The 258,796-nt window shown below is 39.2% G+C and overlaps 2 protein-coding genes across 3 annotated transcripts; one reads left to right on the plus strand and one right to left on the minus strand.

The window, feature by feature from the left end:
- Positions 1–54,433: 54,433 nt before the first annotated feature.
- On the plus strand, positions 54,434–134,695 carry ARHGAP28 (Rho GTPase activating protein 28). 2 transcript variants are annotated; one of them, XM_056331444.1, is made up of 15 exons: positions 54,434–54,722; positions 95,943–96,145; positions 100,745–100,962; positions 109,311–109,398; positions 111,345–111,502; positions 115,212–115,377; positions 115,486–115,577; positions 116,806–116,883; positions 121,635–121,797; positions 122,930–123,012; positions 124,830–125,027; positions 125,726–125,869; positions 128,045–128,199; positions 128,849–128,913; positions 130,762–134,695. In XM_056331444.1, the coding sequence occupies exons 1-15, from the start codon at positions 54,592–54,594 to the stop codon at positions 130,851–130,853; spliced, it is 2,034 nt and encodes a 677-aa protein (XP_056187419.1). In that variant the 5' UTR covers positions 54,434–54,591; the 3' UTR covers positions 130,854–134,695. The 2 variants fall into 2 exon arrangements, with proteins under 2 accessions (XP_056187419.1, XP_056187420.1); XM_056331445.1 differs by lacking the exon at positions 54,434–54,722 and adding an exon at positions 80,198–80,478.
- LAMA1 (laminin subunit alpha 1) lies at positions 131,247–242,892 on the minus strand. Its single transcript, XM_056331447.1, has 63 exons — positions 242,772–242,892; positions 220,950–221,120; positions 220,544–220,656; positions 212,043–212,285; positions 208,162–208,341; positions 205,181–205,270; positions 204,599–204,716; positions 203,339–203,517; positions 201,736–201,841; positions 201,087–201,247; positions 198,077–198,217; positions 196,915–197,088; positions 195,264–195,365; positions 194,291–194,502; positions 192,833–192,944; positions 191,850–191,960; positions 190,928–191,055; positions 190,256–190,342; positions 189,810–190,021; positions 189,176–189,282; positions 185,932–186,112; positions 184,504–184,640; positions 181,591–181,827; positions 179,020–179,163; positions 178,442–178,621; positions 177,637–177,822; positions 176,633–176,760; positions 175,511–175,631; positions 175,248–175,385; positions 173,463–173,584; positions 172,470–172,556; positions 172,017–172,210; positions 170,877–171,019; positions 167,929–168,027; positions 166,851–166,962; positions 166,529–166,691; positions 164,036–164,246; positions 163,677–163,793; positions 163,420–163,583; positions 162,294–162,432; positions 160,967–161,060; positions 159,589–159,705; positions 157,482–157,661; positions 157,007–157,161; positions 155,155–155,298; positions 154,207–154,340; positions 153,894–154,044; positions 153,249–153,373; positions 152,110–152,260; positions 150,843–150,987; positions 150,147–150,288; positions 148,895–149,009; positions 148,515–148,685; positions 147,025–147,176; positions 146,353–146,538; positions 145,728–145,890; positions 144,498–144,610; positions 143,244–143,433; positions 141,228–141,386; positions 140,052–140,205; positions 139,308–139,441; positions 137,996–138,218; positions 131,247–136,355 (listed from the first exon to the last, which is right to left on the minus strand). Exons 1-63 carry the CDS (start codon positions 242,854–242,856, stop codon positions 136,195–136,197), a joined length of 9,294 nt encoding a protein of 3,097 aa, XP_056187422.1. The 5' UTR covers positions 242,857–242,892; the 3' UTR covers positions 131,247–136,194.
- Between the last annotated feature and the right edge of the window lie 15,904 nt (positions 242,893–258,796).

Here is a 258,796-nt window from a genome sequence, read left to right on the forward strand (position 1 = left end):
CAAGGCACCCTTTTTTCTGCATGTTTCAGTTTACAGGGTAATTTGAATTTTTGGTTCCACAAACCATGTAGTTTTGCAGGTGTTGAAAGAAACCCTGGTGATGACAGAAGGTTTGCAAAGCAATCCTGAAGCTTCTGACTCACAGTAATTAAAGCAAAGCCCTAAGACACACAAAAATATGGCTGAGAGATAGTTTTGTTATAGCAAAAATTGAAAAATAATACAGAAATGAGGATCTGAAGAAAAGTGAAATATTTCTAAGGTTTCTTAGAGTTTTTAGCAGAAATTGAACTCAGGGCAAAATAAAGAAATCTTCCTGATTTAAGGTAAAGAGCTATTGAATTTTAAACCTACAATTAAAAATCAAATCACCATGAGCAGGTACGTGAGGGGTTAAGAAATTATGGCTCTAAGGTATCATCCTATGTGGAGTATTAATAATAGTGACAATTTGCACATGCATGTAGGTTCATGCATATAGGTACACACATGTGCATATGTATAGATTAATGATATCCAGACTTGGCCTTGCTTGGTTGGTGGCTTATAGAAATGAATTATGCATTTGTTTAGATCCAAAATTTCAAATATGGGACCCAAAGGAGATACTGAATCACAGCCTGTCAGAAAAATTATCTTTGCTATTGTGCAGGTTTTACTTCGCTATTGTTGAGCCCAGCCTAGTTCATGTTGCTGTTATGAGGAAATTATTGTTTATATCTCTCATGTTCTGTGTATTGGAAAATTGGCAGCACTACCTCATAATTCATCACTTGTTGTGAGTCAGGGCACAATGCATCTTCAACTGCAGGGCAAAGGATAATAGAGAGTCATAAAAGTAGAATATCACATCCCTCTGAGCTGAATCAACCTAATAATAGAAGACTAACACAAACTTTGTAGAAATATGCAGAAAAATTAGTGGGTTCTCATAGGCCTTACATTGTATAAAAGCATTTTTACCTTTATTCTTTTTTTTGTTTAGAATTATTCAGCCAAAGGATGAGTCATGATCAGAAACATCACTGTGAAAAGGAGGTTTTCTGAGAGGGCAGTGCTTAGACGTGGGAAATAACTTAGCTATTTTTGACATAAAGTTGCAGTGTGGTTACACTCAACTCCATGTGCTGACAATACCAAGATGCTGTATGTAGTGATGACACCACACTTTAACATTCACAAAGCAACTGAACAGTACTCATACTATCTACAAATTGTTCATTGGTAATGTGGTTAAAGTTTCACCACTGTCTACATAATTACCCTACTTAAGAGCAAGGGTTTGGTCATTTGCAAAATCCAGTAACACTTGCCAGTTTGCCCATCAGATAATTTTCATAAACTTCAAAATACTGCAAGTCCAGAACCTTGTATTTTCTCTCTTAGCATGGTGACCAGCAGTTTTGGGGAGCACAGAATTTACTGCACCCTCATCGGGGTGGTGTTGTAAACTACTTGATTATGTGTGATAAACTAATTAGTGTCTGCTGAAATAGATGCCAGTTTCTTAGTAAATGCAAATTCTAACCTTATGTGCGTTCCAATATGCAATTTTGGTTGTTGATTGTTTAGAGGAAAAAGCAACATCTTTCCTTAATATTTATGCTGCAAATCATTAGTAGGTGCTAGAAAATATTAACAGTTATAATGAATGAAGGCTCTGAGATATGAATAGCTGTAATTCAAGTTAATGGTGATTACGACTCAGGAAATGTGTATTCCAGGCAAATTGTAGGTTCTTTGGTTAATGATGCCTATGACAATAGAAACAATATTATTACTTAGACAGCTCTGGTAAATGTAATAAGAATCTCACTTCTGGCAAAGAAATTACACATCTCCTGTTGTTCATATTGTTTCTTTATAGATGAAAAAAAAAAAAAAAAGCTTAATTCTGTTCTAATTTTATTTGCTCTCATTTTCTATGTGAAGCGGAAATAAAATTGCAAGAACTTTTTTTTTCCTGTAAACTTGGTATTCCATCTCCTACTTCACACATTTGTAGTCTGTGTAGAAGGAATCCAAAATCCTCTCCACCATCATGCAAAACAAGTTATTTTTTCTTTATTTCTTGCTCTATCTCCTTGCCAAGCAGATAGCAAAGAACAGAAATAGTAAAGAACAGAAATACTAAAAAAAAAAACAAAACAAAAAACCAAACCGACAACAAACTTTTAGCTTCCATTCTGCAGCTTTATTTCAACAGAACTAGTCATGTACTTGAAACTGAGAAGGAACTGAAATTATTTTCATAATTAGTTGCTAGCTTTGTTATTTATTTTCAAATCATTGTTCTAGGTTGATTTTGGAGTTTCTGGTAAATGCCTTTTTGTCTCCTTCACCCGTACCTAACACTCACAGTAATTTTTAATGAACTAGGGGACAACAGAGTATGCTGGCTCCCTACTGTTCTGTGTGTGGCTGCTGCCAGTGCTTTCTGAGCCTCTATTAAGAAACAGCTAAACTTAGCTGAAGCTGCAGCTATTAGCAGTGTTTTAGCAACCTCTTTCTTGGAACTAGCCATTAAAGTGAGGAAGATGTTGGCCACTTGGGAGGCATAACAACCTCTGTGTTCACATACCTATGTGCCTCAGTGCATAATAAAGCACTTTGCTTATAGAACCCCTTCATACATTTCCTCTATCTCTCCAGTGCAGGCAAAGCCATCTCTGAGACAGAAAGTCTCTAGCCTGCATTAACGCAGTTAAGTCATCCTGTCACTAATAGAAGAGAAATAGCCAAGCAAAGGCCTCTCCTGTTTGTCACGAAAGCACAGGCACTGAGTATGCTGGTGAAAATTACCATAATTGCATATTACTGAGCCAAGAATAACAGAACCTCTCCATTTTGCATCACATCTGACTTTAACATAAGCTGCTTGGGTTTCTGTAGGGATTATATGTTGTTTAGTCTCTGATAGAAAGCTAGTATTTTAAGTAAATAGTAACCAGAGGATATCAGCTTTGTCATAAAATAGTGCATGGCAAATTAAATAAGGAAATTAATTTTTGCTCACTGAGAATGCCAGCCTACTTTTTCCACGATTTGTCTTGTTAATAAAGTGGTGATTGAATTAATTCTGTGCTCAACTGACCGTAACATCATGAAAGATCCTTACGTAAAAGTAAGAAACAACAGAGGTACCAAATTGAACATCATAAGTTTTCCTAGTATAGGTACTTATAAGTGAGTAAAGTTAACATGCTTCTCGGAGGCCTTAAGTCCATGCACACATGCAAAGAGCACTGAAAGATCTCTGCAGGATAAAAAGTCTTATTAATCTAAGATAAAATAGCTGATCACATAGCTATTTTGTAACGGTCACATTGCTCAACACAAATTCAACTCTAACTCATCTTTAACAAGATTCAGAGTTTCTCACCCTTTTCTGTCTCCCTCCTTGACTCGGATGAGTGCTGGAGGCTTGGGACACAGGCAACGATCGTAGCAGCTGCACTACCAAGGGGCTGCGGATGCAAGTGTGGGCAGAGTGGGCTAGCAGGAAGGCAGGTGGTAAAAGCATTAGTGTTATGTCCAAAGCCATTAAATGTGTAGGCTGCTCACTGTTCAGACAGCAAGGATGGACAGTAGAAAGTAGGAGGAAGATTAGGGTTTAGACCTGACATGGGTTTTATCTTACAGCATTAACTACAAACCATTTTACCCACAGCCTCTCCTTCTGGTTCTTTTCTGCTTATTTCTGGAAGGTTCACCTGGGTCATGTCCACGCATAAAACATCTTTACTGATCTATTACTTCAGCCTACTGGTTTGCGTCCACCAGTTAGACGACAAAATCTTAAATTCTCACACAGCTTACTTCATTCAGGGAAGTCCCTACAAGCTATACTGGCAAAACCCACACTGTTGCCAGTGCAAGATGTGTCAATATTCGAAGAGCTTATTACAAGAGCAGAGGCAGGGCTGACCTGGCTGATCCTACTGCCACAGATGAGTCGTGAGAAGGGAACACCCACCACATCAGCCAAGGCAGAGAGGAGAGGGAAGGCAAGATGTCAGACCCTATTTGGCCAATGTTTGAACCAATTTGCTAGTAAAACAGCAGTCAGCCGCCTGCTCACAGATGAGAATAAACCTCAGCCACTGCCCCTCTGGGACCCAAAGTACCCCTGCAACACTCTTATTTAGCACAGCTCATATTTACAGGGTCTGCATACCCATGATTTACAGATGGTGGAAGAATGAGGACCACAGAGGATTTGCCACAAGTAAGTGACAATTTTTGGCAGCAGACAAGAGATTTTGTTTGAGCTCTGATAATAGAGGACACAGCTCCTATTAGCATATTCTCCTGGAAGGTTATGAGGCATTCAGAATTATTTCTGCAGCCCATGCAGAACACAGAGATATCCTGATTTTAAGACACTGCTGCAAGAACTTCCTGGCAGAAGGAAGTACCTCTATATCTTACTTTCTGAAGCTCAGGGAAGCTGGAAAAATAAAAGGCAAAATCTTTTTTAAAAGTGTCAGAACTGAACCCTGGTTAGGTCTGTTGAAGCTGCCTCAGAAACATGCTGCTTTTGTCACACCCAGTCTGAAATCTGGGTAACCCTCACTGCAAACTCTGTTGAATCTAAAACAAAGCCACTAACTTCTGTTGAAGACTATACTTGCTGGAATAAATATGCTGCAATGCAAGTTTCTGAATGCGATGTCAGTTTCTGAATGCGATGGCTTAAATGTTCTTTTGCTTGAGGTATGTCTTTTTATTTAAAATGGAGATTTTAGTTTTTCAATATAAAATTAAAACTTGTAAACCATTGCTTAAATTACAAATTAGGTACAGTGGGTTTAGCAGCACTCGGAAGGCCAAGGCTGCTGCGTGTAACTTCCGAAGTTAAACCAGGAAGGAAATCTGCAGTTTCACCCTGAGAGAGCAGGACTGTCTCATGTTGTGTCTGGGCCTTGGGAATGAGAGTAGGGATGTTACAGGACTGTGCTGAAAAGAGATTAAACCTTATGTACAGACCATTGTCCCTAAGAGACCATCTTTATGCTTCATAGACAAGCTTGCTGTTAAATGCAGAGACTGAAACACTTCTGAGCTACGGAACTGCTTGCTGTTAAAACTATTTTACATTAAATGACCATGTACCTGAATATAATTAAAAAGATTGATTGCAAGATGGATCATATTAGGATAATGAGTAAATAAGTTTGATAGAAATATTATAATGTAAAAGGTTATGTAGAAGATTGTCGCAGTATTTCCTAGCAAATTAATAAACACTTTTTTTCATGCAAATACAAGGCAATTCATATAATACAAACCGTGTAAGTTTTATAGCTTATAAATACTAGTTTTGGCTTTCATTTCACATTCTGTTACTGTAGAGGTGTTTGCAGTATAACAGAGTTTTACCCTGAACACAAGGTAATATTTCTGCTTCTAACAGAAGCTATTAAATCCTTTATGGGACTATTCTGCAGTTATATTTCAAGCTTTTCATTTCAGAAATGAACCAACTATCAGTTAATACAAGGTAAGACTATTATTTTAGTTGGTGAAGCAATCAAGTCACATGATTTATTAAGAATGCCTTAGCATAACCCCTTCACCATTTTATCATTGCTCAATGCTATTTTTCCAGTTAGAAGATTGTGTCAAAGGACTTCTGGAGTTTACTGTGATTGTGGAGACTATTTTAAGCTGTGTTACTACATTAACAAGTGGTTTCAATGTGACACCTTCACCAGTTGCCACCTCCTCCAAAACACTAGACTACAAAACCAGCTGGCTCTTTTGTGTTGTTCCAGCTCTACCTTATCCAGATTTCCTTTCACAGGAAACTCAAATCAGCCATTTGCCTCATGGACCTTTTGTAGAAAAAAAAAAATAAAAAAAACCACCACAAAACCAAACAAACCAACAAACCCCAATCAAGACCTTCCAAGGCTTTCTGGCGATAACATGATCAAATTTTTTTTTTTTATCTGGTAGCATCCAACATTTTCTTCTTCCCAGTTTCTCTGATGAAGGGAACCTATCCTAAGCTGCCTGGATAGAAATGTGTGTGCTTGGTGACACTCCCACAGTGTCTAAGTCATTCTGCAATGAAAACCCTGGCACAACTGCCAGGTAAAAACTTATTTGAGGTCAATTTGCCATCCTCTTGGTTCCAGAAGTTTTTCCTCCTCATTATGTGTCTGGAAAAGTCAGAACAACTTTCACATAGCTAAGCAAACACATAAAAACTGAAGAAATACTCAGCTGAATGGGAGCAAAGAGCCGTTTAGGGGAAAAGTAGAAAGGCAAGGCAGGCACAGCAAGGTCGCGCTCCTTTCAGCTTCCAGCCAGCAGCACTCTCGAGATTTCGAAGGCAGAGTCTGCATTGAGAAGGTTCATTTAACCTTTGAAATACCTGGGATCCAGCAGAAATCCTGTCTCAGGGAGCTCCTCTGCTTGTTTATTCGTTAATTGTCTGCATAATGAACTCCTCAAGACTCATGAGGTCATATCGCTCAGCAGGAGATGAACATTCAAGTAACGTTACTTGAAATCAATTATTTGACCAAGCATAACAGTGAGACTGATCCAAGCACAAGTAGGTTTGTGTCATCCTGATTGGTACAGCATAAAAACAATACAGTAATCTATCCTTCTGTGTGTTTTCACCCAATAAAAGTGGGGGTTATCATCTACTACTGGCATAGCACAGGCAAAACACACTGCATTTAGCCTCACAGTCGTTTTTTCTCAAAAGAATGTAGAGAATACTTGTGTGAAAAGAGATCTGGAGAGAGTTCACATTTGCTTTTGCAAAAAGACTAGCAACAATCATTTTCCTGGTCTCTCAGAATATTAGTTTTTTACAGTACACAGCCAATGACTATGTTATAACTAATGTTCTCTCCTATGATGTATCACATTAAACTGAAGTATTAGATTAGGGATATGTTTAATATGCCATGAATTATTGTTCCAGTTTTTCTTTCTAATATTAATTCTTTAATATTCCTTACTCTACATTCCTTCATTAATCATAGTTATACATATTATCTCTGGAAAATAAATCTGTCCATTTGTGAAGGAGAGTTGTCATGTATTCTCACATTTTCTGTGCTGACTTTTAAAAATTATGAATTAGCTTGCACAAGAAATACTACAGATACTGTCAGCATACTGATAATGGTAGCTGCTTTTTTAAAGCTTGCTCTGTCTGAAAGAATAGCTTTTACTAAATGTTTCAAAACCAGCAAGTTTAGCCTTATGTAGACGTTGAAAAAGTAATGGCACAATAGTTCAGAGGTGCTCCTTCAGAAATTAAAGTGTTTGTGTAGGAGAAATACCTACTGCTAACTGCACACTTAAGTTGTTCAGATAAGAACGGCTATTTAGTGACGGTGACCAGATGGTATCTCAGCTACTAATCTCTTTCCCATTACCTTGTAGTCTAAACTATTGTACCTTAATCTTTAATATTTAATTCTAAACATCTTGGATTTTTAAAGATAGATAAATAATTCAAAGGTTATCGAAAGAACCTTGCACTATAAACTGCAAACAGCCTTTTTCCTGAACACACTTTTTCCAATAGTATAGCATTAAAAAAGTGCGATGAATGTATGGGTGAATGTCATTTCACATGCTTGATTTTTTGAAGACATGATTCAAAGCTCGCCGGAGTCTTTGGGAGTCATCCTAGAACATTCTAAACATTTAGGTACATAAACAGGTATTTTGGTTAAGAAATGAAGTTTTTAAAAAATCGGTCAATAATTGCCATTAGATTGCATTTCTATCTGTCTGTGAGTAGATATTATTCTGCATTTAAGCTTGTTCAGTAAACCTTTACTTTTAAAATATTTCTTTTCAGATAACACAAGGGAGTTAAATGTCAGTCAACACACCCAAACATACAGATAAACATGTAGAAATTCATATACATACGCAATCCTTTACTGTGTCTTCAGTGTTTTTGCATACCATAGGATTGCTGTAGTGCAAGCTGGTGTGAAATATAACAATAGAATAAGGCAGCTTAAGTTAACCACGTAATTTCTGTGTTGGCTATTGAACATCCTTGCATAAGAAAGAGAATATTAGTAATTCATCCATCAGAAGAATAGTCTGCTTTTGTTCTTTCCCTGTCACTATAAACTTCTAATCTCTGCAGAAAAAAACCCAGGTCCTTAAAAATTCACACCCTAGTTAATGATTTTAACACACATTGACTAAAAAATTAAGACAATTTCCATTAGTATGACATCCTGCAGAGCGTACCTCTTCTGTCCAGCAGAAAAGCTGACTACTTTTCAGTTGCATTGGGTTAAATTGTATGTTGCATTGTTAAAACAGAATAGCACTTTGCTTTGTTATGCAGTCTAAAATAATTAGTTTTGAATGCTAGTTGATACACATTCATTCAATACTGTAAGTTAATAGATAATCCATTGATTTTTTATCAGTTATTAATGATAATTGTCCACAAAGTATCAATAAATACTAAGAACTTCCACCTCTCCTGTTAATTATTTGGACTTTTCCGTGCTAAATAACCATGTCTCTTGCAGCTCTGATACTCAAGAGTTTTCTGCCTGGTTGCTTGTGTGTGAAGGGAGTTCCCTAGCAAAGGAATAAATAGCTGGGTAACAGTCAGTGGCATCTGTCATACAAAGCAGCTGATGGTTCCCTCTCGAGTGCAACCCCCTGAGTTGTGGACTGCGTTTCATTTACAGTCCCTGTTACTGGAGCTTTATGGGGTTATTTTTATAAGTAAACTCACCTGGGAAGTGTTAGATTAAAAAGCACATATTCTGCTAAAAATAATACTGCACTTCTTACCTGCACTTTTACATATTTCTAAAAAGGGCTTTTTGAACAATCTGTGGGTTTGAAAGAGGAATTAAGAATACATTTAATCATGTGTGGTTTTATTGTTAAACTTGCACATATCCTGTTCTAATTTCCTGTGATTATCATGTATAATTTAGTGTGCCTTGCTCCTCAGTCAGTAACATAGATTTACTAACTGCTGCATTATACAACTTGTACAACATTTAATTAGGAAATTCTGTCAGTTTGTTAGCACAGTGCTTTATATAAGCAGCACAGTACATTAAACTATGGAGTTCCTCTTTGAGAACCCACCTAGAGATGTTTTATCTGTTGTTACAAAATTTATGACTGCAATGAGCAACAAACAAGACTCATTAAAAGGCTGTAGATTTCAAAGCTGTGATTGCACTCTGCAAGGTATGAAATGTATGTTATGGAAGTTCTGAAACATAAATGTATTCCTTCTCTAAAATCATTACAGTGTTTTTCTTCCAATTTTTAAATTGTTAGCTGTTGCAACTATAAAAGATCTATTAATCGCTAAGAAGGGAAATAGAAGAGGGGAAGAATCTAGGTCAGTGTCTGATGAACAGGAAGATTTTGTGCTGGGTGCAGAATGAGAAAATAAAACATATTCTTTGTACTAGCTAAACAGATAATTTCAAAACGTTTCCAAAGCAAGAATTAAGTTGGTCCAGACATGAGAACCTAAAATTATATTTAATTGTATACCTTATCACACAGTAGTGATAAAATTTTCAAACAGTGAATACTGTGGTCTTGACCCAGCAAAGATTAATCATGTATATCTGCCTGGGCTCTGAGTTAAAAGTCTATGTAGTCAGTGTCATTTATTTTAATGAGACATTTGTGGGGTTAAAATCAAGGTAAACCTGCTATTAGGATTGTTAAGGGCAATGAAGTTATCCCCAGCTTCAAGCAAAGTATATGCTTAATGAGTTGGCTGAATCAGATTCTGCATCTGAAATTTGGTATGAAACTGAGCCCATGTACACCTAAATAAGAAGTATTTTAAGAAACATAATAAGATTTGTCAGTGTCTTTTCAGGGATTATGTACATGTTAAAATTATTACATTTAGAAATTATTTTATTTGGGGAGGCATAAAACACTTTGCATACAAGAAGGAATAAGAAACAAGAAGCAAACAACACTTTTAAACTAAGATTCCCCCAATTAGAAATGGTCATTATAATGTAACAACTTTCTCTTCATAGTAAAGGTCCAATTTTCACAATATTTTTTGTATATTCTTCCAAAAATATTTTTCCCTTTCAGCAAGAAAAATGCTATTTTCATATCGCAGCTGTGTTTTCAGTTTAATGAATATTTTACTTTTTTTTATTATTTTTTTTTATTTTTTCTTAAAGCCTTTGCTACTACAGTTACATGAGAATGTGAGTCTTTGAATTTTTAAATGTATGATTCATTCCTTGCCATGAGAGGGAAAATCTTGGGAGCTCTACTTTTAAGTCCAAAAAAAAAGGGAGACAAGAAGAACCTTTGTTTCTTTGGGGCTATGCCATGGAGGTAACAGCATGAACTCCTGTGCAGCAATGTGCACGTTTGAGCAAGGGCAGAGGAAGGAGATGGTCCCAGCAGAAACAGTGGAGAAAAAGGAAGAAGAAAGAAGGACTGAGAACTGAGCAAGGTACAAGACTTAGGAGTCAATAAACAGAGATGATACTTGAAATGTTGCCCTTTCTTCTCTTGTGACTGCAAGGGAAAATATCAGTTTAACAGATATGATGATAGCTAGTATGGAGTGACTACTCTAACAACTCTGCTGTGAGCCTGAGCCCATCCAAGGAAGAACCCATATTTCCTGGAAGCCTAAGCAGACTTAGCATGAGATATCAGAGCTATTAAAAATATCACTGTACAAGCTGACAGCTGAGTAACAGCTTTATAGCCAAACCAGCAGAGCTGGCTCAAGGCTTCAAAGAAAACGTGGAAAGATATCAAGGTAGCCTTTACATTCTGACAAAAAGCAATGGAAAAATCCAGGATTTCTGAGAATTTTTACTGAAGTAAATTGATTTATTTGCAAAAAGATTTCCTTGTAAGTAAGGGTGGACCCCAGAAGAAAAACTAACTCAGTACTGTGGATTCTGAAATATGCATGTCACTTCGGATATCCACACTCAAGTTATTACTACAGGGCTGGTTATAAAATTACCAATTTTATCCTCTCTTTTGCAGGTAAAGCCCCATACAAACTAAACCTACACAGTAAGTTTTCTACCAGAGATAAGCTCAAGTCCCCGAATACAGGCCAAGCATTAATACAAATACTGATTTGTTTCCCAGTAGTTTAAGATGAGAGCTCTTTCAGCAAAAGTACTGAGCCTTTTCTGCAACTTAAGTGTTTACTGGACATAATAAAATTTATTTGATTTCAAACTTTCATTTCACAGCATTGAATTTAAATTTAAATGTAGTTTTTATCTCAGTTATGCTACTCTATTCAGTCAGGTAATGCTGTTTAAGAATTATCAGATTTCTGCTTCTCTTCATAGGATTTAATATGTTTGTAACTAGGATAATATACATATGAGTGTTATAAAATATAAAATTATTTTTTTAAATTATGTTATTTACTTACATTTATTAAAGTCAGTATAACTTCAGGATTAATAAAACACCAAGGAGAACAAGATCTTCTGGAGCATTGATTAGGAATGCATTAATAAACATACTATAATTAATAGTTAAAATTTACTATGAAATTCAGAACTTTTACATTCCACAATAGGTCATATAAACAGGCCATCCGAAAGCCACAGGAATGACCAGTGAAGCAGGTTGTTAGGCAAACCATCAGAGACAGCCTGCAATCACAACAAGCTATGTGTATTCCTCTAAACTGGTCACCATCAAATAGCTTCAAGATCAGTTCACATTTATAATTGAATGACTTTCCAAAGAAAGAAAGAAAAAAAAAAGCCTATGTTCATTGCTAAGAGGATATGAAAGCTGGGTGAGATAACCAGGCTCCTTCACGGGAAGAACCATCACTCAGATGCAAAGGTGAAATCAAGCTGTGATGAAGCTTAGTAGTGTGTGACTAGGAAACACGTGATAGAGGACAAAAGCATTTTTATTTACATCCTGGTTGTAGCTTACTTTTAGGTTTGCATTTCTTCATCTGTTTTTGCCCTAATGCTTTTTATAGTAGAAACTGCAAGAAAACACCAAAGGCAGCAACTTTTCATTTCAATAAAAGCAAATCTTTTCCCATATGCTAGGAAGGACTTCATATTTTGTGTTTTCTTGAGACTGTATTTTCAAGGCTTTGAATATTCTGATTTATGAAAGTTTTTCAAGATTGCAAAGTCTGTGATGCTGTGAGAAGATCAGTGCTGACCATTGTGACACATTTCTGAAAGGAAGGTACTGGAAGAGAAAATCTTTTGGATCATTAGAAACTATATGTTGCAACAAAATTGTTTCGTGTTATTTTTAGTATTTGTTGGTTGTTGGGTTTTTTTTTTAATTAATAGATACTTTCAAAATTAAAGTAGGTTTAGAACTAATAACTGGATAATGTCAGAACTTTTTCTGCTGTTTTCCTATGAAATAAAGCTCTGGGGAAATCTAACTCACTCCATGAAAAATTTCCTTCTTAACAGATTTACTTTTTATAAAAACAAGCATATGGAGTTATATCAAAAAGCCATTAGCCTCAATATCCTGTCTTGGACGGTGAATGGTATTCTTAGGGAGGTATATATGAGATGGAGAATACATAAAGGGTAATATTTCCCCTGGTACACCATCTCAGTTTCCAGCAATTAGGTAACGACTTCCTGAGCTGGAGATTGCATCTGGACCATCATTCTCTGCCACAACTGATACAACTACCACTCAAGCAGTCGTCTAGTCCATTTGTGTTGAATCATGTTGTTTTTAGCATACAGGAACTGGTGTTATGGGAACACAAATAATTTGTGGCACCATACACCCTTCTACTAACAAGAGAAAGATTCCACAGGCAAAACAATTCTCCCAGTTCATGCACTATATCATGAAGTCTTGAAGAAACAACTATATAAAAATGAGGGAGCCTGTGAAAAGGGAGGGTGGAAGGAGGAGCTAAGAAAATTAAATTCTTACAGGTCATGTGCATATTGCATTGCAATAAGGCTTAAATGAGGATAACAAGACAGAATGGCAAGGAAAGAAGTTTGCTAGAAAGGGGAAAACATCTTTCAAATTGCTGAAATCATTCATATTCAAATTAATATGAATTTGGGGGAGACTATTAATATTAATATGAAAGGGGGATAATAGAAACTCAGGCATAGCAAATGAAAAATAAAGTGGACTAAACCAGAATTTGAAGCTAATAACTAGCAAATAAAATAAAACCCAATAGTAAATCCCTCAAACACATCAGGACAAAGAAACCCACACACACTTTTAGAAGGGACATCTGATGATCAGTACATAATGTTACACAAATTCTTTGCCTTGACGTTCACTGTGAAAATAAGAGAAATTCCCCTTCCATAACCTCCTTCTTGGAGCGGGCTCAAAAAAGGGGCCTGTCTGAAGAGGAGCCATGGAACAAGCCAACAAAATGAACACGAAAAACATCACTAGGCCTGGATCATGTGTTCCCAGGAGCTCTAAGAGATCTCAAGGATGAAACATCTACATTAATAACAGCACTATCTAACTTCTGGCTTAGGACTCCCATGGCACTTGAGGACTGGAGTCTAGCAAATGTGGTATCAGACAGTTTTTAAAATCTCCAGCGGGACCAAGAAACCTCTGACTTCTTTACTGGGAAATTAGTACAAGTGTAAACCAAGTGTAGAATTAGAGAATACCTTGAGAAATATGGCCTGCCTCGGAAAAGATAGCATGGCTTCAGTAAAGTGTATATTTACAAATTTGTTGAACAATATTCATACACAGCAAAACTACAATTGTCATTTGTTTTTATCCTAAAAAAAACCCACACTAGAAGTAAATAGACACCAATAAAATAAATTGGCATACCTTTTGATATCTAAGAATAAGAAAAAAATTATCTTTGCCTTCCTACATTATGTATTTTTATATATTTGTCTATTTTAATGGAAGATCTTTTTCCAAAGTTCTTAGAAAAGTAAAGTTGCCAGCGGTAGGAAAAATAAGAGGTCAGGTTCTTTTCTGTCCCAGGATATAGCTTCATGAAGTTCAACAAAGGGAAGTGCCAAGTCCTGCACCTGAGGAACAATCCCATGCACCAGTACATGCTGGGGGCCACCCTGCTGGAAAGCTGTTTGGCAGAGAAGGATCTGGGGGTCCTGGTGGACACCAGGTTGAACATAAGCCATGTGCCCTAGCTTCAAAAAAGGCCAATGATATCCTGGGCTGCATTAGACAAAGTGTTGCCCGCAGGCTGAGGGAGGTGATCCTTCCTCTCTGCTTAGACCAGGTGAGTTCCTTACCTAAAGTGCTGTGTCCAGTTCTGGGCTCCTCAATATGAGACACACATGAGAGAGTCCAGCATAAAACCATAAAGATGATTAAGGGTCTCAAGCACCTCACATGTGAGGAAAGTCTGAGAGTGTTAGGACTTCTCAGCCTAGCAAAGAGAAGGCTTAAGAGTATCTCATCGATGTTTATACATATCTGAAGGGAGGGTGCAAAGAGGGATGGAGCCAGGCTCTTCTCAGTGGAGCCCAGTGACAGGACCAGAGGCAAAGGACACAAACAGAAACACAGGAGGTTCCCTTTGAACATCAGGAAACACTTCTTTACTGTGTTTAGAAGCTCTAGTACAGGTTGCCCAGTCTGTGAAATCTTCATCCTTGGAGATGAGATATTCAAAAGCTGTTTGGATATGGTTCTGGGCAACTGACTCTGGGTGGCCCTGCTTGAACAGGTGGGTTGGACCAGATGACCTCCAGAGGACCCTTCCAACCTCAGCCATTCTGTGAATCTGCGATATCCATAATGCAAGAAGAAAAGGAGAATGGAAAAGTCACAGTGTTGATTACCTTCCCAGTCCACAAACTGCCCCAGCCCTGGCTAAATTGGTAGAGCTCCAGGGCCAGTCTACTTTGGAACGTTATGAGAAGCAGCTCCACTCTGAAGAACGCCAGGCCAGCTTTGGCCTGGCATCGCTTTCTCTGTCCCTTTCCTTCCTTTACTGATCATTCTCTCTCCATCCTAACCAGCAAGACCAGGGCTATATTGGCTTCACTTGTGCTGAGATACTTCAGTCTCACAGCTGGGATTGTGGTGAGAGCCTTCCCTGTTTTGGGGGATAAGCAATTCCTCACCATTTTCCCTACAGTTTCTCTCGATTAAAAAATAGGATTCTTATTTTACTGAGGTCTCCTGACTGTATGTGGGTTGGGTCACACATATTTTTTCCCTAATTCTCTATACTCAGTGGTTTCCTGCCAGATGGAATGTGTAGGAGAAAACTGGCAGTGCATGGTTTTAAAACATGGAACTTTTAAGCTATTACCTTACGATTGTACCAATCTACTCCTTCCTGATTGATCTGCCATTATACACTTATTACCTACTTATACACTCATTACTTACTTACATTCATTGTTCCTTCCTTGGAAGAGCCAACCTTTACGTTAATCTGAATTTTTAAAACTGATTTAAGGAGAAAAAGCAACTGTAGGTGCCAGATTTTGAGGGGTTTTTTTGTTTTGTTTTATCCAGGAAATTGGACTTGAGCTGCCGCAGTCCCACCATACCTTACAGTTTAATTACCTCAGCTTTAAGAACTGCATTTCTGCTTTCCTGAAGCATTAGCTGGAGCATGCTGCTATGGCTCTGCTGCCTCCAATGTGCATCAGCCCTCCAGCTGCACCAGGCTGGCCAAGAGGAGATAGCTTGAAAGGATTTGTAATTAGGATATGTTTGGCTGATTAATAAAATGTTTTGGTTCTTTAAAGCTCTCTTTTCAGAAACAACCTTCTTACAGTTCTCTAACCATGATTCTGAGCAATATGTCAGGCCCAGATCCTGTTGCTTTATTCTAAACAGTCTTGTACCTCTTTGTGCCTTGGCCAGGGCTGGAGCTGAGTGTACTTTTCTACCCAAACCCCTTTCTTCTTCATAGATGTTATCTGGAACAAGTTTCAGAATGAAAAAAAAAAAAAAAAAAAACCACCAGAAAAAAAGAGAAAAAAAAGAACAGCAAAGATCTGCAGCAGAACAGAGCTGCTATAAAGGGGCATCAGATCCCAGGACTTGACAGGTACATCAGGTGGGGACCCAGGCTAAGGGGTAGTGTCCACAGATTTAATTTTGCATAGGATTTCAGCAGCATTTCTGCAAGATTTTCCCCTAAGAAACATTAGTATATTAAGGTGAACAGAGTCCTGGGAAGATTCATTAGTCCCTGGCACAAAAGCTTAATAATAACATGACGTTTACTATTAAGATGCTCTTTTTATATCAGCTGGTGTTGTCAATCGCTAAACATTAGCATTCTTTATAAGGACTGTAAGTGCAAGGATTTTTCTTGTTTATAAAATATCTTTCCACTCTTCAAAACATTTTTTTTTACCCAAGTAAACTCTGCAGTCCTAAATAGCTAAATGCCACAGTTTAGAGAAGCCCTGTGCTGGACTTGGCAAATGTGTTTTGGCAAACAAGTTAGTTGCCTGCTCAGTCTGCAGTGGAAGTAGATTGAGTCTGGGTAATGAATGGGGTAGCTCCCTGGGAAGGAAAGCAAGAAAGAGTGAAGGTTTTGCATTAGAGGTTCTCATAAATTCAGCATTTTGTGCAATAGTGTGTGAGAAAATGCTTTCTTGATGTGTAGGTGCACATTCAGAGAGATAGGATTTTGGCAGACTTTGGCTGCTGTGCTGGGCTGACTAACCATACCAGTTCACAGTGAATATTACCATCTGTTATTCGCAGCAGTCAGCATGTTACTGGTGACTCTGTTTCACACATTCATACCCACTATACTGGCCCTGGGCTCCACAAACGCTGTAGGCTTTCTTCCAATTTATCATATCAAATGCAGAGACTCTTCTTTGGCCTAATCCAGAAGGAGGCCATTAATGCAGTTGTTTTGATCAATGATACAGTAACCTCATTTCCCTTATCTTATCCTGAAAAAGAGAGATCAGACAGATTACACAGCCAACTTCAGAGACAGTTTAATGCTGCTAGAGAAAGTAGGCAGGATATTTTTTAAAAACCAAGATTCAGAAATCTTTTTTTGGTGATAAATTTATGTCCTTCTGGAGGCTCACATTGCCAGAAGGTCAGGGAATTCTGCATTTTATTTAGTTCTGCTGATTATCATAGCAATCAAAAGCTCAAAGGGAGCATACTGTCTTACTGTCTCTGTCACCCTGGAACACGTGGGTGGTTTCTCTCTTACCTCTGCTTCTCATAAAACACAAGCTGCTAAAACAGCTTTGTTTTCTCCTTCTGTTATCCTTCACCAGAAGAACTTCATTTAACTGAAATTTCCTGTAGTGATTGCTAAGCATTAGGAATCTTTATAAAATAACCATGTGGATTCCAAAGGGAATCCAAAACCATCTTGCTATAATAAAAGTTCAAAACTTCTTTACTGTATGCCTGATGAATGATGTGCAATTAATCACAAGTGAAAACTCCAGCCTGAATAGTAAGTAGAACCATAAAATGCAAAATCAGTGTGAGGAACTACCAAAAAGTTGCAGATGAAAACTAACAACTAAATTAGAATTCTGGATGATAACCCTCCAGCTTATTAATTTAAAAGGACTAATTTGGTTAGAGGGTTAAGTGAACCAGATCATAATTTTTGATCCTTAGAAGACAGATTACAGTAATGGGATTCAATAACAGTTGTGTGAAAGCAAGGAAAAGACTTTTATAAATGATTCTCCAAAGTCACATTTGTATGATCCATACCTGTTTGCATAAGGATATAAGCAGACTTAGTTTTGTCCTGTTATTGTTCTGCTCCAAAGCAGTCATCTGAATTTACATAAGGAACTTCTCCTGTGGGCAACTTCAGTGACTTTGGCTAAGGAAAACAGAAAAAAATGGCTTATTTTCCTCAGGTAGAAACCATTAAACAGCAGCCATAGCACAATCTTGCAGCAACAAGTTTTAGAACATCATCATATCTGCATCAGACTTACAGAAAACTAACATGAAGAACAGTGACAGGTTCAGTGCAGAAGGACATGAGCAGGTATAAAAAGGGATACTCCGTTGTGCAAGCTACAATGATTGGTCTGCAGATAAGTCTGTTGAAGGTAGCTAGACAGACAGATTTACGTGTTTTCATACTGTTCATCTTAAAGGACTTAAATTTGCAGGCATCTGAAAATCTTCAGTAGACCCTTTAACAGGCTTGCTTTGGTTAAACTCTTTTGTAGAACTCTGAAGTCAAGGTTCACTTATACCAGCCAAGATAAAAGTTGACTGCTATACCTAGAAATAGTTTGTTTATAGATTCCAAAACCAATCTTCCCTAAAATCTTTAGACTATCTGAAGGAGAATCTTTGATTGTAGAAACATTACAGTAAATAAATATTATGTTAAACATTATAACAGTAAATATTGTTTCTAGTTCCAAAGTTTTAGACAGTGGAACATTTCTAAATATTTTTTTTCTTTTCAAGCAGTTTTTCCTTCCTATATTGAAGATTAATATTGAATTATCTAATTTGATAACACATCATAACTTGTTAAGTAACTATCCATTTTGGGGTCTTTAATGTCTTTTTTCCTTGAGGAAGAATTTAGCTTTTACAGATGACTTGCCACTTTTTATTGAGGAAAAAAAAAAAAGTCTATCCTTGAGTTACTGCTACTTACTATACATACGTCATTCTCATTTTTCTTAAATGAGTCTGTGCTCTATTCTAAACAGAGAATAATGCTAAAAGAGCTGTACAATGGATTAAGTAGGATCAGCCTGGTGAGACAGATACTGAGTATATAAAAAATTACTCAGTCATTACTGCATCTGTGAATTTTGCGTTTGTCTTTTGGTTTTGTCAGCTGTAAAACCTTGCCTAATAAAGCACAGTTGTCTGGTTGTTTCCCCAACAAGGAGCACCATGACTTGACTCCCCTCACACTCATCATATATGAGACCAAGAGACAGTTCAGTTGTTCAACAGCCAATTGTGATTTCATACCAACATAACCATGGCCTTAACTCCTCCTTTGAGCACAAAAGTATTTCCCAAAAGAATAAATTTTATTGGCCCCATGATTTTGGTCCATGCTTCTTCTCATGTCTGTATGACATGTCAATTCAGAATCCACAGGACGTCATATCCAGAGCAGCCTTGACAGACTTTAGGGAATAAATACTGTCTGCAGCCCCTTTTTCCTTCCTTGGATTTTAAGGGGTAGGAAAGGTGATTAGTTCATCCATGCTCCAGTTCTGTTACACCTGAGTTTTGGAGAGATTTGGAAATTTGAGGCTTGAAGTATATTGTTAACATTGAAAATAAAGCCCAGCCTGAGAGGCATGAGTCAGAAAAAACTGTAAGTTCCTTAAATATTGATACATTCCTTGAAAATAACCAGAAAAAAGTCAATAATTAACAAATCAATGCTTATAAACTATAAAAAATAGTAAATGAAAAATTTCAAAATATTTTATTCCAATTAGTAAGTAGGGACAACTTAGGAAAACACTTTTTTTTCCCAAAGGCTTCTAATAATGGACAGAGCAGTAATTACACCTTTGTAAGATCTTGTATGCTCCACGTAAGATCTGATTGTTGGTATGCCAAGTTGTTGTATGGCAGTGAGAGGATTATCATAGTTAAAGCATCCCCCGCTCTTCCATGAAGATGCTCTTACACTTTGTAAGAGTAGAACTGAAAGTATAATTCTTATGATTTTTAAAATTGCATTTTATATTTCATGGCAAATCACTTTGAGGTATCTATTCAATCATGATAATTTCCTCTCATGTGTTCTAGGTATTTCCAGCAATTCCATAGTGGGAGGCAGGTGGTTGTTGGTTCGGATTTTGTTTGCAACATGATTCATTTTTTCCAGAGATGTTCCTGAATATTATATATATGACTGTTTTTTTTCCTTACTTTAATACCCTATATGTATGCTTGCATAAACCATTATTTTATGGCCATTCAGCCTTCTAGTATCTTCAGCAGTGACTGAAGATGGAGGTAAGGCATGAGCGTTCTTGTAAGAGCATTACCTTTTGGGCTATGTTCTGTATGTTGCATGTCTACTTTGGTAGGACTCAGTGAATCACACTTTGGCTTGTAACTATTGGCAAAACAATGCAGTACTCAGTGGATACACTTCCATAAGGAGAAATCAACTTTCAATGGAGAAATATGGCTGGAGTGTTTGTATATGTGTAAGATTTGCCCAATAACAATCATGACTGAAAATCCCAGTGTCTCAATTTCAATGCCGCTGCTCTCTGGAATCAGTCAGGAATTGTATCTGAAGAGATGTTAAAGTTGTTGTCTCAATTTTTTTGTATTATCTGAATTATTAGTGTTAAATTGAAAATAATAATATTGTTGTCATAAATAAATCCTGTATTGCATCCAAAGAACTCAGTATCCCATAACAATAGCGACTGACTTTTTCTTATTTACTTTATGTAGTATGTGATGGAATTTTTCCTAGGATAATTAAAGAGCAGATTGGATTCTTCTAAGTGTGAGCACTAAATGTGACTTGTTTTATTTCACTGTATTGTTAAGTCTCTAATTGCACAAACCACTACATACCTGTATAGATACATGAAGATGCTTATTCTGGAAACTTTTGCACTCATGGCAAATAAAGCTTCTTATTGTCATTATTTACTTACACAGAAATGAGGAATATAACAGGGCATCTATCTGGCAAATTAAATTATATTATTTTTTTTTATTTGCATTGCAGATGTGTATCAGCAGCAATTACTAAAAAGGGCACGTTAACTAGAAGCTGAAAGGTATTTTCTTGCAAAGCCAGAAGGAACGTAAGTTTCAGCAGCTTTACAAATCAATTTTTCATTTCATTTTTAATCAGATTATACATATACAGAAATATATTGTATTTGTCAATCCCCATTATACTAGTATTCTTTCTTATCATATTCTGTCTCTAACTTGGATTAGGTGTTTCTTATTCTACCTTTCTGAACTCTGCAGATGGGAATTTATGGAGCAGCCTGCACAAAGAGCAAGTGACTCCTTGATGAAGAAATTGGCATATGCATTCATCAGGAACTCTTACAAAATTTATTTCTTTAATCATTCATACAATTCAGCATGCTATTGCTGCACTCATTATTGTCTTTGTACTTCTAAGCTTTCTTGCACCAGCTAAGGTCATCAACACAAATGTTAGCATCGCGACTTTTACCCCCCAAAAAAGAATTATATAAAAAATTATAAACTATGCTACTGTAAAATGGGACACGGATAGTGCACATTAGAGAAAAAAAAAATCACAAAGAAAAAACACCATGAAAAACCCGCCTAGAATCTTTACCAATACTTGGAACACATTTGTTTTTGTTTAACAGTTCAGCAGGTTTCACTCCTTATTTTCATCCTCTGGGTGTCTCCCTTTTAATTTTCATGAGCTTTTACATGGTCCAGTTTTATCCACAGGTGGATGAGGATTTGTTGACATAATGCAAGAGGTTTATTCTGAAACGGCTCGAACTATATCAGGCCTTTCTGTGAACAAGCTTTCTTTTTTTGAGAGTTTAAGATTAATGTTCAAACAGGATAATTTTCTGCAAACTAGGATGAATATCGTGACAATCAAAAAGGTTCCATAATTTGTCATGGATTTGGTATTACTACACATTTAAATTAATGGTCTAGACAGTAGAGAAAGACATTCTTCAAATCAAGCCTGTAAGGGGTTTCAAACAAGCTAGAGGACAAAAACTGAGTTCAAAATGTTCTTCTTCTATTCTTCAATAAGGAGATCACATTGCAGTAGGACTGCTTAGTTACACAAATACAGACACAGAAAGGAATTCAATAAAAAAAGCCATGTAGCTAGCATGGAACAAAAACTGAACCCAAATTAGTAGTGTCATACTAATGAACATAATAACTGAAAGAAAACCATGGGTGGGAAATCACAGTCAGAGAATGGTCAGGGTTGTAAGGGACCCTGGAGATCACCTAGTCCAACCCCCTGCTAAAGCAGGGTCACCTACAGCAGGTTGCACAGGATCGTGTCCAGGCAGGTTTTGAATGTCTCCAGAGAAGGAGACTCCACAGCCTCTCTGGGCAGCCTGTGCCACTGCTCTGTCACCCTCAGGGTAAAGAAGTTCTTCCTCATATTCAGATGGAGCTGCCTGTGCTGCAGTTTGTGCCCGCTGCCCCTTGTCCTGTCGCTGGGCACTGCTGAAAAGAGCCTGGCCCCGTCCTCTTGACACTCACCCTGAAGATATTTGTGCACATTGATAAGATCCCCTCTCAGTCTTCCCTTCTCCGGGATGAACAGGCCCAGCTCTCCCAGCCTGTCCTCACAAAGGAGATGCTCCAGTCCCCTCATCATCCCCTTCACAGCCCTCCGCTGGGCGCTCCCCGGTGGTTCCCTGTCTCTCCTGAACTGGGGAGCCCAGCACTGGACACAGCGCTCCAGGTGCGGCCTCAGCAGGGCAGAGCAGAGCAAATGTTAAACCCGGATCTGTAAAAGAGATTATACTTTACAAGTCATAGGGAACTATCCTTTCACTCCCGTCTATATGAGATGAGTCTTAGCTGAAATATTTCAGCAAAGAGGTGAACTATGTGATCAAAATTCCTTTTAGTTCTCTTATTACTGCTATTATTATTTTTTGAATTATTATTACTGGAACACAGGAACTATTTTGTGTGCTACTGAGAAATCTTTCTAGCCAACATACTACATACACAGACAGCTAACAAGTTTTACCATACATTCTGAAGTCTGTCTGTGCTATACCAGATATGGCGAAATATTTTTGCATGTAGAATACATCATGTTCAATAAGCAACAGGGAATCAGGAGGTAGGCGCTCAGTAATCAGATTTGTCAGCAGAGGTGCTTTGTCACTTTTATGAACCATTCAAGCACTAGAATTGGATCAGCTGGTTGAGTCTAAGCTCAAATTTCTAGAAACACATAGTTTATTTGTACCAAATATAGTTACTTTTATAAGTGTTTAGCTACACTCATCTGATTAAAGATGCACCAACACATTTGCTATCGTGCTAAGTGAACTGATGTGAATTTAGTTTCCACCATGCTTACACAGACTTAGCAATACTGGTGATTCTGGTCTCACAGTGCTGGTGCCTGCAGTGATTTTCCTGGCAGGGAACTGTGTTCTCTTACTGCCTTATCTGTGCCTCGCAGAACTGCAGTTTTACCTTTTCTGCTTCCATCAGCAGTTGCCTGAGATTCCTCGGATATATCACCTATTGCTTGTACTTTTATCTCTACTTAAGCTCTCCTTGCTCAAAATATGTCTCTAATAGATAAGAGTATGGTAGACTGGTTTGTTAGACTGATTTTTAACTTCTTGCTTTTCTCTGGCTCACTAAAATCTGCCTCAATCCTTCAGTCTGTCTTTATGGTTCCTAACCCATATTGTACCTTTTTTGTCATAACTTCATTGTCTGCTTGCACTTCAAAGTCTGCGTGATTGCATTTTAGTATATTTTAGGTCTAATAATAATAACAAATGAACTTGGTTTAGATGTAGAATACTTGAATAATATATGAAACAAACTAGAATGTGACGCCTGTCTTTCTAAATGCAAATCATACATTGTACTTAGATTTATTGGAGAAAATTCTCTTTCTGGGAGTCCCATACTGTCACGGGAAATCTTCTGAGATAATGTTTAAACTATAAAGTTTTATTAAAGTCTGTGTGCATCATGCAGCCTCGCTTTGTCTTTGCAAATATAGTCAGCAACTAACTCAAGATGTGGGCTCTTCTATCTTCTCATTCAGAAAGGTCTTTGCTTTCCCATTTTATCACAATTAGCCTTTGCTGATTGGGGGAAATTAAACTTTTGTTAGAGAAGGAATAAATTGCATTTTAGGATTTAGAAAATAGCAGGGTATTTAGAATATGGTCTCTGCATACTGAATACAGTTCTTTGGCATTTGCAGTAAACTCAGTTTTAACTTTCTTACTAGAACAGAAGGTTAACGGCTTAAAAGCAGAAATGCAACTGCATCTCCTGTTTAGAAAGTGATACTTCTTAAGAATATATACATATGAAGTTATACATTATTTTACTGCTTTTATGTCTGGAATCAAACAAATTTTGCTTTGAACTTCTCTATTGTTTCCACAGTTAAAATAAAGCACAATTTCCTGAGAATAACATTACACTGTACTTTTTTATCCACTTTAAATCATATGGTTCTGCAATTAATATTTGCTTCGTTTTGCATTACACCCCATTCTGAATCGTCACTGCACTGTTCCTTCAGCACTGAATGTCAGATTTAATGTCCCGAAAATTTTATCTTTTGTCCTTCTGAACAAATGCAGGGTGATCCTGTGGCCCATTTCCTGACCTATCTAACAGAAATTTTGTCAATTCAGAAATCTGCTTTTCAGCTGTGAAAAATTGCCCCTTTGGATATACCTCTCTCTTGTCATTGACCTGAAGTAATAGACAACAGAGACAACTAACTTCAAGCAGCTATGTTGTTTAAGAGTGCCAAAATAAAATACCATGCATCCTAATATGTCTGACCTGGAGAACTCATGTAACATTTCATAGATTTTGTGTTTTCAAATAATGGTTTCTTATTTCTGCTGATTCCACAGGCCTGAGTGAAGGTTAAACAAGCATCCTTTTAACAGCACTCAGCTGAGTGTAATCACACTCTGTAAACAAACCTGGCTTAATCTTTTCTCCTTTAGAAAAGGGGGAAAAGGGGAACATTTTTTGCAAAAAGATTGCCATTTTTCGATCTGTTGTAAACATATCCTTTATTGGAAGAGTTGCACCGTTACCTAGGATGCCATTAGTAATGTGTTTCCTTTCAAACATGATATATATGTTTCAGGCCATCATTACCTCTATTCTTAGATGAGCCAGATCACATTTTTAATATATGTCCATGTTCAACACAAGTCTGAATGTCTGTGCAGCTTCAGCTCCAATATTTACCAAAGCATGTGCACTTCTGTTTGTGTCATTTCTCTCACAACATATTCTTTTGCTTCAAAGAAAGTAGCTATCTCAGGTGATTTATTGTTCAATGCTATAAATATCACCCAGACCATTTATTTATATTTCTATGTGATTTCTATCTGTATTTTAATCAATTAAACTTTTAAAAAGCCCAGTTCTAAACATAAGCGGTCCTGTACTGGAAGGTGTATTTGTTTCAAGGACTGAAGTTCCAGAAATAGTGTTCATACAGTACAAGTAGGTATGCTCCACAGTGAATATGCAGTTCTGTTTCCATGATCATATGGACCCTGTACATGTGCCGAGGCTCCCATTCAATCTAGGATGAAAAGGGGTAGGTTCACATCTCACCCAAATGCTACCATCTGAACACTCAGGCAGAGTCTCACAGATGTGCATCCCTACACAGGACTTCAGAGACATTTTCAGATGTGCTTATCTTTTACACAAAATTTAAACTAAATTCCATGTACTAAATGGCTGCAAGGAAGCATAAACTAAATGTGTTGGGTGGTCAGAAATATCTGCATACATACAGTTTAATATTCAATGTATTCCTTTTAGTTCTGAAGCAGAAAACAGAACACTATCATCACCTGTAGAATTTTCCTTCTTCCTTCAGCTCTGTTTAGCTGGATCAGCCTCCATCATAGCTCATGAAAAAGCATTTTGAAATCTATCCAACATTGTTTTATTAAAAGAGAATCAGCCATTTCCTCACTGAAGAAGTGAAATATTTACCTGATTAAATTGCACTGGTATGCGCACTGCAATTACCTAAATGAATGCAAGAACAAGTACCAAATCAGTTTAATTAAAATAATTAACGAAGGATAAAGAGTTGACCTATGAAAATCAGGAAGATCTTTTTCCCCACACCCTAAGGTAGAGTCCCAAGAAAGGAAATGGCCTTAAAGTAAGAGTTCAAGCTTAACGTGCCTTGAAGTTCAACAAATTCTGAACAATTAGAAAATCTAACTCCGGGAACAAACCCATTAGAAACACTGAGACACCAGATTAGTTGGAATTTATTGTGGACTACATTCAATTTATTGCCAGACACCAGATATTTCTTGCAAAATTTTATTACCATGAGAATATCTGTCCTTTCCATACAGCTATCACTATCTGAAGCATGTGAAGCTTTATGTTTCATTCATGTTTTCAAGGAAATTAGTTGATACTTCACCAATTTTTCAATGCATTTCAAAATCTACGTGTCAAACTCTCCTCTAATTCCAGGGAGAGGAACACTGATAACTAATTGCCAAAATGACTGAAAGTGTAAATACAGAAAAAGAGGAAAAGAAAATGGAAGCTCTCTGTTTCATGTTCCTTCAATTACACTTAATGAAGGATGAACCTTGGCTGAAAAATTCTGCAATCAACAAGTTTCTCAAAGCAGCTGAGCATTCAACTGAGTCATACGGACACATAGCTATTGGAAATACATCCTATTGTGTTTCTGGAAATTTGTCATTCTAGCGGTTTAAAATCAATGCATAGCTATATATTTTTATCTCAAATATCAGACCAACACTTAGTTAACTGCCTATACCTTTTTGATAGAAAGCTTGTAGATTTCTGTAAAATCTTATTAAAACTGTCTTTTTCTTACCACTTCTGTGATGGAAAGGTGCTGAACCTTTATAAAATTGTCTATAAATAATCTAAAAACCTAAAGTACTCTTGACATGTAGATCTTATGTGAAATATCTTTCTGCTGTATATGGAATTTTGGCAAAAGAGAAAAGGCATCTACATGATGGACAGCAATGTAACTATTATTCAAAACATCTCTGTGGGAAATTCCTACCACATGCTCTTCTTCCTGACACAGTTGTTTTTTAACAGCCGTGATCATCTCATTTGTTATCCATGTGTGAAGTGATGACATCAAACAGAAATGATTTTGTGAACGAATCTACTTCCCAAAGTGTCTATGCCTCCTCCTGCAAGTTTGCAGAAAAATCAGAGCTTTTTCAACTGAACATCTGTCTACAAGAAAAGTTTTGAAAGCACCCTGCCACATCAGCTGACTTCCTTTGCAAAGATGCCACTGCTGTTCTGTGAAAGATTACACTCATTTTCTTCTCTGGACTCAGCCTCCCTTTTAAATGTGTCTAGGATATCAAGTGCTTGATCCAGTTTAAAGCAGGACAGCTTGGGATCACCATTTGTTAATACATCAGCAAATTCCTTTCAGGAATGTGCTGTTCAGTATGTTATACTCTGGGATCAATTGGTTCCTGTAAACTGGAGTATGAATCACTTAATCAGGATACAGTACTTCTGAAATTCTAGTGGTTTGGAAATCTTGACATTCTGTGGTTTTCATGTGCTTGGGGTTGTTAATGCCATATTCAAATTTAATTGATATAGATAACAGCTGTAAGATTCCACATGACAACATGTTTTTTACAGTAGCCATAACTGCCCTAAGGTGGTAAAGTGAGGCACAAACCAGAATTACACACACACAAATTAGTTTGGAGGTTCTGGGAATAAAAATGCCTACCCTGTGTGAAGCAACAGCCTTTTTCATGGGTTCCTCAAGGAAAACACTGACCAAGTCTGTAAACACATTCATTGTCTTTCTAACTTCTCATCTTTATCAACAGCTGATTCCTCTGTTATGATCTTTCTAGCTATCAAAAGTCAGAATAAACAGAGCGTTGGTCTAATCTGATCCTTTTGGTCAGAAGACAGACCCAGGATCAAAGAAAATCAGAGCGTTAAGCATTTATATTGGATTTAATGTAGTTAAGCCTTAGTTTGGCAGCAAACCTTTGGACATCTGCTTCCTGCTCTACTGCCCTAATTCCACATTGGCGTGTTGAACTCAATGACAAAACTATGAACTTCAGATGTCCTGTAGCTCAAATAACTAGTGTAGGCAAACCAAACTGGGAATTAAAACTGAAGTATCAAATTAAGCAGCAGAAAAATAGCAATGTCTTGGCAATAAACAGCTCCACTTACACTGATCTAAGGAAAAATAAATGTCATATTCAGAATCTATTTCCCTATGAGACTTCACCAGGCAAAGTTCCTATGATTGTTTGCATGATAGAGTTATGACTTCCTCATTTTTTTGCTCAAAATAATCAAAATCACCTATGATTGTTCTGAATCAATTAGTTAAAGAAAACCAGCTCAGACTGCCTTAAGAATGAGCACGATAGTGCTAGATAAGTCTGTGTCTCCTCTTAAAACTAAAATGACCAGACTCTTCATTTACAGTGTTTATAGTAGGCTATGTGAATATCTCCAACCCTCAGTGGATTCATTCACAGTGCATCTGTAAATATGAAGTGTCTCCTAGTGGAAAAAATATCCCCCACCTATGTTATCTGTGTGCCAGATTCCCTTTGGGCGAGGCTACTAAAAGTCTTGTTGGTATTTTTGTGGTATTATGTTCTCCTAAAGCAACACTCTGAGTGCCAGCACACTCACTCCAGCATGCTTGCTTGAGTGTGAATAGATCTTCAGTTTAGCTCTCTGTTTCTGAGATAGGAGACACTACATTCCTGCAAAAAATGTCCTTATCAATCTTTTGTACTTGACATTATCTGCACAAGGGGCAATAGAAGCCCTAAAATACCTTGTGCCTCTGGACAATCCTGTCACCAGCTGTGGAGTGAGGCTGTCCTCACTGTTTTTCCTTGCTGTAGCTCTTTGAAGGTGTTAACTCATGCTAGCTACAGACAACTAACTGGGACTCTACACTCATTAATGCTGCCTGCAGCTTTCTCACCTGCAAGTGTTCATCACAACCAGACATCCTCCATGGGAATAAAGCAGAGGGAAAATTATCTTCATCAAGGAAACTGATATTTTGCATGAAGCTACTAACACAACAAATACATAAAATTATTTATTTCCCCCAAATAGTTGAAAATTTAATCCTTAGCAGAAATTTGAATTAGACTTTGATCTCACTGTCATAAACCTATATAATTTCTATTAGCTGCCCTGGACTTACTTTTATGTAACTGAAAGAAGAATTGAGCCCCTGATATGTGAAGACAGCCTTGAGACAGGTTTCAGACTCTAGTTAGGAATCCACTGAAAGGAAAAAAGTGTTTGTTATGATAAATACTGATAGAAATGTAGATACACAAGCCAAGCCCTCTTGGTGTAATAATACTACCCACCTGCACCTCAGCCAAACAGAAGGCTAATGCCAGACAGGGAAACAAAGGGGGATCAGGAGGCTCAGACAGAAGAGGAACAGAAGGATCATCTGTCAAGCAGTGGCCTTTTTCTGAGTCAAAAATTGGCTAGGAAAAATCCTGATGTGCAATGGATCTATGAAATAATTAGGGATGAAAGACTGAATGATCTACCTCAGCTTCACATCGCCTTATGGAATCTATTCCTCACTGCAGTTTCTCCTCTGACTGGAAAAAGTAAGAATCAAGGATTTGTGCCTTGATTTGAAAGTCACACTCTTTGCCCCAGTTATTCACAATTCACAGAAACACAGAATCACAGAATGGTCAGGGTTGGAAGGGACCCTGGAGATCACCTAGCCCAACCCCCTGCTGAAGCAGGGTCACCTACAGCAGGTTGCACAGGATCGTGTCCAGGCAGGTTTTGAATGTCTCCAGAGAAGGAGACTCCACAGCCTCTCTGGGCAGCCTGTGCCACTGCTCTGTCACCCTCAGGGTAAAGAAGTTCTTCCTCATATTCAGATGGAGCTGCCTGTGCTGCAGTTTGTGCCTGTTGCCCCTTGTCCTGTCACTGGGCACCGCTGAAAAGAGCCTGGCCCCGTCCTCTTGACACTCACACATGGGATATTTGTGTGCATTGATAAGATCCCCTCTCCGTCTTTTCCAGGCTCAGCTCTCTCAGCCTTCCTTCTTATTAAGAGAGATGCTCCAGTCCCCTCATCATCCCCTTGGCAGCCCTCCGCTGGGCGCTCCCCGGTGGTTCCCTGTCTCTCCTGAACTGGGGAGCCCAGCCCTGGACACAGCGCTCCAGGTGCGGCCTCAGCAGGGCAGAGCAGAGGGGCAGGATCACCTCCCTCCACCTGCCGGCCACGTTCCTCCCGATGCCCCCCAGGCCCCCATGGCACCCCCTTTGCTGAACTGCATTCGGTCCCCCCCGCCCAGCTCTCCAGCCTGCCCAGGCCTCGCTGAACGGCAGCGCAGCCGCTGGGGTACCAGCCGCTCCTGCCAGGGCTGTGTCACTGCCAGCCTTGCTGAGGGCTCTGCCCCTTCACCCAGGGCGCTGGGGAGCCCGTTGGACAGGGCTGGGCCCAGCGCTGAGCCCTGGGGAGCCCGCCAACTACAGGCCTCCAGATGGGCTCTGCGCTGCTGGTCACAGCCCCTGAGCTCTGCCATCAGCCAGCTCTCGATCCACCTCACTGTCCCCTCATCCAGCCCGCACGGCCTGAGCTGACCTCCGGGGCTGTTATGGGAGACAGTGTCAGAAGCCTTGCTGCGGTCAAGGTGGGCAACGTCCACCGCTCTGCCCTCATCTACCCAGCCAGTCGTTCCATCATGGAAGGCCATCAGGTTGGTCAGGCATGATTTCCCCTTGGTGAATCCATGTCGACTACTCCTGATAAGCTTATCTTCCTCCACTTGCTTCGAGATAACCTCCATGATGAGCTGTTCCATCTTTCCAGGGATTGAGGTGAGGCTGACAGGCCTGTAGTTTCCTGGGTCCTCCTTCTTGCCCTTTTTGAAGACTGGAATGGCATTGGGTTTCTTCCAGTCCTCAGGCACCTCTCGTGTCCTCCACAACCTTTCAAAGATGATGGAGAGTGGCTTGGCAGTAACATCTGCCAGCTCCCTCAGCACTAGGGAGTGCATCCCATTGGGGCTCATGGATTTTGGGGTGTCAAGTTCGCTTAAGTGATCTTTAACATGATCCTCTTCGACCAAGGGAAAATCTTTCTTCCTCCAGATTTCCTTTCTTACCTCCAGGGTCTGGGAAACTGGAGGGCCAGACTTGCCAGTGAAGACTGAAAGAAAGCATTCAGTAACTCTGTCATCAAAATTACCAGAAGTTTCAAAGGAAAGTGAAAGAACTAAGTATTAGGTTGTGTTAGGAACAATCCCACAAAAGTTTATTTCTACTTTTTCAGTGTAGACTAATATATTCCTCAGTGTATGGATTTTATATTTCATTTAGATTAGGTTTGGTTTTAACTGATTCCTTTGGAAGCATGGTGTATTGCAATCACATCTTCTGTGTCAAACCCTCTCCAATCAATTTGACCTAATTGGCTAATTTAAACAGGTGTGATGGAAGAATGAAAATCTTAAAGACAGTTAAATTCATACAAAATTCATGAAAACCGATACCTGACTAGAGAAGAGAAACCCAGTTTTCGGTCTTTCTGAGAAAAAGTGTAAGTTAATTAGTCATCTCTTGTGTTTTACCTACTGATGAGCCATTTGGCATATTAGCTGCTGGCCAAGCTATGTTAGGTCCTTCACAGACAACTGATGGAGAAAAGAGCAGCTAGAATTGCTAAGAAATTCTGAGAATCCTCAGAAAAGATGTTGGAGGATAGATCTGAAGACATTGAGGGGATTGGTAGGCAAACTTCTGAGGCTGAGGTACATGTACAAAGGATATAAACCAATGGGAAATCAAGCTAAATAGTTTGACTTTCTGCCATAAAAAGTCACAGGGTAATAAGTCATAAGAAAAGATCAATGTTCTGCTTTCAGTTCCACCACATCTCTATTGGGTGTAATACCAGGTCAGTCTAATCAGCCAGTGCATCAGATTCCTATAAAAGAGTGATAAAATGCTTACTTTACAGGTTATAGTGAGGTCATTCATTCTTATTAGAAAAAAAGCTTTACAGCATTAGAAAAAACTATAGACATGTAAAATATAGGTGAATGGAACACAGAAGTGAATGTAGGCAGACATTGTGTCACCCTTTTAACATAATGAATTAACACTAAATTGGGACCAGGGTTGATTTCTCACCAAAATTCACTCACTGAAAATCTCCAAGTTAAGCCAACGAGCATGAGACATTTACTTTTTGTGGGCCTTCTTGTTCTTCAAGTGTGAACCCTTGCCTACTACCTCTTCTCGTAATTAGGTCTTTGAGATACAACCACCTGACAGAGTCCAGCATAGGCTTTTTAGAGAGACCCTTTACCTATGCTTCTCAGGATCTTCACACAGTTGTGAGTATTTCTACTTTACACACAGGCTATTCACAGATCTCTGACTGTAGCATCTTCTTTTATCTAAAAACAGAATCCAAAGGTATACAGATAATTTAAGAAAACAACAGCATCCTGAAAGTAAAAGGTAACTTGCCTTTCCTCAAAGGAATCTTTGAGGGTACAGCAACCATGTTCAGGAAGGAGATTCATGTTGTCTTGGCTGATATCAGCCAGCAGTTAAACTGGACTTCTCCTACTATGAAAGCTGGTTCATTTGCTTCTACTCTCCTCCAGTCCACAGTTTTCTATGTCTGAATGAAGCTTACCTCTTATGAATCCTTATTTAAATTCATGCTTTACCTATTGGCTTCTTTGTTCAGTGTCAGGTGGCTGCGGTAACTCCTACAGACCAACTGGCCACTCTGGTTTGTGTAGGACAGGGTTATCAGATTTTCAAGATATGGTCATTTCAGTAACCACAAATTAAAATATGATATCCAATTATTATATCTAACTTGGGAACAATGCAAAATACTTTTCCAGAAGTCATTTTATACATGTGAATGTAGAGGCTTTTAGAAGATAGTAGATGTCAGAAAAGCAAGTCTGGATTAAAATCATTAATTTAACCTGGAGTTCAAAATTCAAACCAAAATACTGTATTTCCTCTGTCTTTCTGGACAGTTCACTACATTTGTGATCTGGTCAAATATATCTATCATTGTTCATGGCTGGCAAAAAAATCTTTCTTTTATGTTTTAAATACTTATAGTGGTATCATAGTAATATTAACAATAAATAAGTTCTGACAACTGGGGCACAGAGAACCAGGCTTATACAACAGCTTTGTAGGCTCACTAAGTATCTTTGATATGGTAGCCACTGACAACTGTTGGCATGTGGTGTGGGTTGTAATTGAAGCTTTGTTAATAATTAGAGTCTGGAGTGCTTCCCTGCAGATTCTTGAGATTTTGTGGAGGTCATACTTCATACTATTAAAACTACCATAAATACCTTTGGTTGTCTTTCTAGCTCTCAATTTAGCAGATGCTCTTCTCTTTCTAAAATGACCTTCTCCAGTCCAGAGATGCCAATACTTAAAATAGCAATATGGGTTAAAGAATTGAAATGCTTTGCTTTTGCATTTTTCCCTCTCAGTCACAAGGGCTTCTCATCTAGGAATTTGTTTTTGCTGTGGCTTTCTGGTCCTTTCATCATGTTTGGAAAAGGTTGTCTTTCTGGTACTTCATTACCCAAAGTTTGGTAAAAATCTATTACTTGCTGAAGATGCATTCAGGAGACTACTGTTAAAACCAACAAAGATCATTCCATGTAAGTTAGCAATGTAAGAAATCAGTTCTGGTCTCAGAGCAAAGCAATGTAAGAAATCAGTTCTGGTCTCAGAGCAACCTAACTCTTAATTCTTTCACAATGGTCTGAAGATTATAAAATAAGATTAAATACAGTAGGAAAGAATAAAGGCTGCAAAGGCTTGTCATCACTAATTCTTTTATAGGATGGGTAAGCTAAGTCAAAAGTATGGATCCTGTTAAATACCAGATCACTTATTAAAGAAAAGTAATATTGTTACATTAATTTATATTTTCAAAATGGTCACTATATATATTTGGTCTTATAAATTAGTCATATCACAACTTTTGTTCAGTTTGACAAAGTTGTTTGACTGATCTCTCTTGTGTTGTGATCCATCTGTCCACATTGTTATAAGCAGCAGGATAGCGTAAATTGACCATTTGTTAGATGGCAAATGGAAAATGTTATGCTTTCATGATGTCCTTACACCTTACATGCATACTTCTGTCCTCTACAAAATGCAGCATATCGGACTGCTATTCAGTAGTCATTATGTTCAGATAACTATTTCCATATTTTATTACAAGCTCAGGTTTCCTTTCAGCCTCGGGATGTTTAAGAGTATATTAAGCTTAATATTTCATGCAAAACTAGGTTGTGTAATGGTTTCACATGTAAAGTAGGTGAACAGATGGATTTCTGCTCTTGTGAGCTGGACTAGATCAAATTAGAACTAGACTTAACTAGTTTAAATTGCATTGTCCTAACAAGGTCATTTAGAAGTAGGGAAAAAAAATCAAATAAAGGGGTCATGAATACCATCACAAAAGATGTAGTCAACATCAACTTTTATATCAAGAAGAATAATCAGAACTTTTTAGCAAGAATCTATTTTTATTTTTTCCTAAGTAGGGATAAGAAAAGCTTAAGAACATATTCTATACTCCTTAAGTGATCTTGTAATTTTGGAATTTTCTGCTACACAATGAATTTCTGCTAATCACATCTCATATCCTACATGATAGTGGATTAACAGTTGCTCATAAACAGATGCTTATATTTGTCACAGGTATTTCAGCCCACAGCCAGCGTTAGCCAGACAGGTGTTTTGCAGAAAACTCACGTCTGCTTCACAGGAATAGGGTAGTGTCTACTGACTGCCTAATAGCTTCTCCTCTTGGACAAAATCAGTATTAGAGCTACATCTGCTATTCCTCTTATGTCCCACTAGTTGCATTTGAAACTCAACTACTTTCTAAGTCAATATGCTTTTCCTTGATCAAATTCTTCAGCATTTATTTCACACAGCACATAGTTGATGCATCACACTGCATGAAGCATCAACTGAGTTATTCTGGTTAACAACAGCTAAATGAGAACAGGATTAGTTAGGTGAATATATGTATTTTTTAAATAGAAGTCAAAATATCTTTCTTCATTGCTGTTGTTCAAATGTTGATTTCAATAGGAAGAATAACAAACAAGAAAACATCTTCCCTATGCATGACAGTTCATAAACAGTGATTTACAATGTTCAAAAGCATAGGGATTAATTTTTCACACTGCAGCAAGCAATGAACAAGCAGACAAGAACAGAAAACATCCCTGAACAAAACAGAAAGCTAATGTAAATTAGAATGTATAGAAGGAGAATATTGAATTTATTTCAAAAGATAAACTTTATTTTCTAAAGCTCTGGTCCACAACCAAAATTGGGTCTTTAAAGGTAGTCACAAAAGCTTCCAAAATCAGTGCTACTAGTCTCAAAAGTTTTTTGGATATGTAACAGGGGTGTATAAAATAAGACCTCCAGATTACAAAGTAATGTTTTGGGATTATTTTTCAACAAAGTTCTAAATTACACAAATTCTACAACTAAGTCTGCAAAGATTGCTGGGAGCTTTAGAAAATCACAACAAAACATGTGAAAAAGTGTGAAGTAGACATGTTTTTTCCTTCTTTTAAGGGAAAAATAGTCAATGAAGAAACAACTGAGATATCTCTTAGAAACAGAGTGAGCTATTGTGGTTGATTTACAGTGGAGAGTTTTGCAAGGAAAAAACCCCCACAATTTAAAGAGATTTTTTTATCTCTGTTTTAGCTTTTTCCAGTGGTGTTTTGGGGGATTTGTCTGTGGCAAGGAAATTCTGCTTTTATTTGGCGTGTTTCAAAACATCATCAGGGAGAAGAACCACATAAAACCCTTGGAGAAGAGTTCTTTCCGATTTTGATAATATTGTTTGATCTGCTGGAGAGATAAAGAGAGTGTCTGTAGTTGGAAGAGTAGAAAAAAGAGAAAGAGCTCTTGGGGAGAAGAGGACAGATTATCTTTGGTTTTTAATGCTTAAACTGACTTGTTTAACCAGGATTAGTTTTATCAGAAAGGTGAGATGAAAAAATCCTTGTTATACCAAGATTCATTTGTTCTTGTTTCTAAAGAAATTATCTGAGCACATTTTAATTATTATTTTGGCTGGCTATTTTCATAAGAAATATTTTAAATATTTCTTATCAGTATTTTAAAGAAACTATCTGTGTAAACTCTTGTTTGCCAACCTTTCACACCTTTGCAACCTCTTTAACATAATACAGAAAAAGTGAAGTCACACTTCTATCACAGTATTATTGTCTTTAAACAGGATCTCAGTGATCCCCTGTTGAAGATTATCAGATTTGAGGGACTCTAGTCAAAATGTTTAAAACTATTTCAAATATTCAGGAAGATTCTGAATATTTTTTAGTGTTTTTTAGTGTTTCCACTTTGCTATATTAAGCAGCCTTTAAAAAGAAGACAAGGAAAATTTGTTTAAATGTTGGGAAACACAAAGGCAATCACATCTTTCTCAATTACTCTCCTTGGAGAGGAAACCAACTGAATTCCAGCTTTTTTTATGACTTGTTCTGCCTGTGTCTTGCAGCCTTTCTTGGAAATTATATCTGCACATCCTTGCTGGACTCAAAAAGGATGAATAAGGTGGTGGGGTTTATTGCATAAGCAGAACCCATTGCGTCATGAATCTATGGTAATACTGTACTTATCAAAGGAGAGAAAATGAATGGATTGCACTGGTAAGTACTTTATGTACTGACACTATTCTCACTTAATCAAATTTCAGAAGAGAAAGAATGGGATTGGGAAAGATCTTAGTAATGCACGTCACTTCTGAGTACTGGAGAGGCGTAATCAAATCTGTTCATGCTCCAGAGACATATACTCCTTCTTGTTCTCAAGCCTGTAATTGATATGAATGCATCAGAGTATGGAAAGAACCAGAAACAGCAAGGTATAACATATAAGATTGATGGTATATCATTCCATACATGTCTATACTATTCCCATAGGCTTTAGTTAAATTTTTTTAGTTTTGTGGTTTTATCTCAGATGCCAGTTTCAACTCATTTCAGAAAACCTCATGATTTTTCAGGAATGAGTGGGGGGGGGGTTTACAAAAACAGAGTTTAAACTACTCTATGGGTGATGCACTGGTTGAAAGCCGGTTCAGCTCCATGACCTGTAGCTGCATGGACTAGGGCCAATGAACTGCTCATTCCTTTCCACCCTTTTCTGGAGTGCCTGGAGCCCCTGGAAAAGAGTAGCAAGGAAAAAACATCCCTACATACTGAAGAAAGTAATCAGTGGGAAGGTGTTTGACTCTTGGACGGGAACAGTCTGTGCTAATAGATATAAATCTGGGTAGGAAGCAGAAACCGAACTATAGTCCATCAGCAGAGCCTGTGCTCATACTGGTTAAGTGGGGAAAATATATGAGTAAATAGGCGTCTGGTTTTGCCTTTTAGAGTTAGATTTCACATAGCATTTTGCCAATTCAAGTGATATCACATTAGCTCCACAGCAGTTCATTACAATATATAATAATGAGCTGTCAACTCCTGCAGCCATCTTTTGGTATGTGACATGGGACTTAATCAGAAATAATAGCTCACAAGACTAAACAAAGAGAAATTATATACATGAATAAAAGTAATTGTGAGACTATAGTAAAACAACACTATTAATAGAAGCATTTAAAAAAAACCAAAAAAAACCCCACAGTCATACCTGCCAAAAATGACGTGCTGAGCTTTTATCGTTTTGCTTCAGCAAGGTATTTGGCACAGGAATGCTTAATGATAGTCAGTGTTGGTTTCTGGTTTATGTTTAACCTTGAAAGTGCTACCCAGGAATGTAGGGAATAGTTCTGATTTTGAAATACAACTGAGCAGTTATGTGGGAGGGACTGTAGAAAGCTGTGGTCATAAGGTAGAAAAATGATAGGGAAATGGATTTTGCTGTGGAACTTTCCTCTATCACCATCCTGGAATATTATTCATCTGTGCCATCACAACCAAACCAAAAACTGCAGATGATGCTCAAGTGACAGATTCTAACAGCAATTGAGAATATTGTATATGATGGGTTAAGGTTTAATTTGTCCTGGGCTCAGCTTAGTTCTATTCTCCACTGCAGAAATACCGGGGATTGTCCTAAACATTGTCAGATTGGTGGTGCAGGGTGTTGTTCAAATGCTGCGGTGGAGCCACTGTGCCTCTGCACGACAGGACTAAGATCTCCCTTATGCTTTATGTTTTAATAGATACATACACTTGGTTTATTTAATTCTTTTTACATATCACAGGTTTCTCTAACTGCATAAAGCTACATGAAGAGTTACTGTTTAATTATACTTTTTGTCTGCTTACTCTGAGTCAGCTGTCACATAAGAAGGTTTCAAATAATTAGTACATTTGAAAGTAGCAGATTCTGCAGTTTTGTAAACCAGCAGCTGGTCCAAAATGTATAAAAAGCTTTAATTTGGTGAGATTCAGCTGGGAATGCTGAAGGCAAAGAAATAAGATTCAAGCATGAGGTCCATTTTGTGACTTTTTCGGTAATTCCTCATTTATTTACCAGAAAACTCTAACAAAGATCCTTTTCAGATGGATGAACTGTTAAGAAAGGTAGCTTGGCAGAAGATTTGAAGGATGGACAATTTTTACTTCTGCTTTTTATCTGTGTTATGATTGATGCAGGAATGTGATATTAGACTCCTAACACATTTCTTCCAGCTAAAACATCCTTGTGGAACCCTATGTGTTGTTTATATTTAAGACAACATTTCAGCTTCCAGGACATCCTAATTTTGTACTTACACCAGAGAAAGAGCTCATGGTCAAGCCGCTATTTACCAGTGCAGTCTGATAATATTGTTTCTAAAATCAGATGACATGTTGTGAATAGTAGTTTCAAGGACTTGTTAAAACCCTCAAGGTTATGCCCCTCTTGAATCTTTGAATTCCCAAATAGGAAGATTATTAAAAGAGTGTGATCAAGGTTAGTGGCCCCTAAAATTAGACCTTACAGCTGTATTTTGATTTTGCTGTGTGTGTATGAACACAGAGATCATCTGTGCATTTGGGCTTCTGTACAACACAAGGAAGATCTTTTTCATTCCAGACTACCATACGCTTCACTAGAATGTTGGAGTCTTGAGGTGCAGTATTTTTATTTTACATATATTTCTGTATCAGTTCACGTTGCATGTGAACTGATAACATAGCCATGTACAGAATTCCCTAAGAAAGCTTTTTGGAGGCAGATAACTGAAACTATCCCTTAATTTCAGACGTAGTCAAATTTTTTTCAGTTTAAATTATGCTAGATGACACTGTAAAAGGGCAACACATCCTATTGATGTCATGAAACAATCCTACTAGATGTATTACCTCTGAAAACTCAAGAGATAAATCATTCTTATTCTTGCTTATGTCTATCTGTAATTTGATCATTTATGTCACTTTTCTGGGTTTACAGCAGTTTCACTTTCCAGGAGGACATAAGGTCTCGTCTAAATTACAGTGGCTTTTAATGACCCTAGGGTTGTCAGAAACTGAGGGAGTGCTATGCTGGTTTTGATCATTGCCTCCACGGTGCCATCTCCAAGACAAAATCCTTTATTTGGTGGTGGAGGCTGGTGATCTAGGACTGGGCTCAGCAGACTAGGCTGAAACAGGCAATATTTACTTAGCAAAAAGGGACATGTGCTCTGCAGAGGACCAGGCACTTACTCTGATGGCAGAATCTAGCTGAATCATTTTACACACTGTGATATCCAAAGAAAGGCATTAAGATCAGTAAAGTGAATTAAAAATTTCAATTTTAAGCTAATAAAGGCAACAAATTTAACATTTTATACATTTGAGTGAAGAAGAAAAACAAGTAATAGTGGTTTTACTTCCATAAATGAATTTAGCCCGCTTGTCTAGAGTATGGTTAACTGAAATTGTTTGAGGCAGCCGAAACCACTTTTAAGCTTTGGAAGTGCTCTCCTCTCAAGGCTGGTTAGCTTGAGGTCTGCAGTACAGAGCAATCAAGACTGTGCGCCTGAAATACCTGTAAAAAGTAAGCCACTGTTACCACCTTCACACTTTGCTACTCTTACTTTTCCTCGAAGACACCCAGCAGCTATCCCTAGATTCCTTTATTCTGTGCCAAAGGGAAGTAATGCAGCAAAACAGGATTTGCCAGGCTGGTTATATCTCTATGCAAACATTAGGAGAATTCAGATTCTGATTTTCTGTAAGTGCTTTCCCTTGGACACACCAGGGATTACAGAGACCTTCGGACCGCAGAGGTTTTAAAGATGTTTCACAAGCAAGAACCCTGTGTGCAAATATGAGTATATATAAATATCTGGGGGTTTTGGTTTTTTTCCAAAGGTCAGTAATGTAAATAGTCGTGTGAGAGAAAGAAGTCGTAAAAGGCACCAGACTGGAACTCCAGGCTGGGTTCAGGTCCCGGCTCTGCTGCAGCTTGTGACTGCAGGCAACTCTTGTAGGTATAGTATTTCACTACCTCGGCAGCCTGCTGTTAATTAATCTCTGTGCCTGAGGTCTGTGTTAGGAGGGATGAGAGCAGGGAGTCCCCTCTGTGAAGCAGCAACTGTGTTGCTTTCTGTGTCCAAGGCACCCCTTTCAAAGTTGACAGGGGTGTCTCCATGCAGCACACCACAGGCAGTCCAGGCAATTCCCTGCTTCCTGGGGCTGAGCTTCACTTCTTCTGCGCTCTGAGCTACGTTCACTGTAGATATAAAATTATGATTTCAGACTATGAAAATCAGTTACAGGACTATGAAAATCAGTCATGGGGGGAAAGAAAAAGACCTCATAGTAGAAGAATGAGGGGATGGATTTTTTCTCCAGCCCATATGAATTCAATTTCGGAGAGAAATGAATCTTAGACTGGAAGCACATGAGTAGACATCTGAGGAGTCAGAACAAAGGGTCTCTTAAATGATAATCTGTCATTCTATCAGCCTGTGATCGTAGCAAAATGTTTTTATTGTAAAACATTTGTCCGACACATGCTTGTAAACCTGCCAAAAAGTATATCCTACTTAAACAAAACAGACGTTAGCCTCAAAACTGGGTTTTCCATTCAAGATACCCCTGATTTATTCACAGCTTTTATTTAGTTCATGCAAATTACTAGAAAGTACCATTAAATTAAAGAGCATAATTAAAGTTCCTATGGGATGCTTAAACAGAAAGTTACACCATCCATGCCATGGCAGTCATCAGGCATGGAGTCCGCTACAAGCCCAGCCAACCTGTGCCCTGGCACAGCAGAGGAGAGAACAGGGCTGTTGCAAGCCCTCAAACAGGGACAATGATAAGGGATTGGTCCTCCTTGGACACCACTGTATAAACTGTGCCTGTTAGCCATGCTTTGCACGGTTGCAAAAATGTCTGGTTCACGCATTGCTAATGGAGGCATAGAGCCTTACTGTAAATGTGGAAGGTATAGAAAGGGAACTGAAAGGACACAACGTGCTGGGAGGTGCCAGACCAGGCAGCGGCAGAAATGGAGTCAGCCCAGCTGGACCTTTAGCTCAGGAGAGGCAAGTGTTGGGTAGGTTCTGCATCAGTGCATGTGAAATTACTAAGAAAATTTAAATTGTTCCAGGACAATGTAAACTTACAGTACACTTTTGGTTATCCAAGTGAGAAAGGATTTGGCAAGCTGGGACTTCCAGAATGTTATGGGAAAAAACCAAAAAACCAAACCAAAAAACAAACAAAAAAAGCAAAACCTAGAAAATATTTTAAAAAATTAGATTAAAACAAAAATTAATTAATGACATGTCAATACCAAGACCTTATAGGAATCCAAATGCTCTTACTCCATCTATATATTGAATTTGCATCTTGACTGGCATCTTGAAAAAAAAAAAGAAAATTAGGACGTTACTATTGGATTAAAAATAATAGTTACTAAATCTTTATTACATTTCTATCCCTTGTAGAGGAAATACAAAGCAAACTGCTCTCTATTAGGAATCAGTTTTCAATGCCAATGCGGAAAGAGTATATTCTGTTAGGTAGATACTGTAATTGGTTAGTAGAATTTTATTTAATCATACCAATATCCATGAGCATTAGTAGGTATGAGGAGAAAGAGAACTTTCGAACATACATTTTATTGTATTTTATTTTTGTTATGAAGTTCACTAACTTACAGTGGGATCCTTATATAAAACAACAAAGACAGACATTTTAAGGTCAATCATCAAAAAGGTTACATGGTAGAGGTAGGATGAGATGGTGATACAATGACTTTTGAAGACTTTTCAGAATTTATCAAAAGCTATTTTGAAGAGTTCTCTGTTAGGGGGATAACATCCCAAGGCACTTGAAGCAAAAGAATTCAACCTTAACTAACTTGTTGGAATTCTTTGAAGATATTACTGCCATGATAGATAAGGAAAATTCTGGTTTAATTAGGTTTTCAGAAGATAGTTAGCATTGCTCCACATCAAAGATTACTGCATAAAAGGTATAGAACAAAGGCTAAGAGCTAGTGTAGGCTAAAAATTGTCTCCTAAAGTAAAGAACAAAAGAGAATGATGTACAGTTATTCTTAAAGAGGAAAAGATGTTACTGCTTATTGCGGGGTTAGTTGAAGTATATGCTTTAAACATTCTAAAAATATTGAGATATGAGTAATTTGAATGGGACTTTTAAAAACCAATGACCATGGTTACTGGTGGAATATATCTACTTTTTGCTCACAGCTATCACAAACTCACCTGCTTCATGCAAAATGACAGAATTTTCCAAGTTGCTTAAAACCTGATAGTGAAGCGAAAATTTTGAATTTCTTACAATATTCCTTCATCTTGACAATGCTTAAATGGGAAAAGGAAGACTGCTGGGACAACTCCATGCCAATGCTGGTCAAAAAGCATGGTCACAAGCAACTGTGGTTATTTAAGTTTATTAGTGCAGTTTTCAGGCAAATCTAATTTGGCACAAGAATTTTAAAACTCAGCTAAATTGTACTGCACAGACAGCTCACAGACAAAAGCTGTGTGCTCACTGTCTGCACTGCCCTTTAAAACTACAGGCAAATAGATTAGAGCTTCCCCCAAGTTCAAAACTTAGAAGAAACTGGGAAATGTTTCCATCACAAGTACTTTATGCCAAGACTTTACATTATGCTAATGGAAAAGTGCTGGGAATTAAAGACAAGTTCTGAATGAGTTAGAGAAGCAAAGTGAAAAAATAAGGGAAGTTAATTTCAGATAAACAAGGGCACAAAGAAAAGACTGGGCATATTGAGTTGGACAGGCTCTTCCTGTGCTCGTGCTGAACATTTCATATGATGCCTTCTCTGTTTTCTAATCATATACTCCAGGTAAAAGGGCATACTTTCTTCTTTTGTTTGTGTTTGTTTTTTTTTTTTTAACTGTGACTGCTCTAGCCCTTTCCTAAAAAGTAAGTTAGTAGCATCTGACCCAAAGCAATAACACAAGAATGCATCATTCACTGCAGTCAGAGAGCCAAAGCTGGGAGTCATGTACCAGTTTATGGGATTGTGCCTTCCTTTTTGCACCTTTGGTACACTGTGAAGTGGAACTATACAAAGCCCTTTAGGGGATTACTTGCAACTTAAAATGGTACATATGTATCATAATTACACCGTATTGTATTCCAATGGAATCAGCATATCAGTTGCGGTAAGAAATCTTTTTGATCCTCTCTGCAGATGAAGCAAGGTCAGGTGAGTAGGCTTCTCCAACAGAAAGGCATTTTATTAAGTGATTTGCTGGATACAGTCTCTCTGGAGCAGCAATTGCAAAGCAAGAAAATCTTGGCAGCTATTCAAAATTACAAATAAATTTTAAAATTAAAATTAAAAATTAAAAATTGTTTTAACTTATTTTCAGTACCTGGGCTGCAATAATTTTGCAATCCAAATGAGGATACAGTTCTCAGGCATATAGTGGGAATAAGAGTTAGATTACTTAGTAAAGGGCAAATCATCAAATGATCTGCAGCACCAAGAGTTGCTGTCAGTGCAGAGGAAGCCCTGTCTGTATTACACAGCAGATCACATTTGGATAGTTGCCCCTCTAGCTGCTGCAAGCACAAATACCCGTTTTTATCAGCTTATGAAGGAAAAGTTGGCACCCATAGACACTGGTTACTAGAGTGCAGGCTGCAGCACAGAAAATGCAGTCGTGTTCCAGCCTTTTGCTGTGCTTAAGTCCAGGTGACCAGTGGCCTGCATTGTTTGCTGTATACTCACTACCAATTGTAAACATTTTGATCTTTTTTGGGGTTTGCCAAACTGGCCTTTTCCTACTCGTCTGAAGAGAATCACCCTGAAAAAAACACTATAAAAAGAAAATTAAGAACTAAACCAACACAACAAATCTTCAGCATTGCCTTTGGGGCTCAAAGAATTACTGGAGAGATGGAGGAGGGCCAAGAACCTGGGAGGATGGTCTAACAAAGACCAAATCTGTAGCAGAAGTTTAGGGTATCAAAGCTCTGTGCAAACTAGCCTCTTCCTGAGCAGTGCAGAACCATGGAGTCACAGGTCACAGCACCCATCCTTGCCCAACCATTAGAAGCTGGAGCAGTTGCTTTGATCAGCCATTTGTACTAGCATTGTTTGCAGTGGCATAAATAAAGATTAATTCTATTTTGGTCAGAGAAGTTTAGCCCAGAATAAAACTGCAGTGACATCAATATGAGACCACAAAAATCACTGTCTGCCAGTTTACAGAATAGTTATGATGCCACATAGACAATGTTTCCCAGGAACAGGAGTTTTCCATAATTCATTATTAAATTTTTAAATCCTCTGAAGAGGGACAGTAAAGCTATTCAATTTATTGTTAACTCAAAGTCAGATTTGCTGAGTATTTCTCTTCTAGAGTACTCTCACAGAGAAGTTGTGTAAATCTACCAGAAAAACACTCTGCACACCCTGGCTTTTCCAAATCAGGCAGCTTCACAGTTGCATTCACAACGACACACTCAGCATAATGCAGTTCTTCTGACCTCCTGTTTCTATCACATCTGCCCTTAATGCAGTGCCTAAGATTAAGCAGATGGCTTTGCCTGTGGTTGTCCCTGGAGGAGTCTTGCCACTGCTTATTACCAAGGGATGTGGCGTCCCCAAGGAGCCAGTCTATGGGCAATACAAGGCTAGGCTGACACCAGAGCATGATTCCAGCAGTCAGATGAAAACTAAAGACTTGGCATTGCACAGAGATCTGTTAACACAAAGAGCATCCGGGAAAAACTTGCTGACATGAATGCAGATTTAGGAATTTTTTGCTAGCAGGATGGTGATTGCAAGTTTGAGGGCTCTATTGCTATAGATAATAGGGTGACAAAGTCCCTGTGATGCGTTATAAACCTGTCTTCATGCTGTAATAGTTCATCCACAAACTGAAACTATTTGTAAGGGAAAATAATGTTTCATATCATTCCTGGTGTTTTCTATAAGTGTTCAGAGGAAATTATTGGCTTTCTGAGTGCCACTTCCCAGGGTATGGAAACAATAGGGGGCTATATTAAGAAGGGGGGGAAAAAAAAGAAAGAAAAAGGAACATCTTTTCAGGCAGGTTTCTGACCTGCCGTAAAAAATGTCCTTCATCCCTCCTGAGTCTACTGATGTTCCTCATTAGGGACTGGGATTTATAGTCACACCAGAAAAGTCAGAGTTTTTCAGACAAAAGTTCATTGCTGTTTGCAAACAAAACACTCTACATTCAGATTGGCCTTCTCATTTATTTTTCTGCATTCTCTCCTCCTTGTTTCATGAGTATTTCTAGGTAAAGCCCTTTTCTGATCTTTGAATTTATTCCTAGATTTTTCTTTCAAGGAGTAGGCGGCATTTCAGTAGGCTGGGCTCAGTCACAACAAAGGAAAATAAAAATAACCAGCTGAAAAACTGAAGTTGCTGGAATGTGTAATACTCAGCATTAAAATGGCACAAAGTGCCTGCCTATTTATAGCTCTTGTTTTGAGAAAGAATGAAGCACACTTTGGGCACTAGATACAATGGATCACCCAGGAAAATGCATGGCCTTGCATTATGTGTGTGAAAGGGGTTTTTTTGTTTGTTGCAATACCAGTAATTTCCCAGGAAAATGGGGTTTATTCAGTGTTTCAGTTGTCTATTTTATACTAGCAAATGCCAGGTTTGGCATACCAGTTAGGTCACTGAATAAAAACTTGGATAACTGAATAAAGTTCCATTTGCTATGATTCACATTTATCCATATATCTTTGCTGAGACATGCATACTTAGCATGATTACACAAGAAAAGTGTTTTCAGTATACTAACAGACCTGTAGTAACTCATTCATGAAATGATCAGACTTCGAGGACAAAAGACTCCCAATTTACCAGTATCTAATATTTTTTTAAAAAAAAATGTGCTTCTTTGTCCTTATTTGAGTCATGCTGAGCTACATGTAATGAATTATGAGTTTGCTAGTTTCTGTCTTTCTTTTCGAATTTCATTTAGTGGTATTTTTTTCTAGTTCAGTAGAAGGGAATACAGATTGAAATGTCAGAGAGCAGAAAAACTGGAGAGATATAATTGAATTGCTGTTTGCAAGAAGTAAAAGAAAATTATGTTTCACATAACAAGCAGAAATATATGCAAAGAGACAGCACTACTAGGAGTCCAGAGATTTTTGATACTGTGTTTAGAAGTAAGCCAAGCTTTACTGTGCACCGTGCGGGCTGACAGCAGACAAGAGTCCTCTGCACAGGAGCACTGCAGTTTGGTAGTGCTATGAAAACATATTTGATGGGCCAAGGTAGATTTGCTGATCCCTGTGGGGAACAGTACTCACTCTGTCTTTTGGTAAAGCTGGAAGCAAATCTAAGATTTCATAAATTTAGAAGGCAATCTGTTTTCATAGGCAAGATACATGTTTATGCCATATTTCCCTGAAGAAGATAGCAAGCAGGACCACAAACTGAATTTGAGGTCCTCCACGGGGTGTCATCATTGATCGTTGGGGGACTAAAGTTCAAAGGTGAATATGTGAATGTGCATTGCCTCCACTTATAGGTAAGCTCACGACACCTTTCTGCTTAATAACAGGAACCTGTTTTGATCAGACAAGTATGGTAAAAACAAAAATAAGTAGAATCATCATAAGTTTTCTCTTTTATTTCCAAGCTGCATCTTATCTCCAGCGTCTCCTGAATTTTTCCTCCAGTTCCAAAGGTACTGGAGGATAAATACAAGTTTCCAAAAATAAAGTCCCCAAAAAAATCTCTGGAACTTCATTTCTCTGACTGAGACCCTCACCTGAGTTTTGTAATAACTGCACAAAATCACTATTATGAACTGGGTATAAACAGTTTTTTAACAGACAATATACGGCTGTTTTTCCTTGACTTCTTATACCACAATGTCCTCAAATAAAAGTATTTAAATTATGATAATCGGTATCTCTGTTCGTTGTCTGCATCTTTTTGGGAGACCGAAATACGGATAACCTGTATTCTATCCAGTTTTGTGCCCATCCTATTCTACAGTAATTAATAAAAATTCATTCTGAGAACAGAGGACCACAAGAAATGCTCTATAAGGTCAGTTCTGTGGTCCATCTAGCTCAGTCCTCTGCCTCCCACAGTGGCAATAGGAGATGCTGGTTAGCAAGAGCACATGAGCTGAGCCGCCCTCCGCAGCCCCTTCTCCTCGTACTCCCCAGTACCCACAGTCCCTGGAGCCGGGGCCAAGAGAGCTCATTCTTGCCTATTCCCTTCAGTCCTTCAAGCATCTTCCTGTATGATAGTCACTTTGCAAAAACAGCTAGACACTGCCCATACCTTTTTGAGACTGAAACCTATAATCAAGCATGACAACTAAGGTATGATCAAAAGTGAGGAAAATGTACACTAGAGAAATTAAGGAAAAAGTTTCTGATAAGAGTCTGAGGTCATTCAGGAAAGCACAGACATTGAAAAGAAAAAAATAATCTGAACCAAGGCCAAATAATAAACATGGTTCTTTGGATCCATTAAGGTAGATTAATGCTGCCGCTTTCCCATCTGTTCCCTGAAGTTCCAAACCAAAAAGAAGTCATCTGCAGTCTTGGCTTCCTCACTGTGTGAAACATTCATCTATGAAATTAATCTGGACAAAATGGGTCCGTTTTATCCCTGGTGGGACTTTGTTTTGTTCTAACAGGGTTGCATACCATGGATTGTAACCCACTGAGGCCACTGATAAATTACATGTGAAAAAACCCCAACAAAATCCAAATGAAACAAATAAGTAATAACTACATGATATTTCTTTCCTCTAATAGAAATGCCTTCAGAAGAACTGCATTTTTTTTTTCTGTTTTTTTGAGAAGGCTAGCAATTTACACTAACAAAATCAGCACAATAACCCCAGGAATCCTTATTTTTCTATGAACAATGTACAATGACAAAATTTAATATTAGATTTCCATGTCCTCAAACTCCAATATATTTTTCAACTATGAAACAAAGTTCCTGGTGCCAGTATCACAGAGGGAAAGGCTCATGCTTGACCTTGTTAAGCAAAAAATTGGAAATGTTCTTTGCCAGCTTCCAAGCTAGTAATTCCCAGATGCATTATATCGTAAAATTCCCTTCTGTCACCCTCTGATTATCATTGCTCATTTAGCTCATCATGGTGATGCAACCACCCACTTGGAGCAGTGGCAAAATTTATTTCTAGTGCTTCTAAAACATATTTAAGTTCATGGTGTTCAATACTGTGCCATAAAAGTGGCCTAGAAACCTCTGTCGATGTGCTTAGCAGAGTTATGTTCATTTATGTGTTTCCACTTAGGACTAATTTGTATGATTTAATAATGGTTAGGTGGAATACCCGCTAGTCTTCCTAGACATCTCATCAAAACAAACACATACCTTCTGCAGAGAATAAATTGCTAACTAACCGCTTGCAGGGAAGAGGTGTCATTTCTGTGGCTCACACAGTATGTTCTCTGTATCTCCTGATGTGGTTGTCTCTGTGGCTGATTAAATATATTATCTTTTTCACCCATTCCTTTACAAAAGTACTTTCCAAACTGTTAATGTTAAATGTTAAAACAATGACTACATGCGTAGGGGAGTTATGTGTGTATATACAGATATCCAGCAAATATGTATACATGTATATATATATATATATATATATATATATATATATATACACACACACACACATACAGCTGCTTAAGCATTTGACTAACCCCTGGAAAACAGTGTTTTTAAAAAGATAATGTTATAAATCTCTGTGTGGTTGGCTTTTTATATAAGAAAGTATCTTCCTATACTTATTTTTATTACAACCTTAATTGTCTGACGTGGAATATATAAGTATTCATAAATATATATTTAATTTTAATATGAGGGCTCGAGCTGCTTCACAGGCATCAGGATAGTGACACATATATTGAAAACGCTCATTGCTGTCTATACCTTACCATTTTTCCCCTTCCATGCTGAAGAGACCAATTTCCATTTTCAGCTTGTGCTTACAGAAATGGTTCAGAGAAGCAACCAGCCTCTCCCAATGCTACTTTTCCTAACTTAACCACATTACCGCTCCTTCATGTAATTTTAACTTACTGCCTCAGAACAAAAAAAAAAACCCAGACCACAGCTTTCAGCTGTGGATGTCAGCTGTCCCAGCTGAAGTGGTTAGATCAACAAGTCATGAAGGAGTATGAACCTAAGGGATGAATGAAAGGATATGAGCTTTTTCTTAAAGTAAACCTCCAGAAAGCCCTATTGTGGCAGACAGATTAAGGAAGTTTCCTTTTCTGTACATAATTAACATGGGAATAATATATGGGTAGTCTAATCTGAACTACGGAAAACCAATTTTTGACCTCCTAGAAAATAAAAGACAGTCACTGCTAAGCATGGAGCTACACAAAGTTGCCTAAAGAATTTTTGTCTATGTTTGTATCTTTTTTAAGACGGAAGAATCTATAGCAAATCACTCGATAAAAAAATGACCATGTTAAAGTTCACCAAAATATAATGTATATTTAAACAGATCCTGGAACTGAAATATGTGTGGTTATATTTAACAAAGATGTATGCTAATTAAGTAGTCTAATTAAAAACCTCTGAAAAACCACCAACTGCCATGATACTTGGCTTCTATTTTCTTTGCCTAAATAGCCTTGTTACCTAACCTGTTTGTAAAGGGCAAGCAACAGTTTTTAATCTCAGTTTGAAATGATGAAGAAAGCAGAACAGAACTTTTCCTCTAAGTTTGTTTATTTTTTTGCCTTAGGCATTTTTCAGTGATCTAAAAGCGGTGGGTGTTTTTTGATGCTACCAATGAATCTCGTCCATTTGTTCACATTCCCAGCTGCCCATGCTGAGGCACACAAACACCTCACCTTTATAGTGGAAAAAAAAGACTGTAATACTTCCAGCATCCCAGGAATAGAAAGCACAAAAGCTAAATCAATCATTAGAAACTATCCTTCATGATGCATAAAATTATTTTAAAGGAAAAAGATCTCAAGCCACAGTGAAAATTTTCCTGATGCAAGAGTCAGCCCCTTCTCAGACACTTTTTGCATGGGAGGTATTCATACTGTGCAGTAGGGCACTCACATGCCACTCTCCTTGACTTTCATGTGACATTGTGATACTCCTTTATTTTCAGAGTGTCCAGGTGCTTTTTGCTCACACTAACTCATTGGTGTGGTGAGCCTTTCTGCCCCCCACTCCTCAAGCATCTTTCCATCCAAATGTCAAATTAGAGACAAGTAAGAGATGCCGTTTCCCCTCCCCCCAGGCATGGAGAAGTACAGTGACTCTGGTTTTGGTTTCTTTCACACAGATAGATACAAAATGTATTGCAAAAGGGATGAAGAAATTTAGACACAGTGCTAGGATGATATTTCTCTGTGTATTGCTCCACTCTATTTCGTTTGATTTAATCAGTGAAAAATGCTGTGTTTACAGTCTCCTTTTAAAACTTAATCTAACCCAAGTTCACATTAAACTGGTCCAAAATTAACTTCAAAGTTTTGTGAATTCTGTCCAACTGGCTAATTTAAGCTGCAAGCGAGCAATGAAATTCAATACCCAGAGATTTTTCTGTGATTTGTAGTTCAAAGCGGAGTTTTGCACTTCCCAAGGCTCGGTGGGTCTACTCTTATGATATAATCATGTATGGCCCTGCCATCTTGGGACAAGGACCCTGAGCTGACAAAACCCATTCCTCTCAGTGACAGCCCCCCTTGGACCTAACCAGAAAAGGTTTAAAATCTATGGAAAAATATTAATCGTTCCTTTCCAAGCAATAGACATCAAATTTGCTACACAAAGTTGGCCCATCATGTTGTTGCCACAATGATTACTAATATTATGTAAATAAATAAATATTATTAACAACAATGATAATTTCTTTTTCATCTTGGTAAGCTTTAACTACTGACTATGTGTTTATACTTCGTGTATATGACTGTCACAGATATTCTTCAAAAGAAGAGCTGAAGGTTTGCTTGTACAACTATGTAGCCACTAACTTACGCTTCTGAAGTAATTGGCTAATAAAGGTTTTTCACTCCTAGTTTTCAAAGTCTGGGCCCACTGATACATATATAAATAACTCTTCTGCCAAATTTCTGAAAATGCAAAGCACTCCTCTTGGCATGAGCCTAATGTAAAATTTGAAAGCACAAGTTCCTTGCCTACCAAACCTGAAGAGGCTGCTCACATGTTAACTGGCTGCAGACTCCTTACAGATGCTTCTCTAGCTGTACCTTCACTTTGCTTATTGCCACAAAAGCATCCTCACAATATTATTGCTCACCAAAATGGCATTTCCAGAGTACTTGAAAAGTCTATGGAACTATCAACCACCTGAAAAAACAACTGTCATAGTCCTGAGTACTCCACAACCTAGTATTGAAGGGCATCCTGTAGAAACACAAACATGTTGGATTAAAATAATTCCCTATTTACTTCCTTAGAAACCAGGAGAATAAATTCTCCTTTATCTAACAGAATTGCACAGATAGAACTGAAGGAAGAATCTGGCCCATGTTGCCTTGTGCACTTTTCTTATGGCTGTATCACTAGTCCAGTTAAAACTTTGTTTAATGATTGGTGTGTATGTCTAGTTGATTTAACATCATCTTTTGCTTTCCAGTAATATGCAGATGTCTAACCCCGAGAGCCATTATGCATACAAACATTTTTAGCTCTCAGTTTGACATATGTATTTTGGCTGATTAATTTTCAAAATATCTATTTTAACTTGTGCCAAATAGTCTGCCATTTCCATGCAAGCCTCCAGTTTGTGCGCCAGCACTTTATAAATCTCCAAATAAAATCTTCCATGTTTATTTTTCTAAGAGAGAAAATCCCATTTAATAAGTGTGGGCCTCCTTTCTGTATAAGCATTCTACTATTGAGAGGGTAACTATTCTTTTCTAAGTCACGTTGGTGTTTGGGGTGTTTTTTTATTATGGGAATAGAGGAAATAAAAATAATACTGAAAATATATGGTATTTCTACTGTGGGTTTTATCTACACATAGCTTAAAGCACATAACCATCATTTTATTGTCTGATGGTACTGGAGAAAGCCTAGTGTTTTGATGCTAGGAATGGGAGAAAAAATACTTTTCTGGAGTTGCAGCCAATATTTTGTCCACACCATGTTCTCCTAAAGGGTATGTATTCCCTTTCTGATAGTGTTTGGTGCCTTCCACTATGTGGATTTCTTCAGATGTTTGGTTTCTTGAAGTAAATTGTGAATAATGCCCTTAAAAGGTGTCAGCAGTTACATTATAATATATATTTATCTTTTTTTTTTCTCTGTTTCATATATGTGTTTTGACCAATTAATTTTCAAAATATCTATTTGCATTTGTGCCAAATATAAATCTATATTTATAATTTACTCCCCCTCATCAGAGAAGTGGGATAGCCACCTTCTGGTCCAGAAAGGGGAATATAAAGCCAGGGTAGGAAGGGGGAAAAAATCACTTTGGCAGCAGTATCCTTGGTCATCCAACAGCCAGGCGTCAATCTGGCATTCAGTCAGTGCTCCGCAGAGTTGGGAAATGAGATCCATGATAGCATCTGTTCTAATATTTCAGACCCTACCCCTCTCCCGTATACCCCAGTAATCACAGAGCATAGAGAGGCCTTTGCTAGTTGTTGCATTCACCCTGGTCCTCACTGGAGGCACTGTGGGATATAGTCCTGATGCTGTGGGCAGTAAGCAATGTTTCCAGAGTTAGCTTAGAGCCTTCTCCTTCGTTTCTAGCATGTGTCCATGGCTGCATGGTAGCTCCCAGAGGGCCTTCATGCTGCTGTGGAAACAACCATGATTTTATGCTGGGCAACCTGTCTTTAAAATATTTAAACCAGGATACGTTAGCAGCATAGCAAGAGCAAGCCTAGAGGCTGAGCATGCTCAAATATTTATGCTTCCTGGGTGGGTCTGGCAAGAAGTGCTGCCAACCGTACTGTTATCAGTGTCCTGTGTTGGCTAATTTAAAATTAACTTGGGCACTGGCTAAATGGGCTGCAGTAACAGATTTGACTGAAACAGTCATGTGCCTCCAGGCAGCATACGGAGCTCAGGGGGAAGATGGAGATGAGATTAATCATTTTTGTGCCCTTCAAAAGCTGGGATACTTTACTGACTGGAGAGATGGACAGTGCAATTTACACAGCCCTATAACAGTGCTAGGGAGAGCAACTTCGCTCAAGGGGGATGCGAAAGAGGAGCCTGACAGGCTTTTTGCACAGGACCCTGTGCCAGGGACGCCCCCAGCAGCTGTGACAAAGGTGCATAGAGGCTGGCGTTTCACCCACGTACTCACAAGGTGCTCAGAGCTGTGGCTTATAGAGTAAAATTATGGAGATCCTGTGATTTCATAGACAGGACAATAGTTTTCAGGAATAGATGTTTACCAGATACATTTATTTTCAAAACCCCCTCAAACGCTGAAGAAGCAGAAGAGGAAAATAATGGGAAGTGTGTTTTCTCATTTTGTCTCCAGAGTTTTCTCTGGGTGATACTCTAGAACTGGACCCCGATATTTTTGCTTGCTGGTTTCCTTTTGAGTGAAAAACATGTAATTAGCATACAAAGATCAAGTGCAAGTGTGAAAAATTATCAAGCATCTCGGGGTGTATTTATTTATGGGATTGCTCCAGATGAACTCACACTGTTGTAAAAATAATTCACTTATTTCCCAGTGCCCTTTTAATTACATACATGGTTATATCAACCAAAATGAAAGCTTAACATGTTTTCAGGAGAAAGCAACTGCAGTTCCCTGCCACTGAAATGATCTGGCATGTAGGAAATCAAGGTTCTTGCTGCTTGATAATTTAAGCAGAGCAGAGCTCTCTTGGTTTCTGAAATTCTCATGTAAACACCTTAATGTCACTCCCTGCTCTGCCAAACCACGTTCTGTGTTTGAATAGCGTTCTCTGCTTGACCAGCAAATGATTTCACTTAGTCGAGCCTGTTTTAGGAGCCCAAGGAGTATTAAGAAATTCGCTCTTCAAAGGAAACAAAAAGCAAGCAAGCAAGAAGTTTTGCCAGTGGTCGCTCAGTGCCATGCAGGATTATTTCAGGTTTCTAGTTTCCTAGGAATGTAGTAACTTCCCTGTGGGTTGTTTTGTGGGCGGTGTTTTTGAATATATGCTAATTCGGCTTTCCTAACAGGGAGAGGAGCCGTGTCTCAGTTACACAGCTCTCCTGACAGCAAATAGTGGTGAAAGGCTGCTGCGGAGCCAGGCCATGCGCTCGTGCTCGTGACAGGACCTCTCACCCTCCCGTCAGGGTCCGTCAGCACCCCCTGGTCTCCTTTGTCACCCGCAGTAGGGCCGACATGTGCCTATGACCATGGAGATGAAGGACTCGGGCAGCGTGGTACTGACAGCCTACCATCCCCACAGCCCAGCCAGGATCCCGGGCATGGAGCAGAGCTTTGTGCAGGACATCCCTCCCAGCCATTCGCCCACCAGCAGGTAAAGCCTGAGGGATGGGGACGAGTGCCATGCCCTGACGTTTTGCCGGTGCCGGTCGTGGGTTTTGCTGACTGTCAGCCCGAGAGCGTTTCTCGAGCACTCGGCCACTTCACGAGCACTTTACTCTCACATGTTTCTTGCCTCCACTAGGCAAGCACTTCAGCCTGGTGCTGCTGGTCAGGACGGGGAGGGGGAGACGCGAGTGCTTATTTTAGATCTAGTCCAGTTTCCTGCCCAAGATACTCAACAAGGCAATCCCCAGGGAAAAAAAAAAAAAGCACGTGAACCAGGCTTCTGCTCAGGTCATTTGGGACTGTATGACCAAAAGTGAGATGTCTGGAGTGACTGAGTCTGTTGCTCAGAAAGCTGATTCTGGCTTTGGTTTAGAGGATTATTTAATTCCTTCCCCATTCACCCACCAGGTCAGGACCAGTCCTTGCCTTTTTGTGAATTTGCAGTTGCTGCTTTGCACGCCCACATACACACAATGGGAGATCACATCGTTAAAGACTTAGTCTAAATAAGAAAATTCCTTTGTGTTGCAGGAAACTAAGTATTGTCTTAATTAATGCAGTCATGTGTATGTTTACTTCCCTGCCCTGTAAGAATGCATGTATTTGCAGAGTTCAAAAATAGCAGTTTGAGCAATTTTATTGTTTTAGAAAATCTGACCTTTCTCCTAAACATACAAGTCTGGGCTTTGCAATTTTCTCCAAAAGAAGTGGTTTGAAAGTTCATACTGTAAAAAGTTGAAGAAATTAGGAAATGTTACTCTGTGGCTTGACTGAAAAAAATGAGAACTAAAGTTTGAGGAAACAGTAGATGTCATTATCCCCAGGAATTAAGTCTGTGTCTTCTCTTAATAAAAAGAATGATATTTACTTCATATTGTTTATTTATAGCCCGATAGCTATTTTGTTTTCAATGTCATTATTTAGGTTAGCTGCATCTTCCTGTTCTTTGTGTATTTCCCTGGCTGTCTCATAAAGATAATTCCTTTGTTCTGTTAAACTGTTGTTTGAAAGCAGTACCAAAATACACAATTTCAAGTTAAGAAAAGAAACACAGTCTGAGCTTTTAAGACGCAATAAGAATGGCATTTGTTACTCCAAACTGAGCAGTGGTTTGGCATTGCGTTACTGGGGAGCATATAATTTCTTCCCCAAGGAATAATGCTAAACTCAATCTCCCTTTATGTCTGTGAGCAACGGAAATGTGGTGTTTTGCTATTTTTCTTGTAGGTGTGCTAATTGTTTTAAAACGCTCTTGAAACTTAAGCTCAGGGTGTAGGGGGGTTAAACCACATACATATCACCTAAGAAAAACAAAAGTGAAAACTGCGGTTCCTGAAAGAAAAAAAGAAAAGAGGATCCTGGAGTTTTGATGAGGAACGTATTTTGAAAGTTCCTGCCACGAGGCAAAGCCGTGTGTCTCTCTGTATGTCTATGTGTCCACAAGATTTTGGGGCTGTCTCCCCTTTCTTGTCTTCAGCTTCCTGCAGCTGTCTAATAGCAACAGCCAAATTCTGCCATATGGGCAGTCAGTGACCATCTGAGTTTCCAAAGCCTGTTAGAGAGAGGGATTTTATTAACCCAGCGTGCAGTCCTCTGGAATGCAGAATCCATGAAGGCAAATGCACTGAGTGTTTTAGCAAATGGTAAAATAGACTCTGGCTTAATCCCTATTTCATCTTCTAAGAACTCTTTCCTGGACTGCATTTTCTGTATAGTTTCCTCTGCCGCCATGCTAATGCAAGAAGCTTTACTATAGACTCTGTCTGGTGTTCCCCGATCGCAGCCACCCACACTATGGCACACTAACTCCTTGACTCTCCATGAGAATGATTCAAAAAAGCCTGCAAAGAACAGAGGTGTTGCCTATGATAACAAAAGTGGTTGCGACTTAGAGCCTGACTTTCCTCTGAATTTAGTTGGGTTTAGTTAGATGTAGCTCTAATGAAGCCCATACTTCATTACAGATTCAGTCTTGGATATTAGCCTGCGATTCGATAAACTGCTAACCCATTCACTCTCAGCTCAGGAATCAAGACCCTTCTTTTTCCTTCATCTCCCCAAAACATTTCTGTTGCTTTAGAGCGATGCTCCCTTTATATCAGAACAGCTCCACTCACCAGAGCCAGTCTTGGATGTAAGTGTCTCCCAGCTGTTTTCTCTTGCAAACACTTTCACTTTGGGAACCTTCTAGGCAGACGTTTCTCACAAAAACGGGAAGCTAATGCAGCCTCATTTGGCATTTAACTGTTCTGCTTCCCAGTATTTAAAAATATGTTGATAAAAAAGAAGGAAAGATTTAAGTAGCCACCATGAACCTCTAAAGAAGTGAGTAATCTTAAACACTTTTGCCAATCCAAGTACACAGATGAGAAACTCATGGACACCAAAGTTTACACTAATAAAGTGACTTAGATGCATCAGGCCACTTGGATACACATCCGTCTACAGCCCTTGAAGGGCTAATCAGGCAGGCATCCTGTGCACACCTCTAAAACACACTGGCAGCATTAGCATCAGCATGAAGCATAGCAGCCACAAGTACTTCCATCTATAAGCCCAGTAGGAGGAAAGTGTATATATCCCATTGTATGTTAGGGGATACTAGCTGGTGGGCTGTAAAGGGGACAGGGGAAGATGTGCTTTAGCTGCTTCAGATGAAAGATGTATCAGTGTGCAACGAAGGATAGTAAATTCATAGGTTTAATGGAAGGGAAAGCAGGAGGAAAGTTTGACTACATAGCGATGCTGTCACTAACATTCAAAGAGGAATTGTAACTTCCAAATTGACTGTTGTATAACATTAATAAAAAGGTTAAGAGGGACCAAAAATTCAGCCATTCTCCAGGACAAGAGAGCATCGGGGGGACTGAGGATAGCTATACTTAAACACTTCCTCTTCAGATATCTGTATCATTAATTTCTATCTTTCTCCTGTTATTCCATATTGCAGACTTACTTTACCAGTTCTAGACTTGAGGTGAGCCCTGAAAACTGCCCTGTGGAGTTTGCTAGAGGTCCAGGAGCATTCTCCAGCCAAGTCTTCCTTTAATTCTGTTAATGTAACTTGCAAGTTCATTTTCCATTTTTCTCATGGGACATTCAGGTCGGTTCACTTTGCTTGCCATCTGCTCTGCAAGATTGCAGTTGTTGATAGCATGTATATCATTCATATCTGTTTTTTACTTATTGATTTTGAGAAAAAGGTGTTGGGAAGATCTGTTTGTTTTGCTTGGCAGTCAGCCTAATTCTATGGCATATCAGTGTAATGGGGAAAACTCCTGTCCTTGCGGCATTCCCTTCACTTTTTTCTGATCCCATTTATTAGAACACAGATGTCACATGTGCCAGTACCAAACACCCCAGAATATCACACTGTCCCTTTTGATACAGATGCCGTCCCAGTGCAAAGGTGAAAGTACTGACTTTGTCACATAATGGTCAATTTCCCCATCCCCACTTCAGAGAATGAAGGACTTTGTAGTTGTGCACAAATACTGCTCCTGGATTATACAGAGGAAAAGTGGGGGCATGGCCATATGTCTTCCTCACAGATCCTTTTTATCCAGCTAGGAGAAGCTAGGAGGAGTTATTCCTGTGCTCAGAGGAAACAGGCATGACCTTTATGCCAAATGGCCAGTGAGGTCTCTAAGGTAATTATGCAATTAGGGGAGTACAAAGCATTCCTAAGTGAGTCATGCTCAAGCTTTCCTTGGCTCAAGTATGAGAGCTAGTGAGTTCCTCAGCCCGTGTTTTACTAGCATATCTACCAGCAAAGGACTCATCCTGCACTGCAGTCACAGATATTTCCACTGCAATGAGGGTCTTACACTTACATGTGCATGGAATAAGAGTCAGAGGAAAGGAAATGGGTTTAGATCGACTTTTAAAGGGTACATTGATCTTTGTATACATGGAATAAACATCTTTATAGTTAATACTCATGCAAAGAGCAGAATATATAATATTAAACCTAGGAGCTTGCTACATAGGTAAAGGACAAAGCAGATTTCAGCACCACCGAACAATGCAGCCAAGACCCTCAGCACCACCAAACAATGCAGCCAAGACCCCTTCTTAGCTTCTCCCCTGACCAAAAACAAGTCCGGCACTTCCAGCTGTTCCAGGGAAATGCTTTTCCAATCTCTTCACGTTCAGCTTTTCTCCCTCCTCCTGCTGTCAGGTCATGACTTTCAGGCAGGCATCACTAAACTGTAGTCAAAAATGAACAGGAAAAATTTATGAAGATTCTATGTTTCCTTGAGTTACCTGCTAGTAGCTTCCAGGATCCCTGCTCTCCAAGTCTAAGACTTGCAGATTTGGGGCCAATAGTAAAGTCATTACACCGAACAAGCAAGGCACCAGATCCTTTTCCAATATTCATCCCCTCTTCAAGCCCCAAGATAATACAGAGATATGTCAGGGTGAGGTAAAACATCCTGAAATAATGACTGTGTCCCTGGAAGGAACACAACTGGAGGAGGAGCCTTTATGCACCAAAATTTGGCTTGTGACAGGAGGAGCTGTATGAGCAGTTCAGGTTTTATCCCAACAGAAGCAGATTTTATTACAGTGAAGTAAGGTCTGTATGCCCCGAGGCTGGGTAGTCTGGGTTTAATTTATGTCAGTGCTGATTGAGCAGCTCCCCTGCTCAGTTGTATACAAGCATTGTCAAGAATGTCTTCTAAGTGATACTGGAAAAACAACCTTAACTATTCTGGATGGTTATCTCACTCTGCCATAAACTCACCCAGAAGACAAAAATAAAAATCTGGCTCCTTTTCCAGAGTAAATCTTGACATGACTTGGGCCTCTTCCAGTAACTTGGACTCAAAACTATGAAATTAAAATTTTAAAATGTACTAAAAGTGGTAAAAGAAAACCCCACAAAACAGTAGTTTAGGGAAAGACTGTATTGGCAGCACAGGTTGGGCAAAAAATACATTTTGTGGAAAGAAAACTTTTTATAATCTCTAGCAACTTGCTAAAATATTATTTTAAAAGTAGTTTTTTATAGATGTTACGAATTATCATTCTTAATAAAATATTTACCAGGAGGATGCATATAAATAAGTCAGACAACAGTAGACATGCTTTTCCTGTAGGTTTTAGAAATACCTACAGAACGTCCTCTGGGAGCCTCACTGAGGAATGCAGTATTTATAGCCAGTTCCTCGTGTTATGGTTGAAACTAGAGTTGGCTTCTCTGGTTTCTTTTTAGTTTGGTGCTCCTGCTGCTCTCCCTGGTACCTCCATATGTAGAGCTGATGGAAAACATCTGGCACTGTCCCTTTGATCATTTTGTTTGGTTGAGCATTTAGCCAGCTGCCCCATTCATTTTCAACTAAGTCACTTATCTCTGATTACACCAGGAATGGAGCTGCCCACAAAAAAAACCATAGGACCTGAAAGCCCTACATACCCTACACAGACATCTTCAGATTGCATCTGGCAGGCTGACAGCACTGGCATAACAAACTGCCAGGAATCAAGAACCATAAAGTATTTTCTTTGCACAGGAGGTCAAAATGATTCAATGTAAATGTATGGAAAATGTTCAGTGGTGAGAACTGCAAGACACAACTATGGAATACTAGTAAAAGTCCTAGCTGGAACAGTATCTGAAAAGCATCTGGTTAGAGCTGCACAAATATAGAATCGCATCCTGAAATAGTGTGGAGTATCCATAGCAAACAACCAAGTTAAGATCCTGGATTTTGGCTAACCACAGTACTAGCAGCCACTTGGCCCACTGTGGTGCTTTGCTCCAGCGGGCCAGAGGCAGCACAGCCAAGCAAGGCTGACAGGCAACATGTCCACCATCAGGGTGGGATCATGTTCTGTGCAGCCTTCAGGTTACCACCGGGGTGGGTGCATTAGAAGGGCACAGGAGGGAAATAGGGAGAAGAGTGTCCAGAGTCATGTCCCAAGCTGGTGACTGAAGCCAGGCATCCTATCTAGCATTTTGACCCCTTTGCCTGCCTCCTTCTTTTTCTCTCCCCATTGTGGTATAGTCCTGTTGTATGCACCAGGGACTCAGAAGAGGCAAGCAAAAAAGATAATGCAAGGGGATGGGAGGTAAAGGGGAGCAAAGGAGGACAGGAGAAGGACCACTTTCACAGGCATATGACTTGATTTTCCTCCTTGTGTGCCAATAAAATGAGTTGGAGTGAGCAGAAAAATGTCTCCCAAAGGAGGTTGTGTGGTGGGCCCATTTACAGCTGACCCCCCAAATCCCACCAGATACATGCGGCAATGGGCTTTAGAGCAGCATTTAAGTGGTGATTCTGAAGTCAAAAGCTGAAATGGTTTAAATGACAGGTTGTTTGAAAAACAGGCCCTATTACCCTGAAGGACTATTTTAGCAGAGGCCAGCAGTCAGCAGAAGTCCTTGAGTTGGCATCCCTTGTAACTGATGCAAGGGAAAGACTGATGCTCTGTGAGGGATCCCTCTCTGTAATTCATTTTTTCCCCAGCCTGTATCAGTTAACTTTCCAGACACTGCCAGAATCTCTCAGGAGAGTGGAACAAACACTGGAGCAGGAGCCTATTATCAGCTTGTTCGTTTGAAGATGTTTATGTTTTCTTATTTAGGATGTTATGTGTACCCCACCTCAGCTACTGTAAGCCTGTGGGATTTTCAGATGTGCAAAATCATCCAGTTTGGGATGGATCTATGCTCGATGCTTAGAAAGAAGGCTGAATATAGAAGAGACAGAAATTTCTGTTACTAGGTGTTGCCATTATTGAATTTCTACCTGAAGACTATTCAGGCTTTTTTTAACATCTCTTTCTGCAGCAGTTGCTCTGAGCATATAATGAGCAAAATAAGCACCATAAGTCTTTGTGGAGGGTAGAGGAGCCCTACCAGTGCAGAAAGACAGAGGGGAGTATATATTGAAAGCCTATATTGAATGTAGAAGTCCAGCTGGGTTGATCTAATTTACCAGCTGAAAGACAAGAAAAGCGAGAGGGGAGCTGGGGAACTGTGTTTTAAACATCTTTGGGTGAAACCTCAGGGCATCAGACATCAGGTCACTCTCACAGTTATCTACCAGAGGTGGAAGAAGCTCTAAAGCTGTAAGTCATCATATATTACTACAGCTAATCAAAAGATTACTAGCTTCCCAATGGACAGATTTAGGCAGGGAATAAAAAAATTTATACAAGGCCTGAATTTGACTCACTGAATAGCATGTTCCTTGCTAACTACGCCTCTGCAGACGTCAGACAGTCTGCAGTTACCCAGACTCTGGGCTAACCTGTGCAAACTCTAGGTGTGGTGATGGAGAGCCTCCTCCCCAGCAGTTTCTCTTTCTCTGGCTAATGAAAGCTCAGAACTTATCACCCAAACTTATTTTCTGGCCCAATTATGATTATACTTAGTGGTCAAGAAGGAATATAAAAGTGAGAATGTCAGATCCTTTTTAAGGTTAACATTAGTATGAGAGCAAGAACTGCATAGTTGAAGCATTCAATCTAACATGACATGCTCTGTCTTTTTTATGTTTTATAATAACAGGTCTGAAATGATACATCAAATGAGATATGAGCCTTGTTTATACATATATACTGAGTTAATGGCCGCTTAGGTGTAGTAATGGAGGTTTTACCTCTGAATTCAGTGGGAATGTGATCAAGCTATCAGAACTCAAATCTCTTTTTCAAGAACTTTGATTACAGGGCATCATCTGATTATGCTATCTCTTGCCTCACTTCAGGCTGACTTCGTATTTAATAGGATTCTTGCAGAATAAGACATCAGTATGAAGCCTTAGATAATTAAAACATAATGGTGACTAGGCCTGTCTTCCTTTTGCAGTACTTCCCTCTGTTATTCAAGTATTTTGAAAGCCTGAGTTCTAAATATTTATCTGGATGTATCAGAGATGAATATAAAATATTTGCTGCAGTTACAGGTGAAACATGGAGCAGGGGAGCCTAGGGCATTTTCTGAAGATGTTTTACAGGCTTGGCTGTTCTTGGCCATTTCTGGGCCAGATGGTGCCCATATCATGCACTGCAAGGAAGCGAAAGGAAACAGTGAGCTTATCCTGATGAACAGAGACAAGGGAAGCCTTTGTACTCAGGCTGCAGCAGGATTTCACATTGAAAGTGCTCACTTTTGGAGAGAGGGTGGGCAGAAGGAAGCAGGGACAGCTTGCCAAGTGCAGGAGAGGGTTCTTTTAAATATGTGGGAGCCTTTAGTCTCCTGCTGAAACATTTGTGTCCACCTTGTGTAAGGTCCTTCTTACATCTTACACTCGGAGGATGCATTTCCCCATAATTCCCAGCTGATCTGCTGCAGTCCTTTGATGCTGCCTCACTTGTTAGCTGTCTTACCTTCTTCTGTCTTTCAATTAGCAAAAGCAATTAAACCATGAGAATTTAAGGATAACATTACTAGAAATGTGAGGTTTCTGGAAGTATTCATTTATTCTTATGTACATGTGTGTGTGTACAATATGTACAAGTACATAGATGGAGCATGAAGCTTAAGGCTACCCATGTGTCATTGACAATCCACAGAGTATACAGCAAACATTAGAATTACTTATCCCACAAGTTCAATATTAACTGGAATATGCTTCAAGTGTATTTGTTTAAACCATCTGTTGCCTCTGACAAAGAGTTACATTTAAAAATAAAGGAACCTACTACACCAGTTTTTGAAAAGCCTTCTTCAACATACAGACCTACATGTTCTGTATTTAGGAAGCGTACCACAGATTTTTGGGGTGGGACATTGACTCTGCAGCTTTTTTTGTGTGGTCAAGATGCATTTCATCCTTACTGGATTCCATCTCATGGCTTTTTTTTAACTACTGAATTATTTTCATAAGATGTAGCTAACCCAAGCCTGAAGTTAACTGTGACGCTCAGCAATGCAGTAAGACCATGCAAACCAAACCAGCTTGCCTCAGTCTACACTGAACAGAAGTAAATCTGTAGTTAATTATGTTACGTGCCATGCAACAATGAGTCACTGTAGTTTTAAGTAATCATCCATTTGTACAGGGAGTTTATTGTCATAGGGTGTCTTTGGAGGCTCATTTTATCATTTCAGTCATGGGGTATGATATTCATGTGGGTAATGAGGAAGTCTATAATTACACTGTTAATGCTATCAAGAAACCTAAATTATACAGTAAATTGTAATTTTCAGAGTTAACCTTCTTCTATTTACATGGAGACTTACTGAAGCAAGAAGGAGTTGTATTGCTTTTTTATTTAATTCACAGTCCTTTTTTTTCTTTTTTTTTTCTTTTTTTTTTTTTTTGTCTCTCAGACACAGGACACTGGAATTTATGTACTATCCGTTTTTGAGGCCCAGCTGTGAATGCCTGTACTCTGACACCTACTGAAAATCTGTATGACAGGCAAAAAGGAACAAAATAAAGCAATGAAAAAAAATTTTTTATAGTTCTGTCTGACACCATAAGGTCTAACAGCAAGGTAATAAATCCATGGCTTTAGTGAATGTCACAATTACCACGTAACGATTACAACACAGGAATTCAGTATATCTTTTTATGGGGTGGCTGCAAACAAATCTGACCTCCTTTTGCCTGTGTTCAGGAGCTGCACATTGATGTTAGCACAGCATTTTGCCCAAGCCCTAAATCAGGCGCAGTGCTGCACTGCTACAGCTATGGGGCTTCTGGCCCGGGGGCTCCTGTGTTCAGCCCTCTGACAGGTCTGTAGGTGGAAACTTGAAGGCTGGAATTCAAAGTGTTTAGACTAATGCTTCAGGACTGATAAGGAAAAAAAAAAAATAGTACGTTTTCTTCTGAACAGGCCACCCTGCTGATTAAAAGGTTAGGCAGTGTATTTTCAGGTCTAGTTGCATAAAGTAAACAGGTATAAAGTCGTATTGCATTTTTTCTCAAATATTTTGCAGGCTGGAGGGAGAGCTTTATCCAAGTTGAGCCATAACAGAATATCTCATTCATTTGTGCAAATTAGATTGCTACCAGAGCAAAGCACATGAAAAAGGAGTGTTGCTTGTTATACTCAGTTAGAAAAGCTTATTGATGGTATTATGAAGGTATTCATCATCTGAATCCCTGCAGACTCCAGCACAAGAGCCAAGAGTAAAGCAGGGATCTAGAACTAGTCCTGATGAATAAATGTAAAGATTTTAAATTTTTATTAGGTTAGATTTTTCCCCCCTAACTTAGCTAATCCATGTGAAGAGCTCTGATTTTCCTAGAGAATAAAGCCTAAAATGTCTTTTATTTCTAAAACAATAGATAGGCCAGTCAGCATCTGAATATCCATTACAAACTGTTTTCTAATTAAATCTCATCAGCTGGATCAGGAGTATGATGATGTTCAGAGGCTGAACTGAGCCACATTCAGACACTGTAAATAAGGTTCATAACCTTTATTCTTTAGCTGTCAGTTCAGCCTTTGGTTTCTGAATCATTTCATGGCATTGACCCAGGGCTTCAATTATGCTGAAAAAGACATTGACCACTGCATAAGTGGGTGGAAAAACATCATTCAGCAGTTAGCTGGGTATATCTGCTGAAAGTATGTCTGTAATCCTGTGAAGGAGATGGTGTTACTAAGAACAGATTGGTTTCTGAGACTGCCTTGAACCCAGCCAGCTGTAGTTAAACCCTCAAAGGCTGACAAAGTGAATTCCTAATTATATCGGTGGAGTGGACAGCTAGATTAAGTTACCTCCTTTGAGACTATTGGTGATGAGTTTCCATCACTGGGATAGATTTTATATTTCATCCAAATGAAAGGGGACCTTAGGCTGTGCAACAATAGAAATGAACCAAACACTGAAATAATAATATGTACGGTAGGGTATCTGTGGGGCTACCCTAAAGTCCACAGATAGTCCATAAATTCACTGGACACAGCAGTAGCAATAGCATTTGATAGGCAATCTTTGAAGACTTAGAATAAATTTAAACTTAGTATTGGAATAATCTTTGAAATTAGGTAAAGAAGATTGCAACAGGTACCAGAAACAGGAAAATAATAGCGAGTGGGAAGAGATTTTCTGATGTCTTTACAGAAAACACATATTTATGGGTTTGGCCATCTTCACAGGGTCTTACAACATTCGCTGGCATCAATATACTTAAGCAGCTGGTGTAGCTGAAGATAATTAACTCAGTATTTATTTTCCTGTGCTTTTCTATGATCTATATTTAGCTAAAACCTGAACTTAATGCCACTTTTCTATCATTTGTGACAACCTATAAAGAGAATAATGCCCTATAATGTGGTTACAGCAGACCAGATTTAGCATTTTCTGAAGATCGCTTGAAAACGATGAATAGGTCTCAGGGATAAACAATGAACAACACATACATATGGTGAGAGGAGTGACATATTCCTACAGGAGGAGAGGAAACTTCTTAATCTTCAATATCAATTTTACATTTGCTGAAAAGAATTTGCTCACTTTGCAAAACTGCTGCTGTGCATTTTATGTTTGGGAGACTTAAGGAAAACTCCTGTTTGCTTAAGCTAACATTTCTGCCACCATTGCCCTTTCTCACATTTAAACCATGCTACCTAAACTCAGAGAGACAATACAGTGCTCTGTACATGCCACCTGGAAAATCCTGTTTAGAATTAAGTGGTGTGATGGGCTGATCAGATAAGTCATGTCTGCAGAAGGACATGTTTGTTTTAACTGTTGAACTGTAGAGGTTATAGGGAGTTGAATCTTTGGATTACAAATGTAATTGACATCTCACCACATTTAAGGTCAGATCCAAAACTCCTCTTGGTGGCAGTAGGTTTTGGGCTTGCCTCTAAAGTCTAGATGTCCCTTGTTACTATTCTGCAACTGACTCTATATCCCTGATATACGTTGCAGTGCTTCTTTTTGGTCATTTATCCTATTCACTCCATTTTCTTATTTTAAAAATTCCTAAATTTCCCACATGGATGAATCAGTTATTGAATTTCTCTCTAATTATATTTCTATTGAATCCACTTTGTGCATTTATCAGACTTTGATAAAAAAACTATTAATAAACTTAGCCAAAAGCTACTGAACTACACAGGAAAGAAAATTGAATGGGGCAATTCTGTAATGGTCACTTATGATGGAAAAACTTAGCAAGTTCAATAGGATATTTTTCCTAGTAGATTCATCATAGTCACTTTTTTGGATTGCCCTCAGAGAAATATACTTACAAATGGAAATATTATCACAAGTTAACACTGGACCCCAAAATCCAAACAAAACAGTGAAGCAACACAGACTTTCCTTCCTATTCTGATTGCATCACTGGAACCACTGCCTAATAAAGGGATTTTGTTTGAAAAAACTTCCTTCTGTGTTTTTTACAGCACTGTGTGTCTGCATTCCTGTTCATTTGTATGCTTGATTAGCTGAAATCAAATAACAATGATGCAGATCTCCAAGCAGCTATAAAAATTCAAAGTGAGCAATACTAACAGCAAAAAAATATTCTACATTGCAATCTTCATGGGAACTGCTGTGCAGAAAGCGAAAGGGCTGACTCAAAATCACGTACGTGTTTTTCCCTCATGTCATTTTGTCATTATGTAACTGCTCAGAAGTTCGCTCTTTAGCAGACTTCAAATAGCCATGTGGACAAGTAACAGAGGATGTAGTGTTTGTGTCGCTGCCTCATCCTTTGGCTGGCAGCTGGAAAGAAGTGGCTAGATTTTAAGAAATTCTGTAAGTATCAAGCTGTGGGATTTTTTTCTACTGCCTGTGGTATTCTCTATGCTTTTGATATGACTTTTGACTTGATGGGTTGGTCTTCTGTGGTTTTGCAATGATTTATATAGATTTTGAGAACGGAGAAGGTATTTTGGTCTTTGCAGTCAATGTTTGCCTTGTAGGGATGAATCATTGAATCGATTCTGATCATAGAAATCATTTTAAATGAATAGAAATATATAATTTTAGGTGACTAAGATAAGAAGATTGGTAGAGATTTAATGTTATCTTTACCATATCTTCATAATGTGTAGCTTATGTAAAGATAAAATAATACAACAGCATATCAGAACCATAACCAATGAATCTTCCAATCATTAAAAGAATCTAACGAAACTCAGGAGAAAACATATAAGAAAAAGGTGGCAATTAGGTAGGGAAATAGGAAGTATATAAGTAAAAAAGAAAACATACCTAAAATATACTTTTATGACAATGATGCTTTCATGTGAATGCTTTTGCTAGGCAAATGAGGGTTTTCTTGCATTTTTCTTGTCATCAATAAAAATGTGGCTAGTTGGTTTTTGAAAATGAGAAATGTTAACAGCGTTGGAAGAGAACTTGCTGAGTAGATATACTCTTCAATTAGTAAGTGGTAAAGTGAAGGATAGACTAAACCCACGATGAAAGTGCATGGAAGATCACGTGAAATTCTTTAGCTGAAACTTACTCTCAACTTCAACATTTAGTTTTAATGTGGCGTTTTATTTAAATTACTGATTTAATCGTGCACTTATTGAAATCAAAGCTGTTGAAAAGTTCTGTAATTGGATTATATGGAAAAGTAAGTTTGTGACTGGAATATTCAATACTGATTATTGAAATCAAACTAGTTACTCAGAAAGCAAGTAACTGAAACACACTGGTATCACTAGGCATTTCAGCAAAGCAAGCATAAGAAAATATACATTCATAGCAGATATGATGGGAGAACTTTTTTGAAAGGTCAAGTCTGTACATTTCTTTGATGCAACCCTTGAAATGACTACGGTCAAATTATTTATTACAGTGTATTTGAGTTCTGACCATTATCCTATACAATATGTAAATCGGAAAGTCCTGCTTCCCTGGAAATTATGATAAGACAGTAGCTTCTTGGTTAGCTGTGACCTTATGCTATGTTCCAGTGTTTGCCTAATGAAAATGAAATTAGTATATTTTGCATGAAGAAACAGATCAGATAATATCTTGAGTGGAAATTATACATATTTTATATATATATATAATTATAATTATACTGTCTGCACCATAGCAAGTTTTCTGATTTGCTGTATTTCTAAGCACTTAGAACACCTTTTGATAGATGGGCTCATTTTAACCCTAATGACAAGATAAATAATGAGAGCAACTCTGTGGATCCTTTGAGTTGCTGTGGTTGTCTATTTTTCATTGTACACAAACTTCATCATAAACTTATTCTTGGTATCTTGGTAGCGCTTGTCCTGTGCTTCCTGAGGTGTTTGATGGGCCTGATTCCCATATTATTATTATTATTATTATTGTTGTTGTTGTTGTTGTTGTTGTTGTTGTCGTTATTGTTATTATTGTTGTTGTTATTATTATGTTTCATACAGAAATGTGCTATATAAAAATGTTGAATTGTACTTCTGTCACAGATGGACACCTGGGATAATTAATAGCATTGGCTGGTTGCTGATGGCGGACAGACACAGGCAACTTATAAGCCTGACCGTAGGGTATACCACAGGGTGCTCTGGGGTTCTCCTGACCTATCTCTCAGCTCAGATCATTGCCTCAAGGTGTTACAGTGAGGCCAGAACACTTTTCCCTGTCAGTTTTCAAAACTATAGCTCTGCCTGTGGCCAACATATGGACAGAAACTGTAGGGAAAACAAACAAGATAGCTGCCCACAGACTTGTGTACCTTCTGGAGTTATGACCACTGCATCTATGTGAGCGTTTTCTGGAGGAAACTTTAGAGGAACAGGCAGTTCACATATACAAAATGGCTTCATTTCAGTTTGTTCCTTGGTTGATCAAGAGTTATTGTCAAATTCCCACCAAGCACTCTCTGGTAGTCGGCTATCTCCAGACTACTTTAATTCCCTCCAGGTCTAACTCGGAAACAAGCAAGTTGCAACGACTTAAGCCACCACTCACACTGTGGGTTTTTCTAACTGTCCAGGGACCTGCTCTCAGTGTGGGGCAAATAAAAAGTAACTCAACTGCTCTTTTATTTCTTTCATGGCAGAATAAGTCTGAATTATGCCACATTTGCCATGGACTAAACTTTCACGATAGTTAATACAGCTCAGTGGCTAACCAGGAACTTTTCCAGCAGTAGTGATAACGTTATTTGTCTCAGTTCTTAAAATGATATATATCTGAAAGTCTTCCCCCTGGACCAAAAGAACTCCATAACTACTCCTACGAAATAAATTTTCTTGGATAATGCATAGATATGAAAAAGGGGCATGAGTGCTTCCTCCTGTCCTGTCCCCCTCCTTCTGAGGAAGGAAACAAAATTTTTTTAAAACCATGTATCTCAAAAGTTCTGGGCCTTGTTAATCAACTGTCAAGTTCTCAAATAACAACACAGCATCAGGCATCCTCACTAGAACGATGATCGAGCAAAGTTAGATTTGTGTTGGCCATTTCACTGGCATTATCATTCATCGGTGCAGGATCCACAGCACAATTAACTTTGAGGAATAAAGCTTTTTGAGAACATATGTTAAATTCATTTAAAATTTCTCTCCAAGTCCAGGAGAAGATTAATGCAGCCATGAAAGCAAAGACCTGGCGCCTCTGTCAACTCCTTTCCAAGTTGCTCAAATGCTAAAATGATCACAGAAATTTCTTCTCAAGTCTCACTGCACAACCCACATGCACGCACAGCTCCAGCACAAGTGATGGCTGCAGGCTGCACAAGCAGAAATACCCCTAACCTGTCTGGCAGCTGGTCAGCTTGCCCTGATTCAGGCTCCAGGGCTCAGACTTGAGCTCAGACTGCTCTGTCTTGAGAGTCAGCAGTGCCAGCAGTGCAGAGGCAGAGGCACATGTCCCACCTGGGCTGCTTGCCATGCCCTCCCTGCAGGAAAGTGGCTCCAGCTAGGACAGCTTCCAGTCGGGTAGAGCCCAGTTTCAAAAACATCCATGTAAAAGCTGGCATCTGCACAAATCACACGTTGGAGGAAGTTCTGGAGATAGTTGTAACTGTTCTGGAAAGGAAGAAGTGGAAAGCCAGGAACTTGTTTAAAAAAACAAAGCAGCAACTAGAGTTTTATTTTCTTCCCACTGCCTTCTGGCAGGTGACCTCGGCGGATACATGCTGAGCACTACATGGCAGCAATCTTGCTTCATTCAGTTTGAACCTGGCTTATGAACAGGCAGACAACTGTCTCCCATTGCCCCTGCTTAACTATCCTATCTGCCCCCATCCCCAAAAACCCACAAGGCATTGGAATAACCTCTAATACAGGCACCGATGCGATCAAACACTGGCATGTTCACAACACACATTTGGGGAACTCATTAGAGGACAGAGCATTTTCCTTCCTTCAGCAGCTCCAGACTCTTGATGGTCCTTGTCCAAGCACTGACGGTTTAAGTCAAAGTTAAAAACAAACAGCACTTTTCCCAGCTCTTGCTTTAACTCCATGCTTGTGAAAAAGGGATAGGGGGTGATTTCAGTACGTTACCCTCCTCTCCCAGTGCTTGTACAGATGGTTTTATAGAAAAGGCAACACAAGAAAGGGGAAAATTAGAGAGAAAGATATTAAAATGCAAATCAAAGAGCTTATTAATATGGCAAAGCTAACATAATACCATCTGGTTTATGTCTGGTCCCTGTTTGGAGCTTGATCCAGCTGAGTACTTGGTGCTCAGGTGTTCACTATGGCACTCTCCAAGGCACGCTTAACGTTAAGTGCCTTACTGGGTTGTGGTCAACATCCTGAGCACCTCAAAGGAATCAGCCCTTGTTTAATTTTTCTGGTTTGCAGAAAAAAACCTCTTTCCAGCTCTAAGCCCTGGCATTTCTGACTGGTTTTTTTCCTTCCCCACCCTACTCCAACCCTCACATTTTTTTTCTTTTTTATTCTAAATAGTTAATGCCAAGCTATTAATCATATTAACAAGTGGTTAGGCCACTGACTGCCCACTGTGGAAACTCCAGTGTAGACCACTGGCTTCTGAGGGAACTCCAGGGATAGTGTTTCAGCCTGAACTGAGGTCCTACCTGGAGTTACTCAAAACTCCTTTTTCTCAGCTGTGAAAAAGAAAAACTTCAACTATAGACCAGAAGGGACAATGCGTAATAAATCCTTAGGCATTGTCAGTATATATTCCAAAGGGGCAATGAGCTATTAAATCAAATCAAAGAAATCCCTAGAAAACAGGACTCATGGTGTGCCTGTCAGCATACACTGCATGAAATACTTCAATAACCCTAAACACAGCTTCACCACGATGTGCACCTTCAGTGCACTCAACTTCCATCTTTTTCCAATAATAATGAATCTTTGCATAAAGCTGCTGTAAATTACAATTCCTAAATAATTTTTCAAATTTTGTAGCCAGAATTGTAACTAGTCTGAAGACTGTAACGAGAAAGTGATGATGAAGCAAGTAGAGACACTTTTTGCTGCTACGGCAAATCTGCTCAAGGTTTCAGTTTCAGGGTCAGGCTGCACAATTCCCCTATCAGCTGATCATTACTCAGTGCTTCAAAAATCCTTGAGGTGTACACATTCACCATCATATGGTCTTTCCTGTGCTTCATACCCATTTGTGCATTCACAGACGTATTCCTGTGTGTGTGGTGTGTTATCCTCCTGCAGTGCATCAGCTGTAGTACCGAAGTGCAGACTCCCAGTATTTTAGCCATGTGGAAAACCACACTCCACAGGAACACCACCCCTCACGTGTCCCGTGCTCACTCTCTACTTCCCTCACAACAAAATTTTACCGGCCCAGGACCTCCATCCATCTTCAAATAGCTGCTACATTTTCTAAGCAGCCTGCCAGAAAGGAAAAAAAAAAAAATGGAAAAAAAGCACAAACATTTACCTCTTTTCCTCAGTTATAAAATTGACCTAGGGCCTAAAAAAGGCAAAGTATAGACCTGGATCATTGATTAGATTAAGGCCTTGTATGTCTGCACACATATCCATACCCTCTGAGGCTAGAAATAATTCTTCACTGGACCAGAGCGCTATGCCTTGTAGGACCCAAGACGGCAGCTTTAAAATTGCCATGTAATTGAATATGGGAAAGACTGGCCTTTTGTTGTTGTTATTATGCTTTTCTTATATCCCTAACTTTCTGAGTTTATGTAGTGAGAAAGAAGCAACTCTATCTCTGAAATATAGCTATCTTAGCAGTATAAAACAATATTTTCTGCCTGAACTGCAATCAGGACATGGCCAGGAAGCACAATGCTCCACATGGGCAGAGTGGGCTGCAGGCTCCTGTCGGTAAACAACACTTTTTAGCATAGCTGGTACAAAGCACAGCACCCAGGAGGTTTTTGCTTCTGAATCACACCTCCAGTGCATAATAATAATAATAACACCAAGGTTTTCACAGTGACAGAAACAAACACAATGAGCAGAGGTCACACAAGCAGCAGACTAAAATTTCACGGGCACTGTAAACGGGCCTTGATGTACGCAGGAATTGGGCCAGAATACTAGACACAGCATTGTGTCATGGCCTCATGGGATTTCCTGACAGGTCTCTTACACCCAGAGCCTGGATAGGGATGCTGCTTGGGCAGGGGGTAAGGGGCGTCTCCATCAGATAGCACTTGTATGTGTCCTGTGTGGGTGACATTGCCATATTTCACTGCCTCCCCTTGAAAACAAATGCTTTTCCCTGTCTGCCATAACCCACCACTAAATAAGTTAATAATGCATGTCCTGTAAGACACAAGTTGTCCTCTCAGCTCGTAAAAATTTGCAGAAAAACAGGAACTGGGGCCACGTAAAACACTTACCTCTCAGAGCATCTGAACAGCGCTGCCTGCAATTGCAACAGCTGGCAAAGGAGGCTGTTATTGCAGTTTTGACAGTGTTGCCAGGAAAGCCTTTTTGCAACACCATCTCTTTATCAAATATCTTGAATTTTCCCCCTCTCTGATCCAGCACTTTCTATTAGTCATATTCAGCATTCTTCTTTTTCTTGCCAATGCCAAAAAAAGCCCTGCTGGTGACAGCTCTGGTGCTGGGGTCAGTACCAGCTGTTACATGAACAACAGGGAGCTAAAGTGCTTTGATGCAAGAAGGAGTGTTGCAAGAGGAAAGAACTGTCAGAAAAACTTCTTACAGGACTACATGAAACCTGTGACATTGTCAAACGGCTGGTGTCCTCGAGCCTCCCAGCTGGATTTGTGCAAGCATGAGAGGGACTGAGAAAGAAAATCTGGAAATGTCAGGTAATGGCTGGCCCTGAAGAAGTGCTCTTCTGTATTTTGCTGTTCATGAAAACCATGGGTCTGGGTATACCTTGCTTGGGCAATGTTGTTGAAACCAGAGATTTCTAAATCTTGATAGAAACCTTGATCTTGAAACCAAGCAGGATTTCGTTCAGGCTCATGAGAGCGTTTTCATTTGAAAATTCAATTGACTATGCCTATTTCCCAAACAGACAGAAGTGCCTCTGGGGGCCCTGAGTCTCCACTACCTTGCACCCACTGCAGCCATTCAGGTCTGCACAAGTAATGGCAAAACACCACTTTCAGCAGTGCTAGCAATGGTCTTGGTTCCTTAGGCAGCATGGATGTGGTTTAGGCTACACTGAGTGTGCTGAGTGCTAAACATGGTGGGCTTTAGGTCTCTGGATTGAAACCAAGCAAGGGACATGTGTGGCCTCAGCTACTCTCACTCTTTTAATGCCATTTGAGGTGGTGGTTAACAATAGTATTGAATTTACTTTTGAGATGGGCTGCTGCTTTTTTTCTTTCATTTTTTTTATCTTACACTAGTATTTTCAAATTTCTCACATTTTATTTTTTACGTTGAAATGTCTGTGATGATTAACAGTGGAGTGGTTAACATGGATTCCTTCTTCTGAACTTCCTAATAAAATTTTCTTCTCTCCCACCCTCTTTTTTGCTGCACTGTACAAGACAGGCATCCCGAATTCTGCCTGACTGCTGAGTCCAGTTCTGATTTCATGTCAAATAATTAACAAAATTTTAGACTAACCTAATATTTATGTTACATGGGATAGTTAGATATGTCTTTGAATTATGTATGTTTCTGTTTAAAGGAATGAATTTTGGAGATTGGACATTTATAGTTGATTAAGCGTATTCAGAGCTGTAATTATGTATAGAAAGTAAGAACTCCTTTTTTCCTTTGTCTATTTGTGTCCGACAGAATTTTCAGATGTAATGCCTATTTAGTTAGGGATTTTTTTACTGGAACACATTTCATGATTTACAATTCCCTTCAAGTAATATTGCTGATTAAATTAACATTACCTAATGGGTGAAACTAGTAAGATGTTTTGTTCATATTAAATCCTCACCTCCATGGAAAAGTGAATTGGTCGACAGACTATTAGAAACTCAGCTGAAACGCACCCCAGTTCTTAAAATAAAGGTTACTGGCCAAATATGAACTTGGCAGTTACAGTTACATTTAAAGTCACAGTAGTGAAGAACATCTGTTAGCATAAAAATATCTCTGATACATTACAGTGGTTTAGCTGTAGTTAGTTTAGCAGTGCTTGGTTAACATCTGAGGGAGGAGGGGGGATAAATGTCTTACATTTGGCAATCATAAGTCGTGGCTTTTACTCGTTGCTTGGCTTTGTTTGGGTTTAGACAACGTTCCTCTGTTTTTACTCAAGCTGCAGTAACCCTTCAGGCCTTGATGTCATGCATTCTGTGTTTTCTATATTCTTTATAATATTCTTTGAACCCTCAGCCCACATCATATGTTATGAATATTCTTGTTTTGGAGAAGAAAGGCGGGCAATCAATTTAGACTGCAGGAACCCTACCCCTAACATTTCCCTGTGCGTCAAAGACATGGAGCGACATCAGGGAGAAAAAATAGCAGAAAGACCAGTTTGGAAAGATGGTTTGGGCTGAGAAAAAGCACAATGAGGAGGAATCATTGAAAAAGATTACTTTTAAGGGTCAGAATTTCACTCCTCTTGGGTGATCCAAACTGTTCTTAGAAAAGCCTCTTCAGGGCCACACCTGGCTTGGGGTGTGAGCATGGTCAGGCTGTTGCTGCAGCAGAGAAAAAGCCAAAAATTGGTCGTGGCAAATGTATGAAATGGTACCATTACAGGCTATCAGCTCAGGTCCTTCTTTCTAAGTGAAAATACATTGAAATTCAGAGATATTAACAAGTAATTATTTTCATCTTCTTGCCAGGTGACTGATACAGTTTATTATTCATGTCCTCCTCACTCAGTGACTCTTCCACCAGACTGTCATCTTTTTATTCTTGGACTTCTTGGTTTAGCTTTTTATTAAATGAGGGTTTTAAGGGACAGTAAGTGGCTTCCCTAGGGAATTATACTGTAAATCCTTGGGATTAGGATAATTAACAGCTTCTCTATGATACAATTTAATGCAAGAAGTAAGACAGGCTTTTGTTTGAGGCACCTAATAGGATAATGTCAAAAGTTACCAGATGGCTGAAAATTAAGGTGAGAAATAGTGTTTCTGCAAAGATCAGACACACCTGAGAAAAACCTCTGTGTTTGTAAATTCAGCACAAAAAACCGCTTTTGCATCACACAGCTCCACATACTGTTTCCAGTGTACATATGGCCCTGGTTTGTGGCTATTGCAACGGGCACTGGAAAACAAGCTCAGTCCCTTCCTGTTAATTTACTAGTGGAGGAGGGTTTTTTCCAGCAGACAAGTTCATTTGTCAAGGTGACCTTCGCAGCTGACACCGAGCATTACTGCAGATAAAGAATGCCGCCTCAGCGTATTTGTGAAACCCAGCTCAGCAGCCAGCCGCGAGCCTCCTGTAAGGCACAAGGCGTTGCAAAACAAAACCCTTCCTACAGGCACTGCAAGGGTTTCTCTGTTCCACAGTTTTCATACATTGGCAGTGCACATTTTGCAATCCTTCTTTTGTCATGCTCTGTAAACCCTCTTTCCTTGCCTGACTGGTTTTATGACTAAATGGTCTTGAGGTTAAGTAGTTTCTTTTGAAAAATCCTTATTCTGTAAATTAATGGTCTCCTAGGCAGAGCTAACACCACAATTAAATCTTAATCGATCATGAATGTAGGTAGGAAATTTCACAGATCCCCCACCAAAGCCCAGACAGAAAAAGCAGATCTTTAGAGATCTCCTAAGAGAAGGTTTAATCTTTTATGGCATCTGAAGAGCTGATGTCAAGTCGGCACTGCTTGGCCATGAATGACTATTTTCTTTCTATCCACATAGTTGCTTTCAAATACATCACTTATTAAGTTTTAGGACATTGCCATTTTTCTACCATGAAAAACGAGCCAGATTTGGAGCATGTGTGCTTAATGTATCCCAGTGTTAATGTAAAATCCAGCTTGGAGAAGAGCCTCTTATTTTTGCTCACTAACAGCTGGAATAGATCAATATATAGAGTCCCTGGAAATAGCAGTCATGTTTCAGAAGAAACCACCACATGATTATGATCATGCCAATTTAATTTCTGTGGAATAATTAATCCAATGATAATTCTTCCAGTTCCTTCCTTGTAGTTTTATTTTCATGCTTGCCATATGACATCAGTTAGACAAGTCCTTAAAGCTGATCCCCAGCAGCAGTGACCTGTTAAAACAGGAGACTATTTAGAAGTGGGACAAAAAAAAAAACAAACCCAAACTTTTTTTTTTTTTTTGGGGGGGGGGGAAATTTAGGTTTATCAAAATAATTGACAGAGCCAAGAAAAAAACAGGCAAAATCAGAAAAAGCTGAAACTTTTCATTGCAACGTCTCCTAAATGAACTTCTTTGTTTCTAATTTATGTGGATTTAACTTTCAACAGAAAAGTAAAACAAATGTCTGAGATCAAACTGTTTATTGTTCTTCTGACTTTCTACAAGAAAAGAAAATGGCTTTGTTTCAGATTAAATGAAGATTTTGTTTAATTATTTGTTTGGCCAAAGCCCTGAAGATTCAGTTATTTACATAGCTAAATGTTTATGACTGGTTCTTACATCCATATGCAGCAAAAATCTTGAACATTGGTCTATTGAAAGGATAATCTGTCTATTAACTGCAATCATAAAATGGAGTCAACAGAAGACCTATTTTAAGTCTCAGCATTTAACTTTAGAAAAATAATATCATGAAACCATGCACCAGTATTTATCAGTTGTATGACATTCAGTATATCTGCTGAAATATTTCATCGTTGTGTCTGATATAGGAATTAGTGCAGAACTACTGTTGTACAAACCGTGGAACAGAATACTCAAATATGAATAAAGCCACCAGTGCAGGTAGATCTCTGTGTCATGCAAATCCCCGCTGGCTTCAGTGGGACACCTGTGTATACGAGTTCACCACTGTTTATTTTTCCTAGGACAGCTGTGATTAGGGCTTACCATTGTGCTGGTCCAGAAAGACCAAGGGCAAAAATCGGTATTTAAAGATATTTACGTAGTTTCATGGCAAGACTTTTAACCTAAAGGTCTGTTTAAAATGTTATTAAGGAAAATACTATATTTTGGAGGTAAAATATGTTAAGTGCAAGGACACTGCAAGGAGAGGGTCACAGTTACCTTAATTTTAAGTGTACTTAACGCCCAGGGAGCACTTAGCCACTTCCAGCATTTAACAGTTCTTTGGTGAGTCCCTCACTGTCCTCTCCCTTTATGGACAGCAAGAGAGACATCTCATCCATAGATGAGCTGAATTGCTCTTTGGAGGTGACCTTCTTTCCACTGTCTGTAATCAGGAGCCCGTGGCAAGCAGGTTCCTAATACACACAACCCAGTTCAACATTTAATGTTAGATGAGAGGATCCAGCACTTAGTGAAACACAAGGAATTTTTTAATTTCCGACAGCAGCCAGAGTGAAGATATGTTCATTGTGAATTGCTGCAAGTGGGCTGACCTCCGCTTCCTCCCCTCCCTCCCAACAGCAAGCTGCAAGGGACCTGGGTTGCAAATGGGAACACACCTTTATATTTACTAAATGCAACCAAATCTCACCTTAATTTCTAGGAAAAACTAAGTCGCTGTTACCAAGGCTTGATTAAATTCCATCAGAGAGCACCTTTGGGAAAAAGTAATCCTAAAACTGTATTTATTTGACTGTTCAGACAAAGCCTAGAATTAGGTTTAAAAATTACTTTAATGTCTTAATGCAGAAACAACTCAAGGACTGTACTAGTGGCAGCACTGTATCACTTAGCTAAAAAGAGGGAGAGGACATCCTTGAAGGAAGCGGGGAGGTCAGTCTCATGACTATTCATCCTAGAGGTTGCCTCTGAATGCCTGTAGAAGGTATTTAGTGGAGGTGGAGGTGTTTAGTCAGGGTGATACAGACTAGCATCAGTATATAATTTCAGGCAAAGCAGCAGTAGCTGCCAAGCAGTTTCTGGTCACTACCATCAGCTGGATTTGTAGCATTGGCAGCCCCAGTCTACTACCAAATTCCTGAGCCACGCTCTTCCCTGCAGTTCATCCTTTAAAGCACAATCTACCAGTCCCTAAACAGACCTACAGGCAATGGTAAATGACTGGAAGTTTTCAGAATTTTCAAGGATTTACATAAACCTAGAAGTTCACCAGAAGAAATAGAAAGATGACATTAAGTCAAGTTTAAAACATAAAGCAAATTTAACTTCAAGATGAACTGTAAAACCAAACTACTTCTGGTTTTACTCTTTTCTCTACCCTTAGGAAATGTGTGTCTGATTCAGGAAGTCCTTTCCCTTCTCTTTTCTTTGTTTCAGCCTTTTTTCCCCCCCTCCTTTCTCTGATTAAATAACAGGCTTTCTTTTCCCTTTATTCTGCTGAAGGGCTTTAGTCATGTCTTTGGAGGAAGTGAAGGATATCAAAAAGCTTATAACCAGAAAGTCAACTTTTCCTCCTGTGTTTCAGGCTGGAGGAATGATGACAGGAATGCTGTAAATTTGACAGAACAGTTTAAGCATTTCAATGGATAAACAAAGGTTTGGTGGAGGGCGCAAAGTTTGACCATATCATATGTTTTCCATGCCTAAGAGTTATTTCTTAGGGCTCCTTTAATGGCATTAACAGCCTGTGGTAGGGAACTTTTTGCAGTGTGTTTTCTCATCCCCCAGCTGCAGCTCAAGATCACCCCCAAATTTCAAGGCTACCTATTTTGCGGCCAAAACCCATTTCAGGGCCACTGTTCATACAGAACCTGGTGCATGCTTTTTTTCAGCATTCATCTGTGCCTCCCACTGATCATCCCACTGTAGGAAAAGCAAAAAAGGCTTCTCCATAAATATTTGATTTCTTAACAGCTGTGCTCTGGCATCATGCTTCCTCGCTGACATTGTGCGCTATGCTGCTGCTCTGGGTGGAGCAGCCACTTCTGTGCAGAGAGAGATCCTCACTCATTGGCATCTGGTCATTTATGATTTTTTGCATTATGCTAATGGTGGTGTCTCATATCCCTTTAGCAGAAAACACATAAATTGCCTCTGTCTTTTTCTGAGCGACTCCACAGGGACTCTCCTGAATTACAGTGCAGCTTAGTGGTGATTACTTTTTTATTTCTCCTCTTAAGAAAAGGATAAAAGGTTTAAGTTCTGACACAAACAGGAAAACACACTAAGAGGATTTATCCTGAAGGCATCTACTCTTTAAATAGTGATGGAGCAGTGTCAGTCTGTTTCCTACAAGGGCCAGAAGCTCCACCACTCTTTGTTCCCACAGCCTTTGTATGGCTAGAGGCAGAATATCCTATCACAGGCTGTCAGATAGCTCCCAGAATATGCAACTTGGTGATCATAGGCTGAGGAGGGACTCACTGCTACTAAAAGCATGAAGAAGTTGGGTTTCAGAAGGACTCGACTCTGCTCCCTTAAGGATAACACCAAGGCTTTATTCTGCTCTGAGGTAAGACTTGTCGAATTTACTAAATCAGTAACTTCTCAGCCTTCCAGACCCTGTTCCCTCCCTCTTGTTTTCTTAAATGAGAAACGACAGGAGGGGGAGCAAGCTGTCAGAGTTATCACTAGTGGAATTTTCCAGCTTTACCAGTCAGGAAGGAGGGGGGAGAGACAAAAAAAAATTATCCACTGTCGAAAAACAACTGGACACAGTGCAAGCAAAGGCAGCTGCAGGATGGGCATACGCGTGCTTTGCATTGACTCAAGCTGTATGAAAATACACCTCAAGAATCTATTAACACGAGCCCATTTAAGGTTTTATTAACAAGGCATTCTTCTGGAAAATTATACTTTGTTACAATATAAATTGTTTCACCTTTTGTTCTGTTTAAAGATGTGTTCCATTGGAATAATGTTCCAGAGGGAGCAGAATCTTTACTTCAAATTGGAATAATCAGTTTTTCCTATTTTTGCTTTCATTTGATTTGGGGTCAGAAATTTGCCTTTTTCAACTTTTGCCTTCTGATGTCATGTAGATGTTTTTGATAATTATGTGTATTTCAGCTAAGTGTCATGACCAGACTAACTTGCACAAGCAGAGCTTTATATTAACCTAACTATAAGGAAAGAAAAAAATTATGTCTTATACCATTCCACAGGAGGAAAGCCAGGTCTAACAATTCAAGTGATGTGTTCATACGGATGACGTGGCTAAATGATACTAAGTACTTCTGCATTCACAAATGCATTATCCTAATCCACATTTTTCAAATTGTGCTCAAATCTGGCTCAGTTCTGTAGACTTGGCCGGCAGGGATTTGCAGGAAGCGCAGGCTCTTTCTAGTGGTTGCTTTCGGTTTGAAGGTGCTTATGTCTAGTAACCAGATTAAAATCCAGGGCAGCAGAGGACTGGTGGTGAAGAACAGCTAAACTGCTTACCCAGTTATGAAAGCTGGAGAAATTTAAGGGAGCTGGAAACTAGGACTTGTCCACATTGCTTTGAGGAAACTGAAAGCCTGTTTATGTATTCTAACTACATGCAAACAATAGACCATCGACCCAGTACTCACAAACAGGCTCTCTCAACCCTCACTGGATGAGAGGAGGGATTCCAGAGGATTTCTCTCCCACTGGCTGGCTGGCAGGGCTCTCACAGCTCTGCACCTCCAGAGCAAACATCAGGAGTGTTCAGGGAGTTGCTTTTAGCAATTCTTGCTCCATGGCCATTTGCACACGCTGAAATGGCCAGTGCAACCTTTCTGGTTCCGAAGTCCCCCTGCAGCAAAATATCATGAGATGGGGTCATGACCACCAGCAGAAACAGGACTCCTTGCCTTGGGGAAAACTTTTCAAGGATTTCTTCCCCTGCTATTCCCTGTGTAGGGGCAGCATGAGGCCTATACTGGGGACCAAAGGAATGTCTGCAATGGCATCAGATGCTGCAGAGAAGCACAATATGATGATCGTGGTGCAATCTGACGAGTACATAATACATTTTAATTTACTTTGATCAGGATGAAAGAGCAAGTACTTTCATTTTCCTTTGTCAAACATGAAGTCTTACTGAAAGGAAATCCAGGCAGCCAACAGCCCTGCAGATTTTACTTTTGCTACCTAGATCCTTGATTGATTTGTTTAGAAAAGAGAATCAGATCAGCAGGATTATTGTGAAATTCCTACTGGACATTTATACTTCTAGCACTAACGGTTTCCTCAGCAAATACAGTGTCATGATGAGTTTCAGCAGTGTGCTGTCAGGAAGGCAGCTAGGGCTTGCTGGCATAAATTATTGTCCAAACTGCTTTTTGTGATTTTGTGCCTCCTTTTTCATCTGAATGGAAGAATTCTGAGGGATCTCCCATCACCAGGTTTGCTCCTGTTTCTTCTCAGTGAAGTGATCCTGTCCATGCAATGAAAAGGCAGCTCACTCTTGGGAGTTAAGGCTTTTTCAGGCAGGGCTTTGCAGGGCAATTACAAAGTGATTCCTCGTTCGGAAAGCCTCTGTGAGGCACAGCAATGTAAATGTTTCCAGATAGCTAGGAATTCTCTGCTGCTGATGCTGTTTTAAGATAATGACCAAACTATGATGAAAATTAACCTAACAACTCTAAGTGATGTTGCATTTTCAACTCTTTTAATTAATTCTTATCACAAAGTCTCTTCAGATGCATTATTCTGGAAAACCTTAGGTGGTAAGCTATGTGTAAGGGTTCATAATGATACAGCAGCCTCTTAATTTGACAGATCTTTCTCCCACCCAAATGATTCCAACTGCTTTGAATAAGATCTATTCTGCTCTTATCTTGAATTACACTTCCATTAAGCAGCAAATTAATGTTGATCCCCTGGTTCCTACCATACAAAACATTCCATTTTATGTGTTATCTAGACTTTTTCACAAAAGCTTTTAGGAGATTACTAAAATATTCCCTCCCTTTGTTCCCATCTTTGCTGTGTATTCATACGTATATTTATACGTGGGTATGAATTCATATATATGTATAGTAATCTTCCCCTTAGGATATTGTGTATGTATGTCATAAAGGAAAAGGAGGTTAACAGTACAGTACAATACAAACAGGCTGACTTTATGGCAGTCTTGCAGAAACTCCTGCCAAACAAAAGAATAAATAACAGCTGTGTTAATCAAAGCCAAATTTAAAAAATAAGGCTTGAATTTAGGTGGTCAAAATCCCAGAAAACTGTGCAAACTTAATGCTCACAGAAAACAATTCCTCCAAGGACAAAGAGTGTAATGAAGGCAAATTTTCAAAAGTGCTTCTGTGACTTAAAAGCCTAAGTCAAAAATGACTTTCTGTGCAGGAACATTTACTCTCCCTGTAAATCCATAGGGTTTGTGCCCCTGAATCTTTCGGTCTTTTCTGAAAATGGGAGTGAGGTGACTGCCCACCTTAGTCCCTTTGGAAGTACAATGTGTAGCTGTCTGGCAGTCTGGAAAAGATATTGGTCCAAGCAGTGGCTGAATACCAACCAGGGATACCAATTCAAGCCAAAGAACTAGAGGTACAAGCATGATTATTCCCCTGTTTTACTGGAAAGACATATATTGTCCCTGTTTTGGATTAAACTCGTGAAGATGTGTTAGCCTGTTCAAGATCCTATGGAAGCATTTTGAATCAATTGTAACTGACGTAAATATAGCCCTTGACTGGAAATCTTCCAGAACGAGAGAGCTGCAACAGTTCAGCCAAGATGCATTATATCAAAAGCATGGATAAGTAATTCGGTGTCCTCGTGGGAAGGATAACATTACAGCTCCACAACATTCATAAAGCGCCTGCAGAGTGAAAGATCTAACACGATCATTAAAAGATGGATGAACGCCTGGTGAATCTTCACCTCCTATCATGGATCATGGCTCTTATCCAGGCAGGAGTGGGAAGAGGAGCATGTAGCCACAATGACAGAGGGCACAACAGCTTAGTTGTATTCATTTGATGTGAGCATGTGAGCTTTCAAACATGATTTACTACATTTGCATAGCAATATTAATTACTTTTTAGAGTCTATGCAGCCAAGAATATGTACAGGGTTGACAAAGCTCAGTTAGAAACGTCAGCCAAACTCTGTAAGACTTAGAGAAGATTAGCAGTTCTATTACTCATGGTGTACCATAGCTTTAAGTCACGAACTAGCTTTTGTATTTTTAACTTTCTGTGGCAAAACATTTGTGTGATTTTAAAGATGTCACTTTACCTCCTTCTGTAATTCTTATCTGAGATCTCTGTGGTCCTGTTATGGTGAATTAGCTCTTGCCCGTATTGTTAACTAAATGCTACAGGGAGTAGTTGGGGTGTTTAGTAGTTACCATATTCTTGGTTCTGCTGTTATTATCCATCACATGATGATTTGATATCCGGCTTCAGACTCCCAGCTGTGACTGAGGAGAACACAGCTTAAAATGGCAGCTATCTGAAGTCACCTTTCCTTTCTTCCTTTCCTTTCATCTGGTGTGTAGAGGAACGAAGCTGGGTTAATTGGCATTGATAATATACAACTGTGGGTTGGCTTCAGGGGCAGCGGGTTGGCTGAAGTAGATAAGGTGCAGCTGTGGCTGGTTAAGTGAAGTGGTTGAGAGCCAATGAAGAGAGAGCAGCCGAGGAAGAAGTGGAGAGAACACATGCCCAGGATGAGGCAAGACAAGGCGAAGGCAGCAGAGGGACTGGCATGAAGAGTATGCTGGTATGAGATAGTAAAAAGACTTTATCACAGCTTGATAGTTTGGAGAGTGCTGTGGCACTGGTGCAAACTCAGAAGAGTCTAGAACAAGCCAGAACAAATGAGTAAATGTCAAAATAGCCAAGGATAATCCCTTCCTGTAATACATGATGTCTAGCAGCGGTACTGTAGAACATTCTAGCATGGTTCCGGGCTGTCTAAGCTTTCTACTTCCCAGGAGAATGTGAATGGGCATTTTGCACCTCTGTTAAGATGCTCGAAACTAAGGTAATATTGTCCCCTCTGTATCTTCTGAGTCCTGAAGGTTTCCCTCCAACAAGAGCCCATTTTCCTCGGAGATTTCCAAGAGCTATATCTCATTCCCCCAGCATCAGTACTAAGTCATTTAAACTTCCAAACTCTGTGCATAAGAGTAATTTGGCTAGCTTCAGCAGGGCTGCTTGTAGAATTACTCACGTCACTGAGGAACTGTGGAAAAGACACCATGTTTTGTAAGTATTAGTGGTCTCTGTAGCTCTAAGAGCTTCAGGAGCTGCAGTATATTTGAAAAGCTAGCTTTGAAATACCTGGCATGCTGAAGCTTCCCTCAGAGTGCTTATAGATGACATATTTGAGATAAACCTCAAAAATAATATAAGCAGGAGAAAAAAAGGCAGCTGAAGGAAACTGGAAAGCTGCTGTGCATCATGTACTAGTATCCCCATTTAAAAGGTGATTTTTCTTATTCTGTTATTTGCCTTTTTTACGGGCACTGTAAAGAAGTGTAACTTAGTCAAACATTTCCAGCTCTCACTGGAGTTCAAGAGGTTTGGAAGCATCACTGATTCATTTGGCTCCTTACATAGAAAGGTCGCGTTTTTCACAGGCACATAGTACAAACATTTGAATAGAAATTAGAAAAATACCATTAGAAATTTAGGGTGTTGCCTTGACAATTCCCATGACGTTCCCTCTATCTCTTTAACATAAGCCTAGAAATCACTTCAAGATCACAGAAAAGCTTTTATACTCCATTGATGGCATTGTATAACCAAAGTATGAGAAGATGCATTGGGTTTATTTTATTTTATTTCCTTTCACTTTTCTTTCCTCTGTTGAAAACCTGAAAATATAATAAACCAAATTAGATTTTGCGGTCCATTGTTTCCTCTGAAAATGGGAATTTCTGCTTTTTGGAGACCTATGATCTTCTACTTGGTGTTCCCTGGCTGTCGTATTTGTCTCCACCAAATTTTAGCTTCCACTCTTCATCTTCAGCTGTCCTCTATCCTTTCTTAGGGTTACATCTCCCATCATCTCACCATGACCCTCCATAGTACTGGTAATGCTACTAGACTCATCTGGGAACTGAAGAGGTTCACAGTTGCCAACACATTTCTGTACCTACATTATAAATAAAAATTCTCTAGACCAATCTCCACTAGGAGTCTTCTACCAACTTTTGCTTTAAATTCAGCTTTATGCTTACACAGTTATGCTTTTAGAGTTATTGATGTCCTGAATGGGAGAGGTTACCAAATAATATACTGCTATTTAATTTTAAAGCAATTGCAACATCCTAAAATTTTGCCCAAAACCAAACTGAGTGAATTAGTAATAAATGAGTTGTTCATTGCTTGCCTCAAAAATTTAGATCAAAAACCTCTTCTAATATAGCTTGCTTTTTAAAGCTTGAAGGTGAAATATGCGCCGCATTAGCAAAACTTCCATTGGTTCAGCAGAGCCAAGAGGATTTACTTCTGTTAATACTGCCTAGCTGTTTGGGATTTTTTAGTAATTTACTTTTTTAGAATGTGAAGTGCCCTGGTTGCTTTGCCTCTGAGCTTTTTATAAACATTTAGAACTGGATGGAAAGAGGGTCTGGTGTGTGACTTCTTCTGATAAGGAAATATGATGGTCAAATGCTGTAGGAGAAACGTGAGAACACACTCATCACCTGCAATCCCCATCCCTCACCCTATGTGTTAGGTCCCCCTGTGCTGCACTGGTGTCACCTCCTCTCTGCACAGAGAGCCCTTATCAGCTTCCCTGCTTGCTCTGCCTCTGAGGAAGGCTCTCACCCAGCCCAGTAGCACTTGCTTTCTGTAAAATGGAAAAGGAAGGGAAAGAGGCAAGGTTCAGGGATGGTTGCAGATGGAGGAATGGAAAGGGAGATAGAGGTAGAAATGAGGCCTCACATTGCATCAAGACATCCAGAACAAAGTTACAAATTGTTCAGGACTTTGATAAGAGTTTTCATGTTGATGCACTTTTCATCATTTTCCACCTGAAGCGTAACCATATTTCTTCACGTAAAGGTAGAAGCATGGTTTTACATATTCTTCAAGATTCACCTGCATTGCTTTATTCGTTGCGTATTCTTTATAACGCTTTATTGAGTAGTCTTATTAACAAAAGAACAGCCTATTCAGCAAATTTGAGGCTCTTTCTGAAGTAACTCATACAAACTTTACCGATGTGCTTGAGTGAAAAAAAATAGAATTATGCACACATCTTGATTTTTATTTGGCTACAGCATTTTCCAGCAAATTTTTCATTCCTTCTGACTGATTCAGTATGCCACAAATTACAATACACCATGGAAAATACAAGCTGAGAGTTCAGAATTGCCTGACAGCCAACCCAGAGCTGCTGAGAAAAATGGTGAGAAGTACATTTGCTCATGAAATTTTTGTGATTTGTAATAACTTTAACATTAGCAGTACCACAGAGAAGGATTTTCTGAATTTAAACATAAGGGATAAATTGAGCCAGTGGGGTTGTAACAGTTTATTACTCTCTGAGAATCTGATCCAAGATTTTTATAGTGACTATGTGAAGTCGCTCCCCACTCTGTCGAAAGATTTAAGAGTATCTTCACCACATAAGCAATTTTTTCAATGAAGTGGCTTTAAAAGTTGTTGCTTTGTGTTGTTTAGCCTTAAAAGTTCGATTTTTTTGCTTTACATTGCTTCAGTCCTGCCCTGTGAATATTATTAAGCACAATGTTCAAAATGTTTTCTCATGATTTGCAGGGTAACCAATACCATTCATGACTAAAATATAAATGAATACATTAGAGAATTTACATATTCATATTTTGTAGTTCCCCATTGCCTTCCATATGCATTAAAACACATATAAAGGAAAACCCAATAACTCATGAAGATAAGTACTGCTTGTTTGCTTAGGTCCTGAAGCCTTTTAAGAAAATGTAATGGGTGGGGTGGTGACATTTACTTAAAAGGGTGCATTAATTATAGGAAGGAAGAAAGTAACAGCTGGGCTTCACTTAAAACTAAGCACAAAAAAATCTTCAAAGATATATTGCATTACTTCGAGCTCCTGTTTAGTTTACATGTTCACTCTCTAGAAGTATCCACCTCCCTTCGTTAATTATGTCAGGACCTTTAAGAATTTACACTTACAATGTATGTATTTGTATTAGATGCCTTCCAGTAGATAGCATGGTCCAGTTCTTTATCTTGTTACCTTAATTCAGCCAATATGTCTAAATTTGTCTTTTGAAGTGTTTTAGAGAGAGAAACTCTTACAAATATTGCAAGTTCCTTAATGATCATAATCATGCTGGTTGAAAGGATAGCTCCTTTAGAGTGATCTTAAATAAAAATGAGTATATATTCTTTCACAATTGCCATATAAATGCAGGCAATGTTAGAAGCTATACTGAAAGCTGTAGAAAGCTTGACCCCTTATGTTTCAGTGTTTCATTGTGCCTGATGAGTATTTTAATTTTTTTTTATTTTTTTTTTAGAAAATCTAGTTTGTGCTTCTAGAGGCGAAGAGCTTTTAACACTGTCCAGTTTAAATCCCCTGTGGGTTTTACTTGGTTTGCTTCTTTGCTTGTTGAATGATTTAAGCCTCATCAGAGCTCTTGAACCTGTGCATTTCCTGCAGTTTAAACTGGATCCTCTTGTGTTAAAAATAATGAGTCTGGCTAAGTGTGAGTTGCTGGCAAAGGCTTATCAATTTTACTGTGACAGAAGATTCTGGATTAGTCTGCACATTACCCTCCTTCTCCTAACTTCCTTGGTATTTGTAGTTGCACTTGCATGTGTAGCGGTCTGACCTACTCCAGTTGGCTTGAGACACTGCTGCCCCCAGGGAGTGCTTACAGGGCTGTTGCTTACCTTAGGAGTGACGCTGCCAGAGCAGTAGAAAGCAAAAGAGAAATACAGCTTTCCCACCGCCTTTTGTCAGAGCTTCCTTGCTACTACAGATAGCTCTCTGAGGAGGGACTGAGTCCATGCAGTGAACAGCAAACTTTGTGCAGTATGAGAGTTTAGGCAGAATCTACTCCATTTGTCCTTCTTCTTTTTGTTTGTGTGACTCTGCTTCATCTCTGCTTGCTACTTCAGGTAAGACGCTAGGTAGCTGCTTGCACCAAGCTGGCAGAATGAAACATGTCTGCCTCATGCTGTGTGGCTTAACTGAGTAATGCACACCAAGGACCAGCAATGTTACAGCAGTGAATCCAGAACTGCCATGCATTTTGGTTTCAAATTTAGTCCAGATGGAATTTGAAGGGTTTGTCTTGGATTTTGGGGTGCTCAGCTACTTAGCGATCTCTCTGGATGAGTGCCAGACAGCTGAAGGTTTTGGAGGCATCTGCTCAATAGGAGTGGGTAAATTGTACAGTGCGTGCTCAGTGAACCCAGCACTCCTGGAGGCCTTCCTCAGCTCCAGGGCATACGTACAGTGAACTGCCACATCCAGTGGGTTCAATGCTCAGGCACAAATCATTTGTATTGTACACCAACAATAGATCAAACATTTCCTGGAAGCAAGGGATTTCCAAAGCCCACAGTACAAGGCCCACATGCCTATCTTTCTTCCTGGAAAACTTTCGTCTCCCCTAGATATGTAGAATTTTTTTTTATTTAAAAGCAATTGGACTGAAGCAAGCACCAACACAACAAAAGAATTTGCCACTTCTAACAACAAAAATGTGTTGGAAGTGTTTAAGGTATTTAAACTGGCTGCTCACAACGAGCTTTTGCCTGCTACAACACTGACAGTGTGTGGCCATGTCCTGATGCTTCTTATCTTGCCCATACCCACTGAAAAGTATATCTCGTGTACTCTGCCATGATCTGCTCACATCCTTAAGTCTTCAGCACTCTAAACTGGCTTATCCTGTTTGCTTTTAATGTATATGAAAAGAATTCTTTTCCAAAGCACTTTTTGAAAAAAATGGTTAACAAAACATACTTTTGTTAGTGCTAATCATTTGGGAATCCCTGCTGCCCTTCAGGAACAGCCTTGTTAGGAGAAAGAAGACAAAACAGACTCCCTTTCAGATTTTGACAGATGCATTGAAGCCATGTAGTGCACTGTCTCTGTCACATCACTGAAGTGATGTGATTGCCAGTATGGAGGAGAGGTCTGGGTCACGTCCCCAGAGGTCATTTGCCAGCAGGCAATACCTACAGAGTATATTCCCTGCACTCCCCTAGCTCAAAGGGTCTGATTGTGAAAGCCTTCACATTGAAATACACACACAGAGGGAGATTCTTCTGCAATCTCCATGCTCAGCCAGAGAGTGGTCACAATGTGGCCCTTGTCACAGGCAGGGGCTTCTGTACCGCCAGTGAAAAAGTTGTGTAAGAGAGAGCTGAAGAACCCACGGTGAAATGCATTTTTAAATGTGGGTAGGTAACACTGGTGTGCAGACTCTACAACTGAACCTCCTGACTCATATTAGTACCTTGATGAATTGCAGATGAGTTACAAATAAATGAAACTCTTTAAAATCCTTTAAATCTTATAAGTCTTTTCTCTTTTAAGTCTTTAGATCTTAAGACTCATTGAACAAGTCCTTTTGGTCCAAAAAAAATATTTGTGGAGGCAGAAAAGCATATTTAGAAGTAAAATAAATGATTGACAGGAGCATATTTTGTAGAACATTTTGTAGAATACAAAGACATGTGTAGTACTGAATTCCTGTGTTTTCAAGTCTAGCCAACACAGTAAGGTGGTAACTCAGCTTCTTTTCAAACCCGCCTTTGTAACAAAGAGCAATGAGATTCATATGATTTTGGAATTCTGCTGGGCAACAGGATGAGAAAATTGCTAATGAAATAAAGCCCTATTCTGCTTCTCACTCCAGCACTTTGTTATGAGGTAGGCTGGTTGACACCTCCATGAAATCTATGAGCCTGACAGGTTGAATATTTTCTATGCTAGATGTTAGAGAAAGAACAGGGATATTTTAGAATCCGCTGTCTATAACTTGCCTAACATCTGCAAGATAATCAGAAACAGAAGCGTGCAGTCAGCGTTGGGGGAATATTGTCTGAGATATACCCCTCCCTGTGAGCAAAAGCCACCAAGCACAGCGAGAAGGAAACAAGCAGACAGCAAACAGTGCTGGAACAGGGTCTCCGGGAAGGAACCAGAAGATGAGAGATTTGGGGCAAAAGTGAACTGTGCCGTGAACTGTGCACAAAAATACTATTTCCAATTGCTGGATTCTTTGTTTCCCTGGAATTTATATACTTTTTATTTTAAAAAAGAGAAATACTGGTAAATGACTGGTTCCTAACAATTCAGAACAAAGAAAGATACAGTTCTTCATAAAGAGGAAAATATTTTGTTTTGCTGTCAATGCAAGCTACCATCCCCTTTTTTACATTTGGGAAGAGCTAAGCACATGTCTATACTGATCGAATGATTGCAATATGAAAAGGTGGATCTTAGTCCTAAAATGACCAGGAGAATTTGCTTCCTTCATCTTCCCCGTTCCTATAAACGCGACTAATTGTGATGACGCTGATTCAGGACCCATTGACTGAAATGAAGTGTAATGGCCCATAAGAGTGTGATGTCCTGTCTCTCTGTGTAAACAAGGATTAAATGCTGGTTTTAACTACAAGATGGCTTTATTGCTCCCATTTGTTTTATGGATTCTTTACCACCCATTACTTAATTACAAGTCTGGTTTGATCATTACTCAGCTCGTGAGCAATCATTAGGTGTCGCTGAACTAGTGCTTCCTGTCGTTTGACAAACCTTCACTTTGGGGATAGGATAAGAATTGCTTATTGGATTTGGCTTGACTATCCTGAAATCGATGTGTGCTGTCAGATCCTGAACAGCACACTTCTGCTTGATATATGGAACATAAAATATAGGTTCAGCAGGGCTGCTTAGCTATTGCATTTCTTCAGTGTTATAAACATACACCAGGGCAAAACCGGAGTCACACACAGTTGAATCAGCCTCCTTGTGCCCCATGGAAATACCCTGCTCCTTGAAAAAGTGTTTCCACAGGAAGCTTTCTACGTGATATCATCATATTTCTCCTTAGTGGCATTCTTTAACCCTGTCTCCTGTGACCAGGAGATTTTATATCTTGAAATAGAGGAGCTGTTTGATAACACTGACCTTTGTAATATACCTTTCCCTTCGTTTTGTTTTTTTTTTTTCTCTCCTTTTTTGAGGATTTGGATTTCTGTCTGTGTGGCTTTTTTTTTTTTTTTTTTTTAATTTCACCTTGAAAACAATTTCAGCTCATTCAGTGAAGCCACTGTAATTTTTGCTCAGCGCTTTAAGGTTCAGGCTCCTCTCCCAGCATTTTCCATCTAGGAAGCCAGGATCTGGGATCCCTCCTGTGTTTAATTTAGTCAGCCTTTCAGATTAGCTCACCACTGCCCATGTGTGAGGGAGCAAATGAAACTGAGCATGAGCTTCATAATTGCTACTTACCTAACAAGACTGGTTTTCAACTGTTCTGTAAGAGCAACAGATCCAGCTCAGTGAAAATATTTTATCTTTGTAAGCTTCTCTACAGACTCTGAGAAAAAGAGCAAACAACCCAGGAAACCTTGAGGGTTAAAGAAGTATCAGCAACATAGGTTTTTTTCTGCTACAAGAATTCCCAGGTGACAGGCAACCTGGGCTTATTGAGCTATTTCTGAGACAGGCAGGCAGCTTGTTGAGTCAGTCCTCATTCAGTATCCTTCAAGAACAAATTAAAAGCAGTGAAAATATGCTTTGCTTCCTCAGTAGGATATATTCCCCTCCCCCCAGAAAAAAAAAAAAAAACCAACAAAAACCAACCAAACAAAAAAAACCCCCACCAACTGTTTTGAGTAGCTTTGGTTGGAAGAAATTGAGACAACTGCCATTATCACCAAAAAGCAAGGCTACTTCCTCCAGGACAAAAGCCACAGGTATGTGGGTCTCTTCAAACCTGTGAGCTTTTAATAGGCAGGCTCAGAATAATTGCAGAAGATTTGCGCCAGACCACCTGGAAGCAAACTTCAGCTGTTTACCAATAAGGATAAAGCACCTCTGCCTAACCTTTCTTGTTACAGGAATTTCACACAGCTTGATTTAATCTGGGCTGAGATAACAAGCCTCATATAAGAGGTTCTCAGGAGACTTTGTTCAGCTGATTTTCCAAATCAGCTCTGTACTTTTAATATTGTTATAAATGCACATTAATTACTCAGGAACCTTACATGTATTTGGTAAAGCTGGTTGTCACAGCAGTTGTTGCCATGCTACGTGTTGTGTTTTGCGTTTAGCTTTTTGGTATGGTAATATTACAAAATAGAGTACTTGCTGTGGGGAGAAAAGAAATGACCCGCCAAGCCTCTTTCTTCCTAATATGGTGAAATAAAAAGCCTTGGTTTGAGCTCACTGAACTGCTGATGGAGTCAAAGCCCAAGGATTAGTCTGGTGTGGTGCACAAAGAGCACAAGGGTCACGGTCAAGATTCACACTGGGAGGGCAGGATGTGTTTAAATTCCCTGACCATGACTGAATGATGGAGGCAGTGATGCTATCAGGGAAAAAGCCCTCTTCTCATCGCAGCACGGGTTTGATTCCAGACCAGCAAAAGCATTCCTTCCTACATTTGCTGGTGTGGAAGCTCCGGGCTGTACCATACAGCAGATGCAGGGACTTATTTTTCAGAAAGGGCTATACTAAACAGGAATATGAATTGCTCAACGCAACGGTAGGCAGCGTGGGGGTCTCGGGCAGAGCCCCAAGCTAAAGGAGAGGCTGGTGAGAGACAGGCTGCATGCCTGACACCAGCGTCTCACTCTGCTTGTACAGTGCCCAGTGAAAAGGGGCCCCAGACCCCGTTAGAGTGCCAGGAAGTTTTGCCTTTTTCCTTATTTGTTTAAAAGGTGATAGTGAACACAAAAGCACGTAGTTTTTCACAGCAGTAAGCAACTGGCTGGTGGGAACTGTTTCCCCTGTCCCCAGCAGCTCCCAGCTGAGGAGATGAGGTTTGTCTGGTTACTTCTCAAGGGTTTTGCTTCCAATGGTTAAAACCTCTGCTTGAGGATGCTCGGTACAGTATCAACTCATGGCATTTAAGTCCTGTGAGACATGATTTTTTTGTTTTCTTCCCCTTGCTGATGCAGGGAAGATCATTCCAGATGCAGGTACATAATTCCAGTAATTACGCTTTATCATTACCCCAGTCATCTGAAGTTTTGCAAACAAAAGCCAACTAAGACACTCGCATATCCCCAGAGGGAGAGCTGCATGGAAAGCACTCAAATAGCTTTAACCACACTTGTGTCACAAATTCTTCTCAGATTTGGTGACTGTGGCTTCTTCTAATTAAAACAATAACAGTTTCAGTGCTTTGTTTAAAAACAAACAATCGTTTGCTGTTTATGAGGAAAAAAAGGATAAAAACACTGAAGATAGCACTTCTTTTCCCAGAGGACGTCTCCACAGCATCAGACTACATTATCTTCTGCTGAAATACTGTCACCCATCCAAAAACTTTGCTCCCTAGCAGCTGGGCAGGTTTGGCAGCTGAATCCTTGGTATTACACCTCCCTGTGTTCAAAAGAGAGGCAAAGGCCTGAGCTTTGCCTTTTTAAAGCACTGATAATGTCCACCGCTGGATTGATTGTGCTCCATTGTTTACACCACAGCTCCCCAGCCTGGGGCTCAGAACTGATCCAGAAGGAATGGCCTGGGACCACCCAGCCAAAGTGAGGAGGCTCCAGGAGCCCCGAGGAAGCAGCCAGCCCTTTGCTGGTGAGGGAGGATGCAGCAGAGGCAGCCGCACAAAGGGGGAGAAGCATGCCCAGTCAGCTTTATTAAATAATATATTGCTTATACAGCCATTCCAAAAACTTTGACAAGGAGGGAAATACTGAAAAGGAAATATCTTTCTTTTTTTAGTGGAGTAAAAGTGATGCCTGTGGTTTTAAACAAAGGCCTGTTGGCAGGATGATGCCATAAAGAAAAGGAAGAGAAAGGGAAACTGCATTTGAATTAATTCAGATAAGTGAAGGCCAGAAGACCTTATGACAGAATTTTCCATTAATTCCTGTGTCTAGTTCTCTGCAAAAATTATGGTATGTCCTAACTCCTTTGTACAAATATTGTTGTAGTTATTATTACTGTTTACTGTAACTACTGTAATTACACTTAAAAAGCTGCTTACAATATTGCAGCCATAATAATGTGAAAGAGCAAAGTCAGACAAGACTTTTGTGGTGGGTGTTTTATAAGATTTTGAATGGACTTGTATAACTGTCTTCAGCTGCAAGGATTTACAGTGGGAAAAAACAAGAACAAAGGAGGAAAGAACAAAATTCTTTGTTTTGATTCCATCACTGTATTGAATCGTTAACTTGAAATTTGATTTTTAGTGAATCATAATTTTTTTTGGAACCTGTGTGATCAAAACCTTCTGTTTGGCCTAAAACATACTATTTCATTTCAAAGACAACTTTTGTTACTATTTCTTTTATTTTAGTTTAATTTAAGAAAATTGATTTTTTTTAAAAGGATTATCAAATAAGAGGTCATTATTCTTCTGAATTAACGTTTTAATTCTTCTCTGAAGCCAAGATGAGTTTGTAAAGTATTCCAGGGTTCTCAAGTCTGATTATTTTTCCCCAAAGTCTGCACTGAAGCATTTCAGCCAGTAAGCAAAACAGGAAGGGATGGAAAGAGAAACTGAGGCACAAAGAAGCTAAAGTACTTTTCCAATGTTTCATTAGACAGATATCAGTGTTAGAAATAGAAATTACATCCCCTAGGTCCCCCTTTAGGGCATAAACCACTAAAGGACATTAAAGGGAGAGATTATTAGATGCAAAACAGATTTCCAGCCATAACTGTTTTGAGCAACAGATACCATGAAGATTGCCAGAACTTTGCCTCCAACATCTTGTTCCCTGCTCCATGGTACAGTCACCGGTGAAGCCCTAGTTGTGTGCTCTGTTTGCAGGGTACAAGTTAACATGAGAGAAAGATATTTTTATTTTCATTGCTATCTCTTTTCAGAAAGTCTCTCCCTCGTTGTCGAAGAATTAACAGGATGCTTTCCAATGAGTCAGCACCTCCTCCTCCATTCAGTCGCTCCAGCTCACAGGCCTCCATGGACAGCACCTCCATGGAGGACTTCTGGTGCGAAGTGGAAAGCATCAAGGAGAGCAGTGAAGATGGATCTGAAGAAGCAACGCTCTTGGAGTTCAAACCTGCTGATGGTGAGTGCACAAATACCTCTCCTTCCTCACACCTTGGCTTTGCCTCACCTGTTTAGTCGTGCCCTGATCTCCCATCTTCATGCTACCACCAAGTATGAGCAAAAGTGCTAGGCTGGGTCTATGATCATTGTAGCTCCACTTCCTGAACATCACAGCCAGTGTACGAGATGTCATTGGAAAGACACAATAATTTGGTTTATGCACTGCTGCAGTTAATTTACTTCTGAAGTGAAGTGTTTTGCATTGATTTCATTCAGGAGAACACATATTATGTAATTCAGAAAAGAGAGGCACTAAATGAAAACTTTGCCTCCAGCAATAAATAAACTAAACAAAAACATATAAAAGGACAAAAAAGTTCATTTGGTAGATTGGAATTATCAGTTTTCTGGCTTTTAGTAGGATATATCGCAAAAGTTATGAAAGTCTCGAAGCAGTTTTTAGTTAGATATCATTTGGTACTACCAGAAATTTGATAACTGCCTCTTTCTCTGAGATTGCCCAATTTAGATGTAATTCAAGGAGTCATTAGAGACAGATCTGAATATGTGGATGCCTACATCATTCAGACTCCCTGCTTGTTAAAATTCGTTCATCACTTATACAAATCATGCTGAAGGTATTACTACCTCATTCTGTTACCTTAATGTTTTCCCCTGTCCTTTTTTGTAATGTACTTGGAAAAACATGCAGTAGTCTGCACTAGCTTGTTGTAATGCACCTTTGTGTTAGATGATAACATCTAGAACAGTACTTCTCATTTTTTCCAGTTATGACCCCTCTTACAAATACATTATATTGTGCAACATGAAATACCAGGTGTTACTATAGGATGAAACCGAATTTGAGGTCACGACCCACTGATAACTGCTGCAACTCTTTTGTGGATCATGACCACTAGTCTGGTAACTACTGATCTAGGGATAGATTTTGAAACAATGGTGTGTTCTTTCCGTACAATTATTAACATGAGTGACAGTGTATTTTTCTTACCTTGACGTGCAATGAGATATTATTAATTCTGCTACCAGGAAAAAGGAGGGAAAGGAGAAAAAAGTGCTACTTTCTTAAGCAACCAAATACGTAATCATTCCCAATAAATACCCCACACAGAGATATCTAGTTCCAAGCATGTACCATTTCCATGGGGAACACCTCCCACTCACTAGTTCCCAGTAGGGCTCTCCTGGAAGCAAAAGGAGACGACCTCCATTCACCAGAAGTCTCAGTCCACTCTGAGGGTTATAGTCTGACAGCTTAAATCCAAACTGCACTTCTTTGTGCTGGCCTGTGGTCTCAAATAAAAATAGATTGAGTTGTAACATTGAAACTTTGTGTTTATTGTTATGGGAAGGCAGAAAAACAGTCTGCCTCAATCAGTTTGACCTTATTGGGAAAATACATCTGATCATACTCCCTAGCTTGTAGACCCCAGAAAGAGATTGTGAAACCCTTGACATCTCCTTCATGCAATTGTCAGCCTGAATTGGGTGTCCTTGAGTTGTCTGCGCGATCAGGGGAATGTCATATACCTGTGAGTTACCAAGCTGGGTAAGTTAGTAGGACAAGGCAATACAGGAGCCCATCTTCCATGTTCTAGGAAACTTTTTTCAGTTTCATCACTGCTGAGCTGCAGTCCCATGTTATTCTTTGTCCAATTACACCTCATTACATTGCATCGATTTTTTTCCCCTCTGTCCTGAATTAAAAATGAAACTGCAAGGTGAAATGCAATACATCTCCACACTTCATTTACCTTCATACTATTGTTTTAAACACACATATATTGCATACACCCATACACAACCAAGCAGTGCTTGTCCTAGTTAATAAATTCAGGAATATATTCAGTCTGGAATTATAAATCTTGGAAATAATGGTAACTTCTATTCAGCTCCTTGGTAATACTCCTTGCCAAGAATCAAAACATTGAAAATCGATGTGGAAGTCCTCAGGGCAAAATAAAAACAGATATTCATAACCCTTTTGAGATGTCTTTGAGAGGAAGAGATGCAGAATCCTTAAGAAGGAAGCCAAAAGGTGATAGCAGCCAGGCACCACTGCTACTGTCAAAACCACATGATGTTTTTTTTTCCCAGACCATGTGTGCAAGGAGAAGACATTAACACACTTACTCTGTTGATGTTAATAACTACAGTCAAGAAAGAACAGAAGATTGTAACAAGTGATAAAAGGGATGAAAGTGTAAGGGAAGAGGAAGTCATGGGGTATTTAAGATGGGAGTGATGTGCAGAACTGCTTTAAAATTTGGTGTTACAAGGCTGGGATGCTTTGAGTTATTTGAGGCTATATCTGAAATTCAAAGAAAGGCACACCTCTTGGCTAGCAATCTCTATGAGAAAAAGAGAACCCTCTCAATTATCTGTTTGTCTTCTGGTGGAGCAGAATCAAACACAGTATCAAGACCCTGCTGTAGATGTACCTACCACTACAAAAATATTGTTTTGTAAAACAATATGTTTTTCTTTTAGTCCTCATTTAAACCTATGCGTCATAAAATTTTGAGGTTTTTCTAATGCAGAAATTCCTTCTCTGTAATAGTTTTGCTCCTCTGGTTGTTGTCGTTATTTCTTAGTCTATTGTTTGTGAGTGGTTGGAACAGGAAAAGGGCAAAAGCCAGAGAAAACAAGTCACAGGGGTGGCTGGTAAGCAGGCAGAATTTCATGTCTGTTTTATTATTGTTCATAGCATCATGGAAGCCAAGTTTGATTAAAAACTGAATTCTTGGAAAGAATGTGTCAGGAGGACAAAAGCCAAAATTAATATAATTAGGAAACTGAAACATGAATGGATGTGGCTAGAACAGCAACACATGGAAATGAAAAAATACCTTGTTAGAAAGAAGACTGAGGAAGGCAGAAGAACTGTTGGTTCAAACCTTACAAAGAAGGGAAAAGAAAAGCCTGTCATCCTATCGGTGGATACAGAAAGGATCAGAGTAGAGACAAGCTGTTTCATGGGATACAGGGCTGGTCGCGCCCTTGCCTAGCAGAGCAAGGGGTTTAGAAGCAGATATTTTAGTAGAGCTTTGTAAAGAGACAAGGCAGTTAACAATGAAGTCAGTGATGGCACATGTGTAGGAAGCTTTCACTTGTCCCTACAGCCCAGTCCTGTAATTTTCATTTTTGTGTATCTAACTGCCAAAGTGCAACAAACTGGTATCTATCAATCTGCCTGCATTCTGATGTCAAGAAAAGGCAATAACGGGAGACTGGAAATACCAACCTGCCATTAAGACCAGTGCTGGGACAGGAACAATAAGTGCATTGACTAGTTGTTTTACAGAACATGCTGCACATTAATCCATTTCCTGTTTGACGTGTTTATGTGTAATATCTCTTCTTCAGCCAAAGCTGGAATGCAATTATTGTCTTGTCTCAAGCAGCATATTGCTGAGCTAGGGTTGTTCACAGAACTAAAATGAAGGACCTCAAAATCTCCTGTGTGAAGAGAGACTTTAAAAAACTGTGACTGCTTGCTTTAAAAAGCAGACAAATAAAAAATCAATGATGGCAAAATTTAAAATTGCTAAATAATTTGGAGAAGGTAGTTTGGGAGCTTCCCGTTGTTTTACAGTGACAGGGGATATTGATTTAATGTAACAGGCAGCAAGATGAAACCCTCCATTGGCTTTGCATGGCAAGATTTGGGGGTGGGGGGGCTGCAGGTGTGGCTCTCTGAGAAGATGCCGTAATCTTCCCACATATCAGGTAGATCCAGGAACAAAAATGCTTTTTCACACAGTGTGTAATCTTTCTATGGAGCCAGCTGTGCTGTTGAACCAGTTGAGAAACAGGTATTGAATAGGATTTAAGAAGAAATTAGTCACTAATCAAGATATCAAGAAATGCTAGGATGCAGGGTGCTAGCCAATCTTTAATTATCAGAAATCAGGATGTACCTAGCATGCAAGGATAGCTATTTCTTCATCTTCCACCTCTACCTGAACGCTCTGATACCTACCCCTACCTGACCCTTGCTCTTTAGTGAACAGCTCTAGCTCTTAATCATCTTTTCAAAACAGGCAATTGGACTAGGTGGACATCACACTTCTCTCAGTGTGGCATCTACACTAGGTGTCTGATTACCGGCTGACTCTCTGGCATCTCAGATCTCATCCTTAGTGTGCAAATACATTATTGTGTTGCATACACTGCTTCAGCATTTTTGCTTACTCTAATTGGAATACCAATTAAATTTCCACCTGCGAAATAGCCTCATATGGTAGAACATGGTAAAAATGGTAACTGAGGGGATTTATGCTCTTGAATGAGGCATTAGTTTTTAGCTACCTTGCTGTGTCAGGCTAGTTATTCTACTGCCTTCTTCACACAAGTATGTTGATGCACAGGTTAAAAATGTCTCTTCAGTTCTTCTAAGCCCCACCTGTGAAGACACCGCCAAACCAAAAGTTAACAGTATGTTGACAAAACTAAATTAACTTACAGTTGTGGCTTAAGATTGGAAGTAGAGGCTTCCCAAGGTAAAGGCTAAGGCAGTGGTCCATCATGCTACCTCCCTTCCTTCGGTCCCTTCTCCCTCCCTTGACAGGCCTGGTAACATTCTCTTCCTCCACAGAAGGGGAGCTGGAGGCAGAATGGCTGCAAGATGTAGGTTTATCTACATTGATCTCGGGAGCTGAGGAGGAGGATGGCCAAGCCCTGCTGTCCACTCTGACCCGAACTCAAGCTGCCGCCGTACAGAAGAGGTACAACACCTACACTCAGACCCTAAGGAAGAAGAACAAGCACACAGTCCGGGATGTGCGAGACATCTTTGGCACCAATGAGTCTTCTGTAAGTAGCTAATACATCCTAGGGAATGCTTTTGAGCTTAATTTTCATGCATTTCACAAGTAGGTTGTCAAAGCTTCTACCAGACAGGAACCCTTTTCTGCTGACAATGTACAGACAGACAGTAGCAGTTCCTGACATTAAGTCCAGACTTTTGATGCTGTATTTATTACATTTTGAGAGGTAAGGAAGAAACCATATGAAATAGATCGTGTACACTTTTGCAACTAACCTGTAACATAATGTTGTATCTGTTGCCAGCCTTTCTCCTGCAATCTCCTATCAAGACTAACATTTACTCCTTTATTTTTTGGAAACTGGTGAGTTACTCTTGGCAGCTATTCAAATTTTTGCTGGCTTCTGGGGACACTTGCTATTTACTCAGCAGTCTCAGTGGTGAAGTAAAACTTCTGTAATGAAGCAACTGGGGTTCAAATATGCATAAGCAATTAAACACCTGCCAGCATGATTGCAACTGGTACACTGGCAGCTACATTTCACTTTGAAGCAAATGAGAATCTAGTAACTGTTCATTCACTTCATGGCTTCAGAAAACAGCATTACATCTGCTGGTTTCATCCACTTTTCCATTAATGCACCAGTTCCTATCCTTACGTGTTTTGACTGGTGAATGCAGTCAAGTGTGTGAGTTCAGTCCAATGCTCAAAGCAACATGCATGACTTCACATATGTCATTCATGGTATCTTAAATAGGAGTCACCAATAAGCTCACAAGCTCATCTTTGCAATTAATATTAAAGTTCTTGCCATTATAAAACTCCAAGAAGCTCTTTTTCATTATGCAATTGCTTTGTCCTTTTCTATTTGTCCTGCCTTCTCTTCAAGCCTTGGTGTCCTGGATAAATTTAAAACTTAAAACTAGGAAACAAGATTGTGGCTGCATAGTTATATTAAAATTACAAAGATGTAGTGGTTTGGGAGTTAACTTGCTTGTCTCCAGTTTAAGTATCTGGCCTCTTTTGAACTTCTTGCACATATCCCACAAATATATCCAGAAGCATTCAGTAGTTTCCTGGGGGCAGAGATCCTTGCATGAGAAATCATTGTGCATGTTTGCATGAACATTAAAAAGCTGATGTCACTTCTTATTAGATTAGCACAATTCTCCTGATTCAAGTGTTTGCAAACCTTAAGGTATTTAAACTTTTTTTAAACCATAATAAAGCTAAAATCTCCTAATAAATTTCAATCAGCCAAATAAATGTTGTACCCATTTTGTTGGATGAGCACATTATTGATCTGGTTTTCACCTGCTTATTTTTCATCTCAGTTTCTCACTTGCTAAAGGAATCAGGAGCTTCAGAGCCATTGCCCTTCAAATCAGTTTTACCTGCTCTGAAATTCAACACACTTAGTAGTTCTGCATTGTGAAAGTCTGGGAAATAAGACTGAATACTAATTCTTCTTCCCACAAAAAAATGTGCAGTTCTGCAGGATGCTTACCTACATGTTAAACACAGATACCCAAATACAGCAGCAGAGCGCACCATCACCTCCCTCCAATGGACCAAAGAATAGATTGTATTTCTAAAGGCCTGCAAGGTTCCCAACACCCTTTTGGCATTCCCATTGACCATTGCTCCTATCTCTGCTGCTTATTATGGGATTTAGAAACTTTGTCCTAATTAATCAGCTCCTCAGGGATAAACACACTGCAGGGGGTCTTGTGCCCTGGCCTGAGGGTTTCCCTAGCAGTCCTTTGTAAGAGGTATCAGCTGAAGCAGTCCCTCATGCTCTGCTGCCTCTTTGGGCATGACTCTACAGCTGTCAGTGAATCTTTGTAATGAATGAGTTTGAGAAAGTGATCCACATTAAAAACAACCCAGCCAAAAAGAAGAGCAACAGGGGACTGGGAGGGATAAATCTTGTCAGCACAGCTGCTGAAAAGAGGCTGGTAAAGACTCCTTGAAATGACGTGCAGGAGTTTTTCTTTCCTATGCTCCTTTTCAGTTGGGAAGGGAAGAACTAAACATGTTGCACATAGCAAAACAGCTCTAATTGTTTTACATAACTCTGTAATCCTCCCCATTAGGAGAATGGATTTACACCTTCTTCCCCACCCAAGCATGGCAGGAGCCTGGAGGGGTGGGTCACAGGATGGATGAGTCTCTTCTCTGGCTAATGATGAGAGAAAAGGTGATTAGCTCACTAGGGTCACCTGAGATGAGATTTAGGGAACCACTGAAGGGGCATAAATAGTTGTCATCCAGAGTGGGGAAAAAGGGAAAGGAAGCACAGATTTGCTCTATTTTCTTCTTTCTGTTCTGGGGAAAAAAACCACCCTAAAAACAAACAAAAAAAAAAAACAAAAAACAAACCACCACCCACAAACAAAAACCCAACAACAAAAAAAAGCCTGCCTGCTAGATTTTTTGTTATTACTTCCTGGTGTCTGTCTTTATGGGTCAACACAGAGAAAGGGTGCTTTTTCTTCATCCTGCCTTGAGATCCATCCCCTTAAGGCAGGATTGTTCCTTCAACCACACAAGTGGACTGAAATGAAATTAAGCCATATTTCATAGAATCATTTAGGTTAGAAAAGACCTTTGAGATCATCAAGTCCAACTGTTAACCCAGGACTGCCAAGTCCACCACAAAACCATGTCCCTCAGCACTGCAGCTGTGTGTTTTTTAAACACTTCCAAGGATGGTGATTCCACTGCTTCCCTGGGCAGCCTGTTCCAATGCTTGACAACCCTTTCAGTGCAGAAATTTTTCCTAATATCCAATCTAAACCTCCCCTGGCATAACTGCAGGCCACTCCCTCTTCTTCTGTCTCTTGCTATCTGGGAGAAGAGACTGACCCCCACCTGCCTACATCCTCCTTTCAAGTAGTTGTAGAGAACAATAAGGTTCCCCCCAAGTCTCCTCCTCTCCAGACTAAACAACCCCATTTCCTTCAGCTGCTACTCATAAGACTTGTGCTCCACATCCTTCACTAGCCCCGTTGCCCTTCTCTGGACATACTCCAGCATCTCTGTGTCTTTCTTATAGTGAGGGGCCCAAAACTGCACACTGTGTTCAAGGTGCGGCCTCACCAGTGCCCCAGTACAGGGGGACAGTCACTGCCTTAGTCCTGCTGGCCACACTATTTCTGATACAAGCCAGGATGCTGTTGGCCTTCTTGGCCCCCTGGGCACACTGCTGGCTCATGTCCAGCTGGCCGTTGACCAGCACCCCCAGGCCCTTTCCCACCAGGCACTTCCCAGCCGCTCTGCCCCAGCCTGTAGCGCTGCGTGGGGCTGGTGTGACCCAAGGGCAGGGCCCGGCACTGGGCCTGGCTGCACCTCATACAACTGGCCTCGGCCCATCGGTCCAGCCTGACCAGGTCCCTCTGCAGAGCCTGCCTGCCCTCCGGCAGATCAACACTCCCCCTAATCTTGGTGTCACCTGCAAACTTACTGAGATTGCTCTTGACCTCTCATCCAGATCATTGATAAAGATATTAAACAGTACTGTCCCCAATATTGAGCCCTGGGGAACACCACTTGTGACCAGCTAACGGCTAGATGAAACTTCATTCACCACCACTCTTTGGGCTCAGCTGTCCATCTAGCATTTACCCAGAAAAGAGTACACCCGTTCAAGGCATGAGCAAGCAGTTTTCCCAGGAGGATGCTGTGGGAGATGGTGTCAGAGGCTTTACTAAGGTCCAGGTAGACACATCCACAGCCTTTCCCTCATCCACTAGGTGGGTCATCTTGTCGGAGAACAAGATCAGGTTAGCCAAGCAGGACCTGCCTCTCATAACCCCATGCTGGCTGGGCCTGATCCCCAGGATGTCCTGCATGTGCTGCATGATGGCACAGAGGATGCCCTGCTCCATAACCTTCCCTGGCACCGAGGACAGGCTGACAGGCCTGTGCTTTCCTGGATCCTCCTTCGTGCCCTTCTTGTAGATGAACATCACTCTTGGCTATCCTCCAGTTTTCTGGGACCTCCCCGGTTAGCCAGGACTGTTGATAAATGATGGAGAGTGGCTTGGTGAGCTCTTCTGCCAGTTCCCTCAGTACCCTGGAGTGGATCCCATGTGGCCCCATAGACTTGTGTGTGTCTAAGTGGAGCAGCAGGTCAGTAACTGTTTCCTCGTGGGCTGTGGGGACTGCATTCTGCTCCTCGTCCCCATCTTCCATCTCAAGGGGCTGAGTAGCCAGAGAGGAGTTGGTCTTAGCGTTAAAGACTGAGGCAAAGAAGAAATTAAGTACCTCAGCCCTTTCCTCATCCTTTGTGGCAATGTTCCCTGCTGCGTCCAATAAAGGATGAAGATTATCCTTGGCCCTCCTTTTGTTTCTAATGTATTTGTAAAACCATGTTTTGTTATCTTTTATGGCAGTGGCCAACCTGAGTTCCTGCTGGGCTTTCATCTCTAATCTTCGCCCTGTCTAACCTCGTGACATCCTTACAGTCCTCCAGAGTTACCTACACCTTCTTCCAAAGGTGGTAAACTCTCCTTTTTTCCCTGAGTTCCAGCCAAGGCTCTGTTCAGCCAGGCCGTTCTCCTCCCCTGCCGGCTCGTCTTTTGGCATATGGGGATGGCTTGCTCCTGCGCCTTAAAGACTACCTTCTTGAATAAATTCATAGACCCCTTGGCCCTTCAGAACTATCTCCCAAGGGTCTCTGTCAGTCAGGCTCTTAAATAGTGCAAAGCTGGCCTCTGCAAGTCCAAGGTAGTGATTCTGCTGACCCCCCTCCTTTACTTCTCTGAGAATCAAAAACTATCATCTCAGATCACTATGTCCAAGACGTCCTCTGACCACCACATCACCCACGAGTCCTGTTTGTAAACAGCAGGTCCAGTGGGGCATCTCCCCTGGTGGGTTCACTGACCAGCTGTCTCAGGAAGTGATTGTCCACATACTCCAGGAACCTCCTAGACTGTTTCTTGTCCATTGAATGCATTTCCAGCAGACACCCAGTAGGTTGAAGCTCCCCATGAGGACAAGGGCTAGTGATCTGGAGAGCTCTCCCAGTTGCTTGTAGAATGTTTCATCTATCTCTTCATCCTGGTTGGGTGGTCTGCAAAAAACTCCCACCAGGATGTCCGCCTTGTTGGCCCTGCCTCTGATTCTTGCCCATAAACACTCAGCCCTATTGCCACCATTATTCACCTCTAGGCAGTCAACGCTCCCTGACATACAGACTTACTCCATCATCTCTCCTTCCTTGTCTATCCCTCCTGGAGAGTTTGTAGCCATCCATTGCAGCTCTCCAGTCTTGTGAGTTATCCCACGATGTTTCCATGATGACGATTATATCATAGTCTCCTTGCTGCAATTTCCTTTTTTTGTTTGGTGGTGGTTGGGGTTTTTTATCTCGAAAAGACCACTGTGGAAAGGTGCCATGATACCTGCAGGCAAAAGGCAGCACCTGCACTACCTCATTCATCCAGGAGTGACGCCTTGGCAGAACAGCATGCTGCAGCTGAGGTGCTTCTGCTCTGCTTCAGACAGAGCTACACACAGCCGGTTCGACAAAGAGTCACGCTACTGAGATTTAAATTGGATGGTTTATTAACCACAGTGGCCTGGTTTTCCTTACAGCTGGTACCCCACTGGTTCCATCAGAAGCTATTGGCTCTGCTAGTACTTGAAGCCCAGAAAAATCAACAGCAGAATACAAATGGAGGGAAAAGTTGATTTTGTTATTGGAGGGAGGAAATGAAGCATTGTGCTCGCTAACAGCCCAACCCTGTACATTGCGATCAGCTACCACTCCTCAAGAGTTTTAGAAACTTTTTACTTGAGAAATGCATAAGAAAATCATGTCCTAATTAAAGAAGAATCACTAACACAGAGCTATGTGCATGAAAAGGCATTTGTGATGACAGCGCTTGGAAATATTAATATATCCAAACCATGGGCAACTTGTGTCCTGACTAGAACTACAAGGCTATCTTCTTTTCCCTTTATTTCCCTTACTTGCAGGGCTGACAGTAGAATTTAGTCACTTTGATACTCGAATGATTTGTTTTTACACCATCTACAATGATGGTAACTACTAAAGAACTATCTACCTACCTTATCTCCACATTTTCCTTGCTCTTCTGGTTTGCTCTTCCCATTGGAAATTCCTGTGTACATTGAGACAGTAAATACTGGGCTCATTTTCAGTATCAGATAATGAGAACTGTCTAATGAATCACTTTCAGTCAGAAATCAGGATATGAGAAGTCTTGTCTAAGCTGGAGCCCCAGCCAAATGAATAAAGCTGTCCCGATTTAGTTAAGGACACAATTTGACTATTGACCTTTTACATTCATTAAAAGCATGAGCTTTCAAAGTTTTTTAATCTTTTTTGCTAGAGAAATAATCTGGATCTTTAAAATTCAAGCATTGAAATGGTTTTATTCCCAGTCTTCCCTTGCTTTTGATCATATTATCATAAGATTAAAAAAAAGGGGGAGGGGGGAGCATTGGTCCTGTTTGGAAGAGATTTTCATAAAAGATACATAGGTTTTGCCTCTTTATACACTCTCACTGTGGAGGCTAGGAAATGAGACCAAGAATATGACATTTTTAGCTATCCCTGATATTACACACAGTTCACATTATTCAATTGCCACAAGCCAGAGCAGCCCACAGGTTGTTGTGAGCACTGCTGAGTATGAAGAAGAGTTGTGCTGTCAGGTCCCCTCTGCCAGCTCCACCGTGCTTAACAGACCCTGCTTACCACAGCCACTTCACTATTGATTTCACCTGTGTAACAAGGCTGGAAGGTTGTTTTTTTCCTTAATAAGCTTGACTCAATGTAAACCTATTCTGAATACTTCAAGGGGTCAGTGAAAGTAGATGAGCCAGTTGCTAATATTTACCATTAATTTCTCCATCTGGATCTTAAGCAGCAGAAAAACTGCTTTTATGTTTCATTTTCCCAAATTGCCCAGGCAAGTATAACCATCCCCTCCACGTCCATGCTCCCACCTGAAATTCATAATGCTTTTTTATCTCCTAAAACCTTTTGTGTAAATGTTAAGGGATTTTGTCATAAAAGCATCCTACAGCTCTTCTTTTAAGAAAATCAATGGTCCTTATAGTCTTCTGGCAAAGGAAGACCATGTGACTCAAATCCCATTTGCTATCAAGTTTGTGGGCTGTTGAAGGGACTGTCTCAGGAGAGATTTTATTCATGTTGCATTTGACTGTTACCCAAATACCTCAGAGGATAAGACTGAATAAAACAACTGCAACATTATTTCAGGCTTCCAGTTGTAAGAGCTGCCTGTCTTTTAAACATCTGACATTTTTTAGCAGCCTGAATGTTGCTCCTGTGCATTGGCTGCAAATGGGGAAGGCAAAATTTCTGCCCTGAGGCATTGCTGCTTGTTGATAAACAACTGATTTAGCAATTTAAAGAGCTGCTACTGGGGGCTCATGGGGTCCTTAGCTGCTGGTTCAGCTGAAAATCTGGAGCTGCTCCATCAGGATGGGGTGAGGGGCATAGGGGGCCATCAGGTTTGAGAAAGGGGTGGCTCCGGAAGGATAGCAGAAAAAATACAAGAATGGCTTGGGACGCTGTAGTTATTTTCACTGAGTACCCTTCATAGCATATTTACAATCCCTGACTTTTCTCTTTTTTAACCCAAGAACATGCAGATGAGCTGCTACTGCTCCATGTACAGACAAACACTCATATTTGTCTTTATGAGTCCCAAAACTGTTGAGAACAAGGGCAAAACTCTGCTGCTGAAACAAGGTGACAGTGCTTGAAAGTCATCCCCTGGCCTTTTGAGCGCCTACTCTGCTGTGCCACACACGCTTTCACACAGTGCAGAATAATTTCTGGAGTGAAAATAAATTAAGTTGTTTTTTCCCTAACACTGTTCTTGCAGTTCACTGATAAGGTGTTAGTATATAATCTATGGGAGGGTATCCGTCCATTAATAATTTGCTGGTGCCCAAATCCAGAAAGGCAGTGAATAGCCTGATTTCTGACAGGTGTTTGGGACAGTGGATATTGAGAGTCCTCAAAAAGATTTGTGGCCAAAATGATTAAAAGCAGGATGGATTACAATTTGACGAGGACCTTTCACTTAGTACAATTATGTACAGCAATTTACTTAGCTAATTTCCGTCATTATACAGGACAGGACTCATTAACTACAGCAAGCTGCAGTATTACTGACCTCAACATGATCCAATTCTGTGCAGCCTGGGGAATATTAATGCTCAGCCTTGGCTATGAAAAATGTACTCTGGTGAATTACAACAGGTTGTTTAAACTTGGCAAAAAAGTGTAAGCTGAGAATGATACGCTGTTGCTTGAACTGTAGCAGTTTCTGTCCATAGACGTTTACCTTCACTGCAGTCTGATCATTTTTCCTTGCCTATCAGCCCACATTTGAGACAGTTCCAGTGTCACCAGTTCCTTCTAATGGTATCCAGCTTCCTGGGCAGAAGGCAGTTTGGAAATCAGTTAGCTGTGAGTATGCCAACATGTAACCAGTGTTCCCTTCCTCCTAGGAAAATGATAGACAGAAAGATCCTTTTGTGGTTCAGAGGTTAGCCCCCTCTTTCATGTTGGGGCCATGGTGCATATATTTCCTTAAAATCACCGTCAGCTTATTGTCATGCAGGAACCAAAGTTTCCCGTTCAAGACCGGTGTTGTACAGACACAGATTGCTGCCCTTGAGACATCAGTGTCTAAAAAATACTGATCATTGCAAGGCTGGTAATGTAAAAGTAACCTGTAAACAATATTGCGCAGAATTTGTCCAAAATGTATCAGCAGTGTATTTTCTTGTTGCAAATCATGACAAGAAATATGCATATTTCCTTCAATTTTCTGCTCCAGTACTGCAGAAACTGTAATATTAGAAATGTATAAGTTTTCCGGGCTCTGCCCTATTATTTTCATCTACTAATGGTGTTATTTTGGACATCCCTTAAACACTTTGCCCAGACAGTGACTGACAGCACTAATAAAAATGATAGCTCTGCTCTACTTACTGTCTGGATAACTGTCAGCAGCCTTCCACAGAAATGTCCATCTTCTCTTTTGAAAGGTCTTCCCATCACCATTGTTCGGGGTTTAACTAAAGGGATATTAATGCCCGACTTTCTAAACTAGTCCCTTACATGTTTATCTTTGGATATAGTGCCACAGACATTTTCCTTGGTTGCAAAAGCTGCTCTGCTGATACCTCTGCTCCACAAGCAGCTGTACTAGAACAGATGGGGAACCAAATGGCCAGGGGGGTACAGTGTGTGGTCCCAGGTCCCAGGGTGAAATGTGAGATGGAAAATATCTTAAGTGGCTTAGCCATTAGGTAACATATAAGGCCACAGTTCAGAAGCCATAAACCACTTAATAACGCACTTAGCTTTTTCATACCAGACTTGCAAATCGAAGGGCATTGCAAAAAATGTTTGAAGTCCCTGTATCTGTAAATACAATGATTCAAAAATCACGGGACATGCACATGTTTATAAGACATGTAATTCTTTTTAATTCACTTTCTGATTTCCATGGCTTTTGAATACACTTGGGTCATGTTAGTAAATTCTTCTCTGCAGTCCTGGGGGCTGAAATTTTATTTCACTTCCAGTGAAAATTGTGATTCTGTTCCAAATGTGTGAGTCTAGGAGCTGGGCCTTAAGGGAAACCTAAAAATTGTCCTGAGATGTGACAGATCACTCATGAAAGTTGGCAACACTGGAACTTATGCTTGTTAACATGCTTTGGACTCCATGACAATAGGGTGTTTCTGTACTTGATTTTACTGATTTCAAAAATTTTCCTCTGGCATCCACTAATTTCAGGAGATGACTATATTTTAGAGTAGAGCAATAAGTTATTTTGCAATATCTACCAGAAATTCCAGTAGATATGGCATTTTTTAAACTGAAAGATTGTACATCACATCCTGTTTCGGCGCTACACACCTAAACTAGCCACTGTGAGAAATATATGTATGTGAGCATATAAAATACATGCACAATGTCTAATGATTGTAAATAAGTCAATAGTGACCTGAGAAACTGTGTCAACAGGGTTTTTCTGTCAGGAACTTTTATTTTTAATTGTTCATTAGACAAGTGCTACCACAGTTTGCTGGCCTGGGTAGACAAGGACAGAGTGCAAAAACTTGGTAATTCCTGATAAACAGGAAGTTCCAGCTTGACTATCTTTCTCACGAAAAGCAACAAGTTAAATAATCTAAAATGAAAATAGGCAGTTTATTTCTAAGAGGTTATTTCCTCCAGACAAAACAGGAACATGCTGTGGTTTACATTGAAATTCTTCTTTGAAGCACTTCCTTTATTACTTTCTCAAGATTTTTATCATCTTGGTTCAATTTTTTGATGTCTCTGTATTAAATGCAAGTATACATTCAACATTCATATACAATTTCCCTTATTTTCAGCTAATAGCTGTCTAGACTGCGGACTAGATAAAGGCAGCCCACCTGTAACAGAAGAGCTCTCCTATGAGGTCTCTTTCTCAGAATCCATTACAGTCCTTCCAAAAACCCAAGAATGGCCGAAAAACCAGAGGTTCAAAAAGGAAGACTCTGCTTTGCCTGTAAGTTTGTTGTCGACATATTTCCTCAGTTGTTTTTCTTTAATGCAATAATTTCCTTCTTTATATCCTCAGCACATTGGAGTCTGCTAGGACACGTTCGCTGTCCTTTGCTACGTGTGCTTTACAGAGACGCCCGCTGTGCCCACCTACTGTTTGTGACTGATTCCCAGGGAGGCACCAAAGTTAATCTGGATATCCAAGCCTGGCTTTCACTCGTACCCATCACAGATTAATGTGTATAACTCAGTCCACAAATATTGCATCATCCACACATTTTTCACATTGAAATAAAGACCAGTAACTGGCACTAAAACTAGCAATCATTTTCATTACTGGTCTGCTTTCCTACTTTGTTCCCCACAGATTATCTGCCTTTGTTAACACGCGGATTTAAAATTGCTTCACAGATGAAGGGAGGAAAGCGGGCCTTAGTCCTGCAGCAGTACTGATTGCCTCCAATCAGTATTCAGTACAATTATACTGTAGGAGATACTACATGAATGGTTAAAGGAAAGTTTATCGTATCATATCACCCAACCTGACATACACTAATCAGTTGTGTCATTATCTGGAATTATTTCTTCAAGTCAAGGAAATCAGTTTTCTGTTTCCATCAGCCCTCACAACATCCATTACTGAAAACTGGAGTATTAGGTTTGCGCTTCAGATACCCCCTTTTTAGTGAAATGTATGAAATAAATTATGTAATTTTTTGTAAATTATTTGGAAGCATTTCCTGAATGTTATGATGTCCTGAAGTCCTGAACTAATCTGAAATTGTTACTATCCACACAGACATTGAATTCTCTGAGAATTATCCATTTGTCCATCTCAGGCACCACCAAGGAAGAAGAACCTGAGATGCAGAAGTAAGCTTCCATGTTGAAAGGAGGGATAAGATACCAAGTAGATTACAACTGATGTGAAATCCCTGTGCTTTAGTGTGTCTGGTTGTGTGGTGGGGATAACTTGGTGTCCTGTGGAAAGTAAGGATATGTCTGCATTCATCATGATTTTGGCAAACTGAAGGTTCATCCTTGCTCCTTGTAATAGCAAACCTAAGACCCCAGCCTTCAATACACAGATACAGACACGCACACGCAGACACACACAGACACACAAACACACAAATTGTTCTCTGCAACAGCTTGGACAATTTCCAATTGATAGAGCAGGAAAACTGGTGACAAACAGGAAAGAGAAGATGCCACATTGAATATCATGAACCTCTGGATGCATAATTGTTTAGTATTAAAAAGGCCAACACTGTGCTGGAGATGAAGTACTCTGCATGCAGGACATCATTCTGTGTGCTCAGAAGAATACACGAGGAATATGCCAGGTCATCACAGACAGTTTCTGAATAGAGTCAACAATTATAGCTGTTGACATTGGCATTACTTTTACTTCATATGCTGCCACTCGTGGTATTTATATTTTTCCCATAATGGCTCAGACTGTAATGGGCCCCAGCAAAAAAATCAATTTTTGCTCTGTCACACAGAGAGACGAACCACCTACACTCTGAAGAACTGTCCCTCCTTTCCCAAGGTGTGCCAACAGGCCAGACTGAAGTCTACACAACATCATACTTTCGCCAGGGCAGGTCTGACACATTAATCAACTTCACTGACTGCATATATTGAGCTGCATGGAGAGAGAATACATATCACAAAATAGCATGTCCCCTGCAGCTCCCAGAAGAGCCAACTCAACATCACTGCCTGCATAGGGTTACATGCAGTTTCCCCAGTGTAGGACCATGATCAATGTGATTTATTGATGACACTACAGAATAAGAGTAAGCATTTCAGGCCCATTTTAGTACACTGTATAGTTTCACATAGAAGCAACATATCACATAATATCAGATATGATCCTTAGCCAAATGCTAGTAAACTCATTCCAGGATAACACAGCCTCCTTCAGTGCTGGATATTGTGTTTGTAAGAAAAATCACTGAAAAATTGTGACCACAACAGAAGAGAAAGGCCCAGACCAAAACCTCGTGTTAACACTGCATCACATCATTAGTGACACTAGGAGTCAACCAGCCACCATGGAAAGTCACTGTAGCTACCCTTCATAATTGATTTTGGAGTGTTTGTCATTTTTTCTTGGCAAATATTTTTATTCCTCTGTCCCCTCAGAAAATATATGTATACTGTGTGATTTTTTTATTTGCAAGATGATTTATTGTGCTTTGACTGCTTTTGGACTTTTTGCATCACTGGAACCAAAATGCATAGATAGTTCTTAGTGTTTTATGTATCTTCAGAAGGCTATTCTCCATGTAGCTTTTGCTACATTATTAAGTCTCAGTATAAGAGTAACAGTGAAATTGCTTCATTCTAGGAAGGGAAGATTCTGGCCTAAAGTGCCCCAGAAAGCACGTAAATTAGTTACTCCATCCCCTGCATTCTTTATCCCCCAATCATGATTAACCTCTGTTGAAAGACCATGAGCAATATGATTTAGGAAGTCCTCACCTGCATGACCTACCCATCCTTTGCCCTATCTTACTTTTGAAATACAGTATGAGTGTAATTCCTTTTTTATTCTTTTTTTATTTTCTTTTTCTTTTTTTTCTCTCTTTTTTTCCACGTTTTTTCTTAATCTGTTTGACTGGCTTAATCTAAATATGGGTTAAACCTACTGAGACCAAATTCATTTTAAAAAGGGAGGACTGGTCTGAAATCTCCAGAAGCAAAACATTATTAAAGGCTGGTTTTCCACTCAGTTCCCTAAAGAGAGGAGATGATTTGTAATGCTGTTTATTTATACCTCTGACTAAGAATACTGGTTTAAATTACAATTCGATTAAAAAAAACCCCATGCAATACCAAATATCCCCAGTTCTTTGAAAAGCATGAGTTTTATTATTACTTTCTTATAATGTCTAACAATTATGTCAAAAACTGATGGGTATTTGTTCTTTTTGACATTTGTACAAATACTTCTGTCATGACACAACATTCTTGGCTCTGGTCCATGACACTGCAGTTTCTAAAATATGTAGACATCTTCACATGCCCCAAAATTACTAAGTATCATTTAGGTCAAGGCTACTTGAATAAATTATTTCTTAGCTTCTGGGAGTCCTGTTTCTAAGCCTAAATGCTTCTTGAGCAATAAAAAGTGCCAGTAAATTGGTAGGTTGGCATCAACACTAAGTGATTTTCCTTCTGGGCTTTTTGGCTTTTTCCTTAGATCTTTAGTTTAAACTCTCCTGTAAGACCTCATAATATGCAAAGCAGGCATGAATTCATTACACACACACAACTGACATATAACCACATCCATGATGAAATGTATCAGCTGCTTCAACAGCATTCAAAGACACTCTGGGGGAGGCCAGAAGCAGAGCAACATGTTTTATCCTGCTGAAACTGGGCAGAAGCTTCAATACCGTGTACCTCATTTGTCCCAGCTGGAGTACAGGCACTGAGGTTAATACCTCTGCTCCAGCATTGCTTACCAGTCAAACTGCAAGAGAACATGATGAGCAAGAAGTTCAATTTTACATTTCAGTTGGATGCAAGTTATGTCAATATACCGGGCCAATATATAGGGTTGTAGTTCCACTCTTTGGTGTTACCATCTACCCGAACACGACTTCCTTATCACATACAGGCATCTCTTTCAAAGCAAAAAAAATCACTTCCTGTAATTTTTGTGCAAATAAAGATGCGACCCATCTCTACTGTAGAAATTCATTGTTCGGAAAAGCCGGTTTGGACTGACAGAGGTTGGAGACCTTTCTCCTGAAGACATGAAGAAGATCCGCTACCTCTCCCTGATTGAGCTAACAGCCTTCTACGACGCCCTGGGGGTGGAGCTGAAGAGGAACCGCGCAGAGAGGGTGCGGGGACGAGGTACCGTGTCATCCCCATGGGTGCCACTTGGGTGCCACTCAGAGTTGCAAAGAAGACGTGTGCGAGGCGTGTTTCCTCTGCTTCACATTTCCTCTTATTATTTTTAAGAAAACGGTCTGTTTGGAGTACCTCTCACCATACTGCTGGAGAATGATCAAAAGAAGGTTCCTGGAATAAAAGTTCCCCTCATCTTCCAAAAAGTGAGTACAACTCAGCCTGTTCAGCCACTAAGGTTTGCTTTTCTGTCATTTTCATTGACACTCAGCATCAGATAAAAGAAGATGCAAGCTTTACAGACTTGAAGGTATCTATGGATTGTCTGTCTATATGTTGTAATTTAAAAGACTTGTGACAAGGAAATGAATTTTTTTCTTTTTTGTGTTTCATCTGTAGTAGGAACCTCTTTTGATTTTTGTGATATGATACCATCCGGGAAAGTTTGGAAAACAAATGTTTGGCTTTCTGTTTCCCCTTTTCACTAAATTAGAGCACCATGCAAAATTGTGTGTGTGCACGCAGAACTGGCAGAGATGAGTTGTCTCAGAAATTTTAATTTCACGTGAATTCAGATGGTAGTATTACTTGGCTATTATTTCAGAATGGAAGCGGTAATCTCACTGAGGCTTGTATGACAAGACAATGTGATTTATAGAAGTCATTTGATAGTACAATGACATCCAGAGGTTGTCTTGGAGACACGTACAGAGACACGAGCACATGTGCAATTACACAGGTTTACATGGACTTGAAAATGCAACAAATTTCCCTGTAAATACTGACAAAAGACAAAGTGGTGTGGAGTGTCCAGGGAAAGACTGACATGACCGGAATATTTACATGACTTTGTAGTCAGCTCCATAGCTCCCCTGTCAAGATACCATGGGAAATTAAATGGATCCAACATCTAGGGCAGGAAGCAGACCTGGTGGTGAAAATATAGAGCTATATGAATAAATACTAGGAAATGATTTTATTTTGTTTCCTCGCTCTAAATTACGTTAAATCAAAACATACTTATTTTTTTATAAAGAATTACAGTGGAAAGCCTATTCCTTTATTCACAGAAATTTCAAACTAAAATACCCTGGGACCATTTTCTAATCTGAGTTCTCAGATCCCACAAACATGTTATCTATAGACCTTTCCATTGTGCTCCTCAGGGAAAGACTTAAACATTTCTCAGAGGTTAATTTTCCCTCAAAACACTATTGTGTTTTCTGTACTGTGCATACTCTGTATTTCAAGGTCAGGAATATGGAGAACAAATTAGGAAGGTTTATTTACATGAGCTGGCTTGTTTTCATTAGAAAATTACATATAAATGTATCTTTTTCAGATTAGTTTCAGGGATACCTAGATTGAAAAAAAGTTAATAGTATTTTTAAGTGTCACTGAGTATTTTCCTGGGTTTTGTTGGCTTTTTTTCAGTTGCTGCTCAAGCTTGAGGAAACAGGTTTAGAAACCGAAGGAATTCTGCGAGTGCCTGGATCTGCCTCCAGAGTGAAGGTACATGCTTGTGCCAGTTTTCTGTCTCCTGGACCACAGACTCCATGTTAAATAATACAGCACTCACAAATGCACGCTGCACATAAATACTGATGCGTGTAGCTCAGCATTTCTATTCCTACCAGTAAAAGGTCAGATTGGTTCCTGGGAACCAATAAATCACAGAACATGTAGTCTCTTGTTTTGCATTTGTTAACATTCTATATAAAGCACAGACTTGATGTTGAATGCAGTTTTTCTTCATGAAACATTGAGGGATCCTTTCGGTTTAACTCTGCTGTCCAAATTTACCATGATCTTATCTGCATTTTAATTTTTTTCAGAAAGCCCGGGCTGCTAAACTGAGCGAACTTCAGATAAAGATCTTATTCCATGTCATTTTAACCTTTGTGTCATTTTATTTCTCATTTATCTTCTGTGATCTCACAATTTCATGTTCCAAGTGAGAGAAATTTGGCCTGTGTTCACTGTTTGGCAGCCTCAAGTACTGTGTTTTCGCAGGGTATTTGTGGGCTATGAAGGCAGCCCAATAACCCAACATTGCGGTGCAGTAATGCTTGCAATTGTTTCTCTAGACTCACTCGATTCCAGCAGCTGGAAGCCTTTGGCAGAGGCAAGTTAGGAAAACAAGTTTTTTCTGAGCTTAGTAGTGTCTACCTCTTTCCCAGAGTTTTGGTTGTTTCCAGAGGTTTGGTTTTTTGGTTTTTTTTGTTTTTTTTTTTTTTTTTGGTCTGGTTTAAGCAACTTTTTTTAGTACATCCCACTCCCACTTTCTCATCCTCAGGAAAGCTAATCTTGCTTTCTGGGGCTTGAAGTCTCAACATTGTGGCAGCCACACAAATCTTGGGGATTACTAAATGTCAGTGGGCTGGGGATCATAAAAAATTACTACAAGAAAAAGCAGCATTACGTGAAACATACCGAAGACAGGCAGTAACATCCCAGCTCCCTTTGGCTTGTGGACTGATAAAAGCACTCCGCCTTGCGAAGTGCCACATCTTGCAGAATTTGGCTTGTAATCTTCAGCTTCCTCATTTTTTCATACACATACCTAAAGTAGTATTTCAGACAATCTCAACTTTTTTCCAACATCTCCAGCGAGATTACACAGCAGGGCTGTGCTCTAACTAATTAAATTACTTTCATATTCTTTGCATATACTCTACTGCATCTTTTTCAGTTCTTATTCACAACTTATATCCAGGGAGCTGCTATGACATATGACTTTATATGTAAGTTTCCTATACTGGGTGGTAAGTTAAACTGCCCATATGAAAGTTTTAAATTATTTGAGTTTTGGCTTCATTCAAGTCTGTCCTACAAGCCAACCAGCAAGGGAGAGTTTTTTTCAAAGCAGATCCAGATTTCCTCCTTCAAAGCCCTCATACATTATTATGACATTAGGATTTGAGGGCATTCCAATTTTATTTCAGTCTTGTTTGGAGAAAGAAAAGGCATGTGGAAGTGATTAAAGGTTAGTCTTCTACAAAACAAAGAATAGAAGGTATAAATACAAGTTTTTGCTCTGTAATCTGACTTGTAACAAAAGCTCCAGTGATCCAAAAATGTAAGACGGCCTACTCTAGGATCTTCACGTTTTAAAAAATATGCAAAAGCATTTTGTAAAGGTATTAGGTATATATACAGGGGGCAGGGTATATATACAGTATATATATATATATATATATATATATATATATATATGCTTGCCTGTGTGGAGTTGTACATTAAATGTTTACATTTCAAAAATCTTGCTTTCTATTTCTATGGCTTTTTCCCAGTTCTTGCCAGAAAAACATGGAGTAATTTTTTTGCCCTATTGTGCTTTTGATGAGGTGAGGATTTCTGTTCCACATTTCCCAGTCAGTTACCAGGACAGAATTTAATCCAGCTGTTTGCATAGATTATGTGCAAAGGATGTGAATACAGAGGAAGGTGAGATAGCCCAGATTAAAACCAGTAAAATGTGCTAGTGAAAATGAGATTGTAACATTATATACCAAATCCTGAATGACTTTCTATTTCCTTTTGTGCCAACCATTCTGCTTCATTATGTGCGACCATATATGATATGTAATTTCCTTCCATTCATGTGAGACACAGTAAACAGAATTCATTTTTAAAAGCTTTTCTGTCTGAATGGACTAAGCTTTTTTGTGTAATATTAAATTAGATTTGACAAATTTATAAATTACATTTGACAAAAACATGATTTGAAACCTGAATATTACCTACAGATATATTTTGTCATAAATGGTCTCACAAAAAACAGCAACAAACTTCCTACGGATACGGCAGTGTTTGGGCAGTAATAATTGTGAAAGATGTGTTATTTATGGATACACTTATATTACAAAACCATCCTTCAATCTTATTAATCCAACACAGTTTTGAGGAGCTTGCACTTTCCAAACAGTGATCTGGGTTTAAAGCCAAATTCCATTCTGTCATGTTAGAAAGTGGGGGTTTCCTCGAACCCTTTATATTTGATCTGTGTGACAGTTTCCCAAGAAAGACGAGACCCTTGTGTTCCACCAGCCTGTCCGCTACCTGCGTTTGACAGCCCACGGTGTCAGGGGGTGACTCGACTGACCCATTCAGGGACCCCCACTGACAGCGTCACTGAGTCAAACCCCTTGTCGCAACTAAAATCTCTGGAGGCTTACACAAAATGAAAGTTTAGCTGAAGATTTTTAGAATACAAAATGCAAGTTTGTGACAAAGTAAATTTCAAAGATTGCCCATGATAACACTGCAAAGTAAGCTTACGAGAATATACCTGGTAACAGCGGGCATGAGTTAGTCGTAGAATAAAGTTCGTACCCAGTAGGTGTCCCTATGGGGGAGAAAACAGGTTCAGCCCCTCGACTGATCCCAGAAGTTATCATGGAGTCTTCCCTGACTTCTCCCCTCTTTTGTTCACTTTTTACACTTCACAGTACATTGCATATTAATTTATCATTCACAGGATAGGTTATAAGCTTCTAATGCCAATTAACACACACCCTCAGATAGCGCTGCTGAAGTTTTTCACTACACATGCTCCCCGAGCAGGGTTTTGCCCTCCTTCAGGGAGTCTGTTTGAGTCAACGGTTGCCACCTCCCACTACCACAATCACCTTTGTCTTGTTTTCAATTAATTTTCTGTTAACGTATGAGGGTTGTAACACCTTAGTAGCTTGTCTTCTCTTGCGGCCAGAACTTCTTCACTTGAATGCTCGTTTCTTAGATAACGGTGTTCTTCTCGCTGTCTGTTGTCACTCACGCTTCCCAAGGCTGACTCCCTTGATTAGAAGTTCCTTCATTCATAGAGAGTGGATCAGCTTGACCTAACTTCATACACAGATGTGTTTAACATATACTTACACACTAAATCAGTGTGGTAATTCAGGAGTTTAGACAACAATTCCCCCCTTTGGACTTATTTCACTCCAAGACCAGTCCATTTTCTTTACATTTAGGTGGAGCTTGAGTGACTCTAGTCACACATATTTTTGTTACTGATTGGTATCACATACCCAGTGAGATGCAGTGGTACCTTGGAGGTGGTAACGTTGGGGTGGAGGTGTGTGTTAGTATTGCAATGAGATTATTTCATCTGGGGAGAGTAATTTTGCCACAACTCTTGGCTCAACAGTGAACATCATCTCATGTATTCTTCCTTTGACAACCGCTATGCAGCTTATCAGCTGTGTGGTGCCGCCAAGTTCCCCCTGCGGGGAGCACAGCAGAGCCCGGCCGCGGGGTCCCCGCTCCGCTCCCCCCTCCCTTACTCCTGTCAGCAGGTGCCGAGGTGGCAGGGTGCCTTGCTCAGGGAGCCGTGGTAAGGCAGATTCCATGCATGCCAAACATCCCGAAAGCGATAGCTGCATTTTACCCCAAAAAGCTTTCCATGATGCTATGCTTCTACTAGGTCCCGGTTTTCTCTAATTCCCCCCCAAAGTAATTTTCCCACACATATCTACTAGGGACCTTACTGAATGTTTCCCATTTAGACACAAATATGAAACACTGATTTCATATGAAAACCTTGCAGAACTAAACAGACCTCCAATATAGAGCAAGATGCTGACATTGAGAACAAGAGGATTAAATGGGCACTCAAAATGGTATAATCAATCTTGTCTTAGATCTCTCGTGGTGTTTTTTGGAATGTATTAAGTGGAGATTTTCTGACAGTAATGGTTTGATACTTTTATTTTTCTACAAAGTGATGAAATCTAATTATAGCTATTGGAAAAGAAAACATCTTTATAAAGACAGAAAGACCTGAAATTAAAGCCATTTGCTTAGGGCCTGTGGACTCGGATTCCAACAGGCTATGTAGCAAGTTCACTGGCAGTGAGGAAGAAATGCCACTCCTTTGTGATTTAAGGGTCAAAATCTCTGGAGAGTGTTTCAAACAAGAAGAACAGCTGTGCTAAAAATCCTTTTTAACTGAATTTTCTCTTTCTAGTTCTAAGGCATTGCACAAAATTGTCTTGTTTTAAAATGGTTCAAATGGCTCACTGGCAGAAATCTAGCTATAGCAAACCGAATTTAGCCTCTCCTGTAAAATATCCCCAGGAACCTGATGTGTTAACCTGCTCTGAACTCCACACAGCTCTACCTAAACCACCACTGGTTTAGGGCTACTTTAATTCAACTGCAGTGTAAACCTGCCGGTTGTTTGTAATGGGATTTCTGAAGTGGTCTCAGACTGCTGGGTCAGAAGCAATGACTGAAGGTCAGATGTTCCTTGTATCTTTCAGAATCTTCATCAAGAACTTGAGGCAAAATTTTATGAAGATGCTTTTGACTGGGACCAAGTACGAAATAATGATGCAGCTGGACTGCTGAAAATGTTTATAAGAGAACTCCCAAGCCCACTCTTCACAGTAGAATATCTGCCTGCTTTCATCACACTAGTGGAAAGTATGTGGAAATGAGTTAATGTGGACTGATCTAGATCAAATGTAATAGTAGACTTCATATTTTTTTCTTTCTGAAGTAGAGAGAGAAAAAGGCTCAGTGCATTGCCTAAACATTTACATTTTCTGCAACCTTTCCTTTTCAAATAGAAAAGGTCTGCATGTAGCTAATAGCATAGACTCATTGTGTGAATGACACAACTGTTTAATGTAAGATTTGAAACCTGTGAGCAATTGATGACTGAGCAATGACTTTCATATACAGACTCTGATTCACCCAAATTATAGATTTCACAAACAAAAATTTCTGCAAGGTAAACTCAAGTCACTGCCCTTTAGCTGATATTCTGTTCATTTCACTTAAAGTTTATGCTGAGGTCAGAATGTTTGTACAAAGATAGGTGTGATCACAGAAAGCTTCAGGCAGTCGGGTTTTGTTTTCAGTGTACACACACGCTCTCATTCTCAGTACATTTTGTTCATTTGTCTTCCAGGAAGAATGCAGTAGTAACTTGCCACACTTACTGATTTCATTGTAAATTCACTTCAGCTAGGACAGAGTGAAACTGTCAGGATGATGAATTTATTAGGCAAATTGGTGCAGAAAAATTAAGACCTTTACATAAGGTTGCAACTAAGTTTTCAGTGTCTCCATGAGGTAGTTGAAAGGGCACAAGGAGGTGACCCTTTTCTCTAACCTTCTCCTACTTGAGCGTTCTTGTGAATCACAGACTACATGCAGTTATGATCACTTAGTAATCTGGAGGAGAAAACTGAACAGGAGGTGTCTGCACAGAATAAAGTAATTTATTCCTTGCAACAGATACGCTGTCCACAGCTTGCACTCTTTTTTTTTTTTTTTTTTTTTCTCCAAACCTCTCTTATCCATCCTGAGTGGATATAAAGTCTTATCTTCCCCCGTGATGAAGACCCAATATGATGAGGAAAACCCCACCCATTAGATTGGTTTTCTGTTTAGGAATAGTTAATCATGGGAAAGGCTATGGTTAATCAACACCTAAACCTGCTAGTCTCAACTAGACAGTGGTTTCTGTGTTTCTGGAACTGTTGACCAACAAGGTTTAGATTTTTTTTGCAACTAGGATGTTAAAAATGCTTATTATTCACGTTCTTAGAAATTTCTACAATCAAGTTACAGCTACAAGCTTTGCATCTGTTGATCATGCTGCTGCCTGAAGCCAACAGAGACACAGCCAAAGTAAGTTCTTTCTTCATTTGCTATCACCTGCCATCTGTGGTGCTTTTGACTTTTAAATGAGAGACATGGTTGTTGTTTTTCTAACAGTCAGTGATCAGACGCTGCACTGCACTGTGAAAGTATTCATGTGTGGGGTTTTATCATTTCCTTGAAAAGATGTTCCTGGCTGTCATTTCTTTTACAAGCAATTAAGTAATAGTTGCTGGAGGTATCCAACTGCTGGTGTCAGTAAATGGCTCCCAGGCATCATTTATTCTGGGGGATTCATTTCAAAGAGCCTTGTTCCTTGCATAGTTTGGAAAAAGAAGGTCCAGTTTCTGGTTTTTCAATATACAATATACAGCTGTATACGTAAAACACATGCTACACAAGTAGTCTTAATTATTACTAAGCTTTTATACAAAAATAGAAGTGATGGAAAAACTGAATGAATCTCTACTTCCTATTTATAATGAGATTTTAGAAATTTCTCCAATGCAGTTTCTCTTTTGTAATTCCTGGGTTTGTAAAAATGTTTTAATTGCAGTGTAGGGTACAAAGACAGTGGTTTTAATGATATAGTTTGTTGTGGTTTAACCTGGCAGGCAGCTAAACACCACACAACTGTTCACTGACTCCCTGCCCCTTCAGTGGGATGGGGGAGAGAATCAGAAAAAAAAAAAAAAAAAAAAAAAAGTTAATGGACTGAGATAAAAAAAGTTTAATGGGACAGAAAAGGAAGGGAAAATAAAAATTACGTGATGCACAATGTAATTGCTCACCACCCACTGTTCCTGAGCAGCGGCCCCCATCCAGCTTTCCCCCTAGTTTATATGCTAAGCATGATGTCCTATGGTATGGAATATCCCTTAGGTCAGTTGGGGTCAGCTGTCCCAGTTGTGTCCCCTCTCAGCTTCTTGTGCCCCCCCTGCCCTTGTGCCACCACTCCCCACCCCAGCCTCCTCACTGGTTTGGCAGCATGAGAAGCTGAAGAGTCCTTGACTTAGCATAAACACTGCTTAGCAGTAACTAAAACATCAGTGTGTTATCAATATTATTCTCATTCCAAATCCAAAACACAGCACTGTACCAGCTACTAGGAAGAAAATTAACTCTATCCCAGCTGAAACCAGGACAGTGTTGCAAAAGGACTCATTGGCAGACCCCAACTCTAACCACAGCTGCAATCCATCCTATTCAGTCACTCCAGTAAAATTCTGAATAAACTGCCCAAAAGGGAAATGAGTTTCCTTTGACTCTGCCATGCGTGTGCAGAAGTGACGTCGATGAACAACCACTGTGCTCTTCTTGCTTTCATTATCCCAGAATAAAAGTTTGGGGTTTGCTGGCAGAAATTCCTCAGATTATATCAGAAATGGGACTGGCACACTTTTGAAGAGAGGTTGATCATCCTGGTGATTGCAACATATAAAGCCATGGCCAGATACTTCAAGATAGGCACCTTGAAATCTATGAAGAAATTAACTATTCCATTGCAACACCTGTATATCTTTCCTCTACTACAGGATTTAAAGACTTAGTGCAGACACTGTACTTGACTTATAGATTTGGGATTATGCTTTAAGTGATAGATAATAATTTATCTTTCTATAATTTATATGTATTTTCATAAAATTAACATTTCTTCTGTGATTGACACAGGTAGTTGTGCCAGCAAATATTGGAGTAATCCAAATTACAATGCACAAAAATCTAAATTTCACCTCCAAGTGCAAATATAGCAGCTTTGAAGACAGAAATGCTGTGCATTTGAAAACACTACTTTTATTAATTAAATTATTTTGTGAGACTCAGCATAACAAGTTTTGTTTTTCCAGGCCTTTCTTCGGTTCCTGAAAAAGGTGGTTGCTAATGAAGGGAAAAATAAAATGAATTTGTGGAACGTTTCTATGATTGTTGCACCAAACCTCTTCATCTACAAAGGGAAACGTGCAAATCAACAAGAAATGCAAGCAGCTGCCAGCACAGCACACATTGTGCGGCTTTTAATTCGGTACCAGGACATCTTGTGGACAGTGAGTAATGCTGGTTCCCTTTTCATGGCTCCAGTACAGAGAATTATTTTTTATATGCAGCAGCTCTGTAGAAATCAAAGTGACCTTCCTAGAAGAAATAGTTAGCTAGTCTTTGGAAACTGGCTGGTGTCTTCTACATCTAGGATGAAACAGGGTAACAGATATGTCTGGATGGAGATATATGTCATCTAAGACATCCATTTTAGCATGAATTGCCCTCTGGAGGTATTTATCCCATACCATTGTTTATCCAGAAGAATGCATATGAGAATGATTTAATCTAGATACCTAAACTTGAATGAGATTAAATGATTGTTTAAAGTCTAGCCCATAATAACATGGGCCAAAAGTGTGTACTACTTGCTGGACTGCTGAAGGATGGCATGAAGATGATGAGAGTTTCAGCTCATTTCCTCATAACAGAGGGAGGGTATGATGGGGGTTCCAAAGCCTAACTCCTAATAAAGTTCCTACAACTGCAAACATCACTAAAAAATTTCACATGGTATGAAAGGTGGCCTACAGTTTCACCAAAGGAGTAACTGTGGCTTGTTAGAAGGAGTTACCCATCACATGCATTTTCTGGGAATAAACAGAGCTTCTGCTGCCTGAATCTGGTACCTTTCTAAAGCGCCAACACCAGTTTTATGGGGGAAAAGGATTACTGTGCATTCTCAGCTCCGGTTTCCTTCCTTTAGGTCCCATCCTTTCTGATTTCCCAAGTGAGGAAAATGAATGAGGCAGCAATGAACAACAGCAAGAGGCAGCTGATGTTTGACAAAGGGGTGAGAAAACTTCTGAGGAGAAAGACCATGGAACGGGAGAGACCTGAAAGACCAGAGGTGTGATAAAAATGCATCACTTTCAAGGGCAACTTTAACCAGCCTTCCTCCTTTCTTTCATAAAAGCTTCTGAGCGCGGGCAGGAAATTTTGCCACACAAAATAAGCTGTCTTGGGAGCTATCTTGAAAGATGTGCTTCCCAGTCCAATCACTTGATAAGACAAAGCTTTGGGGATTGATTGAGAAAAGGTAAGGAAGGCAGAATGATTTCTAGCAGCCCAAGCTATAACCTGTTGCAAACACATGCTGGTTTTGTATGTGTTTTATAAGAAAATGGTCATATATGGACTACCCTTGACAGCAATAATCTGTAGATATTCAACAAGTGCATGGCTCTGTAGTTGAGTCGTAGGATTTATTATTAGGATTCATTGCATTTACCCATGCCCTGGTCTAGGCCACTGGATATTCTTCTTGGAAGCTTTGGTTTTACAGCTTTGCATTAACTTCCTATGCAGAGAGAAAATCCGGTTTTCCTAACATAGACACCAAAACTGGGTCTAAATTTTAAGTGCCTGATGAAGTAGTTTGTGTTGTTAGTCCCTGTGTAGTCAGAGGAGAGAGGTGGATACTTCTGAGAACTTCCTGAGCTCCAGGTCCAGTTCAGACTTAGAAAAGTCTGATGCAAAAATCTTCCTTTGGAGGTCTTAAAGCCACCAACTTTTCTCCACTGCCTAGACATGGATTTAGGAACTTACCAGACACACGCTACTTTAATAGACACCTAAAATCAACTTACATATTAGGTGTAACATATAATTTAGGCAACAAAGCATGTTGCGTACACATGCATAGAATATACAGTCCCTATAGCAGCTTATATGTAGTATTTCCGTGTAGTAACTACCTTTAATAGCCTGTAGAGAAATCTTTAAGATCTTCCATGGAGGTTTAAAAGAATGGAGACTGGTGAACTGCAAGAGGAGTAATCAAGGAACTGGTCAAGGACTCTATAGTTATTGACAAATACTCTTGCAGAACAAACTAAAGGACAAATTAGGAAGGAGTGATATCAAGAGATTATAAGAAATTGAGAACAATCCACTTAATACAAACAACAGAGAAAATGCAGAATGGAACATCTGGGGGAAAAAAGAACGAGAAATTTTATGTGTGAATTGTGAATCCATGATAATTCAGCTTTTTGGAGAATACATTTGCCAGCACTGACAGATATATTGTGAGTAGGACACACATTTGTGCTGCAGATGGAGACAGAGATGTTTGTTTAAAACGGCAGACTACTGTGTTGCAAAACTGTATTCACCCTGGAATGAATACAGTGAGAGCTTCTGAGGAGAGTTGATTACTGCAGTCATTGCACCTTTGGGAAGACAAGTTTATTGATCATAGCAATTGGCTTTGCATCTAATAAAACTAAGAGTAGCCACGGCAGGTAGCTGAAATATGAAGGGTAAATTGGAGGCAAACTCTGTTTGGGTAACTGAGTTGAATTTTGAGAGCACTTAACACAGTCCCCAGGTCTCAGATGTTCTAAATTACACAGGGACAGAGGCTGGAGAGACTATTGTACTCTGCTCAGCATGGTACTAACTGGATTAGAACTGGAATGCAAACCTTGCTAATTGATTTATCTACCATTAATCACGGAAGAGTGCATAAACTTCATAGATGATCGTTTGAACCCTACATAAGGTCAAATTTCAAATTAACAGAAACCATACGGTACTTTGAAATTGTACTGTACATACACTTCAATCTAGTTGAAGCTGTAGCAAGCAGAAACAGAGAACTGGATCTTCATGCCTCAGGGGAATATCGTTGTTAAAATTAAGAGCAGATATCAGATATTCCTAATCATTTTTATGTCTTTTTAAATAAGGAGCTGGTTCACTGACCAATGTTAACAGAAGTAACTTAAAAAATCTCAGATAACTTGACTCAATATTACTGCAAGCACTTAAAATTCAAGGGCTTTACTTTATTCTGTGTGCATTATGTGATTCTTACCAAGGAGATTGTGTCTTTGTATCCTATCTCGTTATACTGTATCTACAAATTTGCATTTGTATGACTGTAGATATGCTTTTTGAATAATCAAATGAATCCAGGACAGTGATTTCTGCAAGCAACCTCAAAAGAGTTGCAGAACTGCTTCTGAATGGGGCTGGAACAGTATTTGCCTTAGACTTACTCTACTGATATTGATTTTAGGGAGCTGTCACTTTTCCCCCATACCTGCAGTCTGACATACCCGAGGGGGTGATAAGAGTTTATGCTCCACTGCATTCAAAAGTCTCTATGGCAATACAACTCAACAGCCAAACAAAAGCCAAAGACATCCTGGCTCGATTCCGCTGTGAAAACAGGTGGGTAACTCAGAACATTTTGTTTTCCTGAACAATAATGTCAGAACCATTAATTAATAGATTGCTCCCTTTTCAAAGACTCTTTGTGTTACAAGGACTCTTTTTCTAATCTACATTTGCTAATTTCTGGTTATGCCGGTCAAGGAAATTTTAACCACTGATTTTATTCTTTGTGTTTTACTTAACAATTGGCTCTGATACAGAATCAATCTTCCCTCTGTTGTGCCACTACTAAAAACATATGCTTTATAGATGAGCTGCCTAGAGAATCCAGAGGGATTGTCTTACGTCTGCCCATAAAACATTAATGTATTTGTTTCTGTAAGGTAACAGTTATTAACAGTTATTGGAAATGGTAAATTGTATCTGAAAATCGTTTCTGCAAAGTCTTCCCATGTTACCACAGAATTATGTTTTAAATAAATAATATAAAATAAATAATATAATAGAAGGTTTATTTCACTGTGACACAGTAGTCTACCTCTGTAGCAGATTCAGTATTCTGCAGTGCTCTGTTTGGTAGAAGTCCTTGCTTTTGATAAGTAAGTTCACAGGGACAAAAATATCAATTTTTAGCTTAATATAGATAGCAGCTGTTAAGGCAGTGGGTATAACAGAAAGACAAACTGAAGGTTTTTTTCCATCCTAGCCGTGGATCATCACAGAACATGAGAAGCCAGATCCAAAGTTTACATGAAATTGGAGGAAATATAGGTAGGTCTCACTTTTGAAATTCAGTTCTGAATGTCCTTAGCCTCCTAAAACTCCTCAGTGCTGTTTACACACAGCTGGGTCTCGCCTACCCTCCAGTCCACATGCAGGAAAGGAGCCTGACCCAAAAGCTGTTAAAATCAATGTAACAATTTCTTCCCTCTGCAGCGAGACTGGAGGGGCATCCCACAGGACAGTGACCTGATGGCTGGACTTCAGCAGGACTTCATCTTGCCAGATTCATCAGACCTTTTGTTTATCTCTCTCACTGTCATAACTGAGCATTTTTCCATGTTTAGTCCTTTTGAGAGCACATCACTTTTCTGTCAAGCCTTTTCCCAAGACCCATTTCTCCCTCACTGCACTGAGGTGCTAATCTCCCACAGATAAAAGCCATAGAGTTGAGAATTCATCCCCTGCATGTATGGGTGTACTATACTCCTACTAATCCATGTGAGTTACTTCATTTGTAAATCCCTTGCCGTAAGCATTTTGTTTTCTTCTGTGTTTCTTGCGGTGACATTTTTCTAATAGCAGTGGCTTGCAACACAAGGTCCTGGCCTAAAGGTCAAAACCCAGATTTTATTTTGATATTGCACAGTCCCGACTCTCTCCTTTCTCTATCACATAAAAATTCTGGATGCTGTGTTGGAGTCTTTTGTCATCTGTGTGATCAGATTATTCCTTAATTCTGCTAGATTCAGCTAAACAGTTTCTATAAAGTTATTACAAAACATCATAGACTTGCTTCAGCTGCAGTCAAGAAGCAGCCTACTGAAGCTAAATACAAAACTAAATTCAATTAGTGTGGGGGTTTTCCCTGGCTAAACAGGACGACCAACTGATGCTAAAAAGAGAGAAAATCCTAACAGCCTTGTGAAACAATTCCCAGTATTCCCACCATGCTCTTTCAAAAATTTGGATGTTTAATTTGCCTCTTCACTTACAATTATGTTTATAGTCCTAGATCTTTCAGGGCATCTTAGTACGCTGATTGTGCATTAATTCATTTATATTGCTTTCACTTGAATAAAATTATTAGGACCCCAGTGACCTTAAAAGGAACTACAAAAAATTTACCAAAATCCGTTGTGTCACAGTAATGTAACCTCACCAGTTAAATGGCTCCATCATCCAGTGTAAATGCAGTACAGTCCAACAAATCAACTTCACTCAGGAATTTATTGCCTTATTACTCAATTAAGAGGCACCAAATGCCTCTTTCTGTGGCAAAGCAGCAGGGACTGCCCAGCCACCCAACTCCTATTCCCACTCACCACCTAACGAAACCCTCAAATGGCCAGACTTTAGAGAACTTTTTTTAAAAAAAAACAAAACAGCAAAACAGCAACTGCCAAAAGCCTTGATATAGTCCCTGTGTTTCTTTACAAGGTCGTGGCTGGATGGGAACACGTAGTCTACAAAGCTCTTTTTTTAGCATTTAAAAATAGTGTAGAAACAAAGTCACAGAGTTGCAATTCCAGCCCAGTAACACCTTAGAAATAAAAAACCCTCATACTGTGGTATTTACAGTTACAGCGTTGTTAGTGCTTCTAAAGAAACCGTAATATTTGTTCACCATTTGACTAAATGTCTTGTCCACAACTCGGTGTGCTGCAGGGCATCTTGCCTGGAAGTAGAAGTGAATTCATGACTCTCAGTGAGTAAAATCACTGGCAGATTTACCAAAGCCCCTGTCTGTACCCAGGCAAGATGTTAGCTGGACACACCAAATCGGGCTCATTGTGTGTAACTCAGAGATACATTCAAGGACATTTTAACATTGCTCTGTCCCATTTACTAATGTGCTCAAAAAATCCTATGATTCATGGCTGCTGGTTTCCGTTTCAGGTCAGCACTGTTTGGATCCGGATGCATACATGTTAGACGTTTACCATGCAAATCCTCAGGCAGAGTGGGTGATAAAACCAAAAGCAAGCTGAAACAGAAGGCTACAGTGTGCTGGAAGAAAGCCAAATGGACAACAGTGATGCCTGTCCTTTTACAGAAGCTCTTGCCAGAGATGAAACAAAATGGTAGCTACAGAACCTCATTCCTTCCTACCGTACTGTCCAACTGACTGTCACCATGTACTGCTTTTGGTATAAGCATTATCACTCCAGCTTCTGGACCATTGGAAAATATCACATCAGTTACTCTTTCATATGGATTACACTTGTGCCAGTTGGCCCAGGAGTTAAGGAGGGTGGACCAAGGTACGGTGCACAGAAAACAACCTGTCACATACAGAGTTGTTAATTTCCTGACCTAGTGTTAGAACATTAATTTTTTGAAAGAATCCAGAGGCATCTGAGGATGCATGAAACACTACCGACCACAGCATAACACAGAAGCATCACAGAGACGTTCAAGAAAAGGCATCTGTCAAGTGTGGAAGAGAGGAGCTCAACCTGCAGCAGTGCCAAGATGTAGCTGTGTAAAAACATCAAACCTTTCTGCTGAAAGCAAACCTGTACGGTCTGTGTTACTGCAATATTTATGTTTCTCAGTCGCTCCTCATGAGTATCTGATATTGGGGGAGGGAGAGAGGCAGGAGGAAGAACTACTGTATAGACGGCTATACTGCTTTATGTATGTACCACTGTATATACTACTACCAGTCTTCCAAAATTGTCTGTCTGGATCACATTACTGTGTGCAATTGTAGCGCCACAAACCATTTTCTCCTTCCTCCCACTACCACACACACAAGCTTTGAGAGACAAATGCTCGATGAGAAGGGGAATACTCCTCTGGCTCTGTCTTTGACTTGATACTCTCAAATTTAAGTCTGTGTAATGCCATAATAGGAAAGAGGTGTTAATGGTGCCTCTTACAGCCATCATCTTTTTTGTTAAACATTATAGTTTCTTAATTTGTAACCTAATTGTTTTTCTCTTTTTTTTTTATTTTAGCTTTAATATGTAAGCAACTTTTATACTATTCAGCTGCATTAAGAAGAGAGATCTTTGTCTGGATCATGTATAATACAGCATGGCAAAGAAAAAGAGCTTCCAATGAGCAGAGGGATTTAATACCCTTATTTAACATTTACATATTAGGGCCTCAAAACTGTAGCCAAACTAGGTCCAGTTGTGCTGGGGGTTTTACCAATACGTGGCAAATTGCAGCTCCTTTTACAGATGGCATGCGGTCTATGAAAACACAGAGGCTGACAAGAGTCGGCTGCAGCCGCACTGGGAATGCAGCACAGCAAATCTAAGACAGTACGTCTAGTTTGTAGCCAGTCACAAAAGTGAGCACCATTCTTCACCTAATCCCCTTGTTTTGGGCTATACTTTATAGAAGTAAACCCTGTTTGTTGAGTAGGGAAATCGCAAGTCTCTGGAAAACAGCAAGTACTTTTTTCATCTTGGTCTTATGCAAAAAATGGGAACTAATGCCTTCAAACGCACTGCAAAGTCTCCGTCGTGGATGATGATATTGCACAATGAATTCACTCACAGTTTGAGCAGTGTGTTTTGTTCCTGATCTGGAGACACAGATGAGGCAGCAGCTAGTGCTCTGTTTACCAGGTAGCAATGCAAAAGTGTTCTGAACCAAGTCCTCCAGGTGAATGTGAAGTACGTTGTCCTGCAGAGAGAGCCTGTAACTTGTGGTGCTCTGCTGAAGCTGTCCAAGGAAGATTTGCACATTCTAGAAACCCTTTTCAAAGTTAATAATGTTCTCCAGTACTTAACTTTCATTGCTAGTGTTCAGTGAAAGAAATCAATATTAAATCAGTAATTTTACCAGCAATAATAACATCTACAGAGGGCAGATCACTTTCTTTAAAAGAGTGAAACTTCCAACTTTACTGGTTTTTATGTCTTAACACCAATGGATGCATAGCTGTGGCCAGGAAAAGACCAGAACAGTTGTCTTACGAAATACACTGCTTATTTTGACAACTATTTATTTTAAGTATACAAGAGATTGTAGATCTGTGATTTGTTCATAGGACTAAGCATAAACATTTTGTCAGGTGCTTTGTTCCCGATCGCCTTCAGTTCCCTCTGTGGCAATGGACAACTTTTTCTATTGTGCTGCCATTTTCTTTTAGCTGTAAAACAGGACTAGTGCTTTCCTTATAAAGGTAACATGAGAATTAGTCGAGTTAAATTCTGCTCCTGGATGCAGCCAAACAACTCCCTGAACAGATCAGGAGTTACAAACATCCACCCAGGAAGGACAAACTCAGCAAAGGGATTTTACGTGCAAAGTGCTTTGAATATAAAGAACATCATATAAATGCTAAGCATCACTGTATTTATAGCCAACGAAAGAGCTTCTATGACTATACAGAAAGTGTAACCAAAGAATTTGAAATGTTGGGGCAAATGAGGTAACATTCTACAGTACTCTCAGACAAATACACTGACCTCCACCGTCTTGCCTGCTCACTTCACTCTTTGCTCTCAGTGGCTGCACAAGGGAAAGTACAGAGCACCCATGCGTTCACACTGTAACGTGCTCAGCATGTTCTGGACCCTGAAATGAGGACTTCATCTAAATCCTTTCTGAAATAGAGCTCACTGTATTCCATACAGGATACAAGGGATTTTTGGAAGACTCTCACCTTTTACCACTTCACAACTTAGGAAAGCCAGATCTGATGTAATTAAAACCACCCTGTGAACGCTTGTTTTATATTAAATTGCCTACAACTTTATAAGACATGCATATCTGCAAATGAACTAAATTTTGTGTACAGTGCCCAGACTACTACAGCACTGCCAAATACTTGCTGTCTCTGAAACAGAATGGAAAGGTTCTTTCCTGATACAAATGGACCTAATGACCCATACATACTGTGGTTAATACTGTTATGCATTAAATTGTTTTGTGTTGTTGTGGTACACTAACTTGATTTAATATGCAGCAGACAAACTGAACAATCTCTGTGACATTTTTTAATACAAGGTCTCAACTTTAGGCCTTATATTTCAAAATACTGGTGGAGGCACCAGGAATTTTGTTCTTTCAAGTCAAAACCAAGTTATGATAGGGTTGTCACCTCAAAAAAAGCAACATATGTGGAAAGCTATTAATGAGAAAGCGGTAGTGAGCAGGGAGAAACTTATTCAGTGAACTCCAAAGAAGCCTCAAGTATTTATGATTCTACAAAGACAGCATTTTGCATATCAACAGAGAGAGAGAGTATATTGCAAGAAGCAGGTATCGGAAACAGACTGGAATGCTCTAACCTGTTTACACAGCTAACGTCATTAGAATGTATGCATGTGTGCAAATGTGTCTGTGTCTATGTATAATATTAACTACCTCACTCTGCATTTTCCAGGAAAAATATTTTGGCTTAGTTTACCATTCCAAATTTTTCTATTATTAATTTCACCTCTCCACTAGTCTTTTACATTAATAAAATGTTTCTCCTTCTAAAGGGCAAGATTTGGAAATTACCAGATATGTATTAAACCACGTATTTCAGGATATGGATGAAATTTTAGCCAAACCGTGTTGCCTCAATTACTGCTTGTAATGTGAACTTTATGAGATCAGATCTTGGGGTTAACAGACAACAAATACAAACGTACTGTGTTTCAGTTTTTACTTTTCAATGGCTTTCCATTAATGTGTGTCTTCTCTGGAAAATAATACGATGCCACTAATCAAAGCAAAATGTTTGTATGTATGTTTCCCTTACCATCCTCATTATGTTATGTGTTTTGTGGAAGTAAGCCCACACATAAATGTATTTGTACAGCAGAATATGTCCATTGTATTGTATCCATGTCAAAAATAAAACCCAATACCAACAAAGTAAGCTCTTCAAATCTAAATACATGGTTTCTGGATAGAAGCAAGCGACAACAATTGCAAAAAGCAGTGGTGAGTCTGTCTTAAAAGCAACTATGTTGTTATAGCACCTGAGCAGTTAGCTACACAAAGGACCACATTCTGCCATCCCTGTTCAAGTGGAGGAGAATTCTTTGCTCCAGGAGCTCTTCTCTTGGACTACCTCAATGCAAGACATAAAATGACAGTGATTTGTCTCCTGCCTCATTGAAATCAATGACAAACTGCTTTGTGGCTTCATTTGAGGCAGTCTTTTTTAAACTAGTATGAAATACATAGAGCAAAAATGACTTTAGAAGGAATTGTAAAAATGCGTAGTCAAAGCCAAACAAAACTGTAAGGAGGAAACAAAAATACTTCTAGTTCTAAGAGAAAGAAGGAGATGGAAGTGACTTGTAAAAAACTATGTTTATTACAGATGCATCTTCAAGTATGAGATGTGTCTGTCACTGCTCAATGATCTGGGCAGTTGATGAATGGATGTCCTTACTTGAGTCCGATCGAGCGCGTGCCCCCCAAACCTGGCTCAAGTGCAACTACCTGAAGACTCATTTTAGAAACAGAGATGAGCACATTACAAAAACAGATAAAGATGGAACTTCTGACTGGCCTGTGAATTAGGAATCTCAGAGCACCAAGTTACTTCCCTGTGTCCTGCAAGAAATACTGCCTTCCCAAGATGCATTCATTCTCATTGCCAAAATACAGTTGTTCCCAAACCATACCCAAATTGTTTCTTCACCAGCATGACACTTCATACATGTCTCTGTGCCATGGAGTTGCTGCTTGTCTTGCCACCAATTACATGAAGGCATAAATGGGAACATAATCCTCCTATGCAATGTAGCTATAATGGGGGTTGGAAGCACTGGATGTTAAAGCAGGAAGAAAAGGGATTTGAGCTACCACATAAAGTATAAATAAGAAAATTCTATTCATTAGACTTTGAATCCCAAACCTTCAAAATTATGCCTTTAGTCTCCTGCTCCCTCTGCTGGACTATATCCACTTGTAGTTTTCACTTTTTAGTCTTCTGGCTCTTTCTAACTGAAACGTACAGATGACTCAACTACATGAAATTATGCATAGTTTATTGTGATTTTACTATGTGGTCCAAAATTATTACCTTTTTATAAAATGAGCACCACACAAGATAATGAAATACTGTCAAGTAATCAAAAGAAAACATACTGTAAACACTGATTAATAAAAATTCCCAAAAGAAAAATACCCAATTAATGCCATTAACATTTGTGGCAGAGGTATTTGTTGTTTACAACCATTTAGTTAAAATGCAGACATAGAGCTTCTGGCTAAAAAAAAAATAAATGTCCTGAGTTGGAAAACAGCCATAAAATCAAAGAGATGCAGGCTCTCACCAATTCTTCTTTTCATTATGAAATGGGACTGAAAAATAACAGATCAACAAAAAAACCCTCTCTCAGTCCAGACAGGCTTTGCTGCAGTTCAGTGCTCAGCCCCAGGGCAGGAATGAGGGAAGACTCCACGCAGGTCAAAAGCTCTGCTGAAATCAAACAACTCTGCTTGTTGGCCCTTGGTTAACACGAGGTTCCTCAAACAGCCATGGAATGAGCTCTTGCTCGTGAGGCAGTTTTGCTTCACATCAGCTGAAAAACAAATTGAAATATGTAGAATCTATTTCCAGTGAACTGAAACAATACAAAGATCCAGGTTATTATTCAACTCCTTCCCCTCCTTCCCGAGGAGCACCAAGTTCAATTAGCATTTGGATCATCTGGGACATCCCACCATAGACAGCCACTGCTGCCTTCAAGCGTAAGCCATGCACTGGGATAACTTGTGCAGAGTTTGCAGAAATAAGTTGTCCCAGGGAACAATGAGAGATAAGAAAGGGGAAGGGAGGAGAAAGCCACCCTACATAGGTGTCTTCCATGTTAAAATTGAAACTGGCAGAATATGAAGCAACAGCTGAGATGTCATGGACTCCATCAGCAAAGCAAATCATGAGGTTGGTAGAGCCCGACTGTTTTTTTCCATAGAACCTGTGAAACAATTCATTCCTTTTCTGCAGTACTGTACTAAACTGAAGAATTTCTTTCTGTATGAACCCTAATCTTTACAGATGGAGCACTGAAAGAGCAATAGTATCACATTACCCTATTGGGAAGAAAAAAAAAAAAAAAAAAAAAAGGAGTTCACAAGATGTTGATAAGGCCATTTAGTATTCAAGGAAGACCAAATATTATTCAAGATCTGGTTAATTCATTTTCCATAAAGCACCAAAACCTTGTCCAACAGAAGGCTCTGTAACATTTCAAGCTATTATCCCTGAAGCTTTCCAAATATTTAAAAGCTGAGTTTCCCCTTTAGACCTCATCACTCTGTTTTCACACAAATGGAAATATCTGAACTGATAAACTGTAACAGCTGTTTCAGAGACAAACGAATATGGACATTTTATGCTATGTTTAGAATCATAAGATATTCAAAATCATGTGAAGCCTACTCTCAGTACTGATGTGTTCATTAAAAATCATGCCTGCAAATAGGTGAAACCTTCACAATTCAATCCTCTTGATGAATACATTGTCTTAGCTCAAATTATCAGCTAATGAGTTGTACAACTAATTGAAAAGTAATTAAATTTTATATTTTTCATGTTACTATCTTTTTATATTACCATTGTAGTATGATTGACAAATTTCAGAAAGGAATTTGCACGGAACAAGGGAAATGCATGTTCATCTCCAGCAGCTTGACTTCTGTCTGCAGAGCCCATGACATGGAATATCAGCCAAAATAAAGCAAAGAAAAGCACTATAGAAACCTTACTTAAATGAATGTAAAGGAAAGCCTTAATATGAGTCTGACTGCAAGAGAACTGCGCCTCAGCATACACAGGCAGAGATGTTGTGAAGTCTGAGAGAGACTGTGAAAGACAAACCATGTGGAGGAAATCCTTCTCAGAAACTAAGGAGCACGTTTGTGTAGGAAAGTGATAGGAGTTCCATTGATCTTGCCAACAAACTCAACAGTTAAATGCAGTCCCCCACCAAGACAATATACACAAATATTAATACGTTGTGATCTCAGGAACAACGTGGAAAATGGTAATTATGATTTATAATTCAATCATGAACCTCATGGATCAGAGTGAGAGAAACAGGGGAAGAGAGGGAGGACAGGAGAAAGGAGGGGTGGAAAAGAGGGCATGTGTTAAGAATCATTCTTATGAGAGACTGAGAGCAGGAGGGAATGAAGGGAAGAGAAATATTATTGTACCTACCAGGATAGCCTCCAACATAAATGGGATTGTTTGTATCTGCAGATGTTGACTGGATGTAGGGGTTATCAGTTTGAACCAAATTCCCATCAATTATCAGTGAAATGCGATGTTTGCTTTTGTTTGCTTGAAGCTTGTGCCATTTTCCATCGCACAAACTATTTGTGCCTCTTGGTTCATATGTAGCTGTTATTCTGCCAGCTCCATTGTTGACATGGAATAAAACCTGTATAAACAGCCAGATGCCAATAAAGATAGATATAAAGTAAGAATACATGAACTAATTTGCCTAGATAAAAGCACAATCATGCTGGTGCAGAGATTTCCGTTTTAATAAATGTTTGGTCATTATGCAAAGCTAGTATTTACTTTGATGGACAGAGTGTGTCCTTATTGAAATATCTTTAAAACCTGAAAGATCTATCAATGCAATGGTCCATTAGGTTAGCTTGGTACACTTCATCCGTGATTTCAATGTTTCTTACAAATACAAATCAAGTCACAGAAGCAAAGAGACCTCAGATCTGAAAGAAGACCCACTCTAACTGAAGAGAAAGAGAATGGACTGAAAGCACTTGTCATTGCCAATACAGGTGTTGACTTATTTCATGTATTTATTTTTCAAAGCAGTAGATATTTCCTCAACTCTGTGGTGAGGATTAATATGCAAATATTAACTGAGAAAGTATGTCCCACAGAAACAGTGATATTTAACACTGTCTCTAGCTAGGAAATTTTGAATAAAAAATGAGCTATTTCAAAGAAAAGGAAACACTTAGGAGCAATTAAGTATACATTTTTTATGCAGGACATGAGTGGAGAACTATGTATTGATTGTTAAAAGGTTTATGGAGCATAATGGCCAGTAGAAGTAGAGAGTGAGATAATTGTTCATGAATATTGAAAAAGATACTATAAAACTGTGTGCTTTCTACATGCAATGATATGTTTATCAAGGACAAGTGTTTCTCTATGGCAGAAAAAAGTATTAAGCGACAAGAAAGGTATAAATTTGGTCTAACATACAAGATTCGTAGTACAGGAGGTCACAGTGGCTGCAGACTAATATAAATCACACTAATTAAAAAGGCAAAAAGTTCCAGTGACTTCTGCTAATCTCACATTTTATCATGTGATGATGATGAAAAACTTCGAGACTGAAAAGTCTGTCCCATACTAGTCCCGTGGGGACTTGGTTTAGACATTTTGCCTCCATCACATTTCACTGGTGTCTATGTAGTGCTACCCAACAGTTCTAGTCTGCCAGTTTTAAGCCAGCCTTGTGAAATGAGTGTGCTAGCACAGGGCACCCTACCTTGCGATTTACAATCTCCAGTCCAATGGCATCAACCTTAGCACTGCTAACCCCAAGAAGAACGCCATGCTCCGCTGTTGTACGAAACTCCAGTGTGATGTTCACATCAGACCGCACTTTGTAACCTTCCCTGACTGAAAAGAAGTTGTAAGCTTCAATCAGAAGACTTGTAAACCACATTACAAGGTAGAATATATACACTGTCATTAAAAGGCCTAAAAAGCTTGTTGATTATTCTGCTGGGGTACAACCTTGCAGAACCTCCGGAAAGTAAGTTTTCCGAAGTCGTAATTCACATTTTATACTGGGAAAGATAAATTCCCAAATAAGCTTTCTTTCAATTAATTTAATTTAATATATTCTGTCTCATTCATAAGAAACAGTAAAGAGTACAGATGTAATCCTTCACGCTACTGCATAAGTCCTGTACGTCTTTTATCTCCATACCTTTCAACAGAACTTAACATCATGAACATGGATATTCTTAGCTGAAGAAAGAGGTAATTCATTTCTTTCCCAGTACTAGTACCATTAGCTCTTTCATTTGCGGAAGACAGCCCTTTGCAGAAATTACCACTTTGGGATGTATGGAGTAAAGGCACCCCGTTAGAAATACATATGCATGACATGAACTCTTTGTGTGAAGAGTCAATTAATTACAGATAGTTCCAGCAGGACCTAAAAATAATATATTTCCATTAACATTAATTCAGCAAGGTAATGCTTTCATTTAATGACACTTACCAAGAGCAGCAAAGCCGCTCCCATCAAAGAAAGTACCGTCCTGCACTGTTACATAGCATTTGTTCACAGCAAAGATGGAGACAGGGCTCTCATTGTCCAGTGGTTTGCTATTAATCGTCATGTTACCAATGCAGGCAGGAATACTGTGAGTCACCTAAGCATATTGAAATGTAAGAGTTAATGTGTAATACAAACTGCTGCAATGCTCTTTTAGTGATTCACTTGACGTTATTGTAAATAAAAAACTCTCTAAACAAAACACGGCAGGATCCAAAATATTTATGGAATTAAAATTATATTATTACATATACTTATATAAGGTTGCAAACGTACACAAAGTCAAAATCAATATTGTTTAGAAACACAGTTTATACTCTAACATATAGAAAGAATTGTATTTGTTTGAATGTGAGCAGCAATATGTCCAACAGCTAAAGACGTTCCAAACGTGCTTCAGCAAATTAACAAGTAAATCAAGATTTTGTACAACATTTTGCAAGTATAGATTGCCAGAGTTCTATCCAGAAGAAAAGATTCATTAGAATTTCCCACTATTACTATTTTCAGCAATTGCAGGCCCAAAGTATTAAAATATTGTTAGCTCCATTATCCAATTAAAAAGCATGGATGAAGGAAGTATGCTCAGGAATTGAGAAACATTATCATCACTGGAATCCTCCTTGAGATAACAGCTGACCAAGAAGACAGGCAACAATAACGTACCCTCTAAAACCATGTGTAAAAAGCATGCTTTAACCTCAGACAGGTGAAGTCAGCCCTTCAGAGATTATTTAAAGGCACCTAATTCCTATTTGAATGCAATAGGATTTAGGTACCAAAATGTTTGATATTTAGGACATATTTTTATCTTATACTATGAAACACAGGAATATATATTCTTCATCTATTTTTAACAGAGAGATTGATAGAAGAAAAAAATATATTAAGGACTATTATTAAAACACAAGGATACAAGCTCTAGCTAGAGTTGCCAAGCTTTAGAAAGCTGGAAAGATTGATCTGGTAAAGTGTCATTACTTTCTTTGCTGTTTCTTTCCCTAAGTACTTCTTTTTTGCCCATCAAGAGACAGGATACTGAATTAGATGGGTTTGATGCAATATGCTCATTCTAGCATTGCAAAATGTCAGACACCCCACCACCACAAACTTTCTTACATTCCCAAGATTCTTTGGCACGTAGTCTAAGGGGAGTCCCCCCAAGTACAGCTTTCCCTCCACATCCAAAGTGCTACCATCTCCCAGAGCACTGACGGCTACCAGTTCCTGTCCATCCACAATGATTGCACCTCTTCTTTTGAAGTATTCCGTCTTTATCTGGCAAAAATGAGAGCACGCAAACATGAATCAGTAAGCTGAAACAGTTACCTAGTCATCATTTGCAACAGAAGCAAGATAATTTTTTAGTGGTAAGATTGCTTTGACATACTGTACTGAGGCATCCTCTTGAAATTCATTGTGAGGCTGAGGCCATTTCAGAATGCAACTGAGCAGCTAAACTCTTGCTCACCTCCTCAACGGCTCACAACGATTGCATGTTGTCCTGCATAAGTTTTCAGCATCTTAACAATCATTGTTTAACACCACTAGTTTATTGCCTTAGGATATAAGTACATCACTGAGTTTGAAGAAGGGAGTACTGTGCTAGTCTTCTGTGACTATTGTGCTGCTCACCAGCTGAGCCATGTTAGCTCTCTGAAGTGCACGCTCCTATGTTGTAATTTTGTGATGGGCAGTGCTGAACTGGTTATGACCAAAAAGCTTTCCAGTTCTGTCCATCTTGTTTGGTCATGCCCCTATGCCTTCCCTGGATGAAAGCAATTACGTGCAGATGAGGGACTGTATTTGAAGTCGGCTAGTCATTTATTCTTCCATGGTTACTTTTAGCCCCACTCAGAATCCTAACCAGGTCCAACATGAGGTTTCACAAACATTTGGGTCGGTAAGGGGATTGAGCGGTACAGCAGGGTGAGATGAGCAGGTGGCAGGGAATGGAAAGAAGTGCTTCCTTCGGCAGCAAAGCATATTAGCTTAAATTGATTGTAGAGCTACTTCAGTAATCAACCCCAGCTGTGAAGTGGTGTGGCTCAGCCTCCAAAAAGAGGTTCAAACTCATGTTTTTACGTCCTGGGTGTTAAAGGTAGGTCAGCTCTCATATGAAATCTGTTCATCTCTTAAAAAGTGGATAGCATGAGTATGAGTTTTACATGAGTGTATTTAATTTTAAACATGCAGCTGTAAATCCTGGACCGTTAGTCCTTTCAGGGTAGGCAACAGAGCTTAACTGTGATAGCTCTCCCTGACGGAAGTTCACATTTGCTTTATGTTAGTTTTTGCTGGGTTTTCTTCTGCTGATTATATATGAAAAGCAAAAATAACACTCTGCTGATTCCCAAGGCACATAGGAGAGGTGGCAGATTTGTGTCAGAAAGTGCCTGGTCAGAGTTGCTTTTAAAACTCGTGCAGACATCACAGTCCTTTCTCATGAAGAAATGCTAGCTGCCAGAGCTAGCAGCATGGGGGTCGCTCAGAGGAACTGGGCCAACAGAGGCTGACACGGAGCCTTTCAGAAGGCCCTGAATGCTAGGTAACACCTAAAAGCTGTAGCCATAATTTCTCCTCAAATTCTCCTTATGCCAAGTCCTCACCCTCCAGCCTCCATTCATTCTAGAAGTCTACCTTTCTCATGTTGCGTCAACCAAGAAAAGGAAAGGAAAGTGCTTCCCTGCTAGCATTAGCTGGTATGACATGCTCAGGTGTTAAGTAATAAGCGGGATAAGGGAGAAACTGCACCCACAAATCTCTTTCCCCCTGTCACACAGTCAGTTGCACCTCTTTGGAGACATAGTGCATGGAAAGCTCTCTGTAGAAAAAGTCAGAGCGTCTAGACCTCTCTGTTGGTTTCTCCTCCATTGAAGATGACATGGTTGGTGAACTATTTTATTTCTAAATAATCTGACGTACTTGACAGGAGTTGGATGCTGGAATTAATGAATAATTTATAATTTTAAAAGCAAATAATTATACTCAAACACAAGTTATCTGAATGGTCTCATGACTGAGTTAAAACTTGTTTGCCTTTGCCACACAGAAAGCATACAGGAAAGGTATGGAAGAACCACCCCAGTAACTTCAGGGAAGAGAAAATGGAGTACAAGACTGGTGACTACCTACCGTATGCCATTTTCCATCACTGATAACAGCAGGATGAAAAGCTACTGCTTTTCCTTTGCCTAGATCAAATGAGAAATGGAGCTGTCCCCCATGAAGCTGTAGGGCTGCATAATCAACCTGGTTCTGGTGAGCCATGTAGTAAATCAGGCCACTGGAGGCAAAGGTCCTGAGATTCAGCTGGACAGAAAGCCTAGACAATAAAAATTCAGTGTTACGGACTGCATTGATAAAAAGCTTTCTTGGAGGCAGAGAACAGCCTTAACCAATTTATTATTATGAAAGGAAACTTATTACTACAAAGGGCAGAAACGTAAGAATTTGCATTGATTCTAAGAAAGCATGACCTATAATGTATTTCCTAATAGAAATCAGTGCTGTACCTATCAGAGACAGTAAAAGTGCTTGTCACAGACTGAGCTGGTCTTGAAGAGAGACAGGCTCAGCTCTTTGTGACTGCACGCTTGCCTACTGCCTCAGGAAAGGAACAAATTCCAGGATAATGTGATGGCAACCATTACTATCAGGCAGGCTTGCTGGGATATAATGGGCAGACAGAACAGAGGGAGGCTTAAGAGGTACAGAAGCTGATTGCATCATTTATTATGGAGACACTAGGTATAGACTACATAGCATCAATCCTCTGCAACGTCCTTATGTTCAATAGTTACAAAAAGGAAAAAAAGCTCTTTTCTCAATGCCTGCAGAGGCTTCCTGAGTGGAAGGAATCATATGCAAATGGCTTGCAGGCTGTGTTTTGGGGACATTGTTGGGAGCCCCTCAAACAAGTAAGAGTGGCAGAGAGGCTATCACACATTAAGTCTCAAAGAATGATTCTTCTTAGTAGTCTTATCTCCTTCAGTGACCTGGGGAATGAAGCAGACATGGAAGGTGCAACTGTAGAAAATCCAGAGGAGAGGGCAAGATGTTATCTGCATCAGTCAAAGAAGCAGGGACCAGCTGAGCTCTGTATGTAGAAAATAGAAATCAAAATACTTACAGGAGGTACAGTGGGGCTTTTAAGTCTGAGGAGAGAAAATGTGACTATGAGTCAAGCTCATGACCACAAACCTGGGAAAGACATTAATTACGCTGTGGTGGTCTTAATACTTTCTTCCATGAGGAACCCACAGAAACCTGAAGCAAAAGCCATGTTCAAAGCTGGTAATGCAGTGGTCAGTCATGAAAACCATCATGAATGCTTCTTGTAGCTGAAGACAACACACCGTGTGCATGTGTGATTCAGGATATACTCACTTCTTTCTGACAGTAGACTGACTGAAGAGCAGTGTCAAGTGGCTGCCTTTGGCAAGTCCAAACTGATGAGCACCTTGAACATGATCAGGTAGTTCATCTTTGGCACAAACTACCTGCTAATGAAAGGACTTTATTAAGAAGAATAGTATCAGGTGCTGACAAGCAAGTGCTGAATGGCAATGTGCCTATGCAGAACTTTTTAAGGAGCAAAACTGAGCCATATGATAACCACAAAACATATAGCAACATCAATTACCTAAACTCCCAACCACTCTGAGCTATCTTTAGGCTCAGAAAGAACTAGTTCTAAAGACTAAACTAAGTCTCATAGACAGTACTGGTCTTTTTTACTGAGAAATGTTTGTAGTTTGAAGTATTTATTCACCATTTGTCTTAATTGATAGCCCTTTTGATAAAAAATGCTGGAAGGCAGAATTGCAGCATGAAAATCTCACAAACTTGATAGAAATATTTTTCCATTTAGTGAGGACGCACATTTTTGTTATGATTTGGTGGATGGAGAGCTGAGTAACAGAGTATGAGCCAAAGCTATACTTTAGCTCTAAGGAGGATGGTTTATTTCTTTTTATAGCCACAGCTGTATAAAATCTTGCTTTCTGTTGCCACAGAAAAATGATTTCAGGATGCTTTGGAAACACTTCATTATAAAGAAGTGCAGCTGCAGAAGGAGAGAAGTAATGCTGCCTTCTCCCTTGGGAACAGGGACTGTGTGAGGGGAAACAGGCGCCATGTAAGATGCATTCAGACACTGTGTCTCTGGAATGGTTTGTGCCTCCTCTTTGACACAGAGCAGAGATTGCATGTGTGTGACCAGAAACATGTGAATGCTGAACTGCACAGCTAAGGCAAATCTCAGCACTGAGCCACTTTGGCAGAACACAATAAAGATAATAGTTACTGTCAAGTCCTTCTGCTGGGGGATCATCACTCCACTTTCTCTTTCTTTTTTAGTGTTGCTGCCTGAACAATGATAAACCTAACCACGTTTTGCTTCCAAAAGGCCAGCAGGCTACCTACCATAAAGGTTTATACCACAGTTTTACCATAAAAAATAGTAACTTCAAATCTACGTTCACTGAACCATTCCATACTACAGAAGAAGCAAATATACACAGTCCGTACTTTGAAAAATTCTCCACAAAGCTAAAACGCATCTTGATGTTGAACACTTTCCTAGAAGAGTCAATAAAGCTTTGCTGTAACACGTACTTTTTTTGTATCTGTAAGAGGCCTCAGGGGAGCTGGTAAAGCCTGAAACTCAGGTTGAATCTCAATATCTTCTGGCTGTATGGGTGGTTTAGGCTTCTCTGACAAAAAGCAGTTGTCCATATCCACATGTTCATACTTCATGGAAGTGGTGAAATACAAAGGCCTGTGATTTAAAACCACCTACGTTTTAAGAGGTGAAATCCCAAATTCCAACATTTTCCAAGCACAAAGAGAACATTTTACAGGGTCTTTCACTAGTAATAGGAGAAAGGGAAGGAAGTGGCATGCCGGGACAAGAAGACTGAGAAGTAACAAATGATCTGTCCATAGTACAATATTAATAGACAAAATTATTGGAAAAATATTCTATCTATGAATGCAGATGGAACTATAGTAGAGAAAGTTGCATTTTGTGCAGCATCTCTATAGACATTAAAGACATTTTTAATACTATTTGGAAATGTAGCTGGCAATATTAATTTTCTGCCTGTTACTCATCAGTACCATGCTTGTCTTACATTAGAACTCAGGCAAATGGAGAAATGTCATGCAGGAGATTACAAACTACAATTAATAATTACTATACAGGTTTTTCCAAAGCAGGGCAGTTACCCCTCTGACTTACTCCTTGTTAAAAATAAGATTGCTGATACAGCCATAGAAGGAGCCAGCCATTTTTAGCCCAAAGATGACCTCTTCTGCTGGAACGCCACCAGCATAGAAGTTAGAAATATTCATGGGGCTCATTTCTGCTGATGGACCAAGCCTCAGTTCTGCAGGGTTACTTTCATCCACCTGTACAGTTATGATCCTGAAAATTATAAAGTAGGGAAAACATTCAACAAATGCCTTAGACATTCATTTCCAAATGAAAAGCACTCCTTTCAGATTCAAAACTGTCCTGTTCTAGCAGTTTCCATCACTTTGATAATCCTTTCAATGATTTAAAATGACAAGACCTCCTTCTTTAGATAATTTGTAAATTGTAGAGCTTTGTCAACTATCTTCCTAAATTATTTTGATAGCTGTGTTGTTGTTTTTTTCCCTACCAGTAGTTTTTCCTCAGGTTTTTCCTTCCAAGCTGTCTGGAGATTTTGAAAGCTTTTAACGACAGCTTCATCAGTGGCTGACTGCTATATATAATAACCATGTAAACCAGAACACCTGCATTATCTGCAGAAAAACACAGCCCTGATTATTTCACCTAATGAGCTAACAAAAGCAGTTCCTCGGAGAGCACAGTGAACTAACAACATACAATAATTAAACAGGTAGTAGTGCTTGCAGTCACATGTACCTCTTATTCCGGATTAGGATGACAGAGTGTTCTTGTCCATCACTGTATGTTCCATTAGCAGACTGAAGAACTACTTTCCTAGTACTTGCTCTATCTCCAGCATTAACATGCACTGCAAGATGTCCATCAATCAGCATGACCGAAAAGAAGGGCTGTGGATTTAATCAGAGGATTAATTTTTAACCATAGCTCAATTTCCTGTCACTCATTCAGTATTTAAATAGAACATACTTTGGAAAAATTTACCTCCAACTTTGTTGTAAACAAACATTTTAATGAAACTCAAAGACTTGTAGGCATTGTATTGGTACCTCCCAGAGCGTAAAGCCTTGTAACAGAAAAGATGAAAGCTGGAAATTTCGTAGAATCATAGAATCATCTAGGTTGGGAAAGACCTTCATGTTCATCAAGTCCAACCGTTAACCCAGGACTGCCAAGTCCACCACAAAACCATGTCCCTCAGCACTGCAGCTGTGTGTTTTTTAAACACTTCCAGGGATGGTGATTCCACTGCTTCCCTGGGCAGCCTGTTCCAATGCTTGACAACCCTTTCAGTGCAGAAATTTTTCCTAATATCCAATCTAAACCTCCCCTGGCATAACTGCAGGCCACTCCCTCTTGTTCTGTCTCTTGCTATCTGGGAGAAGAGATCGACCCCCACCTGCCTACATCCTCCTTTCAAGTAGTTGTAGAGAACAATAAGGTTCCCCCCAAGTCTCCTCCTCTCCAGACTAAACAACCCCAGTCCCCTCAGCTGCTGCTCATAAGACTTGTGACTTGTTCTCCAGACCCTTCACGAGCCTCATTGCCCGTCTCTGGACATGCTCCAGTATCTCTGTGTCTTTCTTGTAGTGAGGGGCCCAAAACTGAACCCAGTATTCGAGGTGCAGCCTCACCAGTGCCCAGTGCAGGGGGACAGTCACTTCGCTTGTCCTGCTGGCCACACTGTTTTGGATACAAGCCAGGATGTTATTGGCCTTCTTGGGCACCTGGGCACACTGCTGGCTCATGTTCAGCCAGTTGGAGTTTTTCAGGAGTGTTTTTATAGCACCACCACCCTACTGCTCCCCTTAGAGGGAGATAAGGAGGGACAGGTATTCCTACTAAGACTTTGTCCTTGGATTCTAGGAGCTCCAAAACAGTCCACCAGATACAAGAGAGATGTTTATCTCAAATCTTTCAATAACTACTTCTGATTAACAGAAATGGAAAGTAATACTCTGGGTGCATTTCATGTGCAGTTTTCCTCCTTGTTGCAAAAGCATTCTGGGTCCTAGTAAGTATAATAGGTCTCTGCTAACTGATCCTTCACCTCTCCTCTGCTATAATGAATATCCTCTGTTCCCCACCTAGCTTCTGTACTTAGGCCTTCCTAAGCTGGATATTTTTTTCTTTCTCATTCTTTGCTAGTTACAGTCCTAAAAACTTGATATTGCAAAACAAAGATGGCAAAACCAAACCAAACCAAACCCTTTGTTTTCAGTACTTGCCAAATGTGCTTGTCTACGTCGTCGCTTTTCCAGTCCCCTGCTGAGCCCAGCAAGGATGATGCCACTGCTGTTCTTTGTAGCAAAAGTTGCCATCAGTTCTGACTCTGGGCTTAAGGATTTAGGTACCAACTCAATATATCCGTTGCTCAAGATATTCACACTACGAATAGGCTATTTTTGAGGAAGAGAAATAATTACTGACTTTGTCCTTACATAGCACCCAGTGAGACAAAAGAAAATAAAATTCAAGTATAGATCAGATGATAAAACTTTTCAAGACAAACCCATTTCAATTCATTATATTAATCACTAAAACATTGCTATTTATTGTTCAACAACAATAAAAATCTGTCAGGTCACAAAACCTAAAAGTTTCGTACCTCCAATACACAGCCTTTTCTCACTCCATATGAATTTTTAAGCAAGTCGAATGTTGAACGGGATATTTCCAGGTTCTTGATGCATCCCACATACATTCTACTATTAAGACCTTTCCTGAAAAACAAAACAAGGGTTTTTTTTCCAAGGAGTAGCATTTGGAATCTCTTCAGTAAGAAAAAGTGATCTGTTTCAAAGAATGCAGTTGACCTAGTGTAAATGGAATGGGTTAATTTGGGTTTTACTCTTAGCAGATATTAATTCTGATCTTAAAAAGAGTCAGATAACATTGTCCTCAAACAGAAGCATACAAGTATGTAGTGCTGTGTTTCCAGGTCAGGTCATTTTCCAAAACTTTAAGGTGAATCTTCAGCTGAAATTTAATGGCTTCTTTGTGAGAGGGTAACTGTAGCTCTCTACTGCCTAGTAATTCTTTTTCATGTCTTAAGTCTGGAGGATGCCTAATTTGGTTCCAGGTTTAAGTCAGAGGAATCTAAGGCTGTCCTGCTGTAATCCCTTACAGGCTGCTATGCCAGCTAAGATTAACAAGTCTGCATCTCTGCAATAACTGCACAGAGACCAATATAGTCCTGGAATTCACCTTATTGTCAAGAGCATGAAGATAGTTTAATTAGATTTTCTTTTGCCATGTTCATCCTTTCCAAGCGAAGCCAGTGGAAGAAATTTGACTTTATAAGTTCAGCAGAGATGTGCAATACAAAACTAGAATCATGCTATAAAATATGTATTTCTAATGATTTTTTGTTGATCTGTTCACAATTGTTTCTCCTCTGTTCCAAGTTTCAAAACTGAATTACAAGAATTCCTTTTTGAAGTAGAACTTTCATCCCGAAGTTTAGTTTTGTTCATAAATGCCAGCTGGAAAACACAAGGCTCACACAGGCAGAGATCAAAGGAGCACCATTCCAGGCAGCAGTGCTGAATGTTTGCCGCATTCTGACACAAAGGGCAGGTGGCTACTGTGGCAGCTGCTGTCATGGAAGTCACCCATGGAGGGAAAAAACATAAGCTGATCTCTGATCTGAACTGCAGTGTTAGACCTACCAGTGAAAAGCACCATATTTAGAGTTTGAAGGCAAAGGACAGATAATTCTGTGGTACACATGGACACAAACAAGACCTTAGACTTCATTGATTTTCACTAATTTTAGTGGAGATAGCAGAATTTGTTAAAGTCCTTCCCTCTACTTACAAGACTCCTAGCCAAGGGGGAAAAGCAAGAGGACACTTTACCTCATAGTCCTCGATCTTGGCAGCCCACCAATGAAGATTGGGTCCTTATCAGAGCGGTTCAGGTCTGAGGCAACCCCAGGAGATTCTCCTTGCTTGGTTTCTTTGTAATTAAGGTTATATGCATCTACGACTGCCAAAATTCCTGCAAAGAAAAAAAAAAAAGTAAAGATCTGGAGAAGGACACAAATACACATTCTGCCATTTTGGCAATCCAAATCTGGGGAAGTCTACAGGAAAAAAAATAATATGTATGTATACATATGTGTATAAATATATGTGTGTGTGTATACATATATGAGAATATGTTATAGCTATTAACAGATATTATTTGTAATGTGTTACTTCCCAAGCATTGGCCCCAAAATACTGTTGTAGTAGACACTGTTAAAACACAGAACAGAAAACATGATTACTGGTATACAGACTTGGACAAAGATCTTTCACCCTTTAAAGACTATGGATATGTTTTTGTCTGGCGGCTTCTGCCCTACCTGCTCTTTATAAGATGTGCCAAACCAAGCAAAAGATTTACGCTGCTGTCCTTCTAGAAGCAAACTAACACAGGTGTGGCTACTAAAAAAACTGCATAAAAAGTGCAATTCTGGTGATTTAGTTGCAGTGATGTTCACTGTGGCTATCTTAGATATATGCATTTGTAAATGTGCAGACACTTGGCTTTTTCAATCTGCAGCCTACCTTGTTTCTTGTTCCGACTGAATGAAATTTTATACCATGTTCCGTTGTTGTAACGATTTTCTGTTGTAAGCGCAAGAGGTCCTGAACCTAGATCAACAGTCAGTCTCACTTTGCCATCAACAAGCTCAAGGGACAAGAAATCTCTCTGGGAAGAAAAAAAACCCAAAGAAACAAACGAACAGACTAAGTTCCTAGTTAAAAAAAATAAATCTTCCAAAAGGATGCATCCTTGACAGGTCTGGGCTACTGTGTGAAAAAGGTTTGGTAACTCTTGTACCTAGACTACTTGTTAGGCCCAAGAGACTTTTCTTCGCTATGTTTAGGAAAATTAAGTTACATGTACCTCGCAAGGATGTCTTTCAGTTTTGTTGTTATTCTTACTTAAATGCATCATGAGGCTTGATTACTCAGCAGAGGAAGGTTTAAATAACAAATGTCACATTTGCTTTTTTTTGGATGAAGTTGAGGGTAATTTGATTTGACTGTTAGCATAACGATCAAACAATACAATATTCTTTCTGCAAGACGCAAAGAGCTTTTTTAAACAGTAAAAAACACTTTTTGAATTCTATTAAAAGTGCCCCCTCTGCATTGCAAAACTTAAGTCAGATATCATTGTCCAATGTATTCAGGCAGTGAGTACATAACAAAGCAAATGAATAATGCAGTGATTCTGAAACAACCCTACCTAAACAAAGCTTCATCCTCCTTCAGGAAAAGAAAACCACCAGCTATGTGGTAAACTGCATAACATGACAATGAAGGTCTGGAGATGGGTCTAGGTTATATTGCTGTTTCAGGGAGTTTTATTTTATTTATTTAAGTTTACTCAATTCCCATCTTATGGATTTAAATCAATATGCCTGTGCAATATTATAGTGTCCTTCAGCAAACTCAGTTCCAAAAGTTTTTACATTCTGCAAAGGTTCCTCCAATTGAACTAGTTCGTTTTTCCTATCATTTCTTTTTCTTGCCTTTAATTAAAAAAAATCATTAATTTTAGTCTAGAATTAAAACAAATTATGGAGAATTCTTTTCATTGCTTAATTTTGCCATTAATATATGTGAATATTTGCTCTAAAGAGTTATCTCTAGGATTCCTGTCTTTACTCCTTTGGTTTATATCACAGTGATATATAATCACATTGATAATCTATACAAACATAATAACTTGTTTTAATATGCATAAGCAAAAAATAACACAAGAAACCATCAAGTGATCTAAATATCGTTTTTGACAGCTTAAGAATCTGATCCATTTTCTTACAGTGCCATTTGAAGCAAGATATAGAAGAAGCCCATTAGGTGAAAAGGTACTGAAAAATATTATTATCTGAGTCACTGTTGAGCGGAGTGCCTTCTCCACAACGGAGTATCCACTGCCATCAAAATGGAATGAAGTGTCTTCATCTTGTGGGCTATGAAATCAGAAAACAGAGTTTAAAATTTTAAGATAAATAATGAAGATTTGTATTTTTCCAGTAATTTTAATATAAAATACAAGCAAAGTTAGATCAGTTGGTGCAGCCCCTAGGCTGTATGACCAGAAAGTTTGGAAAGACTTGGATCTTGATGTTGTGAATAACTGAAGGATTCCAGCCAAAGGCCACTTTCACTATAGAATCTTACAACACATGATTTAGCCACAGCAAGATTGTATACGAGATAAAAAACGTTCTTCCTTGATGTATGAAAAAAACCAAAAAATTCTTAAGTGAAAAATAACTGGTACACTGTGCATCCTCTTATTTAAAACATGTCATCCATATATCAAAATGCTTTGCATCATTGCACTTAAATGTTCTATTAGCCCCTTTTCCTGCAATAGACTTGTAAAAAATATCTCATACAATCAAGCAGCACCCTCTGCTGTTCAGACAAGAAAATTCCGCAAAAGGGAATATGGTCAAGTATATTTCTTTTCAATTCCTCAAACATAAAAATAGTGCAGTCTGCAATCCCCTTTCGCAACAATTACAAGAACGGTAGCAAGCTCAGTGGCTACAGTTTTGTGACAGGGTTTTTGTTTTGTTTTGGTTTTTTTTACGAGTGCTTCACACTGCTTCTTATCCTAGAAAAAAATGAATTGTCTTGCTGGAAATTACTGGAAAGCAAACATTCCGAACTAGTTTGGTTCACTGGCAGTCCCTACTTTCAGTACACAAAACAGACCACAGCAATAGAACTCAACTAAGAGAGTGATTATTAAGTGATATAATTCCATACAATTAGATTATTTGACACCAGTGGCACATTTAGATTAGTATGTTCTGAACTGTAAGTTAATGATCAATGAAATGCTGCAATTTGTCTTGAGTTTGTTATTTTTAGCTGACACAGAAATATTTATTACAGATGTAAGTTAGTCTAAATGTGTTACAAAAAAAAGAGAGTGAGAAAAAATACCTTCCAAAACAGCCATTACACTTGCCCTCTCTTTCCATGTAGTTCCAAAGACCAATAGATTTGCCATTCAGGGATGCCTCTCCCATGCACCCTTTGAAATGGGTCACCTTAACAGCCGGCGATTTCTATGACAAGAAATACTTCATGAATACAATTAACGTTAAGCACTCTGAAAATTATGCAGCCAAATTTTTGTTTGGTGCATTCCTTGAACTTGAACTTTGTAAGATATAAATCATAATAAAAGAAAAACATGTTTTAGCATAACTATTAACAATTATCATTTAAATCATAATAGATTAGATTTCTAGCAAATAAAAAAGTAAACTAACTATGTCCTTGACCTACTTACATGCCTCATGGCATGAAAGACCCATGGAAGATGAAAACAAAAAATAAATGCATTGTGTAAAGTCTGTGCAACATGCATGCACACACAGCCTGTCCTGGTTAACACTTGATGCAAAAATTCCCAGAGAACATGTAATTACTTCAGGATACTAGAACACCCTTATTGCATCTCCGCTTTATGTTCAGAGCACCTGAACATTTCTTGATGAAATAACCAATTCACGCAATTATTTCTATATGAAAAGTCTGTCTTAAACATAACAAATCTTACAGAATGCTCAACTCAGAATTTACCTTGATTTGTCCTCCAAGTCCTCCGATAAATACTAGGGTTGATTTGTTAACATCCAGTATGCTGGCTGTCCCTGGAGAGGTTGCAGATTTAGGTGAAGGTTTCTGATTGGAGTTCATTTCCTCTATGCTGATTGTACCTGTTTTTCCAAACCTGCCAAGTACAATACAAATACTAATAAATAGTTTTAGAAATCACCAAGCTTAATCAACACATGCTCTTGGATTCTCTTGTTAAGCACAAGAAAAATGTTGTCACTGGAAAACTCAGAAGATGGTTTGTGTAAAACATTTATGCCATTCTCATTTTAATTACCTGGTTACATGTATTCTGTGCCATTTGTTGTTGTCAATTTGAAAATCAGGGTATTCCACTCTTGCTGATCCAGAGCCCAAATCCCAAAGAAGAGCTACCTTACCACGTCGCATCTCCACCGCAAGGAAGTCTGTCTGAAAAATAGCAGGGCTTACTCCAGTGCATGGCATCAAACGTCTAGTTCCTGGTTTGTGTACTTTTAACATGTGACATTGAGAAAGTTCTTCCAGATGCATGTCCCTGCATCCCATAATGTGGGAGATGGATTTTAGCAAAATGAGGCCCAGTAAGTTAATAATTTTTACTTTTAATGAAACAAAAATACTCCGCTTATATACAAGTAGGTGAATGTTTTCTTTATAGATACAGAAAAACGTGATGTACACATACATCCAGACATAGAGAAAAACGCACTTCTGAGTGCATGTGAAGTGACCAACCAGTCTGTGAAAAAGTACTATCACATGACAGCATGCCACAAGGAGCTAATAGCTGTGCATTTATTAGGATTAGAGGGAATGAAGAGGAAGGCGATGTGGCAGGGAGCCATCATGTTCCTTTTCAAGTGGGTGGATGCAGCATGCTCATGAGGGCCAAATTCAAGTACCTTCTCTGTGATACCAGGCAAATTATACTCCAACATGCTACATGAAAGCATAACATAGAGTATTACACTCCATGAGATTAACACACACCATGGGAAAAGGAAGGGGGAGTTTCATGACATGGTCAAGAAATAATGCTAAGGAATCAGGTGCTTTTATTTTCTACATTTGAGGATCCTTAGAATCATCTAAGACAAAAATATTCCCACCTCTAGTGAACACATTTGTCTGCAAGAGGCCTCACTTGGATACTTAGTTGAAGGCAAGTAGGAAAAAAAAAATATATGGTCATTTTAAACATTTGACTACAATCACCTTCAGTAAATATACGCCAGAAACATACCTTTCCATTGCTACCCAGGTAGAAAAGGAGGTTATCTGGTTCAGCAGTTTTCACATTGAGTGTTAAGGTGTTATAATTCATAGATGAAATTTGGGGTTGGTAGGCACGAATGCAATCTCTGTCTGCTGATACTGCAACTTTAATCTGAGGAGGAAAGGAGGAAACGGAATCTAAACAAGTCTCAGTGTACACAGTACATTCTTGTGGAATATATACTTCTGACCAACAAATGCAAGCCATTTGCTGAGATACTTTCAGGCTGCCTGGGTTAGATCTTATCAACCTCCTTGTTATCTATCACTTAACACAGAGATTCTCAACTACAAAAGAATGAAATCTGTCACAATTCATTAATTCAATTAGGAGATTGGAAGCCAGTATATTAAACTATTCCAATACCACAGAAAATAATAATAAAGCTTGAGTTAGAACCCATATACCAGTAAAACCCACTGTAATAATATCAGAAAATCAAGACATACAAATTCAAAACCTTTAAAAATAAAAAAAAGAGAAACAATTTCTAGTCTATGTTGAGAGAAAAAAAAATACAAAATTAAAAAAAATATGTAAAAGGCAGACAGTCTGCAATAATTCTGGTAATTTCAAAGTTTTATAACAGTTTATAAGACTATTCAAAAAATACATTTGTGAATACAAGTTAAACTTTCTTAAGATCAAGTAGAGAAATTCCTATTCCTGTTGTCATACTAACTCCTTTGAACACTCTATAGCATACTGATAGGACATTGATTCAGGCTAAATGCAGCCAAACTCCAAGCATCTTAGGGGTGTAATGACAGAAACCCCATTTTAATAACAGAAAAGCCTTAACTTCATCAACTTCATTAAATATGCTTGTAACAACTAAATACATAAAGCACATGTGTGCCTACGCACAGGGACACAGATGTATAGTTTCTCTCCTCCAGTAAAAGTTTAGAAAGCAACAGAACAAACTCTCAAAACTGGAAAAGGGCATTTTGCTAATACTTTCTCTTCACCCTGCCAGGAACTTCTGTTGTTTATGACATTTCAGAAAATACTACTCCCTCTTTTCTGCAGTGGATTCATTAAGGTTCAGTACACTGATAGAGAAGCAATAATAGTATAATCAAAGAGATGTGCAGAACAAACTGAAAGCTGTTTTATTTTTTAAAACAAAACCTCCTTAAACCTTACAATAGCATACCCATAGTAAAGGCAAAGTAATTGAATATTCCCCTCATAGTTTAACGAGGTCCATAGTACAGCCGATTCACTGCTGTTGCCTTTAAGGGGGGGAGCAGAGATTTAAAACCAAACATATTGTTTGTCTTAAGGTATTCTGGATGTATTGCAGCTTCTTGCAAAGAGTAACATATGGACATGGCAGAGCATAGATGGCAAATTTATTGATAGGCTCAACACTCTTGCTAAAAAAATTCTGATATTTGGTGTTAAATGGGGGGACCCCACATCAATCTCTACAATAAACTCAGAAATTAACATCTTGTCCTAAAAAGAATGGCACCACCGTCCCCTCACTTGCCTTCTCACCAAAATATCTCTGTGATTGCTTTCTGACATACTGCATTTCATTATTTTTATAAGAAACAAAAAGAAATAGTAAATAAATGTTTGCCTTGCTGTTCTGACAAACTCACAAACGCAATAAGAAACTTGACACTAAAACCATAAAATGTACCAACAGCCCTGCCAGTATGATTTTAGCATCAGTCAGTGCTCTTGGGCTTTAGTGTGACCCTGGAACAACCATGTACTTTGACGGTAAATTTTAGGTTCTATCTCAAAGAACTTCCCTGCTAAAAGTGAAAGTGAACCCAGTTACGTCTGGGATGATGGAACTCACAGATGCTGCCTGCTTGCGGGCCTGACTGATGAGTTCTTTAATTTCAGACAGGTTTCTGTTCAGGTTCTCCTCCAGCATTTTCAAAGGTTTCAGCCTATCCAATAAAAGACTTGCTTGTGCTTCAACTTCTTTAACTTGTTTTTCAGCTGTGATTGCTGCCAAAATGTAAACAAAATGTTGAGGCAGGTTGAAAGAGAAATTCACCTTTTGTTGCTAAAATACTTAGCCAAGGTGGCCTGTTTCTGATCACTTTGTGATCAACTTTAAACATCAGTAAGGGATATGCATACTTAAGGGTATCCCATGTGACTTCTCTAGTTACTTCTCTAGTCTTTTTAAAAGTTAGCACATTTTTATTATATTAGGAAGAAAATTCCAGTCCATCAGACTCATATTTAATCCTATTAAAATTGAATATTAGTACTGCTTCTGTAAGCAGTGACATTTCTAAAGAGTAACGAAGCAGCAAACTTACCAGCTTTTGATGAATCAGTTATAAGTTCACTAGTTTTTCTCAATGTGTCATTAACATGAGACAATGTAGAAGTATTCAGCAGCTTTTGACTAAAATCCCCGAAGTGACTTAAACCCACCAGAGCACTGGTGTTTGCAGACACAGCCAGCTCTTCCACTTCAAGCATGTACTTCCTTGTATCTGAAACACAGTACCCAAGTTAAAAAAGTTCACAGCTTTCATACATACTTGTGAGTAATAAACACCTGGCTTCATAACAATGCAGTTACAAACACAGTCAAAGCTCTAAAAGTGCTGTCAGTTCCATTTCTTTCATAGTAAGGGTTATAGTTTTGTTTGTATTCTTCAGGCTGAGGGGAACTCCAAACCAAGACCTACTGTGATCTAACTTTGCTTTAACTGTTGAATATGCCTAGCTTACAGAGTGCAAAGTTTGCCTTCTGTGAAATGGAGAATGCCATGAGGCTGATACAACTCCTCTTGCCCAGTTATTAAGTTGGAAAATGGCCACGGCTATGGTCCTGAGCAAAAAACATGCTAAATGTTCCCAAGCTGGTGATACAAATATGGGTATAACCACAGATGTAGTTACATTTGTTGATAAGCACGCACACAGAGGTATATAACAATAAAATATATTACACACATATAATTAGATTTGCAGTAATTTTAACTTGAAACTAAGCTTGTCAGTTTAGATTTTCAAGTCTTTTGATCAAAAGACTTGATTAAGCCAAGTTCTGAATTCTAGGACAAATTACATACTTTTCATGGCCAGCTCTGAATACAATACAGATACAGAATGCAGTGATGAGGAACTTGATTCTGCCTATCCCAAATGGAAGATTTTAAATGAATAAATCAGGCTCATAGTGTTTAAGCTCCAGGCATGAGTGTTGGTACCCAGAGTCACTAGTCTGAGACTTTTGAATGATGCAGAAAGCTAGTGAGGCAGGCCTATTACACCCTTTGCTTTGGGCTGCAATCACTTAGTGTCAGCCTGTCCCTTACACCCCCTCTGTGCCCAGAATAGTGGGAAGATGCTGCAGCTGGCACAAAAGGCCTGATTTAGACCTGAAGGGATCCTTCTTCACCAGCAGTACTGTATAGAGAGGGCAATGCCACCACAAGTCTCTGCCCAGGGGGAGGGGGGGGAAAAAAAAAGAAAAAAAAAAAAAAAAAAAGAGAAAACTCCAAGAATGTAACAGCAAAACTGAAATAAAACAATGACAAGCTGTGAGTTAAGGATAACAGTCCTATGGTTTTGATAATGCCTTAATTTTCAATATGTAGCTTTACGTTAGATAGCATCCTGCAACTAATATGAAGCGTAACTTTATCACTAATACCACCCTTCAGTGTGAGTTAAGAGCCAGAGCTGTAAGACAGGTATTTTAAAGCTTTGGACTTAGTATTCCAATCTGGACATACAGTACAACCTAACAACCCTGACAGGAGGTCTTTATGTGTGTTCTTCTACCTTAAAAAAGAACATTATTAAGGTTTGCAAAGTATTTCAGACCCTCTTATCCACAACTCCAAAGACATTTTCTCTAGCAGTTTCCATGAAATGTAGGTCTTGCCTTTATCCAAACTAGTGACTTTTTCTTTAAAGGGAATTCTTTTATTTTGAAAAAGCACAGAAGAATGCTTTAATTGGTTAAATGAAATCAGCATTTACAAGAAGAAAACATTTAGATGCACATGATAAGATTCACAGCGCAGCATAAACAAATTTGAAACAAGCTATCAAAAGCAAGCAGATCCTCACGGTTCCATATATAAGTTTCTGTCCACATGGAATTAAATATATTAGGACTTCACACTCTCCTCATGAGTTGTAGTTATATTGCTTTCAGAGCAACTCCTGATTTATTTACGCAGTGTGAAATAGAGATCAGACTACAAACCTTATGTGATAACCCAGTTATGTTTTCATCTGCTTACTAAAAAAAATTGGAAAATATTCCTTGTAAGGGAAGAGGCTAAATGAGTCTTCAGTATAGTTTATTACCAGGTCTCTGCAGTCAGACAATGAACAGGATTGTATTATGATTGCACTTGACGCTTCTGTAATAAGGAGAATGCCAATATAAATTTCACTTACCATTAGGCAATGCTCTTAGTTTCAGCAGGGAATCATTAAGCTGGTTGACAATTTTATGAGTACTTTCCTGAATCTTTTCTACCTTTTTGTTCAACCCATTCAATCCAAATAAAAGGCCTGTTGGAAGAAATAACTGTGATTTTTCTATGCATAAACAAATGCTATACAACCCACACAAATTCTCTGTATAGGCCTAGCAAGCATTCACTTATTTAATCAATGGAAATTTTTTTGCTTTTTTCAACAGAAGGAGCATTTTACAAATAGGAATGCAAAATGAATGCACAGATAAGCTCCTGTGGGCACTGTTCCATTCAAAATTATCCTTTCTGGCCAATTCCATCAAGCAGAATTGGTAGAAGCATAGTTGAGAAAAGGCTTTAAATTAAAACGATTCCACGATTGTGAATCTGAGAACTCTTAAAATTTTTATGTTTTTCACTTTTTGTGATATCTGACAAGAGCAAAAAAAGTACTTTACTTTTATATATTTGTGACCTGTTTGCAGAATCCTCTCACTAGAAATAAAAATACGTAGAACAGAAGGAACAAAAAAAGGATGCATTCTGTCCATTTGAATTACATAAAAAGTATACATATTTGTAAAGCCATTGATATTAAAAGCAAAGACTATTTTAGAGTTACAGTTTATCTCTGTGAAACATTCACTTTCTGTCCAATTTTGTCCAATGTTTCCCTTAGGGCCAGCCTCTGCTCCTACACAAAGTCTGCATTCCAAATGCTTTTGAATTTCCATGGCACAGACTTCAGTGCCTTGCTGGTATCTTTGGAGTAATTAAAAAACAAAAGGACTTTGGAATTTGTAGAGGAACTGTGAGCCAAAAGACAATTTATACAGACAAAAAAAGCTCAGCTTGTCACTGTATTTCAGCTGTGTAGGAAGAGCAAGTAAAAATTATTATAGTTTAAATATGTCATCCTACATATTTGTGCAATCCATGATTTATTAGATAAAATTCAATGAATGGATTTCTTCAAGAATTATGTTTTTCCTTTTTCTACTGCACAATCTCTAATGGTTTAATTCATAAAATTTGGAAAAATAGCCATTTAAAAAAAGCCTTGCTTGGAGGTAAGTGAGGTATTACAGGGAAGACCGGTTTTTTACATGTTTACAGAGAAAAACTGTATTCTTACCCAAAAAAGTAAAATACTACATGACTCCATAACACATTAATTTTAACTGTATGAAAATATGTATAAGAATCATATATAGTAATATGAGATATTTTACCTTAGCCTACGCTCATTTAAAAAAACCATGAAACCCCCCCCACATTGGGGAAAAAAAACCCACTCACAGAACAGGATATAGAAAAAGAAACAGAAGCAGAAATGTGAACTCTAAAGAACTGACCATCACTTTTCTTCTTCAGATTTTTAGCTTCATTCTGAAATTTAGAGCTAAGCAGTAGAGTTTCTTTTCCAAGAAGACTGAGAGAATCCTCTGGCTGAAAAACAGGTTATCAGTTGCCACTTATGAAAAACAGAAATTCAATTAAAAGCATTTAAGTGTCTGTGGATGTCTATTTCCAGTTACTGAACATTCTTGGTTATTTATGAGAAATTCTACTTATTACTTTATTAAGCATCAATTAAAAAAATATACAAGCTGCCATCACTTGTCCAAGAATGTGACATTGAATCTCTTTGTGAATTAGTGAAAAAAGGTGACTGCGATTCAAAACTTAACAAATTCTAGTTTAAACACTGTTACTGATTCAATGTTGCCTTTTGAAACATCAGTAATTCTAGTTCCAGGCTTAAGACAAAAATCCCAGCAGTGAGCACTTTAAAATGAGGTATCACAAGCTCCCAGTCTTGAAGTGTTCCTTTGATCCATTTCTCTAACTGGAAAATCCAGAAAAGTACCTTGAAGGATTCATGCTGTACAAAGCTTTAATAAGACACAGACAGCGCTATAAAATAACATACAAGCTGACAAAACAATGCCAATTATTTTGATTGCTGTCATGTAAATATATTGTCACATATTTGTTTCTCCAGGCATAACGTGTGTGACACTTGTAAAACATAGCCTATTCCTCCCTACAATCAGGAAAAGCAGAAAAAAATAAAAGGGGGGGAAATAAAATAATATGATAGTAGTAAGGTCAGCCTGGTAATTCATACGGTCTTTTTAATCTACTGTTTCAATAACAACCCAATAATCTTGCAAGGCAGATGTATGGCAGATGAGACATAAACACACATTTGGTTATGAAATGTCCTTGACTAAGCAAAATAGTTGTATTTGGGAACAACTAGATTGAAATGGAAGATGGATAGGTCAAATGAGATACCTGAATAATTCCAAAGGTGGAAGGGAGTGCCAGAGGTTTGGGAACTTAAGTTCTACATGAATGCATGTCAGATGACCGATACAGAATCAAGTTCAGTCCAGCTAACCATGTATTGGACATTAAAAAAAAAAAAAATTAAAAAAATAGCTAAATGGCACTGTGGCAGAGTGAAAAGCAAGGTAAACAGAACATGAAATCTGGTACCATTAGTACCTTGGAGTACAGATTCAGGATACTGTATATACTAGTTGGTAGGACAGGCTGCCATACATGCGTCCATCAAGAAGACTCACATTTCAGCAAGTGTAAAAATAATTAGAACAAAGTTTCCAAAATGAGAAAGAGAAAGACATTAAATAAAATACTAATATTGATACTTACTAAATCCAAGGGGCCATTCATAAGTCTAGATGCATCATCTGCCAAACTCTCTGTTCTTTCAATCACACTTCTAACACTGGAGTGGGTGTAGACAGCAGCAGTTGTGTTCAGAGTCACATTTCTTACTTTAGAGAGGCCACTAAATAGAGAATTAAAAAGTAATTCTGTTTTCATGAGAATATCTTAATCAAGCACTAAGTTCCATATCTTCAGTTACAACATGCACATCTTTCTAGAATACTTGATGCACTCTGAAAAAATGAGCACACCTCGTCGTATATTGCGTAAGGGGCTTTAAGTTCATTGTTGTGAACTAAAAAAAATCTGTTCAAAGATGGTTTAAACCTATTTTATTCTACTTTGTACTTTGTTCCTTGTTATTCTCGTTTGCTCCTTTTCATCTATTTTTTTTTCTATTTTGTTCCTTTTTGTTTATGGTCAATTTTTCAATTTAGTTGCTCAGTGTTATTCAGAGCAAAATTTCCTGTTCTGAAACTTAAATATGTAAGTTTTCCAGTCTGATTTGATCTAACTTTTAACACATATCTACTGACTTTAAAAGACAAAACAGCAAGAATCCTAGAAGGATTCCTGGGACAGAAGATTAATTTCCATTGAATTAACAGGAACGACTTCCCAACTTCCAAATTCTAGGAGTGCATTTGAGATGGCAACCCACTTGTTTCTGCAAGATGTTTTGAAAGCAACAATAATGGAGGCATAGTAGGAATAGCTTCTTGATGAGATTCAGAGATATATTGTCAAGAAGTACTCATAAACAGACAAGAAGCTTTTCAAACCATACCGTGATATACTCACTGGACATTTAATAATTCCTTAGTTACTGTGTAAATCAGCCATATGAAATGTGAGACTAATCAACCCCCTCCATATCATTTAATAAAGGAACACTGCACTAAAAGTAAAGAGCACTTGAAATGGGGAATAAAAATTGATCATAGACTTATAGAATAGTTTGGGTTGGAAGGGACCTTTAAAGATCATCTAATCCAACAGCACTGCCATGGGCACAGAATTCCTTTAGAGGATTAAGCTACTACCTATTTAAATTAATTCTGACACTACCGTAGATCTTTCCCAATTTTGTATTTCTTGAGTTTATCACCTCTCTAGTGCATCTGCAAGTCTTTGGAACTGAGTGGCGTGGTCCTCGGCTCTGTATACCAGGTCAAGCACTCCTCTCACAGACATCTGCATCACCAGCTCATCCACGTGGTGTCGCAATTTGGTGCTCCATAGGACTAACCCATCCTGGTGGACTTCCAGGTTCTGCACAACGAAATGTTTTCCTCTTTTTTTTTTTTTTCAATACCAAAACATACCTGTTAGTATCAAAGAGGATGTTCAAACTTAAGAACTTACAGATGTAGAGTTCTTTACATCTTGGGCAAGAGCAGCAGCAGCATTCACTAGGACCTTCCCTTCTTTAATGAGCATGGCTGAGACTTCTTCAGCTTCCTTTATATGTAGCTTTTTGTCCTATAGCATAAATCATGTGTTTTACAGTAGTCTGTAAAGTCAGCTAGTGCAGATGAGTTCACATAACACACAATCATTTTTTGATTTTCAAGCAGTGGTCTGGTTTCCTTTGAGTTTCTAAGGTATCATATATATTAACATGTTTAAACATGTACAATTTTATTAAAGTCTAAAAAGCAGCTTTCAAGCACAATTTCATATTCGATATTTCTTATGCAACAGCACTGATTGTCCAGTCTTACATTTAACTCTGCCAGGTTGCTAGAGATAAGAGGAAACAAGCGATTGGTCTCATTGATGTTAGCAAGCGCCTCATTCACCAGGTCCTGGGCATCCTGCAGTCTGCTGTTGTGCTTTGATAAGAGCTGGTTTGCATCATTTTTTAGTTCAGCAAGCTCCTGCTGGGGTTTAAGATACACTTTCTGAACCTGGATCAACAAATTTTCTGCAGCTCTGACAAAGAGAGGAACCATAAAATAAACAAACAGTGAAGGATAAACTTAGGCATAGATTTCTTGAGGAGAAAATGGGGTCATGTGAAATTAATTAAAATGCACCTTCTTACAAAAGTCTACAATTTTTTCTACAATAGCACAGATACACATGGTAACTTAGTTACTCAACTAACAAAAAGATGACTGCTTGGGGGAGAGGGCAAAAATACAGTTCATAAACTCTGTAGGTGGTGACTAGAGGGGAAAGATGTTAGTATAAATCACATTTGCTTAGACTTAATTTGGGACATCCCCCACATCAAAATCTCTGTGAAACATTCCTCTGGGACTGCTCTAAATCTTAATTGTAGTGATTCATATTTTGAATGTAGGATCAAAACATCAGTTATGAGGACTGACACAAGTAACCAGAACTGAAAGACATATACCCAAGAGTCCTGAAAAGTTTCGATATCAAATGAAAATAAATAGCCTCATAAAAATGAACACTGAAATGAGCAATCTCTTATCTTTTTTTAATCAGTAACAGCCATTATCTGGGAAATATCAAATACTCCCAATTCTGTCAGCTGTTAATAGCTTCAGCTGTTCTATTTGGGAGTATTTGCATCCTCATTTGAACACTTTCCAATACAGAGGGAATTAAAATGAAAATGATCCTGAAAGTCTGTTTCCTTTTTTCTCTTCATTTCAGTACATACACTGCACACTGCAGCTCCTGTAATGATACTCGCACATAAATGTTTGTCCCTTTTAATCTGATTTCAAATCATATAGATCTTTAGCCAAAGCAAAAAAAACCATAGTTTATTTCACAATTATACATAGCAAAACACATTCCATCTTTCTTTTTGAATAGCAGATGTGCATTTGCATGTACTTTCTAAATCTACTAACTCAGAGTTCTTATACCCAGAAGCCACAGCCTTAAAGAAGTTAAAAGAACGAAAGTATTTCACAAGACAGTAATGGCTTCCATTTTAGTGTAAAGTAAAAAAGTTATATTCCAAATTGTTCTGGAATTTTGCTTTACATGGCAAATGTGTGGAGACCTAAAGTTATGAATGTTGCTCACAATGTCCACTGTGAACCCTGTGGTAACTTCTGCTCTCTGAAAAATGGACTGGCAAGCCGTGTATTTAAATCACGTATGAATTTACAGCTGCATTGCATGTTAAATTCTGCAGACAAAACAATCTTATAAATCTTACTAACTCTCTTCTTCAATCTGTCAAAGGACATTTATCAGAGAACTTTCAGAAATTTCAACAGAGCCTATAATTGAAAAAGTTAATTTACAAATATAACCTTATATAACAGTGAAAAGGCTGATGTTGAAAGTCAGAACATTCTGCTGCTATGCAACAGGACATTTTAAGACATTTTTGTAAGTGCAAAAAAAGCTACTTGAAGTTCTTCATAAATATAGAATAAAAGGTGCATTTCTAGTCCATTTTCATGTCCATTTAGCTTCAATACAATTTAATATTCACCACAAGGACAAGCACAGGAGACTGTTGAACAAAATCAGACATGCTACAACACAAATATCCTATTGTGCCTAATCCAAAACACTTAATAAAGAAATTGAAATTCTCAGAAATATTCCACTCTGGCCTAAAACTTTGTTGCCTTAAAGCCAATGTTAACATCCTTACAGCTTTTGGTGGGCTAGAGCAATACTTAGTATTTCTGAAGCTGGAACAAATATTTTGCTGACTGTTGGAACAGTCAATGTTTCTTATTGCAAAGTCTTGCAATAAGCACTACTAATGAATATAAAAGCCATTTTAAAGTAGCCTTTGACTGGGAACAAATCAAGACAACAAAATACAATCCTAAACAGTGACTCAGAATGCTGGAACAAATGCCTTGGTTTCATTTGCAAATCTATGTGATACATAGTTCAGTTACAGTAAACTGTCATGTCCTTCAGCAGACCTAACACATCCTGGTCTTGCAATTGACTGAGACAGTTCCTAGCCAAAAACAACAAGAAGATGTGTATTAGGGCCAGATCTGAAACAAACTGAAATCAGTGTGTCTTTTCACTTATTGCAAGGGAATTTTGTATCACATCCAAATGAACAGGCTTTGGCTGTATTAGTATCACATGGAATGCCCAAGTATCTTCAAATCACATAACTCCAAATTCAGAGTTCATATAGCTCTACTTGGGCTAGTTATCCATCACACTGCCTCTTATTAAGGCACAATTTTCTCCAGATATGTCTCCAAAAAGCAGTATTGCTAATAAAGTTTTCAGTAGAACAGGCTTACTTTAGGATTTGGGTAGCATCATTGTGGTGTTGAACAAAACCTCTCTTGCGCAATGCATCCAAAAGGGCAGAAATATCATCCTGCAGACTCTGAGATGTAGCATTTGACAGCGGGAGATCCAGCCCCAGCGTTTCATTTAGTGACATAGCAACTTCAGCAAGCACTAAGTAGGAGAGTAAAAAATTCAGTCATATCACTAAAAAAAAAGAATATACATGAACCCCCTCTGCAGCACTTTCCACGTAAATATTTCTTTAAGAGTTGTGAAGTAAATACCCTCTAAATTCTGTAAAGAAGTGGAAATATCTTAAAAGCAGGATACCTTTGATAGTTGTATGTACTGTGTCAATAAATCCAGTCAGTTCTTGACTTTTATTCCTGGTTTCCTGAGTCATTCTGTTAAGCTGCCGAGCTTTTTTCAAAAATCTAGATGACTAGAATAAAATCAGAGAAAATCTTTGACTTCTCCTAAACCACTGATTGATTCATTACACATTTATCTATGCTTTTTACACTTTTTCCCAATATTGTGAATACTTTGTGAGAGGAAACAGTAGGTTTTGATAAGGTAGACCTAGCTGATTCATAAATCTCTGATGCTTCCATGCTTCCAGATGCCTTAATTACGTTGCAAGTTCCAGCCCCTGATGTCAGTGAAGTATTGTGTTGTGTCATCAATTATTTTCATAATCAAGAAGATCATAATTACCAAAGCAAACGTTACTTTTTTTTAATTTTCTTTTTTTTTTTTCCTTAGCTACAACTAATGTATCTTAAGAAAATCACTTTTCTGGATACATCACTATTAGCAATAACACCACTGTTAGCACAAGCACCTACTTAATTACATATACATGGTCAGAAAATTATAGGTCAGCAAATGAGGTCTAATGGGTGAAGTACTATCGCCAATTTTCTACCTACAGATTTTCTTGTGTAAAATTTAATAAAGAATACCGTCTACTTTTCATGTGGATTTTCAACAGATTTATTTATGCTGACATCTTTTTAAACACAATACTATAGATATCAAAGACTTCTTGGTGAATATTCAGCTATGACATAATTTTGATTAAGCTCCACATGTTAAAACATGCCAGAAGAATCTCCCTTTCTGCAGTTTTAGCACCTTAAATGATCACAGTATAAAAAGCTTCTGAACTTTAACAGAAACCATGTAAATCTCCTGCACAATACCATAAACCACTGTAGTTTGCAGAAGAATTCCACAGACCAATTAATCCCCCTCCTCAGAAAGACTACAGAATGGACTGAATTCTTTTATTGAATTCTATAGATTTAAAATAATTTGTAAACAGCTCTGTGGCATTTATGTACCATGCTATGAAATCTCAAAGGATTTCTCCAGAAGGGCTAAGAATAAAGAAGCCGACACCTACTTCTTCATGCAGCTGATCAATTCCTCCTGATAAACTCAGGAGACTTTCTTTTGCTGTAGCCAGTGAGTAAGCTGGGTCTTCTCTAGGAACTATAGACCCCTATAAGAAATAAGAAGAAACAGCACACTGGAATTTAAAGGCTTCATTGTGTGTCCAGAAAAATTCTGGGAAGAAAAGAATTATGCACACTATTTAAATAATTTATGTTTTAAATTACTGATTTGCAAAGCACATAAAATGACATAAAGTAATGACATACATACAGTTCACACAACCAAGTGTGTCATTTCTTTAAATAAGGAAACAAGGATCCAGCTATGTCATACTTTTAATCAAGTAATAAGAAAGCATAATTTCTACTTTCCTGATTCTCAGTTTTGCTACAGTCTGAGCTGCCCAAATAAGCTACTTTGAGAAGTTCCAAGGTCCACCAAATTAAATGCTTCCACCCAGTCCCAGCTGGTACTTTTTCAGCAGCTGGTCCTGTCAAAACAGCTGCATCTAGGGTATGTATGTGAGGATGACCCTGGAGAGCTCTGTGCTTCCATGTCAAAACCCAGTGCACAGCACTCAGGAGTTCAGGATTTTGGCCCTACAGACACAACAAGGTAACACAAGCAGCCCTGTGGATCCTCTCACCAGTATGAGAGACTAATACGCTGCATTTGGCTTCAAGGTCACCTCAGAACCCCTCTGTATGGCAATAAATAGGCCATTGTACCCAAGTGTATCATATCTGATACAATCAAGGCCTGCCACAGAATACCACTTTCCTAAAGATGCAAAAAAATTTAAGGCATCTCTTACAAAGAGACCAAGCTTGGAAAAGGTTATTTTTAGATTTCAGATGTTTCAGAGCCAACCATTGTAAATATTGTAAGTACCATTTTGCCCAACTTTTTAAACAAGTGATACACAGGATTATCCAACTGCCTTATGTCAAATGGAAATTTCCAAGTCTTTTCCTCAGCAAAAGGAAGAAATAAGTAAAAGACAAACAGAAGCTGAAGCTCTTGAGCCTTCTGAGATAAAGCACAGCATGGTTTCTTTAAAAGCCCAGTTCAAAAGCCCAGAATGGGAGAGCAAGTATGTCTAGGTATGTCAGGAGGAGTAAAACAGGAGGCTTTAACTAGAAAAACAGAACTCCTGAAGTCCTCAGATGGACTGAAGATGCAGAAGCAATGAGAAGTAGTTGATCTGATTTGGTAACTTTCCCATTATTGAAAGACCTGCACCTAATACACAGAAAAGAGGAAATACTTGATTTCCTGAGTCACCAAAATGAGGCAAAGACAGACAGTGTAGGGGGACAGCCCTTCAGGGAAGGTCTGTAATACGCATAAATAAAGTTAGGGATTTTCTGGCTTCCAGCTACAGTTACTTTGGTAGAAGGCAAAAGGCAAAGTAATCTTTGATTAGCCAGAAAGAGGGTAATGCTTGCAGAGAAAAATTACAAGACTACCAACTTACACTCAAGATTAAGTTGTTAAAGAATATTGTGGCCTTACATAAACAGAAATGACATCATAGTCACCAGAGGGTTTATATCAGTTTTTGCATCCTACTTCCAAGAGAGTGACAGCTGACATCGATTTGATTTTAATATAAAAAAATGTATGTACTAAAGAAGAAACTTAAACTGTTTTTATTTTTACATAAGATTTGACTTTGTTTTATAATAAAGTGATAAATAAAACCTACATATTGAATAATGTTTATAGTCCCAGAAGATGACACTCCTATACAAACACAAAACAATTGCAGAAAGCAAGTCCGTTCTATCCTTAAATTACGACAATAATTCAGTACGTTTATGCCTTATGACATAAAAGAGAAGCATAACTGAAGCTTTATAACTAAAAGGTTAGCAACTAAAACTAAAGGATAATAGTATCTCTGCTGAAGCATAAACATGTAATTTAATCAAGTTTGCCTCTAGATACTGTAATTATTAACATTTTGAAGTAGATTGATTGGAATTCAGTCTGCCTTGCATCCTAAATAGAAGACATTTTAATTCAAATTCTTAATTTGCCAAATTCAGCAGCACAAGAAGGGTCATGTTATTTTGGTTTTGTGATATGGTGGAATACAAAGAAGATTGCTTCGTTTCTTAGAGCTTGCCTTGCTTGACTTATTGCTCAGCAGACTCTTTATCAATAAATGTTCTTATTTTAGTGGTCACGAAGTAGGGAGGATTCTGTTTATCTCTGGCCTTGTGCAGAGACCACATGAACTTAATCCTCAGCTAAATTAATGGCATTCTAGAACCACAGAACATGGTATTTTGTGCTTTGTTTAAGGGGGAGAGGAGCTGGAAGGAAGGTTTGCCACAAGGAGCCCGAAGGTGTCCAACACTGAAACATTCTACCTGGCTTTTGCATCCTGAGGTGGAGGACAGAGTAAGGCACTTGGACTGCCACACAACCAAAAGGAGAGCAAACTGCTGCATCTCAGACACCCTGGCTAATGGAGAAGCAACCTACTACTCTAGGGGAGGACTCTAGGACAACAGCCTCCAGATCTATGCCTTGGCAGCTCTTTAGCAAAGGGGCCAAAAGGGAAAAGACCTGGCTTGTTGTTTCTATTTCACTACTGAAAATTATTTCCCTTGCTTTCAGTAGGTCTGGGCCAGTCTTAGGGATGCACGTAATACAGGTGAAGCACATTCCATAATCATAATGCTGGCTGAAAATTATATTCATCCATTTATTTAAATGCCAGTACAGCAAATGAAAAGAAAGAAATACAGACAGCTAAATAAGTTAAGGTATATTTTTCTCTATCAAACATAATGGTCTTAGTCTGGTGTCATTTACCCATAAACATATTACTCAAGTCATGAATTTCAGGAGCGCTTCTGTTAAATTACTGGCACACATGAGTGACTGCAAGTTTTGCTTTAAAGATGTGAGTAAGTATTTCTACTCTTTGTGCATTTATTTTACCTTCAGATGTTTTGTTGCATTCTCCAACTCTGACAATATTCCATAGGGCACACGGGCAACACCGGTGAGATTAATTGAAAGTATGGCCTTGTTGAGATTATCCAAATTGTTTAACAAAACTCCTGTGCAGTTGTCATCACAAGCTAAACAAATAATTTTAAGAGAAGGAAGCAAAATTAGTATTAAAAAGAAACCACCAAATACTAAAATTTATTTTGTTTTACAAAGTATGTGTCTTCACCTTTTGAGTTAAGAGTGATTAAGTATAATAATCTTGAGTATACAGATTCATAGTATTGCCCTCCCCTTCCTGCCCCAAGAGTGGATCTATTCCAAATATACTTCCCTTAGGTTAGCACACACTCAAGCCTTATTGATTCTGCTGGCTATTGAGCTGCTTGCTGTATTATAAGCTTATTGAGCCTATTTAGCTATATTGCTATAAATCCAGGGTGATACCACTGACACTCACTCAAACAGGTTAGGAAGACAGGAAATTCAAGCCTACAGTGGTGTAATTCCATTTATTCCTTGGGGTTGTTGGATTTTTTTACTTATACAAAGCAAAACCAGAGACCTAAATCCCAAATTATTGTAAAAGTAGATTACTGTACTTGCTGTGTCTTTCTGCTATCCACCCTCTCATAAGGAATTACACAACTAATTATTGGTGGAATATGACTATTTATAGGTGAAGAATGCCTACATACCTGGGATAACTCCAAAAGTATTATAGCAACCTCACATACAAAGGGTCAATGATGTAGGAATTCAGCATTTACAAATAAATAAAGGTATGCTACAGACTGCAAAAAATTATTAACATGATCTTTCCTTAAACTTGTCTGTAACACTAAATAAACCATTGTAAGGATTAACTGCTTGTCTGATGTTAAAACTACATGAAACTGTAGTTTCCTCTGTGTTCACAGAATGATTGAGGTTGGAAGGGACCTCTGAGATTACCTAGTCCAACGCCCCTTGTTTTACAGAGATATTAAGTTGTTAGGATTTCTTTCCTTTCATAGAAAGAATAAGTCCTGACATCACAAAAGCATTCAAGGAATAATCATGCAGACATAAACTTTACTGAAATCGACCAAAGACATTGAGAAAGTAAACATTTTTAAAACCACCTACAGACACACTCGTCTTCCACAAGAAGATGTCTCGGTTCACACTCCTCACAGAGCTGTCCTGTCACACCTTGCTTACAGAGGCACTGGCCAGTTGCATTATCACAATGAATATGAACAGAGCCGCTTGGATTGCATTGACACGGATGGCAGCTGCCACCAGAAAGCTGAGGGTCACCATAATAGCCAAGAGAGCACCTACACAGAGAGGAATGGGACACTGAACATCAGGGGTTATTCATCATGAAATTAGATGTTATATTTATGTTGGAGAATCACTAATACATTTTTAATTAATGGCTTAACAGTAACTAACTAATCACTCTAAGGCCTTGAGCACTCACTCATATATTTATTTATGAACACTGAATAATCTATTCCAAGTACAAATATAGATCATATTCATCAAACTGTCCTTGGGAGCTGGGGATAAACGTGGACATCATGTGTAACTCACCTTTCACAGTACTGGCCTTCATATCCTGGAAGACAAGCATCACAGTGGTAATCCTGAACACCTTTCAGGACACAAGTGGGACTAAAACTGGGGAGGAAGGATAAAGAAATGCCTGCTTGCACATAAACAGAAGATCATACAAAGACAGAGAACACCTTCAGCCACAGGTTAAATATTGTAAGCAACACCATCATCTGCTCAATCTGATGCAGTACTCTAGAGTTTGCACTTTAAATTATTCGTTTCATAAAAAGTTTGGTTTCCCAATATGACTCCATTACCATATGATATGCGAAACCACCTTATGGCCTTCCTTTTCAAAGATAAGGCAATGAAAAATGGATGCAGCATGATATGTTTATAGTATGTATCTAACTGAGACTTGCAAGAGAATATCAGAGTTGCTAGACTCTGGTTCAATTAACCAAAAGCAAGCAACAAATAGGCTTTTCAAGCTTCTGAAGAAAAAACAGCTAGCACTGTATTTTGATTTTCAAAATATAAAGTTAACTGTTCCCCTACCAAACAAACATGTATAAATGTCAAACAAAAGAGTACTTGTTCTTCCCCTAGGACTGATTGCATGAAAAGTTCCTGCATTGACTGGAGATGGCCTGAATCTTTGCAAATATAAAAGCAATGTTTTTTCAGATGAGGAAAGAGACCCACATTTGAAACTAAAGCATGTCCAAGAAACTCTACTTTGTTTTCCATAAAACATTCTATGTGGCTGACCTACTCTTAGAGAAAAAAATTGACTTATCTATCAGCTAATCTTTTTATCGTAAAACCTCAGAGTCATCACTAGCTATGAACAACTCAATTTAAGCTCCATTTACTTAAAATAGGTAGCTTTTAAATGTCTACAAATTAAGGACATCTACTGATAACTAACTCCTGTTGTCACAGCATGGGAGGAGTAGGAGGTGGGATATACAGTACAAGAAGTCCAGAACGTTAAAATATACATTGGATTTAATAAGTTCTGGTTACCTAACAGGGTTGGCTCTGGGACAGGCACAAAGAGAGCAGTCGTTCACAGATCCAGTAACTTCCCCATAGTAGCCCGGAGCACAAGCGCTGCAATAATCCCCAACTGTGTTATCTCTGCAGTTCTGATACACAAAAAAGAATTCAGACAGTTTAAAACAACAACAAACAACAAGAGGAACTTTATCTTCCCCCCAGTCAATAAATGTATACAGTTTCCAACAATCATCTCTCAATGTCACTACCCATTGGTCAGCATTCTCTGAGTGGAGGAACCTTCTATGCAAAAATAAGCAGAACACCAGCATATTTTCTCTTATTTGAATGCACCCTCCGGCAGGCTGACCTAATTTCTGTTCTAAATTTCCATTAAGGTTTATATATTCCTGCTTCTATTAATCCAATTCAGGCCAGGAAATCACAGAACAAAGCAAAAAATCCTCAAAAAAGAACCCCAAAAAACAACTGATAGAAAAATTAAACAGGATACCTCGATAAAAAAATGTAAATTTCAATGTTTCAGCAAATGCATTTGAATAGTATAAACCAAGAACCATCCACAGTTAGGATTCACACATGCTACATTTAATTTGTCAACAGTACTGATCAAGAGCCAGTGTTATTAATATTAAAACACTAAATCGGTATTATAAACATAATTTAACTGTCTAGTTCCCTAAGTGAATAAAATTAACTTTCTCCCTTTGTTTTTTAAATTCATATTCTTGCTAGTGTGCATATTTTAGAGGTTAGTTGAAGAAAAGCAGTAATAATGCAGCCTCCTATTGTATGGGAGCAGAAGTCAGAGGTGAAACCCACCTCTTCGCCTACACTACTCGGTGAGAAATATCTGATTCGTAATCTCAACACGTAGGTGACTTGTCACCCCTGCAACAAAAAGCTGAGAGGAAGAATGACTAGTATTCATTAGTGTGAAAGACCGATGTGTTTTGGCCTTTACTCATGTGATACATACTTTAGGACAAACCTGAAAGTGAAAGCATAGCTTACAAAAGCCTGAAGGACTAAGGAAACTCATGTCAAAAACTGATTTCAAGGATGAATTCAGCACAAGTTGACTTTGAACTAACCAACTCACCATTGGAAAAACAAAGCGATCGAAAAAGCTTTAGGAAAGAGTATTGAGCCATACCAGAGAACAGACTTAACGTGCCTTACTTGGTTAGCTGAGAATTTGCTGTCCACAGAACTGTCAGCCCACAAGATAGAGGCAATGTGTCAGTTAGATGTGGCCCCTCTTTGCAACATTTGGGATAAAATCAGAGACGTAAGCAAATTAACTTAGCATATCCCTGTACTACTTTAGTCCCTGGGAGTTAAAAAAGCATCACTTAAAGCTGCCCAGAGGATTCTTTTCCTGAGATACAAAGAATTTGACTTAGATCTAGTCTGTGGTGTGGCATGGCTTACTGCTTCCTTTACTACTTTTTTGTGTGACTAATAGACCTTGGCCAGACCAAGGACAGAAGCCCAAAAAGTCTCACAGAAAAATAAACAAACTGAACTGATACAGGAATTATTTCTAACCCAAAACTAAAATAATTAATGATTTTGAAGATATTACGTGCCCCAAAAGCTTGATAATTTTACTGAATGGGCCCTAAGAGAAATACTACTACTCAGTTTTACCATTTTTCAGAGTTGGGGGGAAATTATACTTTATCCAAATAGTACGGCCATAGGCTTCTCCCGGAAACTCATTCCAGAGGTTACTGTCATTGTATGCTCAGGTGAACTCAACAGAAAAAATATATGAACTGTACGTACCAAGCACTTTCCAGTTTCAGGATCACAGGTTTCACTGTGGTTGTTGCACTGACAGGGCACGCAAGGTGCTATCAGATTGTGAGGCTCTTTTATACCAAGTTCTGTATGCTTTCCCCTGTAGTATCCTGGAGCACAGCTCTGTTTATAAGGAGAGTAAAATAAAAAAAAATATATAGCCATGTCTAACAACAGTTGTAAAAGCCGTTTAAGTAACTTTATTACCCCACTATTAGACACACATAAAGGATTCAAGGATTCTGTACCTGACAGGACAATCCAGCATAACCAGCAGGACATCTACATTGCTCTACAAGATGAGCTCTAGCTCTGCCTAGATGCATTTCTTCAACCTTCACTGCAATTTCCATTGAGATATTTGCAATTCTACAAGATAAAGGCAGAAGAGAATGTGAACATCTAGAAAAGTCCTAGCAGCAAAACTGAGATCTAAATACTTTTGTGCTCCGAGATCAGGGCTACCATACATAATCTCCCATGATCCCCTTTCCCTCATGCAAATATCTCAATAAAATCTGAAGATTCTTTACTTATTTATGGGGTTTCAGGACCTATAACAAAAAAAACAGAAGTACTTAAAAGAAATACAGGTTGATTCCCATTGGTCTGCAAACCCTGACAAACCCAGCACGCAAGAGTATGTATTTCTGCCTCAGAAACACTTGACAGAAATATATCTGCTTTGTCCCACAGATTTTTGGACATAACTAACAAAAAGATAGTTAAGGGCATGTGAATCAAAAATAATCCTAAGTCTGGAGGTGGAACCACACTTCTTCACAGCTGTGAAGATGTACAGATATTGGGTTTTCAGCAGAGCCGCCTGTTTGTCTTGTTGGTTTCCGAACTGACAGATGCAATGATCATATCTCATCTCCTCCCTCTCATTAGTAAACTAGTTTTTCTTCCAAATGACAGTAAAATGCTACCATTCTGAGGTGGGAACATTTTACTACCGTTGCCCAGAGTGCATAAAGCTACAGGAGGCCCCTAGAACTCAGGGGACCATGCGTTTCAAACAAAAATGTCAACACCAATAAAAATATGGTAGGAAAGAAATAATTTAGAAAATATCTAACTATATCATCCATCCTGCAGAACAATGCATCAGCCTGCAAAGCTCTGTGCTTCTTTATGGACTTTTCTATCAAAGCAAGCAGCAGAAACATTTAGCGTTTCACAGAAAGAATCACAGAAGGATTCTGCTGCCATTAAAGGTCATAAATGTTTGCTTTCCAGAGGAAGAACAAAAGCCATAAATAGGAAATTGGGAGATTTCTCTAATTTGAGTTAAATCTTTACCATATAGCACAGCTAGGACTATTGCTAGGTTAAATTACAGTAAATGCAATGAGAGATTTCTTTACCTGCTTTGCTGTAATCCTTGGCCATAAGCTGCCTTGATAAGGATGTATTCAACATTGCTTAGCACAGACATGAAGTCAGAACGCAAGACAGGCTTGTCAGACACAGAGTTAAAATACTTCCAAAAATCCTAGGGAAACACAAGATATTGTTAGGACCATGAGTGTTCATGCTCACTTCAAGGTAGTGCTCTGTTCTTTCCTACGTGTTCTTTCAGAAATGCAGTCACAAGTCACTATGTCTAAACTCTAGGTCCCAGAAAATCCAAATTTTTGTCCACGATAGAACAAGGCATGTGTTTATATCATTTCTCCTATCCTTCCCTGCACTCAACTTCCATGACCAGTTTCTACAGGAAAGCAGTCCAGGCCTGCATCACACAGCTTTTTCTAGCTAGTTCTGGAGAACCCAGAACAGCCAAAACATCAGGACTTCACAAGCAGCCCTTATTTCATGTGCAGTTAGAAACAGCTGCTGTAACTGTGTCCTGCCTCCTGCCAAGAAGAAAGACTAGACCTCACCGCAGCCGCAGTCAGCAGAGAGTCCCAGAGACCAAACAAGGTCACCATTATCTCCTCTGAAGTTGTCCAGTGGGTGCTGCTGCAACTTACTGCTCCTGCTAGGCTAAGATTCACATCCCATATAATACTCCTGGGCTGTGAGTGTAACAAAGGCTACAAAATTATGAGACTGACTGAGAGTGACAACACCTGGCTGCCTGTCATTTATGGTCAAAATCTGAGCCTCTGTTTGAGAAGCTTGCCACAGCAACACCTTTAGCACTTCCAAAATAAGAAATAATATCAAAATGTTATTTGCTGCTATAGCATGATATTCTCAGCCTTTTCCCCACTAAAATAGATGCATTTTAATCCAAGTGTTCTATTTACTCAACCTATTTGAAATCAGATATGCATTTTTCAGAGTATTTTATTAAACATATAGAGCCTTTCTCTAAAAGCTCATAGAAGAAAGGCATTATTTCCACACTAATGTTTTGGCTTACCTCTTTCATTTTTACTTCCTTGTCAGTTCTTACACTGTTTTCTGGAGAAGGGATGTCTGCATAAATGACCAACTTGCTGGTGTGACCTCCTTTCATTAGAATCTGTGGCTCAAAATTTGAGGTTCCAAAGCCATCCAAAGCATAAAAAGCAACAGTGTATCTCAGCTTCCCACCATAGGCCATGAGCTATTTGGATAAAAAATTACTACTTTTATTTGTTCCAAGGTTAGAGCTACTAGCTGAAAATATTTTAGTGTCATTAGAAGACTTGAAAACTGCCTGTTCTTTGAAGAATTGGCAGTAAAACATGAAAATTGACTTAAACTCAGCAGGTTTTGCACGAAGGTTAAACGCATTTTTCTAAAAAGTGGCCTCAGTGTCTTCTTTTAGGCTTTTTCAAGGCGTGCACTCAATTTTCATTTAATTGTTAAGCAATAGAGATTCCATGATCTATACACTGAATCTAGCATCAAGGTTGAAAACTCTTTCAGGTTTCTAAAGTAAAATTGAATACACCACTCTTTCCCCTCAGTACAATCTCTGAAGAGTAACATAGTAATTAAATATGGGTGTTACCAATTTACAGGGTCAAGCAAAACCTCATTAGGAAAGGGTAATATAAACACGTTGTTTGTGCTTGCTATAAATGAGTTCAGTCACTGAATATTTATATCATGACCTACAAGGATAGAACTAATGCAGAAAAATGTTGTCAGGATAAAGTGACTATTATACAATAAAGGAATGACTAAATAGACAATAAAGAAATTATCTACAAAGCATTGTAATTGTTTAATGATCTTACCTGGTCTCCCTGAAACTGCTCTGGTAACCTCCAGTAAAATGTTTCTGTATTTAGGTATTTTCTGACTATGGCAGCATCCAGTAAAACATCAGGAAATTGTGAAAATACTCCTTCCACTGTTCCAGTCAGGTTACTTTGAGCTACTACACGCAGAATGGACTGATCTGGAGTTAAGGTTATCTGCAACACAAAAAGAAAAAGACTTGTTCAACAAAAATATTCTCAGTGTCACACACTGTTAACAGTTTTAGCTGCTTCGAGACTCAATAGTCCATCTTTGAGTAATAAATGTCCAAACCAAAAAAATTGGAAATATGTTTGATAATTACTATTTTTAAAAAAAACCAAGAGTGAAACACAAGGTTTCAGAAATAAAACCTTTGATACAGGTTTATATATATAAATAAAAAAACCTATGACCACTTACCATCGGCCGCCTTCATCGTATGCCACTGCCTCTGTAAGTTAACCAATTACATTCACCCTGATTCATGAAATGTATGCAACCTTCGGCACACTAGCGCCTGACATGAGGGTAACACCAAGCTGTGTCTGTATATTTATGCCACTTTACTTACCGGAATTCTCACATGATCTTCTAGTTCTGAACAAAATGTGGACATCCCAAAACAAAAGCATGGAGTACAACCTAGCGCATTGTTAGAAGACAAAGCAAAAGTTCCAGGTTTACACTCACTGCATTGTAGACCAAATACATTTTCCTGGAGAAAATGAAAAAAGAAACATAAAAGCACAGTCATATTAATTCACTAACAATGAAACATGGTTGTCTTTGGAAGAAAAACTAGTTGCTATGTAAACAACGTAACAGAAAGTCAATTACTGTATCTGTTTTGTTTTACTACATGCTACATTATTTTTCCCATTATTTTCCAATGCTGTTAAAAAAAAAAAACACAACAACAACAACAAAAAAACAACCAAAGAACATTCAAGCTAAAATCATGTATTTGAATTTCTAGCAAAAATCAGCAGCTATATATTTCTATTCACGACAGAAGAATCTTCCCTCCATCCTCCCCCACCCCATCTGGAAGATGGGTTCTCAAAGCTGAAGAAACTGCTCAGTATGAATAGGAATCAAGGGACTTATTCCCAAGTGTTTGTTTTTGCACTTGATTCCCAACTGGTAAGTCCAACTTGAAGAAACAGCCAAAACTACAATCAGTGCCCACTGGAACCTTTGGTCAGAAGACTGAGAGAGACTTACGAAGGCATACATTTGTTGCCTTGAAATAAGTTCTTTTCTATCACTCAGTCTTTCAAGAACAGGCTTCCACCTTTTCATAAAAGTCTATATGACTAAATCTCTGCATTTAATGCTTCCTTTTTTAATACAAGAATGTCAATTCAGCTCTCACTATTAGCAATATGAATTATTTTTAAACGCTGCCTTTGCTTACAGCATAGGAAACAAATTTTAACTTGCAACACAAAACATTTATAAAAAGTTGAGGTCCTCTATTTTGTATTTATTGGCTTCTTCCTATCATTATCATATGGATTTTCAAAAAAGCAGACTATATCACCTAAATCAATGCATTGTTCCCAAATTTAATAAACCCACGTGTACTCTCTGTATTTCATTTGTTCCATTTCTATCATGAGGATAAGAACAGAAGCTTTTTCACTGGAGTTTTCCAGCATTTAATAAGTTTTTTTAAATGCTTTCACATCTAGGATGGACACATCTGTAGAAGTGCTGCCTGTCTACCTCTACACAGAGAATGAAATAAATTATTGCCAAAACAGCATGTAGGGAGTTTATGCTTTTAAGTTAAGAAAAAACCAACTTTTTTATCAGGGATTGCCTGCTCAGAAACTTCAGGATGATACCAATTAATGTGACCTGCACTCAGAAGTGCAACTCTTGCAGCAAAGTATTGCTAGACTCTATGAAGAAATAATTTTCTGTGGCTTGAGGTAGAAACATTTTCTCTGTATTTTTCATTGCATACTTTTATCTATTACTGCTGGTTCTTTTCCAAAGTTCTAAGTGTACTGAGAAAAAAACCAAAACTTTTAAATAGTAACTAAGAAATAATGCACACGAGTTATAAACTTTTATTATTGGAACAATTTGAAAGGCAAAATGTAACTGTAAAAAAAAGGAAGTGGAATAAATAAAACATGTAAAAATTGTACCATTAAAAATGGTTCACACGGCACTATTCTTGCTGTCAGAAGGCATTTACATCTTACAGAGAAATACCGTGACACTGAAGTCACTACCACCATTCTCATATATTTAACAAGATTTTTAAAAAATTTGTTCCAAAACTCAAGGCCAGTACTTTTTCAAAGAAGGCAGACAGAAATCTAGGAACAAAAAGAAAAGCAAGACAAATGGATCCTCATTCATTCCTACCTTACAATATTAATCCACAAAAAAGGACTCTGAATGTACTACAAGAATGATGTGGCTACAGAAATTCACTTAACACAGAACAAACACATAGATGCTACATTGAGCAAATGCAATCTATTTGAATTTAGGACTGCAGTGAGACCATAGTCATGAAATATGCCAAATCCTGTACAAGACTAGTAAGACACCAGTCATTTTCCTATCAGATATACAGTGGCTGTTCTGTAAACTTAGCAAGGATTCGGCATTAAGTCAGCTAGAAATTACTTTTTGTGATAAGCATACAATGGGTCTTGATCCTGGCTTCTTAACGTGCATCCACATCAAATTCCATTAATTTTGTCTAAAAGAGAACTACAGTACCATGCCACAATAATTTTATGACCACAAACTGGCAATAAAATTACCTGGCTATGTAAAACAAAACAAAGAGACAAAATGTCCAGTATTATCATAGGAATTTCTGAGAACAGAAATAACAATGCCACATTGCTATCTCTTCAGCCTACAGCTGTGTAGCATCTGTCCAAAGTGGGGAGCATCACCTCGCAGTTTTTAACCCTGCTGATTAATAATAAGACCTGTTTAGTGCTGGCACAGAAAATCCTTTAGGGATGGATTTAGGTGTACTCAGAAATGTCTCAAAGAAGTGATGCAGATTGTCTTTTCAAGTCTATTCAGCCCTACACCTTCCATGATGTGATAAATGCCCAGAAAGCCCCAGAAAGGCTGTCTCAAAAGAGTATGAATACTTCAGTACCTTGCAGGTGCAGATGCCAGTTTCTTCTTCACAACCACAAAGTCCTTCAGTGTCATCACACATCTCCACTTTGGTTCCACTCAAATCACAGTCACAGGCAACACAGTCTGGGTAGTCCCTGTAGCCAAATGCACACCTGGAACAGTCTTGTCCTCCAAATTCAACTTTGCACTGGCATTGACCTGTCAATACATCACACTGGGGATTGGTTGAACCAGTGTCGCTACAGTTGCACGCCTTAGATGAAAAGAAGAAATGTTCATAAATAGCAGATTTTTAAAAGCTATTATGTTACAACAGAAACAGCACAATAAACTTAGAGCAGCCTTTTATACTCAGTATTTGTCAACAATTACTATAAAATAATATAAGGGAAGGCCTTCCACATAGAAATGGGGTGGTTTGGTTTGTGTTTGAATAAAGAACTGCATTTCCAGTAAATCGTCGATTGCAAAAGGTAAGAAGCTTTGTTGATCCCAAATCTGGATTGGGAATCAAAGGACTTGAAGGAACTTGTTTCAGAACACACACACAAACAAAATAAAAAACAACTCCAGAAGACTTTATTTAAAATAATATGTATTGAGTGCATAAAGTAAATTAACATGTTATATAAAAGTTGGATGGAAGAAATCTGTAAGTAAAATAATTTTATAAATGTGATAGAAATAAAAATTTTAATACTGACATTCTTTTAAGATTTTAAGAAGCATTAACAGGGTCTACATCTTGCTCAAGCTTAATTTACTATTTGACGAGGAACCAAGAATCTCATTGCATCCACAGGCAGGAAACTAAGCACACACTGCAGCTCAGTACCAAAGGAATACTGTTCCCTGGCAGAGGACAACCTTCATCATGCAATCAGTAATAGGAACCTGTTATTACAAATATGTAAAGTGGATGCACTTAATGTATCACTCTTTTTTGAAGCAGACTGGATCTAATTTTTAGTCTTCATTTCATATCTGTGGTTACTTAACAAGTCCATTCTGCTCTGTGGTTATTTCTAACAGTGCAGGCATAAAGTACATTCCATCTATCATCACCTGGCTGTGAGCATTTTCCGAGTGTCCTCATCATGTCTCTCTGAGGTGAAAAGCCTTACCTTGTAAAGCACTCTGCACAAAGACCCACAAAATCTATTAGCATCACTACATATCCTTTAGCATTCTTCACAGTGAGCACTAGGAACTACACACTGCCCAGTTTAATACACTTTATGACCAAACAAGTTAACTTTAGCTCCCAGATATTATTAAAGGTTTACAGCTCTGAATGCCATACCCCATTTTAAGAACCACAGAGTGGTCAGGGTTTGAAGGGACCTCTTGGAGATCATCTAGTCAAACCCCCTGCTAAAGCAGGTTCATCTAGAACAGGTATCATAACAACAGGAATAATCACATGTACTTCAATCTCTGTTTATATGTGATAAAGATAAATAAGGACTCTAAGGTACAATTAACTGTGCTGCAGCACACTTGAAAAGAGTTGAAAGCAAAACATGACTATAGCTTTGCTCCATCATTGCACCCAGAAACGGATGCTGAATACCACAAAAACAGCAAGAAATGGAGCCAGATGAAGTATCCCACTAATGCAGTCTGCATTGCAAGAACAGATGGCTGGGTTTCTGATGGCACCTCCCCCACTTCATCCATGTAGAGAGCATGCAAGAGCTTTCCCAGGGTTTGCCAGTAGACATTGCACTGAATCTCAGCCTGCCACAGATGGTTATTCAGCACAGGGGAGCCTCTGTTGGGGCTGTTACCTGCAGGTCATGGTATTGTTTGCTGCATCAAAAATACCTTACAGTAATTCACGTTAATCACTTTGATGCTGTAACAAAAAGGAATGATAAACAACTAGCAAAAGTGAGCAGTTACATATTTAATTAAACTTGCTCATTGGTAAGTGCGGTGGTATCAATCACCCTTCGAAAGCAACGCTTCAAGGGAAATACACAAGGGACCAGCATATTGTATTCGCAGAACATTAGGTAAGAATGACAGTAGCTGGTAGCTGACAAAGCAGTGGCTTAAAGACCGGCTGCTGAGTGAGTTGCTATGAATTACTAAGATGGTAAATTCTGTAGAGATATTATAGGACTAGTTTATCATGCTTACTCTAAAAAATTAAAGAGAAAAAAGAAAACAATTTGGCTGATACTTGTACTTGTCAAGTAATTACTGCATGTAATGACAGACCTTGTCAAGTTGATTATATTTGTGGTTTCTCCATTAAAATTTCCTATTACATTCATGCAATTCTGAGGCTTTTTAAAATCTCAACCTTTATAAAATAACGATTGGTCCAATGCCATATATGTCAAAAATTTACTGCATGAACCTAATTGCCTAAATTGTTGCTACTCTTTGGCTTTACACCGAGTTGGCATTTTACTGCTTAACCATAAATATAAAGCTGAGAAAATGGGAGTTGGCATTTTTTCCACTCATGAAACATAAACTACCTTATACCATTTTAATTTTAAATATTCAGAAAAAGTGTGCAATGATTTCCAAGATAAGCTGCACTTCATTGTTCTTAAAACCATATAATCACTCCTTGATTAGCACAGAAACTGTTCCTTGTTGCCAATTATTGCTATAAATCTCTTTAGTATCACTACTGAAGCAATTAAAAGTTAGAATATACACTTCAAAATTTTAATATGATCTATGCACCTATACAGAATCGCCACTCTGATCAGTACTTTCAAAGACATCTTTCTTAAAAAGTTCCTCAATAAACACTTTACACACTGATTATTTTTTTTTTAATTAATGTAAACATGTTTTAACACTTTGAGACAGAGAATAAATATTGAGGTTCTCAAAACAAGGGTCCAATTCTGTCATTCGTATAAGGCAAATTAGCAGCCATGGCTTTTCGGCCAGCCTACCATACCTTGCAGCCAAGTTCAGGAGACAGTCCCCAGTGATTTTCTTCACAGAGTTCACATTTTGGTCCCCAAGTGTGAGGGGGACAAATGCATTGGCCAGAATCAGCATTACAGTTGTTCTGAGTATGAGCACAGTCACAGGCTGCAAGAGAAATAGGACCAAATGATTAATCTTATCCTTGCTTTAGCTACAGAGAAGAAATTCCAAGACTGCTGATAGCCTTACTTTTCTTAATTATACAGTACAATTTATCCATTCTACTAGGAACCCCTTGCCGTACCTAATCGCTGAGAAACAAATTATGACCACAGTGGCATTTCATCTTTGTATTGAAAGCACATTATTGTTTCTTGACATAGCCTGCTTGGTGATTTAGAAAGCAGTGCTGCATTTCCACAAGGGAACCAATAAAGCCAAACAAAATTATTGTGGATAAGAGTAAATTTTTTAGGAAAAAAAAATCTCTTATAGAAGATACAAAAATCATCAGGAGATACAATAATGTTCTCAAGTAGATGAAAGTATTCATTTCAGAAATTCAGCAATTTCAGAATTTCTTAGTGAATAATAGGAATGGATAACTATTTTTATAATAACAAACTGCTGTAGGAAGCACTTGTCTATTTAAGAAATGCAATACTATTCTTGCTAAAAAGTAGAAGTTCAGAAAAGCGGGTTTATTATTTTGTAAATAACATTTACAAAATTTTAAAGACTGAGATTGTTAAAGGTACCTAAGGGATCTTTGATTCCTAGAAAAGACACAATACATATGTTACAAAACATAATCCTATTACATAATCTCACTGCAGATTTCACATTACTATAATATTTGAGGCATATTAAAAAAGTTTGTCAGTTTGGATAAGAGGTAGGCATTCCTTTGGCTATACTGTGTTGAAAAAAGCATCTCATTAACATGATAAATTGGGTTTTGTGATGGCATGTTCTCTATTTGAGTTAATATTTTCCTCTGCATCATGACTAAAAATTGTACACACCCAGATGATGATGGGAAAACAGAGTCAATGACATCTTTTCAAAGTATAAAATATATTTTTAAGAATTAAATGAAAAAACAAGTTCAGAATCAGTAGCTCAGCTCTCATGATTGTGGAAAAGAAAGTTTCTATTCTCTCTGAAGGACTAAAAAGTTTTGTACAAAAAGAGACAAAGGAGCTATTTAGGATGTAATATTTCTCTCATGCAACCTTTATGAGTCTTTATTTCATCGTCACCACCTTTTACAAGGAACCACACAATAAGCAAAGAAACGTTTTGTTCCATAGCTTAATCAAAGTATTAGGAGACCATTCTACAGATTTTTCTGTATAGTCATCAAAACAAATGACCTTTACCAGAGTTTAACATAAAACATATTGCTGAAAGAAATTCCAGACAAACCCTGCAAGGATCATGGATTAGAGCTCACCTGTGCAGCCACCATCCTGGAATGCATGAAAGCCATGAGCACAGCGATCACACTTTTCTCCAGCCACTCCTGGTACACAATGACACTGCCCCCAGTGATTGCACTCCTTGGAGACGGAGCCAAATTGACTGCAGTTACAGGGAATGCAGCCAAGCCCAGCAAACAGGCCATAATAGCCATTCTGTTGAACAGGAAGTAAATACATTTGAGCTATATTTCATAACTTTTTAAAAACAACATGATCTAAATTTTTATTTTCCCTGCTCTCTGACCTGCATGATTATTGGTCAGCACTGTGTGACTGCTGTGTGAGGACTCCCTGGCCTTATCTTTTCAGTGTTCCCAGCTAAATTCAAGCATGTACTTCAGTGAAAAAGCAAACACTGAAATGTTCTCATGGCCTTCTCATCTCAACATTTAGACTTTATGCTTTAAAGTCTGAGGTTATCTTAATTTAAAGATTTCCATGAGATGAGGGTGGGCTGTGCTGATCAGGCACAGATTTCTGTGAAAATGAATGAAAGACCAGAACAGTGGATTCAAAAGCATTCAGTTAGGCTGGCACAAGGGCAGTAAGATTTTTCCTGACACAGCTGGTCAGTGAACCCACCAGGGGAGATGCCCCACTGGACCTGCTGTTTACAAACAGGACTAGTGGGTGATGTGGCGGTCAGAGGACATCTTGGGCATAGTGATCATGAGATAAGAGTTTTCAGTTCTCAGAGAAGTAAGGAGGGTGGTCAGCAGAATCGCTACGTTGGACTTGCAGAGGCCAGCTTTGCACTATTTAAGAGCCTGACTGACAGAGACACTTGGGAGATAGTTCTGAAGGGCCAAGGGGTCCATGAAGGCTGGACATTATTCAAGAAGGTAGTCTTCAGGGCACAGGAGCAAGCCATCCCCATATGCCAAAAGACGAGCCGGCAGGGGAGGAGAACGGCCTGGCTGAACAGAGCCTTGGCTGGAACTCAGGGAAAAAAGGAGAGTTTACCACCTTTGGAAGAAGGTGTAGGTAACTCTGGAGGACTGTAAGGATGTCACGAGGTTAGACAGGGCGAAGATTAGAGATGAAAGCCCAGCAGGAACTCAGGTTGGCCACTGCCATAAAAGATAACAAAACATGGTTTTACAAATACATTAGAAACAAAAGGAGGGCCAAGGATAATCTTCATCCTTTATTGGACGCAGCACGGAACATTGCCACAAAGGGTGAGGAAAGGGCTGAGGTACTTAATTTCTTCTTTGCCTCAGTCTTTAACACTAAGACCAACTCCTCTCTGGCTGCTCAGCCCCTTGAGATGGAAGATGGGGACGAGGAGCAGAATGCAGTCCCCACAGCCCACGAGGAAACAGTTACTGACCTGCTGCTCCACTTAGACACACACAAGTCTATGGGGCCACATGGGATCCACCCCAGGGTACTGAGGGAACTGGCAGAAGAGCTCACCAAGCCACTCTCCATCATTTATCAACAGTCCTGGCTAACCGGGGAGGTCCCAGAAAACTGAAGGATAGCCAAGAGTGATGTTCATCTACAAGAAGGGCACGAAGGAGGATCCAGGAAAGCACAGGCCTGTCAGCCTGTCCTCGGTGCCAGGGAAGGTTATGGAGCAGGGCATCCTCTGTGCCATCATGCAGCACATGCAGGACATCCTGGGGATCAGGCCCAGCCAGCATGGGGTTATGAGAGGCAGGTCCTGCTTGGCTAACCTGATCTTGTTCTCCGACAAGATGACCCACCTAGTGGATGAGGGAAAGGCTGTGGATGTGTCTACCTGGACCTTAGTAAAGCCTCTGACACCATCTCCCACAGCATCCTCCTGGGAAAACTGCTTGCTCATGCCTTGAACGGGTGTACTCTTTTCTGGGTAAATGCTAGATGGACAGCTGAGCCCAAAGAGTGGTGGTGAATGAAGTTTCATCTAGCCGTTAGCTGGTCACAAGTGGTGTTCCCCAGGGCTCAATATTGGGAACAGTTCTGTTTAATATCTTTATCAATGATCTGGATGAGGGGTCAAGAGCAATCTCAGTAAGTTTGCAGGTGACACCAAGATTAGGGGGAGTGTTGATCTGCCGGAGGGCAGGCAGGCTCTGCAGAGGGACCTGGTCAGGCTGGACCGATGGGCCGAGGCCAGTTGTATGAGGTGCAACCAGGCCCAGTGCCGGGCCCTGCCCTTGGGTCACACCAGCCCCACACAGCGCTACAGGCTGGGGCAGAGCGGCTGGGATAGAAAAGGACCAGTGAGCCTGATAGAAAAGGACCTAGGCAACAGCCAGTTGAACATCAGCCAGCAGTGTGCCCAGGTGGTCAAGGCTTGTATTGAAACCAGTGTGGCCAGGAGGACAAGTGCAATAATCATCCTCCTGTACTCAGCATTGGTGAGGCTGTGCCTCAAATACTGTGTGCGGTTTTGGGCCCCTCACTACAAGAAAGACATTGTGGTACTAGAGCGTGTCCAGAGAAGGGCAACGAAGCTGGTGAAAGGTCTGGAGTACAAGCCTTATGGGGAGCAGCTGAGGGGAGATTTACACTGGCAATTAGAAAAATTTCTGCAGTGAAAGGGTGGTGAAGCATTGGAACAGGCTGCGCAGGAAGGTGGTGGAATCACCATCCCTGGAGGCATTTAAAAAACACATAGCTGCAGTGCTTAGAGACGTGGTTTAGTGATGGACTTGGCAGTCCTAGGTTAAGGGCTGGACTTGATGATGTCAAAGGTCTTTTCCAACATAAATGATTCCATGATTCTATGAAGTAACTGGACACAGTTTTCCTGCTCTGGTCTCTCAGGCTGTTCTACACTTAGCAAAGGCTGGAAATCATGTTTTGTAGCGCCACTGAATACCTACTTATTCTTGTAAGAGGCCTGTCTTCTAGCTGAATCCCTTTTAAAGCATTCAGCCATGCAGCACAGTGCTAATATCCCTTCAGGTGTGTTAGTAGTGTTCAGTTTGTGCTTTTCAGTCAGCCAACATGACTGCACGCTGTCAGTGAGCACAGCAATAACCTGAACAGCCCTATTCCACAAGGGTGCCGAGTCAACTACATAGCTTCACATCTGCAAAGAGCACAGGCAGAGCAATTTGCAACTGTGCAGACAACCTTTGGTCTCCCTCCAGCAGCAAGTGCCTCTCCCCTGAATATACTTGCTGCTATTCTCCGTATCTGCCCTAACCAATATAGATAAACAGGAAAACCAAGACAAAAGAAAATGTAGATATTAGGAACAGGTGAATATTTGCTTACCAAACACTTATCACATCTTTCTCCAATCACATTTGATTTGCAGTGACAAAAGCCTGTCTCATGATGACAAGTACTTGAAAGTGAACCATTCACATGGCATGCACAGGCTTATGTTTAGACAAAAAGAAACAAAATAAAAAAAAATATTTATCTATATGCATTCATTATTATACAAAATTCTAAGTTTCCTATATAAGGGGTGTTTCACCTTGTTATATCCCATAGGTGTTAATATACTACAGTAATAACTTTACCACATGTTTGGGCTAAAAGAAAAAAAAAAACACCTCTGTGAATAGATATATTTGAGAAGTTTGTCTCTTCCAGTCCTATATGTAACATTCAGAAATAGGAAATGTCTACAGAACGTCAATGGGGGGACAGAGTTAAGCAAGTCACTAAATATGAAGCGCCAGACCCTAGCATAACACATTCCTTCCTCAGGCTAACCCAACCCCATAGTTTTCAACCTGCACTTTTCAACTCATAACTGGAAGGCTAACTTGTTCAGCAAAGGTGCATATTTCCTCATCCATTCTAATACACGTACATGACATTTTTCTTTATATTCTTTAAATGTACATGTACATGACATGTTCTTTACATTCTGAAAGCAATAATAATAATAGCTTACCACGACAGTTTTTCTCAATCACCGCATCCCCATAATACCCATCAGCACACTTTTCACAGTGGTGACCTGCTGTGTTCCCCAGACATTTCAAGCATTGTCCTGTGAAGGTATCACAGTAGCCATCTTCCTGAGGGTTTACATTGCCATTGCATTCACAAGGAGCACACGACTGTCCAGGCATGAGTGGGTTTCCATAATAACCATTAGCACACCTGCACCAGAGATCAAAATCTTTATCAGCTGGAATGAAGTCATGTCAAACACTCTCACCACCCAAGGGAGTATTTCCTATTAAATTTTTATCTAAAGTGTCTCTGTATTACAAGCAAAGGTAAAATGGGAAGGAAAATTTTATTAGGAATGTTCTGTACATGTGGTATGAACAATTCAAGGCAGGTAAGATGATGAACACTTAGTGATATTTTACCTGAAGCTAGTGTACATACCTTTCACACTGAGAACCAGTATAACCTGGAAGACATTTGTCACAGACAATTCCACCTTCTTCATTCAGCTGGCAAGTAGGACTGAAACTATCAACAATATTTATGGCAGTCAGTATCAATATACAGAATCAAAAGGCTTCTACAAACAGTAAATATCCACCCTTCAAGTCCATGCACCTATTTCTATAACCATGTATTTGTAATTTTTTCTAGATAAACATGAAGTATGTCAAAATAAAGTTATTTTCAAAATCTCTTCCTGAGGTCTGGGGTTTTTTTTAAAGAAAGGAAGACTTTAGGACTTCCTAAAAACCTGTCCCTCTTTCTAGCAAATCCGTATTTCTGTACCAAGCTCCTCTTTTTCACATGCAACAATTCTGTCCTGTTTTTTTCTGAACATGAAAGATAATGTTATTTTGCTGCCAAGTTCAAGACTAGGTCAAAGTATTACCTTCAACCTTCACGTACAAATTGCACCAGTTCACTTGGCCTGTCTCAGCCTAAGCTAGATATTTGTCTATCTGGAAAAACAATGTTTCTATGAGATATATTCAAACAAAGAGGGAGAAAAGAAGTCCTTCTCTTTCTCCTTCAGATTTCACAACATTTTTTCTTCATCTTACTTTCTGATTTTGCTGAAGATGCAAAGAAAATCTCACATAAGCAACTTACTTGTTTGCAGCAGAACTCAGAGGACATGCACAGGGCTGGCAGTCCTCAGAAGTTCCGTGAGATGGACTTCCATAGAAGCCAGGCAAGCATTGATCACAGAAAAGTCCTGTCGTGTTGTGTTGACAAGCCTGTGAAACATGCAAAAGCTCTTTTCATACTTACTCTTGAAGGTTTTTCATCCCTTGAGGGACTCCTGCAGGAGTCTGCATAGAGTATAACATTCAAGGAAGTCATTCTTCAAGCCACAAAGATTAGAGTAGAACTTTGAAAATAAGTGGGGTTCTTTTCTGAGTTGTAACAACAAATCCTAATTAATTCTTTCCAGTATTTTAGAATATACTTTACACTGTAAACCAAGCCTTATTACTTATTACACAAACTTAAACATAGTTTGTGTATTGCACGCGTTTGCATTACCAAATTTTTTTTTATATTTCTTACTGGTGTTTAGCCATTTTATTTCTGTGACCTTTAAATTTCAGAAGAGATCTGAGAAATAAAGTCTTTCTTCAGAAGGGACTGTGTAATTTCCACTGATGTCAGTCATGGAAGATGCACATATCCGAAAACAGATATTCACCCAAAACACTGTTTAATTTTGTACCTTTCAGGAAAAGTTTTATCGTCACTTGCAGCAAGCAAAGTTAAGATTTTTATCAGCCAGTATATGGTGATGTTTATTTTCATTCTCATTACTCCCCACTTGAAACGATAAAATAGAAACAAACCCTTTACTGGAGAACAATTTAATGGAGATCCCTGAACATATTCTAAAGTAAACAATGAAAAGCACAAAAAATAAACAGTTGGTACAAATAGCTTGAAATATACCTACACTGTAAACTTGTCTCCCACAGCCAAAATGCTCTCCTAATTCCTAAATAGACGCTTAAAACACAAGACACTTTGAAGGATAACTTACAATGCATACACCATGAATATCACACTCAGTTGCATGCCCATTGCATTTGCAGGGTTGACAAATACCTCCGAAGAGTATTCCATCCACACGGTAGTACCCAGGGAGACAGGACTGAAAAGAAACATGGGGAAAAAACAGTAGCATTTTGTGTGTTAAAAGTACACATCATGACATTTTTCAAAGAGCCCACTTCCAACCAGCCACCATCTGACTCATTCACATTGTGCTAACAATGCTCTTTAAACTCTATTGATGTCACTGCAGTTCTTTTCTGGTGTTTGGTTTTTACTTGCACTGGATAAAGGGGATAGGAATTAACTTCATACAACTTTGATTCGGCCCTTTGTCCCCTGGAGGCACATAAGTTTTGTGCAGTGGAATATGTGAAGTTCCTTATAATGGGACAACAAAAACCAGATGTTCTACCTCCTCTGCAGAATCATTAGCAATGCTATGCCACAAGACTTCAAACTGAAATTATTCGTCAAAATAATTCCTGCTATTCTGCAGATGGTGCTCTGCCTCCCTAATCTTCTATTCACAGATATATAAGGCACCACCTTGCGCAACACATTTGACCCTTGTGGGATCTTCCAAAGGCTAGCATTCCTCCCTGCTAAGATTCCTTATTGCCTCCATAAACCTAATGACATAAAACAGAAATAAACTGTACACAATTCAGATCCAGGAAAAGCACTATTAATGAGTAAAGTAAGCTCAAAACACCTTCACAGGGCTCTTACAGCTGCTTCCTTTGCAAAACTGAAGTGCATCGTTAGTGCCACCAACTAGAATTCAAGAAATACGTTTAAAATCTCATTTAGTTTTAAATCTGGACGAAAATATCTACAGCATTGTGTACAGTATGATAGACAGGATTTTACCATGGAACATACGCTTTTATGGCAGTACAACTAAAAGCAGCCTTCCTTTAAAACAGATAGGAGATAATTTTGCATACATAAAACACTGTAGGAGGTTACCTCGCAGGATATTCCTGTGTAACCTTGAGGACATTCACAGAATTCCACATCTGGTGCTGAAGAAAGACCTATAACATTTGCACTTGCAGTATCCAGGGTCACAGAGTCCAGCCTAGGATCAAGCATGAAAACATCGCGTCATTTGTTTCCCCAAACTTGACTATGAACAGAATAGTTTGCTTCTAGGGCTGTAACAATGCTGAGTGCTGCTCCCTGGCAGGGACAGCTGAAGGAACAAGACCAATTCTCTACTGTAAAAAGACTATGATCATAGTCTTTATCACTGCATTTGCTTGCAATTCCGGGAGCAGATGAACCCTTCTCCTGTTATCATTATTGTTACTACCATTGTCCCTTCTCCTGTGGAGAAGTTTAAACAAAACTTTCCCCGTCTGTCATGTATAAGAGGTATATCAGTGGACCAGCCTTTTAGTGCCGTCCTGAAATAAGACAGTTTTACTGCACCATGTCTAAAATGGGCACATATCTCAGGTGGGTAAGTAGTGAGAAACAGCACCAGTTCACTGGTGCTGCACACAACAGAACAAAGCAAAAACTTGTACTACAAACAACAGCATTTTGCAGCAGAGATAATCTTCTCAGCCACAGGTAAAATGATTTAAATAAATCTTTATAAACATTCCAGAAGATGAACACACCATCCCTAAATGGACATAAATATAACCACTCCTCAAGGACACAAAAGGGCACAGGGCAAATTTTGTATCAAGTCCAATGTTATTGACATGAAATTCTACCAAATCAAGGAATGTGGAAAAAAGGGCTATTGGTGAGGCTAAGCGAATTAAGTAAATAAATGATGAAGCACTGGAACTGATTCCCTTGAGCATAGTAAGATTTTGTTCCTGTATATACTGGAGAGCAGGTAAAACAGTTCTGTAAGGTCTGATGCAGATACTGCTGATGCTGACATGAGACTATGGAATGACCAGTTAATCCACTCCAGCCCAATTTTCCTATTAAGCACTCCCTTAGAGATGAGCATCAGTAACACCTACAAACAGACATTAAAAGAAATAACAGCCAACATCTTTACTAGCAGGTTTTCAATAGTTAGTGATGGATTAACTTGCCACATAGCAAAATAAGCATACTGTTGAGGGTTTTGGAGGCATTTCCCCCTAACAAAGCAGCCATTGTAATACAGCTTTTATGCAGTATCCCTTTAAAGCAGAAAATAATGTTGCTGCTATCAGATATCTTTAAAACAACCAGATGCCCTTTTCCACACATTCCACATTAATGTATTTTGGAGACAAAAAAGTCTTGAGAAAATTCAGTATTTTTTTTTTCCTAGAATTTATTAACGTAAAACTTTAGGAATACTGCCACTATGAATAGCATTTCATATGCACAAAAATAATAGATGTGTGTGTATATATATATATATATATATATATATATATATATAAAATTTGAGTATTTTCTCTCCCTCACCTGTACACAGCTTTTTTGGCAATGTTGTAGTTGGCCCTGATCAGAAGATGGGTCATGTTTGCCAGCACAGTCATCAACCTTTCCCGGTCTATAGCTTTTTTTGTATTGAACTCTATGAAATTCTCTGATACAAATCTCACTGTATTAGAGTACTCCTCATATGGCTGTAATGACAAGCCTGCTGCTCTTGTACTCAAAATCTGCCCATTACCCTGAAATTGAAAGACAGAGAAAACATTTTGCATATTTGCATGCAAATTTTGTTAAGCAATTACATTTAGTATCAGATCCACATCCAGATAACACAGGAAAGAGGCAATCAAATGAGATTCCTTGCACTAGAAAAAAAGTAAGTAGAAGGTCTGCATTTTCCATGGCCTCAGAAGGACTATAATCCCACTCTCTTCTGGTTCAGAGACTTCAGAAATACTTGATTTTCTTTTGGAAAAAGAATTAAATTAAATTTCAAAAATCAAACTCCTCTACAAAACAGAATCACTTTTCTCCTTTGTTCTGTTGCTAAGTATGTATTACAAAATAATGGTTTTTTGGAGGTGTCTGGATTCAAAATAAAGCCTTACTTTTTTATGTGCCACATAAATCTAGAAAAGTAAGCAATCAGCAAGAACACTCATCTGTCTTATATTTATAAGTCCTTTCAGCTCATTGTAATTTCTTTTGTACACAGAGCTTTGTACATTTGGTAATGAACACCTCACCTGTTTAAAAACATGTTATATTTTAGTACTTATCATTTAAAACTAGTACTGTATACCGACCATTTAAAACAAATAGGTCAGAAAATCAAAGAAATGAGTAGTAAGAGAATCTTAGTAGTGACTTTTAGGAAAAACTTAAAAAAAAAAAAGGAACAAAACTACTACTATAGAAATATTATTTTATTTTCCTTTTTTTATCCCTTTCATAGATTCCTAATAATGTCTGAATAGTAACAAGCTGAAAAAAAATCCACCTGAATGATGACATCCACACTAGATACTATATCACTGTCCACACTCTCCATTGGAATGTCATAAGATACCGTATACTTCAATTCTCCACCAAAAGCTGTGAGCTGAAATAACAGAAAGCAAATTCTTAACAACACAATAACCTCCAACAAACACAAACAAGTGACATGGGACAGTACAATGTCCAAATGATAGGACTACAGGGCTTACAAATACCACTTTCCAGGGAAAATTTAACGTCATCTGTATCATCACAGGGACAAGTGCTGACTTGTGGCTGTGCAGGCGGGGAAAGCTAGCTGAAGGCTCTACACGTGATTCAGATAAATGCCTTCATTCAGTGAAACACCTACAGGACTTTCAACAAGCAGCAGAGGTTTACACAACTGTCCTAGCCAAGGGGCACAGCATGTTGGGAGTTACTCGCATTCCATATTCCACCTTTCAGGTTTCTTAGCCCCAAAACTGCTGCCGACTCCTTCAAAGTTAGTTAAACACTGGTATCACAATTAGACCTATATTAAATGAACGAGATTAGAATTTGAGTGAGAGTTGGCCTGTGCAAAATTGCTCCTTAATGTTACACTTCTGAGACTTGTTTTCATTTATTCTGTCACTATACTAAGGAATGGGGCTGCATAGGCAAAGAGACTGGGCAAAAAATAATTAAAGGTGAGGTTGCAAGGTTCCCTGTACTCAGCACTGGTGAGGCCACAGGTGGAGTTTTGAGTCCAGTTCTGGGCTTCCCAGTACAAGGGAGAGATGCACATCCTGAAACGAGCCCAGCAAAGGGCCACTAAGACAACTAAGAGCCTGGAGAATCCTTCATGTGAGAAAAGACCAAGAGTACCAGGACTGTCCAGCCTAGAGAAGAAGGTTCAGGGAGATCTCATCAATGTATACAAACACCTGAAAGGGAGGTGCAAAGAGTGCAGAGCCAGGCTCTCTACAGTGGTGCCCCATGACAGGATAAGAGGTAGTGGGCACAAACTGAAACACAGGAGGTTCCATCTGAAGATCAGGAAACCCTTTTTTATTGTAAGGGGCACAGGTTGCCCATGTAGGTTGTGTAGTCTCCATCACTGGAGATATTCAGCAGCATCTGGAGATGGTTAGGTGGCCCTGCTTGAGCAAGGTTACCTCCAGAGGTCCCCTCCAGTCACAACTATTTTGTGCTTCTGCTGCAAAAAATGGGAGACCCAGAGCTTTAGGTAGTAACCAGAGCAATAATTAAAAAGACTAGCTGGAAACTAATATGAAATGGGAGAAGGCAGAGAGGCAGGTAAGAGGAATTTAATGGTCCTGTCTGTCTACTGTACTGCACAAGGTGTGAAGGGTGTAAGATTTGGGATAAGATCAAAAATATGGGGAATGTGACCATATGTTAGTAGTAAAGAGAAAAAACAGATTATATTGTGTCAAGGGTAGGCAGAGAAGGAAGTGGGGAGATGAATGAGCTCAAAGAGTAAAAAGAAGGTAATGTCTGGCCAGGAACACTACAATTTGAATAGCAGAGATAGACTGAGAGGTGTGGTAATACTGGAGTTTATGTGTAATTTTTAATTACAAAACCTACATATTTAGAGCAACATGTTATAATAAAAATGGAGAAACTAAACTATAAAGGAGTTTTAACTCTAGCTGAGGACTTACTTTATTTCCTAGATACGTCTCAGGTGCTGACCAGTAATAAGTATGTTTCAGTACTTTCACAGCCCCAGTGTTGTTAATACTTATTTGACGAGGTCCATCAAATGGGCTTCGCTGAGGCTGCACTCTCCTTGCATTATACAGATCAGTAACAAGCCAACCAGTCATGTCTGATATCTGTAAGAAAGCATAGTCATATTAATGGAGACAGACTTTGTGTCACTGAGAAAGCAGTCACTAAACTTAACCTCTCCCTAGACATTCATTCAAACTGATGGATCTGTAACACTTCCATTAGTCCAGTCTGACATCCAACACACGCAAATATGCCACTTCAGATTAAGCTTGTCTCTACCTCTCTATTAGACAGGAACAAAAAATCTGAGTGTGATTTTCATCCTACCAATAAAATTAACATGATACCTATGTAATTCTCTGAGATAGAATTACAGAACTTCAAGGGCTTGGAATTCTATTGTACCCATTTATAGACAGGAATAAGATGAAGAAAATTTAAATCTGAGTCCCAGAAGGAGGAGCAAGATGAGAGAACTTTGTTCTTCTCACTGAAAGAGATTATACAAGCATCTTAGACTTTCAGTCAATTTGATGTGTTTTCCTCCCTTTCTATTGGCACACAAAACAGGGGACTAAAGTGTGACTAGCTGTGCAAAGATACATAAGGAGTTTGGTGGAAATACAGTGTTCTCAAAGCCCTCTAACTCAAGAAATGTCTATTCAAAAGACAGCAATATCTAACATCACTTTGTTTTCCAAGAATGAGTATTGGCAATATTGCCAGAGGTCACTCTAGCCTTGCCCAAAAGGTATAAGAGCAGGGAAATGGGTTTGGGTTGATCTGTTCAATGTGCAAAGAAACTTTAACAGCACAAGGTCAGAAACAAGTGCATTTTTCCAGTGCATTATTGCAGCCTCCACTACCCAATATTTCTGGTAATACTACAAGCCTGTGTGGCTAAAGCCTGCACTGGGATGACATGCTGACTACCTCAGAGCTGCTGAATGACAGTGAAAATCCATTCCTCTGTAAGGAGACACAAACCAGAATTTGGAGTTAACTTGGGCACATGTCAAAGAGAAATATAGTACATTTTGCAGCTGCCTGAGGAAAGAATATTAGGTCATGGACATAACATATAAATACCTGACTGATGGGCCATGTTAGGCTGTCACAGACATCAGACACCCCAAAGCAGAAACACTCTGTACAGCCCTGAGGATTTCTTCCTTGCAAGTTGTAGAATCCTGGTTTACAGAGATCACAGTTCTCACCTTCTACATTTTCCTGTCAATAGCACATAACATTTGTTTTGCATTAGCATTATTATGGTAACAAATACAGTGGATTACATGAGATTTAGACATAACAGCATTCAGAAGGTTATAAAAGAAAACAGATTGGAAAACTGATCGGAAAAATTAAACAGAATTGTTCATCACAATCCCTGGCAAGGGTTCTATTGCAGTGAGATTTCAGCACACAGGCAGGGTTTAAAAAGTTTCTGCCAGCTTGCCAGTCTACTTCTCTTGTAACTTGAATATGTAGATTGCTCTGGAGAACAGTTCCTATGCTTACTGAATCCAGATGGTCTACATACAGACCTTCCTCACCTTTAAGGCCAGGCTCCTGGAGCTACTACAGCCAGCTTCAAGGCAACAGTTCCTCAACACTGTAAAGTTAATACTTTACAGTGATCCTCACGACTGCTGCCACCTCTTCCTGGAGGAACACCACATACCCTTATGTCAGTTGAGAGCTTTGTCCTAATATGCTCTTGCTAAGGTCCAGAAACTCCTACTGTAAGAGTAGAGGTGGTCCACTTCTCTAGCTCCTTTCACTGGCCTGCTGCCTCCTTACCATGCAAATTGGGTAGTTCAGAACATTCTGCAACATACCTTTTTCAAGGTAGAATTACAGGGGGGGAAGGAAATCCAAAATGATGCACCGAATTTTTTTCTTGTAACATTTGTAAAGACAATCTGTAGTTATTTATTCAAAAACTTCAGACAATTGCTGCTGACAAGCAAACCAGCAAAGAAAATGTTCAGTAAATGCCCAGAAAGCTGTGTAAACAGTAGATCTCCATGGGCGTTTCTACACAGTAAAAGTCAGAACATTTCCTGCTGCCAGGGACAAGACTCTGATCATGTCCTAGCTTCGTATCAGAACAAGACCTGGACACACATCACTCCCCCACCTCAATCTTTTGTTTCCACTAGGGAAAAACTCCACTACAACAGCAAAGAGAATTTTTCAGAGTATGCCAGCAAGTTCCTTGATACGTATGGTTAGGACACCAGGACTGCATGGCACACAGTGATGCATACCTGTCTTGCTATTTTTAGGAGGCTTGAATGAGCTCTGCATTGCAACTGGAATGCAAAGCCTATGGACCAAATTCTGCTTTCAGCAGCAGTTAGCAGGGTAACTTCAGCTAAAGGAACCACTCCAGATTCCAGGCTTACATCAGATTTGGTCCCATGGAGCAAATTCCAGGCTTACCAGAACGAAATGTGAGACCTTTGCTGGCAACACTACCAACTGCCTCTTCTTCTGGACCAGAGTTTGCCATGTCAAGTTTACATAAGAACCTTTCTAAACAGGTAAGTTATATGTTTTTGCAAGCAAAGCACAAACTGCTTTTGCAAACCACATGAAAATTCTATAATCCCCAGCTCTGATTCAAAGGCTGAGGATGACTGCTCTCTATTTGCTAATATCCAAACTTGGGGAAAAAAAATCTCAGGCAAAGGGCCTACTGAGAGAGTGAGATTTTAGAATCTTGGATTTTTACAGAAATAGTATTTGTATGCTCTTTTCAGCTTTTTTACTTCTCAGTCTTTAGGATGCACTTGGATCACATATTTTACTTTGTCTCTGTAACATTATTAGAAATTATTATTTATTTCTTAATGAAAAATAAAAGCCTTATGCAATGACTAGACCTCAAGAGCGATGTTTCACAAAAGATCAAATATTACGATACTCAGAGTATAAAAAGGAAAAGCTTGCACTACTGTGATCACAGAGACTACATAGGCTTAGAAATCCTGTCTCCTTTGTTTGATATTAGGAACACACTACTTCTCTCCTTCCTTCCTTTCGTCTCTATAGGTGGCCTGCTGGCTGGTGACACTCTCAGTGATCTGGCCTAAAAATTCTGTATGCCAGGCTCATGCCCACAACAGCACTTTCAGTTTCTCATCCAGTTTATACCAAAATTGTCACCAGTTGGCTGCACTGGCTGACACAGTGTTACTGTAGCTCAAAATCAGGCAAAATGGTTGTATCTCCTTTTTCATATCTAAATTGGCCATGGGAGCTATTTCTTTCTTATAGACTCTGATTATTTATACGTTTGATATTTTGGATTAGGTAAATTATGCAAAAGGACTGAGAAGTTTCAGAAAAATTATCAAGCAGACCACAGGTTTCTTTTTGGCTCCTGTTCACTGTCATAGTTAGTAACAAATACATAAACTACCAGTGAAAATTTGGCTCCAAAAATTAAGAGTAACTTCTTTAAAGATTGACATACAGTTTTGTAATAAGGCTCAGCAGAATCTACAGCTTCAAGACATTTCAATGTGTTTGGATATTTACCAAAAAATAAAAGAAAGTAGAAAGACTGCTCTCATTTTTAAACATTTCTGATGGTTTGTATTTTGTAATCAAATAATTAAATATTTCATTCATACATCTAATGTAATCTTTCCAATAGTTCTTTCCAAAAGCACGCTGTTTGTTCACACAAAGCAGATGTTATAAGCACATCCTTTCTTTATAAGAAATCAGCGACTTCGAAGAGAAATATCAGCTTATCCCTAAAACCAAACCCAGGCAGGCATACTGTCATTCTCTCTGTGATTTTCCCTCATACTCACATGTGCATTTATTATTTAATTTTAATGTCAGTCTGGCCCATTATTATAGAAAATGGTTCATCAGTAATATATAAAACTATTCAACATAAACTATCATATTTTTTAGTACAGAGAATAGTTAGTAATTTTAAGTTCTAGGTTGTCAGGTGTACAGTTATACCAGGTTACTTCTATAAAAGAAGTGATATCCCCAGTTAATAGTTTCCCTTATTAAAAAGAAGTTTACAAATCGATTGAGTTTTAAGCAAAATTAATGGTTTAATACTCACTTTGCAAAGACAAGGTTCTTTGCATGGATCTTCATTAATGCTACCAATCAGGCTGCAGTTACAACGCAAGCAGTTTGGATAGCCCCGATACCCAAATGCACAATGATCACATTTTTCTCCTGTGTAACCTTCTCTGCATTGACATTGACCTGGCCAAGTGCCTTGATAAGAAAAAACCAGAGAAACGAATAAACAAGAGCAGGCAGTAGACTGGATTCAAGACATCTCAGAGGGTACACATTATTTAGCATTCCTTTTTTATTATACTCCATGTTATATTCCACACAGATACTTGGCATAATGTCAGTCTCACTATCTATTTTTCATGTTTAGAGTACCAGATGCACAGAAACTGCAGAAAAATTGATTTTGTGACAGCATTCATGAACAATGGTGTTAAATCTCAGTTCTTTACATTGTTTTACGTAGTCAGAGCCTGCCATCCCACACAAGAACACATTCAGGGACCTGACATACCTTAAAATCCTTAGTGTGTTATGCCTCACCTCTCCTTCCTAAACCTACTATTGTTTTTTACTGGTAACTAACTTGCGGCCATTTACAAGTAAACAGTGTTCCCTCAAACTTCAATGCTCAGAACTATAGCCAGATTTGAAGTTTAGAGAAAAGGAGCTTCCCACTCCCTTACCATGCTGTGAGTCAGAATGCTGCTCATCCTTAACACAGTCAGAACTCAGAGAACCAACTGGGTCACAGCCACAGGGATAGCAGGGGTGATCCTCATAGGGAGAAACCTACAAAACAAACATTCTCTGTCAATTTCTCAAATCATTAACTGGGGAAAAAAAAGTAGTCACATCTGTTTCTTGTCTGGCATCACCAGAACTAATGTGAATAAAGACTGGAAAAGCTAATATGCAGTAATAGATCAAAAGACTAGTTCAATTTTAGCAAACAGAACATCAGGGGATTGCAGTCTAGAAAAAACTTAAATGCAGCAACAGAACTTGCTCTTCAATAGCACAAAGTTATAGTAACTGCTAACGGCTGGCAGCCTGACACATTCAGCATAAATATACTTTTTATTTAATTTAAGAGCAATTAACCACTGTGATGGTTTGCCAAAGGTTATGGAAATGTTTAAGACAAGAATGGATGCTTTTTGCAAAGATACTCTGGTTCAAAGAGGAAGGAAATTAAAGAAATCCTTGGCTCTGTGTTCAATGGGAGGAGAGATATCTATTCATTCTGACTTCACAATCTACACATCTTTGAAATATAAGACAATGCAATTCACATGGCAAGGATTTTATTTTCTTTCAGGGAAAATTTTCCTTTGAGGTGCTTCAGATGTAAAGCAAATCAGTAATGAACTCTAGATACACTTTTATTGGCTACAAGTTGAAGACTTTTCTACAATGCTTCTTACAGCAAGTGAATCATTCTCTGACTCGTCTGCTTCCTTGGATGAGCTGTACCTGCTGTCTAACCATACTTCTACAGACTCTTCCTTGCACTTCGCACCAGTTTATGCTAGGTTTCTGAAGCATGGGGTTTCCAAAACATGCATGAACCTGCCAAAGCAAGACTTTGTGGAGTAGAAATTTAGTTCAGTATGTCTCACTATACAGAGACCTAACACGGCAGGAAGTTCTTCTGTTTAAGTAACTGTTTGTCACATCTTAACAAATGTCTTTTGTGGATTTAGGTCATTTTTCCAGAGTGACACCTGTCAATAAACCAGAAAGTAGACAGGCTCGGAGAGCACATAGCCTATAATAATCATGCCAAGAAGAAAAGTATTTGTTGCAACATCTCATGTAACAAAGAGTCTAATCTTAGAACCATGTAATGGTCCTTTTCATCACTGGCTGAAACGTGCTGATATAGGATGCTAGACAATTTTGGCACTTCTGAAGACAACAAAATTTCACTACTGGCACTTTTTAGAGCTTTATCCACAGAAGAAATGTGTTTCCTATCAAAATCTGTATTTCCACAATAGGACTTCAAGCTTCATCTTTGCTTATTCTTTTCTTTCTCAACAGCTTGACCTGCCCTCCCACACACTGGACAAGCATTTCTTTTTTCTTTGAAAGTTTTGGTGGTATACAATCTGTAAAAAAAAAAAAAACCAAACCAAAAAACAAAAACCCAAGCCCAACAATTCTATAGTTCTTAGATATTCTGCAACTGACAAAAATATATATTAATTACAATCAGCTGAAATACACTCATCGTATAATGTTGTAATTCACCAAAACATCAGAATGGTATTTTCCAAATCTTACTTTGTATGGTCTAAAATATCCATCAGCACACATTTCACAGTTGATCCCAGTAGTATGTTGAGTACAGTTTAAACACACGCCACCTCCTATATACTGGCCATGAATATCCATGCTTCTTTTCTGATCTGCAATACTCTGATTGTAATAACAATCTTCTGCTTTGTTATGACAGTTGCACTCTGAGAAGGAATAGAAAATAAATCCATATTTTTAATTTATGTTGTATAACAGTTCCTATAACTCTGATATTATTCAAAGTGGAAAATGTAAGTAGCAGAGCACATCATCTCAAAATAGTGGGTTTTTTCCATTTAACTATGCTATAAGCTTTATCAGTCCATATCTCTTAGCAAGTAAGCACTTTTCAAAAGCACTGTCACCAATTAAATAGCACCGTTTTTAACAATATTCAGTAGATCCAACCAAGACAATCCTGTCAGAATGGATGTCGATAGTGATGTGTGCTATTAGCAATAACTGTTCTTTCATTTTCTCTGCATTACAGAAGAAAATCTGCCTAATTCTTCTTTTATTTGTATTATAGACAGAAGTCTGAGAAGTCAACAATGCCACTACACAAGTACAAATTTGATTTAGGTTAGAGGGTACTTCAGTCCAAACAGTCATGAACACCTACTTCCCAAAGACTGACATTAAACTTGTGTAAAGACTTCAACTAAAAAGACTACTTTTCCATTCACAACTGTAAATTTTATCTAATATGTTCTCAACTGTCTGCAGCTTGTGCTATGCATTAGCAATGTGAAGAGAGAAAATGCACAAACCAGCCCCAGCAACACATCCAGCCATACTGACAAATCTTAAGTCAATCTATCAGACGATCTGAAATATAATTGGCTAATAAGGAGTTTCTTTCAAAACATTTGTTATCAGAACAAAGTTGTTTATCTGACAAAATTTGTGATCAATGTAAGAAATCTGCGTTTCAAGTAGCTAGCAAATGATTGATGCAAATCTGCTAGTTCTTACAGGACTATAAAAAAATCCCCAAGTCTCTTTGAAAAAGAGACTCTGACAGCTTTACTGTATGACAGCTCCACTAGCCAGGGAGTCATATTAGATAGAATATCTAAAATTACCTTAACAGTTATGATGCAAAGTAGGTCCTCTACCTTTAAACAAGCCCATAAAGGAAGTTAATAGTTTGTGGATTCGGGGAGAGAATTAGTATGAGAAGCAACTTCAAACAAGAAAAATAATAAGCCTTATGAAACTATCTAAACCTCTGTGCATGCTTACTTTCACATTTGTTCCCAGCAGAAATAGTTCCTGGTCTCCATGGTTTCTGGTGGTAGCCCGGACAGCACTTGTTACAGCTCTCTCCACATGTGTTGTGTTCACACTGGCACTGCAATTTCTAGGAATAAAAAAATTTCTTTTCTTGAAATATTTTTTACTGGATAATTTAATCAATGTTGCCAAAAGTCCGCCAAATATCAGACTTACTCTAAAAAATGTCAAGACCCACAAATAACCCATGTTTACTTTTAGACTGCTCAACCATGCTCTATCAACTATTGGGCCTTTCTAGAACAGGAGGGACAGATGTCCTGTGTTGCAAGAAAACTATTTCTTGTTGTGCCCCTTAAATTGTTTAAATTGAATGTCAAAGAAGAAGAGTTTACTTCAAGTAAGTTATATTATCAGAGACCCAGATATGCTTGCACAGAAAAGGAAGACAATTTTAGCAAATAATCTCTGTGCACCATATTTTAAGATCTCTTTTACCCTCCTCTTTCACATTCTCCTTAGGCAAGGGCCTTTTTTTTTTTAATTGGAAATGTTGTTTTGTGAAAATAAACAAATGAAATTAATGAATACCTTTGTGATTTCATCCAGAGGGCAGCTTCGGGCATGGCCATAACAAATACACATGCCACCAACAGAGATGTCCTTTATTGAATAGTAGTACTACAAAAAACAAAGTTGAAAAAGGGATGAATAAAAGATATTTTCATGTATTTACATCTTCCTCCCCTTCCATATTTATGGAAGATAAAATACCAGCATTCATCTATTCTGTGACTTGAAAAATAAAAGAAATACTTGAAAATAATAGAAGCTTTGAATTTTTGCTACTTGGTAAACCTTTCACTTTGTGATTTTTTTTTCTCTGTTTTTTGCTCACTGGTATGAAATACTTACTGACTTGGAACTTTAAATAAGTGTGCACAATTCCTCTGCTTCAGGAAGAAAACCAAATGAGTCCTCAGCCAAAACTGACTTGTAAAAAAAAAATCCTTTCTTTACCATATAAGAAGCCATGAAGCATAACATAATTGCTATATTTTAATTTCAATCTGGGGAGTATTAGTATGCTTTCTTAAAACAGAAACTCTGTCCTCCCTTAAAACCAGTTTGTGCACTGGCTTCCAGACCAGCTTTGCTGCTAGTGTGTAGGCAGTGTATTATTCTATCCAAATTCTTAGCTTAAAACCTGGTGATACAGCAGAGTATAATCCATTAATGTTGCCAGGTGGTGAGCAAAAGCAACATACATAAGGATTTAATTTTCAAGGCAAGGAAGAGGCAGGAAATGACCATCTGGGTTTGGTTGCAGCTGCGGTATCAACATGGTTGGCCTGTATGTACAACAAGGGAATGAAAAAGAAACATCTTTTGAGGATACTTCTAAGGAAAGAGTTCAAAACTCTCAGACCTAACAACCCTACAGTCATTTGGTTCAGGAAGAGGAGGTAACCCGGGGTGGTCAGACATGCTGACTCCTGGACTGTTATTTCTTTGAAGGATCTTGGAGCTGAAGCAAACTATCCTCTTTTATTTCGTACTTGACTTTTTATGTTTTAATTTTTTTTATTATGTTTAGTATTTCACTTTTTTCTTTTTAATGTTATCGGCTTAAATTACAAAAAACATTCAGGGACTCATCATGTACAGTAAGTTCTTAACTAGAGGGAAGGAGAAAAGCAGGAGTACAAAAGCAGAGCTTTATTTCTGACTGCATTCCCTGCTTCATCTTCTTTGTCTTCTTTTCTTTAAAATTCACAGTGTATGGCTCAGCAGCTGTGTGCAGCTTGAGGTTGAACAAGAAGCCAATGCTAATCAAATGCTACATACATACATACAGAAAGAAATAGAACACAGAAATAAATGTACTGTTGAACACTTAGAAAAGTTCTGCATCAGCCTTTTTATAAGACTATGTACAAGAAACTAAACACAATTGGTATCAACAACCGGATGTAAAGCCTTCAAAAGCAGTAAGAAAACAATCCAGAAAGCTGGAAGTTATTATCTTGGGTTTAGTTGGTTGCACAGTGAGATACAAGGTGAGATATCAGGATCTGGGATCCCTGACCAATAAACCCCATGTCTTGCGAAGATGAAGATGCCTAGCTTTTCATGCAAAACGGCACTAAGTAGTGCCAGGTGGGGTAGTACTAAGCCCTGGCTTGCACAAATACATGTGTTACAAAGGCAATAGAAATGCTTGTCCTCAACACCCTTGTTTCCCAGCTGTATGTATGTTTCTAATTTGAGCCTTTCTTTTTGGGGTGTATTTCTTGACATTACAATACTATCAACAGACCTAAATATCACCCAGCCTGCTCCACAGGAACATCCCACCTGCTCAGGCTGTGCATTAACCATTTCCCTATCGCCAGCAAGGCACAGCTGGAGCAGGTGTCCAATACTCTGCACTTGCGGTCTCCATGCTCACAATTCCCATATGGGGCAGCCAGAACAAGAACATCCAGATTGTATGCTTTAGAAATGCTGCAACTGAATGGGCACCTCCATGGCTGAGGTAACAGTGGGGCTGCCTTGAAAGTACCCACCAAACCCTGACAAATCCAAGTTTCTTTCTCCCTTCTGTACCCAGCTATCCAGCCAGACTTCACAGAAGCAGTGTCAATGCACAAGGATTGCCTGTATCAGAGAAGCCGCAAATTGCAAGGGTCCTGGTGCTGCACAAGGAAATGCTGCCTGCAAACATTCTTCAAGGCAAAAAGCTACAAAGGAAGGGGAAGAAGAAACACTTCTCATGTTCTTCTGTCCTCATCAGAAAGCCTACCTTCACAGAAAATCTTGAAGCCACTGACGTCCCAACCTATGGGTCTCAGGCAAATCAGAAGAGGGTCAAAATGGCAAAATACAAAGCAGAAATACTGCAGAACAGTTAGTTATGGTAGGTACTGTTCTTAGGAGCTCCAATAATAAATTCCTGTGAGAGCTTGAAGAAGTCAGCCTAAATGCTTAGCGCCTCTGTTTCCCCAGTTTCAATATCAAATTAAAAACCAGTTAATACTCTCAGAATTCTATCCTAGTGTTTTATATAATTATTAATTCATGGGCATCAAAACAATTGATTGCAACAGCCTCAAAAAAATGAAGAAAACTCTCAGATGTCAAAATTCACAAGGGCGAGGTTTTCAAACAATTTTTTTTATGAACTAGAGCACTGGGTCCTGAAACCCTTGATACACCACAAAAGGTACTGCAGTTGCATCAAGAGCCACTTTAAGTAACATTGCCATCAGCCAAACCAATTTTTTATGGGATGAGAAAGCATTATAATCATTGTTCCTAGCATAATCATTCACACAAACAAACAAAACAAAAAGCAAACAGATAAAAAACAATCTAAAAAGCATTTTCTCAGAGTTGATTCTGATAAGGTATTGTTAATAATGTCAAAGGGAAGGCAAGACTTATTTAACAACCTATCAAAACAACTCTGTAAATGGCAAGGATCAAGTACTACACCTCCTCCTCAAACAGATCAGAAAAGGCTCTCCCATCAAGTCATACTGAATACCATTTATGAACAATCAGCTTACCCTTCTGGTAACAATGGGGTCTAGCTCTTTAGGATCATTATGGCTGAGAGTCATGAGGTCAGCATTAAGAGTTCTGATACGCTGCAGTCGTAGGCGAATGTATCGTGCAGAAGTAAACTCCAAAAGCTTTTGTGAAGGATCATCGGCACTAGGCCTACCGTTGATCAGTGATGTGTGAATCTAGAAAGAAGAATTGGCTTAATCATAAACATAATTGTGATACGTTTGCAACAACAAACATCATAGTGTGAAGATTAGAGACGTAGAACTTAAGTGTGTTTTCCAGCAATTCAGGATGATTGCTATGTTAAACTACCTGGAATTCTATTTCTTCTACCTGCAGGTGGAACTCCTTCTTCCTGACCCACACAGTTCTGAAACGACCACTCAGTTTATCACGGTCTCAAATTCCTTAGGATTTTGTGGATACAGCATAAAGAGAAAAACAGTACCGCAAGCTAGTCCTTAGTTCCTGTGGTCTTTCTTCCTCTCCCTTATTGAGATGGAACATGTAACTCTGGCCACAAGCATAATTTTGTCCTTACAGATTTCTCCTCCACAACTGATAGAGATCTTATTGCACTGCATAATATGGTGCACATGCTCAAGCTGGGGTCATTAACCCTATGCCTTGCTGGGACAGGGCTGCCCAATCAGCAAGGAGAACTCAGTGACATGAAAGCACAGTGAGAAGACAACCAAAAGCAAGGGGCTGCCACCACAAACCAACCAACCCATCTGGTCTCAATCTTTCTTGCACAATCCCGGCTGACCCCGCTAAGATGGCTTTTGGAATCAAGCTGCACAACTTACTCTGGCAACAGCCCCTTCGTCCTTTCCAAAGCAACTTAGGAACACAAGGATTTAGTTTCATATGACTATGCAGTTCCTGCTCTGTTTTATGGAAGAAATTGAAAAATGAGACCTTGCAGGCTACAAACAAATGTTAACCAGTTCACTTGGTGTCCACAACAAATAAGAGGTCATGCTTTGGGTTTGTCAGCTACATTTTAAAGTGCACGACATATCCTTATTTATGAAGAGTAATTTTGTTTCATATACTACTCTTGAATGCATAGCTTCAACTTTGATTAGTACTGTAAATATACATGTGTGTGCATATATATATATACACACACACATATAGCTCTAAAGTTATCTACCACTTGACTAGTAGAAATACACTATAATTTCTATAGAGACCACAGAGGAACCTTTCCTAGCAGGAAAAGGAAGAAATAGTAGGGACAGAGACAAAGACACTAAGGAAGAAAAGGAATGATTCTCCATGTACACTGCTATATTTGGCTAACATATATATGTATAAGCTTATATATAGCTTATATACACTGATAAATTGGTATTATATCTTTTTGGCTTATTTGTCCTCCATAATTCAAGACTCTTTCCAAACGACTGTAGGTTAAGCCCCAGAATTCATCATGAGTCCTGACTTCATAACATGAATTTCTGGAAGCAGATCTTCAAGCAGTATAAATCAAGTGAACAACAGAACTATACCTCTTCAAACCTCTGAAAAGTCCAGCAGCCAAACCAGCAAAATGTCTGATTTGGCAAAAAATGTTATTAACTGACATCCACATTTAGGCATGTGGTCTGTTTACCCTACCAGATCTTTCACACCAGGGCACTACAAGCTGACTGCAGAACATTGGGATGCTAACAAATGCTGGATACAAGGTAGGTGCCTGTAGAGATCAGCTGGTCTGCAGGACTTCCTATAGACCTGTGCAGTATGTTGGTCAGAACCAATTACAAAGTACTAAATATACGTATTTTCAAAAGAGTGCCAAGATTCACTAATACATGTTGTGAGAGACTGTGCAGAGAATATTCCTGTCTGTCTGCCATTTGAATTGTGAAGAAGCAGCCTGTCCTTTGTGAATGAGAGCTTTTATGTGAGACTGTTGATCTGCTTTGTAGTAGGAAGGTTCTGCAGAGGGATCTGGACAGGCTACAGGCTGAGGCCAATAATTTGAGATTCATCAAGTGCCAGATCCTACACTTCGGTCATAACCACCTCATACAATACTGCAGGCTTGAGGAAGAGTGGCTGGAAAGCTGCCTGGTGTAATAGGACCTGGAGGTGCTGGTCAACAGCCAGCTGTACATAAGCCAGCAGTGTGCCCAGGTGGCCAAGAAGGCCATAACATCCTGGCTTTTATTCAAAACAGTGTGGCCAGCAGAACTAGGGAATTGATTGTCCCCCTGTACTTGGCACTGGTGAGTCCACACCTCAAATACCATGTTCAGTTTTGGGCCCCTCACTTCAAGAAGGACACAGAGATGCTAGACCATGACCAGAGAAGGGCAACAAAGCTGGTGAAGGGTCTGGAGCACAAGTCTTATGAGGAGCAGCTGAGGGAACTGGGGTTGTTTAGCCTGGAGAAAAGGAGGCTCAGGGGCGACTTTATTGGTCTCTACGACTACCTGAAATGATGTTATAGCAAGGTGGGTGTCAATATCTTTTCCCAAGTAACAAACAATAGGACAAGAAGAAATGGCCTCAAGTTGTGCCAGAGGAGGTTTAGATTGGATATTAGGAAAAAATTCTTCACTGAAAGGGTGGTGAAGCATTAGAACAGGCTGCCTAGGAAAGTGGTGAAGTCATCATCTCTGGAGGTATTTAAAAAACATGTAGATGTGGTGCTTAGGGATTCAGTTTAGTGGCGGACTTGACAGTGTTAGGTTTACAGTTGGACTTGATGTACTACACAGCAATTTAGTTCTGTTATTTTTTTATGTTCTTATGTTTTTATGTTACTGCACTCAGGAAAAAAAGCAATGTTCTAGATAGTGTCACCCTATTCTGTTAATTCTGTGTACATCAGGAAAAATAAATGAGAAAAAAAGGTCGCTAAACTGAATCTCTGATATTCTTGGATTTGTAGGCATATGGCCTATCAGACATATATTACAAGAGGCACTGTTTGCACAGAGTCAACCTAAGGGTTTTCTGGTTAATTGTGTGGAGAGACAGGTTAAGTTTTTGTCTGATCTGTGGGGCATATACTGATATCACTGCAACAAATATTTAAGTGAATGGGACTTGATGTTATGGATTTAATTGTTTTGTTCTTGCTGAAACATAGTTTTAAGTTTATGTGAAAGTTTGACTTCATCCCTTTAGCTGTATACACTCCAGCCTTTTTTTAACAAAGGAATAAGACAACACTGGCTTCTATTAAGCTAAGATTTACTAGCATTCTCCATGGGATAACGCTGCATTTACTATCACACTCTTACATTATAGCATTCACAATAGAATAACCACTGGTTTTAATGTACCATTTCATTATGTGGCTGCCTCTGTGCAATAAATTACACAAGTACCATGAATAGAGTTTGTTAAAAGCAAGAACAATCAACAGTGAGGCTGCACAACTTGTAGCTCTTTTAATTATGCTACATCCCTGAAACAATGCCAACACTTGTTTAGGAGTTCCAGCTGTGCCAAGCACTTCAACAGTGTTTGCAGCTTTATCTCACACAACCAGGTGCTTCTAACACAGGAGGTTTCTTTATTAAATAAAAAACCTGGCAAAACATAGAGCTTCTGTTATAGTCTTTCAGGATAAAGCAACTAATAATTCACAGCTAATACCTACCATTAAATTATGTGGAGGTAAAAACCAATTAGTTTAGTAACAGGAATATATCGAGCCAAAGACAAGTTTCAGCCCAACATTTAAAAGTTTGCTATACTGGTACATGATGTAAAGATAGTATCATTAAAGAAGAATAACAGATCATCTGGTAGTGCTGAGGACAATGAACTCTGTAACTGTAATCCAAATGTTTTCAAGTTGTTATTAGTCCATGTTCTTACTCTCACATGGCAAGTGCAAAAGCAAACATACCTCTCCATGTTCCAGAGGAACTAGTCTGGAATAATAGGAGGTACAGATCACTTCATCATCTCTCTTGTAAGTTGGCGGCCCAATTCTTGGTGTAATATTATAACGAGTTAAACATTCAGTATCGCTAATTGCATAATACTGCCATGGTCTGAACTCTGTGCCATCTATGGAGCGTTCCAAAATCCAGTTTCCAGGTCGTGGAGCATTAGCAGCTTTGATGATCACATAGGCAACTTGAAAGACCTAAAAAAATGCAAGAAAGTTTTAACACTTCATTATGTTAGGTAAAAGACCACTAGAAGCCAACTGGGTACCAAATTCAAATTTTAAAAGCAGTATATGGTTTGCCTGGGGAGAGGGTAAAATTTGGTACAGTGACTCTGAATAAAATTTTTGCACAAACTTCTGACAAAAGGCTTTACTAACAGAAATATGTATCATTTTTTTGTCAAAGCTCTGAACATTTCAACAAAACATGTTTACGTGACTAAAAAAAGGACTAAATTCATTTAGTGTATCATTCTGTGTTAATGCAATAGCTGAAGTCTATCTACCCTGCACATTTCAGTATTACTTGTGTACAGCATTCTTTCTACAGCAAATGTGCTTTCTAACTTTTCTGAACCACCAAAGGCTTCAAAGAACTGCGCTGGGTTTTTTTTCAAAACAGCTTCAGCCCAAACAGCTGTTTCACATTTTAGCTCTGAGTTTAATTCTCACTAATAGCATTTCTGATAAGCTTTTTACACCCTATATTAAAGATCTCCATGCATTCCATTTTCATTCCATGTTAAAGTTATTTAAGCAGACGATTATTTACAGACACTGCTGAAAACACAGAGATGAGTAAGATGAATGTGACAAATGTTAGCATGATAACCTTATTTAAGAATAGTAGCTCTTTTAAGATGTGTACTCTCTACGCTATACAGGTATCTTGACTGTTTTTTGACAATCCTAGGTCCAAAGTGAAATCCCCACGCACACAACAGCACTGTTCAGTACTTCTGTGGGTAGGCAGGGTAGTAATTAAGCTTGTATCACCTTTTAAATGACCTTGTCATGGCAGCCAGATAACCTGCACTGACCCCCTTTTAGCTACAGCATTAGGCACTTAACACTGAAATGCACTCACTGTAAAGCTACTATCTTCTTCCCTACCTAATAACTATCACATCACTTCACTTAAAAAAAGCTGTCTTTGCAAATTGGAAAGATTTTTATATAGGAGCTTAATGTTTTACATGCACTAGAATATCAAGACACATTTAGATGAAAGAAAAACGCCCTATTATTCAACCATTTCAGAGGTATGTATTTTCACTTGATCAGACTGCCAGGTCAGCTGGTATAATCATCATAATTCCTGTCTGCATGTGCAGTATTAATACCGTCTTGAGCTCCAATTTGGCTACTACCAGTTCTTTGAGACATTTTAATTTTTTGATTTTTTTTTTCTGGGGGGGAGGGATAGTTTTTATTTGTTTGAGGTTTTATTTCAATACAGATTAAAGCCAGAGCAAGAATAACACTTGCCCCATAAAACCAGAATTTGATTTTGTCAAATGGAGAAATAAACACAGAGATAAATAGTAACTGCATCGTGTGTGTGCAATTCAGGAAACTACTTTTGAAACAAAATATTGTTTAAGTAAACAAAGCTTTGCTTAGGATATCTTGCAGACATGAGAAGGAAAAAAAAATGTTGATACTTATCTTCAAATGACTTACTAGATTTAATACCTTAAAGTCAAACAATCTCAGTTTTGATTAAAATCAGGCTTAACTTCAAACATGATATTCACTTGGTCTGATTTTTTTTAGGCACTCCAGCTTTATCCTTTCAGACATCAAGCACATACAAACAGAACATTTCCAGTTGTTTCAATAAATACGAAAATTTACGCAAGCTGAGGATTTTGTCTATTGATTTATATGACATTTCAGCAACGCAAGCATTAGTAAACAAAAAGAGAAGTCATCTCACTTTTTAGTCACAGCCTTACAATCTTAGAAATAAAATATTTCTGGAGTCTGTGAATCCTCTGTTGTTCAGAATTTGATTAAAGTTAAGTGAGTATTAAGAATTATAATCCAGCCTTCATGAAATGAAGAGTCCCTTTTAAATAAAACTTATTTCATGTCAACAAGCTCCAACTGAAAAAAAAATGCTAAAATACATGCTTTTAAAGGGAAAGGAACAGAACTCGGGCAGACTCCCAAGTCAAGCAACTGTATTCCCTACATACAACCTGGATTTCATTGGTTCAGTTAGCAGTAGTTGAGTTGTATACCTGTTTCACACTGGGTTATGGACAAGTAGAATTGGGGGTATCATCATTTTGGTACCCTTAATCTGAAGACACTTGTATGAGACAAGAGTCAGTTGTATGGGTATTCTCTCCATCAGAGAAAAGAACTGCAGGAAATTATTAAAACTAGTAAAGTTTTGTTGACTGATCTTAGGAACTACTATGCACTTCCAAGTTTCTTTGTAGTCAATCATCTCTCAAATGCATAAAAGATGCAAGACTGGAACCCCAATTTTTTTCAAGGCCATGGTAGAAAATTTGCCCCAAAAATCTCTTATATGTATTTTATTTATTTATTTTTCCTCTTTGCTTGTTGTCAATTATACTTCCCTACTTGTTAAACAGTTGGCTGAACAACAAATGATCTACTTTTGATTACATTGAGAATTTTCAAAACCCATTCATTACAGTTTGCAGCTGATGTAGCCAGTTTTAAATCCAGTTCCAACTAGTAACAACGAGCTACCCTTCATCACAAATTGCAACCATTGCTGCAGAAATAAAAGATATTCACAAGAGTATGCAAGTTAAATTTGTTTTGAATACCAGGTTTCTTTGTGAGGGGGAGGAAAAGCCAGTTAAAGATAAAAACTTTAACAGCAACTGTGCATATATTCAATGCACAATTCAATAAATTACATCTTTTCAAGTCAGTTTTTTTCCAGAAAATCAGCTGCCATGCTTGGTACTCAAGACATCTAGGGATTGATTTTTTCCTCCATGCCTACAGTTCATCAACAGTGAAATGAAGATGTTTGCCACTGTGAACCCGAAAGAGGCATTAAAATATCAGTGAATGGTTCTATAAACATTTAAGTATGCACAGTGTAAAAAAACATTGCCTTTTTTTTCCCCCGGATCCTCTCAACTCTCTTCCATTTATGCACACAGCCCAGAGGTACCCAAAAATACTTCACAGGTAAATTCACAGGATAATGAATACCAGCAACACCAGGAAAAATTGTCAGCCCCTGAAATAATACAAGTTAAACATAGAAATGAAAGGATTTTGTATAAATGCACCTGCAGTCAAGTCAAAAAACAACCTATCAGTAGGAGTTATATTCTCAGGGATTATGTTACCAAGCAACAGAATGAAGCTGGAGGAAGGGATTAAGGTGTTCCCAGGGACTGCAGATGAAAATGTTTTAAGGAACATCAGCAGGTAGGGGTTTTACAGACCTCATATCCCACAGCCTCTGCAACCCAAAATGGATCTGAACCAGAACTACATGTAAGGCAAGCTGATTTTCCAATATCCTTAGAGTACTTATTTACAGATTTTTACTTTTATTAGCACTTCAGGTTTGATCATCACTGAAGGCAGTATCTTACCACTTTTCACATCCATTCTGTGTCCACCAATCAGCCACATAATAAACTTCAGCTGTGTGGCAAGAACTAATGATTTGTACACTTTAATTTGACTGTATAGCTTTCACAGAACTCATTTCCTTATTAAGCTACAAGGGTAAAAAGGACAAGCCAAAGCAAGTTAGCAACTCCCAAGCAGTCATAGATTAGAAGTGTCATTTTACAGGCATTTCAATCCTGACTGTACAGACCAGCCAAAAAACTTGTACTGAAGAACTTCTTTGTAGCAGCAATACCAACGTAACAAGTCACTTATGCTTTATTTAGCCTTTCTAACAACCTTGTTTCTCTGAATGCAGATCCAGCAACACCAAGGGCTTCTTGAAACAGATTTATAAGTGAACCCTTCTCCCCATTCATCAGGAAACCGCCTATTTTTTTGACCATAAATTCATCCAGCAGTGGCCATGCAGCAGATGCTAGGCAAATGTCCCTATTTCCAAGGGCATGGTCAGTGCTCTACAACCCACAGATACATGCTCAGACAAGCACAGTTTCCTGGTAGTCTTTTTGGATCAAGTCTCCCAGTTATACTTTTCAATTTTACACATGCAGAGACAACAATAAGGGAAGACACTGCCTTTTCATATCTATGAGTATTTGAGCCCCAGGCTCCAAAAGTGAAAAGTTAAAGGGAAAGATGAGTCCCAACACATTTTTTTTCTCTAAATTTCAGAAATGTTTAATCTATTAAGAGCAGAGGTACCAACTGCTACTTCAAATCTATACCCCAATTCAAATCCAGTCTACCTGACCTTGAAACACCCTGAAAGGAGGATATGATTTTAGGACTTCAGTATCACTTTCAGTGTCTTACTGCATACCTTACTGAAATCACACTGGCATATCATGAACCTTGGAATGCAGAAGACTGAGAAATGAACAAGCCTGGAGGAATGCAAGGCTCTTGGCAGACTGGTTCCTCCTATTTTCCCAATATCCTACAAATTCAGCTAAATCTTTCCTTCAGGATGACTGCAGAAAGGAAATCTAAAAGACAGCTAAATAGGTTTTTCAAAATAGCATGACAATTCCTGTAGTGAAAATGTGTATTACAACTAACGTTACTCCACAGTTTAAGTTAAACTGCAAAATCCATTCTGTTCAGTGTTGTCAACATGTATAAACCTGGTTACCAGAAAAGTCTCTTTTTCTCAGATTTTGTTTTACTGTCCAAGAAGTTTAAAATTAATTGTGCAAACTCTCAAAGAGTAGGAGACTACATAAAGGGATATTCTGAGTATCAGCCTGTAATGTTCACAAAAAAGTCTTTAAGGGATAAAGATGGCTTCAGGCTCTTAGAGACTGTGAGGCCTGGAATCTGCTTGCAACATTTTGCTCTGAGGAGTCTGTGATGTTAAAAGTGCAAAATAAACTAAATCAAATAGAATTTCTAATCTCCTGAATTATCTTTTCTTCAAGATTTTGATTCATTATGTGAAGCCATTGTTTTGGAATAGAAGAAAACCTCATTTTACTCAAGAAGTATAAGAATGTACAGATGAGCACTCCGAGTCTTGCATCATCAGTTTTACGAAGTCACAAAAGTCTTTTAAGGGAGCTTGCCACATACAATAAATTAGCATTGATCCAGTGAAGTCAACAAAATAATATCCTTTTACGTCAGCAAAGGATTTGTCCTTACAGAAATCTTTTTGCCAATCGATTTAAAGATAAAAGCCCTGTACAAATCATATTATAATATTCTTTTTCACTTTCTAATAGCAGAAACTACAAATTACTCTTACATCAACCTCTTAGTGGTAACCCAGTATTCACAAAATATTCGTGAGCTACAACTTAATCAAAAGTAGGAATGTTTTCTCAACTTGATACTACAGGCCTTCCAAGAACAAGTGGCCTTGCTTTACAATTCCAGAACTTTATGATATAGAAACTTGTGCCTTTCTGCTATGCCTAGTACAAAGCACCTTTAAATAGTGTGAAGCATGGTAATAAAAACTGAAGAAAGTATTCTTCATTTAATGGTGTGGCAGAAATATTTTACAGCTGGTCCGAGCACACTGCTAACATTTATAACATTCAGCATTTAATTTATTTCATTATAATTTCACAAAGTAGCTGTCCAGAGAAGTCAAACTCAAGTAAAAATGCTGGGTTTATCTAAAGCTACTGCTGTGCATTTTGTTTGTGTAGAATTGCCAGTGTAGGAAGCGCAAGGTCATAAATCAAATCTTGGTATCTTGTACATCAATACTACACCTCATTGCTAAACTACTCTTTCCCCAGTTCTGGATCTTGCCATACATTTAATAGAAAAGTGAAAAAGAAAAAAAAAAAAAGAGAAAGGCTATCATACATCTAGGTCCTGAAAAGACTGAATGGCCCACCAGAATACATGTACCTAGTTACGATCCATGTGAGCTAAAAAAACATTACATATCCACTGGCTACTCTTACGAAATGCTTAGCATTAGCTATAAATAGCATAGACTCTGCAAAGGTGAAAAATCAAAATAGCAGTTTTGATACTGATTTTCTTTTCTTAACAAGATTCCATCAAACTGCTCTTCAGGCCAGCTGTTTTTAGACTAAATAAATCAAGTGCAAGGCAGAATATTAGCTGAAAGAATAGCCTTTGCTCCCTTCAGCTCTGAGCCAAGAGATAAATGCAGCCAAATACAGGACACTGGACACATGCTGTGCCCAGAACTTCACCTAGGGTAAACGAGTGGAGTCAGTTGTCACTGGCTAAGGGAACCTTCACCATATTTGCCAGCCGAGGCTATGTTCCAGCAGTCACCAATGCAACTACAGGACCGTATCTCTAAACGGTTTGTAAAAATCCCAAGAAACAATCAATTCCTCTTGCTCCTAGAATCTCTGGTAATTACTCAAAAAGCATAAATGGTGACAAGAAGGTCAGCCTTCACATCACAAAAGGGTATGAAAATACTCTATATTCTGGCAAGGAAAGTTAAATATTTGTTTCAATATGCTACTTGACAGATTTAATGCATTAAGATTGAAATGTAAAAAAAAAGTACCAGTGCTAAAGATATACTGCAACCCATATCTTTACAGGTACTGACTTTCAGGAATACTTTTTATTAAAGGTCCTAGAAGATAATTTGAACACATTCTCAAGCAAATACATGAGGTAATTACTAAAATCACTAAGGTCCTTCCCTACACTTTCCTTCTGTGTTTTCTTTATTTGTGCTGACTTGCTTAAAGTAAGCACACCAAGTCAGCTCTAATAACTCATTGACTTCACACAATCTCTATTAACCAAATCCTTTCTCACAGAGCAGTAATTTACATTCAGTTTGCATAGCCCTAGATGCCTTCTCTCTCTCAAACTCTCTAAGGAACACACAGAAGAAAGGCCCCTTGGGGGAAACTTTTCAAATCAAATTAGTGAAACTGAGCATGGTTCAGGAGAGGAAAGATATGTATTTGGTGAAACATCAACAGCACTAAGGCTGGAGAATAGAAGATATAGAGGGCAGATCAGCTGGTCTGTTTCCAAAGTGAAAATATTCTAGGAGGATGAAAACTAAGGCATTCCCTCCCACTTCATTTTTCCTTCCTGTTTGTCCATTTACAAACCAAACACAAAGCCAGCTCTTCAAACAAGGAAGTTCTACCCAAACCTTCTGTCACTGACAAAAGATACCCTGTGATTACTTTCCTAACAGTTCTGCTTCTAATTAAAGAGCAAACTAGGCACTTGTTTAACCTATGCTTCATTTTAAAACATCAAAGTTAGACCTTCTGTTTTTAAAATCACTTTCAAGCAGGATCTAGAAATCTTGCAAAAGCTTCTTACCAGCTGTACACCCCGAGTATGCATTTCTTAGTTAATAACAAAGCTTCTTCCAGCATTTGGAAGCATCTCCGTGTTAATAATGGATCACTGAGCTATGATTTTCAAATAGCTTAGACAGGCAAATGCATACACTTGTTCAAAGCAAAACACGAAAAAGCCTAGAAAAAGAGATTTTCTTCAGAAATTATTGTCTTTTCTTGGAGTAGGAGACTTCTGATTCTTCCATGTCTAACAAAAAGGCTAATAAATTAGCAAATGCTTTGTACAGTTTAGCAGCCTCCTGTCTAAGAACGATGAATCCTTCCAAGCTTTGCTGTGAAGTGCCAGAGAACCAACTTCTGTCATAGTTACAGCCTCCCCAGCATCAGAAATCACTGATATTTACAGATATAATCCTTAACTCTTAAGAACAACTGACAGCAACAGCTCATAGAAGATAGAATAGAGAACATTTCTTCCCAGTGCTCCTTCCAACAAGATGGTGATCAGAATCAGTCAGAAGGACAGAAAGTAGCAAATCAACTTTTTTTTCAGCAATACCCTTGAAAACATTCTTTGTTGCTTGAAAGTAAGTCTTTGATAACCCAGACTTCAAGTAACTTGCATGAAATCAAGGGTGGAAGAAAACAATACCAGAGGACTTCTGGGGAAAAGACAGCAGGGTCGGGCAGAGGAAGGTTACCAGGACAGAAGGAATGCCTATGTAAACACCGTTATCCACAGATATACAGTTGTTACTGTGCCATGAAATACAACAACCTGTGACCTATATGCTTACAAACGTGGTCACTTCCTTTCCAGTCTGACAGGAATGAAATCTCCAAGATGCTATAGAACAATAATTGAAAGACATCTGTTTAAAATCAGTTCATATTATCCTTAGCTATTCATGTTTAAATATGTGCTATTAAATGGCTGACTGCTAAATATCCTACCATCTATAAACATAGAACTGCAATCAATCAATTGTATTGGTTTATAGCCTACATACAGTAAATGATGCTTGCCCGAGTGTTACTCACCTGCCTTAAATCCAAGGTGATGGTGACCCAGTGGTATTGTCTCCCATTCTGAATGCTGGGACTTTGCCACCAGTTATTGGTACCATCGATTGCACTGGAAATTGGGTGCTGCTCTGTTTTGAAGCAAAAAATTATATCTCTTGAAAATACATCTCACTGCGTTTTCTCTGACCAGCACATTTATTTCACACTGAGCACTGCTTGCTCTCATGCAGAAGCTGTAATCTGCCCCAAGACAAAGAGGCTGTCACTGGACTCTGCTAAAAGGTAGTTTTGCTAGTGTAGCAGAGAGACTAAAAGTAAAAAGTATTTGACCCCAATACACCCTGTATTCACATGAAAGTGTCAAAAAGAATGACGCAAACCCATGAAACAAACCAACCAACCAAACACACATGAAACTTGCCTTTGGGATTGGCACTGTGGTGGTCGCAGACACGGCACTGGGCGTTGCGCAGGGGCCGCCCCGGGACATGCTCTACCAGTTTGCAGAACATCTCCGGCCCCTTCTCCCCGCAGGTGGCGTTCGTGGAGATGTGAGCATTGCTGGCTAGGTTCAAAATGGCAGGGAACAGGCCTTGAAAGAAATAGCAATTATCAGCCACACTGTAAGGTGAGCAAAATACACAGGTATGAAACAAGTCTCTGAACGTACAGGATCTCATGACAAGCTTCTGGCTTAGAGTCAGAGATACAGAAAAATACAATAAAAAACAATTCATTTTGTGAAAATATTACCATGCCACACGGACACCAGCACATCAATCGTCACAGCCCTGGGGCACTGCAGCCCTGCCTGTCCCTGCCCACTGCCGAGGCTTCCTCCCACTCTGCCCACAGCCCAGGACCCCGTTTCAGCCCCCCAGGGTTCCCTCCACACTGCCCATGGCCCCATTTCAGCCCTCACTGCCCCTGGGCCATCAGCCCCTGCGCCCAAGTGACCCCATAGCACAGCCAGGCTCCAGCTCCCCACAGCCCTGCTCAGCCATGGGGCCCGCAGAGCTGGGCCCACCACAGGTCCACATCCTGGCCTGACCCTGGCCTGTCCCCAGGGAAGTGTTCAGTGCTCAGGGCTGGGGCAGTGGGATGAGCCCCAGATGCCAGACCCTGCCCCGACAGACCCCACAAGGAGCCCCCATGATACTCAAAGGAGCCCCTGGACCTCGTGGCACCCTAACCACAACATCACTGTAACTGCACTCCACCTTTGGATGCTTTACTGCTGAGGAACACAAGAGATGGTAAACTTAACTCTTCCAGTTACTAAATCTTCTCTTCACTTCATGAAATGATGAAAACCAGGAAGACAAGGGGCCCACTGCCAGAAGCAAGGAGGAACTGCACGGCACACACTTGGCCCGTGTGGAAAATGCCATTTACCGGGAGCTCTCTGGCAGCAGTGCTACGTCCTGAACAACATGCTCCGGGCTCACAAGTTTTAAAGACTGCGCTTCAGACATGTGCTCCGGGCTTTCCTGCAGCGTGTGTAAAGTCTAAGGGATATTTTGCCTGTCACTTATTAATCTTTACACAAACCCTTTACCATACTTTCAAAAGGTGTTGCTCCCATGCGCTGGAATAATGAAACAACAGACTACAGGTTTCAAGATTACTGCTACTGGACTGGGAATCCTTTTCTAAAAGAAGTTAAGTTTTACTTTGGCTTGAAGGCCACTGATGAAGTTTACAGAATACTGCATGCGACAAAAATTACGCACAGCTTCTCAGAAACGTTATCAGTTCCCAGCCTTCCCTCCTGAGCTAAAAAGCTTTTATTTCTTGCATGATTATGGTGTAACAGAGATACTCCCGTTTCTACTCAGAAGCAACTCTGAAAAAAAGAAACTATTTTTGGAAAAAGAGCCCTGTCTTTAGAAATTAAACACAATGGGCTGAAATCAAAGCTAGAGCTTTGGCAATTTAACAGTGCCACAAGAATTGCTGCTGTTGCAATAGTAAGGTATTAAAAAAATCATGGTTTTCTTCTGTTAAAAGGAATTCTGAAAATAAAAAAATTCCAGTTGTATTTATGAAAATATGTCTTTTTTACTAGCAAAACTATATGAACCCTTTTACTTTATTAATTTAAAACATATATAAAAAATATTGTAATATTAATATGTTACGTAGCGGTCCACCTCAACAAGGCAACACTAAATATTCCTTTAAAGTATCTTTGTCTGCCCAGTAATTGCATCACCCTGGAAAGCCTGGAGAAAAGTTTTAGTGCTATTTAAATCTTGCCTTCAAGTATCAAAAATGTGGCTAAATCTTAACCCTCTGCACTATAGTATGAATAACAAAATGTGTTTTCAATTGTGCTATACTCAAAACTTAACAGCATGGAGATGGACATCCATCTTTTGTTTTCTTGATTCCTGACTTCATTTAAGTTAAATCCAGACTAGGTCAGACACCTTGTTCTCATTACACCTAAATCTGATGCAGATACGTATGCTGAAGACATCCTATTAACCACTTTGGTGAGGCTCTTCTGCCAGTAACATGCTTTCTGCACAGTCTTCTCTCACCTCATGCAGTATGGGCACAGTATTGCTCCAGACCTAAAGCTAAAGGCAAAGCAGAAATGTGCCCCTCCATTTTCCTATGGGACAATAAAACTCATTGGCGAAAGAGGGCATCCTTTTTTACATTACTATTCAATGCTATAAGATCTTCCTTATTCAGTATTCATTACTGTTCATGTAGGGGTCCACCGGCCAGTCTTCAAGAACTATCTATTACTTTCCAGGTCATTCATTACCTTCACTCATATTACGCAGTATCCCTGCCATTGCTTTTCAAGGTCATTTGTTACAGTGACATAATTTGCCTACAGTAACCTTCAGTCAATGGACTTGTGGCAAAGGAATAGCAAGGCTCCAAAGAAAAAGCGTTGATGCTGGCCAAGCTTCATTCCAAAACCCCAAGCTCAAGTCACTGTAGCATTCACCCTGGATTCATCCCTTTTGTCTGCTTGTCACCAAGCATCTCACTGACAGCTAATAAATTTGCTGACTGATAGTGAAATGAATAATGGTACAGCAACCTTAGGTCTCATGATGAGTTTTCTGGGTCCCAGAGAGATAAGAAAGAACACTTCGATCCAACTGAGTTGCACTGGAGTTTTTTCCCCAGGATCCAAGTAAAAAGCAAAAGGTTCCTAGGTTCATCCTGCAAGGTACTGGTGTCTCTTCAAATCCTAGCTGATTATGTTCACCTCTGTTTCTCTTTAACACAATCAAATTTTAAGGCAATCTGCAGAGGTGTGGCCATTGATTTCAGGGTAGACTTGAGATTAGTGTAGGAGCCAATTTGTTAACAAAGTTAAGTATCTGCAATAAAATGGGGAAAATAAAGCAGATTTCAAAGAAATTAGTTGTATCTTTAAAGAACATTGTTCTTCAGTCTTTTCTTAAGAAAAGCTGAGTACTCAGAATTGTGAGTTCAAGAGCTCTTAAATGCTCCTCTGCCAACCCCACCCCAAAAAACAAAACAAAACACCGAAAACGAGGAAAAAAACATCTAAATATCTAGTGAAGTACATTTTTATCTCTCTTTGGAAGATATGATAGGTAGGTATGATAAAGACAAGCAACCACAGAATCAGTCACTTAAATGAGCCATTTATGGATAAGTGACTGTCATCATACCCTGCTGTAAAATGCAAGCAGCCGTAACAGACATAAAACTCTGGCAGAAGATACCATGTTTCATTAAACTGAATTTTTAGCAAATTATATTTGCATTCTTGGAGACATTGATGTAACTTTCACAGTTCGCTATCTAAAGTCCAGCACAAATGATTGATTTGGATTCATCATACTTATTCCCCCTAGAAAGGAAGGCAAGTGCTACATACAGAATCCTCGCTGTTTCACTGCTGAGCAGTCAGGCTCCATTATCACATTAGACAATTGTAGCTCTGAACCAGCTGTGAGCGATCTCCATATGGATCTGTACAGAATTCAGTAGTAGACTTCTCATCTTGCTAATCTACTTTGGCTGACTATATTCAATTTGTTAAACTACCTTGCAGTCAACTCTTCACACTATTTGCTGTTTATCTACCTTCAGGCCCATCTTTGGGAATTACTGTTCAGCATTTTGCATGGACCACTATGGTGGTCCTGAAAAAAGCTGGAAGAATTTTTTAATTAAACTCACTTTCCTCTAACTGCTGGCAAGCTCTTTTCATGGCAAGGTAAACTCTTTACTTAATTTTCTCCAGCTCCTCAGATGCCCATTTGCCCCAGACCAGAGATTCCCACACCACCCAATACCAGAAAAATAGTGCATAGATTCTAATTTGACCTTAAGAAAAAAATAACAACTGGTTCACTATAGGTAAACACAGGAGTGGAGCACAATGTTTTTTCATCTGATGTTCAAACAAGTTGCACTCATATTTGTAAGGATTTGGTTTTAGCCAGATGCATGACTGAAACTCACTACAGGAAAACTGAAAACCTGAGTGGGTGCTGTCAGAATTATGCCATTCAGAGCTTTCCTACAGTGCAAGACAACTCAAGCTCAGGGAAAGCAGAGGGAATCAAATCCCTACCAAGGCAGTCAGCAATGTGGATGTGTCGCATTCACACTCAACAGTGCTCAATTCTTAAAGAAGTGACAACAATGAAGAATTCAAAGGTTAGATAGATTTGTTGTATGTATAGGTCAGCAGACAGACCTTGTGGTGAAGGACATAGCATTAATGTTTCACCAAAAGTCAGGGAAAAGGCTTGTTCATAACAAAGCCAGTTGTAATGTATTTGAATGAAGAACAATTGGTCAGCATGCAGTAGGCCAGGGAAAAGGAAGACAGGCTAAGAGCTTTTTTACACAGATGAGGCAGTCAACTTCTATTTTACGCTTCAATCCACCTATCAACTCTAATCATTCAGAATGAATGGGGATAGTTGGAGCATGCAGCTTATAGGGCCAGATTCAAAGTGCTGACAATTTCCAAAGTCATAATGGATTGTGATATATCATGGCATAAGTAAAAGATGTGGGCAATCAGGAGAGCTATCCCTGTACTGTAAAGTTTATAGCTGATCATATGGCCTGCACTTCTTTGAGAATTACTTTACTGAACCCAGGGTCTACAGAAGTCCTCACAAGCTCCTTGTGGCAGATATTAAGCACCATCACCTTCCCTGAAGACTCAAATTCTTAATGTGTTTAGAAATTTTGATTATAGGTATAGAGTACCAAGCACCCTTCAGGTTTTCACTGAGAATTTCAAGGATCTGGGACATTTCCAGGGTTCTGGCAACTCCAACTGTGACCAATGCACATCGGTTGATACTTTCTGAATACACCTGATTTACTGCATAACAGCAGACCAATGCCATAGCATTTGTACAGCAGATCTGACATATCCTGGACTTGTTGAACATTTTGTCTAGGTCAAATAGGCTGCCCATGTACAGAAGCATTACTGTTCTCCAAAGACACTTTACTAATAAAAGTGTGGGAACCACATGCAGTTGTGTCTCATTTATCAAAGGCTTTTAGACATATTTATTGCCCTCCTTGTCTTCAAAAAGTATTCTCAGTTTAGGATCCTCGTCTGCATTCTCAACAGCTACATCTGAATGAAACTCCAATTTCACTCCCAATCAATGATTCCGCACACACCCCCCCCACCCCCACCCCTCAGGAAATTAATAGTACTTCATCACTGTCCTGTTTCAGGTAGAGGGAAAGTAGATATGTACATTTTGGCAAAATTCACATATTGTCAGGGGTTTTGAACACATTTAACTGTACAGCTTCTCACAATGTGACTGACAAGACAGGGTGAATCTGTACTTTTTCACATTTTACAGATAGCATGTGGAGAAAGGGAGATGGTCTCCAGAATAATAATCTTCCTAGCAGAGGCATAGTGATTAAATTCATTTCTTTCACACACAGTTGTACAAGCAGAAGGATACACGAGCGTTCTGCTTTATATAGGTTTCATTATGTTGGTAAATATGTTCAATACACAAAGATAATACTTTTTGGTAACCTGATCAACAGTGAGGATGGCAGAACTTAGAGGAAGGTCACATTTAAGACAGCTTTCCGCTGAATCCAGATTCACTGATCTGTCTGATGCCCCTTGAAAGCTGAATAGATTAGGGAAGTGTTTGTTGGAGTTTAAGAAATCAGAAGACAAAAACTGATGGGAAATGAAGACAAAAGATTATCTGAAGCAAGCCAAGAACTGAGACCAGAAGGTGACAATGTTTTCTGGATTGTTCATCAGTGTACACAATGAAGGCTCTAAACCAGATTTTGATGAACTCTAGAGAAGCATTTAGTAAGCAATGGCCCAATTTTTCCATAAGTATTTTGGGATTTTTTTTGTGCTGAGTTTAATAAAGCAGTAATTTGCAAATGAACAAAGTAGATGTGACTTAGACATAAAGAACTGATGTGTGCAGTAACAATGAGCTTTTTATTGTGTCATTTCTCAGAACACAGAAATACTTGAAGGGGTCTAATCTCATTTGCAAGATACAGTTTTTAAAAATGTTAAGTCAATCAGCAGTTCATAACAAGCAGGCAATGTTGGAGTTTGCCCACAAGCAATAGATTCTCCATTTACTGAAAACATTTACAGAGGACACAGTGACAGTTGTTCAGAATAGTTTGATGCACTTCAGGAAAACACAAAGAGCTAAGGGAAAAATGTAATAAAATGTCAGAGTATTAGAATGTATAAAATATGTAATAGTATTACACTGCAGAAGCTGAGGTCACATTCTTTATAACATTCTCAGACCATTTTCAATAGCACAGATATTTTTTTTAGTTGTTCTGTCTTATTCAAGTTTTGGATTAAATGAGTTTACTAAATAAAAGCCCTGGAACTATTGGGCTTGGGTTCAGATTCCTTGCCTGCTCAATAGATTTACCCTCATTATATTTTACCAGCAAATGTCCCTAGCTTAACCTTTTCCATACACTTTCATCAGAATCCTATCCTGTAATCACAATGAAAATCCAGGCTGATTTCCCTAAAATAAACACTCTGAAATTCCTGCAGTTAGAAGTTGGCGATTAAGACACTAATTCCCTGTTCCTAGAATCAGCAAGAAACCGGGGTATAACACTCAACCTGCGTTACAAAAACAAACCTTCATTTGTGAAGGCATTGCATAAAAATATGTATTAGCTACAGCATCGCCCCACTTGAAAAACTAAAAGCTTCACTACAACTTATACAAATAGGCTTAGGTAGCAAGCCACTAGTTAGAAGTTACTTTGAAAACTGATCGTTTTTCTTTAGCCCTATAGAAAGGAGAATTTCTGGTAGCACAACACAATACAGGAGCTAAGGGGTATGGTTTTATTAGCAGAACCTCTGCAAACTTTCATTTGCAATGTTTAGATTAAACTACTTCAGATTAAAAACCAAAACCTCACTACCATGACAGACTACTGTCTTCTCCTAAAACCTGTTCTCTCTTTCTTACTGTGGAGCAAAGCTGACTAACATGTTAATCATAGAAATACTAGCTGAGAAAGATTACGTTTAACTCAATCAGTTCTCAATGTAAGAACATACTAAACTTGCCTTTTTCAAAGGCTTCCAATGAGGAATATTCTTCAACATCCTTGACAAGTCTACTCCGGTGCTTTATTATTATAGAAGTTACAAATTTAGTCCTCTTTGCTGCATTCATGATCTTTCATGACCTTGACTGCAGCTTTTGATGACCTGAAAGGCTGTTATCACATACCCTTTTCTCTTTTCCAGAATAAGTAAACAACCATTTCAATCTTTCACAGTCAATTCCCTAAACCTCTTGCCCTTCTGAATTCTTGGCAGTCTGCATCTCTCCAACTGTGAGGCTCCTCAGACCTCATCAGCACCAACTGGAGTAGAATAATTTCTTAAATTCTCAACAGTTTTGTTAACACACCCGAGAACAAGTTTTGCCTTCTTTTCAAGGCACTACAGGTAAAGCACATTAAAGTAAATCAAAGATTCTTTTCTGCTGTACTGCAGCCTGGTCAGTCATGAAAGAAGTATACTTCACATGAGGCCCTGGGATGAGTTCAGGTTATCTGTAAAACAGGTTACTTTGCAGCTATTTGCTGACTGCTCATACACACTTACTTTCAGAACAATCAGAATACTGATTATTTTACAGCTCTGATTTTGTCAAGCTTTTGCAAATCACTCTTAAACAATCCAACTGGAGCACCAGAAGACAGACAACAGAAAGTCCATTACAGCAGTTAATGTGACCAAAACCATTCTGCTTGAACCCTGCAAGCTGTTAGAGCACAAACAAGCTACAAAGACCAAACCTTGCCAGTTCCTCTGTCCAAATGGCAAAAAGCTTCTCTGACAAACATTTTCTACTGTTACTTATGTGCATTCAGCATTATTAACAAGAGCCTTATAATGGAGACAGGGTACTGCAGTAACAGTCATTTACCTGCTGCGGTCTGCCTTGGGCTAGATGATGTGCTAGTTAGCATTCAGTGCTCAGAAATGTATTGGAAAGAAGTGTAACACTGCAAATTAATAAAGATCTGTCAAATTCAGACCGCAAAGACAGAAGGCAAAAGTTTGCTCACTCAAGAATGAATATGAGCTATAGTATTCTTCCCCCCCAATAGTTTCCTCCATGTAGTTTGTGAAGGTTAAAATAGTAACAGTCTGGCATAACTTGCATCTCAAAAACCAGCTTAGAGCCAGGATGATGGCCAGAGTGTAGTAGAGCAGTTGAACAAGGCGATTTATTTTGTTTTAAAAAGAGGGGAGAAAACCTGAACCCTAATAAAATCTTAAATTTCAAAGCATAAGTAGCAGCATGCTAAATATAAAAAGCAATGGAAAATGAAGAGAAGGAAGAAAGCATTACACCCCAATTAAGTCTTAACTGCAAGATGTTGAGTCTCCCAATATGCAGTATTGGAAGGAGAGAAAGTTAAATTAGGGAAATAAACTCACTAAATGTCTACAACAAAGAAAACCCCAGACTTCTAGATTAAGTGTTCAGAAAAATGGAAGGCCAAGCAATACTAATACATCGGCACAAGACACTGAAGCTCATCACCTCTGTTACACAAAAATTAATATTCTTTCACAAACTACTGAGGTTTTTTTACACTACAGATGTGTTAATATTCATTGTAAACTGGTATCTAATCTAAAGGATACTGGTTTAGTGTTATGAAGCTAATTGCTCATGTTAGCTAATGCAAACTTTACAGTGTCCTACCTTATGAGTCCCGCTCATGCTCAGAGCTTGCAAGCACAGATGTAGATCATAAAGTCACAACACATACTCAGATTGGAAATAGAGAGGATAAGGATGCAAAGACATGAGTCAGCCTGCAAATGCTTGACACTGAAGGAGTTTGAACTGATTTTCAGTCCCATCTACCAATTCCTACAAAAAAGCTAACCTTGTTTCCCAAAGGAGTGCACAATCCCACTTGATAGCTGTCAGCTGAATGTTCGAGAGAATAGAAAACATGGGTAAATACAATAGGTTTAATAGCTTACATTACAGTCCTTAATGTGATTTCTAGTATTATGGCTTGGTCCTTCACAAATTTCAGAGATCCAAGACAAAAAAATTAAGTTTGTGTTCTTGGGGATATGAAAAAAAGAGAGACCATCACAGCAGTTTCTATTATCTTCAATATTGCAGTAACTTGCTGCTTTCTTGCAGTCAGATCAAACTAAGGGGTGGTAGAAAGAAAAGAAGAAAGCTAGCTTTCATGCTTTCATACTAGTTTTCAGCATCAGACAGTACAACTTGATACAAAAGCAGGGTAATTTGTGAGTATTCTCTGTATATCATGTATTTTCAAAGTATAATCCATATTTCTGTCATGTCTTGCGAGCATTGATTTTTTTATTAGCATTGGCCTGTTGAAGAATCTAGCCAGAAATTGCCATAGCATTTACACCAAAGCAAAAAGAGGCAAAAGTTGACAGGTGGGCAGACTGCCAAGAAACAACAAACTTGCCAGACCATGAAATTAGTTCTTTCTTGTTTGCCCAAAACTTTTTCCCATGCTGAAGAGTCTAATTCATAGTGTTTGTTGGTTTAGGGGTTGTTCTTTCTTTTAGCATTACTTTTTTTTCCTGAAGTCACCTTAATCCCAGGAACAATTTTTGCTCAAACCCAAAGTAAATACAAGCCACAGCTATTAAATACTTTGGTGTCTTGTCAGTTTTGCTTATATGCAGCCTAAGACACTATTAGCTTAGATTAATATGACAGTAGTATTGACATGCTGATCACACTGCCAAAGACTAGGGACCTCAGTCATTTGTCACTCTTGATGTACCCCAATATCAAGACAGAACATTGTTGTTCTTACTGATGTTGGACCTAAAGTAACCTTTCCCCTATCACTACCTTTTACTCTGACTACCTCAATAGGTAACAGCTCACACTACACTTCTTTTCTATCACCAGTTTTCAGCCTGAGGTAACAGTTTCCTTTGTAAATGAAAATCCTGTCTGGGTTTAATCCTAACTAAATTTGCAAGCACAAATGTGCAGTTTTAGGCTTCACACTGCATCATTTATTATAATAAATAGGAAGTTATGACCCAAGTATCTATTAGCTCTCTCCTGACTAAATCTATATTTATCACTTGCAAAGTTTAAGAGACCTGAGCTTGAGAAGAATTTTAAAGGTTTAGTGGTCCAAGCCACTTCTGTACTGTGTCTCAGTATCGCAAGCAGACAAAACGTTACCATTTCTTTTCCCATGTAAACATAAGGAAGGACCCCTTGAAGAAGCTGGCATCTCTTTGTGACCATAGACGATATCTTACAGCAAGTAGCTGTACTACAAAGGAACTCTAAAATGTATTTTTCACTTAAAGCTTGTTATTCATAGAACATATATAATAATTTATTTCATTTTCTTAATTTAAAAAAATGCTGGTTTTTTTCACTTTCTCAACATGAATGCACTATCTTAATATTACAATTGCAGCTGCCTTAGAGGAAGTTAAATTTCTATTTAAAGTAAGTGAAATTTTTCCATTAATGAACAAAAGCTATTTCAAGTTGAAGAGGTTTGGGCACCTGAGAACTACCAGCCCTCCTGCTTTACAACAATGTTCTTTTTCCAGACAGAGAAGAAAAATGTTTTCATTCCAGCAGGCACAAAGCCATTATCAAGGCACATGCAGCCCTCTATCAATGCCAGATCTTCCTGGGAGAAGGGAGCACATTTCCTCCAGCGTGAATGGATCTAAAAGGATTTGCAAGTGTGTAACACTGAAGACATGCAAAATTTGATAACACCCTTATCTCTATTGACAAGATTTCGCAATCTTCCATTTAAGTGGTTAATTGGGAAATGATCTCTGTAGGGTTCGTTTTGTTTTTTCCAGTTATAACCAGCTGTTCAACATACTATAAAGGTGGCTTTCTGCTCTTTACAAAAAGTAAAATATATTCTCCTTTTTTCTAGGCATTTTACTCTAGGCAACGATGTAAAATTGCAAATCACCACGCTCTGTTTACTTACATCTGCTGGTCTCCAGGCTCACAGATTAGCTGATGTACAGGGCACACATGCAACCATTTTGAAAATATTAATAGCACAATTAATTGCACAACCTCTATATGTTGTGTCAATGTAGTGAACAGAGCAGGGGCATCTATGAGAATGCTGTTCAGTTATTCCACCAGCTGAAGTGTGCAACACAGCTGGTATTACTGTCACTCACAGTAACTGTATTCTGGTTACAAACAGCTGCATATTTCTTTTCAAACAGACACGATTTAGCAAAAGCTGTGCCTTTGGCCTGAAAACAAGAATGATGCATTTCAGCCCATAGGGCAATTTAAGAAAATTCTAACAGCCTGAAGATCAGGACTGAGAGTTCAAGTAGTTTAGTTCAAAATTCAGCAATGCTACAGCAACACTAAAAAAAAATATGCAAGGCACATTTTGGATCCTCCCCTGAAACACCCCAAATGTTTTTGCCGCTTACTGTGGGAAATGCAAGGCACAGCTGCAGACTGGGCAGCTTATTTCTCATTGTCCTTAAGAACAGAAAAGATGAGGAGGGCTGCTCAAGTTTTAGAGACTGTAGCATCAGTCAGTACTATATGGTATACAGAAGGGGTTTTCTTCTTTGGGGCAAACGTCCTGACCTCTTCCCTGCCACTGCACCACTGAAAAGCCCCTTTTTACCCTCTTTTCCTATCGCTACAGCGGAATTTTCAGCCAAATCCAAACTTGGATTTGTCCATTACCACTATCAGCCACGGCAGCACAGCAATAGCTGATCCTTATACCAAGTACCCACAGTAAAACGTTTCTCAGCAGCCCAAGATGCCACTGGAGCTAAATACCAGCATGGCACCCTCTAATCCATGCCAAGATACACATTAAATAAATACAGCTGTCCACCAAAAATCACGATTTGTACCTGCTGTTTTATTGCTGCCTTCAGACCATGTACTATCACCACTGTGGAAAGATCTATTCTCCTTTGGTCATCACACATTTCATTTTAAGTTCCCTGCCCAACAACATGCATCTTTGTCCTTGCTTGCAACGACCAGCCTCCTCCACCTCACAGGAAACCTACACCATACTTTGCAAAATCATTTCGTCTATTAAAAAATGTCCCCATTACAATATTATCAAATATGGAAGAAACTAAGTTGTTCCTTGTGTGACCACTCTCAGGTAATGAGGGGCTGTCCATCTGGCTCTAGTATTTGCATTTGCTGCATGCCTTTAGCAGTGATAAACTGGCTCTGGAGGACATTGGCAGACACACCGTAAACCTACTTCAAGGAAGATAAATTAGAATAGGGCTTGAATGGACTTACTCCCATAAGTTTTAGCTTAAAATTCATGTTTACTTCTAAAGACCATTTCAGTAACAAGCTCACATTTTTGCATTAGCAAAAAAAATCCATGGTTTCTAAAATTCTGGCCAGCTTTTAGTGAGATTTATTGTTAATATCAAAAAATAACTCTTAAAAATACCCAATTTTATTCACAAATCATGGAGTTCTAGATACATGCCAGATTTGCTTTCTATTTGTAATGTTTTTCTTAATCCTGTAAATGGGATATATGACCCCATAAAAAAAATTAGATTACTTGGGCAATTAAAAAAAGAGCCTTACCAAACAAACACATTAGTTAGCAACTACTGAAGGAATAAATGAACAATTGGCAATATAAATTCACAACAATTCTCCCAGAGACAGTGGAGTTCATTTGATACTTCATTTTCCCATCAAAATTTTTAACTCTTCAGCATATTTTAAAGGGTGTTTTCTAGTAGAAGTCATTGAGAACACATTTTAGACAGTCTACAAGCTAAAGTAAATAAAAGGAATCCTTGAAATTTCAACATCAGATATTTCACAACCTTAATTTGAACCAAGGTTTCCACAAATCCTGACAATTCAAAGAACCCTCACTTCAAACTTATGTTATCTAGCCCTTCTCAGCCAATAAAGTAGAAACAACCTAATCATCAGAAGCATTAGCACACATTTACAAGCCTTTTTTGCCCTCCCCTCTTAAACCAGTGCAAGATATGCACAAAAGGCAGCATTGTAAAGGCAAGTAAAATATATGAATGGTGTGGCAAGGAGAATAGCAAAATACACATTAGCTATTCATGCATTTGAATAAGAAGCATTTGTAAGGGGAAACTAGACAAGAAAAACTAGTAGACTCTCTTATTTATTAGTGAAGCACCTTCTGGAGTTCCTTTTCTCAATTCTGCAAAGCAACAGCTAGAAACAGGGAAGGTATAATTATTAACTGATTTTTCAAGCACAAGCCTGCTGCTGGTGCTAGATTCTCATTGATTCATTCATTGTCTAGATACTCCTGGACTGATCTGGAATAATCCTAAGAAACTAGTGAACACTGGCCATGCTCCATCCAGCCCGGCCTGAGCAGGGAGCAGCAGCGGCACACCAGGTGCAGCCAGGCCCCCTGGCCTGCCATCCTGCAGGACAGCCAGCATGCCCACCCACCCATCACCTTGTGCCATGGCTGCACAGCTCTGTCTGCTGGCATCCGGGTAAACAAAATGAAAGACAACTCGACCCTGCTCCAGTCCTCCCTGGAAGAGAAGCATTCAGCCACAGTCAAACCGCACTGGAAGTGCCAGTCACTACTGGGATTTTTTTTTCCCTCCTTCCCACAAAAAGGATTTCTTTACACACTTCTCTAACCTGACAAGTTTTGTGGCAGAAGACAAAATGCCCGTTGTGCTTTCAGAAAACTGAACAAAAAATATCAATACAAGAGAGCATCAGTGCTAGCTCTAGCTTGCACTTATGCTCAATGGTTGAATTCCAAGGTTTATTATAGTCATTATGACTTGTGCCACTGATTTATAAAGAGCTAGGATTTTGCTATTAAACTTCTTGCTTCATCAGGTCCAGAAAAAAAATCAAATAATCAAACCAAGACTATAGAAGTTGTTTTGAATTAGCAATCCAGGTTCTGCACTGTCCTCAGTTTTTCAACAAGTAAAAGCTTATACAAATATGATAGAGCAGGCAGTGAACACAGACCTATCTTCAAGGTCATTTTGGAGCAAAACTCCAGTAAAAATGCAGGCAGAGCCAAGAGAAAAGAAAAATAAAGTTTCCACTTCAGGAAGACCATTTTTTAAATAGCTTTTTAACCTTTATTCTCATGCGGGAATCAAGACAGGGGCTGAATCTCACAGTACAATAAATGAGCTCACAGAAAGGAATTACATTGTGCTTGCAAAACAACTTTCAAATCTGAAACTAACGTAAAAGAATTGGTTAGGGAATATCTGACAGAGTGGTTACTGTATTAAATGGAAGTTTTAAAAAAAATCATCAAAAGCTAACCATTTAAAGATGATAAAACAGAAGGAATTGCTAAAGGCTGAAAACTACTCTGCCTACACAAAGCAGCAATGGGATCTTCATGGCCTTGCCTGGCAGCAAAAGCCCAAAGAGGACAAGGCAGACCAACTCACATTAGTCACTGTTTTACACAGCCTGCAAGGTTGGCCCAGGCGTGGGAAGGGCAGTGGGTGAGTGCCTGCCATGCAACCCCCCCCTTCCCACAGCCCTGTGAGATCACACGGCCATTTACAGCAGCAGCGATTTTCCAGGGGGCACTTAAAAGTCAGGTTTCCAGGTAAAACCAAAGCATCCTTTCAGTCTGTTTCACTCTGCCGGGAACACAAGGAAAAGCTTGAGAATCATAACTGCTGTTTCACATGAGGGGAAGCCTAAATTATGTGCATCTACATATCTTTGTAATAAGGATATTGAAGGCTTATTTTTTGGTAGTATTTTTAGTCTTACACTTCTATGCTTTCTAAATGTTAGAGCGTTATTTATATCTACTGTAACTACAAAATAATTCTTCTAGTTTTACTTTAAAGTTGCGATGTATACAGCTTTTAATATGCAAAAATGTGCATAAAATAATTACATCTCAGGGTGAAAGTTCCCCCCCCCTAAAAAACACAGAACGATCAAGAAATCATTAAATCACAGAAGTAAGAAAGAACTAACACAGATATACCTACCCTTTTTTTTTTAAAAAAAACTCTGACCCACAAGTAAATGAAGCACTAACCCCAAACTTCAAAGCCAGAGAGCTGTACCCATATCCTTGTGCCCAGAGGCACTGTACAGGGCCTCTGAGTTATCACTTAAGTACCTAAAAACATATATAAATGTGAAGTTTGATGTTAGTTGTCACAAACCTTAGCTGCACAAATCACAATTCCTGCAAGCTGACCTAACTGATCTCATCTTGCAAAACTTCAACACACTATTCCTCTGGTCAGGAAGGGATGCCTGGAGGACATAAATAGCCACAGGAGAAGGCAGCAAACCCCACCTGAAGATCCTCTCTGCAACAGCTGTAAATACAAACAACTGATCAACACACACTGATAGTCCTGAATACCCAGAGATGCATTTTCTAAGCCCTCAGGGAATGGAGAAAATATTTATGACAGACAAATGTTTTTTTTATCTTAATCTTCAGTCTACTCTGAAAGCTTTCAAGGCATTTTTCTGTCACATACCTTTGTACTCTGAGAAAAAGAGGAAAGTCTGTGGCTTGTTGATGCTGACTTTCTTTTAAAGTAAGTGAGGGAAAAACACAAAGCAGATTTTAGATTTCAGACTTTCTAATCAAGGTCAGCACAATGTTTTCCCCACAGAATGTCCAAGGTGTTTTTTTCAGATCACCAGAAACACAGAGATGGCTCATGGTTCTTTCTTCCTCTCCCATCCTCAAGTCAGACCTCAACTGGCAAAATCTGCACCTAGCTAACATCCATTACCTTTTATGTTATTTTTATGCTACAAATTCTTTTCAGTACCATCAAGCCTCATTTCTATTTGAGAAAAGTTTTAAAATATATTTGTGTTGAATATTATATATTTAGGGAAGCTTATAGTTTTAATGCAGTGGTACCCACACAGTCAGCGTTCCTGGGAGCACACAATGTGGCCTCTGTTTGAGGTGACTTCATAAGACAGGTCATCTAAATTGACTTTTGTAGAGTACTATACAGAACAAAGTCCACAACATTAAGGCCTCAGCAGCAAAACAATGCCAGAGAAAACAAGAGCCCAGATCTCCAGAATTACATCTGCTCTTCTACAGAGTTTTGCTGGGGTGTGCCAAGTCCTGTAGACAAACAGACAGGCAGCTGCTGCAGCTCACATATACATACATATACATATGGTAAGCCACATAGATCAAAGACAGAAATGCAAATATGCAATCACCACCACTGGTCTCATCCTGTTCCCTGCTCCAGCTGATCAGGATAAAAGACCTTAAGTAGAAAACATACATTCATATATAGATGTAATATAGACTCCATCAGACTGCCCACCCACCCACCCACCCCCACCCTGGATCCCAAGTCTCCCCTGTTGCCAGCACCTGGGCATGTAAGCCCCTGAGGCCCCCAGCCGCACTCCAGCCACTGATCCACAGACTGCCTTGCACGCACACCGCCACCTCCATCACACCCACTATGGATCTCTCCAGTTACTGGCCAAGATGCCCAATCCTACCTCATAACTGCCCCTGGACCTTCTCATCACCACGCGCCTGACACAGACACACACATGCAGATGGGTCTCTTGACTGGCCCCGAGACCCCATGGTCTACTTTGTAGTTACCTTAGATCCCCTGGTCCCTCTAGTAGCCAACTTGCAAACCCTCTGGTATCTCCAGTACCCACCCAAAAATTATGGCAAATTTGATACCTGGCTCCCAAGCCACTCATCCTGCTGGCTGGCTGGCTGTTTGCTGGTGATCCCACACTGACACACAGACCCACAAAAACATACACACACGACACTCTCTCCAGCCACAGGCACCCAAGACACACAAGCCCCTGTGACTCACGGTCTCCTCTCAACTAAGTGGCTCTTATTTCTCTATGTGCACAGTACAGAGACCCCCTCACCTAGGGGGGCATTTAGAAACAGAGGTTTGTAAAAAGACAAGACAGAAGGTACATCGTTACAGGACATGTACTGATGAGCTACAGGGAGCAGAGAGACAAGCATATTGACCTGCAACCTGGTTACAGCCAATTGGCCTCCTTTAACATCTTACCCCTCTGCTGCCCATACTTGTTCTTTCCTAGACCCTTGATTGCCCTCTCTCCTGTCTCCATCTTTGGCCCCTCATCTATGCATCCCAAAGTCTTACACAATCCCAAAATGTTCTTCGCCTGTATCCCATAATGAGTCTTAAACCCCTGTAGACAGCCACCACCATCCCCCATATGCCATAAGCTCTGGGAAGCTGCTCCCATAATTCAGTGATGGCTGTCATGCAACATTGCTGGCAAGGGCTCATTTCTCTGGCTTCATTATTGAGGGTGCCCCATGTTGTTGCTCTTGCTCCTTTGTGTGTGGACCTGAGACTTATCACACAATTTAACAAGTTCAATAGTGCATGGTCAGTTACTAAGTATCTTGTGGCCCTGCTACTTAACCTGCGTGAAGACACAAGGGGTGTGGTGTGTAGGTTCACTGTAACTGAAGCTTCCAACCCAGGTAAAAAGTGAGAACTTAAGCCAAGTATGCCATTATGCCAAATTTTGCCAAAAAATGAACTTTTCACCTTATCACAACATTAAGTGGTTCTGCCTCAGGTGCCTATCACATTTTTAGTTCCATCTCCTGCCTCACACTGCAAGTTGCAAACAGCACCAAGTTTTCCACAAGTCTCAAGGGACTTTATGTTTCTTTTAGCATTCTCTTATCAGGAAACAATATTTGCACCAGTGGAAGCATAACAGAAATGTTAAAAGGAAAATATTTCCAAACAAAACAAACTTTGCAGGAGATAGAAACCTTCCTATTTCCCATATCACTTAATTCTTTGTTGCAGATATTGTGAAAAATCTGGTATTTAGACTGATGGAAACAAGCTCTACTCAAGCCATTAGCATATACGAAACTACAATCCAATATGGCAAAATACCTATGACCTAATTTTTTCATCTCTTACAGAAAGCATTTTGGAATGTAACATCCAGCTCATCTTGAAAGTGCAAGGCTTTCTTCAAAGTCTTCAAAGATCATCCAAGTACCTTCTGGAAGTCTGGCACTCAGTTTCAAAAGCGTCAGAGGAAACTATGTAAACACACAGAACACGTTCCATGCGTAAGGCTGTAGTGTAAGGTCCACCTATCTAGGTTTGTAGACTAAAAGCCAGATCTAAAAAAACCCTAAAAGACCATAAAAGTAAAAAAACAGCAGACACTGATACAATAAAGTTTCTCCTGAATTCAGACACCTGATTGCTGCTTGCAACAAATGAATAAAAGAGTAAGGCCTGTAACTGGATTTGCTTCCATCTTGGGAAGGACCAGCTACAGCATCAGCTTTTTTCTTGTCCATTCTCCTTCTGCACCCTTAAAACTTGCACTCTTGGCTGCACAGTAGCTCAGTTTCAAACAGAGGTTTGGGAAGATTTCATATACACCTCCCCCTCCCCTGCATTACCTGTCACAGCAACCTGGTGACACAGCAACCTATTCAGAAATTGGAGATGTGGGTTCAAACCACCTCAAACTAAGGAGATTTAGGTTAATCTCCCACTTCCTGGGCAAGTATTTTAACAATTTATAAGCAAACCATAACCCTTATGTTTCAGCAAAAAATGCTGTTGCTGACCATAATGTCATAATTTGTGTATTAGTCATAGCCTAAGCATACTTAACTAAACCAGATTCTTGAAGCAAGGTAGGTTTGAAACCCAAACGATAAGCGTGAGAAATACTTGTGTACAGCTCTGCCCAGATGGAGCACCCCAGGGGCCATTCAACCCCCTGCGCATCAGCACTTAAAAGACTATTGACTCCAAAACACCAGGCAGGGAAGTAGCTTACAAAAACAAGCTGAGGCCAGATGCAGCTGGGGAAACATTTAATCTACAACTACAGCCTTGAAAGTTACCATTACCACACATGCATAGTAGCAGGATGGTTTTTTTTAATTACAGAAAAATCACCTGACAGTGTCAGAATCAAATTTATGAAATATTGGCAATAGTGTGCAAAACCATTAACTGATTTCCCTTTCTGCTTTGTAGACCTGTATCACTGTTACCTCTGGTATAATTAAGAATGCATTCCAACAGAGCAAAGCTGCTCAATAAGCCCCTGAAATAGCTATTTGCTTCTGAGGCTGTAAAATAACTCATCTGGATCCAGACTCTAATGATACATGCTTCATGAAGAGTTACTCCACTAGTAGATACAAAAGACTCCATGCAAACCCAACTTTTCAATATGATGGGGACACTTTAACAAAACACCTGTGACTAAAAATACCAACTACATTTTATAGGTATGTAGATACTAATCTTTAGGCTGAACCAATCATTAACCTTCAAAGCTGTTCAGTGCAGTGACTTTACTATTCTGTGTTTTTTTCTTAGATTGGACTTCAGCACTTTCTGACAGACCCTTGGAATTGTCTCACACTCCATTCTCCTCATCTGCTGACAAGACAAAAGCAGGGACAAACAAAAAACAAGACATGCCGACAGCTCTACCGAGGCACTTGCCACAGGAATGCCAATATACCTTTCCCCCAGACTTCTAGAATGCTCTTGCAACAGCTTTGGGAAAATCTTTCCAGCCTCACCACAAATTGTATTTTTCCATCATCACGATGCTACAAGTTTGAGCTTCAGTTTACTTTCTGCAAAAGCAACATGGCTATTCTAATCTGCATCACATTCTTCACATTGTTTTAGGATCAGTTATCGTGAATTCTGTTTTTTGTAAGGCGGTTTGTTATCCACCAGCAGGATTTGATACACACACTTCCTCAGATGAGCTGTGCCCTCATGCAGAGAAAAAAAAACCCAACTTAATCTAATAGGAAGAATGGTCTGATCTGATCTTTCAACTAGAAAAAAAACAATTATTAATTTAAATAGCCCTAGGAGAGGTGGCTTAGGAGAAGTCAAATACACTGTTATCTTCAACCACAGATACAAAAATATGCATTTTATCAAGATGTTTCTAACAATGTGAACTACTATATAAAAGCTAGACTGTTGGTACTAAACTATCTGCAAAAGCTGCATCAGATTACTGTGTGATCATTGCAATTTGTATAAAAAAAGAATGTACTTACCACCTATATTTGACCAGCTTTAGGAAAATTCCTACATTTTTAAACTGTGTGCTAGGATACAAGTTCAAATAGGAGTGAATTAAGTTTGTGTGGTGGGCATAAGATGGTACCTCACAAAAAAAGTTGTGAAAAGTTTTGCATCATTTTGTCTGGCTTTTCATTTGTTTAGAAGACTGAGTTTTCATAACCAAGGTGAAGTGTGTTTATTTACAAGCTGAAACGTATGGACGCTGAAGTTTACTTGGGCTTGATTTTGTCCTCCTTACCCGGAGGATGAATCTTGGTACACAATGATATTAATAAACACACTTTTTTTGCTGCAGTGTGTAAACATCCAGATGCTAACCTCCCACACTACACACCCATCTTGAACCCCACATTTCACCATAAAGAAAACCAAGTCGTGCATCTGTACAACATATGCCTTCCAACCATTTTCCATCCTCGTTTTTTGTTTTAAGAGAGACCTAACACGGCTGGGGACTAATGTGCAAGGGGGTAGGGATCAGCAGAAATTCTGCTGTTGACTCCACCAGAAGCTGAATCAAGCCGAAGGTGACAGCATCTGGTGTCCACCAGTGCTGCCCCCATAACGCAGCACGCCGCAGAGTCCACCACCGTTGACGCTGGGGCAGAGAGCGAACTGCTCTTGCTCACCAGCTTCAGTCATCCTGGGAAGGCACAAGTTACTGCACTTCGAACAAAGAGGATGCGTGTGATTAAGTTACTCGCAAAGCAAGAACTCGCCGCGGAGCGTTCTGGCATCTTGGCTGCAACGCACCGGCCAGCCCCACGGGGAAGGGGGAAATGGGGGGGAAGGAAGAAAGAATAAGGAAGAAAACTTTCGTAAATATCTCCTCATGCTGCCTCTGTCTCATGCCTGGAAAGCGGTTTTGAGCCCCTCTCACTCCTTGCAGCAGAGCTGAATTTGGCTGCCCGCTCCTCTCCCTTCCCGGTCCCCCGCCGGGGCACGGGCTGCGCTGGGGGCTCCGCCGCAACGGAGCGGACGGCGGTGGGGGCCAGGGCCGCTCGCCAGCCCTCCCCCTGCCCCAGGGAGCGGGGCAGCGGCCGTGTCGCCGGGGCCACCCCCTCCCCCGGGTTTCTGCCGCTCCATAGCGTCTCTCGGCTCCCACAAAGGGAGTGGGCGGCCCCGGAGGCGGCCGGGCGGAGTGGCCCCCGCCGCCGAGAGAGAAGAAAGGGCTCCAGGAAAGGGGGGAGGGCGGCTGCAAAGCGCGGAGATGGGGGGAGAGGAGGAAAGAGACCGGGGGGGTCCGGCAGGGAATAGCGTGGCAGCGAGGCGGGCAGCACTGCAGGACCCCAGCCCGCCCGCCCCCGCGGGGCTCCCCTTGCAGGGCAGCACGGCCCCCCGCACCGGCTGCGCCCAGCGGGGGCTCGGAGCACGCAGCCAGGGCTCCCCTAGCCCCGCGGGGGCGAAAGCCTGCCCCGGGACGCAGCGGGAGGGGGGTCCTGCAGGCAAACTACAGGCACTGCGTTGCACTGTAAGTAAGCAGCGCGCGCCCCCGCACCCCGAGAGCCGCGCACCCCCGCGGCCGCCCCCCGTTGCGCTCACCTCGGGGCTGGCCCTGCCCCGGCACCCCGAGCAGCGAAACCGCCACCAGCAGCGCCGGCAGCAACCGCCACCCGCCGCTGCCCATCGCGCCGCCACCGCTGCCGAAAGGGACGCAGCCAGCCCTGCCGAGCCCGCCCGCCTTATATGCTCCCCCGGCCCGGCCCGCCCCGCCCCGCGCCGCGCGCGCCCCGCACCCCCGGGGGCTCGCGCGCACACGCACCCGCCCACACGCACCCGCGCACACTCGGGGACCCCGCGCCACGCGGGTCCGCCCCCCCGCAAAGCCGCCCCGGAGGCACTTGCAGCCCCGGCCGCGAGTTGCAGGTGATGCGCGGGGTGCGGCGAGCTCGAGTCCGGTGCCCGGAGAAGTTCTAAAAAGCCGTAATTAATGACCTGGGAGGTTTTCGCGAGGAGGGGGAGAAGAGAGAATACGAGAAATAACAAGGTAGAAGTGCGTAGGGGGAGAAAGCGTTGCGGAGCTGATTCAATATGCAGCTTTTCTCTACGGCCGGTATTTTCACGTGTTTAAAAAAAAATATATATATAAAATCGGCAGCTGGGGCTTTCCCTGTAAGTCTGTCACCCCCACTTGAAACGTCATGCCCGTGCTGATATTTTTCAAGCCTCCTCTCCACATAAACACAGCGCATCAGTCATGTTTGTAAATGAAACAAGTTCTCTCCTCGGTTACTAAACTAAGAGGTTGACTACTTTTGTCCCATAGGAAGTCTTCGCAAGTTTTAAATGATCAATTACCTCTTGAAACAAGCATAAAACAGAACAAATTGGTTGTAGAAATTCCTCAAGATTGAGACATTGCTTTCACACTTCAGGAAAGTTCATTCCCATTAGGCTTTCCTGTTTCAAGGTCTGTCAGGTTGCAGAGCTAGTACCTACCTTACTCCTTAATTACTATTTCAGGTAAGTTGCAGCAAGGAATGGCATTTTCCTGGGAAAAGAGCTGTACGCCCAAAATAAGTTAGTTGAGGGGGAGAAATTTTAGTCAGAAGATAGTGTCTCTCAAATGTAAATCCTCACTGACAACACATGCTGCTTACTTTTTAGGAAAGCATTGCGCTGCTCCATATGGTATTTCATTTAAAACCATATTTCAAGATATAATAATATATACGAGTTGCATGAGCAGAGTTAGGCTGCAAGTGTGTTCCTCAGATTGGAGGCAGCTGTTTGCAGAGTTGCTTTCAGCTTGGCTGGCTGGTTGTTGTTATTGATTGGGGTAAAGATATTCCAGAAAAGAATAATCATTTACATATTTTTTTATTAAATAAAGCTATTTCTTGTCATATAACTCAGAGTTATGAGTTATACTTGAGAAGGCATAGCAGTGTTTATATTGGAAACATAGGCAAACAGGAAAAATCTGTGGATCGAGGAGATGAAAATGAAAAATTTATGCCATAAAATCTTAACAAAGGCCTTCGAGCCTACAAATAAATAACACATCACATCTGTCCCTTCCAACAGACCCGTCCTTTGCTCACACCAGGAACTTCTTAAATTTCAGGACAGGCAAGGAGGAGGAAAGCAAAACATCTGTGGAGAGAAAAGTCAACAAATTTCAAGAGCCAAAGTGTCATCTGTTCTAAAATCATAGAGGTCAGGTTAAGGAATCCGCTGTGCAGGATCACAAGTACCAGTTGGGAGCAAAGTACAAAGGAAAGGGAAAGAGGGAGCATCTGTGCAGTATAAAACCCTGCCAAATTACAGCTTTAATAATCAGTTTAACCATTTCTTCAAATTACAGCAAGCTGAAGAGCACTATCTTACAACGATGCAATGGTAAGTGCCAGTTTATTATTACATGCATTTATCCTCAGGATATTCCACAAGAGCTAGAGAACATACATTGAGATCCAGCTCTGGACTTTATCATCTGCCTTGATTATTATAGTTTAACTAAACATCTCTATACAACTTGTAACTGAAATATATACATTGAAGTAGTCTCCAGGACTACGCCATTGTTGTTCAGCGTCCATTATAATCATTCCCTAAGAAAACTGACCCTTCTCAAATTTAAGTACATACCTTCTTGGAGAAGAGGATTACTGTCTTATCTCTTGTTTCTTTTTCCACAGTTCATTGCTGGTATTGCAAAGTACCAGGCAATCAGAACGATCCACTGTTCAAGACATGGCACTATTTAATATCATTCTTTCCTAACCTAGGTTTCTAATGAGCTTTGAATGATTATGGCATAAGATGAGAATCTCAGCTTCTTATGCAAGTGTAACTCCACTGCACATTTACACCGAGTGAGTGCATCAGGTATTGTAAGTTGAAGATTAGAAATTTCTTCGTCTTAGACAAACTAATCCAATGAGAAAATGGAATGCTGTGGTACAGGTAAGATCTTGAATGAGTCAAGAAACATGCATGAGAATGAAAGTGTTTCAGGGCAGTTTTGTTCATGTTTATACAGTTCCCGAAAACCATCTGCATAAACTGAAACCCAGCGCTACTGGTGCTTAACAAAGACAGTAGCGCTGCAGATTGAAATGGCACAGGAGACTTTCATATTGTGAAACAATGAAGTTGCCATGCTCCAACTTAACTTGATAGAAAGACAGAGACGGTACAAACTTTAGGAAGGGTAATTTCTGAATGCTTCACACTTACTGGTTTTGCTAATTAAAATTTACTACAGTATAATTAAAAAAATGTTTGCTCTGTAAGGCAATGGAAAAGTTATGTGTAAATACCTAGAAAATGCTCAGAGATGTGGCTATAGGGAACTTTGGAAAATCTTGTTTTCTCTCTCACCAATTTTCATGAATTAGAATCGCCTTAAGGACTAAGTGTTTCAGTTGCAAAGGAATGGAAAATCCTAGTATTTAGGATGATGAAGCACAAAGTGAATATGCTAATTTAGCCATCTGTGCATAACAACCTATGGATAAAAACATTGCCTTTGGCAAAAACAGAGGTGTGGGAGAATTCAAACTGGAGAAAGCCCAATTACACAGAGTCTGAATGGAACCCCTCTGCTATCCTGCACCTAAGTAAACTTCAAGTGAACACCAAATATGTTTTTTCAGCTTTTGTCTGTGTTGCTGTGCTTAAGGCAGAGCTATTGTGTTAATGGCAGGTTCCCCTTCAGGCCCCTCCAGAGCATGAGGTCACCTCCTGACCCCGGAGGGCAGCGGGGGCACTCATGGCTGTCAGCAGCACTGTGCTTTCCCTCATCCACAGCATTTAATAACTTGCACGTCCCACCATCCTACCTTACCATCCAACCCACTCTCAATGATCCTTTCTCCTCACTGCATATCAGGGTATTTCTATGCTGTGAACACCATTGATGCAGTATCTGCTAGTATTGGGATAGGGAATTTGCAATAGTTTCCAGAAGGAGGTACACTGATATAACCAGTCGATAATCACACCCAGAACTACATTTAATGGCTAAATAAGGTTTTTATCAATAGCTGTTCTGTACAACAAAGGGTCTCTAATTTTTAGCTGTTTTTTTCTGGGGTTTTTTGCACACACTTGTTATCCGTTCTGCTTCTCTGCCTCATTAGCTCATAAGCACCACCCAAGCGTTCTGAAAAAGCATTCTGGAAATCATTATCACAGTGATCGGAGAAAAAAATCCAATTCCGTAAGCTGCCAGTCTGCCTCTAATAAACATTCAGTCACTACTAAAAGCTGGTTTAGATAACTCTTCAGTTGCTCCCCAGAACCCTTCAACTCCTTCTCTTCCTCCCTTGGAGAAATACGCCCAAAGGTTAATAAATCTGAGCTGTGACAGACCAAAGAGAGGAGTAAATTCAAAGCCAAAGGCCCGTCACAGCACACCCTGCCCACAACTTCCCCCCAACAGAGACACAGCCTCTGTAGCCCGATGGGCTGAAGTGCAACCCCAGGAATGAGGTATAGGCAAGGGCATCTCCTAGGTCCCTCCTGGTGTTCTTCAGCTGGTAGCCTGACACTCTGCTCTGGCAGCAAAAAGTCTTTGCTCTCTCTATTCCTGAAAGTGATTTCAGGCTGTAGCTTGAAATATATGTTACAATAATTTGGTTCTGAGATGACAAAGGCTTCCATGAGGATTAAAGATAATCTGCCTTTTCAGAGGAACCTGAGAAACTGCTGCTCCAGGAGCCTGCACAGAGCTGTCACAGGCCAGTGGAGAAGGCAGCAGTGGATTGAAGGCGTCCTGCCTGGCCAGCAAAGGCACCGTGTGAGCTGACCCCGGGCACAGGGTCCCGTAAAGGCTTGCCTGCTTCATGGTACAAACTTCACTGACCTCAGGAGTTCCCAAGACTCAAGTGCTCACCAGAGAGGAGGGTTGGCTTTGGAAGGAAGCAGGTGCTCTAGGACAGTCTGAATGCAAAAAAGGGTGAGTGGAAGAAAGAAACTGGTAAACTGTGTAAATTCCTACTGTGCTACCAGAACAGTAAGTCCCATAAAACATAACACGGAGGGGTTTTAGTGCTTGGGCTACCACCCATGCCTTGTACATGCCCCCACCTTCATGCGCCTCCACGTCCCTCACACTGGCAGCACCTAGGTTTAGTGGTACCCTTCTCTCCAGGCTTTCAGGAGGCTGTGAACACCCAGTCATCCCCTCTAGCCCGGGTGCTAAAGGCAGCACGCGTAGCTGCCTTCTGCCAGGCTGCTGGGAACAAGGCACTGGGGGCTACAGCGAAGGCCAGAAGAGGAGATGGGGGCTGGAGTTAGGAGAGCACAGAAGTGTAATGACTGGCTGTTCCTGCACAGGGAATGTGCAGGGTCCTTCTCTGATCTCAATAGGAAAGGCACACCACCTAACAAAAGTGCTTTAATAGTAAGATACTAACAAGAAGTGGAATATAGTTAGTGAGGAATTCTTTCACCTCCTCATCCTGGGAACCTTACTTTCATACAGCGTCTGATAGACCCATTGCATGGAGCATAGTTGCCCCAGACCCCCTGTTTTGAAATTAAATATGGAACTATCTCATTTTATCATGGTAAATATATCACATGCCTAGATTGTGCCTAGGCACCTGACTATGAAGACGCTTCTTGTAACTCTTGTCCCTTCATGGATCCCAAAGCAGGACATGCAGGCAGCAAGAGATACTGAGTAGCAGGAATTCACACCTGCAAAGGGTGGCACGGTTTGGAAATAGGTTAATGGAGCTGCACTGGTTCCACATTGCGAAATAAGTGGTGATGTTTTTCTGTTGTTTCTGCTGTTTTCCTACTAGAACTGACTCATTGACATCAATGGTGTGGAAGGCAAGACTCAAGTATGTTCTCCATGAACGGCTCACAGGCTGGAAATTGTGATTATTGTCCAGCAGGAATGATTGTATAGTATAATGTATTATGGCGAATACATTCCTCCCCAAAAATCACAGTGAATTGACATTAATTTTACTTTTGTTGAAAAAATGGAATGCGAAAGCAATAGGAAATACAATACCATCCTGCTGGTAATCAGCAACAACCCTCCCATAATGTTGTTGCCAGTCTGGGCATGGGATTTTTCTTTACATTATGATTAAACTGTTGGCAAGAACTTGAAGGCTCCAGTAGCCCATGCAGGCAAAGGAACAGCCACAGTTAAAGTTCATGACAGACATCGATAACAGGAAGAACAAGTATTAACAGCAGGAAAAATATTACTGATCATCTCCAAACTGATCTTGGACTTGTGGGACTTCACGGATCCAAACCCATCACTCCCAGATTTGTATTAGGAAGGGAGATAATATGACTTGGTTTTTAGAGAGGTGTGCAAGCTGAATGGCATTCAGTTTGTGCTCCGAACATCTCAGATAGTTCTGAATGCATAGAAAATTTAGAGAATATTTTAACTCATATTTTTAAACCACAGTTTGTGAGAGCAGATTAAAGCGTGTGACTAATTTTTGCTTCCCTATTTTTATGCAAAAAATATTAAATAGGAGTTAATCATACCCTCTAATCTTCAGTGAATTTGCATTTCTTCTCAAGTGCAGTCAGGTATGCGGCTGGGAAAAGAACCATAGGATGTCGGTGTTGTTCTGGTGGTTGAGCTTTTAACAGCAAGTGCTGAGAGTTTGCTGCCTATGCAAAATCTGTGTTAAAAGAAGGCATCTTGTTGTAAGATTAGCAGTGTTTCATCACCTTTTTTTTAGAATATCTAGAGATAATGCAAGAAACAAAAATTCAAGGAGGCGAAACATGAAAGCCAACAACTTAAATTTGTGACCTTAGTCCAACTTGTCTTCTGTAGCTTTTAAAATCAAGTAATTTATTTGTGCACTTAAACAAATCTGATGTCAGCTTTAAACTTCTGTTACAGACTTTTGCCATAGAATCTAATCCAAGTAGCAATTTAGCTTTATTAATGTGGGAGGAAATAATGTGCATAATGCAAGCTATTTTTTATGCAACTGCCATTCCTGCCACTGCAAGAAAGTGCCTTACACCTATCTGGAAAGTCATTATTAGCAAACTGAATAATTTATTGCTTCCAATTTTCAGGAAATAAGCCCTGCCTAAGAATGAAACCAGAAGCCTTTTAGAAAATAATAAACTAAAAATGTGTCAGGTTCCTAATTTGAAGAACAGTAGGAGTGTCCTGATGTGAGGTCCAGGGAGCATCATTTCAAACCCAGCAGTGACTCTTCCTGTCTGGAAAAGCAGGTGAATGTGTCTTCCTGCTACCTGATGGGTACCCTTACATGTATTTCAACTGCATTTTCACAAGTGGATAAAAAAATGCCAATGTAGCTTGGAAATCTCTGTGCTTCACCTTCCTAACGCTATTTAGAAAGATCCTGTGCTACTCAAACATTACCATTAATATATAGAACGGAAGCAGAGTTAATGCTTACATTTTATCTTCAAAATTAACTCTGCATTATTTGAAGTGTATAATTTTTTAATTAAATACACTTAAATTGAACTAACTACAGGCAGTGATGGAACTAGTCTTTAAATTGTGTTGAAAGAACAGCCTGACTTGGAAAACACAGGAAATCAGATGCCTTATTAATTCATAAATAAATAAATATGGGCAAAAGGATAAAATCTATGGGGAAATATTATTTTAATTCCTGTCCAGTTGAATTGCACTGACTAGAACTTATTTTCTGATTCCCTTTCTACTTATGTAGCTACCTACAGTGCAAAGTCAGTGTTAAATGCTACTGAGCCTAGCAGTAGCATTTGCTGTCTCTTTTGTGCTGTGTAAACAAATGTTCATTAGCAAAGAAGCAGTCTAACATTTTTTAATATCTAGCAAGGTAACAGCTCCACTTTAAAAAGATGTATAATTAAAAATTCATGAGGTAGTGGAAATGTTTAGAATCTGAACTGCATAGCAAGAAGAGACAACTGTGTCTACATAAATATTATACACATGATGGATGGATCGTCAGGCTGTATTTACTAAGGTAGTGTTTCTGTGTAAACTCCATTGCTAATTAGAGATTTGTTTTGGAGAACGAGACAGAAAGCCAATCAGTTTGAAGAGGGAAGAACTGAGGAGGTGAGCTCTCTAGTTCATCTTTGACTTCAATCAAGAAATGCCTGTGTTTAAACAAATGAAAACATTACCAAGCTTTAGACACTGCAGCACTGTATTTACCATCCCTGCACATTTCTGTCGTCTGCAGGGAGCAGGCAGAGGTGCCATCCTGTGAGCAGCAGTTACAATTATTACCCATCTGCAAAAACTCTCTTCTCCTTCCCCTTTCCCTTCCATTATTGTGCAGCCTGAGGTGACCCCGCCACAGGTTTTCCCAGGAATGTGCACCTCTCCGATAAGAGGCACCATCAGCCTGAAGATAACATCTGTATCTCATGAGCTGCCCACAAAGCCATCAGTTTCTCCTTTTTTCATTTTTTTCTCATTTGTAAAAGTAGGGGGGGAAAAGCCCTGCCTGGTATTGCATGCACAATACAACCAAGCAAACTTTTTTTTTTGGGGGGGGGGAGGAAGACTTTTATAAATGCTATCAGGGAACAGGAAAAATAGCTACTATTGCTGTAGGATTTTTAGCTTTACATTTTTTTAATATGTAAAATATCAGGAACTACAGAAGATTAAAAGTCGCTCTGTCAAAGAATGACTGAAAATGAGCCAGTTATAAAGAAGTAACCACACAGAGACTGTGCAGTCATATTTGGTGAATACTGTATAATTTCCAAAGTACTCTATAAAGTTTGTAAGCTGATGACGCAAAAAACATATAAGAGTCATATAAACTGGCATAACAATGAAGCCACAAACACAATACCCTACAGGAAAAGAAAAAAACCCACCCAAAACTCACAAACGAACAAACAAAAAAACCCAAAAAAACCCTTCACATCCCAAACCATATCACTAATACATAGATTAAGAATTTCCTAATGACATTTTTTTTTTTAGCACTGGTTCAATTTTCAAACACTGCTAAGTTATTTGTGATGAGGCTGTGCCTTGGTGGATTGTTTTCTTACAGGATATTTAATTGGTTTTTAATCAATTTTTTGATACTTATACAAATAATGTATTTGCTTTAAAAGCAGAGAAGTACTTATAACTTATTAAAGAGTAAATACTTGTAAAAAAACCTTAATTACTCAAAACACAAATATAAACTACAGTTGATCAATTTGATGTAATTTGACTTTTAAGACCTATGTTCTGTTTCATTCAAAACTGATACATCTTGCTACATAGTAAAATTGTCCCTACGCTCCGAGCTTTCCTGATTTTATGCTGCAATTGTTTGGAACAGCCACTGGGTGGCACTGTCACACTGCAAGTCAAACCTTTAACGCCTTTCCTCCCCACATCCCCTTCAACGCGCTAATGAAATCGGTGCAACCCGTATTGGCTAAGCAGAACCCCCAGCTTCCTCTTTACTGGTAACTTTATGCATTTTTCACACCTTTCGCAAAGCAGCTCAGAACCCCCAGGCTCAGCGTGGCATAGCCCCCGCCGGTGGCCACGGCAGCCTGGCACCCGGCGGGAGGCTGGCCAGCTCTGGATGCTTCGTGCAGACAAAACAGTCATTCTGATGGAAAAAATGATGAGACAGGCTGTCTGTAGGGGAGTTTTCCTGCTCCTGAACAGTTTAGCGTTAGCTTATTTCATAAAGCATGAGGTTTATGCATTTATATTTTCCCCTGCCTTACGGAATTTATCGACTGCATCAATGCCCTCCTCATGCATATAGTGCCTGAAGATTGACAGTATCAGGCTTGTTTCACACACTGTTCCCCTGTCTGCATTTCTGTGAGAAGCAGAGTCCAGGGAAGGTTGCAGAAATGTGGGTGGAAGAGGGGTACGGGTGGGTGCAGGAGCCAATGTGCAGGATTGAAAATTAATGAATACAACAGGTACTTCTTGGCTATAGCGCTGCACTACATTTAAAGGACATAATATGATCTTTTGCTTCGTCTAAATGCCACATTAGCCTCACCTCTCTGGAAAACAAAGAAAAACAACTTTCATGGAGCCTTTCCTTCCCTGAAAATTTCTGATACTGAGTTCCTCCTGGCACCATACTGAACTAGCTTATTTGCATTTGACAAGTAGTACACCTTCAAAGTTCATGGGTTTAATTGCTTTGCCAAGGTAACGGGTTTAACTTTTATATATTTTGTGTAATATGGTGTAATGCTGACAAAATAATAAATTCCACATCCCTTCCTCAAGCAAATCTGTCATTAAAGTCAGTCTGAACTTTACCACAGGGAAAAAAAAATAAAAGAAAAAGAAAAAGAAAATGAATAACTGAGGCTGGAATTTGGAATTGCCATGTGCTAGACTTTGCAGCAGCAACTGCATCAAAGCCAGCAAAATCCAAAGAATTTGCTTGAGATCAAATCTTTTGCTAGCAGTAAATAATTAAAAGGCAATTTTTACTAAAAAAGACTACCTAGGGAAGCTAATAGATGTTCAGTTTAAATTCAAATGTCTTTTTTTTCTGTAATACATATTTTAAAACACCTGTCTTTAAAATAAAGTTCATATTTGTGCCCATGCAAATTGACTACGCATTATGAAAGAGCTTTCCAAGAATGTCTGAAACATAACAGCTATCATGACAGTTTTCAATGAATCATTCCTATCTGGGAGTCTCAGAGGAAGAGAAACTAAATGATGATTGAATTATCCTTTTATCTCTAAAAGTGATCTTTCTGAGTCAGGACTGAGACGCTGTGAGGAAATGGATTTGGAGTTCTAATATTTCTGCTGTCATGATTCCCCCTGTTCTCTGAAGAGCCAATGTCCCAAATTTCCACTTTATGGTTGAGATTTCATAAGGCAGAGTTCGAAAAATGGCCAGTAACTTGATGAAGAGAATTAGCTTACAAGGCAGGGGTAGCTGTACACCAACTGAACTCCTCTTGCAGAAATGCCGGAGTTGCAGAACTGCCCCTGGTTTAAACTCAAAGTGGGATCCACCAGTGTGACATGGGTACAGGGCACGTAGACCAGGAGTTGCACAGCTAAATTAGGAGTAATGCCTCCATAGTAAAGGCTCCAGATCACAAGTACACAACAGCTCTGCTCCCAGCTCCCAGCCTCACAACCATATCTGTGCCACTGGGCAGAGCCCGTCTGTGCTGCCTGCTTTCTCTCTGCCCAGGCTTTGCCACCTTCACCTCCAGAGGCAAAGGAGGAAGAGGCAGCTGTAACTGGGTCATGATTTAAAGGCAGACCAGATGCTTTCTGGGGAGCTGAATGCCCCTTTCTGACCAGAACACATTTCATTCACAGACAGATGAACATTTTATTTGAGTATGTTTCCAAATGGCGTCACCTGCAAACAGCGAAGTAAGCACATGCAGTGGCTTTTCAGCTTTTCAAAAAAAGGCATATGGCCATGCTTCTTAGGCAGTCCCAGTCCAGCTGGAAGAGCAAAGGACACGGTCAGAGCCAGTGGTGGGAGATGCTGTAAGCCACTTAGTGATGTTAAAGATCCCAGTTTCAACATCTCTGTGAATAAAAGGTAGTTTAACAACATGTCACAGTATTATAACTACCTTCAAGACTTATTTTTCCTAATCTGAATGCAACCAGAATTTGAGTACTTCCTGAAAACACACATCATTGGCATGTTTTAATCACACCATCATTTGAGGCAATCAATAAAATCACAACTACTCAACTGTACTTATGTTTCAGTATGTTTAAGTACCTGTTCTTATATAATTGATGAAGTATTTCAAAGGCTCTTTTATGCTCTATTAGGATGCTCAGTGGTTTAGAAAGGAGAAAACTCACAAACAAATATCACAGTGACAAGCCTTACACAAAGCCTAGTTCCTATACTCCAGTGTCATATGCATATTCCTTAAAAGTCTCTGAATTAATATTTTAAATATTTACACTGTGACTCCTTTTGCTAGTTTTTTTCAGGAGCTAATGGGCTTTCCATTAGTAAATTATATATTGTACATTTAATAACTTCAGTAGTGTGTGCAAATTTCTGTTCAGTGAAGATGTAGACTCTCACATTTCTGTCTTAACTACCACAACTGAACAAATTCAATAGATGTACAGTTATTTGTCACTGAAATGTTGACAGAGAGCACAAATAAAAGGAAATCAGCTGTTGAGGCATAGTTTTCTATTAATCAATAGACAGAGCTCTTTCTTGTGTTGGAAGTATGGAAGCGATGCAATGATGTGATTGTAAGACTCTATAAGAAAGCTCCCCTGTTTTTGACTTTGAGATACATATGAATGTTTAAGATGCAAAGCCAGAGGCTCACATTCCAGCTGAGAAATAACAGGTGTGACTTCCAAAATAAACAATGTTGATGGACATTGGTTCTGAATTTGGTCTGTTGTTTTGAAAATATTTTTATCTGGTTAATACCCCAGAATGCAAAATACCCTCAAAACGTTACAGGTGTTCTCAAATTACCTAAATGCAATGGGCTGCATAAAAATGTTATTTAATTCTAAACCATAAAGCTTTTAATAGTCATGCTGGAAATATACAGTGTAGCTCTATACCTTATGAAAATAGAGGCCACCTACAAAGAGGTATAGCCAGAGGTCACAGTAATACTTAGCACTATGCGTTGTTTTTTTTTAAAAAAAAAAAACCCGAAACACAACAAACAAAAAACCACCCACAACTTTTTTTCACTATATCACTGCATCACATATATTCTTCATGCCTGAAACAAAGCTTATCTGTCAGCCCCTGTATTAGAAGCTCCTCAGCTGCCCGAACGCCTCAGGGAGTAAGTCTGTATCAGGGGCCACTCTTGCCTTCAAGTTAGTACAGAGCAGGGACCAGAGCGCTGCCATCACAAACGCGGTGCTGCCAAAGCTCATGCCACAGCTGAGCTCTGCGGTGGAAATTATGGTCATGGGTGGCCTGAGGACTCACTGTGGGGGCGTATCAGGAGGAGGCTGGGGTTTATGGCTGCAGTGTCTTGCCTGGTTCTATTCTTTTCTTTTTTAAAAGCTGTAATAGTAAAAATACTTCCTACAAGCTGCACGTATAAGTAGTGGAAGAAATAAGACCTGCTTGCATCAGAGAGCACAAGCACCCTTCAGAAGCTAGTTAGGAAAAAACCTGCTTCTGTAGCACTATCTGATGCTGCTGGTTGGTCCAGTGGTTAAAAACATGGAGGTAATCAGCAAGGCTTTCCTAATAAGAACGAAGTCGGGAAAAAGTTTGCCGGGCTCTGAAATGAGAGACAGACTGTGAGTCTGTCACAGCTGATACTGTCACAAATCAGCGGTGCAGAGCTATGCTTATTACATAGCAACAGAATCTCTTACAAAATTAGTTATCATTTTTGCAGCAGATGCTACAAGCTCCACATAGACAACTGAGATGACAGCCCCCTTCCAGTGCATTTCAGTGATTGCCTGAATAGTCCAATTAAGTTATCCAGATACCACTTCTGCAAGGACATGTATGGTTATATGCTGTTGCTAATGGAGAATTCCCCTTAATTTATGACCTTTACCTTTACAGCATTTTTTTGATTCAAAGCATTTATTTGAAAACTTAATGAAGCGTGTAAACATTATAGTAATAGCTAAGATTTGCTTATGAGATTTACTGGGGTGAGTGTGGGTTGACACAAATAACATCTCTAACTAGTCAATTATTGTACTTCCCAGAAGACTGATCCAGGAGAACATCAGCGATTATCAATATTAAAAGACACGTGCCATGTCCAGTACTTTCCACTTTACCCATGTCCATACTTGTACACTTTTTTTGCTAATTAGAAACATTAAAAGCTACGTTTGGCATCTGGGACTTTCTGTATGAGACCTGGCTGGTACACATTCAGTCCCATCTTCAGCAGCAAGATAACAGCGGGTGCCTCAAAGGAAGGTGAACTTTCATCAGACTCACAGGTCCTTAGGCTGTTCTCCAGTTCACAGTTTCCTAATCCTAAGGACCTACAGCCTGGCTCAGTCCCTGGAGCCTGAGACTTTTCCTAGAGCCCTTGATAAACCCTCCCCCAGAAATCTACATAATTCTTAAGTCTGTGTGTTGCTGCTGTATCCAAATTTCTGGACCCCTTTTTGCTGCACCTACCTGTATGCTTCTTTATTTCCGTGCTTCTTACAGGGTTAGCAATTTACAACCTCTTTGAGCAGCACAAAACAACGCCTTCCCTGTTTAAATCCTGTTTCAGAGTAATTATTGCTCTTGGGTGAGTATAATTTACAGGATAATCATGCAGCTTTCTGTTGTTTACAATCACCTTTTCCCTTTTGTTTAGGAGACAGCCTTGTTCAGCACAAACATTCGTACAGCTCATATATGAGAGGGCATATCCTTGACTTATCATCATCTGTGATTTTTTTCAGTTGACAGGTTGAAAAATGCATACACCTATTTTCTCTGATGGTTCCCTTATCACCGCGGGCCTTCCTGAGGCTAAGTATGCTCAACCATTCAATTTTGATTCTGGAAGCAATGTTAAGGCCATTAGCTGTGTCCACATGAGGATGCTGTTATAAAACTTGACATGCTTATTAATCATAAATTCAGTAGACACTCCGCTTCAACCTTTCTAGGGTCTGCTTATGCTCCATTTGTGATGTAAAGTGAGGGTTTGGGGGGAAGGTGGTATATTTTTAGATCAGTATTTATGTCAGGTAGCAAACAATGTTGGGTATTTCCATACCGCTTTCCACCTAAGGAAGAGCACTTAGCTCTTTTCCACTTGTATTGCACATAGTTTGCTCCATAGTGAAACAGTGAAAAAGTGCAGTTAGACAAGTTCAAGAACAGGTGGCTGCAGACAAATGTTTGTTCTGCCTTATCAGTGGGCGAATAACACCGTTCCTTTCTCGCCATATATTACCCAATATTACTCCAGTATTGTGACACCGTCATTTGAGGGGTAGGCAGAAACAGTATATTAAGAAGTATTTTTCTTGCTGCTCCATTCCACCAGTGGCTTTTAAAGAAAAGCTGCCAAAACCTATGTTCCTGAAATGTTACCTCTCTAAACCCATAGAGCACTGGTGGTTTCCAGGCTGCTAGTTAAATAAACCTCACAAAGAATTCATGTTTATATTAATTTTTAGATTGCCAAAGTGACTCAATTAAGACATTTGTAATGCAACCTACATTCAGCCTGGACGCACGAAGTGGCTTAGCAAAGTTCATTAGCCTTGGAAAACTTGAATCCATTTCCATGGAGGAGGGAGGGAAACAGACTGTAACCTTCTGCTAGCATCTGCCAGCTCGGTGCTCTGAGCCCACCAGCCCAGGTTACGTCTGCACACCCAGCTCTGCTACAGATAAGATTTCTTATCGCTTGGAAAGCAACTGGCTGCAACTCTGTTATAATTGCATTTTCCTCTGATTGCCTACATTTGTTCAAATCCAATAAACTAAATGTGAAATGCAGTGAGGCAGAAAATGTGTAGATGAGCACCAAAGATAACGTGAATGCAGTGACCTGTGAACTGAGGCTCCTGAATTTTGCACGTGTAGGGGAGTTGAAGACAGCAGGACAGGAGGTCAGATTTAAGGCCACACCATGGAAAGAGACAATATGGGTCACCAGGTCTAGTCTCCAGATCTCACATGCAACCATAACATAGAATGCCTTTCATCAGTTTATTGAGCTCTGTGTGTAGTAAATTCTCATGACAAATGCACAGGCTGGCACTGTTGTTTCAGATCCTCTGCAAATATTGCTTGTCATCTTCCCCTGTCCAGAAAGGTAAGATTAAAAATAAAATGCTCCAGCTCCTTGCCCTGCTCACCCCAGTCCAACCTCATGTTTCAATTTCATTCTTAAATTTTCGTATTGCCATTTGTGTTCCTTTTGAGCCACGCACCATTTTCCACCTTTTCGAAAAAGCTTGCCTTGTTGTTAGCTGACCTGGCCACACATCAGAGCATCAGTGCTCACCTGCCACTTACGTCCACAGCTGCCAAATGTACTGTCATTCCACCTGAGGTGGAATCATTAACTACAATATCCTGTCTTCCCACAGGCCAATAAGTGCTGAAACCCTGCAGTTGCACACCACAATTAATCTCTTATGATGTTCAGGTACAGAACAGATTCATGTTTGATTCTCTCTATTGGGACGTTGCTCATTAGAGGTTGTAAAATAAGAAAGATGATGATTATGGGTGGACTTTTCTTCTCCTTTCTTTTTTCTTTTGCTTGTACTTGAGCTTTAAGATCTTATTTTCCCTTTGATTTGCTCTGGTTTATTACATTTAAGGTAATTTTTTAATGCAAGTTGCTTTTCATGTGCTTTTTTCACCTACTGGGCTGTATCTTCTGCCTCCGGGCTGTGCTCTGTGTGATGCCCTTAGCTCCCCTTAGCTGCAGCCTGAGTCAGATCTCACCAGTCTTTGACCATACAGTGATCTATATTATTTCATTGGATTTCAAATATTACTGTTATACTAATAATACCTAGAGGCATTGCTTTACTGATTGCTTGAGAAATTTTATTTGTTCATTCCAGCCCTTTGAAGCTAGGCATCCAATATGTTTCCTTAAGTCAGAGTCTGGAAATTTAAAAGTCAAGCTATTAATTGTCAGCATTGAGTCTTCAAATGTCTAGA

This window comes from Falco biarmicus, chromosome 3 (genome assembly GCF_023638135.1).
Source record: "Falco biarmicus isolate bFalBia1 chromosome 3, bFalBia1.pri, whole genome shotgun sequence".
Lineage (NCBI taxonomy): Eukaryota > Metazoa > Chordata > Aves > Falconiformes > Falconidae > Falco > Falco biarmicus.

Excerpts from the sequence above, each read along its gene's own strand:
- LAMA1 (XM_056331447.1), bottom strand. The coding sequence starts at position 242,856 with ATGGGCAGCGGCGGGTGGCGGTTGCTGCCGGCGCTGCTGGTGGCGGTT. Across the intron at positions 190,343-190,927 it reads CTGAGTTCTGCTGCAAACAA|TTTCAGTCCTACTTGCCAGC; the intron begins GTAAGTTGCTTA and ends TATTGTTGATAG. Across the intron at positions 189,283-189,809 it reads GATTGAGAAAAACTGTCGTG|CCTGTGCATGCCATGTGAAT; the intron begins GTAAGCTATTAT and ends TCTAAACATAAG.
- ARHGAP28 (XM_056331444.1), top strand. The coding sequence starts at position 54,592 with ATGACCATGGAGATGAAGGACTCGGGCAGCGTGGTACTGACAGCCTAC. Across the intron at positions 115,578-116,805 it reads TTCCCCTCATCTTCCAAAAA|TTGCTGCTCAAGCTTGAGGA; the intron begins GTGAGTACAACT and ends GCTTTTTTTCAG. Across the intron at positions 123,013-124,829 it reads CCAACAGAGACACAGCCAAA|GCCTTTCTTCGGTTCCTGAA; the intron begins GTAAGTTCTTTC and ends TTGTTTTTCCAG.